The sequence below is a fragment of the Pleurodeles waltl genome, chromosome 8, assembly GCF_031143425.1.
Source record: "Pleurodeles waltl isolate 20211129_DDA chromosome 8, aPleWal1.hap1.20221129, whole genome shotgun sequence".
Classification (NCBI taxonomy): Eukaryota; Metazoa; Chordata; class Amphibia; order Caudata; family Salamandridae; genus Pleurodeles; species Pleurodeles waltl.
In genome coordinates this window covers 1,279,916,309-1,280,204,666 of record NC_090447.1, presented here as the reverse complement: position 1 = coordinate 1,280,204,666, position 288,358 = coordinate 1,279,916,309, and the positions used below count along the sequence as shown (strand labels likewise).

The 288,358-nt window shown below is 44.2% G+C and overlaps 1 protein-coding gene across 3 annotated transcripts; it reads left to right on the top strand.

The window, feature by feature from the left end:
• The first annotated feature begins 47,474 nt into the window (after positions 1–47,474).
• Positions 47,475–272,633, top strand: WASF3 (WASP family member 3). 3 transcript variants are annotated; one of them, XM_069202223.1, is made up of 10 exons: positions 47,475–47,816; positions 131,288–131,389; positions 180,304–180,446; positions 203,697–203,831; positions 205,607–205,760; positions 216,176–216,293; positions 220,940–221,115; positions 236,280–236,543; positions 260,538–260,905; positions 271,972–272,633. In XM_069202223.1, the coding sequence occupies exons 3-10, from the start codon at positions 180,314–180,316 to the stop codon at positions 272,127–272,129; spliced, it is 1,506 nt and encodes a 501-aa protein (XP_069058324.1). In that variant the 5' UTR covers positions 47,475–47,816; positions 131,288–131,389; positions 180,304–180,313; the 3' UTR covers positions 272,130–272,633. The 3 variants fall into 3 exon arrangements, with proteins under 3 accessions (XP_069058324.1, XP_069058326.1, XP_069058325.1); XM_069202225.1 differs by having other exon boundaries at positions 47,690–47,816; positions 236,280–236,537; positions 271,972–272,275; XM_069202224.1 differs by lacking the exon at positions 131,288–131,389 and having other exon boundaries at positions 47,743–47,816; positions 271,972–272,275.
• The last annotated feature ends 15,725 nt before the right edge of the window (positions 272,634–288,358 follow it).

Genomic DNA, 288,358 nt, shown 5'->3' with positions numbered 1-288,358 from the left:
TACCTTCAGTAACGATATATATGGTAGAGACATATTCTAGTTGCAGACTCCTTACCGACCCGGTCATCCTCCACACACTGCGAACTGATTTCTAGGGACAGGCACTTCCCTCTAAGGGCCCTAGTTTTGGCCCACCATTCTCAGTGTTCTTCATGGCTCTGAGCTACTGGCGTGGAAAGTCGTGAAAAGAAACTGACGTCAGTGCGCCGGGGTGGTGCCTATATACGACTGCGACATCATCATGGCAACCACAATACAAACGACACCGGCAGAGTCGACCGACGCCACCTCGCGGCTTGCAGGGGTACTGCTCGAAGAAAAATTCTCCAGATCCAGTCTGACACCTGGGGAAATTCAAAGGTAAGGAATCTGCAACTAGAATATGTATCTACCAGATATATTGTTACTGAAGTAACTTGTACTTTACTTACAAAGATCTTCATTATGGTGGTCATTATGACCTTGGCAGTCAGGTTATCGCCACGTCAAATAATGACCATGGAGGTGAACCCTCCCAGAGACAGCTAATGTACCACACCAACCTCCAACGTGGTACAACCACTGAACATAGCGGTAGCCACCTACAGTCAGGAAGAAGACAAGGATCTGCCCACCATATAATGACATAGTACAACGCCAGGATTTCTGGGGCCGTAGCAACGACACCAAAAGCCTGGCGGAAACACATCATATAAAAGGAGACACTCACCTCCAGGGATACAGAGGAGTCCGTGGCCACCATGGAACCTGAACTGCAAGTCTTCCCGATGCTGTACCACGTCATGGCCGTCCTGGAGCACCAATGCTGACGAAGACGATGATGGTGAGTACAGCCACCTAGCACACAAAGGAGGGAGAGAGGGAGGAGAGAGTGACACACAAATGCACAACACACACCAAACACACACACCACACACCCAGAACCAGCTGCAGAGTATATTGACAGTAACAGTAACCAGGTGCAAAGAAAGCCAGGACACATACCTCTGTTTCAACCACTGTAATCATGTTGGATGAATATTCAAAATCCAAAAACATACACAGCTGCACATATATATATATATATATATATATATATATATATATATATATATATACAGGGAGTGCAGAATTATTAGGCAAGTTGTATTTTTGAGGATTCATTTTATTATTGAACAACAACCATGTTCTCAATGAACCCAAAAAACTCATTAATATCAAAGCTGAATATTTTTGGAAGTAGTTTTTAGTTTGTTTTTAGTTTTAGCTATGTTAGGGGGATATCTGTGTGTGCAGGTGACTATTACTGTGCATAATTATTAGGCAACTTAACAAAAAACAAATATATACCCATTTCAATTATTTATTATTACCAGTGAAACCAATATAACATCTCAACATTCACAAATATACATTTCTGACATTCAAAAACAAAACAAAAACAAATCAGTGACCAATATAGCCACCTTTCTTTGCAAGGACACTCAAAAGCCTGCCATCCATGGATTCTGTCAGTGTTTTGATCTGTTTACCATCAACATTGCGTGCAGCAGCAACCACAGCCTCCCAGACACTGTTCAGAGAGGTGTACTGTTTTCCCTCCTTGTAAATCTCACATTTGATGATGGACCACAGGTTCTCAATGGGGTTCAGATCAGGTGAACAAGGAGGCCATGTCATTAGATTTCCTTCTTTTATACCCTTTCTTGCCAGCCACGCTGTGGAGTACTTGGACGCGTGTGATGGAGCATTGTCCTGCATGAAAATCATGTTTTTCTTGAAGGATGCAGACTTCTTCCTGTACCACTGCTTGAAGAAGGTGTCTTCCAGGAACTGGCAGTAGGACTGGGAGTTGAGCTTGACTCCATCCTCAACCCGAAAAGGCTCCACAAGCTCATCTTTGATGATACCAGCCCAAACCAGTACTCCACCTCCACCTTGCTGGCGTCTGAGTCGGACTGGAGCTCTCTGCCCTTTACCAATCCAGCCACGGGCCCATCCATCTGGCCCATCAAGACTCACTCTCATTTCATCAGTCCATAAAACCTTAGAAAATCAGTCTTGAGATATTTCTTGGCCCAGTCTTGACGTTTCAGCTTGTGTGTCTTGTTAAGTGGTGGTCGTCTTTCAGCCTTTCTTACCTTGGCCATGTCTCTGAGTATTGCACACCTTGTGCTTTTGGGCACTCCAGTGATGTTGCAGCTCTGAAATATGGCCAAACTGGTGGCAAGTGGCATCGTGGCAGCTGCACACTTGACTTTTCTCAGTTCATGGGCAGTTATTTTGCGCCTTGGTTTTTCCACACGCTTCTTGCGACCCTGTTGACTATTTTGAATGAAACGCTTCATTGTTCTATGATCACGCTTCAGAAGATTTGCAATTTTAAGAGTGCTGCATCCCTTTGCAAGATATCTCACTATTTTTGACTTTTCTGAGCCTGTCAAGTCCTTCTTTTGACCCATTTTGCCAAAGGAAAGGAAGTTGCCTAATAATTATGCACACCTGATATAGGGTGTTGATGTCATTAGACCACACCCCTTCTCATTACAGAGATGCACATCACCTAATATGCTTAATTGGTAGTAGGCTTTCGAGCCTATACAGCTTGGAGTAAGACAACATGCATAAAGAGGATGATGTGGTCAAAATACTCATTTGCCTAATAATTCTGCACTCCCTGTATATATATGCAGGCCCAAAGGCCAGTTCAAAGTCTGTAATGCCCACCGGGCAAAGTCCAACCCCCAACTTGACTCCTGACAACATTGGGACTCCACTGCTCAGGGGCATCATGTTGTAAATGGGCAGGCACCTCAGGGGCCAGGGGAGGGTGGTGGGGGGCATCTCATTGGGACGGGGCTCCTTGCCCACTGGTTCTGGAGAGGGCTCCTTTCCCATTGATTAATGAGGGGGCTCCTTGCCCACTGGTGCTGGAGGGGGCTCCTTGCCCTCTGGTGACGGAGGGGGCTCCATGCTCTCTGCTTCTGTAGGGGGTTCCTTGCCCACTGTTTCTGGAGGGGGCTCCTTGCCCACTGGTGATGGAGGGGGCTCCTTGGCCTCTGGTGATGGAGGGGGCTCCGTGGCTTTAGTTTTTTGAGGGACCTCCTTGGGCTTAGTTTTGTGATGGGCCTCCATGACATTAGTTTTGTGAGGGGCCTCCATGGCTTTAGTTTTGTGAGGGGCCTCCTTGGCCTTGGTTTTGGGAGGGGCCTACTTGGCTTTGGTTTTGGGAAGGGCCTCCTTAGCCTTAGTTTTGGGAGGGGCCTCCTTGGGTTTAGTTTACTGAGGGGCGTCCTTGGCCTTAGTTTTGTGAGAGGCCTCCTTGGCCTTGGTTTTGTGAGGGGCCTCCTTGGCCTTGGTTTTGGGAGGGGCCTCCTTGGCCTTTGTTTTGTAAGGGGCCTCCTTAGCTTTGGTTTTGTGAGGGGCCTCCTTGGCCTTAGTTTTGGGAGGGGCCTCATTGGTCTTACTTTTGGGAGGGGTCTCCTTGTCCTTGGTTTTGGGAGGGGTCTTCTCGGCCTTTGTCTTGGGAGGGGTCTCCTTGGCCCTAGGTTTTGGAGGTGGGTCCATGGTCTTGGTTGTCTGTTTGGGGGGGTGGCACTTTAGCCCTCTGTTTTTGGGCGGAGGTGTCCTCGGGGGGGGCGGCGTTGCACTCATGTGCCCCTTAGTGTCAGCTGGAGTCTGTGGGGGTGGAAACGTGTCAGACAGCGGGCTTGAGGTACTAGGCTGGGGGAGTGGGACTTTCCTCTTACGGGCAGGACGGGGGGTGGGAGAGGAAAGAAGTCAAGGCAGGTAAGGAAAAGCTTCTTAGGGCCAATGGGGCGGGATGTGGGAGGAGGGATGGGAGTGGAGGTAGAGGGAGTGGTTGTAGGAGGAGGAGGTGTGCAAGACTTGGGTGCAGGTGCATGGACAGTGTGCATGTGTGAAGTGGATGGATGTCGGGGATCTGAAGGCAAGCGTTTGGGCGTCTTTGGAGGGGCAGACAGGGTGGGGGAGGACAAACAGGATGTGTGGATGGATTTTGTGGTGGTGTCTGCAAGTGAGGTGGGTGTGCTGCATGATGTGGTGATGGTGGTGACTGCGCATGTGGTGTGTGGGGTGCATGTCTGCGGGTCTGCTGTTGTGGTGACTGTGGGAAAGGCTGTGCAGGTGGCAGGTTCAGGGACTAGTGATGCAGTGCATGCAAGTGTGAGTGCCAATGTGACTGTGAGGGAGGAGGAGGAAGAGGGGAGACAATGGAGGCAGTGGATGATGTTGTGTGTGCGTCTGTGTGTTGGCTGTGTGAGTGCTTGTAGACTGAAGTGTGCGGCCTGTGTTTGTCTGTGCGAGTCTTGTGTGATGTTTTGTGTGCATACTTGTCTGAATGAGTGCGTGGGATGGGTTGGGGGTGAGGACACTGGGACTGGGAAGTGGTAGTTAGAGGGGGGGAGAAACTGGGACACTGGCAGCGGTCAGTGAAGAGGCCAGAACCTGAAAAGATCTCTGTAGGGCCGCCAAGCCACCGTGAATGCCCTCAATGAAGGCATTCACTATGGTTGACTGCCCTACAGTGATGGATCTCAGGAGGTCAATAGCCTGACAGTCAGCAGGCTGACTGGGGCAGGGCCTGAGGTGCCTGGGGTGAAGGAGATGCCCACCATCCTGGGTGAGCGGGCACAGGCAACTCAGTGGGGGGGATACTGGGAGGCCGGTGCTGGTACGGGGGTGACGGTAGAACCTGTAGCTGGGGTGGTCCCAGAGGGGTCTGCCACCACCAGGGAGCTCCCATTGGAGGAGGAATCAGAGTCAGTGGTATCACCTCCTGTCCCTGCCGTGGTGCTCCCTCCGTCCTCCGTCCCACTGGTCCCCTCGGCGTCAGTGGACTCTGCCTCCTGGGTCCCGTGGGCTGCAGCTTCCTCACTCACCGGTGTCCATGCTCCCTCGCCAGATGATGCTAATGCACACATGGACAGGATGACAAAAGGAGAGAGAGGGGGGAGAAAGAAAGGGAGTTCAGGGTCAATCCCAGCACCAACAGAACAGATGGCATACACATCACTGTCACACACTGAGAATGGAACGGCGGCGGAGTGAGGTCACTTCCACCTGTCCCTGTATACAGGACAGGTGGTTGCCATTTTCTAATGCTAGTACACATGTACAGATTAATAAGTGCGTCATTGTAGTCAAATGTACTCACCTAGACAATTCCAGTGTCCAACATACAAGCATGCTCTGTGTACACTACTGTAGTGTGTTCATGGTACCTGTTGTCACTCCCTTCTTACCTTTGGGTCCCTTAGGTACCAACCACTGCAGAGGAATAGGAGGAGGAGGCAAGCACCCGTGTACAGACCCCTTGTGGACTTTGCTACACTAAAGGACAGGCACATCATACTCACCTATCATCTGGACAGGGCCACAATCACAGAGCTGTGTGCACAATTGGAGCTTAATCTGCTACCTGCTATCCATTGCACCACAGTAATACCTCCTCTTGTGCAGGTACTATCAGTGCTCCGTTTCCTGGCAACTTGCTCTTTCCAGGTGACAGTGAGCTTGGCTGCTGGAATGTCACAGCCAATGTTCTCTATTGTGCTTGCAAGGGTTTTGGCAGCCTTGCCCAAACACTTGTGGAGCTGCATCGCATTCCCCCAGGTAGATGATTTACCCACTGTGAAGGCTGGATTCTATGCAATGAGACATATACCACATGTTATTGGGGCCATTGACGGGACCCATATTGCCTTAGCCCTCCTCCACCCCTCCCCCCGGCCAATGAACAAAAGTAAAGGAATAGGAAGAGTTTCCACTCACTCAATGTCCAGATGGTGTGTCTTGCTGACCAGTACATCTCCCATGTCACTGCCAAGAATCCTGGGTCGGTGCATGATGCCTTTGTCCTGAAGGGAAAAGCAGTGTGCCACAGCTGATGGCACAATTACAGAAGCACAGAGTGTGGCTAATAGGTGAGCCTGAGTCCCCACCCAATGTATGTCAGTGTATGCCTTCAGGAGTCATAGCCCATGCCATTGTGCAGGGCTAATGTGTGTCCCTCACTTCTTGCAGGTAATTCAGGCTACCCAAACCTGTCCTGGCTCCTGAGATCTGTTAGGAATCCAAGAACAGGGGCCGAGAATAGGTACAATGATGCTCATGGGTGTACCAGGAGGATTGTTGAAAGGACCTTTAGGCTCCTGAAGGCTAGGTTCAGGTGCCTCCATCTGACAGGTGGATCCCTATGCTACTCCCCTGAGAAGGTCTGCAGGATTTTGTGTGCTGCATGTTGCACAATTTGGCCCTAAGACGGCATGTGCCCCATCTGCACGAGGAGGGGGTGGTAACAATGCAGCTGTGGCAGCAGTGGACACTGAGGACAGTGAGGAGGAGGAATAGGAGGAGGATGTGGACAACAGGACACATATGATCCAGCAGTACTTCCAATGACACTCAGGTAAGACTGTTGAACTAAACATTTCTCCATTTCAATATTGTGCTGTGCGGCTGTAGCATAATGCTAGTCATTATCTTTGCATCCCACCTGACTGTCACCTATGCCTTCCCTTATTGCAGATGTTGGTGTAGTTACAACAGTGTACTGCTGTGATGTGTACAGACTGCTGAGACACATTTGTAGGATGGATCAATATATTGCTGGACATTTACACAGGATCATGCAGTTCATTACAGTTCAATACATTGTACATTACCTTCAAATAAAGCACTATTACTCAAGTTGTGTCCAAGTGTGTTTATTAAAAATTGGTATATGCTGCAAAGTGCAATAAAGTGGGGTGGTGGTTGGGAATAGTCCAGTGTAGTGGGCAAGTCTGTTTGTAGCACAGGTCCAGGGTCCAAAGGGCCATAGGAAGGGGAGTAATGGCACTTCAAAGTGGACCAGGTGACACAGTGGAACACAAGGGGGACATTCAGGAGGGGCTCATTTCCTGGCAGTGGTCTTAGTAACTGTCTCTGGTGTCTGTCTGGGTCACAGGGACCGTTTGCGGGGTGGTTCACCTTCTGCAGGGGGAGGGGTGCTGGTGGCCTGTGGGTCTTGTGGCAGGGCCTCCTGTCCACTAGCTGCAGCAGATGTGGAAGGCTGGTCAGTACACTGGCTAGTGGAAGGGGCCCATTGGTGTGCTGTGTAGTACCTCATGATGTTGGCCATATCACCCAGCACTCCTGCAATGGAGACCATGGTGGTGTTCAGGGCCTGTAATTCTTGCTTGATCTCCTGGTGGTGTTCCCCCTGCAGCTGCTGGTTCTCCTGCATGATGTTTGGCACCTGACCCATCTTGTCCTGGGATCGTTGGTAAGCCCCCAGGACATTAGTGAGTGCCCCCTGGGCAGTCGGTTCCCTGGGCCTGACCTTCCCTGGCCCCCTGTGCCTGTGTCCCCGTAACGGTGTGCCCATTCGCGCTGACTCCAGGACCCTTATTATCTTGCCTCTGAGGTGTGGACTGGGGCCCCTGTACAGAGGGGCACACTACTGATTGATGTGTTCTGGGGACAGAGGTCTGGGGACATTGGGTGGCTGCTGTGGTATTGGATTCTGAGGAGGGATGCTCTGTAGTGGGCTGGGATAGCCGACTGACCAGTGGTCCCTGATGGGCCAGGGAGTTCATCCAGATCCAGACCTCCAGAGTTGCTGTCATCACTGGGAGAATCTTCTGGTGGGGGACTGGGTAGCCATGGCACCTCCTCACCGCTGAGATTGGGTGGGGCACCTGTGGGGATGTAAGTGGTGTATTATTCTACATGTCTGTGACATATTATGCACCACTAGCTTCCCCTATATTATTGCTGTTGCCCTGACACCTTTGGTTGTCTATGGGATTGTTAGTTCTCCATGCTGTGCATGCATTTGTGGTAGGTGTACATGCAGGGCTGGAAGGGATGTGCATGCAGTGGGTATGGCATGCAAGGCTTGGCATTTAGGTTTGTTAATTGTTGTGGTGCACTGTGTGGGATGGAATGGGGTGATGGGAGTCAGGGTAAGCGGTCAAGATGGCATGCAGGCATGGGAGGTTGATAGGTAGTAAATGTTGACTCACCAGTGTCCAGTACTCTGGCTACTCCAGTGAGTCCCTCCGGATTGCCAAGACTAGCTCCTCCCATGCTGTCAGCTGTGGGGGAGGAGATGAGGGTTCACCACCAGTCCTCCTGATGGCGAGCTGGTGCCTTGCTGCAATGGAACGCACCTTCCACTGTAGGTCGTTCCACCTCTTCTTTATGTCGTCCCTTGTGCGTGGATGTAGTCCCAAAACGTTGTTCACCCTGTCCACGATCCTCCGCTATGGCTTGACCTTCCTGGCAATGGATATCTGCTGTACCTGTGCTCCAAACAGCTGTGGCTCTTCCCTGACTATTTCCTCAACCATGACCTGCAAATCCTCATTGGTGAAAAGGGGGTGCCTTTGTGGGGACATGGGTGTTGTGCGGTGTGTGTAGGTTGTGCAGAGGGTGATGAGTCATGTGGTGGGGTGTGTGGTGTGTGGTGCGTGTTGGATGAATTGCTAGTTGTGATGTGTGTGCAGTTCTCTTTTGGATTGTCGTCGTAAAGTGTAGCTGTCTTGTCGTGTTAGCAAAGGATTGTGGGTGATGTGAGTATCTGTTTTGTAGTGTTGTTGGTGGGTGTGTGGGGTGTGTGTAGTTGTGTCAGGTGTGGGTTTTTTGTTCTGGCCAATGTTGTCTTGTTTTGTATTTGGGTGGCCATATCCGCTGTGGCGGTGTTCACCGCCAATGATTTACCATCGCTGTTTGTCCGCTGTGGTGATTCGTGGGTCATTATTTGGAGGACGTAGTATTGGTGGTGTAATGGTATGGGTGGTAGTTCTGACAGTTAATCACATTCAGTGGGTCTGGGGGATTTGTGGTTGTGGATGTTTTCTGTCAGTTTTGTGTGTATGTGTCATAATCTTGCGGACGGATGTTCGCCTCTGTGGTGGTATGTTGGCAGCAGTCCCCGCAGCGGTTTTCGGAATTTACCACCAAAGTCATAATAAGGGTCTATGTCTCTTAATTTCTTTTCTACTTCATCCATTGAAGTCTAATGAGGTTGGGGAAAGGGGTAAGACTGCGTTCTCATAGATAGCACTCCTCCTACTCCTACAAACAGCTTTGCAGCACCTGTTCTGAATCTACTGCTCCTCAATGACTCTGCCTGGGTGTAATGTGAGTTGTATGCTTCTGTGAGTACAGGGGAGGAGTATGCCTGTATTAGGATATGGTGGGAGTTGTTCCTGTCTGAGTGCACATGTGTAGTGTGCATGCTTGGGGGCAGGATGAGCAGTATATGTGTTTGAGTATAGGGAGAGGGATGCAACTTTTTTGGTGGAGGGTAAGGGGTGTGTCTTTGTGAATTTACAGTGATTGTAGAGTTAGTGATGTGTATAGTGCATATTTGAGGAAGTGGGAGTCAGAAGAAGTGTGTGGTGGAGAGACTGCCTGTATAAGTGCAGATTGAGCTGTGTGACTTTAGTCAGCATTTTGCCTGTCTGAGAATGAGAAGAGTTCAGTCTGGGCAGGATGAGCAAAGTGTATTTTGAGTGCATGTTGAATGGTGTGTATTGTGAGTATAGGGTGCACCTTTGTGAATATTGGTTGTATTAGTGCAGTGTGAATAATATGAATGCAGAGTGAGTGGTTGGTCAGGGTGAAGGGGTTGCTTGTAGGGTGTATAATGGGTGGCGTGCCTGTGTGAGTGCGTGGTGAATCATGTGTCTGTGTGAGTGTATAAAGAGTGGTGTGTCTATATGTTTGTACAATGAATAATCTGCCTGAATGCAGTTTCAGTGTGTTTGTGAGGGCATCTGAATGCAGGTTCAGCAAAGTGTCTGAATGTATGAAAACCAATGTGTCTGTGTGAGTGTAGGGTAAGCGGTGTGTCTTTGTAAATGTATGGTGAGTGGTGTGCTGTGGGAGTGCAGGATGAGTATTGTACCTAAGTGCAATTTCTCAGTGGGTATTGTGAGTGCATGGTGAGTGGTGTGCCTGTGTAAATGGAGAATGAGTGTTGTGCCTGTGTAGGTGGAGGGTGCAGCACAATACAGCCAGACCTAATGGCACTACAAATACATTTAGACAATTTAGCAGGGAAGTGTGTTTTCAATTAAGCCTTTAATTTTTTTAAGTTTGTGGAGGTGTCCCTTCTATTCTCACTAGAAAGTAGTATCACTTTTGCTAGTATCACTCAGTTGCACACTCAGACAATAAACATGCACACACAAACAGGCCACTGCTGCATGCAAAGATTATTAGAGGGAACACTGCACTCCACCAAGTATGCACTTTCGCCAATGTGAATATAGATTAGTGAACCTGAGCCCCGAAGCATGCCCTTTTCCCAATATTTCTCAGACTGGAGTTAATCAAGTAACTGTGCACTCCTGTCCCCCAATCCCTGAATGTACAACTTCCCCAATATTTATTGGACTGGAATAATTATAGTAAATACCCCCATTAAATATACACTCTCCCCAGAGTTTGTTAGACCGGAGTTAGAATAAGTGGCGACTGGCTTATGTTTACGGAAAGGGGGAGCACAATAATAATAATAATATAAAATAAAAAAAGTCACTTACCTGCAGGCGTCTTCCTCATGACGTGCTCCTGCTCCTGGAAGCTCCAACGCGCGAGACCAGGAAACACCATTAACCAATTCTGATGCTGCTTTCATGCTGGTAAACAGCATGAAAACAGAGTCAGGAGTGGTAGGAGCGGGTTCTTGTAGTGCTCACAAGAGCACTGGAGGCCTGTGCTTTCTCTAACCCAGCTGTCTTAGGACAGCTGGGTTAGAGATGTTTAAAGTGCGCATGTCAGGCTGGTCGTCGCAAGACGGCTGGCCAAAGGGACCTGTGATCTTTAAACAAGTGCACAGCTCCCTGCTGCCACTCGGCAGCAATTTCCCCACCCCATCTTGACACTCAGTTCAGGATGGAGCGATTAAAAATAAAATGGTAATGAACAAAGTTCATTACCATTTTATTTTTCCGTTATGGGGCCATTTCTTTGGGCGAGGCGATGCTCTTCCGCTCACATGGAGGGGCAACCCCTGGTTAGAATGGTAAATCTGAGTCCACACCACCAAATGTATCCATTCTGCCCCATGTATGTTAGATTGAAGTTAGAACAGTAAATCTGACACCCTCTTCAATATATGCGCTTGCCACAAAATATAAATCTGACCTCCTCTATGTATGCTCTTTCTACAAAGCTTTTTGGACTGCACCTAGAATAGCAAATCTGTGCCAAGGATCCCCCATGTATACACTTCCCAATGTGTGTTTGAGTGGAGTTAGAACATTACATCTGTTCCCTGATGTATGTATTTTCTAAAGCAATTAGATTTAGTAAATTTGCCCTCACCCATGTGTGCACTTCCCCAATGTTTGTCGAATTGGATTGAGAACAGTAATTCTGATCCCACAATGTATGTGCTTTGCTCAATGTTTGTTGGACCGCAGTTAGAATGGTGAATTAGACCCCAATCCCATATATACACTTTCTCTAATGTTTCTTTGACTGTAGGTACAATAGGAAATGTGATCTCCCCTACCCACCCAAAAAAACACTTCCTCAATTTTTGTTGCACTAGATTTAAAATAGTCAATATGACCCCACAGTGACTTCCCATGTATGCACTTTCCTCAATATTTGTCAGACTATAGTTACAGTAGTAAATCTGACACCCCACTCTTTTTTTGACTAGAGTCAGAATAGTAATTCTAATCTCCCTTCCCCAGTGCTCACACTGTCCCCAATGTTTGTAGGGTTTAGGATTGAAAATAAAGAGTGTATTTTAATCGTTTTATATTTGTATTTTTTTAAACTTCTTTTATTTTTTTGTCCGCAAATTTGTTTAGTGAACCAGGAGACAGTGCGAAAACAAATGTACAATTGCATAGTGTTCCGTGCAGATTTCAGTATCAGCTGTAATAATCAATGTGAGGCATATGACGCCCTCTGGCACCAGTGGATAAGAGGGTAATAGGGTGCGCAGCATGCGCTGCAGATGGTGCAGTATAAAATGATCCATGTGTGTGGCAGAGACAAATCAGGCATCCTCGGTCTGCGAAAAAAATGGCTGCCCGGAAAAAGGTCACCCCTAGCATGAAGATTTAAAGAGGAAATTGTGGGTTTACCCAGCTTCTCCTGCATAAGCGGGAGCCAAGGGTTATCTCCCAGTGAGATTGCCGGGGAGTACAGGAGGCTGCATGCTAGGAGGTGAGCCAACCTGTGCCAGGCTTAGCTGGTTGTAGAGATTGTCTGTATCACTGCTTAATTTGTAAACAAAAATGTGCCGGTGCTCAAAGCCCTCCTCTTAACCCCTTCCCCGCCAGGGACGTAATGGTTACGTCCATGGCAGCGCCCGTGTGGCGCCATGGACGTAACCATTACGTCCTGGGACTGGCAGTCGGGGGAAGCGCTAGCGCTTCCCCCGAGGGCCGCCCCCCAACACCCCCAGGCCAGGGCTGAAAGGGGAATCCCTTCCCCTTTCACGCCCCCCCCCCACCCCCCCCTATGACGTCAGCGCGCGATCGCGCGCTGATTTCAGGGAAAGGGGGAAAGACGCGCTGGAAGCCATTTGCTTCCAGCGCGTCTAAGGGAGAAGGTGAGTTTTTCACCTTCGTGCGGGGTGGGGGTGCTCTGAGAGAGGCATCGAGGGAAAGGAAAGGGTTTTCCTTTCCCTCGATGTCTCTTTGAGCATTCCTGCTGCCCGATCGCGATGCGATCGGGCAGCAGGAATGCCCACTAGACACCAGGGATTTCTCTTCTGAATGCATACTAGTGTAGGGGAGCGACCCCTTGGGCAAGGGTCGCTCCCCTTTGGGGGCACATGTATTTTACGTCGTTTCTGCCCCCCCTGGGGGCAGATTGGCCCTATTTTTAGGCCGATCTGCCCCCAAGGGGGGCAGAAAGCCACTAGACACCAGGGATTTTATTGTTGATTTGTATTTTTTGTGTTGGGGGGCGGCCCCTTGGGCAAGGGTCGCCCCCAGGGGCCCTCATGTATTTTTGGGCAGTTCTGCCCCCCTTGGGGGCAGAGAGGCCTATTTTTTTTAGGCCTTTCTGCCCCCAAGGGGGGCAGAATCCCAATAGCGCCAGAAAGATATGTTTGTATGTGTGCTTTGTGTTGGGGGGTGGCCCCTTGGGCAAGGGTCGCTCCCCCCGGGGGCGCAATGTATTTATCGTCGTTTCTGCCCCCCTTGGGGGCAGATTGGCCCTATTTTTACGCCGATGCAGAAAGCCACTAGACACCAGGGATTTTATTGTTGGTTTTTATTTTTTGTGTTGGGGGGCGGCCCCTTGGGCAAGGGTCGCCCCCAGGGGCCCACATGTATTTTTGGGCAGTTCTGGGGGCAGATATGCCTATTTTTTAGGCCTTTCTGTCCCCAAGGGGGGCAGAATCCCCATAGCGCCAGGGATACTATATGTGTGTGTGTGTGCTTTGTGTGGGGGTATGGCCCCTTGGGCAAGGGTCGCCCCCCCCCCAAAGGGTGCAATGTAATCTGGGCGATTTCTGCCCCCTCCCCTTGGGGGTAGATTGGCCTATTTTTTTTTAGGCCCATCTTCCCCCAAGCAGAGAAGACTAGACACAAGGGAAAATGAAAAAATGGTTAGTGGCGGAGTGTTTGTCAACTGGCGAAGTATTTGCTTTTATGATAATAACAGTTTTTCTCCTTTTTGTTCTAGTTCAAAGCTTTTGCTGACTTTGCTGTGGCTTGTTGCAGTTTTGGCAGTAGTTGTCCTGCGGTTTGCGTAGTTGCATGTTTTAGGTAAGTAAATAAATTTACTCCAAGTGAGTATTGTTGCAATGCATGAATGACATGTTTGTAGGTGGTGTACTGAATGCAGGATTGTGTGTGAAATTGTCCTTAGAGTTATGCACAATGATTATTGTGTTGTCTTATGTCTAATTTGCTTTTTTTTTCTCTTTTTAGTGGGATATCGTTGGTGATTGCTGTGGCTGTGCAGAGTAGTTGCTGGTGAGTCAAGCTTTTTCAGGCAAGTGAGCAGTATAGTTTTTGAGTTTATAATTCTTAGTGATAAACCTATACTTTGTTACTTATCTTACACAGTGCTGGTTGTTGGTGGTGTATTTGTCCAGTTAATTTTTGTAGGAAGGATCATGGCCAGCCGTAGGATGACCGCTCAGCAGGTTGTTAGTGTGCTTTTTGAGTCATCTTCTGACCATGAATATGAGACTGACTCTGCATCTGAGGCAGAGGAGGAAGTGCAGGATTCTGGAAGTGAATTTTCTGTCAGAGATGAATCATCTGATGATGAAGCCACTCTCAGTGCTGATGAAGGGCCTGTTTTAGAGGAGGACAGTGATGTGCCAATGGTGCAGGAGCCAGCGGCTGAAAGGCTTCCCATTGGAAGACCTGACGCATGGGTTGCACCAAACATGGAGCAGCCACAGTTGCCTGCGTTTACTGGTTTTCCAGGGTGTCGAGTTAATACGGAAAACTTTTTGCCCGTCAACTTTTTTGAGTTGTTTATGGACGATATATTTTTGGAAGAGATTGTTGAGCAGACTAATTTGTATGCAGAGCAGTTTTTGAGGGACAACGCTGCCAGACTTAGGCCACACTCTAGAGCTAGCCGGTGGATTCCCACAAATCTGGAAGAGTTGAAAAAGTTCTTGGGTTTAACTTTTTTGATGGGGCTGATAAGGAAGCCGTCGCTGTCTTCATATTGGTCTACTAGTCCCTTGATGGCAACTGCTATATTTCCTGCCATCATGAGTCGTAACCGGTATGAGCTTCTTCTTCGGATGTTGCATTTTGTAGATAATGCTTTAGCCTTGCCACGAGATCATCCTGATTCTGACCGTCTTTTTAAGATTAGACCTGTCCTTGATCATTTGGTAGATCGGTTTTCAGAGATCTATGTTCCAGGGAAAGAAATATCTGTAGATGAGTCTTTGGTCCTGTTCAAGGGTCGTTTGGTTTTTAGGCAGTACATTCCTAGCAAGAGGGCACGGTATGGAATTAAATTGTATATGCTGTCAGAAAGTAGTACAGGATATGTTTATAATTTCCGGGTCTACACTGGTAGGGATTCCAATATTGACCCCCCTGGTTGTCCTCCCACTTTTGGAGTTAGTGAGAAAATTGTGTGGGAACTTGGTAGACGACTGTTTAACAAAGGTCACCATTTATATGTAGATAACTTCTACACTGGAGTTCGGTTGTTCAAGGAGTTGTTCAGAGTGGACACTGTTGCTTGTGGCACAATCCGCTCTAATCGGAAAGGCTATCCAAAAGAGCTTTTCTGTAAAAAACTTGAGAAGGGACAGTGCAGTGCCTTGCGGAATGATGAGCTGCTAGCTCTGAAATTTGTAGACAAGAGGGATGTATACATGCTAAGCACCATCCATGATGAGAGTACTTCACCTGTGGCTGTTTGGGGTCAGGTTGCCGAAGTGCGCAAACCTGTGTGCATCTTAGACTATAATAAGCACATGGGTGGTGTTGATAGAGTAGATCAGAGGTTAGAACCTTACACTGCTGCTCGTAAGTCTTATGTGTGGTATAAGAAATTAGCGCTTCACTTGTTCCACTTGGCAACTTTTAATGCTTTTGTTGTGTTTAAGGATAGTTCTCCAGAGTCAAGGATGACATTTGTGAAATTTCAGGAGTCTATCATAGCTAGCCTTGTTGTGCTGGAACAGGCAAGAGTTCCTAGAGAAGCAGTGGTGGAGGATGTGGCTAGATTGAAAGATCGTCACTTTGCTGAGCACATTCCTCCCACGGCCAAAAAAAACTTTCCTGCTAAGAGATGTAGAGTCTGTGCTCGAAGAGGTATCAGGAAGGAGACTAGGATGTACTGCCCTGATTGTCCTTCAAAGCCTGGGCTGTGTGTGGGTGGCTGTTTCAGGAGCTACCACACACAGAAGAATTATTGGGAAATTCCGTGAGCGTAAACTGGTGTTTTATATTTTTATATGTTCGGTTTCACCGTTGGCATTAGTCATGTATTCAGTTAGAGCTTTTGTGTTTGTAGTTTTGTACTAATTTATGATTAGTGGTTTCTTTGTTGTTTAAAAACAAAAAAAAGGGGATGGCATGTGTAGAGTGGCGCTTGGCTGGTGGCGTGGGTGTGGTGGCGCTTGGCTGGCGGCGTGGGTGGGGTGGCGCTTGGCTGGCGGTGTGTGTGGGGTGGCGCTTGGCTGGCGGCGTGGGTGGGGTGGCGCTTGGCTGGTGGTGTGTGTGGGGTGGCGCTTGGCTGGCGGTGTGTGTGGGGTGGCGCTTGGCTGGCGGTGTGTGTGGGGTGGCGCTGGGCTGGCGGTGTGTGTGTGGTGGCGCTTGGCTGGTGGTGTGGGTGGGGTGGCGCTTGGCTGGTGGTGTGGCGCTTGGCTGGCAGTGCCGGCCAAACGCCAGTCCACACACTCATCAGCTGGTGTGATTGCTGTATCAGGCATGTGGGCGTATGAAAGTGATGGGCCCTTGACTGGCGCTGTCTGTGGATGCGAGTCTTGTAATGTGCTGGGCCCGTGGCTGGCGGCGTGAATGGTCTAGTGCATGTCATGTATGAAAGGTGTGTGAATGGACTGTAAAGCGGTTGGTGCCTTGTCGTGGCTTTACAGCTCACGAGCTGTGAGTCATTGGTTCAGTTTTTTGGCCTTTCAGTTATTACCAGTGCATTTCACTTTTGTGAAATCTCTTGTTAATAAAATTTGATCTACTGAACCATCACTCACCCTCGTGCCAAATCCAACCAGTATGTGTGGTACAAATGACAAAACCTGCTCCGCTGTAATCAGGCGTCGCAGCACACTTGAGACACGCTAGGTGCCTCGGGTGGGACCCCGATGATGAAGCATGCCACCAACTTGGTTGGTGGGTGAGGGGTCTTCTTCACATAACCTAAGTGTGTTTCTTTTCACAATTTTAGTGTTTGGCACATCACGGACGTATGTGCACACATCAAAGTGATATATTCCAAAAATACCTGTGTTTGGGGGGGAGGGCCCACCTATGTTTTTGGTCCTGGGTGCGGCCGTCATGTAGGGAAACCTACAAAACCCAGAAACTTTTTAAAACTAGGCACCCCAAGGAGTCTAGGGAGGTGTGGCTTGTGTGGCTCCCCCAACATTTTCTTACCCAGACTCCTCTGTAAACCTCAAAATTTGCATAAAAAAGCATATTTTCCTGATTTTTCTTAGTAGGATCACCGCTCCAGCACAAAATTCCTACTCCCCAGTTTTCCCCTCAGTCTCCTAAGTAAAATGACACCTCACTTATGTGGGTCCCCAAAGCAGAGTCCGTCTAAAGATGTATAAAAGAATATGCCCTTATAAACTTGCTGTGCTATCCCTTCTATCCCTTCAGGTTTTGGGCCTTATTCTGTTGCAGGCACCTGGCCCACCCACACAAGTGAGGTATCATTTTTATTGGGAGACTTGGGGGAACGCTGGGTGGAAGGAAATTTGTAGCTCCTCTCAGATTCCAGAACTTTCTGCCACAGAAATGTGAGGAACATGTGTTTTTTTAGCCAAATTTTGAGGTTTGCAAAGGATTCTGCGTAACAGAACCTGGTCCGAGCCCCGCAAGTCACCCCTCCTTGGATTCCCCTAGGTCTCTAGTTTTCAGAAATGCACAGGTTTGGTAGGTTTCCCTAGGCGCCGGGTGAGCTACAGGCCAAAATCCACAGGTAGGCACTGTTTTCTCCCAAAATTTTGGATGTGTCCACGTTGCGCTTTGGGGTGTTTCCTGTCGCAGGCGCTAGACCTACCCACGCAAGTGAGGTATCATTTTTATCGGGAGACTTGGGGGAACGCTGGGTGGAAGGAAATTTGTAGCTCCTCTCAGATTCCAGAACTTTCTGCCACAGAAATGTGAGGAACATGTGTTTTTTTAGCCAAATTTTGAGGTTTGCAAAGGATTCTGGGTAACAGAACCTGGTCCGAGCCCCGCAAGTCACCCCTCCTTGGATTCCCCTAGGTCTCTAGTTTTCAGAAATGCACAGGTTTGGTAGGTTTCCGTAGGTGCCGGCTGAGCTAGAGGCCAAAATCTACAGGTAGGCACTTCGCAAAAAACACCTCTGTTTTTTTCCAAAATTTAGGATGTGTCCACGTTGCGCTTTGGGGTGTTTCCTGTCGCCGGCGCTAGGCCTACCCACGCAAGTGAGGTATCATTTTTATCGGGAGACTTGGGGGAACGCTGGGTGGAAGGAAATTTGTAGCTCCTCTCAGATTCCAGAACTTTCTGCCACAGAAATGTGAGGAACATGTGTTTTTTTAGCCAAATTTTGAGGTTTGCAAAGGATTCTGGGTAACAGAACCTGGTCCGAGCCCCGCAAGTCACCCCTCCTTGGATTCCCCTAGGTCTCTAGTTTTCAGAAATGCACAGGTTTGGTAGGTTTCCCTAGGTGACGGCTGAGCTAGAGGCCAAAATCTACAGGTAGGCACTTCGCAAAAAACACCTCTGTTTTTTCCCAAAATTTAGGATGTGTCCACGTTGCGCTTTGGGGTGTTTCCTGTCGCCGGCGCTAGGCCTACCCACGCAAGTGAGGTATCATTTTTATCGGGAGACGTGGGGGAACGCTGGGTGGAAGGAAATTTGTAGCTCCTCTCAGATTCCAGAACTTTCTGCCACAGAAATGTGAGGAACATGTGTTTTTTTAGCCAAATTTTGAGGTTTGCAAAGGGTTCTGGGTAACAGAACCTGGTCCGAGCCCCGCAAGTCACCCCTCCTTGGATTCCCCTAGGTCTCTAGTTTTCAGAAATGCACAGGTTTGGTAGGTTTCCCTAGGTGCCGGCTGAGCTAGAGGCCAAAATCTACAGGTAGGCACTTCGCAAAAAACACCTCTGTTTTTTCCCAAAATTTAGGATGTGTCCACGTTGCGCTTTGGGGTGTTTCCTGTCGCCGGCGCTAGGCCTACCCACGCAAGTGAGGTATCATTTTTATCGGGAGACTTGGGGGAACGCTGGGTGGAAGGAAATTTGTAGCTCCTCTCAGATTCCAGAACTTTCTGCCACAGAAATGTGAGGAACATGTGTTTTTTTAGCCAAATTTTGAGGTTTGCAAAGGATTCTGGGTAACAGAACCTGGTCCGAGCCCCGCAAGTCACCCCTCCTTGGATTCCCCTAGGTCTCTAGTTTTCAGAAATGCACAGGTTTGGTAGGTTTCCCTAGGTGCCGGCTGAGCTAGAGGCCAAAATCTACAGGTAGGCACTTCGCAAAAAACACCTCTGTTTTTTTCCAAAATTTAGGATGTGTCCACGTTGTGCTTTGGGGTGTTTCCTGTCGCCGGCGCTAGGCCTACCCACGCAAGTGAGGTATCATTTTTATCGGGAGACGTGGGGGAACGCTGGGTGGAAGGAAATTTATAGCTCCTCTCAGATTCCAGAACTTTCTGCCACAGAAATGTGAGGAACATGTGTTTTTTTAGCCAAATTTTGAGGTTTGCAAAGGATTCTGGGTAACAGAACCTGGTCCGAGCCCCGCAAGTCACCCCTCCTTGGATTCCCCTAGGTCTCTAGTTTTCAGAAATGCACAGGTTTGGTAGGTTTCCCTAGGTGCCGGCTGAGCTAGAGGCCAAAATCTACAGGTAGGCACTTCGCAAAAAACACCTCTGTTTTTTTCCAAAATTTAGGATGTGTCCACGTTGCGCTTGGGGGTGTTTCCTGTCGCCGGCGCTAGGCCTACCCACGCAAGTGAGGTATCATTTTTATCGGGAGACTTGGGGGAACGCTGGGTGGAAGGAAATTTGTAGCTCCTCTCAGATTCCAGAACTTTCTGCCACAGAAATGTGAGGAACATGTGTTTTTTTAGCCAAATTTTGAGGTTTGCAAAGGATTCTGGGTAACAGAACCTGGTCCGAGCCCCGCAAGTCACCCCTCCTTGGATTCCCCTAGGTCTCTAGTTTTCAGAAATGCACAGGTTTGGTAGGTTTCCCTAGGTGCCGGCTGAGCTAGAGGCCAAAATCTACAGGTAGGCACTTCGCAAAAAACACCTCTGTTTTTTTCCAAAATTTAGGATGTGTCCACGTTGCGCTTGGGGGTGTTTCCTGTCGCCGGCGCTAGGCCTACCCACGCAAGTGAGGTATCATTTTTATTGGGAGACTTGGGGGAACGCTGGGTGGAAGGAAATTTGTGGCTCCTATCAGATTCCAGAACTTTCTGCCACAGAAATGTGAGGAACATGTGTTTTTTTAGCCAAATTTTGAGGTTTGCAAAGGATTCTGCGTAACAGAACCTGGTCCGAGCCCCGCAAGTCACCCCTCCTTGGATTCCCCTAGGTCTCTAGTTTTCAGAAATGCACAGGTTTGGTAGGTTTCCCTAGGCGCCGGGTGAGCTACAGGCCAAAATCCACAGGTAGGCACTGTTTTCTCCCAAAATTTTGGATGTGTCCACGTTGCGCTTTGGGGTGTTTCCTGTCGCAGGCGCTAGACCTACCCACGCAAGTGAGGTATCATTTTTATCGGGAGACTTGGGGGAACGCTGGGTGGAAGGAAATTTGTAGCTCCTCTCAGATTCCAGAACTTTCTGCCACAGAAATGTGAGGAACATGTGTTTTTTTAGCCAAATTTTGAGGTTTGCAAAGGATTCTGGGTAACAGAACCTGGTCCGAGCCCCGCAAGTCACCCCTCCTTGGATTCCCCTAGGTCTCTAGTTTTCAGAAATGCACAGGTTTGGTAGGTTTCCCTAGGTGCCGGCTGAGCTAGAGGCCAAAATCTACAGGTAGGCACTTCGCAAAAAACACCTCTGTTTTTTTCCAAAATTTAGGATGTGTCCACGTTGCGCTTTGGGGTGTTTCCTGTCGCCGGCGCTAGGCCTACCCACGCAAGTGAGGTATCATTTTTATCGGGAGACTTGGGGGAACGCTGGGTGGAAGGAAATTTGTAGCTCCTCTCAGATTCCAGAACTTTCTGCCACAGAAATGTGAGGAACATGTGTTTTTTTAGCCAAATTTTGAGGTTTGCAAAGGATTCTGGGTAACAGAACCTGGTCCGAGCCCCGCAAGTCACCCCTCCTTGGATTCCCCTAGGTCTCTAGTTTTCAGAAATGCACAGGTTTGGTAGGTTTCCCTAGGTGACGGCTGAGCTAGAGGCCAAAATCTACAGGTAGGCACTTCGCAAAAAACACCTCTGTTTTTTCCCAAAATTTAGGATGTGTCCACGTTGCGCTTTGGGGTGTTTCCTGTCGCCGGCGCTAGGCCTACCCACGCAAGTGAGGTATCATTTTTATCGGGAGACGTGGGGGAACGCTGGGTGGAAGGAAATTTGTAGCTCCTCTCAGATTCCAGAACTTTCTGCCACAGAAATGTGAGGAACATGTGTTTTTTTAGCCAAATTTTGAGGTTTGCAAAGGGTTCTGGGTAACAGAACCTGGTCCCAGCCCCGCAAGTCACCCCTCCTTGGATTCCCCTAGGTCTCTAGTTTTCAGAAATGCACAGGTTTGGTAGGTTTCCCTAGGTGCCGGCTGAGCTAGAGGCCAAAATCTACAGGTAGGCACTTCGCAAAAAACACCTCTGTTTTTTCCCAAAATTTAGGATGTGTCCACGTTGCGCTTTGGGGTGTTTCCTGTCGCCGGCGCTAGGCCTACCCACGCAAGTGAGGTATCATTTTTATCGGGAGACTTGGGGGAACGCTGGGTGGAAGGAAATTTGTAGCTCCTCTCAGATTCCAGAACTTTCTGCCACAGAAATGTGAGGAACATGTGTTTTTTTAGCCAAATTTTGAGGTTTGCAAAGGATTCTGGGTAACAGAACCTGGTCCGAGCCCCGCAAGTCACCCCTCCTTGGATTCCCCTAGGTCTCTAGTTTTCAGAAATGCACAGGTTTGGTAGGTTTCCCTAGGTGCCGGCTGAGCTAGAGGCCAAAATCTACAGGTAGGCACTTCGCAAAAAACACCTCTGTTTTTTTCCAAAATTTAGGATGTGTCCACGTTGCGCTTTGGGGTGTTTCCTGTCGCCGGCGCTAGGCCTACCCACGCAAGTGAGGTATCATTTTTATCGGGAGACTTGGGGGAACGCTGGGTGGAAGGAAATTTGTAGCTCCTCTCAGATTCCAGAACTTTCTGCCACAGAAATGTGAGGAACATGTGTTTTTTTAGCCAAATTTTGAGGTTTGCAAAGGATTCTGGGTAACAGAACCTGGTCCGAGCCCCGCAAGTCACCCCTCCTTGGATTCCCCTAGGCCTCTAGTTTTCAGAAATGCACAGGTTTGGTAGGTTTCCCTAGGTGACGGCTGAGCTAGAGGCCAAAATCTACAGGTAGGCACTTCGCAAAAAACACCTCTGTTTTTTCCCAAAATTTAGGATGTGTCCACGTTGCGCTTTGGGGTGTTTCCTGTCGCCGGCGCTAGGCCTACCCACGCAAGTGAGGTATCATTTTTATCGGGAGACGTGGGGGAACGCTGGGTGGAAGGAAATTTGTAGCTCCTCTCAGATTCCAGAACTTTCTGCCACAGAAATGTGAGGAACATGTGTTTTTTTAGCCAAATTTTGAGGTTTGCAAAGGATTCTGGGTAACAGAACCTGGTCCGAGCCCCGCAAGTCACCCCTCCTTGGATTCCCCTAGGTCTCTAGTTTTCAGAAATGCACAGGTTTGGTAGGTTTCCCTAGGTGCCGGCTGAGCTAGAGGCCAAAATCTACAGGTAGGCACTTCGCAAAAAACACCTCTGTTTTTTTCCAAAATTTAGGATGTGTCCACGTTGTGCTTTGGGGTGTTTCCTGTCGCCGGCGCTAGGCCTACCCACGCAAGTGAGGTATCATTTTTATCGGGAGACGTGGGGGAACGCTGGGTGGAAGGAAATTTATAGCTCCTCTCAGATTCCAGAACTTTCTGCCACAGAAATGTGAGGAACATGTGTTTTTTTAGCCAAATTTTGAGGTTTGCAAAGGATTCTGGGTAACAGAACCTGGTCCGAGCCCCGCAAGTCACCCCTCCTTGGATTCCCCTAGGTCTCTAGTTTTCAGAAATGCACAGGTTTGGTAGGTTTCCCTAGGTGCGGGCTGAGCTAGAGGCCAAAATCTACAGGTAGGCACTTCGCAAAAAACACCTCTGTTTTTTTCCAAAATTTAGGATGTGTCCACGTTGCGCTTGGGGGTGTTTCCTGTCGCCGGCGCTAGGCCTACCCACGCAAGTGAGGTATCATTTTTATCGGGAGACTTGGGGGAACGCTGGGTGGAAGGAAATTTGTAGCTCCTCTCAGATTCCAGAACTTTCTGCCACAGAAATGTGAGGAACATGTGTTTTTTTAGCCAAATTTTGAGGTTTGCAAAGGATTCTGGGTAACAGAACCTGGTCCGAGCCCCGCAAGTCACCCCTCCTTGGATTCCCCTAGGTCTCTAGTTTTCAGAAATGCACAGGTTTGGTAGGTTTCCCTAGGTGCCGGCTGAGCTAGAGGCCAAAATCTACAGGTAGGCACTTCGCCAAAAACACCTCTGTTTTTTTCCAAAATTTAGGATGTGTCCACGTTGCGCTGTGGGGTGTTTCCTGTCGCCGGCGCTAGGCCTACCCACGCAAGTGAGGAATCATTTTTATCGGGAGACTTGGGGGAACGCTGGGTGAAGGAAATTTGTAGCTCCTCTCAGATTCCAGAACTTTCTGCCACAGAAATGTGAGGAACATGTGTTTTTTTAGCCAAATTTTGAGGTTTGCAAAGGATTCTGGGTAACAGAACCTGGTCCGAGCCCTGCAAGTCACCCCTCCTTGGATTCCCCTAGGTCTCTAGTTTTCAGAAATGCACAGGTTTGGTAGGTTTCCCTAGGTGACGGCTGAGCTAGAGGCCAAAATCTACAGGTAGGCACTTCGCAAAAAACACCTCTGTTTTTTCCCAAAATTTAGGATGTGTCCACGTTGCGCTTTGGGGTGTTTCCTGTCGCCGGCGCTAGGCCTACCCACGCAAGTGAGGTATCATTTTTATCGGGAGACGTGGGGGAACGCTGGGTGGAAGGAAATTTGTAGCTCCTCTCAGATTCCAGAACTTTCTGCCACAGAAATGTGAGGAACATGTGTTTTTTTAGCCAAATTTTGAGGTTTGCAAAGGGTTCTGGGTAACAGAACCTGGTCCGAGCCCCGCAAGTCACCCCTCCTTGGATTCCCCTAGGTCTCTAGTTTTCAGAAATGCACAGGTTTGGTAGGTTTCCCTAGGTGCCGGCTGAGCTAGAGGCCAAAATCTACAGGTAGGCACTTCGCAAAAAACACCTCTGTTTTTTCCCAAAATTTTGGATGTGTCCACGTTGCGCTTTGGGGTGTTTCCTGTCGCCGGCGCTAGGCCTACCCACGCAAGTGAGGTATCATTTTTATCGGGAGACTTGGGGGAACGCTGGGTGGAAGGAAATTTGTAGCTCCTCTCAGATTCCAGAACTTTCTGCCACAGAAATGTGAGGAACATGTGTTTTTTTAGCGAAATTTTGAGGTTTGCAAAGGATTCTGGGTAACAGAACCTGGTCCGAGCCCCACAAGTCACCCCTCCTTGGATTCCCCTAGGTCTCTAGTTTTCAGAAATGCACAGGTTTGGTAGGTTTCCCTAGGTGCCGGCTGAGCTAGAGGCCAAAATCTACAGGTAGGCACTTCGCAAAAAACACCTCTGTTTTTTTCCAAAATTTAGGATGTGTCCACGTTGCGCTTGGGGGTGTTTCCTGTCGCCGGCGCTAGGCCTACCCACGCAAGTGAGGTATCATTTTTATCGGGAGACTTGGGGGAACGCTGGGTGGAAGGAAATTTGTAGCTCCTCTCAGATTCCAGAACTTTCTGCCACAGAAATGTGAGGAACATGTGTTTTTTTAGCCATATTTTGAGGTTTGCAAAGGATTCTGGGTAACAGAACCTGGTCCGAGCCCCGCAAGTCACCCCTCCTTGGATTCCCCTAGGTCTCTAGTTTTCAGAAATGCACAGGTTTGGTAGGTTTCCCTAGGTGCCGGCTGAGCTAGAGGCCAAAATCTACAGGTAGGCACTTCGCAAAAAACACCTCTGTTTTTTCCCAAAATTTAGGATGTGTCCACGTTGCGCTTTGGGGTGTTTCCTGTCGCCGGCGCTAGGCCTACCCACGCAAGTGAGGTATCATTTTTATCAGGAGACTTGGGGGAACGCTGGGTGGAAGGAAATTTGTAGCTCCTCTCAGATTCCAGAACTTTCTGCCACAGAAATGTGAGGAACATGTGTTTTTTTAGCCAAATTTTGAGGTTTGCAAAGGATTCTGGGTAACAGAACCTGGTCCGAGCCCCGCAAGTCACCCCTCCTTGGATTCCCCTAGGTCTCTAGTTTTCAGAAATGCACAGGTTTGGTAGGTTTCCCTAGGTGTCGGCTGAGCTAGAGGTCAAAATCTACAGGTAGGCACTTCGCAAAAAACACCTCTGTTTTTTTCCAAAATTTAGGATGTGTCCACGTTGCGCTGTGGGGTGTTTCCTGTCGCCGGCGCTAGGCCTACCCACGCAAGTGAGGAATCATTTTTATCAGGAGACTTGGGGGAACGCTGGGTGAAGGAAATTTGTAGCTCCTCTCAGATTCCAGAACTTTCTGCCACAGAAATGTGAGGAACATGTGTTTTTTTAGCCAAATTTTGAGGTTTGCAAAGGATTCTGGGTAACAGAACCTGGTCCGAGCCCCGCAAGTCACCCCTCCTTGGATTCCCCTAGGACTCTAGTTTTCAGAAATGCACAGGTTTGGTAGGTTTCCCTAGGTGACGGCTGAGCTAGAGGCCAAAATCTACAGGTAGGCACTTCGCAAAAAACACCTCTGTTTTTTCCCAAAATTTAGGATGTGTCCACGTTGCGCTTTGGGGTGTTTCCTGTCGCCGGCGCTAGGCCTACCCACGCAAGTGAGGTATCATTTTTATCGGGAGACGTGGGGGAACGCTGGGTGGAAGGAAATTTGTAGCTCCTCTCAGATTCCAGAACTTTCTGCCACAGAAATGTGAGGAACATGTGTTTTTTTAGCCAAATTTTGAGGTTTGCAAAGGGTTCTGGGTAACAGAACCTGGTCCGAGCCCCGCAAGTCACCCCTCCTTGGATTCCCCTAGGTCTCTAGTTTTCAGAAATGCACAGGTTTGGTAGGTTTCCCTAGGTGCCGGCTGAGCTAGAGGCCAATATCTACAGGTAGGCACTTCGCAAAAAACACCTCTGTTTTTTCCCAAAATTTAGGATGTGTCCATGTTGCGCTTTGGGGTGTTTCCTGTCGCCGGCGCTAGGCCTACCCACGCAAGTGAGGTATCATTTTTATCGGGAGACTTGGGGGAACGCTGGGTGGAAGGAAATTTGTAGCTCCTCTCAGATTCCAGAACTTTCTGCCACAGAAATGTGAGGAACATGTGTTTTTTTAGCGAAATTTTGAGGTTTGCAAAGGATTCTGGGTAACAGAACCTGGTCCGAGCCCCGCAAGTCACCCCTCCTTGGATTCCCCTAGGTCTCTAGTTTTCAGAAATGCACAGGTTTGGTAGGTTTCCCTAGGTGCCGGCTGAGCTAGAGGCCAAAATCTACAGGTAGGCACTTCGCAAAAAACATCTCTGTTTTTTTCCAAAATTTAGGATGTGTCCACGTTGCGCTTTGGGGTGTTTCCTGTCGCCGGCGCTAGGCCTACCCACGCAAGTGAGGTATCATTTTTATCGGGAGACGTGGGGGAACGCTAGGTGGAAGGAAATTTGTAGCTCCTCTCAGATTCCAGAACTTTCTGCCACAGAAATGTGAGGAACATGTGTTTTTTTAGCCAAATTTTGAGGTTTGCAAAGGATTCTGGGTAACAGAACCTGGTCCGAGCCCCGCAAGTCACCCCTCCTTGGATTCCCCTAGGTCTCTAGTTTTCAGAAATGCACAGGTTTGGTAGGTTTCCCTAGGTGCCGGCTGAGCTAGAGGCCAAAATCTACAGGTAGGCACTTCGCAAAAAACACCTCTGTTTTTTTCCAAAATTTAGGATGTGTCCACGTTGCGCTTTGGGGTGTTTCCTGTCGCCGGCGCTAGGCCTACCCACGCAAGTGAGGTATCATTTTTATCGGGAGACTTGGGGGAACGCTGGGTGGAAGGAAATTTGTAGCTCCTCTCAGATTCCAGAACTTTCTGCCACAGAAATGTGAGGAACATGTGTTTTTTTAGCCAAATTTTGAGGTTTGCAAAGGATTCTGGGTAACAGAACCTGGTCCGAGCCCCGCAAGTCACCCCTCCTTGGATTCCCCTAGGTCTCTAGTTTTCAGAAATGCACAGGTTTGGTAGGTTTCCCTAGGTGCCGGCTGAGCTAGAGGCCAAAATCTACAGGTAGGCACTTCGCAAAAAACACCTCTGTTTTTTTCCAAAATTTAGGATGTGTCCACGTTGCGCTTTGGGGTGTTTCCTGTCGCCGGCGCTAGGCCTACCCACGCAAGTGAGGTATCATTTTTATCGGGAGACTTGGGGGAACGCTGGGTGGAAGGAAATTTGTAGCTCCTCTCAGATTCCAGAACTTTCTGCCACAGAAATGTGAGGAACATGTGTTTTTTTAGCCAAATTTTGAGGTTTGCAAAGGATTCTGGGTAACAGAACCTGGTCCGAGCCCCGCAAGTCACCCCTCCTTGGATTCCCCTAGGTCTCTAGTTTTCAGAAATGCACAGGTTTGGTAGGTTTCCCTAGGTGCCCGCTGAGCTAGAGGCCAAAATCTACAGGTAGGCACTTCGCAAAAAACACCTCTGTTTTTTCCCAAAATTTAGGATGTGTCCACGTTGCGCTTTGGGGTGTTTCCTGTCGCCGGCTCTAGGCCTACCCACGCAAGTGAGGTATCATTTTTATCAGGAGACTTGGGGGAACGCTGGGTGGAAGGAAATTTGTAGCTCCTCTCAGATTCCAGAACTTTCTGCCACAGAAATGTGAGGAACATGTGTTTTTTTTAGCCAAATTTTGAGGTTTGCAAAGGATTCTGGGTAACAGAACCTGGTCCGAGCCCCGCAAGTCACCCCTCCTTGGATTCCCCTAGGTCTCTAGTTTTCAGAAATGCACAGGTTTGGTAGGTTTCCCTAGGTGCCGGCTGAGCTAGAGGCCAAAATCTACAGGTAGGCACTTCGCAAAAAACACCTCTGTTTTTTTCCAAAATTTAGGATGTGTCCACGTTGCGCTGTGGGGTGTTTGCTGTCGCCGGCGCTAGGCCTACCCACGCAAGTGAGGTATCATTTTTATCGGGAGACTTGGGGGAACGCTGGGTGAAGGAAATTTGTAGCTCCTCTCAGATTCCAGAACTTTCTGCCACAGAAATGTGAGGAACATGTGTTTTTTTAGCCAAATTTTGAGGTTTGCAAAGGATTCTGGGTAACAGAACCTGGTCCGAGCCCCGCAAGTCACCCCTCCTTGGATTCCCCTAGGTCTCTAGTTTTCAGAAATGCACAGGTTTGGTAGGTTTCCCTAGGTGCCGGCTGAGCTAGAGGCCAAAATCTACAGGTAGGCACTTCGCAAAAAACACCTCTGTTTTTTTCCAAAATTTAGGATGTGTCCACGTTGCGCTTTGGGGTGTTTCCTGTCGCCGGCGCTAGGCCTACCCACGCAAGTGAGGTATCATTTTTATCGGGAGACTTGGGGGAACGCTGGGTGGAAGGAAATTTGTAGCTCCTCTCAGATTCCAGAACTTTCTGCCACAGAAATGTGAGGAACATGTGTTTTTTTAGCCAAATTTTGAGGTTTGCAAAGGATTCTGGGTAACAGAACCTGGTCCGAGCCCCGCAAGTCACCCCTCCTTGGATTCCCCTAGGTCTCTAGTTTTCAGAAATGCACAGGTTTGGTAGGTTTCCCTAGGTGCCGGCTGAGCTAGAGGCCAAAATCTACAGGTAGGCACTTCGCAAAAAACACCTCTGTTTTTTCCCAAAATTTAGGATGTGTCCACGTTGCGCTTTGGGGTGTTTCCTGTCGCCGGCGCTAGGCCTACCCACGCAAGTGAGGTATCATTTTTATCAGGAGACTTGGGGGAACGCTGGGTGGAAGGAAATTTGTAGCTCCTCTCAGATTCCAGAACTTTCTGCCACAGAAATGTGAGGAACATGTGTTTTTTTTAGCCAAATTTTGAGGTTTGCAAAGGATTCTGGGTAACAGAACCTGGTCCGAGCCCCGCAAGTCACCCCTCCTTGGATTCCCCTAGGTCTCTAGTTTTCAGAAATGCACAGGTTTGGTAGGTTTCCCTAGGTGCCGGCTGAGCTAGAGGCCAAAATCTACAGGTAGGCACTTCGCAAAAAACACCTCTGTTTTTTTCCAAAATTTAGGATGTGTCCACGTTGCGCTGTGGGGTGTTTGCTGTCGCCGGCGCTAGGCCTACCCACGCAAGTGAGGTATCATTTTTATCGGGAGACTTGGGGGAACGCTGGGTGAAGGAAATTTGTAGCTCCTCTCAGATTCCAGAACTTTCTGCCACAGAAATGTGAGGAACATGTGTTTTTTTAGCCAAATTTTGAGGTTTGCAAAGGATTCTGGGTAACAGAACCTGGTCCGAGCCCCGCAAGTCACCCCTCCTTGGATTCCCCTAGGTCTCTAGTTTTCAGAAATGCACAGGTTTGGTAGGTTTCCCTAGGTGCCGGCTGAGCTAGAGGCCAAAATCTACAGGTAGGCACTTCGCAAAAAACACCTCTGTTTTTTTCCAAAATTTAGGATGTGTCCACGTTGCGCTTTGGGGTGTTTCCTGTCGCCGGCGCTAGGCCTACCCACGCAAGTGAGGTATCATTTTTATCGGGAGACTTGGGGGAACGCTGGGTGGAAGGAAATTTGTAGCTCCTCTCAGATTCCAGAACTTTCTGCCACAGAAATGTGAGGAACATGTGTTTTTTTAGCCAAATTTTGAGGTTTGCAAAGGATTCTGGGTAACAGAACCTGGTCCGAGCCCCGCAAGTCACCCCTCCTTGGATTCCCCTAGGTCTCTAGTTTTCAGAAATGCACAGGTTTGGTAGGTTTCCCTAGGTGCCGGCTGAGCTAGAGGCCAAAATCTACAGGTAGGCACTTCGCAAAAAACACCTCCGTTTTTTTCCAAAATTTAGGATGTGTCCACGTTGCGCTTTGGGGTGTTTCCTGTCGCCGGCGCTAGGCCTACCCACACAAGTGAGGTATCATTTTTATCGGTAGACTTGGGGGAACATAGATTAGCAAAACAAGTGCTATTGCCCCTTGTCTTTCTCTACATTTTTTCTTTCCAAATATAGGAGAGTGTGTAAAAAAGACATCTATTTGAGAAATTCCCTATAATTCACATGCTTGTATGGTCACCCCGGAATTCAGAGATGTGCAAATAACCACTGCTCCTCAGCACCTTATCTTGTGCCCTTTTTGGAAATGCAAAGGTTTTCTTGATAGCAATTTTTTACTCTTTATATTTCAGCAAATGAATTGCTGTATACCCGGTATAGAATGAAAACGCACTGCAGGGTGCAGCTCATTTATTGGCTCTGGGTTCCTCGGGTTCTTGATGAACCTACAAGCCCTATATATCCCCGCAACCAGAGGAGTCCACCAGACGTAACGGTATATTGCTTTCCATAATCTGACATTGCAGGGAAAAGTTACAGAGTAAAACGTAGAGAAAAATTGATGTTTTTTTCACCTCAATTTCAAAAAATTTCTCTTTCAGCTGTTATTTTCTGTAGGAAACCCTTGTAGGATCTACACAAATGACCCCTTGCTGAATTCAGAATTTTCTCTACTTTTCAGAAATGGTTAGGTTTCTGGGATCCAGCATTGGTTTCATGCCCATTCCTGTCACTGACTGGAAGGAGGCTGAAAGCACAAAAAATTGCAAAAATGGGGTATGCCCCAGTAAAATGCCAAAATTGTGTTGAAAAATTGGGTTTTCTGATTCAAGTCTGCCTGTTCCTGAAAGCTAGGAAGCTGCTGAGTTTAGCACTACAAACCCTTTGTTGATGCCATTTTCAGGGGGAAATCCACAAGCCTTCTTCTGCAGCCACTTTTACCATTTTTTTTAAAAAAAACGAAATTTTCACTGTATTTTGGCCAATTTCTTGGCCTCCTTCAAGGGAACCCACAAAGTCTGGGTACCTCTAGAATCCCTAGGATGTTGGAAAAAAAGGACGCAAATTTGGCTTGGTTAGCTTATGTGGACAAAAAGTTCTGAGGGCCTAAGCGCGAACTGCCCCAAATAGGCAAAAAAAGGCCTGGCACAGGAGGGGGAAAAGGCCTGGCAGCGAAGGGGTTAAACACACAGGTGCTGCAATTAAATGTACGAACATGGAATACTGACACAGCGTAATCCTGAAGCCATCTCGGGCCTCTTCAATCCATATAAAGCCAATACCTGCCCCTTCAGCTCACTCTAGCAGCTTTATGCTTTCTTTCATCGTGACGCTTTTTCGTTTTTCTTTTCCTCCGTCTTTCCCATATGTGTCTTTTGCTCGTAGTTAATGCTTGAGGCAGAAGACGAAGCGCCGGCCCTCAAAAATAAGTGCCGGTGCTCAGCACCCGAAACAACAAGCACAAATTAAGCACTGGTCTTCATGTGTGTTGGGTCCATATGTAGTCAAGCTGGAAGAAGTGCACACAGGGGGGTTGGAGCAGCTAAGTCCCTCTGCAGTATGAGGTACGGCAGCCAGTGATATGCATAGTGGCATTGCGCAACCAGATAGTGGAGCTGAAAACGGGGAACACCCAAATCCCCCATGCTCATACAGGAACCCATACCAGGCGCAACAACGAGCTCCTAAGTGTTGCAAACAATGATTAGTCAAAGGGATTGGTATATTTACAAACAAGTATAAAAACCGCGGTTGTACCACCATCTTGAGGACGGCAATACGTCCAGCCATGAACAGAGGGAGACGTATCCACAGGTCGATTTGCATATTCATTTTATTGATGGCTGGGCTGTAGTTTATTCTGATTATCTGATCCCTTTGCAGTGGATGTATATACCCAGATATTTACCATGGTCACTACACCAGGAGAGGGTGAACTCGCAGTTCACAAAAGTAACCGCCTCTGTGAGAGGAAATGGTTCTGATTTAGTACAGTTGATATGCAACCCGGAAAAAACACCAAATCAGCTGATCTCCCACAGAACCCAGGCCAGATTATCAGCAGGGTGTCTAAGAAACAGCAGAATATCATCCGCATAGAGGGAGATTAATGTTTCTCCTGCAAGTGACGTACCAGTGGGTCCATTGCAATAATGAAAAGCAGGAATGATAGGGGGCAGCCCTGTCTAGTTCCGCTAGTGACGGGGAAAGCAGGTGTTAAGATTCCATTAACCCTAATCCACGCCGTTCATGAAGAGTAAAGAAGCATATTAAGGTAGGTGTATCCCCGTGGCAGACCGAATTTGTGAAGGGTCACTTCCAGGAAAGGCCAGTCTAAAGAATCAAAGGCCTTCTCTGCGTTTAGGAGAGCCACTGCAGCTGGAACAGTAGGGGCACCCTATGCAGGGTCATGAAAACCGTGCATAGGTTAAGCGATGTGGGGCCATATGTACGAACACTTTTTCCCATAGACACAGAATGGGTAAAAACCTTTGCTACATCTGGCCCCTAGACCGGTGTGGACAAACCCGGATTGGGTAGAAGGAATAATTTGGCCCATTAGAAGTGGCAATCAGTTGGTCATGAGTTTAGCCAGGATTTTATTGTCAAAGTTCAATAGTGACAATGGTCCATATAATCCACACATAGGGGGTCATTCCGACCCTGGCGGTCCATGACCGCCAGGGCCGGGGACCGTGGAAGCACCGCCAACAGGCTGGCAGTGCTTCCTGGCCAATTCTGACCGCGGCGGTAAAGCTGCGGTCAGAAAAGGGGAACCAGCGGTTTCCCGCCGGTTTTCCCCTGGCCAAAGGAATCCTCCATGGCGGCGCTGCAAGCAGCGCCGCCATGGGGATTCCGACCCCCTTCCCGCCAGCCTGTTCCTGGCGGTTTACACCGCCAGGAACAGGCTGGCGGGAACGGGTGTCGTGGGGCCCCTGGGGGCCCCTGCACTGCCCATGCCACTAGCATGGGCAGTGCAGGGGCTCCCTAACAGGGCCCCATAAAGATTTTCAGTGTCTGCTTGGCAGACACTGAAAATCGCGACGGGTGCCACTGCACCCGTCGCACCGCAGCAAATCCGCCCGCTCCATTCGGAGCCGGCTTCATCTTTGCTGGGGCTTTCCCGCTGGGCCGGCGGGAAAGTCGGAATGTCCCCCGCGGTCATCTGACCGCGGGCCGTGTTTGGGTGGTTTCCGCCCGGCGGGCGGTGCCCGCCGCCCGCCGGGGTCGGAATGACCCCCATAGTCTGGGATCTTCGTCTGGCTTTAACAAGAAAGTAATCACGCCTCACGATGCGTGGGTGGATGCACGCCGCATTACAGAGCCTCCCTGTACATGTCTAATAAGCGGGAGCTAGAACAATCTTGTAGAATATACCAGTAAAGCCATCAAATCTGGGCACCTTGGAGCTGTCTTGGGAGTCGATTGCCAGTATGATCTCGTCTGTGCTATTGTGTTCACTGAGATACTGCTGTTGTGCAGTACTGAAGTACAACACGGCCACCTCCTCAAGGTACTGTGTCCTATCGGGGGAGCAGCCATCTGCTCGGGTAGAGTGGAGTTGCATATAATGGTGGAGAAGCTCCACCTTCACCTCCTCAGTAGTGGAGGCAATGGACCTGCCTGTTTTTCACAATTCAGGTATGTATGAGGTTGATCTAAGTGGCCTAAGTAGGCATGCTAAGGTTCGGCCAGCCTGTCTTCCTCTCCCTAGCGGCGCGCTCTGGCATACTTGCCCAAGAAACGCACCTCTCGTTCAGCTAAGTCAGAAAACTCTTCCATTAAGGAGGCACGTTTGTGTAGGTGTGGCCCGGTGCGATGTGACACGTCTTCTTGGTCTATGTCTGTCAAAGCCGCCTCAACTCAAAGAATATGTTTAAGGACACCCACATGTCTGGCAATGCAAATGTCTCTTCTGTATGCCTTGAAGGCATCCCACAGGATAGCGTGACTTAATTGATAGCAAAATATTCTATGAACACAGAGCATAGTTCAGAACGAAACATCTTGTCCTGATGCGCCATAGAGGGGAACCGCCAAGGGTGCTCCAAGTACCCCACACATGGAATATGTAATGCAAGCTTAACCGGAGAGTGGTCAGACAGTGTGCATGACATATGGGAGATGGAACCAAGCCAGGGTAATGTAGATTACAACATGAGCCAGAAGTCAATGTGTGACCAAGTATTGTGTGGTGCAGAATAAAATCGATATGCCAGGGCAAAAAAGCTCCATTATGATGGTGGAGGCAAAGTCTGGTCCAATTCGTTCCCCTGTGGCCCCCAATTCTGCCATCAAGGGTGTCTCCAGTGCAAGTGTCTCCTTGTGTATTCAAATGGCAGTTTCTGCTGTTTAAGATCACCATGACCCATCATTGGCATTAGGGGGGAGAGCCTACCGGAGGACGGCGTGTAGGGAGTTCGGTGATAATGGCAGCGGCTGCTTTAGAAGGCCCTTTGTACATAGGTGAGAGAGGCCCAGCACAGCGTAACACACCAGTCACTGACGAGTGCAGCACCAGCACAGCCATGTGGCCCTGAGCAACCCACAGGATAGGTATCTAGACAGCATGCTATGCAGGTGCTCAGCGTGCATGCACAGCGCAGGCATTGGACAGGAGGTCTCCGCTCCATAAATCGTGCAATGAGCAGGTATGCCGTCAAGGAGAGTAATATCACAGCAGTCACACATAGACCAGGCCCGCGCCCGTGGGATAGGCAGGCACCCAAGGGTCCCCAAGCATCTGTGTCTCAATGTAAGCCCTGAGTATTGGGCAGGACATCAGTGCACACTGGCTGGGATGCAAGCAATCTCGCCATATCTCCGCTCCATTCAGCACTATAATAGCGTGCACGGGCCCAGTCTACCCATGCAGCCACACCAGGTTAGTAGGCCTCAGTAGGCCCAAGCAATCGTGCCACCATTAAGTGCCGCCCACACATAAACGGGCCACCGCAGGAGTCTCCTACCTCCCTGGAGAAATGTAGAAGATAACGGTATGTTGTAGCGGAGGGTGGGTGCGCAGGGTTGGCACAAAGGTCAGGCCGCACTGCGCGGCACAGCCGTCTTGTGCCTCAGGCTCACCAACAGCCCCTAATGCTGCTGTGCCTCCAAGGTGCTGAGACGGCATGGGCGAGGCTGCTGTCTCAGGGACTTTCATCTGGCCTCCTTCCCACCAATTGAACCCCAGTCTCTGCCCCTGTGGGCGTTCTTTATTTAGCGCCACTTATCTTCACTGACCCCACACGGGTCAGAAACATTCTGAATGGGAGTTTTTTTTTTTTTAATATTATGAGCATTCTAGATATGAATGTTTATTTTCGTATTTTAGTTTATTTTGTTGCAGTTATTTTTCTATTGTGATTTCTAAAAATATTTTCTGCTTTTTCTTTTTGGTATTTTAACATTATTATGGTTCCTTATGTGTTTCTAATAATATGTAATGGTTTAATAAATTAAGAATATAATTTTCTTATGTGAAATTATTAATAATCAGACGTTTATACTGGTGCTTTTATGAAATAATTATGCAATATTTTGATTTAAGAATTCATATATTTTTTATAATAATTCATTCTAATTTATAAATTAAGATTAAATGTATTCTTTTTGTTATGGTAATAAAAAATAGTTTACGAATATATTGCCTACTGGCGGTCACTAGTAGGAAGTTATAATTAGAATTATTTTTTCCATAGACAGAGTGTTTTTTGTTTTACCAATAACTTTGGCGCCTCTTGACGAATCTTCACAAATTTATCAAAACTTATACTTTGGTCGATTCAGCTGCTGTGTTAAAAGTTTTGGGGTGCTCCATCAAGCGGGGCCCGAGAAAAAGTCGGGTCCCAAAACACATTTTCCTCATTTTACAAATATGGGATTTTTCAAATTTTTGAACATGACTTCAGCCCGAGCCGCTGAACGGAATTACACCAAATTTGTCAGAAAGCTAGGTCTTGGTCCAGAAAGCACACTTGTTGTGATATGGTGTAAATCCCTTCAGTAGTTTTAGAGAAATTAGAGTTTAAAAAATATGTAAATATAGGGTTGTTGATCCTCCGTGGATCCAACTGTCCCCTTGCTGATATCTAGTTGGCTGCCAACACTTCAAGCAGGAAGTGGAAGGAGGAAGTTGGCAGCCATCTTAGGACTTGGCTTCAGCCGAATCGCAGAAAAAAAACAAAAAAAGGAAGAGAAAAAGGAAAAGGGGCCACACTGACCCTTTAGCTTGGTGCGGGGGTCCCAGAGGGACTCTGTCAGGGCTAAAAAGCATTTTTTTTTTAAGTCAGAAAAAGCCATAGATTTTTCTGACATTTAAAAAAAAGGGCGGTTTCCTGCTCTTTTCTCTTAATTAGCCCCTGTGTGCTTCTAAGGAGGCCCTCAATGCCCCAAGGCAAAAGAATACTTTTATATGGGGGAGGCCATATGGCCTACCTCAGAGCCCCGGGTAACGCTACCTAATTGGGGCTAAATAAGAAGCGTGTGTGGGGGGGCACACGCTCCCTGCACCCCCGGGGACCACCAACTCCCAAGGGCCTACATTGTATATTATGAGGAGGGGTGTCGACAACCTGCAGTCCCGGGTAACGCCACCTCCCTTGGGCTGCAATAAAAGAATGAAGGGGGTCCGTTGCGGACCCCGAGCCCCTAGGACCGCCACCTCCGCAGGGCAAATTGAACATTGGAGAGGGCAGCGCAGTTCCCCGTGTGGAGCCACAGAATGTCCTGGGCACCACCACCCACTAGGGCCGGCTCCTGCTATGTCCCAGGATGACAACCCCAGGACATAGCTGTTTGCTCTGGCATGGGGGGAGCTTTAAAAGCTCCTGCAAAGTCAGAGCAAACACTTGACTTTCTGCAAGTGAGAGCTGTGAAACAGTTCTCACTTGAAGAAAGTGAAGTTTTCATCTGTTTCCCTGCACACAAATATGCGCACAGGGAAATAGGTGAAAACATTGTTCCCACAAGCAGGGAGCTGCTATTTAAAGCAGCTCCCTGCTTGTGGTAGCAATGCTGGCTCCCGCAGGACGGGGGAAGCCGGCTGGGACAGGCGCCCTTCAGGCTCCCCCCTGCGGTCCTGCAATCTTCTCTCTCTCTTCTATCCCATGAAGAGATGGAAGAGAGAGAAATTGTTATTGCAATGGTCTCTCCGTACAATGACTTCAAAGAGTCAGACTAGCAAGATCTTTGGTAAGAATGTTATAGTTCCATTTGGATGCAGAACAGAGTCACTTCTGGCCTAATGGCCAAGGTCTTGTGCTGTCACTCAATAGGCTGAAGCTTCAAATCCAAATATTGCTTGGCAGTGGGTCTGTTTATTTTCTACTAGTTTCACTGTTAAACCTTCCTAGCGATGGAACATTAAAGTCTTTTTCCCCTCAAAATCTGTGAGTTGAATGGCATAGCTAAGTCTGGACACTGTACAGTAAGGAGTCACCTCTGGTCTGGTGGTTAAGGTCTCAGACATCCACACTGAAGATTAAGGGTTCTAGTCTTCGTGAGTCTGTGGTCATTTCCTATTTTAGTTTCAACTATAAATATTTAAGCTACATGCTGAAAGGTGATTTCACTCTTTTAAATTGACAAAAACATTTTTCTTTTCAATTTGTCTGGAAATATCTCATTCTAAGTATATCATTCATCAAAGCCTAAATCGCTCTCTCTCAACCTCTCACTTTTGTGCTCTCTCTCTCTCTTTCTCTCTCTCTTGGGTAGTTAGGGGGGTGGCTGCAGGGACCGGCTGCAGGTGCAGGGCTGGGTGGTTATACGGGGTTGGCCACAGAGATAAAGGCCATGCGCAGCAGTGATTGGATTGGAGTGATATATTAATGAAAATTATTTTGCGTTATAAAAATCATAGTACTCCGCTGAATAAACCAAAGGTTACAGGGGCATTACAGTTTGGAAACAGAATTTGAAAAACCATAGACATTCACTTAAAAACCAAAGGTTACAGGGATGTTATATTTAGGCTCATAGTCTAAATGTACAAAACAATAGAAATCCACCTGTTATAGTTATCTCAAGTAACTATAACTCGTGCTCTAAGGTAACTATAACTCGCGCCCTCACCATGCACTGCTAATTACCCCACAAATTATGGCACTCATGACATCTTTGATAACACCCTTGATAATATCAATGTAATATTTGTAGTAAACAATTTGATGGAAAAACTGTGCATGGTGGGGGCGCGAGATAGCTGCCTTAGAGCACGAGTTACAGTTACTTGAGATAACTCTAACTTATTAATATTCCAGAAAACTATTTTCATCGATGCATAAATCTATCCCGTCGCCATTTTAGAAATCAGTTTCGAGCCTCTGGGTTGCGCAGCTAAGTTATCCCTCTCAGGAGGAACAGACACATCAACAGTCAGCTCCTAAGACAATTTTCGAATTCAATAAAGATCTACATTTGTTTTTTGAGATCACAGGGCTAATTCAGAAAGCTCCTGTTTGACTTGCTGTCGAGTACTCCTGGATTAGTCATGAACTCCAGGAGTAATCCAGTATTAGTCTGACTCCAGGGATTTGTATCATCTTCTAATTTACAGTTAACATAAAAGGGGCCCGGTGTTTCTTCATATAATACATCTTTCAGCCAGTAGAGTGCAGTAGTGTAGAGTGCAGAGCAGAGTTGAGTGCATAGAGTGCAGTGGCGTAGAGTGCAGAGTAGAGTTGAGTGGTATAGAGTGCAGAGTAGAGTTGAGTGTTCAATCAACATTATAAATCAAAATTGTTTTTTTTAAGTGATATATGCATACTATCCTCCCATGTTTCCTGTGTTATAGGCACATCAGAATTTGACAACACCAAATGCAGTATAACATCTCTTGTCTTACCACTTCCAGAGTCCAAAAGAGCTGACAGATGACTGGCATCCACATCCACAGTATGCAGGAAATACTGGATGTTATGTCTCTTATTTGTCAGTGCCTTGGGTTTCACCTGCTAGGTGCATAGCAGGGGTGTAATATTAGCCCCCTGTGGTGCAGGGGTGGGAGGGCCTCAGCACAGTACACTGCACGGGTGGTGGGCCCCTGGTCTGAGAGCTCCTGACTGGGTTCGAGGAAAGGGGACCATCCATGTACTTTGCAGGGGGGGGCCCACTCAAGTTTTGTTATGCCACTGGTGCACGTTACACGATTAGTGCATCAGTGGGGACACTGGTGTGCTCCTCTTCTGTGTGGAAGAGCTGACCACAATCTGTGGAGATTTGGCTACACTGGGCAGTCTTGTTTCATGTGGCATTTGCCGCCACAAGGCAAGCAAGAGACATTGAGCTTGTTCCGGGGCTCTTTGTCCTCATTGAACTACAAGCTGTGAAGTGAGGACCCATTCCCCTTTATTCATGCAGAAGTCCTAGGAAATACCATAACCATTCTATGAAAGCTTATGATGCTTATGCTGGGAGTTCTTCTCCACAAATGGTTTGGTCTAGTGTGAACCATGGATTTGTGGCCCACTTGCTTGTCAACAATGGAGCTGCAACAACAGGGAGCTGGTTGCAACTTCAGCAGTAGCTTTCCCAAGAAATCTAATAGTTCCTGATAACTATTAACTCTTTTATTCTAGTTCAGGCTGCGGCAGCTTTAGACTTTGGTTCTGGAGGGTGAAGATGCAGAATGTTTGAAATTGTTGAAATGTTCATCACCGTTCAATTTATGTAAATTGGGCATTTTCTCCCACTGTCATTAGTTATGCTTTTAGGCTTTCTACAATATCCTCATTATCGACCTGCCTCAGACAATAAATCCTAACATTTCCCCATTACCCGACTAATTTTACTCATCTGAGGGCCAAGCATTCAAGTTTAGCAACACACACCATGAACATTTTTCTTTCTCTGGAAGTTCTGAAAAACTTTCCTCATTGTGTTACAAACACATTTTCATAATGGAAAGAAAGTTAGCTCTGCCCACATACAAAAACACCTACAAGGGAGACGAAAGATTCAAACCAATGTACAGTAAACACTGAACAGCATCTCTCTTTGTAGGCAGTAAAAGCTTTCGATATAAAACAAAACTATAAACCCAGATTATTTATCAAGGGTTGAAACACAATCCATTGCTGTGTTTTCTCTAGCAAACATCTATTTAATTCTGGAAGTGGTCAGCCTGGCACCTTACCCCTCAAATGCCCACATACTCATCTGTAGAATCCCTCAAGGTTCATTGCTCAGCCCCACCCTCATCCATGCATACATGATCCTTCTGGCAAATGTAATCTGTGCACATGACATCAACATCCTCTCCTATGCACATGACAGGTAACTCATACTCTGCTTCTCAGACAAGACCCCCAACACAAGAAACAAATTCACTGCATGCATAATTGAAGTTGCTAACTGGATGAAAGTCAACTGCCTCAAACTCAACACGGACAAGACAGAAGTAGTGCTCTTCGGCAAGAACACCTCACCATTCAATTGGTGGCTGGCTGAACTCGGACCCACACCGACACCCAAACCCACACCAGGAACCTCGGACTAGTCATGAACAGATAACCAAGAAAAAGGTCTGCAGCCATCCCTGCAGGCCTGCCAGTCTGTCTTACAATCTACCACTGGCCTTATTAATAGGGCATATGAGTGATTGTACCAATGATTGCCTGTTTCTTCCTTTGATAGAGTTGATTCCTGGCTGTATCTACCACTCACTGTATTTTTCTTGCTCCTGTAGAAATTTCACACAAGCATTAGAGTGTAGCAGTCCAGAATGCAGAGACAGCAGCTTCTTGCATACCCACATAACACGCTCTGTGAGGAGATTTGTAGGAAGTTTGTGTTTAATGCTGACAAAGGCTAATACAGAGATGTGAAAAAACTAATACAAAAATAAATACTGACTCTACTCTTCATTTTCCTAATAAAAAAATAAAAACACATTTGCTTGTTTATTCTAAGTACTTGCCTGTTTGACTAGATTGAAAGCATTTTCCTTAGGAATATTGGCTGCCCTAACTGGCTAGCTGTTATCTGGCAGTATGTCATGTATTTTTTTGTATATTTATTTTATTGACATTATGTATTGCACATAGCACAACATCAGAGAATGCATGTATTAATAATACAGTCACAGTTATTGTTCGTGGAAAGGTAAAACTGTGTAACGTTGGTTGCGAACCATGTAGAAAATATGTATGAACATACCGCTTTAAGCATTCATCCTACCCCCGTGCTTGGCTCATTATACTTGGCAGTAACAGTAGGATGTATATATCTCTTAGCGTTGGCACTAAGGCTTCAGAGCTTGTTGTATAGCGGGTCGTTGAAACTATATCCTTATTCCAGTGAGGTAATTCGCCCTCTATTCCGGGTGCCTGCCAGGTCATGGCTGTATTGGGCTCCCTATCCAGATCTCCAGGACGTCTGCAAGGGTAGTATGCATATCATCTGCTAGGTCCTGGACCATGGCTGCCCATGCCAGTAGGTGGTCTGCTAGTTTATCGTCACGTCTGACCCTTTTCATATTGTTCTCCTCTGCACCGGCCCATTCTGTCATGTCCCGTAGCCAATCATTCGTCAGTGGGGGTGTTGGGCTGAGTCATCTAATGGCTATCCGTCTGTTGGCCAAGGTCCAGCCCAGCAGTATGAATTTTCTGCTTAGCTTTCTGTTTTTTTTAAATCTGGTATGAGTCCCAGAAAGCAGCGTTTAATTTCCCATGCGGCAGTACATCATGTATGACGTTTACACCCACTGTTAGCTTCTTAATCACAAAGCTTTTCAGGCTGAGATTTTAAGGTAAATGGTGCATAATGCAGCATGCTATGTTCCATAATGCCACTGGCTAGAAAGTTAGAAATAGTAAAGATTGACACACGTCATGAAGCCATTTGTAAGGTATGGAATATCATTTTCTAAGCATCTGCCTTGGTTGGAGCATGAAACAGGTTCTTGTCTGACAACTAACTAAATCAATAGCTGCCAAATAGAGTGATGTCATGTATAACATCCTCAGCAAGCCCTAAATTTTTTATTAAAGGGACTTTGCATTCGGAGACTGGTAGTAGCACTTTCCCCATTATATATATGGGTTCAAATATTCCAATGTGTTGGATTCAAAACAAGAACAAAATTAAGGTGTCATATATGGCATAACGCTACTTGGCAATTATATAATACTTTGTAAAAAATAATAATTTTAATTGACATTTCACCACAAAAAAACTCAACATTATTTTTGTGGAAGGATCTCACTTTATGTATATATATATATTTATTTTTTTTCCACTTGAGCTGTGACCAGTGGTTTCACGCGTCACATAAGGTAAATTTAAGCAAACTTCCAAGAGCCAATTTAGATAACTCTAATCTCAATTTGCCTTATTCCCACAGAAAAAGAATTTGGTATGCATGGTTTTCGTTTTTTAACAATTGAATCTGTCTTGGCGGGCTGGAACCGGTTCTGAAATGTGCTTTGTGCAATACCTCTGCTAGGAGCAGTATATTTTTGGACACGAGAATAATACCTAAAGTGTTATTTTCTTGCATTCTAGTTCTTTTTTTTTTATTGATTTTCAAAATTTTTGTATTTCATTCGTCAGGCTAACATTTAAGAAAAGTGCCTCAAAGAGAAAGCTGCAGATAATGTCACCCCAACATTCATTACAAAAATAAAAACAAACATGTTACTCCTTGCAAAATGTTTCAGTTGTTTTATGCAAGAATACTCGATGGTTACTTTAAACATGAGGACGCCTAATTTCACACTGATTATAGTATGTTTGTTAATGAATAGCCTTGTTTGGAGATCATATGCAATACATTTTTTAATGTGTATAGGTAATAAAAAGACAATTATTCTTGTGAACATGTTGGTGTCTGGGCCTGCTTACTGTGGTACCTTTTAACCTACGGCAGTGTCGGTATATACAGGAAAGCTAACAAATCCTGCTACAGGAGAAGACCACAGGCAAATGGGACAATTACCAGTTGATTTGGCCAGTATCATGTACTGCATGTTTTCAGGTCAACAGTATAAATAAACATTTCATAAAAATGGGATAAGGATTATTTTTAAAAAAAAATAATTTGACAGGCATATTTCTGTAGAAAGAAAGGATTTTAAAAACTAGATATACTAGAACCTGGGGAAATAAGTGAGAGTAACAAAACTCATATCAAGGAAATAGGATGGGCAGTGCACAGATGATCACAGCAGGGAAAGGAAGAGTGTAGTCATAGGTCAGCCAGAAAGCAGAGAGAAATGAAAGGCTTATGGGTAGTTTAAAAACACTCCGACATTCAAAAAAGGCAATGGGAAGAGGAATGCAATATACTGCATCAACAGAGGGCAATTCAATTACACTTATGAGTGGGAAGAATGTAGGGATTGTGAAAGAAAATGTGGTAAACATGTTCCTCTTGTTGAAAAATGGGTTCCGCCTATTTAATATACCCAGATCTTTTGCTTTTTTTTTTTTAAATCACCTGGTTTTGGGCTTTTTACTATGGGTGAGTCTTACGACCTGTGTCTCACCCAAGGTAGTCACATGGCAAATGGACCACCCCCAAAACCCACCACCCACGCACGCAACCTTGGCATCATATTGGACTCATCCCTCTCCATTACCCAGCAAATCAACGCCATATCATCCTCCTGCTTCAACACCCTTTGCATGCTACGCAAGACTTTCAAATGGATACCTTTATAAACAAGAAGAACAGTCACCCACGCCCTCATTAGCAGTAGACTGGACTACGGCAACGCCCTCTACGCAGAGACCACAGCCAAGCTTCAAAGAAAACTCCAGCGAATCCAGAACTCAGCCGCACGTCTCATCCTCAACCTCCCTTGCCATGAACACATATCCACCCACCTCAGATCCCTACACTGGTTGCCCATCAACAAAAGGATCATTTTCAAAGTCCTCGTCCATGCTCACAAAGCCCTCCACGACACTGGACCAGCCTACCTCAACGAACAAGTAAACTTCCACATACCAACTCGCCAGCTCCGCTCCGCTGACCTCACCTTCGCTACAGTCCCCCACGTCCAATGCACCACCTACGGTGGCAGATCCTTCTCCCACCTCGCCGCCAGGACCTGGAACTCCCTCCCCACCAACCTACACAAGACCCAGGACCTCCTAACCTTCAGAAAGCACCTAAAAACATGACTTTTCGAGCAGTAACTGCCCCCCCCCAGCGCCTTGAGACCCTACAGGGTGAGTAGGGCGCTTAAGAAATTATTTGATGGATTGATTGAATGGTCCGAGTTTGTTTACCGCCAATGTCTGCCTTTTAAGATAAGGCTGCTGTGATGTAACTATGGTAAGGGGCAGTTGGCTTGTTATACGTGAACATGTGCACGTGTGAGACTACATTTGTGTGTAGCACCATAACTGTGCCCAGACAGCCTGGCACAGAGGGGACTCTGCAAGGTTAGATATTGACTTGGAGTAGGTCTTATAATATCAGTGGGCACTCATAGGGAACATCAATATGATTTACTGTTTACTTGATTCTTTTTTCTCATAGACCTACAAAATACAGGAGGTATGAAACGTGGGTGGAAAATGTGTGTCCAGTTCTTATTTGTAGGTCCCAAGCCCATACATGTACACTTTATGGGTCATCCAAAATTGGCATATTTCTCTAGCTCAGCTCAGGATCAGAACTCAGGCCTTTTAGCACCCTGCTGGGCTAAGTTAATTACATTGCTCTCCACCAGAAGGAACATATGCCTTCCCACACAAAGAAAGCAATTAACAGTGCTTCACACCAGCTTCTGAGGAGGGGGGGGGCTGCATTCATTAATGAGCCGTCACACTATAACAGGGTTGGGACAGACCAGGCACCCTGAACAAAAGAGGGGGCCCAGACCTCAGGAGCTAACACACAAGGGGGCTCCTCTTTGACATTTTGGTGGGAAAAGCCTTGGCAGTGATGCCAGTGAGGAGCAGAGCTGAGGCCCCCTGAGGAAATGTGACCAGTGGCTCCTAGATGATGCCATCTTGAACTCTCCCAGCATGCTGTAGCGGAGGGATGGGACAGGTGTGGAGAGGTGATGTGGCACCCTAGGATTGGTCAGACATTCCTGGCTTCTAGAACCTTTCAGCCCCTTTTAAAAACTCTTGCACAATTGAGAGAAAGGGCTTTTTTGTTTTCTGGTGCTTTTACACAGGAACTGTGACAGTGGCATCAACCATGGACACCTGGAAGAAGAACCCCTCTGATGCCCAAAAGGACCTAGGAGACTGCCACAGGTGACCCCAGGACCAGTGGGTCTCACCAAGGGCCAGTGAGGCTGGCTCCTTTAGACCGGCTGAAGACCAACTGGAGGAAAGATCTGCAACTTACCCCACCTTGGAGACCTGGAGACTTGCTGGCACTAGGAGTACAATTAGCCCAGAATGGTCCAAATCTGCCCAATAGGCTCCAAATCATGGCACACATCCTGAGTGACAGATTGTGTGGGGCTTTACTCCATTAAAAAAAATTACCCCTAAGAGGGCCAGGGCCCGGCATTCCCCATAAGGTTGATTTATGATTTTTTTCCAGGGAGGAGGCATACGTGGGGCTCCCTCATCTCTCCCCATTTTCAGTTAACCCTGTGGACTCCCATATCCCCAGGGGTCGACGTGGATGGAAGCCAAGGGAGCCCCCCTCAACAAATAGAAAAGGAGCCTAAGATCCTATCTCCGGGCCCTTACTGGCAGTTGCCTCACTCCCATTCCCCAATTCTAGGGGTAGTGGGCAGTCACCGTATAACAAACTCCCTGGCAGCTCCGCATACTGCTGGCTCCCTGGCCAGCATCAATGAGAGCTAGCCGGCTGGGGAAGCTACGATTGGGCTCCCTGAGCTACCCCCACCAAAGAGGCAAGCCGGGCCGTGCTGGTGGGATAGGGCACCCCAGAAAAAAGAAAATTAACGAAAAATAAAAAGCACTGACTGGACAATCATTTATTGAGTGTTATTATTGCATGCCAGTAAATGGCGAGTACTAGCCCACACAACCTCCCCTGAGAGGGTCTTCTACTGCTCCACCTCGCTACTCTGAGACAGTCAAGTGGAACAATGGGGCATTTACTTCCCAGTGGATGGAAAATTGTGCACCTATTACTTGCACAGGCCTCACATCGGGCACAACTAATAACCCAATTTCCTATACTCATTGTAGGGCTCTTGCAAAAGGCAAAATTATGAATAGAAAAGTTTATAAAAATACTAATGTAGATTTTTTTTTAAAGCCACACCTGTCCAGTAACCCTGTATCCAATGGCAAACACTTTTATTGAGAAAGTGCACGTTGTGCACAAGCATAATGCGGTCCCTCACAGTCAGGGGTGTTGATGGCTGAAGTGGGCTTTCATATCTTTATGCTGTGGTGGGCGGACGAAAAGAGTGAATGACAACAAAGCAGCCCATTGGGTGAAGTGGGTTGACAATAGCCCCTATACACATATATATATATATATATATATATATTTTAATAACAATCTTGTGAGACAACAAAATCTGTCTCTAAGGCCATAAGTAAAAAAGCCGGGAATAGATTATTTTCCAACAAACTGCCAGAGTATTATTCTCACAGGTCTAGGTTTCAAAACATTTTTTTTTACTTTTAAAGTCAGAAAGTATATAATAATATATACATCCTTCAAAATAAGGTGGTTTCTATTAAGTAGCTCCATCATTCAAATACAAAGTGAATTAATCGATGCAAAATAATGCACCTGTATGGAATATCACTGAAAGTGCATGTCACGTGATAAACTTAGAACTGGGATTTCAAGAAATACTTGTTATAGAGAAACAGGTTAATACAGAAACAGACTGCTCGAATTTGTTACATTTTGGGTGCACATAGATCATCAAGTATATTTTTTACCTTCCAATCTGGCACTTGTAGTTCTGCATTTCTAGTGGGAAAAGCACCAGATTACAATGAACAAAAACAAATATGTAGGGGCAGTTACTGCCAAGTTGAGATAAGTGTATGACATATGATAAAACAATATTAGAAAGTTATTTTGCTTTAAATATAATGATTCCCTCGTCCTACAAATCAAAAGTGTCTAAGTCACAAAAGCCATCCCGAGTGCTCAGTCGGCGGAACGTTCCGTTGGCAAATGTGTCTTAGCACTTCAGGCTTGCCTTCCTCCCTCTGAGGTGAGTAAATTGAGGACTATACATTTGGTAACAGTAGCATGTTATTTTCAACACATAAACTGCAGGGTTCTTTCTACAGCATCCAATAATTAATATATCATGGCATGGGTGTTGGGATGGAAGAGATTGGATTGGTTTAGAAGCACTGTGCTTTTATGTAAAGTGGCAACTCGACCTGGTAGCTGTAATCTTGGTTTATTTCCATCTAGTAAAATAGACGAAAAGATCTGATACAAACCAACTGCTAAAATTTTAAAAAGTACAGAAGTTGATGTTCAGGTATCATACAACAAACAGTTCGGAAAAAAACCTTTGAAAACAAAGAAACCTTAAAACTCATGCATACCGCAAGCTAGACAATTAAGTAAATTGGTACTGGGAAAAGAAATCACTGGCCCCCTCTGAAGAAGGCTCAGGCACTCTTGCCAAGGGTCCTCGCTTATTGGCACAGACGCATGCGCGTTAAGGAGTCCACGCAAGCGCAGGAGAGAAAGAACAATCTCTAGGTGATGAGGAGCGCTCTCCGTCGGTACCCGGGCTCCGCTCGATGTATTGATGCTTCGGGCTGTGCAATGCGTGTACGCTAAGGACACTCATCTCCATGGTCTTTAGCCAGGGCTGTCGGAGAAGGAGGGGCGGTGCTAGGAGTCAAGGGCTCCGATTGGCCAAGCGATCTGTCACTCTGGCCGTGACTGGGGCACGGGGGCGGGGTGTCTGACTGTGGGAGCCGTGTAGTGATGGCGGAATCTGGGGTGAGAAGTACAGCGGCCCCGGCTCACATCCCGCGGATGCAGTTCATGTGACAGATGCGGCATTGACGCGTTCAGGTGAGTGATGACCAGTCCCAATCGAGCCCAGATCTTAGAGGGGCTGCTGGTAGTCGAAGTAGTCCGCATAGGCAGTAGTCACCAGTAACGGTACTCGTAATTTCTCACCCGCACTACCCCGGGCAGGGTACATTTTGTGCGCAGCTTGAGCAGGTGTTGCACATTGGAAATTGTTCGTCCTGCTGCAGCCTCCTGGAAGCTGCTGCCTGAGGTGCCAGGGAAGGAGGGTTCGGAGGCGGCGACCTCCTCGGAATTAGCAGGCTCCGGGGCTGCAGAAACCCCGCCTCGCCCGTACAAAGCGACACCTCGGAGAGAAACGGGCGAGAGAGCCTCCCCGGTGGTCGCCAGCAGCACACCCCGCGTGGACACAGCTTTTGTCCGCAGGAGGCGGAGAGAGGCTTTGTGTCTGGTGCTCCCGGGGGCGGTCGATGCGCAGCCCCCCTTCCCGCACCGAGGGTCCCCTGATCACAGCAAGTGCGGCGGGCGCAGGCAGGGGGCGGGTCTGGCGCTGAGTGCTCGGGACAGCGGCAGGTGCTCTGGGGATGAGGCTGGCCCGGGATTGCCACTAGCAACCTTTGAAGAGTCTGCGCGCATCCTTGCGCCAGGGTCTGCGCCGGAAAAGCCTCTGAGCACCACGTGTATTTATTTGTAGATTCAGTTTTTAGTTGCGAGTCATTAACTCCCTAATTGCACCTCTTACCTTCTTGGAAATTCTCTCTTTTGGGGGAGTGAATCAATGTATTTATGTGCAGCTTTCAGTTATTGTCTTTGTATTTTATCGGTATCATAATATATATATTTTTTATTAAAACGTTTTCCCTAGATTAAAAGCATATTCGTTTTTAAATCCAGTCCACAAAATAACGTGAGAGTTAATCTAAGCTAATTTACTTAATGTTGGTTAACAAATGTACATGAGCCATTTTGCAGGACAGGCACTTTTTTTTGAAGCACAGAGCGGTCTAGTGACGGCGAGTTCTTTAGTGTACAACGTGCCTCACATACATTCTATTCTTGATGCGTAATGTTGCCCTTTCCACGTGATCGTCCCTGTTGCCTGATATTCTTGTAGTGTTATTCCTAAAAGTAACATTCCAAGCACTGCAAATTGTTCCTAGCACGTAATATTGTATCCTTGTTTAAAATAAACGTTCTGTTGAAAATTTAAATGAATGTTTCTTAAAGTGAAAAACAAACAGTAGTCCTAAAAAACATGTTTATTTGGGTGCAGTTAGCATGGAAACAGTGTTTTTGTTTCCAGCCAGGCAAGGTTTGTTGACCATACTGGAAGATGCGGTTTGGTTGTTTGTAGTATAACGAAGAGTACATTTTTTTAGTATGTATTTGAAATAGAGTGTTTACGGTAAAACATTCTTTGCGTTCTTTAAAACACATTGTGGTTAAATAAAACGGAGAGCTGCTAGAAAAGGAGAGCTAGAGGTGGGCTATCAAGTAATTTATGGGAAGTTTAGGGGCGTGGCCTGGCGAGCGTGTCAATCAAAGGTTTCCACATGTGAATTATATGTTAAAGGACTTTTCACATTAAAAATTTGGCTATTTCTTGAACACGTGTTTCACCTAACTTCATTAGATAACATAACTGTGTTGACATCTGCTGTAAGCAAAAGGTTTTTAAAACATGAACTCTCCTTCCGCTCTATTGCGATGACCACACTGCCGTGAGCAAACTAAAAGTTGTTAGTTTGTGGTGTGGGCAGCATATGTGTCCCATACTTTAACTTTATGTGGAGTAACGTGGTCAGTTAAGCAATACGGTGCTCAGTTTAACTGAGGCACATAGAAGTAAAGTGATTTGTGTATAATAACACAATGTGCTCAAGTGATTTAGCTGGATTATGGACCATAGTTTTCTTATTGCAGGTTGTGCGTTTCCGCCACTGGAAAACTGTCTCCCTCTCCCACTAAAGGACTTTGCTTTGTGTTCAAATATTTAATGCACTAGTAAATATAGATTTCACATGCTAATTTATTCTGACACGATCTGTATATAAAATGTCAAAATGTGTTTTTTGGAGAAATACAAAGTTAAAAAGGTGAAGTATAAGGGTAGGCAGTAAACACTTTTAATGTATTTGTTTGAAAAAGCAAAGAAGGTCAGTACATCAATGACAGCAATTACATTGATTAGCCATAAAAGAGAACTCTGGCTTCCCGCAGATCAGTGAGGCTCAAGAATCTCATCTCTGCTTGGCTGCAGATGCACAGCAGAACATTTTTTTTTTAGATTTCATGAACTTAGCTGACAAATGTCAAGTGGGATTCTGTCACTGAAACCTATAATAGGGAGGGTAAAGGTAAGTGTCTGGGATGCTTGACTGGGTTGTATTTTGGCTTGACAGTCCTCTTGGGGAGCCAGCCTTTCTTGGCTTCCTGACTCCTAGGTAGAGCTAACAGCTGACACTGATTGCCTTTAGAACGTTCAGCTTGCATGAATCGATTGCTGATTCAACAAGAGGCTGTGATGATGCTCGGAGGTTGTCAGGGTTGGACTTGGACAGAAAATAGGCCCAGGCACCGAAATAAAAGTGACCCCCATTAGTGAATTAGTTATCTAAAAAAGTGGCCCATGTTTTCAAATTGGGGCAGTTTGAAATTGTGAGGACAAGCTGTGATTTTTAAGATGTAGAAGAATGCATGGATTGGATCTTGCTGCCGGCAATGTTTCTTTTAATATCAAGGACATCAACAGAAAAATACGACCCAACAAATCCTAAAACAGGCTCAAAAGCAGCTGAAAAATCTGCCCACACACTGACCTGTTAGAGCAGCCCGTCTGGCGCTGCCTGATTGCCATGTAGGCCAGTCTGACACTGGAGGTAGGTGAAGCTTCTTCAGCGAGGCAGAGCTGTAGGTGCACCTTGATTGCATTTAGAATGTTATGGTTTTGCTTAGCTGTCACAAATATACTACTGATTACACAGGGAACTATGGATAACCTCAGAAGTTTGACACTTTCCCTACTAACAACAGTAGGCAATGGCAAATCCCTATAGAGGCTTTGGTCATTATGTCCTTACTGTGAAATATGAAGCCTATTTCACATGACTAAAACACAGGTATTTATAGCATTGAATTTTGTGCAATATCACCACTAAATCATGTTATATATCGACTTTATTAAGCTTAAGCTACTTACCACTCATTAATATCTATTTTTTTATTACAGAGAATACAATTAAGACACAAACCAACTTATTTAACATTTCTAGCATATAATGCATTGAAAATTACCATAATCATCTTGTCATTTTAGTCTGTGGTATATCATTTTTAATAATACTGAGCTTAAGGCTCCTGCTCCGATATTGTATGCATAAGGTTTATATTCTCTTAAAAGCTGCCTTTTTAGGTCGGGCATAGCAGGACGCTAGCGCTGCTTTTCCGACGTGTTATCTGTTTGGGCTTTTAGCCATGCCCACTTCACGCCCATCACTGTTGCTCATTAATGGGCTTGCCCTTCAAAAATCCTTTGTTAACATTGGTAAATGCTGTCCATTTGTTCCTCCTTGGGGCGGTTTGATTACCGCCTTTGACATCGACCCTGTTACATGGCTAATTGCACTTTTGCCGATATACGTTTGACTGTGAGTAAACTTCTTTTTCCTTTTGTGTGTCTCCTTCACACTCGTGGCATGGCGCTGTGAATCGGCTCGCTTATGTAAAACTGTATTACTTTTCATTTTCAATTTATGTGGCAAGAAAACTCCAGTTACGAGTTTACAATGCTAATAGCTCTAACTCGAGCAAATGCAAAGACCCACTGCATTGCAACTGCTTGTTTGCAATTATCACAGCCCACAGGTGCAGCATCTATAACACTGTTGTACGAACCTAACTCTGTCCTACAAAGTATGGAAGTCCTTACAGCTGCAGCCTATTCAACTTTCAACCCAAAAACAATTCTGCACTTGCAACGACTTCTCTTCAAAATGTGTAATTTTTTTTAAACCTCCTTTAGTGTACAACTGCTTTGGATGATTACAAATGTAGGTAGTAGCGTGCATGCCATTGACATGGCACAATATCTTTTCATACATTTAGCATTTTCTTTCTTCTGTATCTGACTTATTTTTACTTTATTGTATTCCCATATCAAAATTCTAAATAAAGCAAAGTAAAGAAACAGCTCTGTTTAATTTTAGGAGCGCTGTATTGTGTGCACCTAATTAATGTAGACAGTCTACAATATTAATATGCAGCTAAAACACTGGTTAATTCTCCGCTTTGTGTTTAAAGCTCCGTGGCACATTGATTTCCTTCAGAGACTGCAAGTGGAAACTGATATTTTTAATAAGGAAATTCCACTTTACCTATTAAGTACTGTCCGTGTATTAGCACATAGTGCGAAATGCTGTAAGAATGCAGTTTACAATACATATATTTCAGTGCAGTGTTGTTTTTTGCAAGATGAAGAGAAGCGTTTTACGGAGTAGATTGAGTGTTTTTATTTATTAAAACATCTTTCTGAAGTTCTCATTTGAATTACAATGGGTTGGTATGAATGTAAGGAATGGTATATAGTTCAGTATTAAGCTAGAAATATAGCCTATAAATGATAGCCTATCCCAAGATGGGGGTGGTATTTTTGGTTTGTGTTGGTGTACATGAGATGTTTTGTCGGATGCTCCCCTTTTGAAGTTTGTAAATGGTTTATCTTGGTAGTAAAGCTTATTTGGAGCAATGCTTACAAAGAGGCATATGTGTGCTGGATATAGGTTTGATGTTCTCTCTAATGTACACTGTTGTGTGTGTGTGTGTGTATGTTTTGGGGGTGAGTGATTTGATTTCTTCATTGGATTTATAAACGAAACCCAACCTGTCCTTTGGGCTAAGTAGTGCTAGGGGTCTTCTAGCTAAAGGAGCATAATTACCTTAAAGACTAGCAACTTAGATGGTGACATAAGCAGTACATATGTAATCTTTTAAAGGATGCTGCCTACCGCTACACATGTACCCAACATTTGTGAGATAACAGTTGTATGAAATCACAAGAGGTGGCAAGGAGGATTTGGAGCCACAGGAGTATGTCTTCGTATCAATACATAACAACTTCCCTGCTCTGCACGCATGGATGACAGGGGCACAGAGAGTTCCAGGTAATGTTTGTCTGACTGCAGAGTTAGGACATATATCCAACAGAGAGTGGGTTTTACAGCCACTGAACTGTTGCACAGACGATTTGGCTACTGGCTGTATCTATATATATATATATATATATATATATATATATATATATATATAGCCTGGCTGATGAAGGGTGATACCCTGAAACCGGTCCCAGGAGGCTTGAATCCTGTCCAGGGAGGACCTGGCTTGGCAGTTCGGGATTCGGGTCAAGACTGATTTGCATATAGCTTGGTCTGAACTGGGGTGACGTGGCAAGCAAAATAACGATGGATTAAACCCAGATCTGTGACTGGGGGGTGAGTGTTTGAAAAGTTTTAACACTTCCTCCATCATTTTATTTTGTGATATTGTCTCCCTCGCTCTATATATATATATATAGTTAAATTAACACCCGCATTCTTTATTTTTATCCTCTACGGTTAGAGATATGAATAATACTCAGGTTCCCCACAATAGGTAGTTTTATTTCCCTTCTCTCCCCGCATTTTCTGGCACCCACACTCAATTTCGAGATTCCCTCTCCGTATGGTCCTAAAAACCTCAGGAGCTCACGTCTACAAGGGTAGTAGCCCACACAGACACCCACTCATGGGTTGATGTAAGGATGGTCCCTATGGTGAAGCATGTCATCTCAGGGTGGGTGAAGGCTTCCATTCTTCATAAGCTAAGACATTAGGTTTCCCTACTCATCGTACTTTGTGATTACTTTCACCTAGCTGGGAGTATTCTGTGGGGCTTTGTATGAGATAACAATTATAAGAGCAATCACAGTTAGTGACACTTAGCCTATGCCGCATTTTAAAGAGCAAATTTGCCTACTCCCACTGAGCTTACGGAGGGTAATTTCACGGAGAGGCCTAAACACCCATCCCCTTAAGTGATCCAGCAGATTCCCAAGGGCAGACAATCTCCTGTTGGACTGTCTCTTGTCGGGGCATGGCTAAAATATTACCAAGCCTTGACACCCTGTATAGGCCAGGATGAGATGCAAAACAGCTGCCTGGCCGCTGCCCTGTCACAAGAATTCTAAACCAGGTCTGTCTCTGGTTACACAGCTGATCTCACTGCTTCATAAAAGTCCAGATCAATCTCTTGGATTCCAGAGACCCTTGCAGTGGCGAGAGGAAATAAGATGGAACCATCCCTAACCTTCTTTAGTCATTTTGCTCTTATTTTATGTAGGCAGTGACATGTCCAGACAAGCAAACAAACTTTAGCGCAGGGTAAGCAATGATGTGGCAGAAGAGGCTTGCCCTCCATCAAGATGGCATGGCATCAATAGAAAGACTAACATTTTTCAGAGTACGCTCAGGTTTTCTCTGACTCATTGCGAAGGAACATTCCACAGACAGCTTTTATATGTTTAGAGACTAGTACTGGCAACTATCTGCACACCTGCTTGCGCCTTCTATTGTCCATTCAAACTCACTCCAATCTTACTTCTCATACCGCTTCTCTTAAATCCTTTCTTACCCCTAAGAAAAAAGGCTAGTGATTCAAACAGCAATAGCCAATGACGACACCCTCTCTTTCAAATTACAGATTAATCATACAGTCAAGGTCTGTTTTTGGATATTAAAAACGCTCAAGAAAATCTTACACCTTCTAGAGGATGACTTAAGGCGGCCGGTGGTGCTGGGGTTAGTCACCTCAAGACTTGACTACTGTAATGCGCTGCTGCTAAATGCGAACAAAACATCCCTTGACAAACTTCAGTCTATTCAGAATACGGCAGCATGCCTCATTTTGAATCTCCCCCAGTCCGCATCAGCTAGTGGCTGTTTGACATCTCTCCATTGGTTACCGATTAAAAAGTGACCGATGTGACTATTAGAAGTCTGCTCCGCAATTTTATCAACCGACTAGATATCTGAGACCTTCTTTCAAATATATGATCACTGTTCCTCGTTGTAACAAGCCTTGGTGAGGAGACCGTGCCTTTACGGTGGAAGCGGCGAGGCTCTGGAAGGCCCTGCCTTTTATGCTCCGACAAATGGTGACTCATTTTACTTTTAGGAAAAGCCTTAAAACCTGGCTCTTTGCTCAATAGGTATTCCTGTTGGTAGCTTGTGCTGTTCCACTAGCTCTCGGTTTGATTAGCGATTCAATGATTTTCTATAAATAAACTAATACAATACAATACAAATGTGCTGAAAGGCAACCTGATATAAAAGCAAGTATATATTTTTCAAGATTGCAGAATATATCCTATACATTGCAACTGTGGTCGTTTTTAAGTAAGTTACTTTTCATCTTTCTTCTGTGACTATGATGGCTTTGTAGATCGTTAGAGATGAGAAAAGATCCAGATCCAGGGATGAGGGTGATGAGCAGTGAGATTGTGGGATAATTATTTTGGAGGAACCACCATAAAAAGAGAAATATGATTGATAGGGCATAATAATAGCCTGTTTAATTCCCTTAACCGCTTAGGTGCGGGCGTCGGCCACTGGCCGACGCCCACACACCCTCCCTGGTGCGGGTCACGACCAGTGGCCGACACCAGGAAGGGCATTAATAAATCCTCGGGTGCGTCGCACCCGAGGATTTATTTTTTATTTTTTTTCCCCCCCCGGGAGACACGGAAGCTACCGTGTCTCCCCCCGCCCCCCACCGCCCCTTTGTGACGTCAGCGCGCCGCGAGGCGCGCTGACGTTGCAAAGGTGTTTTCCCCATGAAAGCAGGAAGCAGCCTTGCGGCCGCTTCCTGCTTTCATGGGGAAAACGGCCTTTTTCACATTCGGGAAGGCCTCGTAAGAAAGGGGAGAGTCTCCCCTTTCTTACAAGGCCTTCCTGAAAGTGTTTCCTGGCCCCCGATCGCAGCACAGCTGCGATCGGGGGCCAGGAAACACTTTCAGGAAGGCCTCGTAAGAAAGGGGAGACACTCCCCTTTCTTACGAGGCCTTCCTGAAAGTGTTTCCTGGCCCCCGGTCGCAGCTGTGCTGCGATCGGGGGCTAGGAAACACTTTCAGGTTTCCTGGCTCCCCCGATCGCAGCACAGCTGCGATCGGGGGGGTCAGGAAACATTTTGAAAAGGCCTCGTAAGAAAGGGGAGACTCTCCCCTTTCTTACGAGGCCTTCTGAAACTGTTTCTGGCCCCCGATCGCAGCTGTGCTGCGATCGGGGGCCAGAAACAGTTTCAGAAGGCCTCGTAAGAAAGGGGAGAGTCTCCCCTTTCTTATGAGGCCTTCTGAAACGGTTTCCTGGCCCCCGATCGCAGCACAGCTGCGATCGGGGGCCAGGAAACCCCACTAGACACCAGGGATTTCACTTTTGGGGGGCAGCCCCCCCCCCGGAAAACGGGCCGCCCCCCCCCGGATAATTTTCCGAAAAAAATAAAAAGGTAGGTGCCCCCTGGGGAGGGGGGGGGGGGGGCGCGATCGCGCCCCCCCCCCCCCCCAGGGGATTTAAAAAAAAAAAATAAAAAAAAAAATAAAAAAAAAAAACAATGAAATGACAGGGGGTCGCCCGTGGCAATTTTTTTTTTTAGATGTTGTAGGGTTTCCCTGGGGGCCATTTTGGCCCCCAAGGAAACCATACAACAACTAAAAAAAAATATATGTATATATCTATATATATATATATCTATGTAGATAGATATATCTAGGTACATGGACATATCTATAGATATATCTATGTAGATATATATTTATATATATATATATATTGGTAGATCTGTATCAAAGAGATTTATAAAGCGCGCTACTGACCTGTGAGGGTCTCAAGGCGCTGGGGGGGGGACGGGGGGGAGGGAAAGGGGCTAGGAGGTTCACTGTTCAAAAAGCCAGGTTTTGAGGCCCTTCCTGAAAAGAAGTAGGTTTTGGGTCTTGCGAATGTGGGTTGTGAGTGCGTTCCATGTTTTGGGTGCAATGTAGGAGAAGGATCTGCCCCCGGTGGTGGTGTGTTTGATGCGGGGGTCAGAGGCGAGAGAGAGGTCAGCTGAACGGACGTTTCGTGTGGGGGTGTGGAAGGTGACTCTCGTTGAGGTAGGCAGGGCCTGTGTTGTGGAGTGATTTGTGTGTGAGGATGAGGATCTTGAAGGTGATCCTTTTGTCAATGGGGAGCCAGTGGAGGGATTTGAGGTGTGGAGAGATGTGTTCGTGTCGGTGGAGGTCGAGGATGAGTCGTGCTGCTGAGTTCTGGATGCGTGTAGTTTGCACTTGAGTTTTAGAGTGGTGCCGGCGTAGAGGGCGTTTCTGTAATCAAGCCTGCTGCTGATGAGTGCGTGAGTGACAGTTTTTCTGGTCTCTGTGGGGATCCATTTTAATGTTTTTCAGTATACGGAGTTTGTTGAAGCATGAGGAGGTAAGAGCGTTGATTTGTTGGGTCATAGAGAGGGAGGAGTCTAGGATGATGCTGAGGTTGCGTGCGTAGTTGGCGGGGGTGGGTGCAGGGCCTTGCGTGGTGGGCCACCATGGGGGGTCCCAGGTTTTTTTGGTGAGGGCCAAAGAGGATTATTTCGGTTTTGCTTGAGTTGAGTTTCAGGTGGTTGGCTGTCATATATACATCACTTTTGTCAATATGTGTGTGGTTTCCCTGGGGGGAAAAGGGTCCGACTTGTCTAGTGGCAGTTTTAGTGCCATAAAGAAGCGCAGAAGGTTTATATGCCTACTGCAAAGAGCACATCTGTATTTTATGTAAATAGCTGAGTACATTAGTAAAGTCTATGGAGAGATGAAGGGCACTTTTGCTGGGTGGTAATGAGGGAATCCGAGGAGGAGGGAGTGGGAGCACCAATAATGATTGTTGGACTGGGCGCAGGAGGTGCTAAAGACTGTGACGAATGGTATGTGACAAGGTGTTTTTTGAGTGTCTTGAAAGTACGTGCTGATTGAGGGAAGAAGCGCAGGTAAGGTGGCCTCTACTGTTGCACGTATCTCACACACACCATCGATTTTGTGACTGTCTACGTAGGCTAGTGTTTTAGAGCAACAGTTTAGCCAATAGCAGAGATGGCATCTTGATGGATGACTGCTGCCTGCACTCGGGTTATAGAGGACCGCTCTGACATAGGATCAGAGACTGAGACATCAGATACTGAGACAGCATCTGAGGGATAGGACAATGGCGCAGACTCTGGGAGTGATTTTTCAGTCAGAGGAGTCCCATTCGAAAACTCCTCTTCCAGTACATTATGAGGGAGGTGATGAGGACAGTCCTGCTGTCCCTTCGCAAGCTGTTCGTGCAACTGGGTAATAGTGGGTTAGGCCAACCCAGAGAGCAGGTGAATGCGGCGGCAAGCAGAGAGAGAGTGCTCTCTTGGGAGCTCACCAATTTAGTTCAGCCCCAAATTCCACCACCCAAATCATATTGTGGAGACATCAAAATTGTCTATGGCAAAACAAACTGGTTTTGTAAGGCAGGCACCTGTGTTTTTGGTCCTGGATTCGGCGGCCATATAGAGAAACACACTAAACCCAAACATTTCTGGAAACTAGACATTCGGGGGAGTCCACAGAGGTGTGACTTGTGTGGATTCCCCAAAGTTTTCTTACCCAGAATACCCTGCAAAGCTGAAATGTTGAGAAAAAACTCTATTTTTCTCGCATTTCTGTCACACAAACTACAGGAATATGCTGGGATCCACAACATTCCTACCACCCAGTGACTCCTCACCTGTCCTGATAAAAACACTACCCCACTTGAGTGCCTACACCTAGTGCCTGTGTCAGGAATGGATCACCCCAGGGTCAACAGCTGCCTCACGTAAGGACCAACATTGACCGTTGTGTGATCTATTCCTGTCGCAGGCACCAGGCCTAACCACACAAGTGAGGTATCATATTTATCGGGAGACTTGGGGGAACGCTGGGTGGAAGGAAATTTGTGGCTCCCCTCAGATTCCAGAACTTTCTGTCACCGAAATGTGTGGAAAATGTGGTATTTTAGCCACATTTTGAGGTTTGCAAAGGATTCTGGGTAACAGAACCTGGTCCGAGCCCCACAAGTCACCTCATCTTGGATTCCCCTGGGTTTCTAGTTTACAAAAATGTGCTGGTTTGCTAGGTTTCCCCAGGTGCCGGCTGAGCTAGAGGCCAAAATCCACAGGTAGGCACTGTTTTCTATGAAAAAATGTGATGTGTCCACGTTCTGTTTTGGGGCATTTCCTGTCGCGGGCGCTAGGCCTACCCACACAAGTGAGGTATCATTTTTATCGGGAGACTTAGGGGAACGCCGGGTGGAAGGAAATTTGTGGCTCCTCTCAGATTCCAGAACTTTCTGTCACCGAAATGTGAGGAAAACTTGTTTTTTTAGCCACTTTTTGAGGTTTGCAAAGGATTGTGGGTAACAGAACCTGGTCCGAGCCCCGCGAGTCACCCCTCCTTGTATTGCCCTAGGTCTCTAGTTTTCAGAAATGCACAGGTTTGGTAGGTTTCCCTAGGTGCCGGCTGAGCTAGAGGCCAAAATCTACAGGTAGGCACTTCTCAAAAAACACCTCTGTTTTCTTCCAAAAATTTTGATGTGTCCACGTTGCGCTTTGGGGCGTTTCCTGTCGCGGGCGCTAGGCCTACCCACACAAGTGAGGTATCATTTTTATCGGGAGACTTGGGGGAACGCCGGGTGGAAGGAAATTTGTGGCTCCTCTCAGATTCCAGAACTTTCTGTCACCGAAATGTGAGGAAAACTTGTTTTTTTAGCCACTTTTTGAGGTTTGCAAAGGATTCTGGGTAACAGAACCTGGTCCGAGCCCCGCGAGTCACCCCTCCTTGGATTGCCCTAGGTCTCTAGTTTTCAGAAATGCACAGGTTTGGTAGGTTTCCCTAGGTGCCGGCTGAGCTAGAGGCCAAAATCTACAGGTAGGCACTTCTCAAAAAACACCTCTGTTTTCTTCCAAAAATTTTGATGTGTCCACGTTGCGCTTTGGGGCGTTTCCTGTCGCGGGCGCTAGGCCTACCCACACAAGTTAGGTATCATTTTTATCGGGAGACTTGGGGGAACGCCGGGTGGAAGGAAATTTGTGGCTCCTCTCAGATTCCAGAACTTTCTGTCACCGAAATGTGAGGAAAACTTGTTTTTTTAGCCACTTTTTGAGGTTTGCAAAGGATTCTGGGTAACAGAACCTGGTCCGAGCCCCGCGAGTCACCCCTCCTTGGATTGCCCTAGGTCTCTAGTTTTCAGAAATGCACAGGTTTGGTAGGTTTCCCTAGGTGCCGGCTGAGCTAGAGGCCAAAATCTACAGGTAGGCACTTCTCAAAAAACACCTCTGTTTTCTTCCAAAAATTTTGATGTGTCCACGTTGCGCTTTGGGGCGTTTCCTGTCGCGGGCGCTAGGCCTACCCACACAAGTGAGGTATCATTTTTATCGGGAGACTTGGGGGAACGCCGGGTGGAAGGAAATTTGTGGCTCCTCTCAGATTCCAGAACTTTCTGTCACCGAAATGTGAGGAAAACTTGTTTTTTTTAGCCACTTTTTGAGGTTTGCAAAGGATTCTGGGTAACAGAACCTGGTCCGAGCCCCGCAAGTCACCCCTCTTTGGATTCCCCTAGGTCTCTAGTTTTCAGAAATGCACAGGTTTGGTAGGTTTCCCTATGTGCCGGCTGAGCTAGAGGCCAAAATCTACCGGTAGGCACTTTGGAAAAAACAGCTGTGTTTTCTATAAAAAAAATAGGATGTGTCCATGTTGTGTTTTGGGGCATTTCCTGTCGCGGGCACTAGGCCTACCCACACAAGTGAGGTATCATTTTTATCGGGAGACTTGGGGGAACACAGAATAGCAAAACAAGTGTTATTGCCCCTTATCTTTCTCTACATTTTTTCCTTCCAAATATAAGAGAGTGTGTAAAAAAGACGTCTATTTGAGAAATGCCCTGCAATTCACATGCTAGTATGGGCACCTCGGAATTCAGCGATGTGCAAATAACCACTGCTCCTCAAAACCTTATCTTGATCCCATTTTGGAAATGCAAAGGTTTTCTTGATACCTCTTTTTCACTCTTCATATTTCAGCAAATGAATTGCTGTATACCCAGTATAGAATGAAAACCAACTGCAGGGTGCAGCTTATTTATTGGCTCTGGGTACCTAGGGTTCTTGATGAACCTACAAGCCCTTTATATCCCCGCAACCAGAAGAGTCCAGCAGACAAAACGGTATATTGCTTTCAGAAATCTGACATCGCAGGAAAAAGTTACAGAGTAAAACATAAAGAAAAATGGCTGTTGTTTTCAGCTCAATTTCAATATTTTTTTATTTCAGCTGTTATTTTCTGTAGGAAAACCTTGTAGGATCTACACAAATGACCCCTTGCTGAATTCAGAATTTTGTCTAGTTTTCAGAAATGTTTAGCATTCCGGGATCCAGCATTGGTTTCACACCCATTCCTGTCACTAACTGGAAGGAGGCTGAAAGCACCAAATATAGTAGAAATGGGGTATGTCCCAGTAAAATGCCAAATTTGTGTTGAAAAATTCGGTTTTCTGATTCAAGTCTGCCCGTTCCTGAAAGGTGGGAAGATAGTGATTTCAGCACCAGAAACCCTTGGTTGATGGCATTTTCAGGGAAAAAACCACAAGCCTTCTTCGGCAGCCCTTTTTTCCCATTTTTTTGGAAAAAACAAAATGTTCACTGTATTTTGGCTATTTTCTTGGTCTCCTCCAGGGTAAACCACAAACTCTGGGTACCATTAGAATCCCTAGGATGTTGGAAAAAAAGGACGCAAATTTGGCGTGGTTAGCTTATGTGGACAAAAAGTTATGAAGCCCTAAGCGCGAACTACCCCAAATAGCCAAAAAAGGGCTCAGCACTGGGGGGGGAAAAGGCCCAGCAGCTAAGGGGTTAAAACAGAGTATTACACAACCTCCAACTCAATACAATATGCTGATATGACAAAACACAGTTTCAGTGAAAAATCCTGGAAAAAGCCCTTGATAGCTATGGCCTTGAGGTATGCATATTAAGCATTAAATCAGAAAAACAACAAGTAAGCCAAAACAATAACATTCAAAAACGAGTTTATTGAAAAGGTATATATTGAATAAACAAAATGACACAGCAGTGATTAAAATCCAGTTAAGCAGCCCACCAATATTATGACTGTTTAAAGTGTCAAATCATAAAACGCTAAGAAAATGCAAAGCAACAATGCAAGATAATGATTGGTGTTGACCAGGATACATGGGTGTTTGGGGGAGGGGGGTTAAGTTCAGCAGAATGGACTGGTTACCTTGAAACTTAGGCATTTTCTGGCAGTCAGACCCCTGTGGAGTACAGCAGGGTAATGTAGCTGATTAGGGTCCCGGGAAAGTCACTATTGGCTCCAGGCGTTTCAAGCATGACAACGCTGGATTCTGCAACCATCTAGATTACCTGGCTGCTAGGTATCTCTGCTACCCTTTCCAGGTCCCACACTGTACATTCGGATCCAGTCACTTTTTTGCTTCTCAGAATCTTCCTGCATGACATGGTAGGATGTTGTAGCTGTCATGGATTCAGTTTAGTTGAACACTGTTTTCGGTGAGCCTTGGCACTTCATCCCAGTTTTTAAAAAGGGACCATCATTACAGATTTTGGATATTTGCGAGGATGGGTACAATCAGTAAAGTAACTTTAGTTTGTGGAGTGTGATTCTTCGATGAAATATATAACTTGAATGTGCATGCTGAAATGGTATGTAACAAATTTCCTGTTGAAAAGGAAGATAAAAGTGCATAAGACATCATTAATGTTGCTTAGTAGGTAGATGTAATGTTATGGAGAAATTTAAAGACAAGGCGGATGACAATGTACTATGATGCTGTAGACCTAGGGACATATCTGTAGCATTTGTTTTTTGGCTATCTGTTACTGTATAGGTCAATCCGTGTTATTGTATTTAAATTCTGCACACATACATTATTTTATTGCTACGACTATTAGGTACAAATGCACAGCACTATATTGTTGGTTGTTGCAAACTTATGTGAGAGGGATATAAATGTGTTTTACGGTTCTTTATGCATTGACAAATTTATACTCTGATGTGTAGTAAATATGATAAAGTAATAATTGGTTTTCACAGAATATGGTTTCATAGTTTTATAATAATTTTTTACATTTTAACCTCATTTTGTTCGGATGCAGGAATCAGAATTAAATATTATCACTCTTGCATGCTTGCTGTTTCATTATATTCATTTATTTGATTCGTGCAACCAAATCCACCTTTCTCTTAATTGGGTACAATAAATGTACATTAAAAAACATAGACTGCAATGACAAGAAAGCGGGCTCATCTGACAAGACAAAATACAATGTAATATAAAAATACAAAAAACCAAGATGAGTTAAGGGGTTCTGCAGTGCTTACGTCACAAGGCAGGGAAGTCCAGAGTAAATAAGTACTATTTTAAAGCCTTTCCTAAAACGATAGGTGCATTAAATTAATACTTATGTTATACTATATCAAAGACTGCCCGTAATTACAAATAACATTTAAAAGATTACACCATCTAAGAAATTAGATGAATTTAGCCCAGAATTAAAATATCTTGGCTGCAAGTTACTTTGGGCATGCTGCAGACATCTTATTGTTATAGTTATTATGCCAGGTAAAGGGACTTCCTGAAGATGTGTCTTGTAGGTAATACTTCAAAGGCATAACCAGTACAACTGTAAAGGAATGAAAGCCATGTGTTCATTGGTACTGGAGCTGGTGTAGCGAAGGTACGTGAGCGAATTAATGACCTCTTTTAAAGAAAGCAGAACAGATGAGGATAAGCAGTCAAGCTGTATATGGCTTTTGTCTAGGCAGGTCAAGATCTGTGCCCAAATTACAGCTTTGTGATTTGATACCAGCAAATTAGTTTAGTTGTCCAAGTAAGAATAGTAGAACAGTATTATTTATTGGTTGTTTCGTAAAATGCTCATTTACTTGGAAGCAACTGCTTCAACGTGTGCAGGGGAGGGTGGCAGCCAGGGGGCCAACAGAGATGGATAAATATCAATGATAGATAAGAGGTTGACAAAGGTGGAAAACCTGGCAGTTAATGAAACCTACAGGTTTTGAGTTTTTTTTTTTTTTTACAATTTTAAATGGTTTGAGTATGAGGAGGCGACCCGTGGCCACCAGGAATCTAGTGGAATCGTCAATCAATCCCAGCAACATAATTTTGGACTCTGGTATTGTCTGCCTTTCCCTTACTTGAGGACAGTATGTTACAAAAGTATTGGCACAAGATATGTATCACGGGGCATTCCGCAATGTTATAAAAGAAAGTTTCCCATCACCGCCTGACACCTTGGACATCGTGGCTCAAGGTCACCTTCCATTTTACTTGGTCATGATGGCTGTAGTACACCCAGTGTAGGTATTTGAGTTGAATCAGTCTCAGTCTCATGTTGGGAGCTAGGTCTCTGGAGGCCACCCTTGCTTCTACCCTGTGCTCCTCTTCTAGGACACCCACATTACCCAATGCCGTCATGGGGGCCGGGGGTGTTGTTTATTATGAAAATGCTATTCTTAATGGCTAATATTGGTCTGGTTCTGTTTTTTGTGCGACAGGAAATAATGTACTATAAACTGTGATGCTACAGCATTAGAACAACACCACCAGGCTGATGAAGCTGCCTAATAATCACATTTGCTTTGGAGCTTTATACTCTAATTCTGATGTTTCAAAATGATGTAAATACCAGGCTCAACAAGTATCAATTTATTAGTACTCCAAGAGTGAGGCTGCTCTGTAGGCAGTCAAACTTGGATCACCATGTGTTCTAGCAGTGAGCGTTAACCAGGCCCACTGAAATTATGCGATTGTGCAGCTGCGGCGATTTCCCCATAATTATAGATGTGCCGCATTTGCCACATAGTCCATCATCTGCCGCATAAACTGCAGACTTTAATAAGAAAGAAATTTTGTTTGGAGCTCAAACGGTTCAAAAGTTACAAAAAATGTGACAACACGTGTTCCTGCGGAGCGGAAAGCCATTTGCAAAGCTGGACTGGTCACCTTTGTGTTATTTATTGCTCTATTTCAGTATTAAATTGGTACTAATAAGGTGCAACCAATTGCAGAAGAAAAAAGCAACAACCAGGGCACTCAAATGTAAACAAAGTAAGTCTATCCAGTTCAAGTTGACGGAGAAGAATTTAATTCATCAAGGATAAGACAACCAAATTCCGATACAACACCCCTGCCACTCACCAACTCAAACGTTTCATCAATTGCAACACCAGTTTTGTGGTATATTGCATTATCTGTACATGTGGACTTATCTACGTGGGTAGTACAATCCGACCACTAAAAGAAAGAATTCAGGAACACCTCAGAGCTATTCGCACGTCCAATGTTAACTATCCATTTGCCATGCATTATAATGAGGCACATGGACATAGGGAACGCTTGGACATTTCTGTACACGGGATTGACTCCTTGGGCAAAACACCACGAGGAGGCAACCGTACTCTGGCCCTTAGACGCCTGGAAAGTAGGTGGATCATTAAATTACGAGCGGTAGAACGGGGTCTTAATATACAGAAAGACCTGCATGTATTTCTATAATAGATTCACATTTACTATCATTTAAAGCTAGATACTAACATTCTTCTTTCCGTCAGCTTGTCCCTGTTTTGACATGGCTTCCTTAATCTTACAACATTTGCCTGTCTTTTACCTTTTGCACTTGTTTTGCGAAGTGTCTAGTAATATGTGGTGCTTTGCCTTTGTATAGTCATTTACCTGTCCTGCGCTTTATACATCCTGTATTTGCATCCTGCATTATGTATATCTGCTGGTTATTTATATGTTATATATCATGAAAATTGTGTACCATTATGATTATGTCCAATTTATATGTATTGTTATCCATTGTATAAAATATTATCTTCCAGCAATGTTTGTTCAAACCCTTCATCTTGTGCTATTTTCCACCATGCCTTTTCTCTTGACCTCCCCCCTTTTCTGTTTAAGTTATCTTTCTTCTATCCTTTAGACTATCTCTTGTACTCACCTAAGTACCATTAGCGTGGGCTCTATGTTTCACGTACCAACCTGCAACTAAACACTTCTCCTTCTGACTTCGCTTAATCATTCTGCAATACGCAGCTTTAGTATACACCCAATATGGCGCCCGTGGCCCTTCCCTCTTCATTCTTCGCGTCCATGGCTATGCGTCTTATCACATTCCAATCATTTCTTAGTCCTTTCTTCATTTCGGAGGACACGTATAACTAACGCTGTCACTCCAGTCGAAACGGGGTCTCGTTACGGCTTCATAGCGTTACCATGCGCGCATACGGATGTCAGTAATTCCCGTTCTACATTTCAGGACGTTCTGCTATTCAGGTGTTTTTTTCTATAACACTCTCTTTAGTCCATGGAGGACACACTTTACTTACGCGGTCTCTCCTAGTTTAGATTCTTTTCTCCTTATTTAGTGTATTTTGCGCCACATTGCGCCCGGGCTTACCTCGGCTGCTGGGTTTTTTCCTTTTTCTTTTTTACAAGAGATTACTAATTGAACGCCACATCTGTTTACTTATTAAGTTTCTATATAATTTCGACTGTCACTACCATTTACCTCCGGTTTCACTTTTAAACGGGGACCGTTCTTGTTGTTTGATGGCCTAGTTGTTTTCACCCATCGCATTCATTAATAACACATATGTTTTTCTAATATACTTGTGGTTACACTCTTTTGATCCACTTGGCAGGGCTTTTCCTATAAAACGCCTTTTACATGTGTGGCTTGGTTACATTAAACTGTTACATTCCGAGACTTTCTTCCTCTTTTTATATACTTTTCCTTTTCCTAGGAGTTTTTGAACTGCAGTCCTTTTAATTCTGAGCTACTCACCGTGTTCTGACAACATTACTACACCCCCACACGGCGATCTTTTGTCATTTGGGTAGGTCATCTACATTTTTGTTCCTGACTCGTGCCAATTCTTCTTTATTTGTTTGCTAGGTATTTGTTTTTTACGTATTTTTCTAAGGTATCATATGTTCTCCCATGTCTTATTGTTTTTTCAAATTTTTTTAATTTCCTTCTAGACCTTATACAATTATATTCTTGCTATTCGATCAGAATCATTCTTTCTGGACAACTGTCCTTATCCTCTACCATAGCATTTAAGGTATTTTTGTCATTTTGTATTATCTGAGCTTAGGGCATTCCCACTTCTTCACTTTAACTTATCACCTAACTCGTGCTAAACGTTTTTTCCCTATTGCTACTTTAGTAGTTTTTATCCACCGAGGTGTTATCTTAGCCTTATTTTTCCCCTACCACTATCTTTTCTTTTCTATCCCTTCTACCCTATACACCACAAAAATTCTAGCACGAGGTGGCTACTACTTTCTTGATTAACTCCTCATTAATGTTTTGTTCCCAATGGTATATAAATGTATCAGCTATACACTATGGACTGTTTTTTCCCTTTCGTTTGTCCAACTCAAGTTATCACTTTACCTTCAGCACCCACCAACAGTCTAAGATGTTATGTGTAAATATTTTCCATTTCCAATTTATTTTCAGCCTTGAAAAAGTCCAGTAGGACGAAACACGTGTTGGCTGTTTTCTGTTGTTTATCTTATATGGACTTATTTACCTTATGAACATTTTTCGATCCTCCGCTTACATGAGAATTCAATTCTTCTCCGTCAACTTGAACTGGATGGACTTACTTTGTTTACATTTGAGTGCCCTGGTTGTTGCTTTTTTCTTCTGTATTTTGTATCTACAGCACACTACATAGTTGGTTCTGTATGTTCCATCTCTGCTCGTGTGTACCCCTGAAACCCGTGGTGGTTGGGTTTCACACCAGGATTGCACCATTTCTTACTTGCTTACCGTTACGTTAAATTGTCGATTGTTCAGTTTCAGATGTGCAACTTTAGCATTAACCACCTCCCTTTTGTTAAGTAAGGTGCAACCAATGTCCAGAGAGTGCAATGATGAAATAGTATAATAAATAAACTATTACAAAATGTGCCACACTATGCAGCATAATCTGGCTTTTCTTGCATCAAAATTTACTTAACCCTGCCTCATAATATGACCCTCTCCTGTCGCATAATTCTAGTGGCCCTGCCTTTAACTGACTGATCCACTGTGTGGTTTTATGTTCATAGGAGCGTTGCACTTAAGTGCTGCAACCATCCGGTGTTAGTAAAATTCCAGTTCAATGCTTCTTATTAAATCCATCTTGGAACAATGAAAGGCTGAGTTGAATATGCTCGGATCAAACTGATGACTTGAAACGTATCCACTGACGGCTGCAGCCACCACCTCAACGCACTAAGCTATCGAACTGGTTGTATCAAGCACTCGGGAACAGGTGTATCATTGGCATGAACAACCACATAGTTTTTCTCATTTTAAGCTGTGATACCTTCTGAGCAGGTGCAAACCAAAGGCCCCCGCAGCCGGGCTCCAGGGGGCCCTACTACACAGTATTCGGGCCTGAGAGCTCCTGCATGAGGGAAGGGTTCCTCCAAGTACTGTGTGTGGGGGGAGGGGCATCGGCTCAAGTTTCGTTGCGCTGTTGCTTCACAATGTGCTGTAGGAGCTGCTACTCGCACGCAACAAATAAACAACCCGTGCCCGCTGCAGTAATATTAGAACTAACTCTTAAAAAAAACACAGGTTTCCCACCTGACGTCGGTGCAAGTTTTGGGATTCACAAATGTTTCCAAATGTAAGGCTGGAAATACGTGACTGTTACAGGGGTACTTCTGGAATACATTTTGGGAGTTCTTTTTCCTCATGCAAAAATGTACACGGATGTTTTTGCACAAGGGAAATGGCAGCACAGGAGAAAAGTCACTCAAAGACATGCTTTCTTATTTCTCCATGGGGATTAAATGTGTTTTCCCCGGTGGGTTTGTGCCCTCAAAACTAGTGCTACTTGGAATGAGCCCCAGGGTTTCCTCCTGAGGTAGCGAGGTATTACAGTCAAACTGCTGCAGTTCTTGTGATGAAGTCACCCGGCGTTTCCTAAACTGATTTTGATTTCCTATTTTCCTCCTTTCATTCAAATTTTTTGGCAGCCATCTTATTTGCTTCCCACCCTTCACTCTTTCACACTCATCCTTTCTTTTCCACTAGCCAATTCCACTCTTTTATCCTCATTCTCATTTAACTCTCTTGAATTCTTCTCCTTTCATCCTTCGACACTCTGTTCCCACTTCTCATTGTACCTCCTCGCATCCTTCTAAATCTACCCCCTCATCACTTTCACTTCTCTCCCTTTCTCTATCCTATCCTCCCATCTCATCCATTCATCCTCGTCTGCCCCTTAAAGACTTGCTCCAATTTTCATTCTTTTTCTGCTCCTTCACCATCTCCTGGTGTACGCCCCTGCTGTCCCTACACGCCCTTTGTCTCCTTTCCCTCTGTCCCTCCTTACACTCCCCTTCGTTCCTGCTCTTTCTTGTTATTCCTCTCCCATCTCACCCCGTCCCTCCATGTTTTTCAGTCTCCTCCTTTTCCTTTAATCCACATTTTCTGTAACCCCTAATTTTCTGGCTCCATCCCTGCCTTCTCCCCTCTTCACATCTACCACTGACTTTCACACTCGCTTCTTTTCAGTCTTAGGTCCCCTCAGGTCTGAGGCCGCACGTGATCCTTACACAATGATGTCTGCAGCTGAAAAGTACAATTTTGCAGCGAAGCTCAGATATAAATTGCTACTGTATTGTAGTTCTGCAACAAAATCATAAACCGACGACACATTAGCTATTTCAGGAAAAGGTCCGCCATAGAAACAGTTAGTGCAGCAACCCCCATTTTGCAAGCAGCACGTTTTCCAGTTCATAGGCCCAACCTCTTCATTTTTCAGATTGACAATCAGGGTGAAAATGTAAGCCCATCCTCTTTACAACTCACTGTCCATTTAACCCCTGCTAGCAGTGCGGCAGACCACCACGCTGGACTCACACTGCACTGCAGCACCACCATCTGAGGACATTTCTGCTGTGTGAATATCTGCACACATCGAGCTCGCCCACCACACCCGGGGAGCCGGTGTTGGGGGAGCAGAAACTTAGGAGATGGCAAATCAAACAAGCATTTGCAATGGAATGGTTCTTGCATTTGCTCCAGTTAGAGCTGTTGGTGTTGTAAATTCCTAACTGGACATAAATTGAAAATGAAAAGTAAAACAGTTGACAGAAGCAAGCCCATTTAAAGCACCATGGCTGCCATGAGCATGAGTGCGAAGGAGACACAAAAGGAAAAATGTTTGCTCACAGTCAAACATATCGGCAATCGTGCAATTATCTATGTAACAGGGTCAGTCTGCAAAGCAGATAACAAAACCACCCCAAAAAGGGGGCAAATGTAAACCATTACAAGTGATGACAAGGGATTTTTGAAAGGCAAGCCCACAAATGAGTGAAAGTGATGGGCATGAGGTGGGCGTAGTTAAAACACCCATAATACTCACAACAGGTCAAATGCTTGCACGCTCGACCTAAAAAGACTTATGAGCTGATGACGTTTAGTGCACCCATTCCTTACTGACGAGCAGCGTTCCACGGTTTCCCTAGTAACATGAACCCCTATCCCCCACACCCTTAGGGACACAGTAGCCATAGCTTGTACCATTTGAATAGTCATCTTCATGTGTGATGGTCTATCAAATCTAATGTGCTTTCTCTCTGTCATTACTCACCGACTTGGGCTTCAGGACTTGGTGGAAATTACTGTGTTTTGCTTATTCACTTTAGGTCCTGGGCACTCTCCATTACGTGTGAAGGCACTTCCTTCCTCTGTACACACATGATCCCATTTTGTACACCCCCAGCAAGAGAGATGGGCAAAGCCTGCAGAGCATGTCCTTTACACTGCCTTGAACCCTATAACCCCTGAAAAAGCCTTTCCACTGCACCTGTGCCTGATAGCAAAGGCATGAGGATTTTAAGCCATCTTAATCAAGTTGAGCCTCTGACTGCATCATGTGCACACAGACTCCTTTTGTTTCTACTGATCTTTTTTGCAAGTATTATGTCTTTCAAGCACTCTGCAGCCTCATTCCCGTCAGCCTAGCTTCAGCTGCGCACAGTGAAGGCTCCTGTTCAGTTACATAAAGGTGTATGGTGAGGCCTTCCGTCATTTCCTGTGCTGTCATCACTCGCACCCATTCTGCCTTGCATTTTCATTGAGCTGAGGCACTTACTTCATCCACGATCTAGCGTGTTCTTACTGGACATGTCTTTCGAAAAGGTATTGGTGATGTCACGAGCAGCACATGATGGGGGAGCGCGTCTTGCTTCGCACACATAACACCTACTGACACATTTGAGTGTTTTTTTTCGTTTTTTGTTTTGCACCTGTGACACTTTAAAATGGGGTGTTAAGGCCCTTCCGGGTTTTTTATAAACTATTCTGAATTATTATGAGCCACAGTGACCATCAATCGCATTTAACATATTTTCTAAGTGCTTTTGTCATGGTCTGCTTCAGTCCTTGGACCAAGTCATTCCCTGCAGGGCGTGGCCTTGCAAGATCAGCGTGCAAGGATTGGCCCACGGTACTCACAGAGCCCATGACGTCTTTCTCCACTGTCTGTCCCCCGCAGCCCGTGTAGCTGCCCAGCCATTCACACTGCCCTTGGCTGTGCAGGTGGTACGTGAGGTGACATTGCTTTCCTGGAGCAGCCTCCATCCTGCTGCTGATGTTTTTTCATGAGCCCCGATAGCTCCCTTTAACTGTGCCTGAATTCCATGGAGCAACACAAAAAACTATACACCAAATTGAAGTTATCCCCACTTAATCCTCTTAATAAGTCCCAGGGAAAAGCGTCCACTGCTGATCTCTTGAGAAATGTTGCAATCTCTCACATTTGTACCACAATGACGCAGAGACTTGGCTGCACCTTTGACAGCCTTTACTACATTGATTCTGATTTCAAAACCATTTGTTTAGTCAGATAGGTTTCTGTGCAACGCAATTGATTGATCAAATATGTCTTTTCTTCCTTTTCAAAGGGGTTTCGCACCAACACGAGAAGGGACGGGATTGCTGCTGCATTCCTGTGTTTTCTATTGTTGGAGTTTCCTTGATGGAGAAGGAAGAGCTACTTACTTTTAATTCTAGATTTCCACCATGTGTCACCTCTTTGAAATAATTAACAACTCGATTTGATTTCCTTTATTCGGCAAGAAGATGCCACAAAAGATACATCAATACAAATAAATTCGCATACAAATCCTAATAATACATTACTACAAATTTTAAAAAGCATTTTAAACAGAAAGTTCATAATGAGTTTTACACTAAAAACGACATATTCAAAACACCACCTCAAAAAGAAGGGAAAACCCATTCAGGAATATGTTTAACTAATACTAAGTGCACCTCTGATAAAATGTAGGAGTACACAACACATTGCCACCGAATCTAACTGTTGTAGGTACTGAAATCACAGCTTATAAAATCTAAAATTTATAGGCCATAAAACTGGTACTAAAAACCAGAACTGTGTTGTTTTATAAATGGAACAAAAAAAGCATAAAATGAATGGTAGATTGACCTGAGTGATTGTCGCAACAACTCATTCCGCATCCCCCTAGCTCCCTAATCCAGGACAATAACTTGAAACTTGTACCATAGATCTACACTCTACCATGCCATCAAAACAATCTACGCCCACTAGCACTACTTTGTTCTGGTGTGACTGAGCTTATAGATATCAAGACTCATTAGCTAAATGCATGTATATATTCTTTGCACCAGCCAGAGAGAAACATTATAATCTACTCTAACATTACTCAGTTATTAAGAAATATATATATATCATTTTGGTCCACCATTGTGTGCAGTCATAACAATTATTATAATAAATGGGGAAACTCAGTTTTTGGTACAGATAACATGAAGGCTGTCTCAATGGCACTTGCATTCATTTAATTTTTCAAGTTTAGGATTCCACCTATTTTTATATATTTCTAACATCAGAATTCTCAGGTTGAATTAGATTGCACAGTTCTTGGAAAGGAAAAGTACATTTCATTGTAAGTGTGCTTTTCTTCCACAATAGTTAGTCAAGATAGGCAGTCCTGGCTCCCAACACTACTGGCAGATGACCATTTGCTTAAGTTTTGAGAAAAGCTGGTGCAGATTTGGGTATCATTCTGAGAGATTTAACCCACTCGATATCCCTTTATGCGGATTACATGATCATCTTTTTATGAAGGATATTAGGGGGAAGGCTTGACTGCATCTTTGAGACACTACATTGTGTTCACTTCCCTCATGGTCAAGCTAATGTAGCATGGAGACCTGATACATTTAGATACCACGAACCAAGAGAGAGTGGGCGACTGCTGGCTACTTTTGAATGTGTCCTGTAGCATCTAATACCATTTGCTTAGCACAAAATGCATCTTTGGGGGTGTGGGTGCTTTTTGCACTGGAAAAAGGTGCTAAATGTGGCATTACGTGCCCTATGTAATAATGCATACAAGTAATTTTGTAGTAATTGAGTGAATACACGAGAGGAATGCGTCAGTTATCCCCTCCCCCCCAATGTATATCCTGTACATGAATGTTAAATGTTAGCATACTTTAGTACCATAAGCACCATAAATTTGTTTAATTTGCGTATACACTATAATTTGTTATATATACTATATTGACTTGAACCATAGCCGAATATTTATTCAAAATTTGGGTGTTAGGTTTATTCTTTCGTCCTTCTTTTCAAGTCCTTAAATACCGCTGTGTGGCAGTGACCTTTTATTGTTATAAGAATTAAACAGACAATTCTGGTATTGAATTACATTAAATTGCATGTGCAAACAATGTGTCTGTAGTCTAGGACTTGTAACTACAGAATGTGGATAATGCAATCTATCAAAATAATTTATAAGATGCTAATTGAACCTTTTATAGGGAAGACGTGAAGTGCAGCACTTTGAAATGATTACCAATGCTGAAGAACTAGTCTCTTAATATTGTCATATTATAAAATATCAATAAACATGTTAAAATATGTATGCGTTCCTTCCCTCTGCACATTTACGAAAAATCGACCTAGACTCCCCTCATCTTAATTCCCCTCCTTAATCTCCCTTATTGTAATCCTGTGAATCGCTGACACCTCATTTCATAGATCACAACCTCTCCTCTTCAAAACCCTATGCCTGTAACCTAACATTACCCAATGTCCACCAACCCATCTATCTCACCAACCATTCACCCTAAACCACCGGTGCCTCATTAATGATCACACCAAAGTAGTGTTAATATAATCTATCACAAAGTAACTGGAGTAAATGTATGTAATCTTTTGTTGAGTGCATCACCAATAACAACAATTAACCGTAATCACTGGATTAACCACAAACCTTGAGTACCGTACAGCTCTTCAGCTCCTTGTCAGGGGTAGTATGAGCTATATAAATGCGATTACTATTACATTTGTGATACAGCTTTGGAAGCATTCTCTTCTTTCTTCAGCTATCTTGTCAGAGTATAACAATTTGATCATTGCAGCATATGAACTTATCAGCAAAGTTGAGTTATAAATACTGCAATTGTAACCCTAGCAAACATTTTACAAAAGGCTGAAATGAAAAGCTAGACGGTACAGGGCTACTGCACAAAGGCATTCAACTTCGTGCTACATATCGCCTTCTGGAAAAGATAGTGAATTAATAAATGAGTTTAGAGAGTGCTGGAGAATACCAGCTCTATCAAATCTTTTGAATAGTATTTTCATTCAGCAGCAAAACGGCTGCATTAATCCTTTCACCACTGCACACTGAAAAGACAACATGTTCTGGCTTTTCATAGAGGTTTCCAGCAGGAAGTTGAAGTGTCCATTCAAACAAGCATTGGCAAATTCAGTACTCTGGCTTTAGTTTTGAGCCCTGGCTAAACAATTAAAACATGTAGTCTGGTCCAGTGGAAAAAAAATAAAAAATAGATGTGATTTCTTTCTGCATACAATGCATCTGTGATAAAGAATTTAATATGTGGTGATTTGGTGAACGTTTGTGATGTAAAATATTTCCTCCACATAGGACAGAATGAAACCCCAACGAGCCAATAGCATGAGGTGAAATAGTGGGGTTTAGCTCCAGTAACATGAGCATTACTCTATGTATGTTTTTAAAGAAATGGTAACAATAGGTGTTGTTAAGATCTACACTGCATAACCAGTCCTAACAAATGATGGAGATCATTTCTGAATCCATAAAGAAACCTTTAAAGTCAAAAGAATGAGTGCTGTTGTGATTCTCATAGGGCACACATTTCCTGTGCTACTTTTTGTTATTTTTTTATAATTCATTTTTTATTGTTTTACAAACATTACTTCTTGTTTTTATTTTTGGTCACACAATAATGGCTTATTCGGTTCCAACAAAACAACTTGAGGTTGGTGACACAAGTTATAAATGCTAATGACTTTCTTTAGTGATTAGGAATGGTTTAGAGGGGTCAGAGAGAGCGAGAGAGAGAGAAGCCGAAAGGTTTTCCAATGATGCTGCAAGTAAGAACTGTGTGATTAAGCGGTTAATGGGGGAGGACACGGTAAACATTGGTCGTGACCCAGATGACCTAGTATTATGACCACCTGGTCTGCGAGAGTGGAATCCTCAGGGCCACCCAAAACGACTGGGCAGGAAGACTGGACCACCAAATATGTAGCATTGTCCCTCATCGTTGGCAATTTCTCCAGCAACAAAACCCAGCCGTCAATCCGGATGGGGTGAAACACAATCTGCTAAGGATGTAGAATGCATATCTTTGTATTAGTACAAATAGAGGCTGCAGCTGTTCTACACCAGATAGTCTCCTATGCTTCTTCGTCTATTTCTGTTGCCACATCCGCTTCCCATTTGCAATACTCAAACATTCTTTCGCTAGCTGTAACATCCTTACAAGGGTAGGAAGTGTGGCTAGTGTATGGCAAACTCCGGTAAGGCATGAGTGTATGGAAATTTTAAATTGAGAAATTTGACCCAGGACTTGGTGGAAATGTCTCTGTTATTTTGCATATATTCTTGGGAATAAAACCCAGTGTCATATAATAGAAGTGCTGTGATCCAGTATTATAGAGTATTAGGATTTTTCTCCTCTCTAGGTCCCTTTCTTGTCATCTTGTCATTTGCAAGGGATGTTCACTGAAACGTAATTGAGTTTAATTTGCAAAATCTTAATAGTCTCATTGTGGAGAAAGTGAGATATTTCAGAGGCTTCCACCCTCGGTTATAAAAGAATAAATCACTGCTAACAATGTAGCACAGTCCTCAGCCGGTAGGTGTAAAATGTTCATCTACAAAATGAAGTAAGCTCTTCACCAGCATCTCCCTAACTGTTGCGCTAACTTTTTTTGTACTCCTGACAGGTTTTAAAATAGATTATTAAGGCCCTTCTGGGCATGGCACAGGTTTGCAGGTACACTCCACTTCACTTTACATCTAAGCAGCCGGTAACCTTTGAAAGTGGTGAGACGAGCAGAGTGCCCCAATGCTTCCCAAAAAAACAAAATTAAACAACCTCTCCTGCCAAAAGCCGAAAATAAAACAATACTAGCATCATGCAACATAAACACAATCTAAGTCAATGCACTGAGATGCATTACACTAACATTTGTAATAAATTAAATTAAATTAAATGGTACTTACTCATAGACTGTGCATCATCCCAAATGTTCTTCTGTGGCATGAAGAGCCCCCCTTACTAATCCAGGTGCTGCTCTCATGCTATTAACCAGCATGAGAAAAGTGCCAGGATTGGATGGGGTGGGTTAACTGGACACTCATTCAGGCCCTAGAGGCCTGTGCTTTCTTTCCACCCAGATGTCTAAGACGGCTCAGGTTGGAGAGCTTCAAAGTGCGCATGTCAGACTGACCATCATAAACCAGCCAGCCAGCCAAATTTACTTGTGCACTTTAAAGTGTCTGGACAGCCACTGCCCCAGTCCTCCATTCTGCCACTCCGCAGCAAAAGACACACCCCGCATTTCTCCCAGCTCAGGGGCAGGCAGGCAGCTGCGGCGACCATCGGCAGAAAATAAAATGGCAATTGAATCATTTTCTTGCCATTTTATTTTTCATAATTAAGTGTGGCTCGCACAGTGACTTAAACTTCTTGTGGTAGGCAGCACATCTTTTTAGATCGTTTTTCCTCGTCATTCCCAGCCTGTTCTCTTTAGCACTAGGCAAGCTGTTTATTTTTATTTTTTGTGTGGGGCTGTGCACTGAAGAGAGTTTGGGAAATGCTGTCACTAAAGAAGATATTTCTGTGTGGATGATGGAATGCTTGTACTAACTTGCAAATTGCCCTCTTCCATGCCACCACAGGGAAAATACTGTAAGGGGTAAGCCTGCCACAGCAGCACTTATGAGCAACTTTCCACTTAATTAAATATGAAAAGAGCCACAATGGTCTTTTGCTTTGCGAATGTATTAATAACGACTTTAAAGTGGTTTTGCATATGTCCTACAGTGTATTCAAAATTGCTGTGCCTTTAAATTATCCCCTCATCCCCGAATCTTATTCTATTGGTATTTTCATTGTTAATGTTGTTCCCCTTTGAAGGTCCTGTGAAGTGGAAGAGAAGACATCTCTCATTAAATTGAAACTTCAGCCCTACTCTGAATCTGGTCCATCACACAAAGGCAGAACATAGGGTTCTTCAATGTCCAGGATAATGTGGTTGTGGTAGCTGGCTGAATATAAGGCCTCTGCCAAATGTGGATCATTTGTAAAGACCACACATCCCAATACAAACACAAAGGGAAGTAAAAACTACAGTCTTTCATGAATTAAAAAACATGAATTGTTTTTTTCTGCAGTACTCGTGGTAAGGGCTGCCCAGGTTAAAGAACATTGAAGGACATCTAGAGAAATAGAGGGAGATTCTAAGTAGCATTGTATGGCCATTTAGACCCTCATTGGAAATCGGGTGTGTAAACACCCTCCCATACATCTTGTGCTGAGAGCTTGCAGTGATCTTGCTCCTAGTTTACTGATCAGGGCAAATGAAGGGGGTTAATGCTTGTAGTCATTTTCGAGCCTGATTTTGAACTTTATGACCCTATTTTATGTGAGTTGAAATCCCACAAGCACTCAGATGATGAAGTCTGTGATCCTCTATAGCAGTGGCTCTTAACCTGTGGTCCACAGTAATTAAGTAACATTAGCGGATTAATTAAGCACATATACATACATGTAAACCTGAAAAAATGTAAATGCTCTTTAAATGTGTAGTAATTTATAACTGGAGGCTAAAGATTAAGTTGCTGTCCTTATCTTTACTTTTTGGGAGCAGCACACAGCAAGCAGAATCTATTATGGACAGGTGGTGGCCTCAGTTGAATCACTGGTATGCACCACCAAACAGATAGTATGAATCATGAGTAAAATCGCAAAGTGATGTTTTAAATATGAGCATGTTGCTTTGTCTTCTAGAAATACAACCCAATTTTCAAAAGCTATCATCTTTCCATCAATATTTCACTTTTTGTATGGGAATTAAATATTTCAAAATGTTTGTATTTATTTGATGTATAATTGTTCCAGTAGATTGTATAATACTTTGAAGTTCAGACATGGTCTCTGGACAAGGGGGTCCACATAAGTCAAAAGATTAAGGCGGTCATTCTGACCGCGGCGGGCGGCAGTAGCCGCCCGCCATGCGGTCACCGCCATTTGGCCGCTCCGCGGTCAAAAGACCGCGGATGCCATTCTGGCTTTCCCACTTGGCCGGCGGGCGCCCGCCAAAGGAGCACCCGCCGGCCCAGCGGGAAAGGCCCTGCAACATAGAAGCCGGCTCCGAATGGAGCCGGCGGTGTTGCAGGGGTGCGACGGGTGCAGTTGCACCGTCGCGATTTTCACTGTCTGCTATGCAGACAGTGAAAATCATTCTGGGGCCCTGTTAGGGGGCCCCTGCACTGCCCATGCCAGTAGCATGGGCAGTGCAGGGGCCCCCAGGGGCCCCATGACACCCGTTCCCGCCATCCTGTTCCTGGCGGTAAAAAAACGCCAGAAACAGGGTGGCGGGAAGGGGGTCGGAATCTCCATGGCGGCGCTGCTTGCAGCGCCGCCATGGAGATTCAGCCCAGACAGGGGAAATCCGGCGGGAAACCGCCACCGCGGCGTCAGAATGGGCAGGGAAGCACCGCCAGCCTGTTGGCGGTGCTTCCGTGGTCCTCCACCCTAGTGGTCAATGACCGCCAGGGTTGGAATGACCCCCTAAGTGCTGCTGCTCTAAAAGGTTCTTGTTTACCGCTTGAATCTTCTTGGTAAATAATCTATGGAAAGTGTAGAACAGAATATCAATTGTTATTTTACATGTATTTATTTTGTAAGTCATTACATTGTGGTGTTTACATCAGGAGTACTTTGACATACACGCGTGCGCACCCCCAAACCCCTCGCTCACACATACGTAAGTTATTCACATAAAACACTTACTTCTTAAGTCACTTACCTGTGAAGTAAAAGACTGAAAACCAATCGGCAATCTAAATTCTTCAAACTAAATGACTCCTAATGTAGAGCGTGGGAAGTAAAGCTAACATACAGTATAAATATTCATGCCACATGGACTATGTATAAATGCAGGCAACAGGGTTCACTTCTTTTCCAACGTTGGGAATTGGCTCACCAGAACAAGGCTCTTTGGAATTCCTGTACAGACGATTCTGCACGAAAATGTCCCTCACTTCTTCAGAGTGCAGCATTTCAGGGAGCTGGTGACTCACCCTTTTTTATGGTCCTCGATGTATTCTTGTTCTTCATGTGGGAAAGGTTGTAATCTGCCCTGCAAAGCTCCTTTGCCATTGAGGCTGAAAATATGACCTCCTGAAAGAAATGGCTGTGGGCTTGTGAAAATTTAGGATTTCGTGTCTCTTTTCAAAGTTATGTTTATTGAACATGGTACAAAGTAAGCTACTACTATCTCAGGTTGTCTGTGACCATTCCAAGGAATACCGCAGGTCCTGGAAAGGATGCAGTTGTTTAAGGACAAGAGTTGTCTCTTCTTCATGGTTTTCCACCATGGCTCAATGTTTCCAGCTGACGCTCGACTCACAAGATCTTTTGTGCTGAGACATTCAGAATCTCATCACTTCTCTGTTTGGGAACATTAGAATGACCATTGATAGTTTTAATGATTTGACAGCAGATGGGACATGACGAGCCCTGCCTTTCCCAAAAGGAAATTTCGTTCTACTCCAGTTAATTTTTCTAACCTCAGTGCAGTTGTAGCCACGACATCTGACACTTCAGGCTACAAATAGGGTACCTTTCATGAGTCTACTCATATTGTTGATGTTTTGGGTCGCAAGGAAAAAATGCTTCTTATAAAAATTCTGGAACTCAAAAAAACATCTTCTTGTCACTCAAGGGTTTTCTCCATTTTTAGTGTTCTTGATGAAGGTGTTGCTTAATGTTAACAACTCTGTCCAGCATTTCTTTCTCCAACTCAGATGTGATCTGCTGTGTAAAAGGGCTAAACTCAGAACTATATTTATAACCCTATCCTTGTGCCGCTGTCAATCCACCCTTCTGTCTAGTTATCTGTACCACCTTCCATGTCCGACTATGTATTGTCGTCCTATTTATAGTCTGACTGTCTATCTTTATGTACGTAGTTCTCTATGTATATGTTTGGCTGTATGTGTGGGATGTTCTTTAATGGTTGTATGTCTTAAGCTTAGTTTCCATGGATGACTGTAAGTCTGTTGTTTTTTGCAATATATACATGCCAGTCATGTTGCTGTGCGCTGTTATGTGTGTTTGTAAAGCACAATATCATTGTGAGGGTATTCTGCCGCTGAGTAGGTGTGTGCCTATCCCTGCCTTGGGAAGGTTGGTTAATTGAAAAGCCACGTTTTCAGTTTCTTGAGGAATCCAAGAAAATAATAGGAGTCTCTAATGTGTAGTGGTAGGCTGTTCCACACTTTAGGAGTGATCTCAGAAAACTCCTGCCCTCCTGATCTGGTTCTGTGTATGCGTCGTATGTGTGCAAGTAGGAGTCCTGTGCAGCAGAGGTGTCTGGGTCAGTGGTGGAAGGTGATGCCACTGTTTCAGTAGGTGATACCTGAGTTGTTTGGTGCCTTGAATGTGTGCGTGAAGGGTTTACACTGAGCATGTTTGCGTATTGTGAGCCAGTGGAACACCCTATGGTTTGGTGGGAGGTGAGTGCTGAGTGGTAGGTTGACGATGAGTATGGCAGGTGAGGTCTGGATGGTTTGTAGTCTGCTGGAGATTTTATTTTTATTTTTTAGATCCTGGGATAGAGGGTCCTGTAGTATTACTTGCTGTGAGAGACTTTTTCCTGGTGTTACTTGGGAGCCATTTAAAGCTCTTCCTCAGCATCTTCAGGTTGTGGAAGCAGGATACAGTTATGGCGTTGACTTGTGCGGTCATGTCCAATTTGCTGACTATAATTCAGAGGTTCCAGCCATGTGTGGTTCAGAGTTTGAGTCCGGTCATTCACCAGTTGCAGTCCCATGGTGAGGTGTTCTTGCTGAAGATCACTAATATTGTTTTGTTCAGCTTGAGACAGTTGGATTTCATCCAATTAGCTACTTTGGTTTTACAGGCAGTGACTTTGCTACTTGTATTGGGGGTATTGTCCAAGAATGAGAGTATGCGTTGTGTGTCGTCATTGTAGAAGAGGATGTTGAGGTTGTGTGTGCAGTTGATAAAGGCCTGAGGGATCTTTTTTGCGTTGAAGAGGGACAGGTTCAGTGATGAATCTTGAGGCACTCTGCAGAAGAGTTTGCGGGCTTCTGGGTGTAAGGTGCCAGGTTATATTCCATACGTTAAGAAGGAGCAGATCCAGTGGAGAGCTGGTCCTTGGATGCCAGTCTTACGCAGGCGTCTGATGAGGATGGAGTGTGAGACCATGTCAAATGCTGCAGAGAGGTCCAGGAGAATGAGGGCTGCTCCCATATTAAGTATCATGTTGTGGCGATGATTGCTCTTTCTGTACTGTGGTTGAGCATGAATTCAAACAGCGTAGCATTGGGGAGCTAGTGGTTGCAGAGGTGGCGGGTCAGGCGTCTCTTGTTTAGTTTGTCTAAGTTATTGGCCAGGTATGGTAGGAAGGATATGGGCCTTTATTTGAAGTGTGTGGCTAGGTGACCCGATGGTTTCTTGAGCAAGGGCGTGATGGTGGTGTGTTTCCAGGTGTCAAGAAATGTGGCTGAGTCAATAGATGCATAGTAGTGCTTTACCAATCGTTAGGAGCCCTTTGGTGCAGGTGTGGTGTGGGCAAGGCTCAGATGGGGTCCCGGATGGATGGTCTTCGTGGTAGCAGCAGTTTTGACAGTAGTGATGGGGAGTGTCCCAAGTTCAAGGTTCTCTCTTCATCCATGATTTGAAGTTGCAAAAGTGGCATGGTCTGGCTGAGGGTTGAAGTTACTGTGTATGGAGGTGATTTTGTTGAAGAAGAGGAGCGATGTAAGAGAATGCCCATCCTCCTGTGTGTACTTTTTATACATATTTTTGTGACCAATGTGTTGCATGTAAGTTGTTTGTCCGCTGCAGTATACAAAAGTCAAACATGTTGGCTTTAGCAGGGCTTGTTATTTTTCTTTATTCTCCTAAAAGTTGCGCTCACTGTCTTGGACTTAATTTTAGTGCCTAGCTTCCAGTTGTTTCATTTATTTAATCCTTTGTTTACACCTGATGTCTTCATACCAAATTCTATAAGAACAATGTGTGTCCTCTTCTAACCTTTTCTTCTGCAACTGCCTGTGTTTGCTCCCTGTGCTGGCTTCCCTGCTCACGAGATGTCGCTTTCAATTCTATTTTGTGTACTTGATATTTTCAGCATTATCTTTTCTGAGTTGCATTTAAATGTTGACACTGCCCCTTCAGCCTCCATGCCTAACTCGACCAACCTTTCTTTTGGCTCTTTTTGTTCATTGGCTCCATATCTTTCTCTTGAACCCTCATCCAAGATATTCTATTTTGATTGTTTTGTTGTTACTATCATGTTTCCTCACAGTTCGAGTCTGTAGCCTAAGTGTCCCAGACCATGTTATGGTCTTAATCCCCCGCATTTGTTTCTTCTTTTCTAATTTATGTAATGTACCTAGCTTCCCGAAAACAAATCATCTACCTTAAGAAGTGTTTCCCAAGGTCGAGTATTAGGATTGTTACAGTTTCTACTTAAATGTTTATACTAAGGTCTGTTTATTTAGTTTTTATTTATGACATTTCACTCCCCTTTTATTAGTATGCCCCATGTGTTTAACCTGGTACAGCGACCTGGATGAAATAAGTTCATGTATTCTGTATGTAGTAGTAGATACATTGCAGTGTTGCCTCTTTCTCCACTGCTGATGCCTGGTATAGGATACCAACTCAGAACTGTTTCTGTCTGGGCCTACCTGGTTCCTTCGTCCTCAGGCTGTACTCTGCATTTGAAGCAGATTCAAAGACTGAGATGGATTCCTGTAGCCTTGTGTCTTGTGTGCAGGTGACCACTCTGACCTCCCACCCTACCCTCTTTAACTTAAGTTTCAAATAGTCTGATTGGTGTTGTGGTTAGAACTGACCTTACGTTCCCTTTGAGACTTTGTAGGCTCAGCTGAAGACAGATGAGGAGGGCCATGTACGCAGGAAATCTCATTCCTTCCTGTCTGTCGGCTCTTTAACCAGAGAACAGTAAACTGCATACATCACATGGATCCAGATCTGCAGTTATATGGAAGTAAACACTAACTCCTATCCTGCAGTCTTTCAGTCACCTCTGTAACAAAAATATTAGAATCTATTGTGTCACAGAGATAATTCTAAGAAAGGAAATACAGTGGAAGAGCATTTCTAAGGTTGCACTGCAGCTAACATTCTGCCCTCATCCACTCTTAACAATAAGAAGCTCTCAGCTACATCCATGAAAAGGATGTCCCTGCAGCAAAGTACGTATTGCACCCTTCTCGCCATGTGTTTTCTGTGACACCATGACTCCCTGCCTGCTGTCTGCCAGTCACATGCGCCGTTCGCTGTATGAGCATATGGCATGTAAACATAGCCCAGTGTGTTTTTGACTGTTGTGGGTGCAAAAGCAAATGTAACAGATGGAGAGCTAATTATCAGCGGCCAACAAACCTGCCCCATCACATGGCAATTTAAGGAGATACTGGCCTTATCTGTGGGCCACCATATGAGCAGTGGGAATGCCAGCATCCAAAAGAGTGATTGTCCAGGCACTATGTTGGATATCAGGATGGTGGTGACACAGTATAGCCATTGGGCTTATAAAGAAAAAAAGTGTGTCTGCAAACTTTGAAATGTTAACAGAAATGTGTTTAAGCATTTGTTTTCGTCCATAACCTGGAAGCTTCAGAACCCCAACCATGTGCACCTTCCAGATAAGTATGGTACATCTCCTGACCCCTCTTGGCAGAGTGTCCTGCCCACACCGCAGAACTAGCACCATCTCTTGTACTAGGCACTGTTGACATTCAATGCTTAGTGCAGAATTCCTGCTTCATTCAATCTGGTGAATCTGATATTAGCACAAGGGTACCTAAAGCAGTGGATTAATGCATCTCCATTGCAGTGAATGGAGAGTTCACCATTCGTGCCTCACAGTGAAAGGCAACACTTCTTTGGTTGGTTGACAGGAGAAACTCCATACATCAGGAATGCTGGTTAGAATCAAACGACAGCTAGTAAGACTCATGGATATAGGCCGATAAGTATGAGATCAACATTTTACTTTGTTCTCTCTTCATATAGATTGGGTAAGCACTATGAGATAGATAACAATACCACTGCCAGACCCAGAAGCATCGGTCCAAATGATCTAAGAAATAATTGGCAAATATTAGTTGCAAATTGCGCACCAACATTTTGTGAACTGATTCTGATTTTGCAAACCAACATATGTACTAATACATCAGTTCACCATATTCCCATTTAAATAGGTCATGATCCGATCTACCTTATGAATATTAAAGCAGTAGGTCACAAATTGCTACTCACTCCTATTGAAGGCTGTTACTGGGTTGGTGGCCCACTAAAGTCAGCAGACCATCTGTTGGAAATGGCCTTTCAGTAATGTACACTTTTTTATGCATTCCTGTTCTTAAAGGAAACTGGGCTGCGATTAAAAAGAAAAATGTACTTAAAAAAAAAGTTATGACAGTGGTTCCTTGGGCCACTGCGTACGCCCCAACAAACATTATTTTAACATTCGCAAAGAAGAAGGCATCCCAGTGGGTTTCCTTTCCTTCTGTGATACTGAATTGAAGTTTGGAAGTGAAGCCCTAAACATGCGCCTTCCAAATTAATGTTGCCGTTTGCTAAGTCTATACTCAATCACAAAATGGGTTTACTGAATTACCAAAAAGGCATTTTGCAGTTGAAAACCCTCTAATCTGATTTTCCCATTAAGTGCTCTATAAAATCCCTTCAGTGGCAGTCCTGTGTGATCTAAGCACAGTGTGGCGCTATTTGTGCAGTAACGGCCACACTGCTTAGTCTGTGCTTAGTTGGTATATAGAAGTGTATGTATCATTACATGTCAAGTTGCCACCATATTCAATTGCAGACCCAGAAAAGACCCTTTCTGTAGCTTACAGTCAAACATGCACCAGCTGGTTGTGTGACATTCTCATTGTTTATTTACAGTATATCCTGTCCTAGTAGGGTGAAAAATAAGAAACTGAAGCACGAGCCATATTCGCTCTCACACAGAAAGCACACGATCAGTTTCACTAACTCTCACTCTTGTACCCTAGTGGCTGACATGGGCAAGCGTTATTTATTCTCTCGCCACCTTGTATCTCCCTATCTCTGTCTCCCAACTCCTCATGAGTGGCAATGCCCTTACTCTTCGCAGATTATTATTTTATTTTTATTTTTTTAACCTCCCTGGGTATTGACCTTGGAAGGGTGCATCACAACACTTGAGTTGGACGAAAATGCGTGGATAATGCTTTTTGATGCCCTTCACAGGTCCAGCTCGGTCAGCCTGACCCATGGGTGATCTTCTGATAACGCAAAGGTAAGAGGCATTGGCACTGTGTGTGGAAACGACTCGGCCTTGAGGTGTACGCCTCCTCTTGCGGTACATCACCGACAGTGGTGGTAGCACTTTGTGCTGATCGTCGTGCCCTCCTCACCAAAGAACGTCTGTACACCTCCTGTGCCTTTGCCCTTGGTGAAGCATCCTATGACATTGAGAACCTCCGAGGACTGCTTGTTAGTTACTTAGCAACGCATGGTGCCTGATCATCGAACTTGCAGTGCATCAATTCTGTGGTGCTTCCTTTCAGACAGGAACCCCTAAAATAACGGGATTGTGCCAACTGTCGGGCACCACAGGGCAGAGGTCACGTCTCCCCTCGTCTCAGCGACCAGCCCTACCAGACTGTAAACTTCCTTAAATGCTGCAGACTAATGCACTCCCAGTGTAGGGGGTCAGCCAATCATAGTATCTTCCCCCAGGCAGGAACAAACCATTACCGCATTGTTTCTTAGCTCTGAGACCTCTCCTGGAGTCAATAAATGGTGTGGCGCATCGCAGGCCTCCAAACAGTGTTTTCCTCTAACATCACCAGCTGTAGTCCGTAATCAGTAATACACTCATCCGTACATGCACCCTGACCACACAGTGCTGTGCGATGTCCATTGTGTATTATATAAACAGCAAACGGCATTAACAGAGCGAAAATGGCGGAAGAAAACAGTACTGAATACGTTTTTTAACAACATCTGACTGGCCACTTTGTCGCTGAAGTACCCAGTCACAGATGATTATTTAGAGAAAGGCTTTAGGACATGGTTTTTGAACCATGCTCTTGAACAGTCAAAGGTCACGAGGAGTAACAGATTTTGGAAGCGATAAAAGCTGTGTCATATATTATTCAGTGTACCCACCCCGAGGCTTCAGGCCGACGCTTGTGTGACAAACTGCTTCTGTGGGGATTTTCTCCTCAGGAAGCCTTGTTTTGGTATCTAAAGGAAAGTGCGTGTGTGTGTGTTCACAAAAGTTCCCAAATGCGTTATTTAGGGGCCTCTTGGGTCCTTATTTTTCCATCGCATGTTACTTGTCAGGCCGCGTGTTCCATCACTTCTTGTGCCTCCGGATATTTTTTGTACACTGCCAATTAAATGTTCAATTTGTAGCTGCAGTAAAGCTAAATTAGGCAGAAAACTATTTCAGTAGTTGTCTTATTATCATCCTGTTCGGGAATGGTGTTCTAGACAAGCAATTTCCTAATAACGCATTTTGAATTCACCTGACTAACGTTTTTGCAGTTTGGTTCCATAAATACACATACTGGCACACTCCCCTTGAGTCGGTAGAGCCAGGATCAAAGTGACAAGATTGTTTTTCATTTAAGATTAATTTCACAGTTCTAATTTATAGAACGAAAAAAGGAGATGCCTATGAAACATTTGATCCCGAGAACCCCTTTATATGGGCGAGCGCAAAGCGCTCCGTCCCATTCTGTAATCTCTCTTTGGGCTTCAAACCACGCCCATGTGACGTCAGTCACTTACATTGGTTCGTGGGCTTGCCTTTTAAAATCCGCTTGCTTTCATTTGTGAAAGGCATGCATACGTCATGCCTTTTCCGGTGTTTAGGCCACCTCCACAGCACCAGTAAACTACTAAAAATATACGAGGCTCAATGTATTTAGCATGGTGTCCGGACTACTTTATCTGTTTATTTTCCACGGAGCGTGATCGCGCGGCATTGTACATAGTATTATCGCGCTGCATTTTGTTTTCTCTCCAACGCTAATAGCTCTAACTCGAGCTAATGTGATACCCGTTCCATTGAAAATGCTTCTTTGACTTGTAAAGAACTAACTGCAAGAACATCTGTTGTGAAATTCCTTGTACCATTCCGCATAGCATAATATATCACATTTTAGAGAATACAATCCCTTAACACTCATGTTTCAGGTGAGCCTGTATCCCAAGACAGATATTGTCGTATAGTACATCTAAGAAAAAAGACAAACCTCTTTATGACATCCATAAGCTGTGCCCGCAACCACCTCAGGTGCTGCCTTAAAAAACACCCCATCCACTATTAGACCTGATTTTTCTTTCCGTCCAGCTCAGATACCCTCAAGACCTTCTTAATTGCCGTATTTTCTGCAAATGTATTATGGAACAACTAAAGCGAGAACCACGCATGCCTGAACGATGTGGTCGGAACAACGACCACATTGTTACCACGAATGCCTTTATCATGCATGCCTTTACAACGATTTTTCGTTGTAAAAGCATGCCTAGTAAAGGCATGTGTGGGAACGGCATGCGTAGTTCTAGCATGCCACCCCCACCCGCCCTAAGGCCCAAAAGTACCCTACCCCCTAATACTAAAACTACCCCAAACCCCCACCCACCCTGAGCCCTAAAGCCTTCCCCGACCCACCCTAAAAACAACCGATCCTGCCCCTAAAAATAAAACTACCCGACACCCCACCCCTGCTCCTAAAAACAAACTACCCCGGACCCCTCCACCCACCCTGAGCCCTAAAAACAACTACACCCCCACCCCTGCCCTTAAAAACTAAACTACCCCAAACTCCCACTCCTAAAAACCAAACTACCCCTGATCCAACCCTGCCCTAACCCCACTTTCCTGACCAAACTACCCCGATTCCCCCACCCCATCCCTAAAAACCAAACTAACCCAATCCCCTGCCCCTAAAAACCAAACTTCCCTGATCCCCTCCACACCCTCCCCAAGCCCTTAATACACCCCATCCCTAAAACACTACCCCCAACCCTGCCCAACCCCACTTTCCTGACCAAACTACCCCGATCCCCCACCCCGTCCCTAAAAGCCAAACTACCCGAATGCCCCCCACCCCTGCCCCTGAACACCAAACTACCCTAACCCCCGACCTCCGCCCCAAGCCCTTAATCCACCAACAACCCCTAAAAACTACCCCAACCCTGCTCCAACCCCACTTACCGTGCCCTCTCCCTATCCACTCTGCCTTTTTCTCTGCCTTAACCACGCATATGCGTAGTTCTGCACATGCATGGTTAAAGCAGAGAAAAAGGCAGTTGTTGTTCAGTCGTTGTTCCGGCAAGCATGATTATGCTTGCGTAGTAGACATCATTGTTCCGGCTCACCTGCCCAAATCCTTTGGGAAACACTCTCTCAAACCCTTCTGTCATTATTTGGAGGTAGAGAGTTCAGATCTGGCTGCCTTCGTTGGCACAAATGCAGAAAGTCATGTGTTTTACCATACCTCAATAGTAGTGTTTATTAACTATAATTCCACAAAACAAAATAGTCTTAAAAACAGCGATATGCAATACATTAAACAGCTTTAAAAAGTCTTGAAAAGTATGCATCCTATAACAATGAATAAGGTAATGGGGCATATGTAGCAATTCAATGCCTTCTGATATTATAGTAATATTTTGTTTAAGGTACGTAGGTCTTAAAACAATTTCTTAATACAATCCAATGCTAAAAAAATAAATGCACAAGTTAAATCATGTAAAGTCCTCACGCAAAGTCAACAACTCTTTTATTGATTTAATATAAATAAAACTGTATATAAAAATTGCATACATCATGTTCCAAGTTTGCTTTATGTGAGAAAGTAGATTATTAGTTGTTGTGGTTGTGAGACCTTGCAAAATCATAATGTAACTGTTCTTAGGTTTCTATAAATCAAACCATGGGTCTGTTCTGGGTCGCTGTTGCTCAGAGCAGTCAGGCTTAACTCAAAGGAAATCAAGTGCAAAGCATTTATCATTACAAAAGTGTCAATCAGTAGGATAGCGACAACATAAAAATCCCACTCCAGTTTTAAAAATATTATATATAGTTACCTTTAGACAGCAAAAAGAAAAAAATCTGATGAAGAAACCAGAGTTATGATTTTTACAAGATTTTCGTTTATCACTGCTTGTCACTACAAAACGTTTTAAAATGTTCGTAAATCACTGTTTTTCGGTCTTAGCTGTAACCTATGAGCCTCGAATGAGAGTGTCTGGAGCAAAGTCAAGGTTTCAGGCCGACTGTGATGGAAGTCTGGGTACAATGTGGGCCCGGGTTGGTTCTAGTCACGATCTTACCTTCTTTTGTGCAAACCTTTCTCAGTCTTTTTCTTGTCAACAGTGATGCCAGTGGTGTCTTCTTCAGCATGAGGCCTGCATTGAGCTTGATGTCCCTGGGCAGGTGAAGCCTTGGTTCTCAACGGTGATGAGGCTACCCCCAAACCAACTAGTACTCGTAGTCTATGAGCCTCAGACTCTGTACCAAAAATCTGCTATACTTTGCCTTTGGCTAGCAAGTTGCAGTTATATGGGGAGTAAAAGTACGCTCTAACAGAAGCCAAGGGCCCAGGACCTGGGACGTACCTCTTGGTGGACTAGCACTCGATCTCATGGTGTCACCAGCAGAGTCCAGGACAAGTCCAGTGGCTAGTGGTCAATTGAGCACTTTGCAGGTCTCTTGAGATTTTATGTCCCTGAAGCTTACATATGAGGTGAGCCCCCCTCCCCTTCCCTTTAGTAAATGTGGGTCTAGGACCAAGGGGAACAAAACAACCACTTACGGGGAAATAAAGTCCCACTTGACCTGTATTCCTTCCATTATGCTTTAAGAATTGCTGTCAGTTCTGATCCCACCCCTAAACACAAATGTATTAAACCAATCAACAAGAAAAAAATCATTTTACTCAATTGTTTTATCCAAAGTATAAATAACAGTAATGCTGCAAAATGTGTCTCATATAATATTTCATAATCTCATCAAACCAACGTATAACATAAAATGCATCAAAAAACAAAATACAAAGAACAATTTGCAAAATCCCCCAAATGTTCACTCACTCTTACTGCCACTCAATTACATCCTTCTCATGCTAACCATTCATATCTCATTCCAGCCTTTCCCAACATAGAAAAACATCAGACAATGGAAAAACAGTGTCGATTTTCATCCGCTGTACTGTTCCCAGAAAGATGTCAAACAGCTGCAGTAATTATTCAGCAGTGGCTACCAGAACTTTGGGGCAAGAAAGAGGTGGCTTTCTAAAGTCACCTTTGCCTTAAAAGTGACTTTAAAATTGACTTCAGCATTAAGTTAGGTTTTATGTAACAATTAATGTAATACCTTGGAGTACTGTCATTGGTTGTCCCAAATGAAAGTTAGCACTTAGTGCTTGTGCTAGTGTAACTCCATGTTAGTTAGTCAGACTTCCAACCTTTCTACAGTGAAAATGACAATTTAGAGTTTTCACTGTCGGGACATGACCCACAAAAAAGAAACTTGTGGTTGTAAATTGTGTTTTATGTAGCACTCACTATCCCCAGTGAGGCGTTGAAGCACTTTACAGCCAGTAGCATGCTACTCTGGAACAGAAGGCTTGCAGTTAATAGTAGACCATTAAGAAGTGTTTTTTAGGGTCGAGCGTGCAAGAGCTGTGTCCCTGTTGTAATCTTTTTGTTGGCTTTTAACCATATCCATGTCACGCCCATCACTTTTGTTGGTTCGTGGACTTTCCTTCTAAAATTAGCTTGATTTCATTAGTGAACGGCATGCATGTGTCATGCCTTTCCCGGTGTTTAGCCTTTCTCGAGAGCACCGGCCAACTTCTGAAAACATACTAGGCTCCATGTTTTCTGTATGGTTTCTGGACTAACTTTTCTCTTTATTTCATAGGCAGCGCGATCTCGCTGGCCAGTAATCGAGCACTTTTCTTGACTACCACTTTAATTCTATTGTTTATCTTAGCACTCCTTCGCAAATTCAAGGTTTTACACAGCGTAATTGCGCACGTTTAAAAAAAATTGTTTTATTAGTATGCAAAGGTGAAAACGGTCCAGTCTTTCTGTTTCATCTTCATGCTCATGGCATGGCGCTTTAAAACGGCTCATGTATGTGAAATTGTATTACTTTTCATTTTCAGTTTATGTGGCCAGAAAAGTCTGGTTAGGAGTTTACAACGCTAATAGCTCTAACCCGAGCAAACGCAAGACCCATTGCATTGCATTTGTTTGTTTGTGCGTTAGTTGTGTTAAATGTGTGCTCCTGGTTTCTTGTGTATAGTAGAGTTTAGAGATAGAACGATGGGAATGAATTTGGAAAGAAAGCAGTATTTTTTTTTTTTAAATAAGTAATGAGTGCTTGTTAGTTAATAACAACCCAAGGTTAAAACAACTGCAAGAATCATCCCCAGATAGAATGAACTGTAAGCACGGAGGGGTGTAGGAGAGCAACCATTGTGCGATTACCAGGTTATTTCACAAGGACAGTTGTAAGATCCATGCATCCAATGCGGCATCCAAGCAGCAGAAGAAATGAAAAGATTGGAAGCACCACGTGTCACCAAAACTAAAAGCCTTGCAAGCCAATAGAAACACTCAGGAAGTAAGATGCCTGCCCCACTGTCACAAAATCATTTGGCATTCATTTAGGAATACATCATTAAACTACAATATTTTTGTTTAAAATCTGAGAATGACTTTCCCCAAAACTTTACTGACACTCTCCACACAGCAAGGAGCCTGATTAAGTGTGGGGGCCTATGCGGATGGCAGAGTTATGCCAGAAAATAACAAATTACATTAGCACTTACATTAATATAGCACTTCATATCGCGGACAAGGCTATTTTGGTAGACTAGTGGCATCCAATTGTTTACATTTGAACCATGAGTGGGAGGTGAGAGTTCACTGGTAAGAAAAAGGACTTCTATTTTTCAGCTCCAGTCGGAGAAAAGTGAGCACGTTTTAATGCGTGCATCAACGGACTATAACACCAAACTAGTGTATAGATTGTATGAGATTAGCCAATGGGAACAAGGGCTGCGGGTTGGGAGTGGACATTTTCTTGGGGGTGAAACAACCGTAGCCATATGCAAAGCTTCAAAATGCACGACAAGCCTAGCAAATGAGGGTCTGGGAGAAGACACTGTCAGCATAATCACAGAGATGAGACCCAGGCTGCAAAACAGGGGTGTAACCCTGCCCACTTCCAAATACTGTGCCCTAGACTTCAATCCGTAGGAGTGTCTCGCATCTAACTTGTGAAAGCACCATTACATGGTATGCTCCGAACATAGTTTCTTCTAACGCAAAGCTGCCCTTAAACTGACAGCGATTCTGAGCACCAGACAGAAGATCACATAGTGCCACAGAGTGTCACACAAATTTGGCTCCTCCCTTCACACGGTCACACGTTGAGGAGCCGAAGTCACACGGTGGCAGGGAAATCAAGCTGTAAACCACTTCACATTGTGGCGTTCCAGCTTGTCTTTGGAGGCTGTAAGCACCCAATGTCCACAACCTCGGAGATCCTTTTATTGGGAGGGAGGTGGTGGCAGGGATTAAGGGCATAGTGCCTCTTGGGTAGCTTTCGGCAGGAGGCCCCACCCTTTCCTCACACTGTGAAATTTATTTGCAAGTTGGCAGATTTGGGACAGCTAAAACACTTAAAGAAGCAGCAGCAAAAATCACTCTAGTTATGATTCAAAAAGTACTTTTGCAAGAGCACAGTAAACCACCATTTGCACTGGTATGTTTAAAGAAATCATAATTATATTGGGCGGTGCAACAAAGTACAACTTGCAAAATAAATTGGTAAAGTTTTAAAATATGAAATAGGTTTATTGTTCTGCAGTCAGTCAGTATAATACTGTTAGTCAACATCAACCTGTCACCATTTTTAATAGTTATTAGGACATGGTAAAGCTGATTTATGATTGAAATATGCCACTTGAACAAGTACGTAGTCACTTTTTATCATGCTGAGCTGGAGTCACGCCAGTCCAACCATAGGCAGTGCCTATTTGGGACATAGAATAATGTTGCTTAGGGAAGGGAGAATTATGCACAGAAAAATGTTAAACACTCTGATACTTTGATGGTGACTTATTCCTTGAGAGCACCGCCTCCCTGACTCTCCTTTTTTCGGCCATCATTGGATGGCTGGTTGTCAGGCAGGTTTCACCGACTGAATCTAATCGCCCTTCTTTTTAATATTTAGCACTGTGTGCCCTAGGGGTGACTTATAAATATAAAAAATTGAGGTTTTGGCTCGGCAAAAGGGTTTATTTTGCCTTGTCGAGTTGGCAGTTTAAACATTGCAACCCTGGTAGGCTGCAATGGCAGACTGAAACCATGTTTAATTTTGTATCTAGTCACTGTACTATTGGCACAATAGGCAATGCAGTCCACTAATGACATTTAACTTATTAACCCAAGGTCCACTTTTTTCCACATATTAGTGACGTGTATGTAAGTTAAATATGCCAGTCAGGAATCAGCTGACTGCACATGCCATTTGAGAGGTCAGATCACAAGGACTTGGGCCTGGTCAGCAGGACCCAGAGCACTTCAGAATCGAAAAGCCAGCAGCATCCGTCCAAAAAAGTGGCTGGTGACCATACAAAAAGACACACTTTTACACTCTAAGATATAAACACATTTTTCCTAATGTAGGAGAACAACAAAGTGTGGTGAATCTGCTGATCTGTTGACAATTGAAGGAGGCTTCAGCCATGTCTTCAAATTACACTTAGTGGGCCTAACCAATACATTGGGTATCGTGATTTGTAAAAGTTGACCGGCATGTTGTATAATTTGTGTGGGTCCTAACAATCCAGCCACATTTTGTACAACAGTTTGGAAAATTGCAGTCCATGGGAGTCCTGAAAGTGTGCTATTGAGGGCATACCAATATTGTATTACTTATGCATATGCTTTAATTTCTAGCCCTGTTATTTCCAGATCTAACTGGATATTTTTAGTGAAAACGTTGTCAAATAATAGAGCGTTCCCAAAAACTTTTTGGAGTACATAAAGTAGTGCTCCTGTAGTACTCTTTTACGTAGCCTTGCATGCATTTTAGAATTAGCCCTGTAACTTCTAAAAAGGGAATAAAATAAGAATATTCTGATTCAAGTTACACAAATACAAAGGAGATTGTCTTTACTAATAGGCATTTCGCTATTTCAGGAGATGCACAAAACCATGTAAAATAACTTAAGTATAATCCTGTAGTGTATAATTTCCCAGTCATAAATGCTTTTGTAATCCTGCCCCTTATGTTTTGTTTTTCACACATTTAGCTGTAGGTTATGGGCCTGATTTAGATCTTGGTGGACGAGTTACTCCGTCACAACGGTGATGGATTTTCCATCCGCCAAAATATAAATCCGATAGGATATAATGGGATTTATATTTTGGCGGATGAGAAATCTGTCACCACTGTGAAGTAGTAACTTGTGTGCCAAGATCTAAATCAGGCCCTGTGTTTGTCTTTGTATTCAGCCAATGTTGTTAAATGTCTTTCTAAGATGATTGGGGTTAGGCCGAGGAACACTATATCATAAGCATATATTTTGATCGCTATATCAGTTTTGATGGATTAGCTGGAAGGTCAGGGGTATATACTGACTATAACAAAACCAATAAGGGGGCTAATACACATTCGTGTTTCAGGTCATTTTACATAGTGCTCTATATATATTTTTTTAGTTCATTCTGAGAACTGTACAGTACAAGCACACACTTATCAGTTTGTAATGCACTAAGAATATTAAGTAACCCATCTAGGAAGCACAACTTTGCGGATTTGTCCCATAGTATGGCAAGGTTAACAGTGGCAAAAGCATTTGAAGAACCAGTGAATGCCATATAATCTTTCTGTTTTTGTGGACAACGTACCTTTCCAAGATTATCCTCAATTTCAGGATATTATTGACCGTGTTACAGCACTGCTGAAAGCCATCTTTCTGAAATGGCATCTAATTCGCTCATAGAGTGGAAGTACTGCAAAACGATTTTTACAGAAATCTTTCCAGAGGCGTCAGAGAGGCCATTGGTGAGAATTAGGTGACACTGCATGTGAGTCATTCTTATAAATGGGTATTATTATCCTGTCTTTCAGGTAGCTGGAATGTTGGCATTATTCAGACAGCAGTTAAAAGAATTGTGAACATTTTTGCCCAATATTCAGCTTTTTTCTTTTATATCATGACTGGTATTCCATTTGGACCTTGTGCTCTAGTCTGCTTCGCATGTTGTTTAAAATTAGCTGTTATGGCCTCGGTAACACTAGTTAAGGAAAAAGTCTCTGTGCGAGGGTTAGTCTTTATTTTATTATAAGCGCAATATAATTGTTCAAGGTGAGACTTCCAATCATCTTCCCCAGCTGGGATAGACTTGTTTGCTGTCTTTATCCATAATGTTGATGCAACCCACATCCAAAATTGTTAAAAGTCACCATTCTTGAGATTTTCAGGAATTGAGTGCCAGTTTCTTTATTGTTTAACTTTTAATTATTTTATTTTCAACAGTACAATCCCAAACTGCAGTTACAATATATGTAACCAATCCACCTAGCACCTGCTTCCCAAGAAGCTTACGGTATAGCCTATAGTTGTGAATACCATGATATTGAGGGAATATGTTTTGGAAATTGTTCCCCACTATTTCCCTCAAATTGTGTGAATTTCTGGCAATATTCTAATCCCATGTATACCACCATTTCAGGCCTCACACAGTAGTCCATTCCTCTGATCCATTCCACAATGGGAGGAGCTTCACTTGAGCACCAGTGTTGGGCAATGTCTTGTTTTGCAGTAATCATTCGAATGGCACCTAGCATGAGATATCCCCAGAATCCCTCTGAGCTCTTCATTGTGCCCAGTAGTGAGAGTGCCAACACATTTATTCATTTTTACATTTCCCTAGAGTTTTGTTTGCGTCTTTGGGCCAAGGAAAAGACTTGCGTGGAGAATATGTAGAAACAGGAGGCACATTCTAAATAATTAAATCAAACAATTTGTACATCAAACATAATACTAATCATAGCAGCTAAAATCATATTCTGATAAAATCATCATATGCCACCACCAGTCAGGGTGTTAAATACAGGTCGACCACTAGATTGGCCCTCCTCCTCTTCAATTCCTGACAAAGAACGTATATTAGTCCCTGCTAAATATGCCTTGTCTTGTGTTGCACCCTACTGTGAATTGTGCCTCCACTCCACTTCTGTTTTGCCAGTTTCCAATTGGCCATTGTTGGATTATGACAAGGAAGCGGGTTTAGGCAGAGTCTAATTGAAAGTAGGAACATATCTGAAAGTATAAACAGCTTGCTGTCCTCTCTTTTCCATTTTAAAACTTGAGAGTGGCCTCTGAGGTACCACACGTGAGCCCCAGTGGGGCCTATTCAGAAAGTGCTTTAATGCAATCATACAGAAATGTCTGTCAAACCTCTCCTCCAGGGATCTCCTTCTGGGGGAATAGCTTGGTCCTATCATTAAAGTGAGGGTCCAGTTAATTTCAAATAAATAGCTTTGTTGCTGTCCCCCTCTAAGCTATTTGGAAGTACTGCTACTCTTTATTTATACGACTGTGGGCAACTGCAACTTTACTCAATTACGTTATGCCTGGTTTTAGACCCAGAATAGGAGCTCAATTGGTGGTCATTGCTGCAGTTGATGACCTTAGCACAATAGCTGATGGTGGTCATGGTGGGGAACAGATTTTACTAAATTTATAATCTGTCATCAAAATTATTCAAAATTAGACAAATGATTCAGTAGGCATATCTTGACCTCCTTACTTAGTCTAGCTCCATTATGTCAAAAATACTGCCAGAGCCCTGCTGCATTTAAATGCTTTTCACCATATATCAGATGCTTTACAATGGTTACATTGGCTTCCACTGAGTTAATGCATCCCTTCTAAAGCTGCATCCAGGATACCCTTTTAGTTCACCAAAAGCCAAATTTGCCTAGTAAAACATTTTCCAAGAACGTGCCTGAAGGGCCCTAATGTCAGGTGGCTTTTTCTTATTGAAGTTCCAAAATGTAATGTGACCAAATGGAATGAGAGAACCTTTAGGTTTGAAGGGCCACCAAATTTGACTAATATACCTTTGCACAGCTGCATTGAACTTCCCATTTAAAATTACATAAATGTTTGGAAAACTGTGTATGTTCACTTGAATAAGCATTAGTCCATGTTACCTATGTTTTTGCACCCTAAGCTCTCTCCAATTCAAAGAAACCCCTTCAGGTTGTGCATTGCTCTTTACAAAATCTCTTAAATTGTAACAATTGAAGAAGATTTACCAGTGGTTTAAGACATGGCTATATACTTTGAGAAAGCAGAATCAATCCTCTCCTAAACTTTCAGGTTGACCCCATAGTAGCAAACCTCTTTGGTCAGGCATGGTAGGTCTTGACTATGTGCTCCTATGAAGGAGGACTTAACTGATGATTGTTCCTTCCTGCAGCAGGGAGCCTGAGACACCACACAGCCTGTGAAAAGAGAAACAGGAAGTAAGAAGAAAGTCAAGGAAGAAAAAGGACAAAGAAGAAGACGAAAAGAGAGCACAGTAAAAAAAGCAGAGACTCCTTGCCCTCTTCTCTGAGGATGCTGCAGACCATGAGAGGAGTGAGAACCCTGAAGAGCAAGGAACAGAGTGGAAGTCAGAGTAGGAGAAGAGACCCCGGGGACAGGATCAGAGGTGGGAGGACGTTCCAAGCCCGAACCAAAGTCAATGACCTGAATCGCACAGGATCCTGGTGTAGTGACTACAGGGAGGCTTGCCCCTGAAGCCGAGTACCTCCCAGGCCTCCTCAAACCAGCACTGGGCTCCTGCTATGCTCTTGATAGAGTGTAACTCACTCAGCTGGGTGAGCGTGTTTGGGATTGAGGTTGCCAGATCAGTGGCAGAAGAGGAGGTGGTTCACGATAGGAAAAGGGAGAATGAAAATTAGTAATTTTGGGGCTACAGAGAACAATAAATAAAAAAACCAAGTGTAAAAGGATTCAGTTAACAAGGCGTTCACCAAGGGCTAACTGGCACAAATGGCTAACAGGCACAAAGGGTAAAGAAGCAAAAAGAGGAGGAGAAAAAGGGAAAACTCCTAAGTGTGTAAACTTCTAACAAGAATGTAGAACTAAATAAATAGATGCACAAGAGCACAGGTAGCCGAATATCCTGAGACATGGATTGAGAACGACAGAAAAAGAAAACAACATAGCTGCAAGAAAACTTAGAAATAAACCTACCTGAGGCAGAAGCACTGATAGTCTGGTCACAAGACCATAAACCTAGAAGGAAGAAGACAAAAGGGGAAGTTGAAGATCAGTTCAAGGTAATAACAAAGAAATGCCAGTGGAATAACATACAGACATTAATAACCGAGTTTACCTCTCAAACCTATGGACTGAAAACTGTTTTTTTTCTATAATAAAAGTACCAACAACCTGACCTGATCTAGCAGTTTCTGGTGTCCAACTGCACCATTGGTATAAATGTTGATGTTGCTTTCAAACAATTGCAGATCAGTCTTCTCCTGCTTCTGTATAATGGAACGTACTAGATTTATGTTACTCCATCTTTAATAATAACATTCTTCCAGTCCTAATTTCGGAAATGCAGCACGTCAAGTATTCCCCAAGCCCACTTACCCAAATTGAGGCACAAGCCCCCAGGCTGTTTTATGCGGTAAATGCCACTACTCTGCAGCTAGAGAATCATATAGTTCAGCATGCACAATCTCAATGTGATGGGAGTCCAAAGTGACTGCATTTTGAAGAGGACATAAAATCAGCATGCTCTTTTCATTATGGAATTATGGAAAGCATGCTCTTTTCATTATGGAACTAGGTGATCTGATCTATATTACAATTAAGAGCAGAAGACACTCTGCCCTTCCAGGAAAAGCACAATATGAGATCTGCAATCTCCTTCATGATGTTGTGCAAGGGTTACATCAAAGAAGGCCTCAGTACAAAATTTGAACATTATTTATTTTGGTAGCGCGATGCCTCCAGTTTCATGCCTCATCCAGACTTTTCTTGCCAGAAATACTTTCAAACAGGAAGCTTTGTTTGGGTATGGGAGGAGAGGTTATCAAGGAAGTAACATAGAAGGAGAGGTCACTGTGCCCATACCTCAGTTAGTGAGTTGTGTCTAGGGATTTACTCCATTGTACTCTGATTCAGAAATAAGAAGTAAAGTCAAACATTGATTCGAAAATGATAAAGTAATAAGTTGTGACAATGTATTTTCAAATGGCAAATTTCTAGTGGACATTTCTTCTTGTGGATGCATCTGAGTTCATGTTATCCCAGATCTGCAAGATACCCAACTCCATGGTGCAATTAAAGCAGCACAGCGTTGGCTTCGGAGTTTCTCATAGCTGGGTTATCATCATCCATTTGGGCGGGGCGTTAACATTGGACTGGGAGTCCATCCCCAGGGTCTTCACAAAGATCATGGTCCTTTAGAAGATGTGCTTCACTTCAAGGCCATTTAGTGGCTTCTTTGTTAGGAAGGTGATATCCTTCCAGAGGGATGTTTAGAGGCCATGGTATACTGATCAACAAGAGGAAATACCTGCTCTCCCCTATTATGATCTAACCTGCCTAGGACCTTCCTTTTGGAGCTAGTCTCCTTCATTGTCTTGTTTTTGAATCCTGTTCTGTGATCTCTATAAAACATCACTTTGCTGTTGGGGTGGGTGTATGTTTGTGTTTTTAATCTGTCACACCCTTTGCTTGATACCTAGCTGACTTAAACACCATCCTTCCAACAGTTTCTCTTCTTGTTTTTTCCATCACTTGATTTTTGAGCAGGGCTATAGTTCTTCCTTAAAGTAAGATTGACCCTTTACCTTGAGTGGATGATTACAATACACTTCCTTCCTTTTCCCAGACTCCATCTTCTGAAAAAATGTTTGTTTTGCCAGGACATATAGCAAGTGGGGTACATTTTTATTTTTACAAAGACAGCCTCTTTCAGACCCTTTTTTTTTATAAAACTCCAAATCTGCTACATGTGGTCTTCAACCACTAACTAACCTTTACTCTTTGTACGTGGCTCAGTATGTTGATTTCACTGGCACCTGACTTTTTGGAAGAAAGGATTTCTGGCCAGACACTAGGGAGGTCCACCAGAAGAATGCCACCTTTTTGTGCTGAAGCAAATGGCACGTTACATTTTGGAAATCTCTAGAGCTGCTACTTAGCCTGCTCTCCCGCTTTTGCTTCTCTAGTGTGGACCAAAAGTTAGGACTGGGAAGACCGAGGGGCTTGTGATTTTAGATTCAAGATTTGCTCTTCTGAACTGAAGTTTGTAAATTCATCTTTGTTGATTTGTACAATTCATCTATCAATCCAATGTGCTTTTGTGTCTTTGGCTGAAGTGTTGGGGTATCTTCACATAGTACGGACATAGATGAAGAACTGGAGGTGATGTTTGTACTACCAATGGATAATCCTTATTGCTCAGATTTTCTTCTCACCCCAGTAGTTCTGCCTTATTACAGACTTGAGTTGCCTTAGGTGAGTTTAGTTACAGTTAGTATAGGCAAAAGAACATGCATAAAGTACATGCATAACTCCTTTATTAGGAACTGTGATAATGATGTGTGCATTTGAGTAACTGAATCACCAGCAGACAATCGATGCATCAACTATCAGTATAAAACCACATTCCCTTATCAGTGTTGTAGACTCACCAGATTTCTTGCAAACCTCCTTGTGCCTCATACTTGAAAAAAAAACGAAATATCAGATTGCTGTACCAGTAACCCGATCCCTCTCTGTCAGAAGAGTTTTTTGTTTGAAAGTGGTGCATGCATCCCTGATGCTTCATGTTAAAAAGAAATAAATTGCTTTAGGCACAGCGAGGCAGCGTGTAGACTTCATAACAGAGCGTAGCTCTCCTTTTTATTTCAGCATTTCACAGTGGCACTAACATCTTTTGTGTGGACTGATGAGTGCGTAATTACCTCACACCTCCCTGTTCTTCCTCGCCTATGACTCTGAAGGCATAGCTTGGAGGGCAGTCAATAACCATCAAACCAATCTGTTCCGACAGACGGTAGCGCGTGGGTGTGATGTAAGAAACATTTTGACGGCTACTATTTGAGTCCTGCTTAAAGAATGCAAATGTTCTGTTCGCATTCAACAGTAAGAAGGAATGGATAGTTTCCACTGAAAGTGAGAATAGTGCATGTACAAAGATGAGTGTACTTATGTGAGGCCAAGAGATGGAGATAGTTGGAATCAAGAGAACTGTAATGGCTTATTGAAAGCTCTTAACAATGGCTAACTTTGACCTCCAGTTGGTGTGCAAATTTACTAATAAAAAATGTGGTGATGGACTACTACTGTCTGGATCAGGGATCTTCAAACTGGGGGGTGGGCCCGCTCAGTGGGGCCTCAAATGATCGTGGGGGGAGGAGGTGCCAGGCTCTGGCCAAAAGCAGCATTATGCTAATGAGAGGGCTTTGTTTTAAGGTGAAAAAACTGAGCAGCAGTAAACCGCTCTGTAATAGGCCATCACTAACCTGTTTTGTCATTTACATCCAAGCTGGGGGTATGTGCCAAAAGGGAAGGGACTTCAACTATGCTTCAAACCTCCCTCCCCCAACCTCTAATAATCACACTGTGGATAGTTTTACATGTTAGTAAGGCCTGCCTGACCAGAATTTCAAGTTTGGCATTATGTATTTGATTGCATTTTTAAAACGGTAACAGAACTTAACTGCAGTGTTTAAAAATAAGTGTAGGCCTATATAAACATTGCCAATTTAATAGAACAATAGTGAGAAATTCAGAGGGGGGATGATGACTTTTATTTTCCCCCACTGTGGGGGAGGGGAGATGCGTGACAATTAGAGTTTGAAGACCACTGATCTAGATACTCGATCAGTTTTACCATTTCATTTCAGACAAAGGTACCAACATCTTTGACTAATGCATGGTCTTTGTGGGTGCATAAAAGGACCACTGTACAGGATATTCTAGTTAAATATGTGCTACAGGAGAAAGCTTGCTAATGGCCATTGGTGAGCAAGAGCAATGTTTTTCAGAGAACACAACCTCCTACACTAACACTGTGGTACTTGCCAGCCCTGAAAGTTAGGGGGGAAATTATGGTCATTGATGACATTTATTTGTATCCCTTTTCTGTTTTTGACAATTTACTTCACTGCCTAAGTAGGGCCTCCTTGATACATTTTTATATTACATAAGTTTGGAAAAGGTATCTGAAAAGGTAATTAGACTGATTATATAAATTATTTTAAAGAAAAAAACACGTTATCACTGGTTTAGTCATTCAAATACCATGCAAAACGTTTTCTTTCTGAAAGTATTTTTCCACCTTGATATGCTTCCGGTTTCCCCTTAAGGATAGGAATAACACATTGGGGATGGATAGAGAACACCCAGAAATAAACATTTTAAGCCAATAGACTGGTGTTGGCTGACAGTTTTTTGGCTTTGCCTGTGATTGTTTAGTTTTGTCATGGTTTTTGTAAAACTTTATTGTTGGGAGACTTGCTGGGCTCCCCCCGATGTAAAGCAAACATTGGGTAAATGCAAGACCTCAAAAAGAACAGATTACCTTAGAAGTCCCTGCCACTGAATGGCTATACTTTGTGTGCAAGTGTTCCTTGTGAAACAGCAGAATGCCTTATAAGCTTATAGGGAAGCTAGCCAGTACCTAAAGTAAGCTGACCCTTTGCCCCATGCTGTTTGCTGCAGAGGGAGAAAGTAAAAAGTGAATTACACACCGGCTAATGTATAAAGAGGGCTGGCGGAAATTTGTTGATACTCCCAGACCTAAAAATGATGTGGGTGTAAACTTGGCCGTTTCTTTGTAGGCAAAATATTTTTCCCATAGAAGATACAGAAAAGTTAAAAGTGCAAATGTAGGAATGGGGAACTGAACACGTTAACAGTTTTGCATACAAAGATAAATAACACAAGTGAGTTCTTCTGGGAGTCGGTGACAGTCATAGATTAGTAGTAATAGAATTATTTGTGAATTTCAAAAAAATGTTTTGCCCCGAATGTAGAGGTAACTGTATGGACACTCATTTCTTTCTTTCTTTCTTTCTTTCTTTCGTTCTTTCTTTCTTTCTTTCTTTCTTATTTCTTTCTCGCTTTTGTTAATAGGGACCATCCTATTTAGGTCTGGCATAGATACAGTTTAAGGTTCGTGCCAGCCTCATGTAATCAAAAGAAGTCATAAATAAAAAAACAAAAAGACATAAAAAACATAAAAGGGCATTGGGTCTTCCTTCGGTCTGTAGAACTGTAGGCTTAACTTCTGCCTCCAACAGAATACACCAAGGGAAAGAGAGGCAGCACGCTTCAGTTATTGACTCTTCTACAACATAAGTGATAGAATTTTAGCTGATCACATGTGCACATCTATCCAAAAATGAGTACACTTAATTGCCAAGGCTGGTCTGTAAATGCTTTAACTTGTCGATGCTTATGATTCTAAATGTATTATTTGAAAACAATAAATAATCTTTAGTAACTTTTCTTTGTGTAATTAAGACTTTTCCTATGATGTGCATTAAAAAGAAAAAAGGTTTTTATACACCTGCCTGCTCGAAAGCATTTGTACTGCTCTATGAGTATTATATGCATTGTTTTTTTTAACACAAGTATAAAGTCACTATATTTAGGTGGCAACATGTTATCTTTTTGCCTTTTTATTTTGGTGGCATATGCTTGCAATAAAAAAATAAGAAAACATTTACAACATTTTGCCAAGGTCAGATCACAATGTTTGTTTCCTTTTTGCATTTCATATTGCTGTTCGTTATTTTCTTTATTATTTAATACAAGTGCAATCCTACGTGCCTGAGTATTTCTATTCCTGTGCAGAATTTGTGTCATCCTTTCCTTTGACTGTCACTTGCATTAGTTATCAATGTGTCTGCGGATGTTTTGATGCAATATGTCTTAACATATTGTTTTGCGTACATGTATTCTGATATTCCTCGTCCAAATCATATAGGGCCTGATTACGACCTTGTCGGATGGGGTAAACCGTCACAAACGTGACGGATAGCCTGCCCGCCGTTTTAGAAGCTCCATAGGATATAATGGACCTTGTAATACGGCGGACGGGATATCTGTCACGTTTGTGATGGCGTATCACATCCCCCAAGATTGTAATCAGGCCCAGAGTATGGTGATTCATGTCTCCTCAAGCAAACGCAAAAACGAGAAACTATTTTACATTTATGTCCTTAATACTTATGTTTTTCTGAGCAGTGGCATGCCGTCTCTCTGTCAGCATCATTATAATCTGAAATAGCAACAAAAGGGCTTCCCACCCAAGGGGACAGAGCACCTATAAAGACTGATAATTCAAAATCTTCCCTTTGGAAACTCACTTTTGAATATTGACACAGTTAACAACATACACTCAACCCTCTCATACACATAATCACCCAATGTTTCATCAAACATAGCAAGACTTAGGGGGTCATTACGACCTCGGCGGTCTTTTCAAAAGACCGCCGAGGCCGCGGGAGACAGAATACCGCCATTGCTGGCGGTATTTCTGTCTCCCTATTATGACATTTCTGCTGGGCCAGCGGACGGTAACAGTGTTACCGTCCATTGGCCCAGCGGAAATGTCACATCAACATTGCTGCCGGCTCGTAATAGAGCCGGCGGCAATGCTGATGTGCAGCGTGTGCAGTAGCACCCATCGTGCATTTGAAATGCGCGACGGGGCTATGCCTGGGGGCCCCTGCACTGCCCATGCCAAGTGCAGGGGCCCCCAGGGGCACCCCGAGTCCCCTTACCGCTGGCCTTTCCATGGCGGTGTGTACCGCCATGGACAGGCGGGCGGTCGGGGACTCATAATCCCAGGGCAGCGGTGCTTGCACCGCTGCCCTGTGGATTATGACCGCTAGGCGGATCCTGGCGGGAAAGTGGTGGGGCCGGCGGTATGGCCGTGGCAATTCCGCCACAGTCATAATTGCTGGCGGAACACCGCCAGCCTGTTGGCGGTGTTACCGCCAACATACCGCCGGCCGCCAGGGTCGTAATGACCCCCTTAATGCCATAGGGTGTCAGACTGCGAAGAGCTTTAATATCACATAGGCCACAGCACAAATATAGACTTTTAAGACTCAAATAATTTCAAAACGTTGACCAAACAGTTATCATTTGGTAAATTATCATCTATTGCATTCCAAAGTTCATCAGATTAAGTACGAGTTTGTATGTCGACGCGTTTCAGGGGAATATCAACCACTTTCTTCAGGACAAAACTCCCAATGATGTCTCCCACATGTACACACATAATTAAAGCCTGCACAAAAAATATCCCACATTACTACAATGTTTACAAAAATGTTTTTTGCACATATAGATATTATACAATTATAAAAGATTAAAGGTCTGCACGTACACGACACAAAAGTGTCATCCCTAAATCAAGCTATTGCCCCTTTCTCTTATTCATCCATTCACATACACCTTTAAATAACTGCTATCCATCTTGCATTCATCCATGCATCTTCTGCTCTTTACCTCAACTAGATCTTCTTCTCTGTGATGTGATAAACTCTACATCAACCAGACCTCAGACAAACTTCTACAAATTACTCTCACCCACCTTAAATATTTTTTTCAGACCTTCTATTTTGGGTCCATCAAATAGTAATGAAATCTAATCTAAAGAGGACAGGATATAATGAATTAAAATCTTCAAAGCATAATCATGGAACTACTCTAAAGTAAGGGGAAGAAACTCGCGGCCTAATTGGAGTGAGAATTATTTGAGTCTGGAATAACTCTATTTGTGCTGTGGCCTATGGGATATTAAAGCTCTTCGCATTCCGACACCCTTGTGGTATTAAGTCTTGCTATGTTTGTTGAAACATTGGGTGGGGATGTGTTTGAGCAGAATGAGTGTTGTTATATGTGACTAATCAAAAGTGCTTTTCCAAGGGGAAGTTTTTGACTTGCCAGTATCATTATCATCTTCAGAATGCAGAATTTAACCTGGTGTTCAGTGCTGCTTTATTATAAATGGCAGTATTTAGTTCGCCGTGCTGGGATTTATTGCTAACTTGATTATCTGCAAAATGGGCAGATTGTCTTCAACTTCAAACACCTGATTCAAATCTGTTAAAGTACTATCCACGCTTCTATTCCAGTAAGACCTTCTCACCCCCACCCCATCAGTGCCACCTTTTTCCCAATTTTATGCAAATTATTCACTCTTGATACTGTGAGTCAAGCTGCAATTCTAAAGTGTATTGATGTGTGTTTAATTTGCAATCTGACCGTGTGACTTGCATATTTTCTGTTGTGTATTATTAGCGAGGTGTGTGAATAATTGTATATATAGTGTGCTTGTGTCCTTGATGCGCTGTTTTCTTGCCAAGGGAATACTATGCAATTTCTGTGCTCTTTGTGTGATAGTCAAGAAAACCTCGTAGGAAATTGTTGTGCTAAAAGATAGCTTGAGTTAATTATGTCTGAGATTTGCCCTCATATGCCAGTGGTTTGAAAAATAGAAAGTGGCCTTTTTTTCTTAACTTGTAATATGAAAAACTCAATTTTTGCAATGATTCAGTTAACGTTCTTCATTTTATTATGAAATGACAACCTCCGTAAATCTTGTGGTATTATATGCTGAAAAAAATAATTTTAATACCCTGTATTATATCTCACAACGAAGTAATTTTTATGTTGGGCATTTAAGTTTGATATCATGCTTTTGCTTGTACATCATAGCTTTGCATGGCACAAAGTTGTAAACATTAAATCAGTCATATTTTCGAGGTTCCAGCCACTTTTACATAAGGAGCATATTCTTAAGTAGTGGTCTAGTGCATCATAAAGGAGATTACCAGAGGCACCGGATGGACGTGTACGTATGTTTTGCAGTGCCCAAACTCAGGAGTGTTTCTCTCTTGTAGGGGGTGCAGAGGATTAACCAAAGATCCATTTGTCAAGTGAGGCAGGACCCTCCATCACGTTAAGCTGCCTGAGATAGCAAACAACAATGGACAAAGACAATCATCAACAGTGCAGCACAACAGGCCTGAAAGCAACTAGGCAAACGCTATGAATAGTGGAGCAGCATAGTACATTTTGAAAATCTGGAAACAAATGACATGCTATTGGGCAGGAATGAACCAAGCAGGTTTTTTGATCTCGATGAACCCAAATGACACTCCAATCCTGATTTTCCTCAGCAGCTTTCCTAATTGTATTTAATCCCACAGGCAAATTAATTACATTGTTTCTCCAACAGTTTTTAATTTTTTTTTATCACCCTGTATTTATTGAAAGGTTTTAAAGGCACAGTTTTAATTGTTACATCACCAGACAGACAGGTCCTAAAGCAATATGAATAGCCATTAGTCCATATAGTTTCATAAAAATTAGAAACAGACACATATCTACAAATTACATCCTTAACGCAATGTCAGCCATAGATAGTATATCATTTCATTTAGTAGCACCTTAACGCACATTCAGTTTCTTGTACTTTTCTCACTAACAGGAGTGCCTCAAGTAAATCAAAGAACAAGCACACAAAAACATATATAACTTTCAAAACATGAAGGATAGTCATCGAGTGGAGGAGCAGCGGGCTGAGCTGAGGAGCGGCCCATCGTGGGGAATAGTAAGAGAATGTCATAGATACGCTATAGAGCAGGGGGGCAAGGTGCATTTTTATGTTTGGAAAAGATGCAGCATTCTTATGCGGGTAGGGCATGAAAAGAGCTGCAAACCTTGTGAAAGAAAGTGGACAAGTGGACCCCAAATAAAATCAAAGCCTTTCCTGGCCTCCTCCATAATATCTCTCATGTGCTCCATTGTAAGAGCTTACCAGAGGCTGGTATGCCATTGGGATATAGAAGGACCGCTTCCAGGCTGCCGCTAACACCATTTTGGCTGCCCCCAAACATGACCACATAATAGTTTGGTCACCAGTTGTTTAAGGGATGGAGAGTGGCGGCCCAGAAGTACCAGTTCTGGGGTACATGGCACTGGGTATCCCAAGATTCCCTTGATTTGGGCTAGGATTTCTGTCCAATACAGACGGATTGTCGGGCAGTCTCACCATATGTGCTGGAAATCCCCTAAGAGGCTGCATTCCCTCCGACAACAATCTGAAGTATTCAGGAAGATTTTTTGAAGTTTTTCAGGGTATAGGTACCAATCATAAAGCACTATGTAGTGTGCCTCCTGTAGGCCTACTGATCAGTTACATTTTGTTATATCTGTCCACAATATTTGCCATTGCCCATCTGTGATTGCTTTCCCTAGAAAGCGTTCCCAAAATGTAACATAGTGGGGTGTGGCGGTGCGTGGGGTGGATTGCAATAGTGACTAGAGCAAGGAAATGGCTCCTTGAAAGGTCCTTGCTCTCTTCACGAATTGCTCTATTGGGAGTAGCTCCCTAGTGGCAGCCTCTCTTATTTTTGGGATTAAGAGCCCTATGTTTCAGTTGGTTATAGTGGTAAATCTCAGTGTGAGGCAAATGAACAGTTCTCAAAAGTCAAGAAATCTTCACCATGAAACACATCAGCGATAGTCAGGCATCTGCCCTCCTGCCATTTATCGAAGGGGCCTTGGTGTAGTGCTGGTTGAAATGCCTCATTGTAGTGGATAGGTATATAGGGAAATAGGAATGTCATTAAACCATTCATGCTGATTACTTTGTCCCATACTTTGTGTGGTAGCCGTTGCAGTACTTAAATATGTGTTTTTTGGGTGATTGCATTTGGGTTTCCACAAAACATCCCAGATTGTCCTCCCCACCACTGCTGTATCCATGTGTAGCCTTTGTTTATCAGAGGTTTTAAGAGACCATTCTGTTATGACTATTAGTTGAGATGCTCCATAATAATTTGCAAAGTCCAGCAGAGCCAAACCGCCAGACCCTCGGGTGTGTCAGTAGCTGGTGTGACAGGCGAGCTGTACGGTCTTGCCAGATGAAGTTTGTCACCATCAAACATATAGCTGGTAAAAAGCCCCTCTTTAATTCAATAGGGAGTTCTTGGAAGAAGTGTAAGATGTGCAGTAGTACAATAATTTTGACTGCATGTATGCATCTTATTCATGTCAAATATAATGGGGCCCAGCGCTTAAAATCTGCTTTTAGTTGTCGTAATAAGGGGGATAGTTTGCTTTATATAAATCTACAATTTTGGAGGTAATCCTTACACAGAGATGTGATTTCCCTTTTTCCTGCTTTGGAAAGGAGATGAAGTCGCTATGTCCTCCATTTCTATTCGAGGGACCGTTAGATTGAGTAAAAAGCTTTACTAAGGTTAACCCTGAACCGTGCCACTGATTCAAAGAGTTGAAGAAGTTCAGTTTGTAGGGTTTGGAGAGATGTTGTAGAATTAGTGAGGGATAAGAGAATATCATCAGCGAATAAACAAATCTTGTGCTCAACTAAGTTAAAGGGGAGACTGCAAATAGAGAAGAGCCATGTATCCTTGCTGTAAAAGGCTCAATACTAAAGGTGGATAATAGAGGGGATAAGGGGCATCCCTGTCTGGTACTGCGGGAGAGTATAAAAAGGTCTGACACCATCCCATTTAGTAGTACTCGGGATCCAGGGGAAATGTAATTAGCTCAAATCATATTAATAAAATGTTAATTGAATCCAAACGTATGTAATATCTGGAAAAGAAAACTCTAGCCCACTCGGTCAAAGGCCTTTTCTACGTCCGGGGCCAAAAGAATAGTCAATATTAGCCTTCTCAATTAAGTGTATCACCCGTCTCAAATTATCAAGGGGCTGCCTGCCTTTAATAAATCCAGACTGATCCGGATGTATTGATTCCGGCATGAGGTCTTCAAGTCGATTGGCCAATATTTTCGTATATAGTTTAACATCTACATTCAGTAAGGCAATAGGCCTGAAGGAAGCACAGAGTTGTGTGTTTTTCCCAGCTTTCGGGAGAATTGAGATTAGAGCTTCCCCCATAGTCGGAGTCACTGCCTGGGAATCTGCAATATAATTATTTAAGTCCGTCAGGTGAGGCACAAGCTCCACATTAAATGTATTGTAGAAGTGTGCATTGAATCCTTCTGGACCCAGGGATTTTCTAAGTTTGAGTGTTTATTGCGTTTTGTAACTCCTCCCTAGTTATTGGGCCATTTAAGGTGTTGTGTTAAGCTGAAGGGACCTGAGGTAAAGATATGGTCTCTAGATAGGCCACTTGGGCATCAACATTCATGCAGTCAGCAGTAAACAATTTTATAAAAATTGTTTAAATGTCTCTCCGTTTTTCTCTTCGGTGTGGTGAACTGCCCCCGAATTCTCTCTAATTTGGCTAATGTACGCTTTCTCCTGTTTAACCTTTAATTGTCTCGCCAATTGTGTACCTATTTTATTACCCTGTTCTTATGTGGTTTTCTTTAGGCGGAGAAGTGGTAATTCTGCTCTCTTGCAGTATAGGGCTCTGAGTTTACCTCTCAATGTTGTTACCTTTCTCTGGAGAGTAAGAGAGGGCTTGGATTTATGTTCTTTCTCTGCTTGGGTCAGTTCAGCTTCCAAAGCTAGGCGTTGTTTGGTACTTTCCTGGAGCAACGTAGACATCAACGATATACATTTATCCCGAATCACTGCTTTGAATGCATCCCAATTTGTAGAATGGGACGTATCCTGATAGTGAAAATATTCCCGAATCGCTTTGGGATCTCATCTCGAAAGAGATGTTCTTGTGTCCGTATAGCTGGGAAATACCACTGGCGTGCCCCTGGGGTCGAAGGGCACCAGTCCAGCACTACTTCCGCCAGAGCATGATTCGAGATATCTATGGGATGAATAGCAGCCTGCATTATAGAGCGTTGTAGCTGTTGGCTAATGAAGATATGATCTATTCTTGAGTAGGTTCTGTGCGTGTGAAAGAAGAAGGTGTAATCCCGCATTGTGGGTTGAAATTCCCTCCAGGCATCCAACAGGGCTAACCGACGGAGACTCAACGTCGTTTTTTGTGTGAATGTGCAAACATATGTCCGATGTTGGTGAGTACTATCTGCGGTGATATCCCAGACCATATTAAGGGGTCCCCTCATAATGATGACCCCTTCTGCAAATCCCCCCAGTAAGGAGAGGAGAAATAGAAGAAATTCTGATGCACCTGTATTTGGTGCCTAGGGTGTTACAATAGTGCATACTCGGCCTTCCAACATCCCTTTGACCATCATTATCCGGCCATCCTAATCAGATTTGCTGCCCGTAGCCTGAAATTTTAAGGAATCTTGGAAAAGAAGCGCTACCCCATTATGTTTAGTAGTGGCTGACGATTTATAGATTAAGGGATACATCTTATGTCACAGCCTGTGGTCTTCGTTACGCTTCAGGTGAGTTTCTTGGAGGGCTACAATATCTATACGCCTATCGAGAATATATTTCCATAGCTGGTGTTGCTTTACGGGGGAGTTTAAGCCCTTTACGTTCTAAGTTAGAGTATTAAGGACCATACAGGAATATAAGATGAAAAGTTGCAAAACGTGTCCCAGTCCCCACATCTACTGACCACCCAGCTCCCATCCCAGAGTCTCCCCTCTCACCCTTCCCAACACCCCATCTCGCCATCCCCTTTCCCCCCGCCCATCACCCCCGCCCATCCATTAAATGGTATAAAACATAACAAAAAGAACAACCAGAAGTTAGGGGTATATACCTCTCACAGACTATCAAGTCCATTGATATGATAAACTAGGTGGGAGTATTGGCACATAGCCAATTTTTAGCATATAGTGATATCCAAGCATATAATGTGAATGAGGCTTCACAGGTGGTGTCGCAGCCACATGCCCTGGAGTAAATCCCTCCCATGGTGGCCATTTTGAATAGCTCATACGGGCTTACAGTGTTACAATTGTGTTTGGTGTGACCAAACAGCACGAAGTCCTAGGAACAGTTCATCTTTTATTATCTTGTTGTCTCCTCTCCTGAACACGCCAGTCTCCCGCTGATGTTTTGGCTGCTTGGGTAGATGATGATCCTTCAGTCCTGTCTTTTACCTCCTGGAGTGATGTTTGGGAAAGTCCCAGCAGTGAAGCTGCCGCTTCAAAGGATGTACTATGATGTTGCTTGTTATGACGTTCGAAGGATGCCGAAAGGATAGGCCCAATGGTATTTGACTCGGTCTTTATGAAGTGCCATCATTACAGGTTTAAATTGCATATGTTGCACTAAAGTAGCTGGCGCAATATAATTGTAAAGGGAACAGATAGCTCCTTGAAAGTGTATTGTTTTCTTTGTTCACGCTGCTCGGAGGATTCGTTCCTTGAGGTTAAAGGAATGCAATTTTAGAAGTATATCCCATGGACTCTTACTGTTCCCGGGGGGCTGAGGTCCCACCCAGTGCACTCTCTCCAACCGCACCTCCTGTTGTCTCTCACCCAGTACTTCCGAGAACAGACCAACAATGAATGCCTCTAGATCTGGCCCCTCCACTCCTTCCTCCATGCCCTTCAGTCAGATGTTCTCTCTCCGAGATCTATTGTCCAAATCTTCGCATTTGAGTAGGACCATCTGTAGTTACGAATAGAGGTGGCCCATGGCCTGTTCTAGTGGCTATAGTCGATGCTCAATGTCCTGCCATTTTGTTTCCAAATCCATTGCGTGGTGGCCAACTGAGTCAGTGTCTGTTTGGGTGGAGGTCAAACAAGTGTTAATCTCCAATTTAAATGAGTCAAAGAACGCTACAATGAGTCAAAGGAGGCTGCAATATCAGATTTGAGTTCATCCCTCAATTCAGACTCAAAATCACGTAGCGAGGATAGGAGGTCCTATTTGGTAAGAGCTGTACTTGCACCTGTAGGGGAGTCGCCATCAGTCGCCCTTGCCATCAATATGTGAAAGTAATTAGACAATCGATTACCGTGATTCTTCTTTTGTAACATATAGGATGCTATATCTCCGGTATAGGAGAGCTCATGCAAAAAGATATATATATCACTGTGACTCTCTATCCTCCTTGGGTTGTCATTTTCTCCAGCAGGAGCTATGGGTGCCTCCCTTCCATCTCGGGTGATGATTCCCTCCCCCTGTATGGAGACCCCTCCCGGGTATTTTCGATCAGCCCCGGTGCCTCCCAGGTCTAATTGGCGGTAAGGTGAGTCCATGGTTCTCCGTTTCTAAAATGCTCTGTGTCGGTTCATGGCGACCGCTATGTCTAAGTCCGGCATATCAGGCAGATCATAGTTGACTATTTGGAGCTCCGCTCCCGCTCATCTGCGGCCAACATCGTCCCTGCTGTCTGCCATCCGTGCCTGCCCATTTTCGGCCCTCCAACAAGCTACTGCTCTGCACTGCACCTCCTAGGCCTCCTCTGGTAGCCCGCAGCCACCACCTCACCTCATACACCCCGAGCAAGTCACTGGCAGGACGGAACCTCTCCTCGCAGGTTAGTGCCTCCACCGAAATCATCTGCGGCGTACCCCAGGGTTCGTCCCCGGTGCCTCCCAGGTCTAATTGGCGGTAAGGTGAGTCCATGGTTCTCCGTTTCTAAAATGCTCTGTGTCGGTTCATGGCGACCGCTATGTCTAAGTCCGGCATATCAGGCAGATCATAGTTGACTATTTGGAGCTCTGCTCCCGCTCATCTGCGGCCAACATCGTCCCTGCTGTCTGCCATCCGTGCCTGCCCATTTTCGGCCCTCCAACAAGCTACTGCTCTGCACTGCACCTCCTAGGCCTCCTCTGGTAGCCCGCAGCCACCACCTCACCTCATACACCCCGAGCAAGTCACTGGCAGGACGGAACCTCTCCTCGCAGGTGAGTGCCTCCACCTAAATCATCTGCGGCGTACCCCAGGGTTCGTCCCTCTGCCCGACTCTCTTCCACGTCTACATGGCCCTGCTTGTTAACATCGCCCGGTCCCACAACCTCAACATCATCTCATACACCTACGACACCCAGCTGATCCTCTCCCTCACCAAGGACCCCGCCAAGACCAACCTCCAAGAAGGAACGAAGGCCATCGCTGGATGGATGAAGAGCAGCTGCCTCAAACTAACTTCTGACAAGACGGAAGTCCTCATCTTCGGCTCCACCCCCTCCGCATGGGATGACTCCTCGTGGCCTGCCACTCTGAGCCACTCCGACTCCCACCGACCACGCACGCAACCTAGGATTCATCTTGGACTCCACATTATCCATGACCCAGCAAGTCAACGTCATCTCCTTCTCCTGCTTCTACACCCTCTGCATGCTCCGAAAGATCTACAAATGATACCCACCGAAACCAGAAGAACAGTCACCCAAGCACTCGTAAGCAGCAAACTGGACTACAGCAATTTCCTCTACGCAGGAACCACGGCCAAACTCCAGAAGAGGCTGCAACGCATCCAGAATGCCTCTGCACGCCTCATCCTGGACACCCCTGCCACTGCCACATCACAGACCACTTGAGAAAATTGCACTGGCTCCCAGTCAACAAGAGAATCACCTTCAAACTCCTCACCCACGCTCACAAAGCACTGCACAACACCGGACCAGAATACCTGAACAGACTGCTCTCCTTCTACACCCCGACCCAGCATCTCTGCTCCACCGACCTCGCTCTCACAACCGTCCCACGCATCTGCAGAACTACAACTAGTGGTAGATCATTCTCGCACCTCACCGCCAAAACGAGGAACAGTCTTCCCACCCACCTGCGCCAGACCAAAGACCTCCTTACCTTCAGGAAACTTCTCAAGACCTGGCTGTTCGAGCAGTAGCAGCACCTCCCCCTTCTTCCTCCCTTCCCCCAATCCTCAGTGCCTTGAGACCCTCACAGGTGAGTAGTGTGCTTTACAAATTCCTGATTGATTGAGCACTACGATTCCACTTTGCCCTTGTTTCCTGCTGCCACCTGCACGCTTTTTCTATCTTTTGGCGCACTTGGGTGTAGCCGCAGCCAGCTCAGCGCATGTGGTACTTCCTGGCCCCCTTCGCTGCCATGTCGAGGTAAGCCGCTAAAGCAGTGCGACTACGTTCAGGGTGATTTTACCAATGTGGGGGCTTGTTCACTGGCTGTAGTGTTTCACTCATTTCCCCTCGTCTTTCTTGCGGTGTGAAAACTGGCTGATGGCCTCTGATTTGCCATTGTCTGTATGTTAAGCGGCGGAGCCACTGTGGATCACTTCCACACGGCCATGATGGTTGGCCGTGCCCCCTCCCCTACTGTTTTTAATGACTTCTTGTTGATATTCCAAAACCAACAAGGCACTGCAAGAATTTCCCCTTTCCCACCCAGGCATGCGCAGTAGAACAACCACGCAGTAATCTCACAGCATATTGAGCTATAGCATCTGTGCAAATATATAGACATTGAGGTACAAATCACTCATTCCAGCTGTAAACCTCCTCAGGTCGTCCCAGGTGCATGTATGTCCCTAGTTCTTTACCATGGCTTGTCAGGACTCTGATCTAATTGTATTCCCCTCGATCTAGCCCAGTCCTTCTAGATTCTTTAATGTTTCTGGTGGCATCCCCGTGCAACATAAACAGGGTGTCCCAGTCTCATGCAATAGTCTATTCCTTTGGCCCATTGTTTCACTGAGGGGACCGTACCATCCTTTCACACCCTTGCAATGTCTTGCTTTGCTACCAACAAACCCAGCCACAGGAGCGCTCTTTGATATACATAACCTTCCTCCCTCTCTCCCCCCCCCCCCCCAGTCATCCGTAATATGTAGGAGGCGAAGCTTAGGTCCTTTGGGAATGGCCACCCAAACATTCCCCCAGCCTACCCAACACCTCCCCTTAATAGTGAGAGAGAGGATGGCACTTCCAAAATGTATGAGACCAGTCTCCCTGTGGATCCCCACATCTCAGGCAATCCCCCATTGATATCAGTCCCATACAGTGCAATTTCTTTTGAGATAAACACAGGGGAGCAATTTCAACTGTATCATCTGAAACTGGGAAGCTATCACTGCTCCTCTAGGTGCCTCCTGTGCCTCCGGCCAGTCCTCATCGTCCCTCTGGCCCAATTCATCCTCCCTTGCCCTGTGCACCACCTCCAAGAGAACAGGCAAATTACGCAGGAGCATTTTATGGATCTCCGATAGTTTGTGGGCTTTAATATTGGTGAGGAGGAGATTTGCCTCCATAGGAGAAAAGTCAGGGTGGCATCCTCCTGTTTGATTGAGGGCAGGAGTGCTTGGCAAAGTTGTAGGTATCAAAACAACTGTATGCGGTGTATATCGAATTCAACCTGCAGGTCCTGGACAGATTTCATTCTCTCATCATGCAACATGTCCTCTAGTGTAGGTATCCCTATGAGGCCCCATATAGCAAAGTCCAAGAGGGCTCACACTTGTGGGAGACTAGTTCCCCTCCACAATGGGGTCTCCAACATCAATCTGGTTGCCCACCCCGTGGCCTTCATAGCAGCTGCCCATGCCCCGAACACTACACACGTGGCCTGTGGAAGAGACTTCACCACAGTCCCACCATAGAGTAGATGTGGTAGATTCTGCCGGCCCATCAACCATCCCTCCACTGCATATGCTGGGTCACTAAACCCATCAAACCACCAGTCGATTATGAGGAGCAGGTACTCCGTAATACCGCAGTACATCCAGGGTGGCTATCCCACCCTCAGAGAGTGGCCGACAACATTTCCCCAGGGCAATTCGAGGCAGTCGCTTACCCCACAACAATGTCCTTAGGTGTGCATTCACCTTCCTAAAGAAGGCCTTATCCACCGGAAAGGTATGTTTTTGTTATTGGTAAGGAAGGATTCGCAGAGAGATCACCTTAAAAATGACCATCCCAGTACAGAGTGGAGAAGTTTGGACCAAAACTTGACCTCCCCCGCAAGGACCTCCAGTTGAGGCAACAAGTTCCTTTCATAAGACCTCTGTGCCTCCCCAGTGACGTAGACCCCCAGGTATTTGAATCCCACAAGCTTTATAGGTATCCCAGTTGCCAATGGCATGTCTATCGGACAATGAGCTATGAGGTATATGGAAGATTTGTTAATATTCATGTGGAGGTCTGAGTACCTCCCAAAGACTTGGAAGAATCTAAAGAGCTGTAGGTCCTGTTGAGTCCGGATTACCCATAAAAAGGAGGACATCATCCACATAGAGTGAAATCCTCTCAGCCATTCCCACCGTCCATTGGAGTCCCTTAAACAAGGCATCAAGTCACACCCAGGTCGCTAAGGGTTCGACCCTAAGGGCAAAAAGCAGGGGGTGACAAGGGGCAGCCCTGCCTTGTGCCCCGGCGCACTGGAAACCAGACCGAGGTCAACACCCAACTCACACTCTGGTTGTACGATTGGTGTAGAGTAGTTGTACTTTGCTGATGAATTTGGGCTTTGGACATGAGAGCAAACAAATACTCCCAGTCCACTGAGTTGAAGGCTTTTTGGAAATCAACTGAAAGAAGATTACAATCACATTATGTACCCTTTGCAGGTTATGGCGAGTGGCTCGGCGAGGCATAAATCTGGACTGGTCCGGGTGGACCAGGCGACCGATAACACCTGCCAGTCTTGTGGCCAGCATCTTAGCCCATATTTTCACTTCTGCATTCAGCAGAGATATTGGTTGAAAATCTCCACAATGTATGCCCTCTGTGCTGGGTTTGGGAATCACTACATTTTCAGTGGTCCCAAAGTTGACTGGCAACTCCCCCCACTCATGTGCCTCCCCAAAGACCTCCAGCAGCAAGGGGCCCATTGGGGCCACACCAGCCTCCAAAACACCACATTAGGACCAGGTACCCTGTTCGCCTGGAGTTGTGCCAGTGCAGCAGGTAGCTCCTCACCCATGAACGCCGCCGCCAGGGAGTCGGATTCTTCGGGCATTGGTAAATCATGCACAGATGCATGCAAATCTTCAGGAGGGCTCACCGGTTCCACTTTATACAATTTCTTGTAATATTCTGCAAACATTCACGCTATAGGCTATGTTCCCAGAATCTTAGTGCTGTCCCCAGCCTCCAGATAGGCCACCAGGACTCCAGTCATTCTCTGTGCACATAGCCAGTGTAGAGTCTTGCTAGCCCTGTTCGCCCCATTGATAGATTCTTTTAGGCATGGCTATCCAGTCCTTTCTCACCTTCTGCCGAAGTTCCTTGAGAAGTAACGCCTGTGTATGGAGGGAGTCCCGCAACAGGGAGTTCTGCAGTGCAAATGCACAGCATCACTCTAAATTGAGAATGCATTCCTCCAGGTCCACAATCTTCCATCTGGCCCTGTCTTTCTGGTCTCTGGAGTAGTTAATAATGTCCCCTCTCATGGTGGCCTTTTGGGCTTCGCAAAAAATACTGCAGGATTGTACCAAACCTTTATTTTCCGTGAGGAGACTCTCACCCCTTTATTAGCACATTTCCCTAAAATCCTTCCTCTGGAGATGCTAACTCAACCTTGCCCTCCTTGGGCCCAAGGCCAGGCCCATCACCAGAGGCGAGTGGTCAGAGAGGCCCTGGGCCAACAGCCCGACCCCTGCAAGCCTGTGTCCGTCACTCCTATGCAAGAGGAGGTAGTCAATTCTAGAGAAGGACCTATGAACCTCAGAGTAGAAAGTGTATCCCCTCTCTTCAGGTTGGTACGCCCTCCATACATCTACCAGATTCATATTTTGTATAAATGTGGAAAGGGGCGTTCGGCCACAACCAGGAGCACCAGGGTACACAGAGCAATCGAGACTGGCATCACACACCCTGTTGAGGTGCCCCCCCCAGAATCCATGGGGCCTCTGACAACTCCCACATCAGACCTCCCAGCTTTGCCAGGAAGCCGGCTGTCCGAGGTGGGGGTGCATATGCACATATCAAGGAAACTGGAAGACCATAGAGCACTCCTGTGATCGCCACATATCTGCCCAGTCCATCCTGCCAGACCCTGGAAACCACAAGTGGTGTGCATTTCTTAATTAAGATAGCTATACCCCGGGAGCCCCTATGAAACCCTGAGTGGTGCACCTGGGCGAAACCCCTGCGGGCCCAAAATGGCCACTTATTCCCCAGTATGTGTGTCTCTTGGAGTTTGACAATATCAGCCTTGGAGTGTGAGGCTTCCTTCACTACGGCTCCCTGTAACCGTTTACATTCCACAAGAGAATTTTGATTGTGCCAAGGTCTATGTCGACTCGGGTAGGATGCCTGTGATCTACTGAGTTAGCCATATCCCAGCTGTTTCTGCGAGAAATACGTAGGTGACCAGAATGCCTGCTCAGCAGCCGTGGCTCCTCCCACTGTCTGAGCAAACCCTCATAACTGTATTTGAGAACTCACCCCTACCCTCAACACCCTCCCATACTTCTAGAACTGGAAGTACCTGTCGTGGTGCAACTAGGGATCATAGCCTACTGGGCTATTGTGTGATAAAACATGTGTATCACCCCTACCATCCTAACCTCCCTCCCCAACAAAACCCATGAAAGTAGACACCTGGCTACAACCAAATAAACTCCCATGCATATCAAGACCCTGATCAGACCCTACCAACCCTTGAGAGGAATCGGTTTACAAATTGTTTGGCAGTCCCAGGGCAGAAGAAGCAGGCTTGGTTAGTGTGGTAGGCTCTGCCCCCACAGCAGCCGAGAACTTGGTCACTTCCGGCCACACTGGGTGTAGGGAGTGGCCCCTCCACCCTCTCTGAGGTGTTTTCCGCAATGTCATCTGCGCACCTGTTGCCCATCCCATCTCCTCCCCTCCACCCCCCACCCTCCTGATCAGATGAGACAGGCCTGCGACATGTCCGGTGCTCCTCAATCCAGTCCCACACCACCTCTTGTGTATTGAAAAAGAATGTCTTACCCTGAAAAATAGCTTTAAGTTGGGCTTGGGAATAGGAGCATGTAGGTTATCCCCATTGCTTTCCGTTTCTGTTTCACCTCCTGGAAGGATCGTCTTTGTTGCTGCACCTTTTAAAGTGTGATTGGGGAAGAATAGTATCGAAGAAGATTGATGTGTTACGTGGCCGGCTGTACTCGCCGCTCTGAGTATAGCATCCTGGTCAGCGTAGTTAAACACCCTAGCAATGAAGGGGCACAGCGGAGACCCCATCAGCGGCTTAGCCATCAATGCTCTGTGTGCCCTTTCAATGATAAAACAAGCAGAGGCTTCATCCGCTGGGACCCGGCTCTTTAGCAATTCATATACAAACTTGGTGGGTGCAGTTCCCTCAGCTCCCTCGGGAATGCCCACTATGCAAAGATTATTGTGCCTCAATCTTCCTTCTGCATCTGCTTCCTCCAACTGCCCCACTCGGTGCTGCAGATTAACCAGGCGTTCTTTGTGCGTCTTCGCAACATCCACCGTTTTCGACACCCTGCCTTCAATTTCGATGATTCCTAGGGTGGTTTTGCAGAAGTCCTGTCAAATTAGTGCTAAGTCCACTTTAGGTTCCCCCACCTTGCCTTCCATAGTTGCTTTGAGGTCTTTGATTGCCAGCAATATCGGTGAGTACTAGCCAGCATCTTCCACTGGCGTGCTCCCCCCAGCCACACTGGCCTCCCCAACAGGGACATTGTGCTTTGCAAATTTGTCAATTTTCTGCTGCAAAGCCGCGGTCGATGGCTTTACCGTTGCCATGTTGCAAGCAGAGGTTTTTCTTTCAGATTTGTATAGGACGCTCTGCAACTCCCCAGCCTCAGGTCAAAGGGCGAACATGTAGGAAACAGGGACACCTCAGGTCAGCTGAGATGGGCGAAATGGGGTCCACTGTCCGACAGAGTAACAGGTCCACCCACTCTCGGCATGAAAACGGGGCCCGGCCACTGCCCCCGACTTCAGGAAGGCTCAACAGCTCCGGGATCTCCCAGGTCACCAACGATCTCCCAGCTAGCGGGGAGAAGAGGGTCAATGGGCCAAACCACACAGCTTGGATGCACTTAATGTTGTCAGTAAAATCTGAGTATTTCCATCTATTTTGTGATGCTGTGCTTTTCTTTTGTTCTGGTATTTGTGGGGGGCACATCAGGTATGCAAATGAACTGAGAACTGAAAGATCATCCCAGAAAAAATTAATTATACATGCAGCAGCAATCTCTGGGGCAGATCATTCCTTAATTTCCTTAATTTCCCTTTCGGTCACTCATGGGGGGAAGGGGTCCTCTGCATTTAAAGAACTCGGTCTTTATCTCATGTCATATTGCATAGTGCATAATTAAAACCACCAAGCAGGGCACCTGCACCGCACATCTGGCATCAAAATGATTAGGAAATTCAGTGGTGAAATGAGTACTTCTCAGCCGCCCAAACTGCCAAGGGTCGTGTGTAAGTCCAGCTAAGGCACCCGGGTCACTGGTGTGCCTCTCTGCTTCCCCTGTCACCCACATGGGGAGAGAAGCTACTCATGGAAGCTAAGGGTCCCGGCCCCCTTTCAGTCGTCCCCAGTCTCCAACATACCTCAGGGCAGCGTCTGTCAAGGGGGACTCTGGCACTGGTGGCGCTGCCAAAGCTGGAACCTCCCGCTCCCTCGTTGGACCTTGTCACCCCACCACGCATCTCAGTGGCCACCGCCAGCACCGCTGCCCTCTGCAGTAGGCTGTGGCTCCAAGTGCACCACAGTTGCGTCTCCCTCAGGTTCCGCTTCATTCACTCCTGCTTCCGTGCCTGTCATGTAGTCTCTCTGAGCTCCATTGTTTGTGGGGCCAACAATCGCCCATCGAGCCTCCCCCATGCCTTTGCCCAGTAGGGGCCACTGCTCACCACATCATTCTCATCCAGGCCCCACCACCAGCACGGTCTCCACCCCCCTTGAAGTCAGCGAGGGAAGCAAATGTCATCCACCGGTCCTCTACCTGGACCGATGAGCCCAGGGAGTGGCGGTTTCCAACAGGTTGCCTGCTCGGAAAGTGGACCTCTTTCACTGAGCAACCTGTTTGCTGGCAAAGCCATGCCTCCCTAATGTTTTTCTTAACATTAAGTTTTACTTCTGTTTGTCCAGCTGAAAAAAAAGACTTGCATCCTATATTGCAGAATTTTATTTCAAACCTGTTCACTCTTTGTATAATCCTTCAGTCAAATAATATATTTTATCATGTGTATGAAGTAAAAATAAGTAAATATCTGGAAAGGATGCCGTGACATTTACTTGTGAAGGTTAATAATGTAGATTCGCGTGGCCTTGTTAGGAGACCGTTTCATAAAAACATCTAACATCTTTTATGAATTTACTACTGAAAAGCACTTGTCCTTCTGAAACATCGGTGTCTTTTGCGGTCAGTTCTATCGTTTTCCAGTCAGTTGCCTCTGCAGTCCACCTGTTGTTTCCAAACACTTATCAGACAGTAAAAGCCTCTTAGTAATAGTATTGATTTGCTCCCTGATGGTCTCAAACGGTTTGGAGACCCACCTCAGCCTGATTTACTTTGCATGCATGTGATCAAGTTAATTCAAGGTCATAGCAGTTAACAAACACAGGTTCTCCATTAGAGTCTGTATGGAAACTACTGTTGACTGTATTGGCTCCATGTGATTATTTCTCATATTTTGAAAATGTCTAATATTTCTCTCAAAATTATTTTTGATCTTGGTTATTTATATTTACCAGTATCCTAAAGAGCCTTGTGTGCATATTCATGCAGAAAAACACATTGCTTGAAATCTCTGGTGATTATAAGGAGAGGGATGACGATTATTTTCTGCAAAGATTCATAGATGTTTACTTTGTAACACAGATTAATGTATTGATGCCAGAGTCAATTACAAGTGAGAAAGTGACAATTAGGCCACTTCTCAAGATTCCAATTTAGTGTTAATGCAGCAGTTCTTTTTTTGTTAAAAAATGCGTTTTCAACCTGTCAGAGCTGATTGTTAAATGACACCATAGGCACACATATTCACATGAAAAGCAGTGAAGATTGTCCTTTAAGCACACAGTCAGGGTTATGCATAGGGTGGCATCATTGCCTGCACTGGGGGGAGTTTTAAATGAATGTAATTAAGTTGTGAGAACAATGAAGTACCAAAATGGGACTCTGCTCCAAATACAACGCAATCCAAGCAAACACTTGTCTAGCTTATTACTTGAGCACTTCTTCATTGGTTGGCTGCTGTGTGTGAATGCATGTGTGTGTATTGTGGGATTTGCGAGTTTGTGAATACAAAAAAAAAAGTCAGTGGATGTTTGAGTAGCAGACTGCCTGAGTGATGAGTGAGTTGATGAGTGAGTGCCTGGTTGAAAACATGAATTCATCGACCCACTTACCATTTCACAGTGCCACACAAAGTCCATGTGGTGGCCATATTATATCACCAAAAGTTCCCTCTGTACCCAGAAGAGTTCGCTGGCCGGACCAGTTGAATCATAAGCCGTGTAGTTTTTTAGGTCGAGCCGAGGCAGCGTGCATGCGCTCTCTCTCTACATGCTCTAATTTACTTCTGTGGGCTTTCACCATGCTCATCACACTCCCATCACTTTAATTCGCTCCTTGGCCTGCCTTTCAAAATTCCTTTGTTTTTTTTGGTAATTGCCCTTGTTAAATGGATTATTGCATGATCGGCCATATATGTTAGTGTTAGCACGCTTACTTTTTTCTTTTGACTCGGCTAGTTTTGTTAGTTTTCTGCTTGTGTTCTGCTCCGTATCGCCGATCACCACTCCGTGTCCCGCTTCTCATTCGCCCATGATCTGTGTTGCCTTTAGCCCCTCCCTCCTTTCCTCATGGTGTCTGTCTTGTAAATTCCCTGCTCACACCCCCTCCCGTTGTCCATGTTAACCACCTCCGACGTCCCTCCTTCTCTCCCTTTTGTGGGCGTGTCGTGTTTTTCCTTTGTTTACTAAATGTTGTTTTTATTTAACAAACGTTGGGGGCGCACGAACATCAATGCTGATCTCCTATCTCCACGCTGTGTTAGTGAGATGCGCTCCTTCTGATGCAGACCCACATGCAGGTCATAGAACAGAAGGCGCATGTTCACCAAAGAGCTGCAAAGCTGTAAGGTGTCCATGGACGAATCTTTACTTACTGAGAGTCCTCCTGTGGTAAGCCTTGCTGTATCCCCGCCTACGTGTTTTATAGCTGTAAAATGTCATGGTTCTAGACTATTAGCGGGAGATCCATCTTTTACTCAGGCATTTACCTTCCCTACAGGGCTGCACCCCTCCTGATGCTCCTACAAGCTACTTTCAGCTGTCTCCTCCAGTAAGAAGCTCATGTGCGTAAGCTGCGTCCTGGGAATGGGAAGCAAGCTGAGCTCTTGGAGGCTGAGGCTAAATCTGGCCGCACTTCCAACTTCATATAGTTTCAGATAGTGAAAGCTTCAATGTGCACCCTACAGGGAGAGCGTGCAGGTCCAACCACCTGCTACCCAAAGGATTGAAGAGTCCGCAAGAGGTTTGATATCCAAGTCAAGTTCATCTGAGAACACTTATGGAAGTCCGATATGGGATTACACAAGGTGCCCATGCACCGAGATCCCAAGGATATAGCGGTGAATGCGACTACAAGTACAAAATATGTTGAGCCTACAGTCACGACGGGAACTCTGCCACTGCTTCTTAAGTTTCACCCTCACTCTGACAGCTAAGACAGCACAGTTGCGGCAGGGGGTGTACATTTTATCATCAGTGGGACCCCACAGCAAGGCCCGCTCAGTGTCCCATACCCGGAGTTAGATTTCATACCTACAGGAGACCTGGTTAGCAGTGGACTTTCGAAAGAGGACGGGACGGCAGATCACACTTTGGTGAGATGAGCAGTCCTCGTGCTCCATTGGAGGTGTTCAGCCGTTACTGCGTAGTTCTTTCTTTCCTTGTGGCAGCAGCGCCTCACTGTAGGAATACCTATGATAGCTGTCTCTAAGTGATTGCACGTTCCCTCAACCTTCTTCCAAGTACTTTTTATTTTTTATTTTTTTATTGGCTTTTGTCAGAAGAAATAACAAGCAAGTGTCAGCATGATAGGGTACATAGGCAGTCAACCACAAGGCATACATATGTAAAAGTATGTCAGTCAAGAGGCAAATAATCTGATACAAATAGGTACATGTGACAGCGCAATTAACGCCAATAAGTGGGTTGTCCTCTACATCATTGGGGACAACAATCTTCCAAGTACTTATTGCTACCAAATACAATAGCCATGGAAAAACTATAAATATATTTCTCTATCAAGATATTCCTGAAGATTATACACCTCCTAAAAATTGCGTCCAGGGTTCAGACTGGTTAGGAAAGCGTTTTCCCAGCAATAACTCTCCAGCGCTGCTAGTTGGTGGTATGTAGCTCAAGGCACTGCAACTTTGGAATTGATATCACAGTCATACATATGGCACCAAGCAGCATGCTTGCATCTGTTACTTTTTTCCACACATCATCAACGCAGTCCAGATCTCTTTCTTGGTGTCTTCTGGCAAATTCCTTCGCTATTGGACAGTGACTTCTTCAAATAGTTTATTAAAGGTCCTTAGGCTTCAAACATTACAGAGATTGCACCAAGATAATGTCCCTTTCGGGTACTAACCACAACAAATGTTACTTGTGTGAAGAGTCGAGACATGATTCGACTCCGTGACCTACAGCTATTGTGTATCAGACCTCAAAAAGCACCATAGGAAGGCATAGTCTTCATCGAGGAAAAGGCCTCATTTGCAGAACAATTTGGACTCTGGGTGTCTTTGGTGCCATTCAGTTTCTCAGTGGCAGGCACATTCCCCACTCCCCACCTACCTTCCCAATGCTAAAAAAAACTTTAAAAAAAAAAAAAAACTAGAAAGGGAGGCTAGAATTCACAGGACTCTCAGCTGACCTGCTTATGTTCACTATCAATACATCTCCTAATATACAGTGTGCCCTCTAGCTCTAGTAGTTCAGCTCTCTGCGTCTGCATGCAACATCACATAATGTGTTGACGGGGTAGGACTATCATGGACGCCTCCCCAGAGGTGAAATGTCATTCCTGACATCGCAAACAACTCATTCCCAATTTAATTCTGTAATAGACTAATTTGTCTGCCTGGTCCCCGCGCTCACATCACCTCGCCGCTTTCCGAAGAGCTGGTTAGTGTCCCTATCTCTTTGCATTTCTCAGGTCCTGTTTCCGAGCTCGCAGCCTGTGGATCTGCCAGAGATCCATCTATTACTCATAGGCATTTAGCTTCCAGTGGTTTGACTCTCACACCTGACAGGTGACGGCTCAGCTGATGTATCGCACAACAAATGCTCCTCTTTCATTAGCATCGTCTGGCCCCAGCCCCTCTTGGTCTTTCTCATAGAGACCGCATACCAGTCTGAAGCGGTAAATGACTCCTCCACACCCTCAAATTCTGAGCTAGAAATGGGGGACAGAATCACTTTGGAAGCCCACATGTTACATAGATAGGAGGGTAGTGAGGGAGTAATAATAAAAGCAGGGCCACTAGAGTTAGGCAGCAAGGTTGGCCAAATTATGTGGCAGGATTCAGTACATGGTGTCAAATTATGCAGCATAATGTGGCACATTATGTGGCTGTATTACTTCATTATTTTGACATTTTTACACTTATTCAGACTCTCTGGGAATTGGTTGTGCCTTATTACTACCAGTTTAACACCCAACTATAGCAAAAAGCAACAGAAAGGTGACTAGTCAACCTTTGCAAATGGCGTTCCACTCACAGGTCCACTGCCCATTCTCATCCATCCCTCACACTCCCTCCTGTACCTCGTTGTGCTGTGCACTTGTCCACCTCTCGCCTCCCGCACCCCCTGCCCCTCCCACTCGTCCTTCTCTCTCTCGCTCACACCTCTGTCTTTCATATGCACTCTCTCTGCCTCTCTCTCTTATTGGTTCACTTCAGATCTTCCAGCAGTTTCTTTCCCATGCCTTTTTAAGATTTCCATCCCTCAAACCCACGCTCTCGTCCTCTTCTTGAGGTGTCTTCTGCATCCAGAGGCACGTCCTCCTTATGTGTCTGTGGCCTGCTCGCCCCTTCTCTCTTTCTCACACACTCTTTTTGCTCCTGTATCTAGAGTTCATTCAGCACTTCGTACACAAACTACCTTCCCCTCTCTATCTTCCTTTCTATCTATTCTGTGCAGCTCCCACCCCATCTATTCACTATGCCACATAATTCCACTGCACAAATACACTACACACCACACAGTTCGACCCCACACAATTCCACAACTAGCAATTCCAGTCCAACCCAATCATTCCACTACACTCCATACCAAAACCCATATGTAAAAGACATTACCATTTGCAACACCAATCGCTCTAACTCTCGCAGATGCGAGACCTAGGGCCATATGTAGAAAGAAAACATTTTGCAAGTTGCAAATTGCGAGTACTAGCGACTCGCAAAATGTTATGCAGAAAGGTGTGTCAGACACCTTCTGCGACTCGCTATGGGGTCACAAAGACCCACCTCATGAATACTAATGAGGTGGGTCGCAGTTTGCGACCCAGTAGCGAGTCTAGGCACTCACAGGGATGGTGGCCTGCTGGAGACAGCAGACCACCATGTCCGTGACTGCTTTTTGAATAAAGCAGTTTTTTTTTTCTTTTTGCAGCCCGTTTTCCTTAAAGGAAAACGAGCTGCAAAAATAAAAAATTCCGAAACCATTTGGTTTCGGTTTTTTCAGAGCAGGCAGTGGTCCATAGGACCACTGCCTGCTCTGAAAAAATATTTTTATTGGCATTCACAAAGGGGAAGGGGTCCCATAGGGACCCCTTCCCTTTTGCGAATGCGTTACCATCCACTTCAAGTGGATGGTACTGCGAGTTGGTTTGCGACCGCATTTGGGGTCCCAAAGCAACTCTGCATGGTGATGCGGTCGCAAATAGGAAGGGAACACCCCTTCTTATTTGCGAGTCGCAGCCTCAAATTGCGAGTCGGTACCGACTCGCAATTTTCGGTTGTACATCGCGTAAGGCCTTTTGCGCCTCGCAAACTGCGTTTTTCGCAGTTTGCAAGGCGCAAAAGGCTTGCTACATCTGGCCCCTAGTGCATTGCAAATGCTTGTTTTTCCTGTGCCTTGTTTACAGCCACCAGACATTCTGAATGAGTAATAAGCTCCTTATCAGGAGCTATAGAGATGTCACAGGGTGCTCTGAATGTGAAATGAGTGACCCGGCGGCAGAGGCTTAGAAGTATCTGGGCTCGCTAAATGAGACTTGAGTGGTTGAGTAGAGGCAGACAAGCCACCAGTTTCTCCAAATAGGAGAAGCTGCAATCTAGGACTCTGACGATGTTGCCAATTACCATTCTTTAATTAAAAGTAATAATAATAATAAACTTACTGTATATTGTGGCTGAAAGTCCATTCAAGCAGAGGCTAAAGGATGTGAACCAAAAGCAACAAATGGCTGAGGGTGGTGGTTGTTAACCAAAGCTGTGCTCTTTGTATTGTTTACATCAGATTTTGCAAACTGAAACCTGCCTCTAGCCAGACCTAAAAGGGTATTTGATTCTTTAGTTTTTATGGGCTAGCACCAAGTGCTCGTCCATTCTGTAATCTCTCTTTGGGCTTGAAACCACGCCCATGTCACGTCAGTCACTTACATTGGTTCGTGGGCTTGCCTTTTAAAATCCGCCTGCTTTCATTTGTGAAAGGCATGCATGCCTCATGCCTTTTCCGGTGTTTAGCCCACATACACAGCACCGGTAAAGTACCAAAAACATACGAGGCTTCATGTATTCAGCCTAGAGTCCGGACTACTTTATCTGTTTATTTTCCACGCAGCGCGATCGCGCTGCATTTTACAAAGCGCGATCGCACTGTGTTTTTTTTTTTTTGCTTTACAACGCTAATAGCTCTAACTCGAACAAATGCGAGACCCGTTGCATTGAAAATGCTTGTTTTGTTCTGTCATCGAAGTTGTGTTAGTGGCACTATAATATTAGTCTCTTGTTCCTATAGAGAAATGTCATGATTCAGCAAAAGACAGCTGATTGTTCCAAAAGGAGATGTTACAAATTAAAACAAAGGTTTTAAAATGTATTTTGGAGTTGTAGATGGCCCTTTGTTAGGAGATTGCAGTCCTTCAGCTTGTCCTCGGAACGAGCAACCTCAGATGTATCTACATCTGTGCCCTGAGATAGCCAGTTTGATATCTGTAAATGAATGTAGGCAGCGGATGACATTTTGAGGGTATGTTGCGGGTCTTTCGGAGGTAGCTGCACTTTAATGTGCTCAATGCACAATATACATTGCCTCGCACAATGATTACATACTGTAAGCCTCATCCTTGAGGTAATTGACGAAAAAGACTGTCCGACTTGCCTTATTTATAAAATAGGCATATCATAGCGACCTATGCATTGTGATGTGCACGTGATTGTTTGTAAAGAACAGGACACATGGTACCCTTATTCTGGTAGGGGAAATAATAAATATTGAGAGTGGCTAAAGGAATTGCAAAAGGAAATGCTATTTAGTAACCTCAACTTGTGAAACAGCCGCCGAGTATTGCACTCATTTTAGTGTCCAGTTTCAGATTTTGAGCCAGATGTTGAGATTTCTAATCTCCAGAGGGTTTTTGGCACAGGCCCCAGAATGGAGGCCAGAAGCATGCATCCCAGAGTCCACACACAAAGATGAAAAGCAGGAATTAATAATACCCAACATCAGGCCTCGGGCATGAAGGGGAACATTATACAGGGAGCGATCCCTGAAGGAGCTTTCTGAGCTTGGTGAAAAGTTATTTCCTTGTGAATTTGAACAAAAGGGGCTTTCAAGGTTACAAAACAAGGACGAGAAAAAACGGCATAGTACTGAAGAGGGCCTGGAAGGAGGCGGAGAGAAAGAGGGAAGAGGTAAGGCGCTTAGAGACTTGATAAAAGTAAATAACTCCTATCACTTGAAGATGCTTTTGGTACAGTTCATAGCTGCTCTGCTCCAAAGTTAATGAGCACTGTTTTAAGAATAGAGTTTGTCGCTGGACTTCCTACACACCATAGCATAGCAACATTGGAGCGAACATGCCTTTTAGCACTTGCTCACTTTCTCTGTCGCCCTTTGGCCTCGCTTTTTGAAGAGAATTTTAACAAAGTATTGAAGATGTAAAGAGACTGTTGGAGACTACAAGAGTATCTGTTTAGCTGTAGATTTCGGTTCCTTGAGTTTTAAAAGGGCCTAAAACATACAATGCCCAGAGTATGGTAGAAATCAGAAGTGCAGAGAACCTACAAGTTCAATAGGCACCATGTAAGACGTTGGCCTAAGATACGTGTGTATGTCAAACAATTGCATTATCTAAATCTAAGTTTGTTATGTGATGTCTTTCTCAAGTGATAAGTCCTAAGGAATGCCATATATGGTAGAAGTGATGGGCTGTCCACCCGAGTGATAGTTTTACTTTCTGACATGTTCCTTAAAATACTGTGCATAATTTGCTGTACGTTTAGCTCAATCCCCCAATGTTAAAAAAAAAAAAAAATACATAAGCGGTTAGAAGTATCTCAAGAAGGTCGCTGGATAGCTGTGCGCTATTTTACTTGAATGTTTCTTAAAAGCATCGAATTTGCACTGCTATTTCAAAAAGCGAGTTTTGCAATAAAACTCCTGTTCCTTTCCAAATAAGGTTGTTCTAGTTCGGAGAAACCATTCCATGTTCAGTTAAAATGTTATGTCTGTAGCTTGCTGAGCAACGGGTGAGCTATTTTAACAAAATGCCAATTTATGAGCTGTTATAAATATATCTATGGCATGCAGGCACGCGCATTGCATAATGTGATCATCTGAGTCCAAATCTTTCCTTTTTAACATTCTAGGTTCCTCTTCTGCTGGCGTCCACATGGCCTCTCCGCAGAGATTGTAATTCGTCTCATCCGGAGGATATTTGCAGAAACTCATAAGTACCTAGTGATTGACTGGTAAGCAAATAATTATTTTAAATGGATTTACATCATAATATACATCGCAGGTGTATATTTGAGGTTTTCAGTTTGCTTCGTGAAGCTCTTTGCTTCCACACTGAAGAGCCCTGATTCTTGAAGCACAATTGGTACCAAAAATAAAAGAAAAATTGGTGCACTTTTCGTTTTATGGCTACTGAAGTAAGAAGTCGTGCAGACCAGGGTTGCCTCGTTGTTTTGTCCTAGTAAAGTGGGCTTGCGAAGTGACTGGCGTTTTCAGTCACCTGCTTTAACTTTCTCTACAGACGCCTTTAATGCGCACGCTTTTAGACCTGTGAACGGCAGTTCCGCCATGTTTATTCGCAGTCTCCTTAAGTTGTCGGTAGTCCCTTGCGCAGTCAGTCTACTTCCTGAAGGCGCCTTGCTTTGAATGGCAACATTCTGGAGGCCAGAATTTTTCAGGGCTGGCTAGTGACATAGCAAGCGTGGCAAGCGCCCTAATGCGAGCACATAAATTGGGCCCCTACTCCTGATTTGGTTACAAAAAATAACCTACAATTTCGGATTTGAGTAGGCCTCTCACAGCTATGGGTACTGGTGTTACTGCACCTGCTGCACTGCTGGTACGTAGGTCCATTATGCTTGCTTCCCCCTTTTTGAAGACCCTCCCTCTTTCTCTCTGTATTATAACAAACGTGCTGTATTTGATAACACGTGTAGAAACGTTCCATTGTTTCCTCTCCAGTAGTTTAAAAAGCTGCTTAAAATTCAGATTCCTCTCAGGGATGCTGTGAAATACTAATGGGTGTTCGCGCGCTATACAAAAGGCATCTAACTTCAAATAAAACATACACTTTTGTTTCGGGTCATTGCACCAGACAGCATTTAAGAACAAAGATGTGAAAAGTAATGTTTGTTTACGTTTCTAGGTATAGCATAGTGAAAGGTCTGTGTAAATAGATGGACCATACCACCTTTTTACTCACTCTTCTCAGGTCTGCAAAGGTCTTTCCTTTGAGACCTCTTTTTAGCCCTGAGCCAAGGTGTTGCAAAACACTGTAGTACTTCTATAGCCATGAAGTTTGTTAATGTCAAAGTTCGTTTTTTCAATTGCTCTGCTGACTTTTACCCCATTTTCTACTTATTCTGTTTTGTAAAACGTATTACTGATTATCAATCAATCAATCAATCAATCATTAGATTTATAAAGCGCGCTATGTACCCGTTAGGGTTTCGAGGCGCTAGGGGGAGGGAGGGGGTAGCTGCTATCGTTCGAAGAGCCATGTCTTGAGGAGTCTCCTGAAGGTGAGGACGTCCTGGGTCTGGCGTAGTGAGGTCGGGAGTGAGTTCCAGGTCTTGGCGGCGAGGTAGGAGAAGGATCTGCCGCCAGAGGTCTTGCGCTAGATTCGGGGGACGATGGCGAGGGCAAGGTTGGCAGAGCGTAGTTGGCGTGAGGGAACGTAGAAGTTGAGTCTGGTGTTCAGGTAGGTGGGTCCGGTGTCGTGTAGTGCCTTGTGTGCGTGGGTGAGGAGTTTAAAGGTGATCCTCTTTTCCACGGGGAGCCAGTGGAGGTCCTTCAGGTGGTGGGAGATGTGACATCGGCAGGGTATGTCGAGGATCAGGCGGGCGGATGCGTTCTGGATGCGTTGGAGTCATTGGATGTCTTTAGTTGGGATGCCTGTGTAGAGTGCGTTGCCGTAGTCGAGTCTGCTACTGACGAGGGCTTGGGTCACCGTTTTTCTGGTTCCTGTTGGAATCCACTTGAAGATTCTGCGGAGCATGCGGAGGGTGTTGAAACAGGAGGAGGAGACTTCGTTGACCTGTTTGGACATGGTGAGAGCGGAGTCGAGGATGAAGCCGAGATTTCGTGCGTGGCTGGCTGGGGTGGGTGGGGGGCCCAGGGCGGTGGGCCACCAAGAGTCGTTCCAGGCCAAGGGGGAGCCGCCGAGGATGAGGACTTCCGTCTTGTCGGAGTTTAGTTTCAGGCGGCTGTTGCTCATCCACTCGGCGATGGATTTCAGTCCCTCGTGGAGGTTAGCTTTGGCGGTGTGAGGATCTTTGGTCAGGGAGAGGACGAGCTGGGTGTCGTCGGCGTAGGAGAGGATGCTGAGGTCGTGCTGATGGGCCAGTTGTGCGGGGGGGGCCATGTAGACGTTGAACCGCGTTGGGCTTAGCGAGGAGCCTTGGGGGACGCCGCAGATGAGGTTGGTGGCTGCGGAGCGGAAGAGTGAGAGTCGGACTCTCTGGGTTCTGCCGGAGAGAAAGGAGGAGATCCAGTTGAGGGCTTTGTCTTGGATACCGGCTTCGTGGAGGCGATTTAGTAGGGTGTGGTGGCAGACCGTGTCGAAGGCAGCGGAGAGGTCTAGGAGGATGAGGGCTGAAGTTTCGCCGTTGTCCATTTGTTGTCTGATGTCATCTGTGGCGGCGAGGAGTGCAGTCTCTGTGCTGTGGTTGCGTCTGAAACCGGATTGGGAGGGGTCTAGGATGGAGTTGTCTTCGAGGTAGTGGGAGAGCTGTGCGTTGACGATCTTCTCGATGACTTTCGCTGGGAAAGGGAGGAGGGAGATCAGTCGGAAGTTTTTGAGATCGTTGAGGTCAGCCTTGGGTTTCTTGAGGAGGGGTTGGATTTCTGCGTGCTTCCAGCTGTCCGGGAAGGTAGCGGTGTTGAAGGAAAGGTTGATGATCTTGCGGAGTTTGGGGGCGATGGTGACGTCGGCTTTGTTGAAGACGTGATGTGGGCAGGGGTCAGAGGGAGATCCTGAGTGGATGGAGTTCATGGTCTTTAGTGTTTCGGCGTCGTCTACGTGGGTCCAGGTGGTGAGGCGGTCGGCGTTGGAGGAGTTGTTGGGGGTGGGGTCAGGCGGAGGTGCGGTGTTGAAGCTGTCGTGGATGGCTGCGATTTTCTGGTAGAAGAAGGTGGAGAGATCGTCGCAGAGTTTCTGGGATGGTGGGACGTAGTTGGCGTTGGGGTTGGAGAGCTCCTTCACGATGCAGAAGAGTTCCTTGCAGTCGTGTACGTTGTTGTTAAGGCGTTCTGTGAAGTGGGAGCGTTTGGCGAGTCGGATCAGTTGGTGGTGTTCGCGGTTGGCTTCCTTGAGGGTAGCAAGGTTGTCGGGTGTGCGCTCGAGGATCCATTTTTTCTTGAGTTTCTGGCAGGTGCGTTTGGAGGTGGTCAGTTCGTCTGTGAACCAGGCTGGTTTTTTCTTTTCTTGGTTGACGGTGGGTCTCTTGAGTGGTGCTAGGATGTTGGCGCAGTTGAGGGTCCATTGTTGGAGGTTGATGGTGGCGGAGTCTGGGTCGGTGGGGTCGGGTGGTGGGTTTTTGTCGAGGGTGCTGGTTAGTCGGTGACTTTTTCCCAGCGGCGGTGAGGCGGTAGTGGGGTGCGGTGGTGTTCGGTGTTTTTCTTGAAGGTGAAATGGACGCAGTGGTGGTCGGTCCAGTGGAGTTCGGAGGTGTGGCTGAATGAGATGTGGTTGCTTGCAGTGAAGAGTGGGTCAAGGGTGTGGCTGGCGATGTGGGTGGGTGTGTTGACCAGTTGACGGAGTCCGAGGTTGGAGAGGTTGGTGGTCAGTGATGCGGTGTTGGCGTCATTGTTGTTCTCCAGGTGGAAGTTGAGGTCTCCCAGGAGGATGTAGTCTGAAGAGGCGAGGGCGTGGGTGCTTGCGAGGTCGGAGATGGTGTCGCTGAAGGGGGCTCTTGGTCCTGGAGGACGGTATATGAGGGTTCCTCTGAGGGTAGTGTTAGGGTCCGTGTGGATCTGGAAGTGGAGGTGTTCGGCTGTCTTGAGGGTGTCGTCCGTGTGGGTGTGGATCTTGAGGGTGGATTTGTGGGCGATGGCTATTCCTCCGCCGATTCCGTTGGTGCGATTTCTTCTGGTGATCTTGTAGCCATCAGGGATGGCAATGGCGATGTCTGGGGCCGAGGAGTCGTTCCACCAGGTTTCGGTTAGGAAGGCTACATCTGGGGCGGTGGTGTCGAGCAGGTCCCAGTGCTCGATGGCGTGCTTTCGTGCGGAGCGTGTGTTAAGGAGGATGCAGTGCAGGTGGTTTGTGTTGGTTGTTGTAGACTTCGTTGTTCTGTTGCAGGTGAAGTTGCAGGTGCGGCAGGAAAAAGGTCCTTTGGTGTGCTTCGGGGTGGCCTGGAAGCATTCTGTGGAGGGGCCAGGGTTGAGTGCGAGGAGTTCGCTGGCCGATTAGCGAAAGGTGGGGATGCGGGGGGCGTGAGGACCAGGGGGGATGGCGCTGTGCGCGGTCCAGGCGCGGACGGGCGCAGATGGGCTTGCCTCTGGCGCGCCTCTGGCGTGCCCACTGCGCGCGGACGTGCAGCGCCAGCCATTCGGAAAGGGAGGGGGGAGGGAGGAGCAGCTGGGAGGCGGGAGGCGGGAGGGAGCGGCGAATGGGGGCGCGAGGGGGGCGGGGCCGCGGGGAGGCAGCAGCAGTGAGAGAAGGCAGGGGGGGAGCGCACAAGGGGCAAAATACCAGGAAACAAGGCACAATAAAGAATACGGCACAGTTTACAACAGTCACAAAACTAGGCAAAAATGGCCCAAATACAAATGGAATACAGCAATCAGAGGGGCACAAATGGGGGCTAGAGCACCAGGAGGCAGGTGCTAAAAAGTGGAAAAAACACTTACAGGTGCGGCGAAAAAGCGGCAGAAGCCAATGGACTCGAACACGCTAGCAGCAGCGTGGGCGGGGGCCAGGGGCACGAGACAGCAGGGTGGTGCTGCGGACGTGGGGGGCGAGCTCTGGACCAAAACAGGTCAGAGGTCGCTCACTCGCGACGCGCAGCGCCAGCCATTAAGAAGGGAGGGGGGAGGGAGGAGCAGCTGGGAGGCGGGAGGGAGCGGCGAATGGGGGCGCGAGGGGGGCAGGGCCGCGGTGAGGCAGCGGCAGTGAGAGAAGGCGGGGGGGAGCGCACAAGGGGCAAAATACCAGGAAACAAGGCACAATAAAGAATACGGCACAGTTTACAACAGTCACAAAACTAGGCAAAAATGGCACAAATACAAATGGAATACAGCAATCAGAGGGGCACAAATGGGGGCTAGAGCGCCAGGAGGCAGGCGCTAAAAAGTGGAAAAAACACTTACAGGTGCGGCGAAAAAGCGGCAGAAGCCACGGGACTCGAACACGCTAGCAGCAGCGTGGGCGGGGGCCAGGGGCACGAGACAGCAGGGTGGTGCTGCGGACGTGGGGGGCGAGCTCTGGACCAAAACAGGTCAGAGGTCGCTCACTCGTGACGCGCAGCGCCAGCCATTAAGAAGGGAGGGGGGAGGGAGGAGCAGCTGGGAGGCGGAAGGCGGGAGGGAGCGGCGAATGGGGGCGCGAGGGGGGCGGGGCCGCGGGGAGGCAGCGGCAGTGAGAGAAGGCAGGGGGGGAACGCACAAGGGGCAAAATACCAGGAAACAAGGCACAATAAAGAATACGGCACAGTTTACACCAGTCACAAAACTAGGCAAAAATGGCACAAATACAAATGGAATACAGCAATCAGAGGGGCACAAATGGGGGCTAGAGCGCCAGGAGGCAGGCGCTAAAAAGTGGAAAAAACACTTACAGGTGCGGCGAAAAAGCGGCAGAAGCCACGGGACTCGAACACGCTAGCAGCAGCGTGGGCGGGGGCCAGGGGCACGAGACAGCAGGGTGGTGCTGCGGACGTGGGGGGCGAGCTCTGGACCAAAACAGGTCAGGTTGAGATTATCACAGTCACAAACGTAATCACGTACCTGTACAGTTGAGTAGTGGGTCTTTATACACCTTAGGCATTTTCCTTGGTGTAGAATCATTAAATGAGTTGAGTCAAACCGCCCCCCCCGCACACACACTTCAAAATTTCCCCCCATCACGCACACACACTTCATCATTTCCCCCCTTCATTAACCCACGACCATAGTACATTATATCATTTCGCCACCCCGTCTCTCATTCCCTCAGCCCACGGAAATGGTATCTTGTTTAGCTGTCCACCTCCTCTTCCATGTATGTGGACCACTTCTTCTGTATCTTGCAGTGCTTCTGAGGTATCCCATGGCCTCATATAATAGGAGTTCAAGGGTTGGACATGTGCAAGAACAACTCAGTGCTTGGAAAAATAGTTGAGTGAGTCAATGACTAGATGAATAGATAAGTAGGTTTCTGGGTCGTTAAGTCCATGAATTGATAATTGTATGGATTAGTTACAGAGAAAGTGCACGGATGGATAGGCAATTGGTACTTGTTAGAAATATTTCCTTAGCCTTGGGTATGGCTTGTAAGCAATAAACAGCTGCAATGAGCCTCATCCCCGGAAATATTGTAACATTCTGCCATGCTCAGCTTTACTTACATGTAATTGGCAGTGCGTGCAAATGAAAGCAAGAATTGCCACCAGAATACCAGTGCCTTCGTTATGACAGAGTATGTACCAGTATGCCATGGATGCCATAATAGAAATTATGATGTCTGGAGCAGCATTCTGTCAGAAGTGTGTAGCATCATACCATGGGTGTCTTAAGTATGCCAAGAATTACAATTATTATACAAGTGCCAATTTTGTACTAGTAGTGGACACTATCATGTAATTGGTCCTCATATAATGTCAAAAATCATCATGCTTGTGCCAAGAATGGGCATCATTATTCCAAGACCAGTATTTTGCAAAACGTGGATACTGTTATGTTACTCGGTATCAAAAAAAAATTACCACCGTATTTTCTAAGGTTGTCATCATGCCAAGAGCGGTCACCATCGTGCCACGAATGCTCACATTACCAATAATCATCATTAAATCAGAGGCCATGTGTGGCCTGGTGTAGTGAAATATACCTAAGTGTTATGGGGAACGGATTGGCTGTGTGTTCCAAGTGTGTTGTAAGAGATGTTAACTGTGGTTTTATTTTGGAGCAATGTAATAATGTGAATTAGACTGTGACTCATAACTTTCTTTTCAAGTGAAGGCCAAATGCTTGAGCAAATCACCATGTCAAAATACGGATTCACTGCCAATAAATGTGAAGAATACAATTTAGAATTAGCTTAGAACGTTGTTCTACACTCCTTAATTTATTTGGAAGAAGACCAGTTTTAAGCATACTGTTCATGCTATGTAGATTTGTACAGAGCACTATCACCCGTGGTGGGTACTCTTACGCTGAGTAGTTGTGAGCTTAGCCAAACTTATGACCTGGTGAGGCTACTTCAAAAGGCAGGTCTTCAGCTTCTTGTGGAGTTCAAGATGTGAGGAGGAGGCTCTTATGTGCAGTGGCAGGTATTTACACTCTTTTGGAGCGATGTAGGAAAGACTAGATGGACAGATCTGGATTTACGTATGCCTTAGCTGTTACGAGTACAGATAAGCAGAGGTGTCTGAAAGTTTTGTGAAAGCAGATGTGATTGTTGAGGTATGCTGTTCTGGGGTTAATGTAGTGCAGGGTCCGAAAAATAATAAAAATGTTACTAGACCTGCAGGTCGAGTAACTTAAATAATCTACGCGACCTAACTGTAATGTACTTGATCCATAAACAGGTCTCCAATTGTGTGATCCTAGTTAAATAGTTTACAGAGTCACCTTTTTCTTAATTCTCACATATAATTGCACCTTCAAATATGTGAGCTCAGCATTTTTGCAGAACAAAAACACCTTTTTTGTTTGATTAAGTAGACTAAAGTTTGCTGCATTCATCACAAGAATCTAGCTCACATACCCATGAGGTCTAGCCCACGTAACCTAGGACTTCTTTTAGTTTACTAACAACATTGCCATCAGGGCAGGAGTGTTTCTCAGTTTGTTTAAACACTCAATTTTAATAAATATATTACTAAACCATGATGTCGTAACATATTGTCATCTACACACAGTAACTTTCCAACAAACGTCCAAAAACCTCTCCACTAACTTGCAGCTTTACTGATAAAACTATATAGTGTATTAACAATCTGAGAAAATTGGGTTTCAGAAAACATATCCTTTGCACATTTGTTTTGTTTTCATCCTATTAAAATATTTTTTCATCACACAGAAATATAAAAAAGGGCTTTCACAACTACGGAAATATATTTTGAAATGTTTGCACAGTTGACTTAGTCATTTAAATGTTGTGTGTTAGGAAAAACCTGACACCCTATGTCCTTTTATTTTACATTCTAAGCAGCTGATCACACAGTTCACCTTACAAAGACCTGGAACTCTACAGTCAGGCGGAAAATTAATTGCAAGAAAAACTGACTTTTGATCTCTGTCTGTGAACACAGAGCAAATGTGACATAAGAACAAGATTTAAAGGCATCTTTTATTGCATCTCCACTTTTCAACTGAACAGAGCACCTGTTCAGTGTCAACTCTCCAGGAGTAAGTATTAAAAATAGCTCGACCTGATCAAATAAGACTGGTCAATGCCAGTGGAGTGGTCAAGTGGATTTTTTGAGCCCTGTAAGTACATTGGGTGAGGAGTATGATTTGCACTTGTTTATGTGTATGAGGATTTAGTGGAGCTTCTTCATGTGTGGTGTGATGAGTGCAGTGTGGGAGGTTGAGAGTAATTCTGACAGCAGACTTATGAATAGTATGCAGCCTCCTGGTGAGTTTTATGTGGAGCTTTTTTTGTTGATCCCGGCATAGAGAGTGTTCCTGCTATCCAGCTTACATGTGACCAGGGCATGCATGATGGTTTTCTGGGTGCTGAGTGGGGGGCATTTGAAAATCACGATTTTCTGTCTTGTCGGTGTGCAGTTTTAGACAGTTGGTTTTCATCTAGTGAGCACTTTCAGACATGTAGGCATTGAACTCAATCCAGGTCCGGGTGTCTTGTTCATGAGGGGTAGAAGTAGTGTCATCAGCGTAGGAGGGAGTATTGATGTTGGGTGAGCAGATGGGTAGCTAAAGGGATCATGTATGTGTTGAAGAGGGTCATCCTCCAGGCAAGGCTCTGCAAATGAGGTCGCAGGCATCTGAGGTGTAAAGGGCCAGACTGACTAACTGTGTCTTTTCTTGGATTCTGATGTTGTGTAGGCTTTGAATGAGCGTGAGTTGGGAGACTCTGTCAAATGCGGTGGAGAGGTCTGGAAAGATAAGGTCCGCTGGGTCTCCTCTGTCCAGAGTCATGAAGATGTCATCCATGGGGGCGATGAGGGCAGTTTCTGTGCTGTGGTTGAAATCAGACTGAGTGGTGTAGAGGAGTTGGTGATCATTATGTTATTCGGTGAGGCATCTGTTGATGAATTTTCTCAAAGACCTTAGCCAGGAATAGTAGCAGGGAGATCGGTCAGTAGTAAACAATCGTTGAACAGTCTATAGAGGGTTTCTTTAGCGATGGGAGGATGGTTGCATGTTTCCAAGCACCTGGGAAGGTTGCAGAAAAGGTGGAGGAATTCAGAATGGGTGTGAGTATGCTGATGATGGGTTGCAATTCTCTGGAGCTAGTGCAGTGGGGACAGGGGCCTGATGGGGGCCCCAAGTGGATGAACTTCATAGTTTCTTTTAGGCTGGTGATAGGCCATGTGGTTAGCATTGGTTCTTTGATTAAGATCGGAAGGTGTTTGGAGAGGTCTGTCATGCCCGGATACAGGTTTAAGTTGCTGTAAAGGGCAAAGCCTTTGTTATTGAAGAGTCCAGAGGGATTGCTGCAGAGGTCCTGTGAGGGGGTGAGCGAGTTGGAGGCAGCCATGGTGAGGTGCAATCCCTCACAGTGACAAAGATTTATTTGCTACTGTGGGTGCTGGCATCGATGAGGTCCGCGATACAAGTGCATTTGGTAGTCTGGATAATTTGGTGGTAGTGTCTCAGGGCAGATTTGAACATGCTCCTGAGTGTATTGTCCTAGTTCATGCTCCATTTTTGCTCTGCTGCAGTTGTTTGCAGTGGACTTTTATCAATCTGACTTCCTATGTGTACCAACTGGCCTAGGGTCTAGACCTTGATGTATTGTGTTTGAAAAGGGCAGGGAATCTGCGAGAAAGGTGATAAAATTGTTGACATTTTTGATAGCTTTGGGGAGGATGTTGCTGTGTTTGGGGTGGTGGGTATTGTGGGCAGCGTTCCAGTCCATGTCAGTGATGCTGTTCCAGTTTCAACTAGCTAATCTGGCAGTGATCTATGTGCATTGGACTGAGTTGGGGATGTTGAACATGACTTAGGCTTTCCAGGAGACTGGTTTGAGCTTTTTGACTTTGTTGTCGAAGGTGGTGAAAATAGGGTTCAGGTGGAGTCCAGCGACATGGGTATTCCCTTTTACTCTTTAGGCGATGCCCAGGCTTCCGTCATTCTCGATGACTTCTTTTGAGTTGGGGATAGTGTGGTCTGACAGATGGAAGTTCAGGTCTTTGAGTAAAATGTAATTGCTAGCTTCAAGGGCAAGTGGCTGGATGTAAATACTAGTTTTGAAGGCTAGTGGTGCAATGAAGTTTATAATGGTGTCAGTAAAGTTGGTGCATGGTCCCAGTTCCAGTTCTCAGTAGATGAGAGTGCTTTGTAGGGTGAAGTTGTCTGTGACGTGGAGCTTGCACGACAGGTGTCCCATGTTGGAGAATGACATCTCAGTTGAGGTGGTGCAGCTGATAGTGTTTTTATGGATGATGGCAATTCTGCATCCGGGCTTTTGAAGTCTGTGTTGTCTGCAATCTTATAGCTGGGACCGAGGGTGGCTGTGGTGATGTCAGGTGCTGATGCAGGGTTCACGCAGGTTTCTGTGACTAAAAGAAGGTCAGGTGTGTTATAGTGCAGTAGGTTCCAGATCTTTTTGGCCTGTTTGTTGAGCAGGAATTGAGGAGTATGGATACGAGTGCCAAGTGTTCTGTGGGTGGTTGCAGGGCTGTGTGAGTGTGACAAAGTGGGTTGTTGGGTGAGGCAGCAGCGCACAGAGTGGTAGTCTGGTTGAGGGCATGGAGGGTTGCAACGGGGTAGCGGCAGGAGGGAGCTGGCCAAAGTTCCTTGCGCTGGGCACAGTCCAGGGAGGACAGGCACAGATGGGCTTGCCTTTGGTGCGCCAGCGGGCATCATTAAGTAGGTGCTGAGAAGGGAATGAGTTGATGTCGTTTTCATCAACAGGAGTAAAACAGGAACCACATTTACAGTATCTCACTAAAGCAAGTCAATCCCACATCAATTGAAGCTCAAAACCAAATATGGTCTCTGGCACAAAAATTATTGCTAATGTCTTGAATTACAAATGGTTGAAACCCAGGCTAGACCAACATGGGCTTATTAGCCCAAGTACCTGCTGAGCTGGTTAAGGGACCAAATAGGTAAGAGAAGTGGGCTGTGCATCTAGAAGCAGGAATAAAGCTAATGGCAGGTAGCTCCTTGAGCTCTGAGATAAACCTTCCTCAGATCTTTTATGAATGCTGTTATATTATAGCAGGGCGTCCCATGCCAGGTTTGGAAAGCCGCATTGCCTCACAGCTGTCATGTTCATAACTTCATGAACTTCTCCCTGGCTTCCCTTAAGCAGTACATGCAGTTTCACAATTGTGTCTGCATTCGCTGCCAAACCAGTGATAAAGCTAAAAATATAGTGGAGCTGTGTGTTTTAAGTTTTGTGACAAACGCCTCTATCTTTGAAGTAAATTGTATATGTATAAGTAGCACATTTTCCTGGCCAGACTTTTTGGTTTACAGATTTTTCTAGCTCCGGTGGGATGTCAGTCCTATTTTCAGAGAGCAGAAGAGTTATCTGTGCTGTATCACGTATGAGTGTTTCTGTTTCTTCTGATAGTTAGTCCCTCCAAACCATGTGTGTACGTCATGAATTTGAGATATAATATAAGAGTCTGATTGCTTTCTCATCTTATGTCCATGAAGACATCATCATCCCAGAAGCATGCTCCACTATTTATTATGCATTAAGTAGTCTGGTAGTCTTGTCCTTTTAAAACTGTTAAATGTATTCTATGCTGAAAATCAGTGACTGTCTTTCGTGTAATACTGTAGAATGAGTGCACCTTTTTGTGATAAAATGTGTTGATTTTAAATGCACAAAACACAACATAACAATAGCAAGTCTGATACCAGGCAGAATCGTATTTATCAATTTGTCTTCATCCATCCACATCGCCACCCATAGTTGTGTATGTATGTCTCAAGGACCCCATGGTCGTGACTGCAGTCATCATCAGTGGAGGCCAAGAGGTCAAGGACCCAGTAAATCCCCTGATGAAGCCTTAGCAGGTAGTGAATGAGCACATCTCACTGTCCAAAAGCCAGGGCCTAGATGTGCAAGGCTCTAAGTAGATCCCACAATGGTCTGCCCAGGTTTTCAAAATTTTGCTATGTTTATGAGGGCAACCTTTAGCGTGATACACCTGGTATTCCATGCCCATGCTAAAGTCCATGCCCTTCACCCATTCCTCCCAAGATGGGATCTTTCCATTCCCTTGCAATGTCTCACTTAGCCACTAGCAATCCCAGCCACAGTAGTACCTTCTGATACCTATTGCCCTCTGCCTCCTCTGTAAGGTGTGATAGGATCAATTTCTGTTCCCCGGAGAGCACTCCCGCCCAGAAGTGTGATAGAACGGGACATCCCCTGACGATATGTATTAGGTCTCAATCTGTGTTGCCACAATGTATGTTTTGCCCAGAGTTACCCAGTCCGTGTGGGACAGGCATGCCCGGGGCTGCCTTTGCCTCCCTCCAGTCCTTTCCCTCAATGTGGACTAGATCCTGAGAACATGCCTCCCTCACAGCCACCGTTGTGTCTGGTTGCTGGTGGAGCAGTGTCCGATAGAGGGCTGAGAGTTGCAATTTTTAATGTTGGATTTCTGCCTTCAGCTGCGAGTAGGCTGGAACCTCGCCATCTGCAGGTAGGAAAGGGGTGAGGGCATTTTGTAACTGAAGATAGTGAAAGAACTGTGAGTGATGCATTTGGTACTCTGCATGCAGGTCCAAATAAGTCTTGTGGGTCCCACGCAAAATTGTCTCCCAGCTTAGTGATACCAATGGCATCCGATTTGTTGAACCCATGGAGCTCCGATACTTGGGGAAGTCTTATCCCCTTCTATAGCCAGGTCTCAAATGTCAGCTGGTTAGCCCATTCCATGGCCTTTGTTTCCTCCTTCCACATGGCCAGTATCACTTGTATGGAGGCGGGCACAGTGTGTGGGACATCGCCCATGTAAAGCATGTGTGGTAGGCCATCCTGGTGCAAGACCCATCCCTCTACAGCATAGGCTGGGGTCTTCAAACTCCTCAAACCACCATAAGATATGACTCTCTGTAATAGAGCAATAGATTTGGCATGGCGATACCCCCCTCAAAGGTGATCTGCTGCATTTCGCAAGGGCAGTTCGGGGCATCCCTCCGTTCCATAGGAGCTCTTGTAATTGGCTATTAGCCCTTGCGAAGAAGCTTTTCTTGACTGGAAACGGGAAACTCTGGAGTTGATATAGAAGTCTTGGTAGTGAGACCATCTTAAAAAAAAATAGCAGAACAACCAAGTAGTGGTAGTGGGAGGGAATTCCAAAACTTGATGCCCCCAGCCAGTCGCTTGAGCTGGGTGTGGAGATTGAGCTTATGTGACAGGGTCTTGTCCTCTGTGATGTAAATCCCAAGATACTTAAACCTGTATGACAGCAGCTGTGTCATTGCATAAATGTTGTATAATGAGTGCTGGGATATATAGATTATTTAGCAGAATTAACCCTTAGGCCTAAGTAGGCTCCAAAATATTCAGGATTTGGGAAGCTCATAGCCCTGAGTTGGGAGGGGGTCATGTAAGAAGAATAGGACATCATCTGCGTTCAACGAGAGCCTGTTGCTCACAGTTGAGGTGCATTGAAAGCAGCGCAGCAGTTCATCCACCCTCACCCATGCTGCCAGGGGCTCTGTCGCAAGGGCGAAGAGCAAGGGAGAGAGCGGGCATTCTTGGCGGGTGCTCCTCCCAGTGGCGTCCAGGGGAGACCAATCTACCAATCCGCACCCTGCTAAGAGGTGGGTATATAGCAGCCTAATGCAGCAAAAGAATTTAGGGCCAAACTGTAGGTGTTACCAGTTCGAAGAGATATCCCCAGCCCACTGAGTCAGACACCTCCTGGAAGTCTACCAGAAGCAAGGCCTGGTGTCCCGGTAGGCCAGAGCTCATTTAAATCGCATTGTTGACTCTTCTGTTTTGCCTAATAGCTCTTTGGGCATGAACCCTGACTGATTGGGGCCCAAAGAGTCCCAACCCATCCCACCCTGCCCTCCCCAACAAATGGAAACATAAAAAAACAATAAACATAAAATCAGTCTGGAGTATTGTTAGACATGGCCCTTCTTAGGGGATCTCCCTGAAAATGTTTGCCTTTTCCTCCCAATTTTTTGCTCACTCTGCGTTGGTGTTGTCATTTATATATTGAACGTGGCATGGCTTACCTATATGTGCACATTTGCAGATTGGTGTTTCATGTATATACTGAGCCTAGTATGGCTGGCTTATTTGTACACACTTGCACATTGGTATTTTCATATCTATACTGAGCCTGGCATGGCTTTCCTATATGTGCACCCTTGCACATTGGTGTTTTATGTATATACCGAACCTGGTATGGCTTGCCTAGATGTGCACATTTGTGTTTTCATGCATATACTCAGCCTAGCATGGCCTGGCAGTATGTGCACACCTGCACATTAGTTTGGTGTTTTCATATGTACTAAGGCTGGCACAACATGACAGTGTGTATATATACATATATATATATATATATACATATATATATATATATACATATATATATATATATATATATTTCTATATCCCTGCAGGGATGTGCCCACGGAGGAAAGAATGCCACTGTGTGATTTTACTACCATTGAGGGCTGCTTTACCCATCGGTTAATATGGGGGAAAGTTTATAATTAATCCTAGCTGCAATAGTGGATTGCAGTGGAGCAGCCTCATAATGTTTACTATCAGTAGATTCCCAATGACAAACCCTTTCCAGTGATAAAGGTGGTTTTGTCAGTAATACCTTGAAAATGCCACTTCTGGAAAGTGGGCATTTCCATGATCTAAAATCATTTTGTGTGTCTTTTAATTCAAGCTTCATTCCACTGGGGGAAATACATCTGTACATTCCCCAGTGACAGCTATAAAACATGGGCAACTGGAAGGACAGATCAATGTTATTTCAGGGCCTGGGTGTATAGATTGGAGGGAGAGATTTTGACACTTGGCCTTTCAAAGTCAGATTATGTCACCACTCAAGATAAATGTCTACATTTCATGGGCCCCTAGCAGACTGAACTTAAATTTAGGGAGACATTTGTGGTTAAAAGGGGAACCCTTTAAACCAGTGCTTAATTTGAGCCGGTGGTTGCCAGTACGACACTCTGAAGTGTGCTCTGCAAGGGCTTGTTGGCTTGACCCCTATTCTGTGTGGAGGTCTCGGGTACATCAAAGACCTTCTGTGAGATAACTACACCATCTACCATGTAATCTGCAGAGCGGGCCCTCCTTCGCATCTATTTCGCCTGCTGGATTCCACCTGTTAGCAGCGGTGTGAGCACAGAGCTAAGTATTTTGCCTGGAGGCCGGATTGCCCTGGTGCAAAGCCTGCAAAGTAAGCCTGCATTCAAGGAGTGTGGCCCTTCATTGTGGGGCCTTGTCACGCATAAACGTTTAGTTGGTAGTGAGCTGATTCCTGGTTGCGGGACCCCGCGTGACCCGTAATTGTCAAGTGTGCCGCGTTTCTCTTGTGCAACATCCAATTGCGTGCTCATTGAGTGCAGTGTCCATGTCACTAGTTGCAACCCTCAGAGATGGGTGCATACCCAGAGCAGTGCCGCATTCTACCTTGTGTGGTACTGCTGAACTGGTGTCTATGTGTGTGTCACAGGACTTGTCTGGTGCGGCTCAAGTCATCATGCAACAGAAGTTGTGCCGCATTCCAGGGAGCTACGGAACAGGAACTGATTGTGCGTTCAGAAGTGCATGGTGCGACTCACGTCATTGTGCACCAGGCGTGATTTCTCCTTCCAGGAAGGCACGGCATTTGTAACTTTTTGTGTACAAGTGGGATTGTCTGGTGCAACTCAAGGATGTCACAGAATTTGCTAACCTCTTGGTTTGCAACCGGGATGCCTGGGGCGGTCTAAGTCATTGTGCCCCAGACGTGGTGCCTCCTGTCTGCTGGATTGATAACTGTCTGTGAAGTGAGTGCCTGGCTTGGCTGGGCATCACGGTGAACAGTTTGTCCTAAAATGACCCTCCCCTTGTGCTCTGCAGACGAGGGCCCGCACCGGAATGCTGGTGTGGGGATCCCTGAGTGAACTTTCAGGGTGGGGACCAAATCTCCATTTGCTGACTGTTGCCTAATCAGCCATTCTTTCTTTCTTTCTCTGTACCTCTGCCCTGGGATCCTGACTAAGTATAACTACCGGCCGCGTGCTGCCTAGTATCTGGGAAAGGTTGCTTGATTTCTGACTGAGTGGGAGGAATTGGTTGGAGGGTGGGGGAAGGTTTGGGTCCAAGAGGGGTCTGCAAACTCATTTACACCTCACCTGTCCGCTGTCAGAGCACCACATTAGGGTGCTGGAAGTGCATGTGCACTTTCAAGACTGATATCCATGGCACCGCAGAGCGGTGCGGAGTGAGTGGGAGTGGGTGTCTGGGCTTGATTACACCACACAGCAGGGTAGCTCTGCGCGTTGTTTACAATCGTGGTGGACATTGACGCTTACTAGTGTGGCGTCGGCTGTGGAACTATTTCAAAAGTGCTATAGTGCTTTGTATGTATACATTGTTGCAACCATTGGTGATTGGGATGCATCTACAACTGTTTTACATTGAATTGGGGTGAATGCATGATGTTCATGTGGTGTTAATTCATGTGTGTGTTGACTACAAACTTTTTTTTTACATACACCTTGTGTGAAGTCTCATTTGTGTGACGCCCAGTGTACTTTTATGTGGATGTGCTGTGCCATTGCTTTACACACTGCCTCTGTGATAAGCCTGACTGCTCTGTGCTAAGATACCCAAGGGTGAGCACAGGTTATACAGTGAGTGTAATCACCCAACCCTGATGGAAGGGGTGGCTCTGCCTGGCAAGGATGTATTACCAGTCCGCTCCTAGCACCCCCACTAAGTCTCATACAGACATTGTGTGTACCCCCACTGTTTGGCGTGGGAGGGTTCCCCCTCAATCTGATGGCCTTGAGAGACCGACAGGCCACCAGGTGCAGTGGCACCCTGCGTGGGGTACATGTACATTTTTGAGGCTGACTGACTCGCTGGTGAGCCACCAGGTCCAAGCGAACATCCTCTGCGCTCCCAGCATGGATTCCTTCGCCATGGGGTGGTGGTCCATTCGCTGGGAGGTTGTCCGCCCCCACCATCTCTGATGCCTCTCCCGCAAGGAATGCTCTAAGTTTCCTAAGAGTAGGTTTTTCTTCTGACCAATTCCATGCCACCTCTGGGGTGTCAAAAAACATAGTTTCATCTCAAAAGATAACATTTAGCCGGGCAGGGAAAAGGAGCAGGTATCAAATGTTTGAAGCTCACAGCTTTTGTTTAACTTCCTAAAAGGATGTCCACTGTTGCTGGACCTTCAGGATGTAGTCTGGGAAGATCATTACTGGGGAGGACTGATATGTCAAAGCACCAAGAGTGTGACACTCGTAGAACCGCATTGCAGTCTGCGTAGTTAAGGACCTGACAATGAAGGGTCGAGGGAGATAGCCCTCCTGGGGCTTGGCGGGAGAACCCTTTGCACCCTCTGTATCAAGAAGCAGGAGGAGACCTCTGAGGTCAGCACCCAGCTCTTCAGCCAATCTGAGATGAAGGTGGTTGGTGTGGCCCCCTCGGCTCCCTCTGGAATGCCTACACTGCATAGGTTATTGCATTGGGATCTACCCTCAGCGTCTTCCATCTTTGCCTCCGGTTGGCTGATCCTCAGCATGGATTCTTGTGATTTGATAGTGTCCTTAGTCTCAGAAACCCTAACTTCCGCCTCTGAGACTCTGTCAACTGTGTTCTGTAAGTCTTGTTGAATGAGAGACAGGTCAATTTTCAGCTCCCCCATTTTCAACCTCAATCATCATCTTGAGATCCTGCATGGCCTGGAGAATAGAAGCTGTATGAAGGCTCTCTGGATGAGCATTCCTCGGCCTGTCCCCAGCACCATGACCTGCTAAGTATATTTGCTGAGCTTCTGTTAGGTCGCTGGAGTCGGAGGTTTGTTGTGTGCCATGGCTGTACGTGGGAAGAAAATCTCCTCTGGGGAGAGGGGTCAAGATCCAGATGGGCGGCCTCGGCTCTCACCCAGGGGCAGACACTCTCACCACACAGTGCATCTGGTAGTTTCCACTAATTACTGCACCCCAAGTCTCAAAGGGGCAATATCTGATTCTGTTTAAGTTTTTCTCTATGCCTATCCCCACCAGGGCAGCAGAGAAGGGAGGGTCCCTCACGGTTCAATGTCACCGCTGATCACTGGGCACCCCCTCACCTCATTGGCAGCTGTTCACTAGGGCAAGGTCGATATCAACAGGCAGGAAGGGCATGGCATGGAGCGTCTACACAGGGATTCTTGTAAAGAGGCCCACTCTGCAAAAGTGCGGAGGGGCACATGTGCTCAATGAGCAAGTACCTGTCAGGAACACTGTGATGGGGGAAGAGACCCAGCAGCAAGAAGGATGTTGGCAAGGGAGCAAGGGGCAACAGCCTCGTAAGTCTGTTGCCACCACTCAGGTTGTATGACACAGTTTGGTGATAATACCCAGTCTTGTAGTTGGAGGGGTTGGGGGCCCCTCTCATAAATACATTAACACCGTGGACCCAGTGCTTCCACACTTGGGCACAGATTATGTTTTGAAATCAGCGAGGGGGCCCTCTACACAGGTTGGCCTGTAGCTCCTGCCTCCAACCTTTCTAGTCCCAGGTCCTTGTGTTTTCCGGGTAGGCCTTGCACCTCCGGAACTCACTCTTGATGATGATAATGGCGCCCGCGATCCATGGTGGGTCTTTGTTATGCTGGCCGCTGCCTTAAGTCCCTTGGCTCCCTCGACCACAGTGTGTTACGGCCCCCAGCTCCAAGCTGAGTCAGGCAGGGCCCCCTTCGTTCAGCCAGTCGGACCTTGCATGATGAGATCGCTGCAGAGAGGCCCAGCACAAAGTGCGCGGAGCTATGTCCCAGGGCTCGATCTCAACTAGAGAGCACTGAGGAAAAGCGCCAATATAAGGAGGTGGGAAATTGGGTGGGAGATGTCCTCTGGAACACACGTTCCTCGGCGTGCGGCCCACCCACGTCTCTCTCCTCACAGGGTGCGATTCTAGGTTTTGCCGCCAAAGCTGTGTTGCTAACAGTAGAGTCTGAGTTGGCGATGCTTGGCTGATCTTTGTGTGTCATAGTAGTGGCAGGGGTTGGAGGGGTGGTTCGCTCGTCCTGGGGCTCATTCCAACATGGAGAGCCCTGGGGAAGGCCCAAATTAAGCGGATGAATGCTTGGTGTTGCAGAGCTCCTCTACAGCCTGGCCACCATGATCGGGGTCCAGGCCACGTCCCATGAGTGCATCTTACATATTTCTGTTAGCCTAGTGCCTACTTAATTTGCTTTAATGAGGACTAGTACAGTTTCACCCTCTCTTTATACAGTGCACTGTACATGCATATCCTCATCAGTTAAAATTGTTTGTGGCTGTAACACATTGAAATCCAGGCATGTAATCAGGTGGGGTTATGATTGATCAGTGATATTACATTGGAAGGACTTAACAGGTCTAAGTAGTAATCTTAATGTAGTTGAACACCATCATTATCTTCTTGTGTCACTTTCTATTCACAGTCTTCTCATAAAGAGGCTTCTCCTCCAGAATATGACCAGCAACCACAATGCTGACCCCGTTGTCCAAAGAAACTAAGCCAAGTACAAAGGATCTCCTGAGAGAAGATGCTGGACCTTTCATACCTCACATAAGACCCTCCTTTTATCGTAGTTCTCAAAGCTCACCTGAGTGAATTGTAATAGAGAGAGGGATGAAGCGGGCGGGAAATGTAGGACATTGATGAGGAAGTTCAGAGTAATAAAGATTAACGTAAGTAGTTGCGAAATTACCTCCTCATACAGCTTTGTTTTCACAGTCACAACATAATAAGTAGATACCATGAACAAATGTGGAGTGATGAGAGGGTTATAGTTTGAGGTCTGTCATTTAACACCGTCTATTGGACCATAACCAACCAAAGGGTTGATGGACCCTGCATGAAAAGAATCAGATTCCAGTAATAATACTCAGTAAAGCTAAATCGGTCTTTGAAATGGTTTAGAGGTTTTTTCATTTAAAGGGCACAAGATCCTCACCCACCAAGGTGGCATGTCACATCTGAGTGTGCTCCTCATCCTGACACTACTGTTTCATGTCAGGGTGGGCTTCTGACTATGAGCTCTTTTTATGAGATCTTTTTCCCAGGTTGAAGTATTTATAATTTATTGTTACCCCTATCAACCATGTTGTTTGGTGAATGTTATGTTATCAACATTTATAGAGTGCACAAAACCCAAGGGTATCTAGGCACTAGCAGAAGCCACACATGGTGGAAAAACACCTATTCATTCAAAGCCATCCTGGGTAAAAAGCTAGGTATTCATCAGTTTTTAAAAAATAGAAAATATTTCCTCATCTGCCATGTCGGGCGGCAGGGAATTCCATAATTTGGCAGCTGCCACCGAAAAAGACCCTTCCTCCTCATCTGGCTCTACGAAATCTAGGGACATATGGGGCGCTTCTGTGCAGGTTAAAATTACCTAGTGGTATTCAGTGTTATTTTATGGTTATCTATCTATGGTAAAGTTAAAAACAACGTGGAATATGAAGTTTGACAATCGTCCTTTCTATTAATGTCAAAACAAGGACATAACCAGAAGATACTAGTTTGCCTTTCAAAATCTGAGTCACATAACACAAGCACAGCAGATAACTTTTAGCAACAAACAGAAGAGATTCCCCTAAGGCATGCCGCCACCCCAAGCCACAACTGATTATTTTGAATAAGAATGCCATAGGAGGCCAATTTTGCCCCATTGAAAATTTCCAGTAGAGAGACCCCGCCCCCACCAGAATTAGAAACATTCCTTGAGGGTTAGGTCTAGAGACTGGGAGGAAGAGGTACAGAGGCTACGACATGCCACTTCACAGTTGCACTTTAACACAAATGCAGATATCTGATGGCGAAGGTTTCTTACTCTTTTGCTTTGGCCCTAGGTAACAAAAATGTATGTGAAAGATGTACAAAACCTGGTCCTCTCCAAATAAATTATGATTGCTCTTCATGAGACGATGGATAACAGGATTGGTTCTTTCCAGCTTGCATATTGGGGGAGCAGTTGGGACCCCCCATACCCAGCTTTTGCTCCCTGTTGAGTTGAGACTCATCAGAGGAGGCAGAAAACCTCTGTTGTTTTGAGGATATCACAATTCCTGCCTGGTCTGACAGGGTGACCAGTTAATACGGGGTCACTCCCAATTGGTTTATTAGTCAGTTTGTCCCCCGGTTGTTTCTGACAGACACTAGCTTCTGTCTGAAGCGAGACATTGGATTGAATTATGTTACTAGGTGCATTGGCATTTATATGGTTTCAGTGTACCTGCTTGAGGAAGGGTGTTTGCTCCTCAGTGGTTGCCACTGCATAGCTTTTGCGGGGTTATTAACTGACACCCTGGAAGGATCTACAGAATATACTATCCATTGTATCTTGCACAAGGAAATACTTTGACTAAAAGTAGTAAGTCATCCTTCTTAGGTTAAAATGCTTGCCCCATATCCTAGTGATGCTTGGTTTCCTAGCTGCTAGTAGGGGACACAAAGATTCTGAGCATCGCTTCCTATGGCTGTGGACTATATACAGATAGAAGGGTGCTTCATGAATCTCATTTCCAGTCGGGTCCTGATTGGTTTGCAGCTTATAGGCACATTTCACAGTTTTCTGCCTTTTCCCACAGCCCTGGTACTATTTAGGGTCTAGCTGGCTCTTGGCCGTCCAGTGTTTGGTTTCTCCTGCCTGTAATCCCTTTGCATCCATGAAACACATTTAATTTAAAGATGCTTTAGTTAATACATGAATACTAGGTATAAATCACCATTTGTTATTTTGTGATAATTATTGCTAAGGTAATTTTATGATTGCTTCCCTTGCACTTGGATCACTGTTGTTGAATCTGCCTTCTGTTCCAATTTTTAGCCAATGTAGGCCTTGTCATCGAGCTGCAGCTTGGATTGTGTGGCTTAGCAAGTAAGTGAACCCCCTTCAGGGCATACTCATGTTCAGATCAAACACACAAAACCTGATGAGGGAAATGCTTGCAAATAGTCAAACCCATTGGGAGCCCCTCTGGATAGAATTTGCCAATAATTTTTTACCCATCATACAGAAACTTCAAAAGAGGCCCGCATTATACAAGTCAGTACAACCCCTGTCCTCATGGGAACAGCTCAAGTCCATTGGCAACTTCAGATCAGTTTCAGCCTTTTAAGGCCTCATCAGTGAAGTATAACTTCGACTCGGGGCACAGCAAGCAATGGCCCACGTCTGTGCATACCCTTGTCAACTTAAGGGATTACATCAAATGCACAAAAAGTAATAGGTGCAATGCTTGCTCATGGCCTGGAATAATGCATTCACTCTCCCCTGATCCGATATGGGCATGACATTTTAGAAGTCCTTGGGTTCAAAGCAGATTGGATATGCATGGAAGACATTTTGTCTTTCCTCCTTTTAATATTCTGGTATTTTATGTACCTTGACCAACTGATACATTGGCACCACTAAGGGAAACTTGGATTGATGTTTCGAGAAAAGTGGGCTGTACGAAAGGAAGTGAAAGACCACTTCACATATCCATGTGTTACGATTCCCTGCCGTACTGAAAATGAGTGTTTCCAAAGCTATGGCTGAGGTTTGTGGCACGTCCACATAGTATGCCAGTTTGCATGGTTCTGGTTTATTTTTGAAGTCTGTTTTTCTTATTATGGCTAATTGGCCCACTGCCAGCAGTGGTGGAGGCCGAGAAAAAGGGGGATCTAGACCATTGTCTTTTACGGTGCTTCAGGAGGTGTAGGAGGACGTGGAAAATAGCAGGCATGACAAGCTGAGAAAGCTTCGAAGTACATAACCTCGAAGGCACATGCCTGGTTCACATAATAGCATTTGCATCTCTGTAGGCCAGTGAGTGCTGGTGTAGCTGTGCCCACTGCCCTTAACCCCTTCCCGTATTGCTTCCCTCCACGTTCTAATGGAGATGCTGCTGCCATTCCCATCCTGCACAACAAGCTAAAATGAAAGGGAATCGGATGGGTAGGTCCAATATGGTGGCATATTGGTCTGTATTGCTATTCTAAATTAATGGTGGCTTTCTAGAATCCCTCTTTTTTTCTCTTTGTAATGTGTGCCAAGCCGTGCATGTCTGTGCAGGAAACAACTTCTGTAGTTGGCATTTGGTGGGAGACTGCCCATGTGCGATGAGGCACTATTAAGCCTCCAGTAAAACATTATATGGAATCCACGAAGAAGGAAAAGGCACCCGGATCCCTGGAGGCAGTGTTATGCTACCCATGAAACATTCGTCCACCCCTGAGCCCAGTGTTAAAATATGTAATTCCTTCATTATTTGGTGAGGTGATTTGCAGGTCATCATGCAGTTTGCTAATGCAAGGGATATGCGAGGACCTAAATTGTGTAATACTAATTCACATATTATCAACGAAGTTGCAGAACAATTTGTTGCATTTCAGAAATATGCTTACCTTTGTAGTGGAATGTCATTATTTGGTCCGGCTTCTGACAACCAGTTCAATTTTGGTCGTTTCTGGCATTGCTCCTTGAGTTGACAGTTTATCAGAGATTAAGGTTTATAATTCTTTGTAGTCATGGTTTGGGGTAGATGATAGCGGAGTTGACAAAGCAAATGTGCCAAGTTTCCTTAGTGGTACCATGCTTATGGAATGGTTGTAAGTAGGCTTTGGGTCGTTTAGCTTTTTAATGTGTCAGATTGATAGAATGAATGATATTGCACATATGTGTTCTTCAATGTATTTAACTATATTTGCTCTTATTTTCTTAAACGTTGAAAAAACTAATTTTTAAACAGAACCTTTTTTTTTTCTTTTTCAAAAAACATCTTTATTGGTATTTCAATATGATGTGCAAGCAGTTGGTTGAGTGTACTGTATAGTGGTATCATCACACATTTTTTCAGCATTTATAGAGGTGGACGTTGTAAAATGACGTTGAAGAAAATACCAGTTAGCGATGACAAAAAAATTAACTCGACTAATCCAAATACAGTTGTCGCAACCGGCGTGGAAGTGCAAAGTCCATTGTCCCGTGTGAGGCAGAGCAGTTGTTTGTTGGTTGCCAGGACAGTCGGGCCACCTTGTCAGTGTAGGACATTTTGGTCTTCGAGAGGGTCAGATGTGTTAACGCTGAGTTTTAAATGAAATCATTAATAATTATTTATGTATTCTGAGTGTTGAATTTCCATAGAAAATGTAATAACTTAGAAAAAAATAATACATGCATTTGAAGGGACGACTACCTGAGTGGCCACCAATGCTCAAGAAGCGTACTTATTAATGGTTTATTAATATGAAATGTTGAGCTTATATTTGAATAATGTAGTAATATGTCATATTAAGGGTTATGTATTATGTATTAGCTTTATTAATCGTAGGCCTTAACTTAGCGAGGTTCTGGCCTAGCTGTACGGCTTCATGTCAAGCTGCATTTTTAGGTGTTTTGCTCGTAGCTAAAAGTCTTTCTCATGACAGCTGCTTTCTAGAAGATGCTGTACTAGCTAATGCAACAATGTATAATGTAGTGTGTATGAGACTGACTTTCTCCGGAGAATACAATGGAGACTCTGTGACTGGAGTATAAGCTGCAACAATATTGTTAGCTGATGAGCCGAACAATGGGAGCGGGTCAACAGGAGCCAATCATCACATGTAAAACCTGTACTCGTAGAAATATAGATTGGAAGTTTTTGTTTTATTGGACAAAGTGTGAACATGCGATCCCCTGACCACTTAGTATGTGGGAAGTAGTTTTAGGAAATCTAACTTAGCCAGACTGCACTGAGAAGAGACACCCCATTTTGCCCATTTTCCTTCTTGAGAAGAGACGTGCTTAACTTTACTACTTAAAAGACTTTGCCTTTTCTGAACTGTGATGCTGAATCCTGATGCCTTGTTGACCAGACTGATGTCGTGAGGACGAAGACTGTAACAGCTTACTGATCCAAACTGAGGATAGGTATATTGACTATGATATTGTTTGCTATGTCTATTTGCTTTTAGGTACCGACCGCTAATTTTGATAGAGCCATAGTTAGATGTTTTTCCAAATTTGGGTTGACGAAATTGTTTTGCGAGAAGCCCAATATGCTCATTCTAATCTGATGTTAGTTAGGGAGCTCACTGATGAAGTTCGCTATATGAAATAACAGCTGATGTCTTTTCTTTGCTGAAACTAAATGTATGGAATACTGTTTGCGCAGTTGTTCTTGCTATTAATTTGCACTGTAACTTTAGAATGTGTAGTAGCTCAAGCTTTGATTAGATTGCGATTCTTTCGCCGCTTCAGACAGCCAGTGTTGTTTCTGTATGTTTATCAATTGATTTCGAAATTATTTTACATGACATTAGCTTTGTTTAATATAGGGAAATAAATATTCTAGATTTTACATAAAGGTGTGGTTATTCATGACTGCAAGGTCATGGTGTGTGACCATTACTGACTCGTATTGATTATTGATTGTTACTGATTATTGATCTGCACGTGTGGGATATATGGTGGGAAAACCTCGAAGCGAGTCAAAGGGATCATCGACCTATTCGCGTCTCTCTTGTAAGTTTACTTATTAAGGTCTGATGTGCTAACAGGTGCAAACATATAAGCACAGATCTCACGGGATTTGTGTGCATTCAGAAGCAAGTCATATAGTTTACCAGGGAGTTTCGAGCACAGACTAGACTGTGTCACAGAATCAAGTAAAGTATTTGTGAATTAGAATTGCAGCAGTGTCACAACGGATTACCGAGGTAGTGATTTGTTTTTAGGCTAACTAGAAATTGCTTTTTAGTGTGAGAAAACCTTATGCTTCACCTGGCTGTGGAGCACCTGGAGAGGGAATGGGATGTGTGCGCTTGTGTGTGTAAACTTGTTTAGAGTTGGCATTGCTACTTCTGCACTTGTTTTATGTTTCGTTTTATGTTTGTAGGGGAAGCATCCATTGTTGCGCAAGCAGCAAGAGAAGCTGACATGCTGCTGCAAGTATTTGACCTGTTCCTTCTGTGTGAATTACATTTGTACTGGTTCTGCCTTGTGTTTTTGTGGTACCTACACTGCTGCAGCCCATGTTGTTACCGTGCCTTAAAGTGAAGCCTACATTGCTTTAGAGCATCTATTCTCAGTGTCTGGGAGAGAGTGATTGATTGAGTGTATGGTTACCACAGGACTCCATGCCATGAGAACACGGTTCTCCAGCTTTGAAGTTTGGACACATCACTCTTTTCAGGTGTGACAGGCCCTGGGGCTCAAATAAAGAAGTTGCAGAAGTCATTGATGTGGTAAACCCAAAGGATGGAATTGGAACTAAGGTAGCCTTGTAACATGAAGTCCTGCAGTAACTCTAAGCTTGCACTGTTGCTTCCTGCGTTGAACCAGTTATGTTGCCGCTGTGATGTCCATGTTCTTCTTGAAGAGGATGTGTGCTGCTTCCACCAAACCTGATCTGTTATGTTGTCATCATAAAGTGTTTAACTGCTGCTGTTGCATTGATCTCAACTGAGGGGTATGTGGGGTTGGAAGCAGCAGGCGTTGGAGTTGAGGGGTAAAGGCCAGGCTTGCACATTGATGCTTGTGCTGTGCCTTTCCTTTCTTGTGACAAGACCTCCCAGTGTCAATACTGTACTCGCTGTTGTTGGTTGGCAAAAGGTCGCATTGCAGCTGCACATTCTGTATCCGTCCTTTGCTTGAAAAGTGTGTTCTGCTACAGTGCAGGTTGAACCTATAACTTGTCTCTACAGGGAGTTTATGCTGTTTTAACCTGTGTTGTAGCTGTGCAGTGCTTCTGTGGATGATGGGCCTCTTTCGTGTATAAGGAAACCTTGTACTAAGTAGAACCAGTTGAGTATGTTGGCCAGAAGCGTAAGTGATTCTTTTCACTATCCAAAACAGTTGGCTTTGTCGGAGCTTGTTTGCACTTGTTACCAGTCTACAACTCATCTTTCAGTATAGCTTCTAGCACACCTTTGAATTATTCAAAGGCTGGTTTTAAATATGTAAATTGTATCAATGTTTCTGCTATTCTCTGGTGTATTTTTTGGGTGGACAGAAATGAAATATTTTTTACCTTGACAGGACATAAACCGTTGAGTGATTTAAGAAGTCGGGAGCTTTAAAAATTGTGAAGGTGTTCTGCAGGATGTGCCACCTTCTTGGCTTTGGATCTCACGATGACAAATGTTTTTACTTGGCACCATGTTGTGGGACTGGCAGGCTTGTATCCTGCTTCTCAGCAACGACCACGACAAAGTCCCTCATTAGTTTCCACTTTGGTCTTGCAAATTGGCGATTGTCACTGATTGCATGCACATTGTACTTAGTGTAGTAATACAGTTCTACAACTTTAGCAGTGAACAAGGATGAAACTTTCAGTACATTAAATATGGAAAGGATAGTGTAAGGGACCCAACCATTTGCCACCCCACTCCTTTCTCAGAAAGGAGGAGAAAGACATCTTAGAGGCTGATGCTAAATGCTTGGGATTGCTTCCATTTTGGGTCTGCTGCATCCTCCTTCCTAAATCTGCAGAACACTCTAGAGCACCGGTCTTCCCCCTCACTCCTTGGGCCAAGGGGCTTTGAATGGTTTATCAGTTGGACTGCGAAAAGTCACAGACCACACCTCCTCTCCTATTATACTAAACACAAGGGGCAGGCGGAAAATGGTGTCGTTACGTAGGTGTCACGCAGCCTCCAGGAGACAATGGCGTTTGTAGCCTGCCGTGGATGGGATAGTTCTGAAGCAGATATCGCTACTTTGAAAAGCTGGAAAACACTCCATATCTTCCCTGAACCCACACTGTTTCACTCATTTTTTTCTGATGCTCCTTCGGACGGACGTTCGATTGGGTGGACAATTCTTTAATGCAAAAAAGGCTCGTGTTTAGTACACTTAATATAAGTGCAGCTAGATTTAAACATTAGATAAGCAGTTTACTTTGATAAAGTATGTAGGCAGCGCAGAGTTGCTGTAAAAACGGTTGCACGTTTTTTCAGGCCTAAGCATCGGAAATCTTGATTTGCGTGATATGTCAAATTGCCTTGTTTTTATGTGGGGTGAAATGAGCGTTAAATTTGTTTGTTGTTGTAGCTTATCAATAGTTTACAAGGATTCTATTTCAAGAGGGCGTAATTAGCGTCATGTAACTTTTTTCTAAAGGTAACCGAGCAGATGTTCAAACAATATGGAATCCCCTTGCCTGCCCCTGTAGCTGTCCCATTCATACTGGGCCATCTGGAAGGTACTGGCTGCATGCAGTCCTAGCAGCATCACTGTAAGAGCGGGATTAACTTGTCAGCATCCTCTTTTGTTAATACTTTAATCTAGCATCCATTTGTCTGCGGGGGCCCACTGAAGTGACTGACTGCTCTGCCCATGCATGGAGTTTTAATTAGCAGTATGTACATAAGGTGATTACTAGGCTTTAGCTGTGAGCAATATAAAAAGTTTCCCAAAGGGAAAGGGTGTTTTCTCGTTCAGTTCTGCTTGTTCACTCACTGCTGATGACTGTCTTTTAAACCCTTTCTAATTGTATTGCCAAGAGAGGAAACCTTCTGAGATGTTAAGTGCCTTTCTGAGATGCACTTCGCAGTGGTGGCATTGCGGTGATGTTGTTTTTCGCCCAGTGTAATGTAATCACACTGTTTAGTGTAGGAAAGTACCCTCTTTTTGCCATGGTTACCCTCGATTCTGCCTGATATCAGTGTGCTTGACTGTGTTCACTGGGATCCTGCTAACCAGGACCCCAGTGATAATGCTCTCTCTCCTCTAAGTTTTGTTGTTGCATACTGATAACACAGTATTTCACCCAAAATTGGCATACTGGTGCCCCGTTATAAGTCCCTAGTATATGGTACTTAGGTACCCAGGGCATTGGGGTTCCAGGAGATCCCAATAGGCTGCAGCATATCTTTTGCCACCCATTGGGAGCCCATGCAAGGGCTTCTGCAGGACTGCCATTGCAGCCTGCATGAAAAACTGCTGTTTACACTGCACCAGGTCACTTATAAGTCACCCCTATAGCAGGCCCTCCAGCCCTGAGGGCAGGGTGCAGAGTACCTGTGTGTAAGGGCGCCCCTGCACTAGCAGAGGTGCCCCCACGACCTCAAGGACCAATTTCCTAGACTTTGTGAGTGCGGGGTGCAATTTTACGCATGTACTGGACGTAGGTCACTGCCTATGACCAGCTACATAATGGTAACTCCAGCAGAGACATGTTTGGTATCAAACGTGTTGGAATCATACCCCAAGACTTTTGTAAGCATTGGTTGTATGATTCCATGCACTCTGGGGGGCCCTTAGAGGACCCCCAGTATTGCCATTCCAGCCTTCTGAGGTTATCCAGGCAGCCCCAGCTGCTGCCACCTCTCAGACAGGTTTCTGCCCTCCTGTTGCTCGAAAAGCTCAAGCCCAGGAAGGCAGAACAAAGGATTTCCATTGGGAGAGGGGTGTTACACCCTCTCCGTTTGGCAATAAGTGTTACAGACTTGGGAGGGGTAGCCTCCCCAAGCCACTGGAAATGCTTTCAAGGGCACATTTGGTGCCCTCCTTGCATAATCCAGTCTACAGCGGTTCAAAACCCGCAGTCCCTGCTCTGGCGCGAAACTGGACAAAGGAAAGGGTAGTGACCACTACTCTGTCCATCACCACCTCAGGGGTGATGCTCAGAGCTCCTCCCGAGGGTCCCTGAGTTTGCCATCTTGGACTCCAGGTTGGCAGGGAACTCTGGGAGCATCTGAGTGGCCAGTGCCAGCAGGTGGCATCAAAGCCCTCCCCTGATAGGTGCTTACCTATTTAGCTGACCAATCCCCTTTCATGGCTATTTAGGGTCTCTCTTTTGGGTGGTTCTTCAGATTTCAATTGCAAGACTCCAGCAGGAATCCTCTGCATCCTCCACTTCACCTTCTCACTGAAGAAACTGCATCGGGACCCCCCAGGAACTCTGCAAACAGCAACAAAGAAGCAAAGATTACTTTTGCAACATTGTATCTTCAGTTCCTGCCAGCAACTGCAACTGTTTCCCAGTCCTGCATCCTCAGAGGACAGCCTGTCTTCAGCCTGCACCAGAAGAGCGAAGGAATCTCCCTTGGAGTGAAGAAGTCACTCCCCTGCTTCAGCAGGCACCTCACTGCATCGACGACCGGCTGCGTGGATCCCTTCTCCTGACAAGCTGGGTGGATCCTGCATCACGGGTGGTGGCTGAAGTGGTTCAGATGGTCCTGACATCCTACTGTCCAACTTTGGTGGAGGTAGGAGCTTGCCTCCCCACTTAAGACAGTACCCCGTGCACCGCATGTTTTGCATTTGTCAAAGTTTGTTGGCATCCTTTCATGAAGTTCTTTGTGCACCATACAGCTCCGCCCTCCAGCACTCTATCCTGCTACGCACATCTTCCTGAGTGGTTCTCCGGCGGCGTGGGATCCTCTGTTGTAGATGGCCTCCTTTTGCACCTCCTTTGTCCCCATGCTGCGGAACTCTTGTGTGCGCTGCCTGGTCTTCTGTGGGCTTTCTGAGTTGCTGCGAGTCCCCTTTGACTCCCCCTCCCGGGAAGAGTCCACCTGGTCCTGGGCAGCGCAATTTTCCGCTAACCGTGAGCTTTGCGTGTGCCAAGGCTTGTTGGCAGACTCCAGTGACGCAAAACACACTGCAGTCTTTCATCTGCCGTGGGACATCATCTGCACCAACGAGGAACCCGAATACGTCTTCTTGGGTGCAGTTCTGACTGTTCTTCTTCACAGGTGGCTCTTCTTTTGCACCTTCATCTAGGTTAGCAGGGGCTCCTGTTCTCCCTGGACTCTTCTGTGGACTTGGTCCCTTTCTTCCACAGGTCTTCAGGTCCAGGAATCCACTGTTGGTGTCTTCCAGTCTCTGGTTCTTGCATTATATTCTTTCTAGTGTTTCTGTGTGTTCTAGGAAAGTTACTGTGTTTTACTCCTGCTTTCCTGGGCTCTGGGGTGGGTTCTATTACATACCTTTGGTGTTTTTCTAATACTCCCAGCACCCCTCTACACACTACACTTGCCTAGGTGGGAAACCGACATTCCACTTTCTTAGAATATGGTGTTCCCCCTAGCCCCATTTCTAACTATTGTGACTTTCACTAATTGCACTATTTATATGCCTATTTCTGCAAAATAATGTGTGTATTACTTACCTCCTAAGGGAGCATAGTCTCTATAGTATTTTTGGCATTTGTGTCAGTAAAATAATGTATCTTTATTTTTATAACATTAAGCATTTTCTTTCATGTGTGTGAGTACTGTGCGACTACAGTGGTATTGTATGAGCTTTGCGTGTCTCCTAGATAAGCCTTGGCTGCACAGCTACAGCTACCTCTAAAGAGCCTGGTTTCCAGACACTGCCTACATTTCTCTTATAAGGGATAACTGGACCTAGTATAAGGTTTAAGTACCATAGGTACCCACTACAAACCAGGCCAGCCTTCTACACTTAGGAACCCTGGCTGTACCAAACTGGCCTGAAAAAACTTTCATCTGAAATGAAGGATCATGATTCAGTATCTCCTAGTATAAGGTTTAAGTACCATATGTACCCACTACAAACCAGGCCAATCTCCTATATTTAGGAGCCCTGACTGTACCAAACTGGCCTGAAAAAACTTTCATCTGAAATGAAGGATCAGGATTCAGTATCTCTGAAAAATGTTTAGGTTCCTTAACCTGAGTCGATTAACCTCTCAAACAAGCCCTCCTTGACTCCGCCCCTCAAATTATTTCTTCTGCAGTGTTGTCAGGTGAGGATCCTGTACTTTACTGCAGCAAGGTAGTGGAATCATTCTTTTCTTAGATCTAGCTGATAGTGCAGCTCTCTGAACCGGTTATTATTGTTCATATCAAATATATCTCAGTTGGACTGTGGCTCCTATGCATAGGAGTTTTAATACCTCACCTCTTGTTATTGGCTTGTTGATGTATTATTCCCCATGTGCTGTAGTGCAGTGTTCCCAACCTTTTGACTTCTGTGGACCCTCACTTTGTTACTGGAACCCGGGTACCCCCACTGAATCATTATTGGAATCCAGGGATCCTCCACTGAGTCATAACTGGAAGCAGGGACCCCGGTCTAAACGTTGTTGATGATTTGAAACACAAAACAATACAAAAAAAATACAGAAACAAGCATTCATCAAATACATACATAAAAGATTACACATTTGACTTAATTTGCGTATATATATATATATATATATATATATATATATATATATAATATATTTTAATGGGAAGGTTGGAGCTTTTCAAAATTAAATTCAAGACACACATCGTCCATAGTATATTCTGTTTGATGCACCTGCACTTCTCCCCCTAATCAATCTGATGATACTAATTTAATTTGTAGCCTCCAATTTCAAATTCCTTTACAATCGTAGTACTTTTCAATATTTTCAATTGGACATACATGTCCACTTTATTTATATACACTTCTTTAATCTGTTAGTATTATTAAATTTTCTAAGCTCTCTCGGACCCTCTGAGGAGGCTTCGTGGACCCCCAGGGTTCCTTGGACTACTTGTTGGGAACCAATGATGTAGTGCATGTATTGGAAATCATGAGACACTATATTACACCCAGGAAGTACACTGAATCATTTCACATTCACTTTATCTTATAAATGCACTACACAGAAAACGATAGATAGATAGATAGATAGATAGATAGATAGATAGATAGATAGATAGATAGATAGATATATATTAAGGGCCTCATGCCCCCGCGGTGGTGGTCAGGACCGCTGCGCCTGTGGTGGTCCGGCCACCACATAAAGACCCTGGCAGTCAGACTGTCAGAGTTAGGCCAGCACTGCCAGGATCTGTGATTCCGATGGCCTGGCAGTGGCAGAGATTGTGATCCGGCAGGGCAGCGCTGCACGCAGTGTTGCCCTGCGGATTACGTTCTTGTTCTCCACTAGACTTTTGAAAAGGCTGGCAGAGAACAGGTGCAAGGGGCCCCAGGGGAGCCCATGCACTTGGCATGGGCAGTGCAGGGAACCCCCTGCCAAGCACAGTCACAGTGTTCTCTGTCTGCTATACAGACAGTGAACATTGCTAGGCTGGTGGTGCACCCTGTGGGCTACAGCATTGCTGCCAGCTCGATCACGAGCCGGAGAAAATGCTGTAGCCTGTATCCCTCTTGGCCAGTGGGCGGAAACCGAGGTTTCCACCCGCCGGCCTAGCGGGGAACTCCTAATAGGCCCGGCGGGGTGGTCGCCACTATGGCAGCGGCAATCCTGTTGGGAGTTTGGCAGCCGTCCGTCAAACTGATAATGAGGACAAAAATGTTTTGTTCAGGACTCAAAATTTAAAACAGGCCTATTGACTTTTACTGCTGTGCAGAATGTATGCTGCCGCCCCACTTAAGACTCTTCAAAGATTCTGAAACAGTTCTTTAAGAACACTTCATGCTGAATGTATTCTGTTATTAAGCCCTGTAAATAACAGATACAATTATTACCCGATTTAAGGTACTCACCGTACCATCCTGAAAGGATGGAATTCTTTGTTGACCTAACTAGGATAGATAGTGTCCTGCAGATCACTGCATGTGTCAGCAGAGTGTGTCTAACTCACTGGCTGATCTTGCTGACAGCCCCCTGTGGCTTTTTCGTTAAGTACTACCTTTTTTAAGAAGCCTCATGTTTGGTCACCAAAGAATAATACAGATGTTCTTATCCTTTTGTGAGATTTAGACAGATGATGGGGCTGCAGAAGTTGAAATTGAACATATCTGTTGATGCTTTTTCTGAGCTCACCTTTTGTGTTCTCTTTGCTGATTGACCCTTTTTGACACTTCGAATTGGCTTTCTAGTCTTGCTGATCATATGCTGATTTATCTGCACGTATTATCCAAAACAGTGCAATATGTCTCTGTGAGGCACATGACAGTGTCCTATATTTGGATGGTTTGCACCCGCCTTATATTGAATTTTGGGGACCGTACAGAGGATAAATGAAGGCCAGCATTCTGAATGGTATATTGTGTGCAGTTTTTTTGTGTTGCGCCAGATCAGCTGTTTTTGAATATGTTGCTTTTCTTTAACTGTGTATAGTTCTGCCCTCACCACTAATGTCATGTTTGGCTGCACCACTTAATGCAGAAGTCTAACTCCTGAGTGGACTATGCAAGTGGTATATTGCAGGAGTTTCTGAAATAACAAACGGCCTGGGTGAAAACATTTAGAGGAATCCTCCTTTTAAAGAATTCTCTAACTTGGTAGTGGAATTCATATCAGTGCTTGCTGCCTGAAGAACCTAAACGTGTAATATTTATATGATGACGATCTATTCTAAAAGCAATTAAAAACATTTTTTTTTTTTTTTTGGTACAGCAAAAAGCAGAACCCTGCTGGTTAATAAACCATAACCAGCTGAAATGTCACACTTGACATGCAGCACTGCAGTGACTTGTCAGAATCATCTTGGAGGCTATTCCAAGTCAGCATTACCAGAAGTGGAGGTGTAATGTTACTCTTGCTGATTCCTGGTAAGGGGAAATGGAGGGAGGAATAAGTAGTTTTTAATTTTACAATCTCGGCCATTTCCTCCCTCTTCAAGTTCGAGATGCTGGCCCTGCTACAGGTTCCAACAGTTGCCCAGAAATGGCATCTGGATGTGTGTGCCAGGTGGTGTCCTACAGGGAATCCATCTCTCACCCCACTTGTTGAAACTGAGATACTGGTACTGAAGGCAGATCATTACAAGCTTCCCTTTGACTAGCCCTTATTCCTGAGGATGCTTCACAATTCAAGGAACCTGGAGCATTTATTCAACACCAAACTATCATTTACACCACAAATGAACACCTTCTCTAACTGTGTCAATCTACAGTCGTCCTTCCTCAGGAAAATCATCCTGCTTCTTCAGACTTGCAAAAAAGAAGGCTCACTGAAGATACTTGTTCACAGACTCTGGAAAGATTTAAAGCTCAGCCTGAGAGTAGAACTTCAGAAACCCCTGAAGACCATGTGTCAAACTGGTGATCGGTGAAGGTTTACAATGCAGAGGGTAGTGGTCGAGCACTCCAGGTACACGGCCGCACGCTGCTTCTGGTTGGACATGAATTACTCCCCAAAAATTTTTAGGCTGCCCTGGGGCAAGACATTTAGCTCTTTCAGATGAACTTATTATGCTGTAGAAACCTCCTATAGTAAGTACATTTAAATTACTTTAGAAAGGTAGATATTGAAATGCCTGCGATGCATGTTGTCACTTCTTTTCCCTGGGCCTGCTTTTTTTGTAGTTCCAATTCAGGACCTCCTTTTATTCTGCCCATGGTTCTGACCACTAGTAGCACAGTAAATAAGAGGGGTTGGCGTGTTTTTTACTTCTCTGGAATAGTGCCATGTATTATTCAAAAGGATGGCCTGCAGCTTATACACAGGTCTTAGAAGTGTGTGATTTATTCAAAGAGTAAATTCTTATTGTTTTTTGTTGGAAACGTGCACATTAAAACAAACCAAAATTTCAGGTGTTACGAAGTTTGCAATAGCTTAAACTTAAAATAAAACACCTTCTCGTATTCTGCGCTCTACACTGCTGTCGGCTTTGCCGTGTGTAGCCTTCTCGCACATGCTCCCTTGCTCGCTCCTGTGGCTATTTAGCCACGAAGTCTATCTGGGCAGATCAGCAGAATCCCTTGGCAGTCCGCCACACTTGTTTTACTGAGCTGCACATTTTGATTTGTGTGCCTGTTTGAGTAACTGATTAAAATTGATTTTATTTTGTGATTATTGGAAAGTGCTGACACATACCCATCTGTAAAATGCTATCCGTGATTTACTGTGAATTGACAGTCAGTGGTCAGCGTGTTAAGCGCAGGCGCGCAGGAAAGGTGGAGGGAGTTGTACTGATTTGCTCAATCACTTTATTTTTGCTTATGGGTCATTAGGCTTACACCCTAGATTCAGAAACACATTTCCCAGCAGCAGCTCTCTACTGTATGCATCATTGCTGATTGATTACCCCCTCCCGCATTCCTATTGCTTTGAAAAATTACACAGCTGAGACCCCTGTGCCTCTCAGACACATCTTCTTACCAAATAAAAAAAAACCTCCCCCTTACTTCCTCTTTTTGTCTGTCCCACAGACACCTTCATGGGCGGGTGCGGTGCTTCAGCATGGTTATGGGCAGGCTGTGCTGCTTCAGTGGTAGAAGGAGCACTTTCAAGGTAAATGAGAGGAGGCTCCTTGGGTTATTGAAGAGGAGCAGTCATGCTGGTCTGGGGAGCTGTGCTGCGATTCATGCTGCAGGCTCTACTCACCGGAATCCTCATGTGTGCGCTGCTCTTCTGTGTTGGAGAAAGTCGCACCTCTCCATGAAGCTAGGGATTCCCATTGGTAGGGGAATGTAGGGCTCTCCTTTAGATGGATAGGAATGTAAGGTAGGATGGGGCAATTTTATCAGTTCCCAGCAGCACTGTTTTTGTATAATTGCTTCCTTCCTAACAGGTTTCTCACATGATTATGAATTTGCTTAGGGTTTGTGTGCATCTTAGGGATTCAAGCAGGAATTTCTCATCTATTTTAACGGTTATGAGAGGCTTTTCTGTGCACTTATGGGTCGAAATGGAGGGTTAAATGTCTGAGAAGTAGAAGAGTTCCCGCTCTCATTCCTCTGAGGGGTAGAATGGAGGTGAACCTTTGACGTAAAGAACAAGGTGCCCGAGGTCCTGTTCGATCACTGGCTCACATAGACTGATGGCTGAGCAAGTTCAGGCCATGATCGATGAGGCAGTGGCAAAGGCATTGACCACTAACGAAATGATGGGGCAAATACTCCCCAAAGCATAAGGATACATTTGTGGATACAAACTCGTCTACTTTTTTGGCTATTACTTCAGGGGGCAGGTCTATTTCTAGAGAGGAACTCTCTGCTATTCTCCTTCATATCCAAGACATTTTGGGCTTCAATCTCCTTCAAGAGGAGGCGGATCCTGAGGAGTTGTTGCCCCAATATGCCATACTGGTGAATTCAGCTCTTGTGTTTCATCCAAAAATCAAGGATCTAATTTTCTGAAATTGGAAGGAGTGAGATCAAGCTCAGATTCTTGGATTTGCTCTAGAGGAGGGGAATATGGTTCTTCCTCAGTCCATCAACCTTTGTTTCTTTTTGGCCCACCTACTTTGGAGGTCATCCCAGAATTTGAAGATTGCTCTCCATCTGATCCTGTGGTTTGTAAAGTGAACAGTGGGTTTAAGGAATGTTCTGGGGCTGCTAACCTGTCATTGAGAACAGCTTCCTACACTGCATTGGCACCACAGTCTTTGAAGTATTTTGAGACCTTGGCAGAGGTGATGCAAGAGTGTGGACGTGTTGGACATCTTCTTTAAAAAGAGCAACAGTCCAAATTTTTGGCGGAAGTTTCTTCTGGCATTATTACAGCTTCATCTGTGGCCTCAAGAACAACTATCATGGCAAAAAGATACATATGTGGCTCAGAGAGTGGAAGGCTGACTTCTCTTAGAAGGTGTTTTTATAGTTCCTGATTGAAGGAAAAAAGCTCTTTGGAGAACATCTGGAAAAATGATCAAAAATCCTTCAGGGTAAAAAGCATACTTGGTTGTATAAGGCTTTTTCTGTGAAGGGATCTAAATCTTGAAATAGAGATTCTCGTAAATACAGCAGGCAGGGCTCCAAATGTTATTCTTCAAGGAGACGAAAATTCCAGAGCTTGGGCAAATCCCAGGATATACCAGGCAATCAGCACTCCTGGCTGTGCTTCCCATCCTTCTGCAGTGAAAGTGTGAGAAAGAATCCTGGCCTTTTTCGAACCTTGGCTCAGTTCCATCACAGATTGGTGGGTTCTGAATATAATTCAGAGGGTCTACTGTATAGAATTAGACTGAGAGCCTCCCAACGAAGGGTGCATCCCTTAACCCATCACCAGGGATTCACTAAAAACGGAGGCCTTGTGTGCAGGGATTGCAGCAATGATATCCAAGAAAGCAACCATTACGTTTTTTCAGGAGGAGAAAGGTCGAGGAGTATACTCAATCCTTTTTCTTGTCCAGAAAGTTTTAGGAGATTTTCGGCCGCTGCTGAATTTAGCAAAGCTTAATCGATGGTAACAAGCATTTATTTTGGATGGTCATGTTAGAACAGATCATCACTCAGACAAAGACCTAAGGAGGACAATTGATTTACAGGATGCATATTTGCATGTGCCTGTACATCAGTATCGGATCCCCCTGTTGGCCTACAATTGGCTGCTCATTTGTTTACGAAGGTGTTGGTACCTTTGATTGCTTTACTTCACCAGCTGTCAACAGATGGTCAATACATGGACGATCGCTTGGTGTTTTCCCCTTTGTTGTAGTAGACAACCATTCATGTGAACAAGTCGATGTAGGTATTGACTAGTCACAGGTTCCTGATAAATATAAAAAAATTCCAGTTGCTCCCATGGTTAGCTGTAGTTTCATCTCTTGCGTCATTGTGATCAAAAGTGACACGTTCTGGGAGACTAGATCCCAATGATGCAGGATGAACCACATCAACCTATCACATAGCCAAGAAGATCATCACTGCCAAATTCCTCTGGACCTTAATCTATGCTGAAACCCTTGAATTACCTGTTGTCACAAGATAAGCAGTAGAAGACTGAATAGTGAATTTGCTAGGCCCTGATCTGTCCACTGCTGTGAAATCGACATGAGAGACCAGTCTAAAAAGTGTGCATCTGTTTTGGAAAGAAATGAACTAGAAGCAGTAGTCAGTTGAAAAGGAACATTGCTGAGGTCACTGGGGGAGGTGAGGTTGATAAGTAACTCTAAAGGAACACATGTAGAATGTATGTATATCCAAGTCTATATTCTTCAACTAGTTATTCAGCTCTCTAAACTCACTGGAGTGCCTAATTTGAGACAGAAGCTTGTCGCTACTCAGCAAAGCAAATACCCTGCACAGTATAGATGTTCACATCCTGCCTAGCCTAAAAGGTCACTCAATGAATGTACGTCGGGGAGAGTCTGCTTGTTAGATAATGTTGTTCCACGCATATTGACTATTTGCCACTCATGTTGACATGCACATACTTGTAGTTTCTTGGAGACTTAAGTGTCTGATGGTAGTCATGAAAAATCGAAGTCATGGTAGTCAAGAAAGAGTAACAGTGGATCTTTAGCACACTTACAGGAGCTGTCTTTCTTGCAATTATCTGGTTCATCTACCCATTGCAAAGGGCACCCTCTTGACTGACTATTGTCATATTAGGTAAGGGCAAGATGGTTGAACAACAATCTAATGGATGGTATTCACTCTACCATTTGCAGATACATAGATATTGATGTTACGCCATTGTATGTAAGCATGCTGTCACCTTGTGTGATACAAGAATACATGCACCAATAAAACTATATGAAAAAATGGCAGGATGGTCGATTGATCTGACCACAAGATAGATGGCCACTCAAACCAAGGCTAGTGCTAAAACCTACATAAGTGTAAAGTAAACGTTTAAGAACTTAACCATACACAAACTGCAGCTCCTGAGCATTAGATAGAAGTAAAGTTAGTTACCACCTCCAGTAATGAGTTCTCTGCTGAATTAAGATCAGTGAAAGCTAAGGTGAGAAGTGTTCTTGTACTCGGAAGAAACACATTTCTGTAGACAAACCTCTCACGGAAATAGCTTATGAAACAATATGAACAAACAGTACTTATTAATAATAATGACGCAACTTATAGCACGCACAGCCACTCCTAAGAGTGAGGCTGGAAGGGTTTTCTTTCTTCAGAAATTAATAATGCGGGTTATTGCACATGAGTACTTTTAAAAGCAGTTACATGTCACACTTACTTCCTGGCTTGAGGAATTTCCCTCTACTGATAATGCCATATCACAGGAATGCCACATCTGTCATGAGATCGATGCATTGCCTTCCATCATACCAGCATTAGCTTCAAGGCACTCCAGATAAAACATCAGGACATTGGTTGAGTCGTTCCACAGCACCCAATAAAAATCATCCAATGATAACCCTTTGCCCCAGTGGCAAACAATGTATTCATTGTCTGAAGATCAATCAGTACCTTGAGGCCCCACAGTGAGAAGTTGCACTATACAAATGATTGATTGATTGATTGATTTATTGAATCATATACAAGTTAGTGGTTGCACATTTCTTGCTGAAGCCAGCACTCTATAGAGTGAGTTGTCCAATATCTGTGCCTCAGTTAGGAACTGCTCCCTTTCAGGATAGTGTTGAAGACATGTATTTCTCACTGTAGCTGCACCAAGGGCTTGGGTTTTATAGGGCCTAGTTCTTTACAAACATTGCAGTATTGATGATGATGATACACGGATGCAGTCTTTTGATAAATATTAAAAACCTGATTCTCAAAATATTGCCACGTTTACTTTCAAATTACATGTCCAAATGGCTCGATTTACGAATGCAAATTGACATTTGAAACTCATACAATGGAATGTTACTGTTGTAGAAGGTCTTACCGATGCATAATATTAGTCCTGTCTTGTGTAATATTATTCATGAGTACATCATCTGCTAAAAGTGAGGAGTGGGCTTTCCATGGAAGTGGTACCATGTAATGTTTTGGCACCTCTAAACTAGAATGTTTGTGAGCAATCATAATCCACCCCATAACTCATTTCTAACCTGGAAATACAGATTTATTTTCCTCATCAAAGGCAGGAGTAAATCTGTTTCCACAGTCGGAATGGAAATGCTACACCCCTTAATTTGTTGGGGTTGTACGGTGAATCAATTTCCCCATAGTGAAAGATATTTGCTCTATTGAGAAAAGTAAATAAAAGTGCATTTGCATTAATGCAAATACTTTTTTGTATGCCAAATTCTGCACTATGCACAATTAAGGATTTAGAAATGCCTCTACATCTGTGTATTATAGAAATAACTTTTACTGGAGTACTGCTGGAAACCCTCAACTACCTCAGTAGTACATTTGGAAAAAATGTTGAATGGTAAAGTGTATAAGTACGTAATAATTGTTCATAACTGCAGTTTAACTTAGTTTTTATCTTAATGGCGTGAGCAGGTCAATCTGATAGGTATCAAATTTTGGGCCCATAAGAGGATAACAATAATCTGTAAGGGATTGGTCAGGGGTGGACTGGTTCATGTTGCCATTTCGGTAGGATCTTGGGCTTCGTTCTAGCATTTCGGTGGGGCAGTGATCACTGACAGATCCAGATTTAAACTGGGTTAACTAATCCTGAAAGGAAACTTCAGTTTCATGAGTGTCCTTAGAAGTAAAGCAAGTTTACTTTCCAAAATTACATTGCATATAGTTGGAAAATGGCTTCAACTACTGTCTCAGCTATAGGTGGTGACCTTTTAACTATTCTGGGCATCCTCCTTTTTTTTTCTTTTTAATAGTGGCATAACCATGACCCCTTAGCCCAATAGTGTATTATTGGACTACGATGTTTTTTATGTGTATGTCAAGTACGTAAAAACGTACTATTTGGACTACTCCATTTACATTATAGTCATTAGTAATTTTTGCACTTAGTTTTAAAATCATTTAAAACAGAGAATCCATGTTTTTTAAGGATTGATTTATATACTTGCTAGCAAGAGAACATACAGGGGAAGTCATTCGTCAGAAGATTTGTGAACTGTTTGATTTAAATTCTATTGTAAAGTATTTATTGGTGTCCAGAAACAAATAACACATTGTGTATACCTGTGAAAATAAAGAGCACGATATGGACAGTATTTCAGAATGTGGAGTCAAGAGTCCTGAGCTGCAGTCTGAACTTCCATTACTTTACAGAAGTGTATTAAACCTGACAAATCACTTCACTTGCCTGTGCCTCATTTTTGTTAATCTAAAACAAATTGGGAGTCGAAGTAATGCACTTGTGCACTGCAGACCATCTCCTTGGATCCATCCTTGCTAATGTGGGTTGCTAACCTCATCCTTCTTCTGCTTTCTCTGCTCGTTCCTATGATCTGCTTCTTCCTTATTCTCCTATACTCATGCTTTTCTCCTAGATTCCTTTGCTCCACTCTCGCTGTTTTGGCCCACAGCCGCGGTTGACCTTTGAGCTTCATGTCTTATGCACCCTTTTTCATCCCTCTGAACATCTCTGGAGTAAGCATCACTCATTTGCCCTCCTTTCTTGTTCCTTCTCCGCATTATGGCTAAAACTAGCCAGAGAAATGTATTTTCATAGCTCATCACTGATCAGCCACGTGATTCTCATCCACTGTTTTTCACTCTGGATTGTTTACCTTCTCCCCCTCCCCCTTTTCCTCCCCCCTTCCTGCTGTTGGTCCTACACATTCATCCTCTCACACTGCAGAGGACCTATTTCCAAACTCTTAACAAGCATTTGCAATGCAACAGGTCTCAAGTTTGCTCGAGTTAGAGCTATTAGTTTTGGAAATTGGACTTTTCTGGCCACATAAATTGAAAATGAAAAGTAAAACAGTTGACATAAGCGAGCCGATTCCAAGCGCCGGGGACGCCATGAGCATGAGCGCAAAGGAGAGACACAAAAGGGAAAAGAAGTTTGCTCGCGGTCAGGCGTATCAGCAAGAGTGCATTTATCCACTTAACCGTGTCGATGGCCAAGGCGGTAAGAAAACTGCGCCAAGGAGGGACAAACGTAAAGCATTTACCAATGATAACTAAGGATTTTTGGGAAAGCAAGCCCATGAACGAGTGATAGTGATGGCCGTGCAGTGGGTGCGGTTAAAAGCCTACACATAGATTACAACAGGGCAAAAATTGGTGCCTTTGCCTCTGTCTCTCACCACTCCCTCTTGATGTTGATGTGGGCATTTGTCTCTCCTGCACTATTGCTTCTTTTCTTCCTCCTTTGGTTCCTTCATTGTGGCCCCTGAATCTGAGCTCGCCTGACTTCTTTATAAGCCTAAAGTCCAGACCTACAGTTTCCCCTCGACCCTCTGCCTTCCGTACTGGCCACATCTGTGTACTCCACACTCATCTCTACCTGTTACGTTCAATCTCTAATTGTCCTCTGGGACTTGTACCTCTGTTTTTAGGGCTGCAACTGTACTGTATCTAAAAAAATAAAGAATCACTCAAGCCCAACAATCCCAGTAATTGTACACCTGTTTCTTTACACCCTTTTCACTGTAAACTCCTTGATCATCTTGTTTTCTCTCTCGGCTTTCAATTATTCTTCATGTTTCCAACCTTCTGTCTCTGGTTCATTCAGGCTTTTTTCTGTTCACTGCAAGGAAACAGCTGTCACTAGGGTCCACCTCCATTCACATCACAGAAAGTGTCACTCTCTTCTTCTGTCTTCTCTGCCGCCCTTGGATGTGTCAGGCTCTTTCCATGCTGGCTTAGTCCTCATCTCTGGCTGGTCCTTTTCGGATTTCTGGAACGAATCTCTCTCTCTACTCCCCATCTTCTAAATTATGGGGTACTGGACAGCTCTATCTTTGGACCACTCTCCTTCGCTCTGTACACTATTCCTCTGCCCTCTTTTATTTCACCTCATAACATGACATTTCTATACAGATGTTTACCAAATGTTTTTTTCCTACTCATCCTTTTCTCTCATTCTCCAGGAACGTGCCTGTGACAGCCTTTCTGACATCCTGATCCAGTTGACTTTTTTAGTTTCTTAAACTTTGTCCCAATAAAACGTAGGTTCTCTCTTTCTCATTTTTATCTCCGTTATATTCTTTTGTATATTTCTCTGTCTCCTATTCTCTACTCTACTTGGACTCGTATTCTTGATTCCCTCATCTTACTCTGCCCATACTTTCATGAAGTCCATTTAATTAAACTTTTATGACTTTATTGTCCTTGAAACTTCTCCTTATTCTCTGTTTCGTCCTTGCCTTAACGACTTCACCTCTGTAAGTGTATTTAACCAAATAACTCACCCTCCCCTGCAGCCTGCTCAGAATCCTTGCGTTCTTTTTCTGTCCACTCTGACACCACGGGCTCCGACTTCTTATTTTCATGAGACACACAGGCTGTCTTTCCCTTTGCTCTGAAAATGTCGCTTTCTCTTTTTCCTCTCTCGATGCTATCACACGCTCGCACCTACATAGTTGGCCTGTCGTTTCACTTTATATTTCTGGTCGTAATTGGTTCCAGACTTTGAGGAACCAGGGTCGAGTCCAGGCGTCGCCTCAACACTGCGATTCTAGGCAAACCAATTAATCTCCCCGTGCCTAAGAAATAAAATGAGACCTTGTGTAACTTAATCTGCTGCTCATGCCCTTGGATTTTACTATTCAGTTTGTTTAGATTGCTTTGGATAAAAGCACTATAATAAATTCGATAAATGAATGAAACACAACCTCAGATTCCTTCTGGTGGGAAACACCGTTTGGTGATTTTTTCTCCCCCGTAGTCAATTAGTCAGACACTTGCAAAGAATAAAGTTATCCACCTTGCAGTGTGGCCAGTCATCTTAATCACTCCCGTGCACTGTGCCATTGATTTAATCAGATTAACCGGAGCACTAAAAATATGCGGAGCAGTACTGAGTGTTTATGTGAACAAGATCCAGCGCCTCTCGGAGTAATTGCTTCTCTTGCGGTCAACGTGGTCTGTTTATACGAGAAGGGTAACACATACTTGTAGGCACCTTGTTTAAGTATACAGGCTGGCAGCGTGATCTGTCTAGCTCAGCAGCTCCGGTAAACGCTCTTCCAAGATAATAACGTCCGAAGTGCTTTCTTAATTTACCTTTTGCGTTTTTTTTTTTTATATAGCTTTAATTTAGCCCAAAGGCTTCAGCGCGCTTTATATGAGAATTCTATTACATTACACAAGCCCCCATATTTTTTAGGCACGAAATTATTGAGTGATTTGCCCAGAATCACACAAAGTTGAGCCGATGTAGGGACTCGAACCTTGTTCGTCAACTCTAAACTCTGCAGAGCTGGCCCTTAAACTACACGTCCTCTCTTTGATTTGCTGGTGAGTGTGTCTAATCTGAATGAGGAGAAACGCTGCGCTTTAAATGCTTTATCTCTATAACAATACGTCTCTTTTCGACAGTTTTGAGTACCGGCACTAAAGCATGCTGAGGTCAGGAAGATTACTGGTTGTCAACTTAATATAGTAGACTGTTACTTCGTCATGATGTAGTATTTTTAAAGTGCTGTGTCTTCTCCAGCTTTTTCATAAATTAGAGCAGGGAGAACTGTTGCCTTGTTTTTTTCTTCTTTTTTTTTTTTACTTATTTGTATAATTTCAGATGGTGCCTTGGAGGGAATTGTGCTGAGAGCCCCCAAGGTTCTGAGCTTGTCAACGAGGCAGGGTGGTGTGCTGGTCGAGTTGTTTTTGTGGAAGGATGCAGCTGGTGTTGAAGAGGTTTTAGACCAGCAAGGGGAGCCAATAGTGTGCCATCAGGGCGGGGGTGATGCAGTCATATTTGTTCAGGGTTTTGATGAAGCGTCTGCAGCATGTAGGATACCTCCAAGGGAAGACACTGTGGAGTCGGGAGGCCCTGGAGCAGGACACTGCCACCACCCAGATGCAACAATAGGAGATCCTGAGCTACTTTGAAGTCAGTTTCTGGAAGGAACTGATTTACATTCTTGGTGATATTTTCCTTGAAGGGAGGTCAGTATCCTCCTTGAACCAGTGACTTGGATTTTGGTGTTCTGGGCCCTTTACCTTTCTTAGTCTACATTGCTTCCCTCTGGACCAAATCATCTCATTCTGCTTTTCTCATCCCCTCTAAGATGATGACTCAACTCGTTTTCTTCTTCATTCACTGACTCCCCAACTCCAGATTCTAATCTACACCTTTTCTGTTTATGACCCTCCTCCAGATGGCCTCATGATTTCTTAGGCTTCCCTTACCTAAATTGAATTCCTCTTCCTCAGCTTCTTCCAGTCCTACTCTCCTACCTTTACCAATCTCTTACCATCCTAATGTCATTAATCCTTTATCCCCCCAGCCAGAATCCTCGAGTGGTGTTTAATTTTTGGATCCATTCAGAATCATTCAGCCCTATGCCTGTCTATAAAAGCCAGATTCCAGTTACTCTTTATTTTAAAACACGTTTACTTCCCATTCCACCCCACTAAGACTTTCATCAATACATTCCATGAGCAATTTTTAATATTACAATGAGTTGCTGGTATACTCCATAAAAAACGCTCCCCTTGACTGTCTGATCAACTTTGCTGCAAAGTCACAGATGGCAGATAAACGGGTAGGCTGTCTACCATCAACAAAGACTAGCTCAGAATCCTCACTTTGGTTTCTAAAGCAGTCGATTGCCCATTCGTACATTCACTTGAATATTGTGGGCTTCACATCCGTTATTCTTGCACTTGATGACTGCGCTCCAGTAATCTCTACATTCCTAAATCCACCTGTTGTGTAGCCATTTTAGTTATAGTTCCATGCACGTTATTTTAACACACTAGGCCGCTGTGCACTTTAACCTAGATATGTTTTATTCAGCTTCGCATTATTATTATTACAATAACCATTTTTATGGTCTTGTTTTATTTTCATCTATCTAACTGTTTTGCCTAGGCCAGCACTCTGTTCTCAAACAAGACATTCTTGATCACTCTGTGCTTCATTCAAGGCTACAGTTCGGTACATTGCCGGTGAACGTGGTAGAAGTTTAGTCTCCAGCATTTGTAGAAAATACACATCCTTATGTAAGGACATTTTCCCAGAACATTAGCTGTGTTATTGTATAAACACTTCCTTGTCCCTTACTCGTTAGAGGGTGATTCCCGCCAGGGAACTACAACTGTATGCTGATTGCTGAATGCTTCGCTACAGATGCTAACGCAGACCACAGACCTTTGCTCAGGTATGGGGGTTGATGTCTTCCCAGGGGAACCTGAAAGACAGAACTAGAGCTTAACATGCTGTGCTCAAATTATAACTTAGATAAGAAATAGTCCATCAATCATAGAGACAATATGATAACGTTGTTTTTATGCTTCACTCTTCTCGTCACAATTTTAATACAGTCATGTTGTGTCGTCCTGGTTATTGCAGCTCACGCTTTGCTATCTAAGATGCAGTCGTTTTATTAAACTCATTATTGAAACATATACTGCCTCTGTTTGTCGTTTATATATGAGACTGAATTGTAAATGAGAGAACCGGATGAGATCTGAGTGACCACGACTTCCCTGAGAAGCCTAGTATGTCATGCGCTCGGCTGCCCAATCATCACTATCCTTTGGTAGAGATGAGGCACTGCTAGTTAGCCGGAGCAAAACCCAGATTAGAGCGACAGGCGTCATCCGCAGTGTGTTAGACTCAGTCTCCCACACCACAGACGATTCTGATGCTCAAAATCCAGTAGTCTCATTAGAATAATGAGAGCCTACGCGACACACCTGTGCTTCAGGTCATCCTGCTCATTCCACCTACTTGGTCACCCGTTCGTATTGCCTGGAAGCCATTGTCTCTGTCACTTCCTTTTTATCAGTTTTTGAGTCTACTCAAATACAATCTCCTTGACCTAGGACAACACGATCACTGACATACTTGCCCTGTATAATGTCATGAAGTTACTCTGTACACCCTTACCAAAAACACACAAACTAAAAAACCGTCAGAAATAAAGACTTACTTGTAAATTGCTCTTGAATGTCTCATCTTATCACTCATTAGTCAACCACGTTTTATCATTTTAGGAATGGTCTACGCAAAAACTCAAGTGTACATGTGCACTACTTACCATAGATTGTTACCAAGTGAATCTTTTCTGTTCTAAACACGCCTACCTCTCAGCAAAAACATCAATAAATTTAAACCCACGGGAAACAAATGTGTAAAAAACCACATAGGAAGGGTTAAGGAAAATTTGCAGAAAATGTAAGCAACTCATGGAAAGAAAATATGAAACACACCTTTAAGAATAGAATGTATGAAGAGAAACTCTAAGAAAAATATACAAAAGGAGCAGATAAGAAGCCAACCAAAATAATATCAAGGCTCTTAAAAGAGAAAGTGACAGAGGCAAAGTGTCGGAAACCCCCACGCAAACGATAAGAGAGACAGACATACCAAAAGAGTGAAAGACGCTTGCAAACAGGATAATAGACTCGAAGAAATTAAAAGACCAAAGTGAGATGCAGAGAAAGAGTACATTTAAAGACTCAAAGGAAGAGAAAAGACAAAAGAGACCCAAATGAAGGACTTCAGAGGGCAGCGGACAACATGATAACCTATTTTGTGAGCTCTACGAACAAAACTATGCGCTGCTATTGATGCCCAACCCCAAAGAATCTCTTCTTTGGGTTCGGGGGACAGGTGGTGCTCTCTACTAGGGACTTACAGATAAAGTGAATATCCCAATTGTCGATGGACCAATGTTATCATGTTTTAGGGGAGAATCACATGTACTTTAGCACTGGTCAGCAGTGGTAAAGTGCTCAGAATCCTATGGCCAACAAAAACGAATTAAGCAAAAAAGTCGAGGGAAAAGGCAAAACGTTTGTGATGACCCTTCAGAGAGGGCCACTTTCCAAGTAAAGCAACGACTCAGCACTTCTTTAACCAAACCAATCAAAGGAAATCAACCAAAACACAAATGCACACATGTAGTTAGGTTAACCTCAACTGTCCACACCAGCTAGATCTGATAATTGCATAGATTTATTTCCAGCGCTGCAGAAATAGTTCTTTTGTTTACCTTTTGAAGTTTCTTCTTATTTTAAATTTCAAAGCACTAGAGAAAATCTAAGACTGTATGTCCTTTGTGTTACAGGTTTTGAGCCATGCCTTTAGTAAAGAGGAACATAGAACCAAGGCACCTCTGCCGAGGGGCAGTGCCTGATGGAATCACAAGTGAATTAGAATGCGTCACCAACAGTACACTTGCAGCAATTATTCGTCAGCTGAGCAGTTTAAGTAAGTATGAAATGGTATCCTTGCACTACTAACCAGATGTATCAAAAACAATGTGCTTTACTCACAGAGGGGCCTGTTTTACTTTTGCCAAAATTATTATATATTTTTTTTTTAATTAAGTATGTATTTTGGACTGTCCAAAAGTACAGTTATTTTGGGAACATTATTCAGTACACTTGGCCAGTGGAGGGAGTAATGGCTCTGGGGGAATGTATTAGAAAAGAAAGCATTTCTAGCTCCACTTATGCCCTTTTTGTTCTCATGTCCATTTTAGTCTTGTTAAGGTTAACAAAATGTGCCTTATTAGAGCCTCTGATGCCATGCTGCAGTCTCTTGTCAACACTTGCAGTCTCTGATGCCATGTTCTCACATTGCACTAAGTTCCCACCTACTTGTTAATAAGGATCACGATGCCTTCCTCTTGGGCCTCAACCTTGGTACTTTCCTCTTGGTACAGGATGCTGAGGAAAGCATTGGGGATCTTTATTGCAGTGTTGGGAAGCACTGAGTGAAGGATCAGTGCCTGTCAAGAAGCCAGGGTAGAGTAGCATCTCTCCACTAGGCTTTCTTTCTTCCTGACTGCTGCATTAGTAGCACATCTCGGTGACTGGGTGTAGGTAATGGTTACCAAACTCTACCACCCACAGCAGTGACAGCAAGGCTGTATGGTTGTGAAGAGGGACAGTGCCTTTGCTAATCACCCAGAACAGCCAGGTCTATATAATAGCACTGTGAGAAGTTGCCAGTGTTCGCTGTATTATCCGAATTCCTTTTTCGTTCTTTCTGATTACGTTGTGCATAATACAAAAGTACCCAGGCAAGTATAATGCAGATGTGGGCACCATCATGCCAAACATGGCCATGATATGTTGAGAATTCTATTATGCATGTTGAAATCTACCCCATAACCCAGTAATTCAAATTGTGTGTTTATATGTTCCCCATCACTCAGTAGGCATTAATATATGATGGCGAATAGCTCTGTCATTGTAGCACAGAATGCCCATATCCTTGTACTGTAGAGTGTGACTGTGATTCCATGTGCCCTCCAAATAAAGAACTCTGCAACATCATTTTTTCCTCCCCAAATACCATTTACTGAGTAAAACATTGTTTCTCTTGCGTACTTCCACTTTCTCTAGAATACAGTGCTCACCAGGGAGTACTTCTGTGAAAATTTGACAAAACCCATGAGTGGCTTCTCTTCAGAGAATAAGGACTTCATAGAACTTGAACTGAGATCTTAACGTATGCCTTTGACTGCATTCCTCTAGCCCATTGCACTTTACACCACTGCACTCCACCCCACTGAATTCTGCACCACTGCAGTCTAGGCCATTGCACTCTAGGCCACTGCACTCTACGCTACTCCACTCTATGCAACTGCACTCTACAAAACTGCATTCTTCTCTGCACCACTCTACATCACTGCACTCTTCACCACTCTGTCTACTCTGCACTACTCTAATATATGCCACAACACTGTGGGGGTCATTCTGACCCTGGCCGTCATGGACCGCCAGGGCCAACGACCGCGGAAGCACCGCCAACAGGCTGGCGGTGCTTCCATGGGCATTCTGACCGCGGCGGTACAGCCGCGGTCAGAAACGGGAAACCGGCGGTGTCCCGCCGGTTTCCCGCTGCCCCTGGGAATCCTCCACGGCGGCGCTGCAAGCAGCGCCGCCATGGGGATTCCGACCCCCTTCCCGCCAGCCTGGTTCTGGCGGTTTCCACCGCCAGAACCTGGCTGGCGGGAACGGGTGACGTGGGGCCCCTGGGGGCCCCACATATATTTTCAGTGTCGGCGTGGCAGACACTGAAAATTGCGACGGGTGCAACTGCACCCGTCGCACCCCTTCCACTCCGCCGGCTCCATTCGGAGCCGGCATCCTCGTGGAAGGGGGTTTCCCGCTGGGCGGGCGGGCGGCCTTCTGGCGGTCGCCCGCCAGCCCAGCGGGAAACTCAGAATGACCGCCGCGGTCTTTCGACCGCGGTACGGTCTTCTGGCGGTTCCCGCCAGGCCGGCGGCATCCGCCGCTGGCGGGGCTCAAAATGACCCCCTTTATGCCACCTATTCTAAGCCACTGCATTTCGACGCCACTATACTGTACTCTGCAACTCCCAACTCTATGCCAATCAATTCTGCACCAATCCATTCTGTGCCACTGCTTTCTGTGCTACTCTACTTTGTACCACTCTGCTCTACATTGCTCCACTCTGCTCCATTCTACTCAGCACCACTCCACTCAGTGCCACTCTACTGTATATTCCTCTGCAGTCTACGCCACTCCTCTCTACTCCACTCCGCTCCACTCTTTGCCACTGCGCTCTATGCCACTGCTCTTTATGCCATTGTGCTCTATGCCACAGCACTGTACTCTGTACCACTCTATTCTATGTGACTGCTTTCTATGGCACTCTACTTTTCATTGCTCTGTGCCACTCTATTCTACTCTGGAGAACTGAACTCTAGCCCACAGCACTCTATGCTACTCCACTCTATGCTACTGCACTCTACTCAATTGCACTCTACTGTGCACCACTCTACTGTCTCTGCTCTACATCACTCTACACCACTGCACTCTACTGTACCCTTCACCACTCTATGCTGCTACACTCTGCGACATCTACTGTGCCACCGCATTCTACAACACTCTACTCTGCACTTCACCACCTGACTGCGCCACTCTGTTCTGCACCAATCAACTTTACCCCACACCACTCTATGCCACTGCACTCTACGCTTTCTACTGTGCGCTACCCTATTCATCACCTCTACTTGGCACCACTCTACTCCGCACCGCTCCACTCTATGCCACTCTACGCCACTCTACTCTGCGCCATTGTAATCTACTCTACGCCACTCCACTCTGTCTCTCTACTCTTCACCACCCTATTATACGCCACTGCACTCTACTTGATTCTGTCCCACTGCACTCTACCCTGTAACACTGCACTTTGTGTCACTCTACTCTGCACAACTCTACTGTATGGCACTGCACTCTGTGCCAGTCCACTCTATTCCACTCCTCTCACCTCTGCACCACTCTACGCTACTGCACTCTATGCCACTGCACTTCACTCTGCACCATTCTACTGTAAGCGACTGCACTCTATGCTAGCCTATTCGGCACCACACCACTTGATTGTAGCCCACTCTGTGCTACTCCACTGCACTCTATGCCACTCTACACCCCTCCACTCAGTGCCACTTTCCACCCCTCTTCCCACTCCAGATAATGCCACTCTACGCCACTTCACTGTATGTCACTCTATTCTACCGCACTCCAAGCCACTCTACCCCACATTTAGCCACTCTATTCTCTTCTCAACTCCACTGTACCCCACCCTGCTCCACACCACTCCACACCATGCCACTCCAGTTTAACCTACTCTGCTTCACTCTCTTTAAGCCACTCCAGTCTACCCCACACCACTCCACGCTAGTCTACTCTACTTTATGCAGTCTACTCAACGTCACTTAACTCTACACCTCTTCACTCTGCTCCACTTCATTCTACTCCACTGCACTCTATGCACTTCAAGCCACTCTGCTCCACTCGACTCTATGCCATTCTAATCCACTCCATGCCATTCTAATCCACTCCATTCTTCTACACTTCACACCACTCTACTCCACTCTGCTATACAACATGGCTAAAAGACATGGAAATCTATTGGTGTTGCCAATGCTGGTTTACTTTGTATCTCACTCGAGGGATGCACTTGGCCCCTGCTGAATCCAAAGCTAAGCCTATTTCTTGCATCTGGCATTGGTTCCTCCAGCTAGGCAGTAGGAATGATCTGATAAAAACTTCTAGCTGCAGATTCCTTACCTTTGGATTATCCTGAGGTGTCAGACTGGATCTGGAAGATTTTTCATGAGCAATACTCCTGCGCTCTGGCAGGTGGCGTCGTTTAGTCGTCCACGCCAGAAGTGATGCCCGGGCACCTATATAGGTACCACCCAAGTGCGCTGACATCAGTTCCTTTCTTTCCGCTCCAGCCATCCCTGATCCGGGAAGAGCTACCCCTTCACTTCAATGAACATTTTTAAGTAAAAAGTATTTATTTTTTGACTGAGCTTTTTTCAACGGTTTGTCAAGACTTTTTTGAGGTTTTCCTGTTGGTGTGGCAGGAATGTCATCTAGGAAGGAGACTTCCATCCCAGTGATGCCTGTCACTGTCAGATGTCAATGACTGACCCGGATCTTGCTTGCCTGTGGTGCCTTGAGCACGACCATGACTCGAAGTTGTGCTCTGACTGCCTTGCAGTGAGCCCGAAATCTTTGAGGGAGCACTCCCTCAAGCTCATGGGGGCAGAGCAAGTGACTCTGCACTGGTCAAGGTCCCGGTTGAGAGGAAGGTCCCAGGATTGGCCGCGTAGTCAGAGGTCTTCGTCCCATTCAAGATCTTCGAGCCACTCTGGTAAGTTGAAACACAAGAAGAAAAAGAAGTCGAAACATGCTTCGACTTCTCCACATCTGTCGGCCAATGAGACACAGGAGCATTCACATTAAAAGCCTTGCTCAGCGGTTGAGCTTGCATCTGGGCTGACTCCATGTGTGACACAATTGGGTGGCTAAACCCTGATTGGCCCCTGGAGTCAGCAGGGGCCCCTGCTGGTTCCATGCCAGAAGCTCTGGCACCAGTGGGGCCCCAAAGATCCACTTCTGGATCTGGATAGACGCTGGTCGTGCCACCTCAATCTTCCCCGGTGCCGCTCCAGCCTCTGGTGCCATTCCCATTCTAATCCCCGACTGCAGTATGGAGCCGGAGGGGGGGTGTTCAACGTCTTACCTGGTGCCATCGGGAGCTTTGTCTCTCAGATTGGATTCTGAGTCCTGTTCCTATGGGCTTTCCCTCGGGAAGGAATGGAAGGGGTCACTGGACCCTGAAATCCAGCTTAATGAACAGGACATGGACTTGTGTGAGGAACTGGATGAAGCCAGTGGCCTGAAGCTTCCCCAGATGTTGCCGCACTTCCCCCCCCCCCTACCATGAATATGGAGGAGGGAGCATTTTTTGCGATGGTAGTGCGGAGGGCTGCTGAGGTTCTTGACCTTCATTTATCCTCTCTGGCAATCTAGACCAATGTCTTGATGGAGGTGCTTCAACCAGGAGTCTTCCCATCTGAACCGCTCCTCCCATTTAACAAAGCCCTCACTGATGTCCTTTTGGGTACCTGGTACAAACCCAACATAGGGGCTCCTGTGAAAAGGACAATCGCCGGTAACCACTTCCCCACTCCAGAGGACCCGAGTTTCCTCACACAACACCCCACCCCTGAGAGTTTGGTGGTCCAGGCTTCCACCTCTCTTGTCAACCCTGGCGCATTCCCTACCACTCCTCCAGATAGGGAATCCAAGAAGCTGGAAACACTTGGGAAGGTGTTTTTCTTCCGCCAGACTAGCATTGCAGACTGTGAACACCGCATGCCTTTTGGGCCGCTACTCTATCTCTGTGAGATATGTTTGCACAAGTGCTGTTTACTGTCCCAGAAGAGGCCAGGCAGTGCTCTCCCAAGCAGTGGCAGAAGGGAGAGATGAAACAAAGATCACAATTTGATGTGGACTACACATGACTGACTTAATAGGCAGAGCTGTTTTTGTAACAGTGGCCCATAGGTGCTACATCTGGCTATGCACTACTGGCTTTTCGGGGGGTGTCACATTTTCTTTGATGGACATGCCCTTTGATGGCTTCCATCTCTTCAGAGACAAAGCGGACTCGGCACTCGCAAAGTTTAAGGACAGTAGGGCTAAGGCCCAGTCCTTGGGGTTATCTTCTACCCACACCATCCCAGTCCACTTTTCGCCCCTTTCATGGCTACGAAAGGTGCTTTCGAACCACGCCAGTCCCTGCCCAGCCACTGTACCACGCATGCTCCAAAGCCCCTGTGCAGTTGAGGGTGCAGTATCCTCAAGCCACGTGGATCAGGCAGTCAGAGGTCGGGTAAGTCCACCACCCTGCCTGCAGCTGCATCCTGCAAACCCTTCTAATCTGCCCAACACAGCCACCCAGATGGTGGCAGGATCCATCATCACCTGCCCCACTGGCAGTTCATAACCTCGGACAGGTGGGTTTTGCAGTTGGTCTGAAAGGGCTACTACCTCCCCTTCCTGGCTACTCCTCCCCATGCCATCATCTGAAGACAGGCAGGCAGAGGATCATCTTTTTATTCTCTGCAAAGAAGTTGCAGAACTCTTGGCCAAGGGAGCCAATGAGGGGGTCCAGACTCCAGAAGTAGGCCGTGGTTGATATTCCCACTACTTTCTGGTGCCAAAGAAGGACAGAGGCCTTCATCCTATCCTAGACCTGTGGCCCCTCAACTACTTCCTCAAGGAGGAGAAATGTAAAATGCTCACATTGGCTGAAGTTCTGTCTGCTTTGGAACCAGGAGACTAGATGTTAACATTGGACTTGCAGGACGCATATTTTCATATCCCCATCCTGCCTGCCCACAGACATTAACTGTGGTTCATGGTTGGCCACGAGCATTTCCATTTTGCTGTGCTCCCTTGTGGCCAGACCAGCGCCCCATGGGTGTCCACCAAAGTGGTGGTTGCAGCTCATCTACAGAGATCAGGGGTGTCAGTGTTCCCCCTATCTCAACAACTGGCTGTTGAAGGCGGGCTTGCACCAGGCTGTGGTCTCCCACCTCCAGACTACAGCGAACCTCCTGTATTTGCTGGGGTTCACTATAAATGTGCCAAACTCACACCAGACTCCTTCTCAGATGCTCCCTTTCATCAGAGCTGTTCTGGACACAGTGCAGTTTCTGGCTTATCCTCCCGAGCAGCGAGCCCAGGATATTCAGGCTATGGTACCCATGTTTCAGCCTCTATCCTGGATTTTGGTGAGACAGACTCTGAACTGCTGGGACGTATGGCCTTCTGCTGGTAACACATGCACGTTAGCATATGCGGGCTCCGCATTGGGACGTGAAGTTCCAATGGGCACAGCATCAGGGGAGTCTTTCCGACATGGTCCAGATCTGGAATGGAACTCCAAAACATTTGCATTGGTGGTGACGAACCACAATTGAGTCAGCGTCAGACCCTCATCCCTTCCCAACTAGATCTCACAGTAGTGACCTATGTGTCACTCCTGGGATGAGGCAGCCATCTGGAAGAAGTGAAGATCAGAGGACTGGTGTCCGGCGGACTCCAGACTCCACATCAGTCTGCTGGAGCTATGGGCGATCCGACAAACATTGAAGGCCTTCCTACCTTCCATCAAGGGAAGGCTGTTGCAGGTGTTTACGGGCAACATCACCACCATGTGGTACTGCAAAAAACAGGGCGTGGTGGGGTTGTGGACCCTATGTCAAGAGGCCCTGCATCTCTGGACATGGCTGGTACATTAGGGCATTTCCCTGGTGGTTTAACACCTGGCAGGTTCTCTGAATGCTAGGGCAGACTAACTCAGCAACAGATGCTTAGCGGATCACAAATGGCACAACGTCTCCATCCAGAAATGGCACAAGGTCTCTTTCAGTGGTGGGTAGAGCGTTGTTTAATCTGTTTGCCTCTGCCGAGAACGCGCAATGTCAGCAGTTTTGTGCACTGGAGTTTCCGAGGCGGCTCTCTCTCTGCAACACTTTTTGTCTAGAGTGGAGCTGAGGCCTCCTTTATGCCTTTCTGCCAAGAGCTCTCAAGAAGATCAAGAACGACCGGGCACAAATCATCCTTGTGCCTCCCGATTGGGCACAGAGAGTCTGGTATCCTAAGCTACTGAGCATGGCTATCGATCCTCCGACGAGGGTACCCTTCAGGAGGATCTTCTGTCGCAGCAGCAGGGAAGGGTTCTCCACCTAAACGTGTTCAGTTTCTGCCTTCTTGCGTGCAGATTAAGCGGCAGCAGTTGACAACCCAAAGTCTGTGATGTTGTCTTGGCAGCCAAACGTTCCTCCACCAAGACGTTATACACCTGCCATTGGAAGAAATTTGTTTGGTGTTCTGACAGAAATTGTGATCCCCTTTCTGCTCTTCTTTCTCAGATTTTTCAATTCATTCTTTCTCTTGCCCAGCAGGGCTCTGCTCTGGGCACCCTTGAGGGTTATGCCTCTAGCCCTCCATTCCTCAAATTAGTTGATCAACTCTGGCTTTTCAAATCCCCAACTGTACATAAATTCTTGAAATGTTTGGTTCATCTATTTCCCCCTTCTCCTTTTATCATACCTCAGTGGGACTTGAAACTAGTACTTATATTCTTAATGTGCTCTCCCTTTGAGCCTCCTTACAATTGTCCCCTGTGGTTATTCAGCATCAAAACAGCTTTCCTTGTGGCTATAACATCTGCCTGATGAGTCAGTGAGTTGCAGGCCTTATCATCCAAGCCGCCATATTTATCCATCCATCCATCCATCCATCCTGACAAAATGGTGCTTCGCATACGGGCTTCCTTTCTTTCAAAGGTGGTCACGCCCTTTCATGTAGGGCAATCCATTACCTTGGTTACTTTCTACGGCCCCCCTCACCTTTCCAAGAATGAGGAGTGTCTCCATCATCTGGACTCCAAACAAATGTTTTCGTTCTATTGTGACCGCATACAAGAGTTCTGGGTAGACAATCAACTCTTTGTAGGGTATGTCTGAGCTTAAAAGGGTCATGCTGTACAGAAAAGGACCATCTCCAGATACTCTGCAATAACATCTGCTATGCATTGGCTAAGAAGCAACCCCCTGAGGGCTTGAGCGCTCATTCCACCAAAGCCAAAGCTGGGACCACTGCTTTAGCATGTGGAGTTGCAGTCCTAGATATCTGCCAGGCAGCACCGTATGCCTCCCTGCACACATTTACCAATCACTACTGCCTCGACTGTCAGGTCCGTCATGACTGCTATTCTGCCCTTTCAGTCTTACAGGGCTTCCTCATCTGAAATTGGTCCGCAGACCCACCTCCGGGGACGCTATTGCTTGGGTTTCTATTGTAAGGTAAGGAATGTACAGCTAGAATCTCTGTCAGATGAACAAGTTACTTACCTCTGGTACTGCCTTAAGAGGTATGGGAGCTACTGGTAGCTCCGATCGCTGGTTGGCGACACCTGGTCTAAAGCAATTACACAGAATATTATAAAAACAGCATGCAGATATGTTATAAGTAAGGATAATAAAATGATCATGATTTCAAATGTCATTTAAAACCTAACACCCTAATGCCTATTTCTGTGCGCTACACTAGAAGGGCATAGAAGGCAGAGCAACTTGCAGTCTAGAGTTTCCTAGGAAGAAGAAGATGCTCAGCGTAGCTTGTTGACAGCAAAGACTGTCTTTATCAGTTCAGGCATGAAGGTAGTGTTCCCCTACAAGGGCAAACACCAGCTTCGGTAGCAGTTAGTTGGTCTTTCTCCAGGTGTCAGCTTTATCAGCTTCAGGCAAGATGTAACATTTCGAAGTGCATAGTGTGCTGGCAGTAGGTGAGACTATCTCTGGCAGAATCTTGGGTAATAATCTGGACAAAGGACCTCTCATGACAAATGGTCACGTGATTGTCCTTGTATGCTTAATCTATCAGCACATGGAATTTCTGACATATGTTTAGGAATGTTTGACATAGATTCTGCGCATCACAGTGTGTGTCCCAGACGTTTTCTGATGAATATATAAGGTGAAAGGATATCAGTTCAGAATACACTATTTAGGTTATATGTCTGTGTGTGTTCTTATTTAAGCGTGACATGGTGAAAAGTAGACATTTAACCCATATGAATGTCGCATCAAGGTTTGTATTGGACATCATTCGGATGGCTTGACATGTTCACAGTTCTTAGAAAGATAAGGTCAGACAATATCGGCGTTTAATGGAAGACATGACAATAATTCTGCATAAATCGGGAAAGATGACAACTTCCATTGTTTATGCGTGGGAAGATTGCGACCTCAATGAGCCAAGATTGAGTCTGTCCTTCATAAGATATAATTGAAGCTTAGGAGTTTTCCATCAGTTGGCTCAGTTTAGGGCTGGCATCACCATAATGGTAGACAGAACATAGACTGCTACACTGGCTCAAAAATATCAATGATCCTCAATACTATACTAGCTGCTGATGAACACCATGCTAACTATCAATGGCTGAACATTACACAAATTACTGAGAACTCTCCAGAGTGTATCAATTATTGTTGAATCTCCAGTTTCTATCACCTTCTGGTTTCTCTATCAACTATTGATGACTGCCTTGCTCTCGCCGCTTCTTTTTTCTATTGCTATAGAGGCACTGGCCGTACGGATTCAGCAGACAATGGGGCAGTGAAGAATTAGGGTTGAAGATGTTACCCACCTGATTTTGCTCTATGATGATGATACCCTTTTTTATTTTATCTCACGGCCTGAGATGCTGGCTGTCACTCCTGCTGGGGCATCTTGGTAATTTTGGAAAGCTGTCTGGGCTCTGAATCAAGTACAAGAAATCTTTGGTGTTTCACTTGGGGATGTGTCTCTCCTGAGACCTGAGGCCGAACCAAAACTGCCCCTTCAGTGGGAAACTAATGGTTTTTTGTTACCTGGGGGAGGTGGTGGCTCACACGGAGCAGAAGCGCTCACTGTATAATAATAGTAGGTTCATGGAGATAATCCAGTCTTCCATTCAGTTCATCTCATTTGATGACCCACAGAGCAGTTTTGGTGTGAGAGTGGGGCAGTTCCTCCAGCACCCCAGTCTTTCCGCAAATAATCAATAAAATGTCTTTAAAAACTATTGATGACTTCCAGTACTGAATTTATTATTGATGGTTAAAGAAGCTATTTGGAGGATTCCATGTAGTATTATCAACCAGTGACATTCAGTACTATTTAATGCTGTATCAAGCACTGATGACTCTCCATACTATATTGAGAAGCATTGAGTCTTAATATTGCATAACCTGTGGCTGAGTTTTTGAACTGCTGATGCCATTATATATTGAATCAGCTATAAATGACTGTCAGCTATTGCTAACTCTCTATAATGTAACTATCGATAGATTCCAATATACATTCAACAATTGATCTTTATATTAGATATTGAAGACTGCCGGTACTGTCAAAGGTATTGCTGGAAAAGACCATGTTTACTTTCAGTGCTGTATCTTCGCTAGGTTACTGAAACATCAATAGGGTTAAATCTGTCTTATACAGATTACACATGCCATTTTATTGAGTTTTGACCATATGACATGCAAGGTATATATGGCTGTCTGCAGAGCTCAGATTAATCTACCAAGCCATATTATTGGCATTAGAAAGCACTTCAGGTCGTGGTCGGGCAGCAGCACCATAAAATGTATTTTTATATATTTATTTACTTTTTTTAAGCCTCTTGATGTTTATTAACAGGAGGACAGCTGCATCTCTAAAGCATGTAATTAACAATTTCTGTCAGGGGGATTAATGGTATAAACCACAATGAAAATCAAAATCCGTAAGTAGGGCCAGTAAAGTATTCCTTAAGACCTTTCTTAAACAGCACCACAAACAAAGGTAAATGATTGTGCAATGGAAGCTTATGGCAGAGTCTATATATTTAAACATCGAAGTTTCGGATTCTGGGTTTGTAGGGTTCATAGCATATTGCTTGACATATATCAAGAGGCAGAGTGAGGGGATCCAGGTGTATTCTGTAAGTGGTCAGTAGAGAGCAGATATAGTGGGAGCTAAGGAAGTTTGAAACAAAGCCCAGACTGCGGAAAGAAAATAGTGGCAGCAGATAAACCCAAGATGTACTTATAAATGAGGGTTTTCTTGGTGCTATATAACCGATTCTAATTTTTACCCATTGTAACGGTATGGAACTCAGTGTAATGATATCCATTTCATTGATCTCCGTGGGCTCAGTGCACTCTTTGGGATTCAAATCTTTGACTACTGGATAAAATATAGTTCCCTGAAATGACTGCCTCAGTCCTCTAAGCCACCAAAACTAATTGTGTGAGTGAAATATTGAAGATTATGTAACAGACACACACATTTGTGAGGAAAAAGCTCCATTAGGGCAGTGGTATAGTTCTTAAGTCTCACTTAACACAAAGAACACTGATGAAGATGAGAAAGAACACAGATTTTGTAGAAAAGAATGAAAGTAAAGAACAGAGTTTCTTGATGTGAAGATCTGGCAGGTCTTTAAGTACCACAGTAATGTAAAAGGCTAACTATTTTTATATTTTATTTAAAAGAATATTGTATATGTGTTTTAAAGAATCTGAAATCTCAGATCACCTGTTTCAATTAATGAATTTGCAAATGTAAAGTGCACACCTACCCAGTCCTTTGGTGTCCTGGTGCTAAAATACCTTTAACAACTGAAGAACAGGAGAAGGGAAGAAAAAAAAAGTTACAATGTAAATAGGTGAACTTCAGGATGTTTTCTAAAAGTAGTGTAAGAATTAGTTGCCCAGACAGAGAGGGGGATTATTCAAGTAGGAGTGAGGAACTGAAAGAAGCATCCGCCCTTTCTAGCACAGAAAATACAGGGAATCGCCAGAAGAGGAGCTGATGCAGAACCTAAGAGTCTGGCTGGAATGCATTTGCTGAACAGATTCTGCAAATAGACCAGGCCAGCTTCATGCTTTATACATTTAGTGGTTTTCCACAGGAAGCCATTGTACAGAAAAAAGGAGGCAGAATCTTCTGATTCCAGAGAATGAGATGAGCTGTTGTACCTCTGGTGATGTTTAAGGAGAGATTTGGTGGCGAGGAGGGACTAGCAAGAAGATAATTACATTATTCGAGTCTGGATATTATTGCACCTTGTATGATGGTTTTGTGTCACTCAAACTGAAAGGGAAGATAAGGAAAACTCTGTTCTATGTTCTCTGTTGAAAAACTGAGATGAGCTTGCAGCTGTAGTTTAAATGAAAGATTAATGTCACAATTTACTCCAAGGTCCTAGACGGTGAAGCAGGAGAATAGGAATCAAGAGCAGTAGAATGGCCAAGAAAGGAGATAAAGATATTAATCTTAGAAAAACTGAATGTGAGCTGATTAACATTCATCCAATTGAGAAGATCACCATGCAGTTTTTAAACAACTGTGACTGTAGAAAATATGCATTTCTGTCTGTTCGCAGTATAAGTTGTGTACCATCGACGCAGACAACAAAAGGATAAGCTGAAATCCTGAGTCAGTGAGGCCAAGAGCAAAACATATAGATTAAAAAAAAGTAGGACTAAGTGAGGATCCCAGAGTGGTTCCGCACATCAGTGGTTTGAAGTCTGAAAGAAAATGTGGAAAGTGAACTGCCTGGAAACTGTTAATAAGGGAAGATTTGATCCACTCAAATGCTTTGCCTCTCAGTTTAATGTTGATCAAATGGTTAATCCGTGTGGCCTGGGTGATGGAGTCAAAGGTTGTGGATTGGTCAAGTAATAGACGACTAACCAAATGTCAAGCATCCGCTTGCATCAGGATATCATTAAGAACAAATACAATATTCATTTTGGTGCTGAAATAGCATTTCAGCTGACTCCAAACCAAATAGCAAGACTATTCAGAATTAGGAGAGGCCTCAACCATTTCTGAGAGCTCAGGAAGGAGAGTGAAACAAAAACTATTCAGAAGAGCCTGAGTGTCTGCCATGGGTGCTTTTTAAAGGGGGTGAGCAGGTCTTGATTCTATCAATGAACTATAAACCTTGAGAAAAAGATGTATTGAACAGAGTAGTCATTGGGGGATAAATGTGAGAGGCTAGGAGTGTGATGAATCTAGCAGGACAGTGATCAAGATGAGAACCAGAGAACACACAAAGAATTTGAAAGAACTGCAAAGGCGTCTAAAGGGCAAACGTTGATTAGTGCGCAAGAAGATTGATTCAGGTATTCAGTTAATGGTAAGATCAGGGATTGGATCAAATTAACTATGTGTCAGATTTTGGCATAAAAAAATCAAAGATTTTTGTACAATTCCTGAGAAAGAAGGCATGAGGATTTAGCAACATTAGGAGCAGATAGGCTGTTAACAATTTTAAACAATTCATTATCTTTATTGGATGTGCTCAAGATGTAGCTACTACTATTGCATTGGGTCTGTGAAGAGCAGATATTGTGTGTAAGTCATTTTATCACATGCAGCATAATGCACACGCCATTTCAGCTCTAGTCATTTACACAATGTCCACTAGAAGGGGAAAAACAAGGAGTCTAAAGTAGAGTGTGCTTAAAGCTGAAGGGTTCAAGTCAGATGAAAGTGTCATGAGCAGTGGAAACCCAGTCACAGACAGTATTGGTACTCGCTCAGTGTCATAAGAGAAAATGGGAAATACTTTAATAGGAGAATCTACTACCTCATCAACTGAGAAATGTGAGCAACACTTAATAAGATGGGGTGTTGTATTATGACAAAAAGGAGAAATTGGTACCCAAGCTTTCAGAATGAAAAAGATGCCAGAGTGTTCTGACTATACATAACAACACTTTCTGTAAATTTATAAGGTCCAGAGTATGGCCTTTAAAATGAATGTGCTTATTGATATGTTGTTCCAGGTACAAATTCACACAAGTATAAATAAGGAACTTGGCCTTAGTATGTGCAACATTGCCAATATAAAGATTAAAATTGCCTGACTTGAAATAGAGGCACACATATGAAGAGGCAAAAAAAAATCCCAGACTCGCTCAGAGAAAAGATTAAAAGAGTCTGGAGAGCTTAGGCTAGCAAGATTTTAAAAGACATTTCAGATATTAATGTATTGCTATGAAAAGAAGTTCTGCAAATCTCAGTATGCTTAATGGAAATTTTAGGTTCATTATCAATTAGCAGGGCACCACTCTGTTACATGGGTTGGTCTTGCCTAATAGTAGAGTAAGAGGAAGGGGCAGCACATAGAGATCACTTTGGAGCGCTCTTTAAGGCATGTTTCTGTAATTAAGGCAATTTCATTGTTCTCTTAAAGGATTAAATCATTGAGTCGGTTATCTAGTATTATGCATCTAAAAGAGGAGTTGGAGTTATGACAAATTTCTTATTAGGAGGAGCAGAATCTGAGCGATAAAATCGTGAACCAGGCAAATGGTTGGGGGAGGACATGAATCAAACAAGCCTAGATTAAATAAGACGGTGGTTACTATGGGTGGATTGCAGAAGAAGGGCACAGTCTTGATTGAGAGAAGGATATTTCAATTATAGATAATTCTTTGTAAAGTATTTACTGTAAAGTTGCCAGAGTCCTGTGCATTGCTGGCGAGCGGATGGGTGGAGATGGGCTTGAATTTGGGGCGCCACCAACGCATCCGCTGTGCATGCCCAGTGCATGTCTGCACTTACATGGTGAGTGTCTGAGAAAAATCATAAAAACTGAAGAAAAGCTATGCAGGGGAAAAGAAAAATGCTAACTGGCACCCTATCATGCCTGTTTGCAAGGGAGGACTATTCCTCTTTTGTGACTGCATTGAAATGGATCGTATTTAAATGAATAAAGTTTAAAGCCAAAACATAAAATGAATAAAGGCATGCACATGTGTTGCAGTCAGTAACTAAAATCAGAGTCACAAAGAGTAGGAGGGTAAAGGAGCCAACTCCTATCATACAAGGACATTGAAATATGGTGCCAAATCAACAATTAAAGGGATTCATTCAACATGTTCTGCTATGAGAGGAGGCTGCGGCTCCATGCTAGTGCATAATACTCCTCAGGTTTTTTTGTGAAGGAACAAGAGGGCACAACCTCCCTCACACTAGCAGTGTTAGCTGAACTGTGAGTTGCCTTCTCAACTCTTTCACAGGCAGGGAGCAGGGTCTGGACTGAGTTGGACGGGTGAGCAGAGCAGTAGATGAAAGTAGGCTGCACAGTGCAATATGAACTGAGCAAATAATATCAATATTGATAGTCAAAAGGCATGTCCCAGTACTTTAAACTTGTACCAAGGAAAGTCATGACAATCTGGGATTCCACAGGGAACAGTCCATGCATTTTACAGCAACAATTCTGTGTTGTGGCAGGAGAGAATCTGCATTTCCTGCTAGTTCTGAAAAGGTAATCTTTGAGCACGACTAGGGTCCGTATGAAAATATATTTCATAAGGACCCTGGAGCTGTACATACTTGTACCATTGTGTGCACAGGAGATCCCTGCACACAGCATAGCTGCATATCTAACAGAATACTAGGAAACATGCCACTTAGCAGTATTTCTGGATAAATGCAGAATTAAAACAACCAAAAGAACACCAGAGGTCTTTAGTGTTGGTGTTTGTGATAGAGACTTCTAACCACAGATTCCTCATCTTAGAATATTCCACAGGTGTCAGACTGGATCTGGAAAATTCTTGATCAGTACCTCTGTTTACCAGTGACGTCACAACACCCTCATAAGCACCACCCAGATGCTCCAACCGAGATTCCTTTCTTTCCGTGCCAACAGCGCAGATCCATGAGCGCTACTGCTGTCATTTTTTTTACCAACTTTTTCTAAACTTTTGTCAACTTGTTTTGAGCTATTGCTCCCAGGAATATGTCCCCTGCAAACCCTACAGAGTTTAAACCTTGTGGGGAATGTCACAGATAGATGTCTGTTTCTGATCCCTACTTGGTCGGTTTCTGCTGCCTGAGTTGGTGCACCACAAGGCACGAGCGGGCAATGAAAGTCCTGGCAATGTGGCAATTTCACGGTCTTGTTCCAGAGATAGATTTCTGGTCTGTTCCCAGAGCATTCCACAGCCTCTTCCACAAAGTCTGATAATCCAAGAAGCACAAGAAGAAATCATCAAAGTGTTCTTTGCCTTCCCTATCCAAATTCTGTGGTTTCAGACTCCACTACCGCATGCCACCTGCATAGCTTGCACCTGGGCCCTGTGCATGCTACTTTAAGTTCCCCAGAGACAGAGTAGCACCAACCCAGCTAAAATAATCTTATGATGCTATGCACACCATCTTTGTGCCTCAGACTTCCTTTGGTGTGGCTTCTGGACCCACAGAGAAACGAAGTGCCCCGGCAGGTTCACACCTACAATCAGCCAGGCCCTCTGGATTGCCCCCCTTGGATCTGGCTTGACTAGGATACTGTTGCCTATACCCATCCTGGCTCCATTGACCCTGATGCTACTGGTGCCCCTGGATAATAAACTTATCCCCATCTCTGACTTCGAGTTGCTGCCACTCAGTGTCAATCCCAGCTCTTACCACACTACCAACCTCTGGATTTGCTGTCTTTGGACAGCCCCTTTATCCCTGAATGGGGCAATGAGGAAGGAAGGTATGGTCCTTTTGAGGATGACCCAGACCAGGAAGAAAACTGGTATGTGGAGCTCGGTAACACAGTGGCCTGGACACCCCCAGACTCTGGAATGCTTTCCCCTCCACTTCTGTTTCAGAGGAAAGCACATTCTTTGCTACAGTGATACACAGGGCAGCGGAGGTCCTTGACATACAGAAGCCTGTGGTCGAGGTCAAGAACAACTTCTTTGCAGAGGTGCTTCACCTAGAAAAGAGCTCTACAGTGCCTGTGCTCCCCTTTGATGAGGCTCTCACTGAAGTTCTACTGGGGGCCTGGGCTAAACCTTGCATGGACGCCCCTGTGCACTGAATGATTGCCAGTCGCCATTGTCCCACCCCAGGAGATCTGTCCTTCCTCTCCCAGCATCCCTCCCCTGCGATCCTGGTGGTACATGCCTCTTCTGCCAGCTTGCCTTTGTGGTCAGTGAACACTGCATGCCTCTTGGACCCATACTTCCATTATGGGACTCTGTTGCGCAGCTGATCCCCGTGCTCCCTAAGGAGGGCCGCACCATCCTGAACAAAGCCTTGGTGAACGGCTGGGATGCAGCAAAGTTTGCAATCAGGTGTGGGCAGGACACCACAGACTCTCTTGGCAGGACCATGGTGGTGCTCCATAGCCTTCAGCCTACACATATGATGTGTGATCAATGACTGTGCACAAGATTTGTGTTTTGTAAATTATTCTAGCAATAAAAGACATTTAAAAAAGTTTATGGACTGAAGGAGATGTTCTTTGAAAGAGAGTAAAATCTAAAATGGTTTGTTCCCTGTGGCTGTTTTATATGGAATGGATCTATGTTCAGTTAAGGCCCACAAGGGATTACCTGCTGTTTATGGTAGGCACAAGCATTTCCAGTTCGCCATGCTCCCCTTTGGCCTCATCTGTGCCCCCTTGGTGTTCACAAAAGTGATGGCAGTGGTTGCAGCTCATATTCAGAGGGCGGTGGTTCCAGTTTTCCTCTATCTTGATGATGTCTGATTTACATCCAGAGGTAGTGCCAGGTATCTTCCAAGAAATGGGAGAATCTTGGATCCATCTATTCGCTATTGTAGCGAGTGCGTAAAGTCATCACTTATGTGCATTGGATTTTACAAAGCGGTACTAACTCGGAAATGTGGTTTGTTTAGATTGGAACCCAGGACTCTTGCACCCCTTCCTATGGATACCTCTCATGCCCTGAATTCTCAAGAAGGTCAGGACCTACTGGGCTCAATTCATCCCTATATGGCTCCAGACTGGACAAGGAGAGTTTGGTATCCCAAACCCCTGAGCATGAGCCTCTATTCTCCGATTAGGCAGTCCCTTCGGGAGGACCTTTTGTAGCAGCAATAGGGCAGGGTTCTACACTCAAACCTACACACACTACTACTTCATGTGCAGAGATTGCGCGGCAACAGTAAAATGCCTTAGAGCTTCCTCCTGAGATCTGTGACATCCTTTTGGCAGCCAGGTGTCCCACGACAAAGACTAGATATGCCTGCTGTTGGGTCAAATTTGTGGCTTTGTGCTCTTCTCATCAAGATGACCCGCTCCCAGCCCCTTTTTTGGAGTTCTTGGTGTTTGTGTTGTTTTTAGCCCAGCAAGGCCTTGATCATTGTTATAGGTTACATTTCGGCCATATTGATTTTGTGCTCCTAACCCTCAAGACTGTTTTCTTGCTAGCCATTACATCGGCCAGGAGGGCAGGCGAGCTTCAAGCTCTCTGTTAACTCTCCATACACCAGCTTGTACCCAGACAAACTAGTTCTTTGGACATGTGCCTATTTTTATGCTGCAGGTGGTCACGGTCTTTCAAATTGACCAGACCATCAGGCTGCCAACACTTTTCGCTCTGCCTCATCTTTCTAAAAATAATTATAAATTCCACCTACTGGATCCAAAGAGAGCTCTTTCTGCATCATTTGCACTAAAGAACATCAGTTGGACGATCAGCTCTACATTGGGTTCACTGGAGTGAAAAAGAGCAAAACGGTGCAGAAATCGTCCACCCAGAATGTATTTGTATCAAGATCTGCTATGCGTTAGCTAAATTGCAGCCTCCCGAAGGCTTGAGGGCCCATTTCACCAGGGCCAAGGCTGCTCCTACTGTGTTAGCATGTAAGGTTCCTGTGCTGGACATCTGCCAAGCAGCCACATGGGTGCTCCTCCATACGTTCATAAGGCATAATGCTTAGTGAGGTCCATCGAGAAGGGCATTCCGCCTGTTTGGACCGCCAGGACATTTCGGTTTGAGCCAGTTCGCAGAGCCATCTCTGTGATGTATTACTTGGTTGTCTATTCAAAAGTGAGGAATGTGCAATTATTTACCTTTTGTAGTGATTTTTTTTTTGGGGGGGAAGCTGTCTAACTGCAGATTCATCACTGTCTCTCCCATCCTTCCCACTCTATGAACTGAGCTCTTCACCTTAGTGGTCCCATTAGCCACTGCACACTGGTCAAACACTTTTTTTTTATGTGGCTCTGCTATTTTTGGTGTGGGAATTACCACAAAAGAAATTAATGTCATTGTGCTGGGGTGGCGCATATATGGGCGCCACGCCACCCCTTCTGACGTGGGGGCGATGGCACTCATGGATACTGCATAAGATTTTCAGAATCCAGGGGAATATTCTAAGGTAAATATTCGGAGGTGAGGAATCGTCTTTTAGAGACGGCACATTCTGGTTGGCTGAAGTGAGGCCCTACCCAGACACAACCTGCCGCTCCTGTCTGGGGTAGATGATTACACTCACTGTACATCCTGCGCTCACCCTTGGGTAGCTTGGCACAGAGCAGTCAGACTTATCACAGGTGCAATGTGTAAAGTATTGGCACAGCACTACCACACAGTAAGTACACTGAGCGTCACAAAAGAGACTTCATACGATGTGTATGTAAATAAAGTTTGCATTCAACACACACATTAGTTAATACACCATGACCATTATTTAAATCTGGGCATAAATCACATTTAGAAATATCACTAGCAGTACTATGCCCAACTGTGTGAAAACAACATTAGCAGTATGTACACACGAGAAAAAATAATACTTTCTCTCCCTGCACCGTCATGCTGTGCCAACATGCTCTTAGCATGTGACCCACTCTAGCAATTTTCCCCAATTAAATGTCACACGATTCTAGGGTGCACCCCAGTTCACAACGATAGCAGCAATGTGTACATAAAGAGAACAGCAACACTTTTAGATAGTTCCGCGGCCTAGGCCTCACAGGTAAAACCCAATGTCAACCGTGATAGTCCTCAGACCAAGAATCAATGTGTACGCCACACCACTGTGCAGTGTAGTTAATTCCAGGCAGTCACTCCCACTCACTCGTCCACACCGCTTTGCGATGCCAGGGATATCAGAAAGGCTAGTAGAACACACACTCGCTCCAAGCACCCTAATGCGATGCACTGATATCCAGCAGGTTAGTGGCCACTGCACTCGCAGACCCCTCCTTGGGTCCAAACCTTCCTCCACCCTCCAACCAGTTCCTATTACCCCACCCCCTCATGAGCTTGAGGTGATAGCACGCTTTCCCCGGATACTAGGCCATTCGCGGTCAGAGTTACTTATTCAGGATCCCGGGTCAAAGGTGGAGGGGGACGCAAAGAAATAACTGCTGATCAGGCAATAGTTGACAAATGGAGATCTGGCCATCACTTGGGCAGTTCACTCAAGGGTCTCCGCACCATGCCGTCTGGCGCGGTCCCTCGTCAGTCAAGCACAGATGAGGGTCACTCTGGGACACACGCTGTCCATAGTGGCTCCCAGCCAGGCTCTTCAAAATACAGATAGTTACTGATTCCACAACTCCCTTGAGTCACTCCGGACCATCCCAGTTGCACACGAAGAGTTACCAAATTTGCACCTCTCTGAAATGAGGCACAACATTTGGGGGGGCGCGAAGATTTGAGTTCCACCAGATGACTCCGGACAAGCGCGAAATGTTACCAGTGCTGTACCTCCTTGGAATGAGGCACGTTGTCTGATGTGCGATGACTTGAGTCACACCAGACAAATCCGATCACACACAGAAAGCTACCAATGCCGTACCTCCCTGTAAGGAGGAACAGAGTACGGTACGCAATGACTTAAGTCACAGCAGACAAATCCGATCTCACACACACACACAAGTTCAGCGGTGATGCATGAGGTAGAGTACATCACTGCTGTGAGTACGCCCCCAATTTCGAGGGTCGCATCCAGTGAATTGGACAATGCGCAGGTGCAATACTTAATTCCACGCCTGCACCGCTGCTACAAGGTGACATCCAGCTGATGATGTAGGCACTTAAGAGGGCACCGCTCTCCAGAAGATACGAGTAGAAGGTGTAGATCTCTCACGGGAGGACTTTGATAACCCTGAGACCTCCACCAGAAAACAGGGGGCAAGCCAACAAGCCCTTGGAGAGCACACTTCAGAGTGCCACACAGCAGCAACCAGTTTGCCCAAGCCAGCCACACTGCAGAAAGGGTACGTGGTCCCTTCCTAGGGCAATATGTAGTCCTTGTTAACATTAGATTCTTCTGGTACTGTGCCCACGTTCCTGCAAGTGCATCTCTACTTCGCTGCAGTGGGGCACCAGTAGTTATACTGTGGTGCCTTTGAAGCTGGGGGAGCTTCAGGGGGTTCTCCTTTGAACCACAGATGTCTCCCCTAAATTCCAGTCTTGTCTGCCATGGGTTTGTGGAATGCAAATCTTAATCTTTAGTGGGGCCATGATCTCGCTTTGAAAGGCCAAGTGTCAGAACCTCTCCATCCAATCTATCCAGCCAGGCCCACAAATGGCAGAGATCTTCGTTCTAGTTGTGTGCCCAAGTTTTATAGCTGTCGCTGGGGAATGCACTGATGTGCTCCTCCATCCCCTAGTGTGGACTCTAGTCAAATTAATAGGCACTCAAAGCATTTTAGGGTAGAACAATTTCCACTTTCTAGAAGTGGCATTTCTCCATGATTATCTACAAAACCACCTTTCCCATAGAAAAGGGTTTATCAAAACGAATCCAATGATAGTGAACAACGTGAGGCTGCTCTGCTGCAATCCACTGTTGCGTCTAGGAGTAATTGTAACACTTCTCCCATGCAACCCTATGAACAGAGCAGCTACCCTATGTAGTGAAAAGACACGAGTGCCCTTCACTTTCTGTGCATACGTGCCCTTGCGCACATACAAGCCAGCATTGGCAGGCTGGACACATGTTTAAAAGCACCAAAGGTGCAAGTGCACGCACAGGCCTGCTACGTCAGGCATGGTACATTGTTAAAGTACCATAGATGCTAGTGCGTACACCGAGGCCAGCGATACTTCCCAACATATGTGGGACGGCACGTGTGCACTTTCACATTGTACTTACAGTGGGAAAGTGCCCAGGGCCCTAAGGCAAGTAGGGGGGAATCAGCAACACTTACCATAGTGTGTAAACACACTTAGGGGAAGCACGACTTCCGCGTGCCAGGTCTAACAGAGTTTATAGGAGAAAAACTGTTAGGGAAGGTAAATAACTCATTCTTCAGAGTTAAGGCACCTACCACCGCACGTATATTAGATTTAAATAGAGATTACCTAAGGATATTTCCATATAAGGGACATACTCCGCTGCAGACACAGAATGTTCACGTGCAGGCATTGAGAAAGTGATGCCTCATTTTGCAAGGAAGTGTGAGGCTAGAGCGCTCTTTTTGGATTTAAACTGGAATGGCACATGGCTTAAAAACGACATTTTATTGAGTGGAAAGTATTGAGTTAAAATAATAAAACATGTCTGTGGCATTTTGGGTTCTTTTGTTTAAAGAAGGTGGATCAAGTTTCTTTCGTGTGTGCCTATTTCTGTGCATGTTTTATACAAATGGAATTCTTGGTTTGAAAGGAGCTCAGCGAGATAATAGTTTTAAAAGGTATTGTAAGATCCGAATATTTCGCTTAAAATCTGTGCTTCCGATGTGTGTTTTTTCAAGGTGATCTGCCCTATCTGGTCATTTTAACTGTTGTCTTAACTGGAATGTTTATTTAAAAGTAAAACGCACTAGTGTTTTCAGCTGCTCATCTGCCATGACCTTTGTTCCTCTCTGCAGGCAAACATGCCGAAGACATATTTGGGGAGCTGTTTAATGAGGCGAACCATTTCTACATCCGAGCGAACTCTCTTCAGGACAGGATTGATCGCCTTGCTGTCAAAGTTACCCAGCTGGATTCAACTGTGGAAGAGGGTGCGTAGTGTCGTTGTGCGAGTGCGTAGTGTGGTTGCGCGAGCGCGCCGAGCCCTCGGTGAAACCACAGTAATTAATTGCTCAGCCGCCGCTCATTGTTTGAATGTGTTCAGCTGGCGTTGCATCTGCGTCGGCTGCCTTGCAGTAAGCGCATGGAAACAGCTCGTGGTGATGAGGTGAATATAGGATGTCCTTTTCATCGGTCCTGACAGGGTGAGAGGGCTTCAAACTGGGATGGAGAACACCCATGCGTTCGGTTCTGCAACACTCTTTGTTGTAAAATTGTCAACAAAAATGCCCTTTTCTTGTTGTATTTACATTGTTGGTTTATAAACGCCCCTTCACCCAATTCTGTTTCTTTCCGTGGTGGTGTTTTCTATTATTATTCTCCTCCTGTCTTTCTCGCAGTTTTTCTGCCATATACAGATCCTGTTTCTTTCTGCAGCTGGCGTGGTAACCTGAATCACGACTTTTGATCCATGCTGGCCAATACCACAGGGCTCGACTTTTTGGTGTCCCGTTCAGTTCTAAAAGCAGATGTCTGGAAAAAAAACCTTGTCTGTTTAGTTCCCAAACATTGTTTGCTTTTATTTTTCGACCAGCCACTGAAAATCTTAGCAGGCACATTGTTAGTGCTAGAGGGAGGGCGGGTCATCTTATTAGACCCTGAAATGAAAAGGAGTCCGGCCTGCCTGGTGAGGGATAGACCTCAGGCCATGTTTTCTACATGGGACATCAGTCTAATACAAATCTAGTGTTATTTTAAATCGCAGACATGAGCAGTGCCTTTTCCCCCTACCTGAGGACAAAAAAAACACGTATAGTTTAAGATGCCCTTTAGAGTTCTTTGCAGTGCTATCTTTTCTTGCATTGAGAAATGCTTCATCTTTGGATTTTCAATGGTTACGAGGTTGCTGTTCCCTCCATAATTTAATGCTAATCATTTGAGGAGTTTTGTGTTTAGGTGGCAGGTTACGATTTCTTGTTGTGTCCATTCTCTTTAATGGTGCTTTCCCTCAGCTATTTAGTGCTGTTATTGAGCAGATTCTCCGTGAATGAATGATCGAATGATCCCTGTGCACCCCCCATAGTATTATCTGGGAACAGGGTTCTTCCCATCTGGTACAATCGAGTTGGAGAATAGTAAACCCTGTGAAAATATTTGAATCGAATCAGTCTCACCCTCGCTGAGAGGGCTGCTTCACGAGCAGCCATTTTTGTGTCACACCAGACATTGTCGTTGATCTCTCTGAGGGATCAGGAGTACTTAGACTGAAGTTTGGTGTAAACCAGATATGCTCTTATTCTCAACTTCAGTCAGGGTTAGCTTCACCTCCAAGTGGCTGAAATGAGGTATGGCAATCAACCTGCATTTGTCAAGGGAATGCCTTAATTGCAGGAATCAGAAAAAAATTCTGTAAGTCGTGTTTAGCTGTCAAGTCTGTGTAGGATTTCATGTGGCAAGTGGTCCAAACATCCCCCTTTGGATATACCACTGACATTCCAAGGCTTGAGGCCTGCCAGCCCAGATGCTTAAAAGATCCACTTACAGGCTCAATTATTGGGGGTGCGCAGGGATCCTTCATTCACTTTCTTTGGGAGTGCCCCGTCATCCAAAAGTACTGAAAGTAGATTAGCAACCCCCTGCGAGAGATTATTGACATCCCTGTAGATCAGTCCCTAGAAACAGTTCTCCGCGGGATTCAGGAGATTTGGGAAAGAAACAGTGGTGATAAAATGTTGGAAATTAAAGGTGTTTTTTTCTGTTTTTACAGTTTCGCTGCAAGATATCAATATGAGGAAAGCATTCAAAAGTTCCACTATTCAGGATCAGCAAGTGGTGTCCAAGAACAGCATCCCTAACCCAGTTACGGATATCTACAATACATGTGACAAGCCACCGCCTTTGAACATTCTTTCATCATACAGGTATGAATTATTGGGCAACTGTTTTTTATTTGTTAATGCATGAAACTGAAATGACTTAACAATGACTTAACAGTGTAATTCTCAAAGGCTGAGATTACCAATTCTAAAAGAGGCATACTAAGGGACTTCTCTGGAATTAACAGTCTATAATGAAAGTTTTAATTCATTATGAATTCACGGCGTACGTGGATGTAGGAACTATGTTTTGACTTTCCCTTTGCACAGTCGTCCATACAGCAACTTTGACAGCTGTAAAACGTCTCCAGCACAGGATACTGTGCACAATTTAGGTAATTAAGTTTGAACTAATTCTTACAAAAGATGCAACACTGGCTAAGGATAAATTACTGTTGTAGAAAATATTATTTAGAATGGGCTTTTCTAAAAATTTGTACTACTTATCCTTTTCCTGTGCCTTTTAAGGAGGGTATTCAGGCCATTAAGAGAAGACTTTCTAGGTCTGGCGCTGCTGTTTTCAACTTTATGATAAACAAAGATTTAATAAGCTCTACGGACAGCTTATATTGATCATTCATTTGTCAATATAATTTATTTGTTTTTCATAATACTTGATACCGAGGTTCCGGGGCAATATCGGGTGTGTCCTATTTCTTCTTAAATTATCGGAGCACTTTGTAGGCCAGCCTGGCCAGCCTTTCGTCAAGATTATAGTACTGCTGTCCTGTGGGTGCTCCGAAAACGTGTTTTAGGAGGTCCTTCCACTGCCAAAGATTACTCACCACAGCAGTCCGCACAGGGACGCTGTGAACTAAATTCTGAGGAAATTCACTGCCGCCTCCAGTAGGAGGGGTTCTCCAGGTCTCTTCCCCTGCGCCAGTGAGCATAGCTGGCATAGTGTCCGACATCAGGATTAGCCGGCAGAGAGTAAACTCTTTGCACAGACTAGGCAGCACGCTGTGACTCTGCCACGGTGGCTGCTGGGCTGAGGCTGTCTGCAGCTCAGAAGACAGAAGTAAGACAGAAGATGTAAGCAGATTGCCTATGACCTGCACAGACTGGGCTCAAGAATCCAGGAGGAGTCAGGGCTGCCTTTCCGGAGTTTAGCTACCTCTGTGCAGCTTGTGCTGGGATTAACTCTTCCAGCAGCTTTGCTCCATGGGGAATTTCGTGACTTTGGTCTAATCTCTACGAAGCCCTTAAGGAAAGAATAATGTGAACTGCTGAAGAATAGAGGTGACTGAGGTGCTGCCTGGTGAACGGTAGGGCTCCCCAACGAGACATCTCATGGTCGCCTGGCCTGGAGGGCATACTTCTGTGTGGATCAGTTTGTAGGGAAGGGTTCGATGCAGAATAAGTTGAGAAGAGTGACAGTTGATGTTAAACAAGGACACTAAGGGCCAGATGTAGGAAATCCATGAATTGCGACTCGCAAATTGCGAGTCAGTGAGACTCGCAGGTGCTCAGACACCATCTGCGACTCGCTATGGGGTCGCAAAGACCCACCTCATCAATATTCGTGAGGTGGGTCACATTTTGCGACCCCATATCAAGTCCCTGCACTCACAGGGATGGTGGCCTGCTGTAGTCAGCAGACCACCATGTCTGTGACTGCTTTTTAAATAAAGCAGTTTTTTTTTTTTTTTTCATTTTGCAGCCCGTTTTCCTTAAAGGAAAACGAGTTGCAAAATGAAAAAAAATCCGAAACCATTTGGTTTCGTTTTTTTCAGAGTAGGCAGTGGTCCATAGGACCACTGCCTGCTCTGAAAAAATATTTATGTCGACATTCACAAAGGGGAAGGGGTCCCATGGGGACCCCTTCCCTTTTGCGAATGTGTTACCACCAGTGTGACACTGGTGGTAACTGCGAGTTGGTTTGCGACCGCATTCGCGGTCACAAAGCAACTCTGAATTGCGATGCGAGCCGCAAATAGGAAGGGAACACCCCTTCCTATTTGCGAGTCGCATTCCCAAATTGCGAGTCTGTACCGACTCGCAATTTGGGAATGAGCATCGCGTGAGGCCGTTTGCATGGCGCAAACTGCGTTTTTCACAGTTTGCGCCATGCAAACGGCGTGCTACATCTGGCCCTTAGTATGTTAATATTGTTTTGACACCTCCAAGTGCTTTCTAACTTGAGAGTGCTACAAAGCCGCAATGAGGCGATGGATTGGCGCTGTGGTTTGCTATTTTTTTAAACAGCAAATGTAAAAAAATAAAATACAAAAAAAAAAGTAACATTCTGCACTTCATGATGTATGTAATACCATTCAAGATGAGACCTATTGAAATTGCCAATGCTTATAGGTCAGGTGCAATTGCTCTGTCTGCTAGAGTTCATTTAATGATTAACAGTTTAAATGTAGAAAGCTCCTTTTGGTCAGCCCTGCTCAGCCATTACTTGCTGGAAGTGTCATTCACATTTTGGATTGGAACACGGGACAGAATATGTGTAGTGGGACTGTGGGTCCACCCCCTTCAGCCATTGCTTTTTTGTTAAGGACCTTAAGATTTTGGATCAGCCCATAGGAAAGCAGTTCAATGTTTGGCAAGTCAGGCAGCATGAGTGACAGTATTTTGCCTTTTTCCTGGGAGCCCTCATCGAAAAGGAACGAGCATTTGAAGCAAAGTAGTCTGTCTCTTTTATGCCACACCAAACACCCGCCCTTTATGGATCAGGATGCTGTTGTGTCTTACGTAAGTCGTGAGGCCAGAGATGCAAGCATGGCCCTGCGTATGGAATGTACCACATGCTACGTACAGCAATTGTTATGGTACTTGGCATTGGTGCTTAACTACAGTGTTCTATGGTGCTGGGTCGCACTTGCATCACTGGCAGAGTGCTCTTGCTATATGTGATCAATCAAGACATCATACAGTCAATAGCAAGACAAAGGCAGGAGGCAGCATGGAAGCAATCCTCACTACAGAGTCAAAAGAATGACAATGTAGTATGATAGCCCACTATAAAACCATGCTGGGTCACCAGAACTGGGGTGTGGCCATACAGCAGCAGCATACTTAGGGGCAGCAACAATGGCTCTGTGCTTGTGCTTGAAGCACTGAGACTGAGCTACAGTGTCATCAGACTCTGACCCCATTAACGCACTCTTGTAAAATAAACTCATCTTGTATTATTCTCCTTCAGAGTTCTTTTACCTGATGTCTGTGCCACCTTCCTCTCAGGTTTCCATATTTCCGTCCTCATACGGAATGCCAAAGTTTGGATGAAATTGAAAAGTGTCCCTGAATCTCTAATGAAGAGCTGCTTCAGTCATCGCCTGAACCTGAAATACATTTTCATAAGCAGGATCTCTCTTTGAAGTGAGGTTGTATTCAGTTAAAGAACATGGGAGCTCCAGCAAGATGTCTGACAATAAGAACTCTAAGCACAGATAGTTATACTCTCGACAAGCAATGGAAATTTAATCAACAGTTCAGTCTTCAGGCAGAACAGATGTGCATTCATTATACGTGTAACAACTCCTTCCTGGTACATTGGTAATATTGTGAAAAAATGCACTGTTCCCACAGCAGATGCAACCTTGCAAATGCTAGAACGAGAACATCATATCTCTCCCTAGTCGTCCGATGCCATCTGGAGCTCAGCTTTGACAACAAACCTTAATAGTTGTGGAAAACACAACCATGTATTTGTTGTTGAAATGCGTATTTTACCTTTAAAATTAAAAGGTGTCTGGCAAAACAGGAATGGTTTGTTTAATTAGACATTACGACCGAGAGAGCAGTTTTAGAACCGGAGTCTGGGGACTGTCTATCAAAATACATCAGTGAGGTGTGGGTTTTTATACATTTCTCCAAGTACCATAAAGCAATAAAAAGCATTCCTATCTTGGTGAAGAATGCGAACAGTTGTCATGGAGTCATAAATACAGTTCCAGATAATTAATGGAGGTGGGCCTCGACTTTGCGTGGACACATTGTGGGCCAGCGAGTACATGTCCAGAAGTCCAGCCTGAGGGGGGGCATTGTCGCTGCGAATACTCTGTGTTGTTCTAATTCGATGTGTGTTCCTAACTACATGTACCATCTAACTTTATGGTGTTTTGGGAATGTGTGCACCCATTTGACCATGTGTGTTTTATTGGGGCCAATCTCCTGGGGCCATTGTGGTGTGTCTGCACCTATCTGTGTGATCTGATCTAAGTTTTCTTGTTTGCGGTGTTTGCCTGCCGGCTAAGTCATACCCCACCTGTGACCTGTCAGTCATTAACCTCAGGCCTAGGTCTCAGAGCCTGCCTGACCATGTGCCTACGTGCTGGGGTTGATGGAGAGTTCACATCGGGGGAATCTAATAATGGTGATGCAATTTTGTTTGAGTATATGAATGTATCGCTGTGTGCATCAACATCAATTAGTCCAATATTAACATATTAGTGCTGTAGCAATGTGTTCATGTGACACAGGAAAGATGCAGTTGATTTAGTGTTTGCATTTGTGGTCTAGGTGCCCACACTTGCACAAAAAAAGTCTGTAAAGATGCCAGTACTTCAGAGTGCAAGTGTTTTACTCACAGCTATTTTGAAGTGCAAGCATTGACCGTGTCACACAATTTTCTGTTATGTGTGATTTTTGTAAAGCACCAAGAGGTAGTCTCAAAATCTTAGAATAGGGACATGAAACGTCAGTCTTGCTAATAGTGAGAATCCATCAGCTGGCCAAATTGTAGTGTCTGCTTGTGTAATCCCTGACAGAAGCTGCTGAGATGCAATGGTAAGTGCATGTGTGACACAGCAGTAGCCTTAAATGCTTGGCTGTTAAATGTCCAGTTTCGTGCATGTGATGGACAGGATACTTTGGTTTGGTAGTTGACTTGGTTCTAAGAAATGTGGGTAATGATAGTCATAACAAATTAGGGGTGTTGTAGACAAATAACTGTTTAGCTCTGTATGTAGCACCACAATGCTTTCTAAGGCTTGAAGCTCAGCTGTTACTGAGTCTCTGGCCCTTCTGCAAGTCGTTTGAGTGCCTCAGATGACATAGCAGACAATTCAAGTTGCTTGTTAGATGCAAAGCTGATTGGTGCAATTTCTCTCCTGCTTGCTCTGTTTCTCATTCTTCTTTTGTGTGTGTGTGTGTGTGTGTCTCTCTTTTTCACACATACACAATATTACTCTTGCTTTGCCTGCCCCCGTGTTCTCCTGTTCTTCTTTCCCTCTCACCTCTCAGCCTCGCTCTTGATTTCTGTGCTGTTTGGTTGGTTTCTGATCCATAACTGCCACATGAATCCCTTTTTCCTGCAGCCTTCTATGATGGAATGATGGCACAAGGGGCAAATATACTGCAGGATACTCCACATTGAAGGTTTTCTGTTGAAGCCTGAGAAATTGTGAGGCTATAGAGACGTTGAGTTTCATGCTGCATTACATGTTCTCTTATCTTATCTTATGTGTTATGCCATGCTTTGATATGGTTTGGGAGATATTACCATGCTTTGTAGAGTACTCGTTCACAAACTCTGTATAGTGTTAACTCTCCAATACCAATCCTTTACCAAACTATGTTAATAGCAATCATGTCTTAAACTGTTCAATGAAGGTCAGTTTGGCCTTTTGATCTTGCAAAGTTTTCCACAAGAAGGTACAGATCCTTGCAGCAAACACTGCAAAAGCACAACCCCTAGTCTGTTTTCTTTGTAATTTCTACGTGTTTATTAAGCACTCATAGTAGGACCAACAACTATGCTAGTAGATTGTGCTTACACCAATTCACAAGCAGAGCAGAACCAGTAATGTGGGGTGGCTTGATTACTGACCTTACTCATTTGATTGAGAGAGAGCCAGTGTAGCTGGGCATCTTAAAGCAAAAACTGCAGTCAGTGGTTTACTCCTGCAACCACCAGAGCAGCTCCATTTTACAGCCACTGCATTTGGGAATATTGAACTGTGTAGTGATGGTAATTGTTGTTGCCTCCTTCAACTTTATAAATATAGGCCAGATAAAGTAAATAGAATGTAGTATGGACGATGTGTAGCTTTGAATTCAGAAAAGCTCCAACCTCCCTATTAAAATTATATTTTTATATATTTTTTATTTACATTTGTTTGCAAACGAAATAAAATGTGTTGTCACTTGTGAATGTGTTTTATGAATGCTTGTTTCTGTATGTTTTGAGTATTGTTTTGCGTTTCAAATCATTGACAATGCTTATGCCGGTGTCCCCGGCTTCCATTAATGACTCAGTTGGGGGGGGGGGAGGGATGGAGGCGGGGGAGGAGTCCCTGGATTCCAGTAATGATTTAGTGGGGGTTCCCGGGTTCAAGTAATGATAAAGTGGGGGTCCACAGAAGTCAATCGGTTGGAGCCACTGGCTTAGAGGGTTTTGAGGCCTTGGAAAGGCTCCGAAGATGAGCTTCACTTAGATGAAGTGTCGTGTTGAGCCAGAGTACTGCAGGTGATGATGATGATTTTGTTATCACTTGGACATCTTGCACACCTTAATTTCCCCCATTGCTTAAGTTCAGGCATTTCTCTTGGAATATAGGTGAATGAATCTGCTAGCCTGCAGGAACAACATGCCATAATACAAGAAACAACTGTACTTGAACGTGGACCTTTTTGGATAACACCATGAACCTGTAGATTGTAATGGAAACACAAAACCCAGCGAGTATGATTTGGTGGCTTCCTTAAAAGGATCTGAGATCATGTTGATGTTGATAAAGTCATTTCATAAAAATACTAATAATGTTGCTTTCATGTAGCCACTGAAACAAAGATGTTGTAATTTAGAATCGTAGTTGTTTCGGAGGGAAAGGCTGCCTCCCTGGAAATGACTGAAAGGAAACAAAATAGGCCATTGTATCTATGTTTCATCCAAGGTACAGTATGGGGATTTTCAGTAACATGCTGCTCAATCAGTCATCCCAGGATAAAATAAAGTTACTGTGCAACACAAAGCATGTGTAAACCTGCAGACAGCTACTGGGTATTGTGGGTAAATAGAAACCTAGAATTAGATATGGAAATCCTTCCCAGTAGACCATGTTCACCAGAACTGTTAGGAACACAAGTCTTCTGCTGATGTATAATGAAATCATTATTTTCAGACTGATTGAGGGAGAAATGTCTTTTAAGGGAAACTGGATTCTCAGATTCATTCGTTAAGAGGAGAGAGCTAGAACAGCTGAAGAAGATACTAAAGGGCCCGAGAAGCAGGCCTCAGTGTGGTGTTTGTCAGCATTGAGGAATCAGAGGTGGGTGAAATACCTATGCCTACACAGACAGAGGAAGGGGGGAGATTGTAAAGAAATTTTAAAGGGTTAAAATGCATATGATTTTACTTCTGTACTTATTGATCTTACAAATGGAGTGTGGTGCATGAATCGACAAGCATTTGCAGAACAACTTATGGTCTAAACAAGTGATATTTCAATATAGTTAACATTTAACTAGAAGTCAAAATAATATTTCACTGTTATGTGTGGAAAATCAGCAGAATAGTCTTTAATGGCTTCAATGTAAGTTAATCGAGGTGCTCTTTGTAAAGGGCTGTAATGGTAGTCAATAATGTTCTGTAGAAAGGCAGACAAAATTATTGAATTTAGGAAGATGCAATTGCATATATTGATACATTCAGTAGTTTATGAATAAAGAGGCTGGTGGAGCCTCAATGGAACTAGGCTGTGCTGATTGGATATTGATCTCATTGGGAAAAGTCACATTAACATTTAGAAGACTATTTGGAGGAAAATTCCCTAGTGTGTTCTGGCTGCTGGTAACGTATGAAGTGCTTTCATACACTGAGTGAATCTGATTATTTTACTGTAACATCACATCAGTTCATTAGCTTAGCCTGAAGAGTATGTGTGGCAGTGAAAATGATTTGAGTAGGAGCTGGTGTTTTCTGAGGCTGATTAATGTAATTTCTCAGATCTCAAAGTGGTATTTCATGGTAAGGTTTTGCAGTGATGAAAGCACTGACATTTTTGTCACATTCCCTTAATTAAAAAGGAAAAGGGTGCTTTGTGTTTTTTAAATACAAAGTGTGGGATATGGAATATCCTCAGAATGTATAGCCAGAAGCTAGTAATTATTATCATCATCCTGTAATAAGGAAGTGGGATTTGGTTGTTGTGGGATGTCTGTAAGAATGGCTGCCCCAGGCAGGTTTCTCCATACACCCAATATTTATTTTCAAATAGGACTGAATAAAAATGTGATATTTCTATCTTTAAATAAATCTTACTTTTGGAAACATCATGATGCAAACAGTCCCTTAGAATGTATTACCTGAGAAATCTGGATGGGAAAACACATGGTCACTTTCAAGGATAGTCACAAAAGCTTGACGCTTGCTTCATTTGGAGATTTCCTTATCAAAACAGTTTATCTGCTGGACCATCAAAACAATAAAGCATATTAGTTAAGCAGTCAAATTTTGGAAAACTACAGGTTGGTGAATAACTGCTAAATACTTGTGGATGACCTTTGTGAGTGAGGGGGAACCAAAGCGCAATGATTCCCCCCAGATGAAGAGTGAAATGCTGAGAGTTTGGGTCTAGGATCCAAAGAAGAACTCAAGTGGGAGTACCTCTTTGTTATGTGAGAAACCAATCTGTCAACATTTCCACCAATCCCAGTCACAAAGAGTCTGTGAAAATAAATCAACACAAAACAAATATAATCCTCATAGCACCCTGCTGGCCATGACGGTTGTGTATCCACACTTCTTCTCCAATACCACCGTACCAGAAGCTTCAGCACAGGCCTGAACTCTTATTCCCTGTGTGAGGTTAGGGCCTTTACCACAGCTTACCCTGATTGTGTTTGAATTCCGACTTCCGAATACTCAAATTTGATACCTGAATTTTCCTACTGATTGCATGGTTATCCTGAAAGAGGCACGGTACTTTCACATGGAACAGATGTCATGTCTGGAGAAGCAGATTTATCCAAGTATGTGTCAAGAAGAGACTGTTATACATTAGATTCTACTTTTTAACATCAGTTCTTCTTGAAAAGTACATTTGGCTGCTATTACTTATTTTCACAAATGTGCAACATAAGCAATTTCGTTTTTTAAAATCCTTACAAATAAACATGCCCTGAATGTCGTTAGGAAGGTCTTTCAGCTTGATAGAAAAAAGCCCCCCCATAGGGACAGGAACATTATCACAGCATAGCATACTAGCCCCTCGTAACATCCAGAAGAGTCAGGAAGATTCAACCTCTATTTTCTGCTGAGCAGTGGTTCGATTTTGACATTTTTCTCTTATGCTCGTGGAATTTACTCTTCCTGGGATGAGTTTATCATTCGATTTTAGTGTTGAGAAACATCAAGGAAGTTCTATGAACTATTACTTAGTTGGAATTATAATTCTACATCACTGTTCTCTCATATGAATTTATAAATGATGCATTCTGTTTCCTGTAAAACCAGCCAAATAGCCGAAAATTGGGTTGGTCAGACCCTCTAATCTGGACATGTAAGTCAGGATTACCTGACACTGCCGTGTGTTTTGGGATAGTTCAAATCATGGATTCCTTAAAGGAGCAGTGTAAACATTGTTTGATGCAAAGGGATATGCCTAGGTGCACCATTTCCTCCTGTGTTTTTTCTGTTTTTTTAGGAAGCAATAAAAATAGATTTTCCAGCCAAATATTTATTCTAGTGGCAACATCTAGTGCAAATTATCTTTGTTTTTAAAAGCAGCAGAAATTGTTACTTCTTGTCAGGTATGAGTTTGTTAAAATTGTTTTCATAAGGGAATTTTACCTATTGAGATGTGATTAGATATATTCTAACATTTCTGAAGATGCCTCTGATGGATTAATGGTATTACGTTAGTGATTTTTTTCCAATCCCGCTTTTTCAAATTTGCATCTGGATACTGGAAATATACATGAAAGGCACATGACCATTGAAAGAAAGAGGAGGGTAGACGTGAAGGAAAATTCTGTACACAAAATAAGAAATCTTAAAGTCCTGACCCATATTATTTGAACGACCTCTAAAACCTTTATTTTTTGTTACACAATTTTTAATGGGAAACTGAATGGACAAATTCATAGACTGACCAAATGACTTCCAAATTTAGGGAAGCTGGGGGGTATTAACTCCCCCACACATGCCCTAGGGTTATGGTCTTGGCACACCATCAAACTGGTTGAATATCTAATAAGCGTTTCTTATGAAATACCTGTAAAAGCTATGATTACCACTTTTACATTTAACCAGTCATTTAAATTTAGCTTTAGAAATTCATCACTGCTCAAGTTCTCTGTATCAGTGCCTGCAACAAATACATAATTTATTTGGAAAATTTCCGACCTGGAATATATATTGCTTTGTTGTCATGTTTCTTGTTAACAACCACCTTTTTCCATTGCAAGTCCTAATGATCCTGTGTTGGATTTACTGTTGTTTATGTTGGATTATGATGCATTTTTTTTCTATAGTTTCACTATTTGTTTCTTTTCTCACTTGTCCTCAGAGATGATAAAAAAGATGGTTTGAAGTTCTACACGGATCCTTCGTACTTCTTTGACCTTTGGAAAGAAAAAATGCTTCAAGATACAGAAGATAAAAGAAAAGAAAAGAGAAGGCAAAAGGTGGGATGAATCCTTCAAGTATGGTGCATGCAGTCTGGTAAAATCCAGCTTGAATTCTTTGTGTGTTGAGAACAACAATAGTATAAAATAACAACAATCTCATAATATTGATCAAAGAACCCCATGATGGCCTTTAACTTTTAAAAGTGTAGCATTTAAATAATTTTAATAACACAATTCAGCACTCAAATATTGTATTGTCGAACTCCTTTGTTACTCATACCTGAAAGCATGAGTGCACGAAACAGCCTCCTCCACAGAAAACCTGATCTAGCCCCTATACTTCACATTTTATTGTACTTGCATTCTGAATAATTGCTGAATAATGTGTGTGGGTATATGAAAATCCTGTGTACTTGAAAAGGGCTGGGGAGGCAAGCTCAATGAATAAAATATTTGGTTTGCAATAGAAAAAAACATCATTAGGACTCTAGGTGACCAGCAGAGGGAGTGTCTCTTACCTCCAGCAGCAAGGTGCACCACATGACCAAACACAGGTGCATAGACCAGATGGCTATGTGCAATCCCTAAAGCTCTCGTGTGATGATTCTTACCATTCCCTGCCATAGCCTTTCAGTAGTCATAGTGGTCTTCAGAAGTAATCTGCACACTTGTTACTGGCTATAAACCCCTATTCTACTCTTCATCATCGTCATGCTTACAGGACCTACAGTATAAAACCAATGTGGTCCCTTGGTGTCTGCAGGAAGCTACATCCCTCCTGAAATTTAAACTGTTGTATTTTTACCTCTGCCTTTTTGTTTTGTCTTAATTCACCTCATCTCTGCTTTCATCCAAAGGTGATAAAATAGGTACTGGAACTGGAAGGGAGGAGATGCAAGAGCTGGCTACATATTGCCTGCTTTTGTTAATAGTCATTGATCTTATTTCTTTGTATGCCGGGTCTTCTTTGGATCTTGACCTATAGTTTTGTACCTGTAGCCTCGATTTAAGAATTATTTCCTAAAGACATTGGTCACTTGGTTCTCTGTGTGCTGCATTCAATAATTTCTGTTTGTAACTTTGTTTTTATATTTACTTCAGAGCACTAGAAGAAATAACAAAAGGGGGAGTGGGATCCTAATTGATAAAGGGCTTGTCCTGCTAATATATTCTTCAGTCTAGTGATAAATTCAGTAGAATTTCTTCCAGTAAAGTTCTGTTTTCAGACCTTCCTGAAAAGTCTGTAGTTTGGGTCTTCTTTGAGCCTTAGATTAGGTAAATCCCACAGACTCGGTCCATGGATTCCCTCGATCATCTTTTGTGTTAATTACATCAGAAGCTTTGTTGAGAGGTAAGGTTTGCCATTGCTTATTACTGTTGGGCACTTAGTGCGTGACAGGTCTTTGCTGGTATTCTGGGCCAGTGCCCCACTATTCCTTGCACATATTCATGGTATTATTTTCACAACTGTTTTCTATGTGATTGTAATGCTGTAGGTTCAGGTACGTTCTTAACACTGTTTCTGAAGCCCTTGAAACCGGTCAATGAATTACTTTTTCACAAATGAAATGTAAAAATGTTTCAGAAGTTGGGCTTTAGTCCTCTCTACACGATGATCAGTTCGGAGGAGTGAAAGTATTCTCTTGAGTAGCTAGTGATGCAGATTTATGTCCTTCATCACTACATTGCCATATGGAACAAAGGAGAGTTAGAAGTTGACTATGACTTCCAGAATACTAACTTTAAGTTTGGTGGATAGAGGCACTCCTAAGTTGGCGGGCCACTCAAATGACATTGAAGTTGACTTTTTTCTTCCATAGTCAAGATTGCTGCTTTGGCTCACTTTAGCCATAGAAAATGTTCATCCAGAAAGTACATGATCTACACAGCTGGATATATATTGGCCCGAATTACTATGTTGTTTTCTATGTTAGAGTTTATTTGATTGACATTGGCATACATTTTGGAGCTCATCTCATTTGTCCTATGAGCTGGGCCTATACTTGCATATAGATGTTGATGAGTAGGTATGATTAGGATCACTCATTGCCCTTTGGCTACTCCACATGACACTTTCTCAGGTGAACATTCCATAAACTCAGTTCAGACTTGTTGCCATCTAAGTTAAAAAAACAGGACCAAATTCAATTCAAGCCAATGACTCTAGCCCATTCCTTTAGTGTGCTCAACTATATGCCACGGTTTATGATGTCACAGGTTGCTGGGATGTTGGAGTACAAAGACTATGTTCTTGTTTTCGTCCACAGCTCACCAATGACATTGGCCCGGGAGGTTGCGCGTACTCTACTGTCCTAAACCCAGATTAGTGATCATGAAGGATAAGATCAAATTTTATGTATTCTTGAAGCTGATATGTTCTTTCCACAATCTTGGTGTGTTAGTATAGTTTGTTGAAGCCTATTGTAGCTGAGACGTTCTGGTCAGCTGATGTGATTGTGGCATGTTTCAAAGGGTCTGATAGGATTCTGAGCAGAAGGATGAGTGGATCACAATTAAGAGCTGTTTCTAGGGATAAGAAAAATTGCTTCATAGATTATGCTGTGCATGGTTTAGTGGGAATTTTGGAATCTTTTATAATTTGGGCCACCCTTGAAAATTCCTCTCTTGTCCCTGGGTAGAAGGAAGTGAAGAAACATAAGCTCAGAAGTGGAGTCATTTGATGTTACAGTGACTGTTTGTTGTAAGGGCATACATGTAATACCCACGAGATGGCAGGATAGTTGTATACGTTTTTCTTTATTCAAGATGTAGTAGAACACACCAAGATGCAACTCACAGGATCAGAATCTCCTCTCCAACTGTCGCCAGTCAGACTAGATTCCAACACTGGAATCCTAACACCTCCTTAATACCATCAGTGCATGGCGGGGGACCACGCACTTCTCTACACATTACAACATAGTTCAGTTTTGCTGAAAATTGAGTCCTGGTTTTTGATAATTTTTTAATTCAAAGAACAGCAGGCGTTCTTACTCGTTAGTCTTTGCCAGGTAGATGTTGAAAAATGTCTCAAGACAGCTAACCCTGCAGTGCACATATAGGTATGGGAGGAGGGAGATGGAGCAGGTGTGTTCCAGACATCAATCAAGGGTGATGGGCAGGTTCACAAAATCCCAAGGATGAGACACTGCTCTATGTAGTGAAAACTCACTATTCCCACTGTGTCTGTTGAAATGAGTGTAAAGGTTGTACAGAATTTCTGATGGCATAGAAGGAAATGAATTACCACAGCAAATGCTTTGTTAACCTTCTTCATCGAAATGCGTGATCAGAGATGTGCAAACTTTCAGGAGTTAAATTCCATTATTACCCAAGAAGTCATCTTTGAGGTAAGCACATGAAATGGGTGCTAGATGTTGGTCACCAAACAATATGGGAAATGGGAGAAATCTTCCCCCATTTCTATTGCCACAAACTAATCATAGACTCTCTGCTATGGACCCACTCAGTGACATGATGGTATAAACGTTTTGATTTCACATTTGGATGCTCAGGCAGATCTTTCCTTACTGACCTATGCTGTGACCACAGAAGTGGTTACCAAATCAGTGGCCTCAAACCATAACTGCGCTGAAGGACATGTTTTTTATGGGCATCCAAAATAAATAGATTGAAAGGCTGCACTAGGTTCAGAATAGAGCAGCACAACCCTCCGCCCTTCAGATGTGAGTGAAAAAATGTCACACTTTCCCTTAGAAGCCTACAATGCTCCTGGTGCCCAAGTGGCTAATGTTCATCACACTGTGTTTTGTCTACCAGTCAGACCATAATATTTGTTGATACTTTCTTTCCAGTACGTTATCCTTTAGAACAGTAATAGTCTAAACTCTAGAAGATCACGTATCCCTGGAATCATGCACTTTCCCTGCCAAAAAATGCAACCCCCACCCTCCTCACTGGAAATAAGGAAGGACAGCAGAGGTTAAAACCAGAAGTCTAAAAACAAAATCATAACAGGGGTGTGACAGACATTGTGAAGTCTGATTTGGCCATCCAGCTTTGACAATCATTTCTGACTTGGTGCTGAGGTAGATATTGGCAGGTGTCACAACGGTGACAGATATCCCATCCGCCGAAATCTAAATCTCATTATATTCTATAGGATTTAGATTTCGGCGGACGAGATAACTGTCACCCTTGTGACAGAGTAACCCGTCCGCCGAGTTCTAAATCAGGCCCTTAGGGTTTACTCCTGCATGGAGGACTGCTTCCACTTAGAATACAGTAGCTCATTGTATTTAGAAAGCAGAAGGAAAGCAGGAATCATTGCAGAGGATTAGTGCCTGCTATCACCCCAGTAGCCAACTGATAATGCTTCGGTATTAATGGAATTGTGTGTCAGGTAATTTGTGAAACAAAGGGCAGCAGCCTGCATTACTTGGTATTTATTCTTCGCTGCTTACATTCAGTTTTCACAGAAATAGTTTCATTTTTTGTCAGCCAGTATCCAAGTCAAGAAGAGCTTTGTCTTGGCATGTGCAGTTGCTTTGTTGCTTTGTTACTGGCCTCTTCATCTGTCTGGTCCATTTTTCTCTATTGCAGACAATGAATGTAATATTGTTATAGAGATATTTGCAATGTAGTAAGTATAATCTGCATTGCAGTAACACATTTACTGACCATATGCCTTCTCTGACAACTTGCTTGTTTCATGTTTTTTCCATGCTGCATTTGTTTCTCAGGAACAAAAGCGTGTAGATGGCACAACTCGTGAAGTGAAAAAGGTTCGAAAAGCCAGGAACAGGCGCCAAGAGTGGAACATGATGGCGTATGACAAAGAGCTTAGACCAGACAACAGATTATCTCAGAATGTGGGCCACGGTGCATCTTCAGAGGGCTCACTGTCCCCAGATACCAGGTCTGTTAATATCACTTTTTAGAATAGTCAAGACCTTGTGACATAAACATATAATATTGTAGTGTAGCTTTGCATCTGACTGTCTAGCTTCTTTTCTTTACCTTTTTCCATTACATATTTCTGTTGCTTTCTCCTAATAGGTATAAGTATTTATTTTATTGTTTCTGGTATAAGCCTAACTGCTTGAGCCAAGCTACTAAAGGGGGTGAGCAGGGATTATCCCACCTGTGTGACTCCCTTACCCTGACAAGAGTGAGGTTCCCTACTTGGACAGGATGCAAACCACTGCCAGCTAGAGACCCCATTTCTAACATTGGTGATCAGTGATGTGGATAGGACTTGTCTTTGTACTTGACATACAGTGATTGGTGTAGACTACTTCCATATAGCAGACCATTACACCCCAACATACTGGCTTGATTTTTTCTCTTTTTACAACTCATAAGTTTTGATCACAATCGTGTCTCAGTCTGGTGAGCCATCAGCGGCAGCTGCAGATTTGGTGTTTGAGCTGGAGAGGATAGAAACTCATACTGTGCCTCAGCTCAAAAGGTTCTGCAGGACGTTCAAATGTCCTTTTAAAGGCCTCACTAGGAAGGAGGCGCTGCAAAAGGCGTTGAGGACCTGGTTGGCAACCAGGAAGGCTGGTGAGCACGCAGAGGATGGGAATGATGTTGTGGAGGAGGAGGAAAGTCTGCACCTGGGATGGCTGGAGGAACCAGCATTACTTGTGGGGCGGGAGGCCAGGCTGAATGGTGGAAGTGCTCCCTCCAGAGCTGACAGCTGTGTTTCCTCTCCAGGTCTGTCTCCAGAGGAGCTGGAGAATAGGTGGAGAGCTAGGAAGCTCCAGTTGGAACTAGCCAGGCTCAAAGCAGAGGCAGAAAAAGAAAAACTTGCCATGGAGGAAAAGGAAATGATGCTAACTCATGAGCTGAAATTGAGAGAACTGGACCTGAAAGCCAAGAGCGCTGAGTTCAGCTCAGATGGTGTCAGTGAAAGTACCATGTCCAGTACTGAAGAAAAGGTACACATACCCAGAGACTTGGTTTCTAAGGAGGGGGGTGACATACACCAGTTGTCTCAGGCATACGAGGTAGCTCCAGAGGTACGCTGGGTCGCTGAGGTGGATTGGGTAACTGTTACGGGGAGTCATATTCCTGGTGGTGGAAGGGACACTCTACTGGCTCTAGAAGGGTGTGATAGGGAGAGGTGTACCCCCATGGAGAAAGCCCTGGTATGGGAGTATGTAGTCACCCCAGATGAATTCAGATACTGTCTGACCAGATGAGGGATGATGTGGGGTATTTTATCAAGGCAATGGATGGTTGGGTGAAGGGTAGTATGGTTAACACATGTGAGGGACTGTACAATTTGATTGCTGGAGAGCATATGTTCAGTCACAGTTATCCGGGGCTGCGTTAACACTTGGTGGAGTGTGAGTTCTCTGACAACAGGGAACTTGCACTGGAAGCAGACCTCTGGATGAGTATCAGAGGGGCTGAAAAGGTATTGGGGAGTACTCCCAAGGGGAGTGGCTCAGGATTTCCCCATCATAGTGAGGGGGAGGGTTGCAGTACTCCAGACAGGTCCAGTGTAGTAGTGGGGGGAAGGGGAGGGGAATGGACCCACGTCCTTTCCAGAAGTAGAAGTGGGAGTGGGCAGAGGCCCAGGGTGCCCTATCTTCCATCCCAGTGCTTGGCATCTCTCAGAGGGGGCACAGGCAAGGGGATCTGGTCTGGACCAGGAGACCATCCACTAATGAGAGTCCCATAGTGTCAGGAGAACTTGGGGAGGCAGCCGTCACAAGCGTCCCACCAGTTCTGGTATCTGGCAACAACACTCCGGAGAGGAGGGTGCAGAAGCCCAGATGGAAGGGTGAGAGGGGCAGACAGTCCCCATTGGAAGGGTCAGGGAGAGCCAGTTCTGAGATCAGGGCACCCCATAATGACCCTGGAGGTGCCACTTTTGGTTTGGGAGCGCTTGGTGCCCTGTCAGATAGCAGGGGTCGGGAGGCCAGCACCAGGCAGACTCTTACACAACACATGAGGAATGTGTTTTCCTTGGGGCTTTGTATTCCCCTGGAAGTCCTGACTTGCCAGGCACATGCTCAACCTAAGGGTACAGGCCCTGTGCTGGGGGACCAGTTGCAGGATAGCACTCCTGAACTGGTGGGAAAATTTTGCAGGAGGGCCCCAACAGTCCTGGATTCTAGGGGTACCACTTCCAAAAGGAGGGTACAGACCCCCGAGAAGGGGAGGGTGAGGGCGGACTCCCCCCTGCCCAGCCTAAGGCTACAGGTCTTGGGCTGCAGTACCAGTCTCAGGATAATGCTCCTGAAGTGGTGGGAGGGAGAGTGGACAAACCTGGGGCTACCACCCCCCACTCTGAAAACTACAGGGGTTAGAGAGCCCTGGAAGGGCTGAGGCCTTTCTTTCATCACTGACTGCTGTCAATGGCCACTGTGGGTTGCTGTCCTTGTAGACAAAGTTGCCATTGGACTGGGGACAGGAGTCACACCTGAGGGTGGAATGGGCCACACTACTATGTTGGCCATGGTGGTACTGTCTGCCTACTAGGATACATCTGTGAGGACAGTCAGGTTAGGTGCTACACAGATTGGGTCCACAGGTGAGGAGAAGGATTCCCCATAGGTTAGCTTAGTGGGTCCTGAGATTATGGTCAGAGTAAAGAAAGGCGTAGAACTGGAACACGCCCCTGCTGTTGCAGGCCAGGGTCCATGTTCTATCGCCCTAAGCAGGGAAGTTCATCAAGGTATTGCGTGGTCTACATTGGCTATAGGCTGGAAGGGGGTAGTTGAACCTCACCACTTTTGCAGGGTTATCCCCAAACATTTTGCCTTCCTCCTATTTTCTTCTGGCCTGTTTGTTGGCTTTAGGACTCTGGCCACTTTACCACTGCTAACCGGTGCCTAATGGTACTATTGGGCCTGCCACACTGATTGTGCCACCCACATGAGTAGCCATGTAAACATGTCTCATACCTGCAATGTTATTATCTGTGTGGGGAGTTTTAAGCTGCCATATCGACCTGGCAGTTGCACCAACTTGCCAGGCCCAAACCTTTCCGTTTGCTTCATGTAAGTCACCCCTAAAGTAGGCATCCGGCAGCCCCATGGGCAGGGTGCAGTGTATTTAAAAGGTGGGACATGTACTGGTGTGGTATGCATGTTCTGATGCATGACCTATCACTCCCATAGGGTAACATGGGGATTGTCTTGAAATACCTTATAAGTGTAATTTCTCAATGGGAGCAGATTGAGATTTTGCGTTTGGTGTGTCTGAACTCACAATTTACAAATACATATTTTGGTGAAGTTGGTTTCTGAATTGTGAGTTTGAAAATGCCAGTTTTAGAAAGTGGGCATTTTCCTGCTTAACCATTCTGTGCCTCTGCCTGTCTGCTCAATACACATCTAGGTCAGGATCACTTGAGGCCCCCCTAGGGGAGCCCGCCCCTCCAGTTTGAAGACCCCTGTTCTAGACAGTTACACGAAGGAAGCAGAGGTGTGCACTGCATATCGTAATAGGCTGTCACCAGGCTGATGGTTCTTCCTGAGCTAGAGTGGTGGGAGGTGCTGACACCTGAACTTGAATAGGGCTGTGCCTGTCCTCTCACAAGGCAGACTCCAACCACCTGGATTGTGTCTGGGGCCAGGGCAGGGAAAGGCAGGGTCTTGTGCACTACAAAGACTTCTTTTTGAAGTTTGCCTACTTCAGAGGCAGAAGGGTATAAGTACTAGACCTGTGACACCACATAGCTAGAATCCTTCTGGACTGAGGACATTCTACCAGGAAGACGAGCTGAATGCTGTAGGAGAGACTGCCAATCGGGATGTTGCTTCGCTTTGCCAGTCTTCTGCCTGCAGCTTCTGTCCTGGGAGTGAAAGAAGTGGACTTTGCCTTCTACATCCTGCTTCTAAAAGTTCTCCTAGGGCTTGAACTTAGCTTGCTTCCTATTAAGAATTCTCAAGGCCATCAAAGACTTCACCTACCAGTGCCTGGGCTCTCCCGCTGAGAGTCCTGACTTGCCAAGTGGTGCCAAATCCAGGTCCTGGGCCCTTGGAAATGAGCTCTGGTGCAACCAAGAAGAAACTAATTACATTGACTCCATAACGACTTTGGGACTGGTGCCACTCTCTGACTCTGCACCACCCCTTGCACCGGAGCAGTGGTTCCCGCAGATTGCAGCGACTATGTCATGCAACACCGGCCTGACACCGCTGCAGCACCTCCGAAGTCCTGGCACAGCATGAGTCCTGGTTGCTTTGTCACCAACGTCCATGTCACCCGACTCCAACTCAACCACAGCACCTGTGGCTCCATTGTGTGATCGCTACACCACAAAGTTGATGTCTTGCACCTTTACTTACTGGATTCATCAACCCTGCCTTGTCGTAAGGAACAGACGCCTCACCACCAACACTGCATCACCACACCTGCAACAGCAAGGAACCGATGCCTCCCCTCCCCTCCCCTGCCTAGCAATAAGTAACTAACGTCCCCCCACCCCTCGACACCACACCGGCTCCAGCAGTGCCTCACTCCCTGACTCTGTACAACGTCTTTATGTCCTCATCGATTTTCAAGGTACTGTACTCAGGGTCTGTGTGACTCTGTGAGCGGCCCGTTCTCCTTCACGAGTGGCGTCAGATTGTTGGGAATGACTCCGTCAAGATGCCGTGATAGCCCCAGTTGGAGCCATTGTGTTTCTGGGTGATATACTACGATTTAATCTTTGAACATTCATATCTTTACTTGTGTATGTTGGAGTTTTGTCTATTTGGCCTTGTTTTACTCACATAAATATTGCCTATTTTTCTAAACTGGTGTGCAGTACTTTTGTGATGTTTTCAATGTGTTACTGTGTGTGTACACAAATACTTTACGCATTGCATCTGGGATAAGCTTAAATGCTTATGCCAAGCTACCAAGGGAGTGAGCAGAGGTTATATTAGCTGTGTGACTCCCTTACCCTGACTAGAGTGTAGGTCCCTACTTGGACAGGGTGCAAACCACTGCCAACTAGAGTCTCCATTTTTAATACTGACGTTGCTTAATATCAATTGTAATTGTGTGTCATTTCTCTTTTTCGTCTGTGGTAATTATGGTTTTACTTTGTATGGTTCCATTTAGTTGGCTTATACAAGAAGCACACAAATACTGGGTTACAAAAAAACTTAAACATTAAAAATTACATACTGTATCCGGATTGGGATCATAAGTCGTTGGCCGCTTTACATACGGTCTGGTAAATGGGCCGATATTTCCCCACCCTGGCGTTACATCTACCTGGGGTAACAGCGGCTCAAAGAGTGGGGAAAAAGTCCAGCCCTTTATGTGTTGGAACTGAAATGGAATTATCAACATATGCTAATTCCAGATTCGATTCCTTAGTGATTCCTTAGTTTGTCCCAGACTTTCGGCCAGGTATTTCATCTGAAAGCAGCCAAAATCACTGGGTAAAAGTAGAGACCCATGGTATCACTTTGGATCTCCTAATTCCAATAAGATGCCATTGGAATTAAGTGTCTACATGCAATAAGGGCCTGTGTTGTCTTGGGACAATACTAAGGATGAGAGAAATGAGTTGATATGCAAATTGTGGCAATTCGAGATAGGCTACAAGAAACAGTGGAAATTTGACCTTTCTTCCATTTGATGGTATTTGTTTTTTGCACCTCTTTAAAATAATGATGAAATGGTTCTGTGCTCATTCTAAGGATTGTATGAACAGCTTGCTAGAAAGATACTTGCTTGACCTAAATTAAATATTCCTGCTGTAGACTAGATGTTCCACAAATTTACTTGAACAAAAAAGCTTGCAGAACATTGCACCTTTCAAGATTACAGTTACAGTATCAGGGTGATAGGCATGTGAAGAGGATAATGCTGTCCACAGTAGAAAGCCCTCTTCTCAGTGCCCCTTCTTAAGAGCCCATCAGTGGGCCGTCACTTCCATCTTAGGGCACCTCTCAGCCCGGTAAGTCCTCAAGGCAAAGCCAGGGATCCCATAACTTAGCAAAATTCCTGGGCCTGCCCGATCCACGATCCAGCTCTTCTGCTGCAATGCACCAATCCATGTTCGATTCACAGAGTGGCAGGGTCTGAACTGATGCATTCTACCCTCTCTCTCGTGTCTAACAATGTCTCATCTTGCTACCACCTGTGCCAGTTTGCAGGAATGGAGTGTGTACTTGTCCAGGGTTTGTTCCCCCCACCATGTACTCTGAGCCACCACTTGTAGGGTGACCACCAGATTATCTCTGGTTACTGTGGCCAGCTTCTGCGTGATAGCCCACTAGTATTCCTATGCCCAGGGACAATGATAAGGTGTGGAGCATTAACTCTCTCTAATTCCAGCCCTGAAGGCAGAGGTTACTATCAATCATCCCTATGCAAAGCAGTATAGTCCTAGTAAAGTAGGTCATGTGCAGGATCTTCAGTTGGATCAGACAGAATCCCGTCCTTATGGCCACCATTCTTGGGTGTCTACATGCTGTGTCCCAGGCATATTCTTTCAGGATCCCTAAATCCCATTCCCACTTGTCCTTCAAACTGGTCAGCGGGGAGAGGCAGTGGGTGAGCCGGGTGCTGCAAATCTGAGATATAACATATTAAGTCAGGCGGGCCATCAAGACTTGAGATTCCACTGGTGTATCCTCTGCTACCTCTTGCAACAAATCCACTTAACCACGCAAGATATGTTGGATCAGTAGTTATAGCAGATACTGTCTTCCTGGTCATAGGGCCTCTGCAGTTCAGCAAAGAGTATCATCCCATAACCCATCATTAAGACCTCCATCTTGGAGATGCAGAGGAGATCCCATTTCCAGTGGCCCTCAACCCTCTGAACGTTCATCAGTAATTCAGTCTCCCACAGGGTCATCTCCAGCATCACTCTTTCCTTTCAGCTCAACCTTTTGAGTTACTGTTTGCCAGGGTTTGACCACCTCAGCTGTCGGGGGCGGAAGCCATGTCAACTGTCCCCTACCGTATAGTAGGCATGTGTAATTTATGCCAGTATGGATTAGATGCTTTTACCATAGTCAAAGCTGTATGTTATATGTCCACTTTATGAATAAAGGGCGGAAGTGACCTGTTAAAAAAAAAAAAGAAGATAGATGAAAATGAAAGGAGAAAGTATCGGAGGGAGGGGAATCACTGAAGAAACCTTGATCTTGTCTACCAGTTAGGACCGTCTCCTTTCAAAATATGCCTGAAAGTCCAGTGTAAATGAGACTTCATGAATCTAGACAGTGATACAGTCAATTTCCCCTTATCCCATAAACATTTTTGAGGGCACCCCCTCAGTGAACAAATTACCTTACCCAAGCTTGTCTACTATCCAATCTTATTCATGTAGTGGTGTGGCTTCATTAAGACTTTAGCTTATTTCAGTGACATCCCCTACAAAATATACAGTTATTTCAAAAGCCAAACTGGAACCATTTTCTTAAGCAACAAATGACATTTCCACTAGAAAAAAAGAGGATGGAGTCTGTTTGGACTTCACAATTTTCACATAATATAGCTAGACCTAGCCCACTATGTATGGGTGTACAGGACTGGTTCAAGAGCAAGGGAGTGCTAGGTCCCCTTCTCCCCCATTGGTTGAAGAATGAAGGGAGTCATTCATGAACTCCATAAGCATGAAATTGTTTCCCATATTTGCAAAATGTCTCCTTACCTTTGGTGGCAGGCTTCCATGCAGCACTCCAGTTCCCTTCCGGGAATAGACAATAAAATATACTATGCAGGAATGTGAACTGGTTGAAGTAAAGTAAAGCACTTAATCCTACATCTGTTGAAGGTTTGATTATATTATTCTGTCTCTTTAGTTCTATCAAGCCAAAACATGTCTCTGACAATTGTTTATTCTTGGTGGATTATTTGAAGGACAGATTCTGATAGGGAGTTAAAGAATAGGTGTAGGCTAAAGACCACCTTTGATTTTATTTTTCCTTTTAGGTGTTGTTTACAAGTGATGACTACCCAAAAGTGTCTGGTATCAAACCCCTGAAGTTGATTCATTGGAGACTGGAAATCATTAGCAAATAATTCCTTGGTCTCTCACAGGCATAAAGGCCAGCTTTCAAAGACTATTTCTCAATAACTCTTTCAGTAAGCAAGTAGAAATGGTGACAAGTTAAACAACTTGGGGGAAGAGCCAAATCTTCAACCCCTTCCTAAATGCGCTGAGATTGGGTTGAGATCTTAAAGACCATGGCACATAGTCCCATAGTCTGGAAACAGAGAAAGAAAAACTCATGGTGCCCCACCTAGCTTTTCTAATTTTGGGGACAGCAATGAGATTGGCCAAACCGGTCCTAAGAGTATGTATCACTTGAAGGTCTTTTGAAAATATTCAGGACCGGTCCGATGGAGGGCTTTGTAAACCACACAGAGGGCCTTACATTTGATCCTTTCCTGAATCTGGAGCCAATGAAGGCTTAGTAGCGACTGTGAAATTGACCCACATTTTTGAATCTTCAAAAGCAGTCTAGTGGGTGCATTTTGGACACTCTGTAGTATATTCAGTAGCCGCTTTTGAGTGCTTAAAATTAGGGCATCGCAGCAATAAATTTTTGAGGTGATCAATTCTATAATCGCAGACTTCTGAAGATCTGGATCACAGTCTTCTGAAGATCTGGAGGAATGAAAGGAAATATCTTTCTTAGGGTTCTGAGGCGGTAATAAACTGACGTGGTTTGACTGACTTGTTCTGAGAACGATAGATTTCTGTTGAAAATGACTCTCAGATTTTTTACCTTATTTACTGGGGTTGGGAGTGGGTCTAAACTTGATGGCCACCATGTAGCATCCCAGAAAGAAGTAATATTGCCAAAGAGCAATAACCCAGTTTTGTCTAAGTTTAATTTAAGGCAATTTCTCTCCATCCAGCATACAACCTGTGCCATACAGTTCCTGAAGTTTTTGGCCGTTTCCTCCTCATTGACAGATATTGATACCACAATTTGTGTGTCATCCGCATAATAGATGACAACAAAGCCAAAACTTCGAATAAGCTTGGCTAAAGGAGTGACATAGACATTAACCAGGGTCGGGCTGAGGGAGAAGCTCTGTGGGACAAGGGAGGGTGAAAAGGGCAGAGATATAATCCCCAAGGGCCACTGCTTGCTCTCTACCTTGCAGGAATGAGGAAAGAAGCGCAAGAGCAGAGTTTCTAAAGTCAATGGTCTCCAAACGGTTTATGAGAAGAGAGTGATTGACCGTATCAAAGGCGGCCTATAGGTCCAAAAGGATAAGTGCTGCCTTCCCTCCCTGATCAACCACCCTTCTTATTTCTTCCAGGGCTACCAAAAGGGCCGACTCTGTGCTATGGCTAGCCCTAAAGTTGTGTTGAGAGGAATCCAGAATGTGGTTAGAGTCAATAAAAGACAGTAATTCCTCATTCATTGTCTTTTTGAGGATCTTAGCTGGAAAAGGGAGACGTGAAATGGGACGGTAACTTCTAACGTCCTGAGGATCCATGGTTGTTTTTTTAATCAGAGGGAGAATCAATGCTTTCTTCCAAACTGCTGGGAACTTTCCTTCTAAAGAAATCTTATTCAATAAATCTGTGAGAGGTACTGATACAGTGTCATAGACCCATTGAAGAATGAGGGGGACAGGGGTCGGAAGGGGCCCCCGATTCAGTGTATGCTTCCTGTATTATAAGAGGTCTCACGCCTAGGGGTACACAGAGGAGATCCTGACTTGGCTATGATGAAGGCTTGATAAATTTGATCCACCTTAGACTGAAAGAAACTAGCCAAGTCATTACAGAAGGATTGATCGGGTATGAAAGCAGTGGTATTACTCAAGTTAACAAGGTAATTCACCGTTTTAAAAAGTTCTCTGGAGTTTCTGTGCTCTGCGCTAAATTTTTTTTAGAAATTATTAGCTTTTCATAGTAGGTATGAAGAGATTTATAAATAGCTCTTCCTGATTGGTAGTAATTCTTCCTCCATTTCCGTTCCTGTGATCTGTACTTTAGTTTTAATTTTCTAACATCCTGAGATACCAGGGCACGGGGGTTTCTCCCTTCATCCAGTCTTGTTTTTTTCAGGGGCTAGTACTGTAATTGCAACTTCTTTCCATTTTGCAAAATCAGAAGTAGCTGCATCAATGCTGTCTGAAGAGGGGGGTATAGTATTAGTTAAATTTACCTATAGTTTTGCTGGAGCGATATTTTTCCAGGATCTGCACTTTCACTGTGAACTGTTGTTACAGCACAAATGAGAGAATACTGCTTTAGGTGTTGCATATGTGTTTCCACTCATTAAAATCTTTTATATGGTCCTCATTACATCCTAATGGGTCTTACAACTTGTTTCTGGTCCTTTACGCCGTACACTGTGAGAAGGTCTTCCTGGTAGATGTTTCAACTTTTTGGTGTTTAAATTGGTTGACCGTTGAATTTGTTTTCCATATCCTTAAACACTTTTCCTGTTTTATTGTATACTTGGCTGTGTGTCTGTGTGTTTCCTTGCTTCTTTTTAGCGATTAAATGCTCCTGCAAACATTCTTCTTGAGTTCGTATGGTTATTTTGAATGACATGTCTTCTAACGTTATTTTCACAGACTCACAGGTATTCTTTTTATTATTTTAATGCAGGTTTTTCCATTTTTCCTAGTTCCTCTGTTTATAGACAACATAAGCATTGTACCTTTCCAAATGCACTTGTTGAAACATCAACTTATTACAAACCACATTGTGTGGTTCAAGCATCTGGCTGGTCTGTTTTATCAACTCTTATATCGTTTTTGTTGTACTCAAGAAAACCGTTGGGCTTTGGGGTCTGCTGAAGACCTTCAAACCATAACAGTGCATTCACAATTAACTGTCATGAAACATTCCCTACTCCGGGGAGCTGCATACCTTTAGGAACAAGCTCCTTAGGGAAGCCTTTTTGGCGTCCTTTTAGTTGTCACATATCATGTACATGTACAAGTATTTGAACAGCTGCATATTCAATAACATTTAACACACAAAAAGTGATGGGAGGAAAGCTTGGAGAGAGTCTAACCATTGGCAGTTGCTCGGGTAGCATTCCAACCCATTATGTTTTTTGCCCTCCATGCCACCTCAGAATAAACCTAGCCAAATGCAAATTAGCCTTGGTCTTGCTCCACTCGGAACATTCCAGCCCGAACTGCCAAGCCGGGTCCTTTCTGAACCAGAGCACGAGCAACTCCAGACTGGCTTTGGCTTAGTTGGCCCCTTCATTCAGGTGCAGTTTGGTTTCAATCTCACAATGAGCACAGAACCCACTTTAGGACATGCCACAGGCCACAGGCCACACAGGGTGCTACATCAGACACAAAAGGTGATGGGAGGAATGCTTACAAATAATCCAACCTTTCACAGTTGCACAGGGTACATGATGAAGTCCTCGGACGTACGGTGGAACAAGGCTGTAGAGTGACATCCTGCTCTAACAAATACTGTTCATTGCAAATTGGTTGCTGCATAGTACCATCAGGTAGTTGTGCAGCATCCATCTTGTGACAGCCAATCTTTTGTCATACACACATTAGTATTGTGCAAAGGTAAAATATTTTGGAATGCAGTGTTTTAAAAATTGTCAAAGTGTAGAGTGAAATTTGAAAACGGTTCTTGGAAGCAAAAACAATCAGTCGGATCAAGGAACATAAAAAATGCAAGAGATATAATAAAATAAATATATCAGAAAACGTTAAAGTCAAAACCATTTTAAAAGGTACAGTTATGTGCACTTTGTGTATTACTGGCAAAAACGTTCCTTCTTACAAAAATGAAAAGAGCAAACTAAAGCAACAATAACTGTTGGGGGAAAAAATCACAATTGAAAATCCAATTATCTGGAATTCGTGCAGCTTGCAGATCTTTACTCCAGCAATTAGGCTTCATATGTCTTACAAAAAATATAGTGGTACATGCACATCTAATAATCAGTATGTCTATATATAAATCGCTGAGCCAGACGTATTAGCTTAGCCAATCTCTTTGTGCATACGTGCCTGCAGTGAAAATGCTGACAGCCTTTTATGGAAGACAGCTGAATTAAAAATACAAACGAGGACTTTATTTGTCGGAAGAACAACCATCTATGCCATCGAACAACGGCGACAGGTTATTTCTTTGAATATTAAATAATGTCATCACTGACAACTGATATGTTACAATTTAATACAGTTAAAAAATGAAAACTAAAAATTTTCTTCACCTCAAAACCTTACTCCTGCCTTTTCAAGTGCAATTCAAATAGTACTCGTCTCTTTTTAAAAATGCTTGTCCACAGCTGTATGTACCTTTGTTTTAATAGTGCAGTCATAGAACCAACCTATGTAGAAGGTGACAGACTCTCCACTTGCTGGAGACGTTCAGAGGCAGCAACTGCTTCAGAGGCTTTGGGGCAACACAAACCATTGTGTAAAAAAGTATTTAATTCCAATAAAATGTAAATATGTATATAAATGTAGAAAGATGTTAGCCAGATCTTATTTTTGAAAGCATAAAACATTTGTTGTCTTTTTGATGTATCGTTCATGTGCACAATTTTGTTTTGGGGAGAAAAAGCCTAACAAATGTAATGCATTTATATCCGCCATGCTTCAAGTAAGTAGTTTTGTCATGCAGAATGTGTATGAGTTGCTTTTAATGGGACAAGTCATGTTTCTAAGAGCGTAATGTCCTTTTCCTTGGGAGGCTCTGTAGACAAAGCAGGGTGGCTTGAACATTGCTCTTCTACCAATAGGCAGCCAGTGGAATGGTCCAAGGACTGGACATATGTTCTTTTGGCCGAAGACAGATAAGGAGTCTTGTGGCAGCCTTTTGGATTAGTTGTGTTCTACATATGATTAAACTGGGTAAGCCAAGGTATAGACTGTTGCATTGGTCTAGTTTAGAGCTTACAAGTGTGAAGGTAGTGTATGTACAGCTTTTGTTGGTGTCAAAGGTATGCACAGATACAGCAATGTTTTCATTGTGTTGAAAGTGCACTTTGTTATTGAGGTCTGGTATCAAGGATAGGTCTGAATCCATAGGATTCGTACATCTCTTGATGTTGTTGAAGGAGCTATTTTCTACAGGTCATGATCTCTCTCTTTGTGGTACTGAAAGGTGGTTACTCATCCATGTATTTATGACGTGAAGGCAATTGTCAAGTTTTGAGTTGTAGATGTCTTCTGAGCCACCCATTTTTAGGATGATTTGTGTGTCCTAGTTGCATAGTTGTTACAGGTGAGTGAGTTTGAATGATTTAATCAGGTCTGGTAAGGTGGTTAGATGGATGTTGAATAACAGGAAATATAATGAGGGGTACCATAGTGTTGCGTGTGAGGAGCTTATGTGAAAAGCAGTAGATATATTACGCTTTGTCTGTCTCTAAGGAAAGACGCACACCATGTTAGAGCACTTTCACACATTCTTAGATGATGCAGTTTTTGCAGTAGCGTGTGGTGGTGGGCAGTGTCACATGCCACTCATGGGTCCAGAAGCAATAGGGCAGCCACTCCATCCTCAGTATTAGGCCATTCCACATGAGTATGATGTCTTACTTTGTGCCTCTGCATTTTGTGAAGCTGGATTCTTGGTATGTCAAGTCATTTTCTTTCTATAAATGGTGAAAGTTGAATATACTCTGTTCTACACAATATTTGTTCCTAGTAATGGGCTATTTGTTATTATTCTGTTGTTTTCCTCATCAGGTGGGTTGCATTTTTTCTTTTTGAGTATTTTCATACTTTAAAGATGGCCGCTGTGTTTAGTCACATTGTGTCGCAGAATTTGTTGGCCAACTTGAAAGTACAAAAACCTTGGTTACTATACTTTCTGTCATTGCTACAGGCTTTGCTAGTGCAGACTCATTTTAACAGCATCTGATATTGTCAACGTTAATAACAGCAGCCACCATGGAGTGGGAGAGGGATGCATAGAAGGGAAAGACAGCTAAGGAAAGGGGGCACCAAGAGCAAAGGTGCAACATCAGACAATCACGAAGCCTGCCACACGGTGCCTGGTGCCACGGAGGAGTCATGGGCATCCTTAGCCAGGACTGGGAGGGATAATTTGTAGGGAAGAGTCAGGGTGGGGAGTCCCAGGAAGCAAGAAAAAAGCATGAGTGGTCTCGGACTGTACACAACACACAGAAAGTGTCAGGAAATGCATGTCCATAGAAGACTAAATCAGAAATAAATAAAACATAAAAATAGGTCCATGACACCAGTAGTTGAAAGATACATTGCAAATCAAACTTGAGGGTGAAGGCAAAATTCTTCAGGTGCGGGACAGATACAGTAATAGGGAGAAAAGCCATTCAATAAAGAGCAGAGGACTTAAGTAGACAAGAAAGCCATCAAAGAAGTAGTAAGGGCTCGCTCTATGCAGCATTGTGTTCAGTGCTGTCTATAGCATGACAAAAGTACTTTGGTAATAATGAGTTTGAGGACCGGGGACACTGTTATGGTCAAAGGTAACATTCGATGTTCAACTATGTCATCTTGTCCTTGGAATTAGGAAGTGGCCTTAAGCGAATCACTGGTGGGAACTGTGAGGCAGGTGGTAAGCAGTGAATCATAATGGGATCTTGCTGTGCACACAGTCACAGAATAGTCATTCATCACCTTGTTTGGCCTGGGTACTGCACTCTGATTTGCTATATGTTCTTTATGCATTTCAAAGGGAACATTTCAAACTAATGTCGATGTGGTGAATAGAAGTCTGTGCTAGTTGATTGCACTGATGCGCACCTTATCTCTTTTGTACATAGACTGCTTCTACGTTTCGTGTTTACTATTAGGTTAGTTGTGCAATGCGTACTGTACTATGTGCCATGGATGTAAGAAGACATTGAATTCTTTACAGTGTATTGCAGTATTAGCTCTTGTGCCGAATTTTGAGTTTCTCTTTGAGGCCATGTACTATTTTTTGTGTGTTTTCTTACTGTGCTCAATTAATCACAACCTTAAATACCACGATTCCAGGGTCCACTTTCGTTGGCAAAAGTTACCGAAGTACCACTGACATAAACTACAGTGCGTTCCATCTTGAATTTGCAACTTATTATGTCTTAATTGTTTTATTTGATGTTGTAAATCATATAAACTTGGGGGTACTCGCTTGAATTGTCCCGTTGATCCAGTCCCTTTACTGATTTTTAGGTCTCATGCATCGGATGCGACGGATTACTCCTACCCTCCTACTCCCAATCACTCACTTCATCAGCAACAAGGCGTTTCTGCCTACGGAGCTGGGGATGGGCAACAATATATGGGAGCAAATCTGGCACAAGAGCACGACCACAGACCATCTTCAGGCACCTTGAGGCATGGAACTCTAAACAGACCTCTGCAGCCACCTCCTCCGCCTCCTCAAGTTTCAGAAGGACAGCAGAACTCTGCACATCTAGCAGCAGCTGAGTATGGGTAAAACTGATTTACAAATAATTTCGACTTAAGATGGATAACAGAGATAAAGTTACTTAAGATGTGTAACGAAGTTAAGTGCTTGATTATTTTTTATGAGACGTGTAGGTCATGTTTTAAATCCCATATGACCCCGTTCGGACTTTGAGGGTTGTTAGGAGTGTTATTCTGTTGAGTACAAGCTTGTATTACAGCTTGTATTTAAAGCGCTATGAAATTCCAAAACGTTGGCACCATGTGCTATATTTAATTAAACAAAATATAACGACTGCTTGGAGTAAAACACTTCTCAAGTATGTCATATATTCTGATGCAAATCCTTCCCTTGGGTCATATAGAGAACCGTGTATCAGACCCTGCTCTGGGGGACCTTATGGAATGCAGGGGCTACTGGGCCACAGTTTTGCTGAGGTTGTCTTCCCGCCGTAGTCCCTGGGCCAAGAAACAAAACCTATTCCCCTCTTGTGCTTATTTCCTTACTAAACCATTATTCAACAGGCAAATCACTCCTTCTGTAAGTGCAGTTCTAACGTCTAACTCAAATATAAATTCACTTTCTGTCTCGTTATAGTTAAAAAATGATGCAGTTTATTTAAACGTAATAAAAAGTCAAAATCCACGGTAACAGATACAGTTCAGGCACGCAGGACTGTGCATCATAGAGGGGACACCCCTTTCACAACCTTGTGAAATAAGGTTCTGATTGTAATGTATGCTTATTATACTGTCACTGATTCCAAATGTAATCTTGCCCAAACGAGGCTGTGCACCCGTTGTGGCTGTGATGCTATTAAGTTCTTTAATCTACTGGGCCAGAATTGGTCCCTTTGAGCTGTATTCGTGATTATTTGTCAGCACCTTCATATCATTGAAGTATAGAGCACACGTTTCCCAAGCGCCCAATCTTGATAACACAACATTAATTGATAACAATTGATGTTATCTTTTCATTTTTTGTGTCCTCACACTTGCCTAGTGATCTTTATTTATCTTGCAAATATGATTCTCAGACTCTTGGTAGTTAGACACATGGCACCCAGCCTTAGCGGGAATGTTCTTGGCCAGATGAACTCATTCATACAGTATATATTGGGTTGTAGTTTACATTGCTCGATGTGTTATTTTGTGGCCACTTGTATAGCAGTCTGCCAGCATATTTTTGGGAGAATCTATTGATTTTAGGGACACACATTTCTCATAGCCTTTACAAGACAGTGTAAAGGGCATGCCTTAATAGTTACAAACTGCTGCCTGCTGCTATTTTCCAAACATGATTATTGATTTCACTATGTAAGGTACAGACATATGGTCGTCATACCAAGCACCAAAAAAATCTTTTGATACTGATGTTTTGGGAAAACAAACCTATAGACTGTACTTGATGTTATTACATTGCGATAGACACTGACTGTGAATTTATCGTTAGGTCTCTAATTCTGTTGAAGAGACATTTTTATTGGTTTGCCCATAACTTTGCTGCCATTGGATCGATGTACACCACACTTGGCAAACAAATATTGCAAGTGACTAAGATTTGGCATTTCAACTTTTATGCAGCTTCATGTTGGGAGAACTGAAAGGGAAGCAACAAAGTGGCATTTTTCCCTTCTTGTCTCCTTTGGCAATTGTTGCTCTACAGTACAGCAAAAACTGCTGAGCAGAATTACTCTAAACTTGAACTTTACCGATTTGGTCTAAATCAGTTAAGTAGTTATAGACATAGAAGTGGCTTTTTTTTTTTTTAAGGTGTTGCTTATCTTGCTTATCTTGACTGCTTATTAGCAGATTATTTGCAGACAGTAATATGTCAAAAAATAAACAAATTTGTTTGCTCAAAAGTTTTGTCCCTCTGCAAATTCTCTGAGAATCAGGAAGTATTTCCTCTCATCGGGAAGGATTTAGGGGGTTCCCAGACAGGCAGATCCTCCTTAATTTGTTTAATGCTGGAATTTGGGGCAGTGTTTTGGACCACAGATACAGAATATTGTTTTGCAGATGTAGATATTTTTCTAAATATTTTCTGCCTGCACATTCCTACATCCTGTGAAAATGCATGCCATAGTCCTCGCCCTGAGGCCAGAGTCTGATGTCAGTGGCCTATGTGCCCCGAAGCAAGGGACATGTTGCAGGGCTTGTGCCATCCACAACTCACCCCAGTGTACCATGTGTTATCTCCAGGGTTATGGGGGGAGGTGGGGTGTTGAGGAGTTGTGAGGGGGTCTCGTGGAGTCTGTACATGTCGTGACCCTCAGCATCCCCTTCCCCTCACCCCACCCTTTGTGCACCACCACCACCATCGGTGACAGCCAGCTAAATCACACACTGCCCAGTCTGCCAGAGAAGAGCGCTGCTGTTCCTCTTTACATTTTACTCATGTACATTGTGTATTGTGAAAAGGGTTGCTCCTATCTAGTTGTGTGTTTTCAGACTGTGGGTGTGCCACAATTAAGAGCTGTGGAGTTCAGACAGACTGCAGTGTGCAAGCTTCTTATCAATGCCTATCAGTGGGTCATAAGGGGGATCAGAGTACATGCTCATATAATCCTTGGCCTCTCTGCAGAGTGGACAGACCAATGGCAAGGTTGCCAATTGTAGTTATGGTTATATATGCGAAAGGATGTGAAGGAGTTACACAGCTGGAGGAATGACTCGCTGAAGCAGAGACAGAGGAGGTGGAGGACACTCACTTGGTTGCTGCGCTTCTGCGAATTAGGCTGGTGCAGATGACAGGTGACAGTATCGAAGGTTTGAGGAGTGGATATATGGAGGAACGAAGGGTGTGATGTGGGAGATGAGCTTACTGTTATATGGCTAATTGCCCAATGACGGCCCAGCGGCCCATCATCTCTACTTGCCATGCCATGCCTCACAGTGCCTATTGCTGCCTTCGCTTGTTGGTGCAGAAGTTGGGAGGGATGTAGGTTGGTCTTCCGCCTCCAACTCTAGAGGTCTTTCCTGCACAGGAGGTCTGGAGAATTGGAGGACTGCTGGCATTAAGGCTGTGAGCCAGGACTGTATGGTTGGAGCCCACACCCCCAGAGGCACATTGTGGTTGTGAGATATTTTCAAGAGGTCTTATAGGGTGGTGCACTAGATGTGACAGTGTAAGCTCACCGATGCATGGAAGTGGTCGATTTAGAAACTGATGCAACTTGAGACCAAGGGACTTATGTCTTTTTTATCGTTCCATTCTCCTCTGGCATTGCTAACCCCTTCCCCAGCATATGCAGAAATGTCAGTGTTCCTGATACAGTTCAGAAGTGATACAGAAGCAGTAAATGCTCTAGACACATGCAGCTCCCCCAGGGCACGGATGCGGCCGACATTAGGTCGGCGCGGCTTGTGTCATGGGTAGTGTTGTCCAACTTTTTTCTGCTGTCTGTCACTTAATGGTTTTTCCTACCACATAATTCGGAGTGTTAGTGGTCTGTATTTTCAGCCACTCTGCTCTTTGCTCTGCTTGCCTATTATGGATCGCCTGCAGTTACTGTTGAGCTAATTTCATCTGTTCTTCACTTGCTACCTATTCATTGGTGTTCGCTTGCTGCTGTTTCTCCTGGATTTGTCCACATTCTCTTGTTGGCAGATTTTTTTTAATCACTGGTAGTCCCTTCGAAAAGTTAGTGCTCCCTAAAGTGGGGGCCTAGAGAAGACAAACCAAGGTCAGCCAGGAAACACAATGCTGGTGCACTGTAGCTGTGGAACGTATCAGCTTTCAATGGTCATCAATCCCTTGTCATTATGACTATCAGGAAATTGTGCTCTGGCAAAGTAAATGCTCACAGGATATGTAAGAAAACTAAATCCAATCTGTTGTGTGAGAGCCTTAAAGGTTTTGGCACCCATCTTGCCTTACTTTGCTAAGGTAAATACGTTTGTTGTTTCCCCACGAGCAGCATCTTGTTTTCATGGACCAAAGTCAGCAAAAGGACAATGCAGAACTTTTTTTGCCAAGGAATGAAATGATAAAATCTGCCACATCTCTGCATATAGTGAACAACATAGTAGTTGAAGCATCTCAGCCATTGGAGGTTCAAGCTAATATTATGTAGGCCTTAAATAGAAGTTACGGAAAAAGGGCTAACTGCATGGGGATTTCAGTTATATAATGATTTCACCCTCCCAAACATAAATTTGTACATCTTGAAGTAAGCGAGGCAGAGGTGGGCAGAACACCCTGCAGCAAATATGCCCCCGAAGTTCCATTAACAAAAGCTGTGTCTAAAGCTAATAGTCATGCTTACGGTCTTCGGTAGTACTCCTTGACCATCTTCCGCTTCATTGCTGAAAAATTCTCCAGAACTAGACTTTGGTAGGGTGGTCAAGCCTCATGTAATCTACCTGGAGATTATGTTCTGATTTCTGAATCTCTTCCGTGTCCGTGGAGAGGATCCTTAGCTCAATTTTAGCACTGCAGTAGGAACCTATGGCAAATTCCGACCATGTCATTGAGACCCTGTCCTCAATTCTTCAATGCAACTTGCAGTATAAAAGAATATCAGGATTGTAGTAGAGTAGTAAATATAGTCTCTACTTACTGTAAAAGTACCTCCACTAGTGATCCAAGTTCTATTCAGACTGCTAGTAGGCCTTCTCCTTCTATTGGTAAATTTATGTGTGCCCATGCGATATGCAAACTACTGTATTATGTTCACAGGAGGAGGTGGCATTAAAAAGGATATAGAATAAAAGTGAAAAAGAAGACAGACAGTTGAGTCTTTCTGATTCCCGTACATCCTTACTTCCAGAAGAAAAAGGTGTGTGAACCCAAACAAGATGAGCCCAATAGAGAAATCAGCAGTACTATGTCTGACCTATCCAGCAAGGTTACTCCAGCGACCACAGAAAAGAAGTAAGAAAATTTGACAAATCAATAAAAGGGGCCCCTGTAAAATTCACTTTGCTGCTTTTCCTACTGACACGGACACAGGAACAGCCCAAGTTGGCAGATCATGTGGGTCACCTGCCTGCATTAACAGCTCACCGTCACAACCAGAGTCAACTGCCATAATGGGCCCCCTCCAGACATTTATTCAGCCTCCAGACTCTACCCCTTCTAATTATGGAGAAGTCGGGGAGGAACTGGGAGTAAGGAGGGAAGCCATTACAGGAGGATTTAATTCTTATGCATCTTTGTTTAACCCTCATGTACCAAAGTGTGTACCCAGCTCCAAAAAATCCTTTTTATTTGAAAACCAACCCTTGAAATACTGTCTCAAGAACTGTAATGGTTCCCTGATGAGCTTCTCTACTTTAACTTTTATGCCTTTGTTTGATGGAAGTGAGTAGCAGTGAATAGATCTTTCCTGTTAAACTTGTTTGCTGAGATGAACCTGCTGGCATCAGTGAAAAATAGTGACATTCAGTTGATTTATATTTTCTATTCCCAACGCGATTACACACAAGGGTAAAATTCCAATCGGAGGTTATAGCTAATTTTGTTATGGTAAATTGTGTTTACTTTTTGAGCACGGGCATTGATCTTGTACTGCAGCTCACGTATATGAACTGGATTTCTGGGAAAATAGAATTGTGTATTTTGTAATGGCTGGATGATAAATTTGATACTAATCATGGTGAGACTATTAGGAATGTCTTAACCTCAGCCCTAAAGGAAGAGGTTCCCTTTTCAAGGGCACAGAATACTCAAATAGCTTTAGCCCCTATTGGGAGAATGGTGTTTGTTTCCCCCACAGAACATTTGCCTGTGGCAACAACAGTAGAGGAGCCTCAGAATTGGCAATGGCTGGCAAAATCATTAAATTCTCGCCAACCACTTTCTTGCAGGTTTGGTTCTCAACTCGAATACAAGCTTCTATGTAATCTTGTGGAATGTGGTTAGCGACTCAGTGACAGAACAAACATTTGTTTGCTTGCTTTGCTTAAGGCTGATATAATCTGCATCCAGGAAACCTGGAATCCCTCTGACAATATTCTTAATAAATATTTTGCTATTAATTAGGGAATTTTTATTCTCCTGAATAATAAGCATATATGCTACTAAAATAGTTTCTCACACACATTCCGCTTAGTAGAGAGTATTTGATTTTCAGGGTTTCTGCATGATTCCTCTGTGGTCCATCGTTTTCTACTAATGAATGCCTATTTTGCTCCCGGCTCACAGAATACCTCATTTGTAAAAGTATGTTCTCCTATATGACACAAATCATTGTATCAGATGAAGAAGAAGCCCTGATACTTATAGTTGTGGACCGGACTGCCGAGGTCTCCAACCTCGCAATTGAAGAGTCGGAGGATTTTGATCAAATTGAATCTTTAAATATTCCGAGTCCATCCTTCCCATCACCAAACAGATTAGGTACAAGCAGGGCTATGTTGTTGGGATTTTTGGGGGAAAAAAACAATTCTGTAATTTGTAATTGTAGAATGGAAAATGATAAACTAGCAAGTTACACATTCAAATGTAACACCTGTTTCTCTATCATTAATTATGTAATAGCTTTCTTCTCTATGTTTGGTCTTCTTTTAAATCTCAAGGTAATTGATAACTTGTTGACCCACCACAAAATCCTCTACTTTAGAGTAGGTATTATTGTTGAGGAATATGTACATGGAATAAACAAAGGGCCTATCTCTCATTGAAAATATACATATTGGGCGCACACATTAAGACGAAAGAAGACTGGCCGAAATAAATATTTTCCTAAGAAGGGCTTTAGAACATTTAAAATGATTGCTGTTTAACCCTTTAGTGATAAACCCAATGGATGGGAATTTTTTGTAAGGTAAAAATCTGATTGCACTTGGGCCAAGCCAGGTAGGCACAATAATGTGGAATATCAATTTGTTAAAGTCCCTAAGTTAGTTAGGGAAATATCTAAAATTTTAAATCTGCTGATCAGGCGTCAGTTTCTTTATCACTCTGATGTAAGAGGTAAAATAATTAAGAACTTGAAGAAGAAAAGATTTAGATTAACCGTTAAGCAAAAACCAGCTGACTCGTAATGGATAGCCCTTAGAGAAGCTGCAGTTACTAAGAACACTAGGAAGTTCTAATCTTTGAAAGAAGAAGCATGTGCAACTATAAAGGGTGCTGTGCTTTGTTCTGTTAGCGATACCTGAGCACATTATTTAAAGGAACTCTATGCAGATAATGTTGTGAGTTTGTGCCCAGCTTCCTTGGTAGGAACCCTCAAAGCTAATGCATGTTGTGAGTATGGCTCTCCCTCACCTGCCCAGATTAAATCTTGCATTTTGAAGTCGAAGTGTTCAAGTGCTATGGGGCCAGATGGGATTTCAGTTTTGGTTCTTAAAAAAGAATAGTTACTTTGGTCCCAGTTTCTCGCTCCAATTTTTCAATATTGCTGTGAGAAGGGAGTAGTTCTCCCCCTGACAGAAAAGTAGTACTATTGCACCCCTTTTCAAGAAGGGAGATGGAGGCTCTCCGAGTAGCACTTTTGGATGAGGTGGTGAAACTCTTTGCTTAGAGCTTACTCAAACATCTACAACAATGGGTAGCTGATACAGAAACTCTTCATAGACAACAGGCTGGCTTTGGGGCTAATTGTTCTATCCTCAATAACATTTCAGTTATTCAGACAATCGCAGAAAGTATGTGAAAACAGGGCAGTTTTGTTTTTGTGTCTTTTATAGACTTTTCAACTGCTTTCGTTCAGGTCGATAGACCAACTTTATCGAGAAAGCGCAATGCTCTAGGTATTCCTTAATAGTTGTTCCATTTATTAATAGCCCTTCATTCATCTACATGGTGCCAGGTATAGGGAGGAATCCAGGGTCTTTCTACAAAAATCTCGATCAACAATGGTTTTAAACAAGGTTGCCTTCTCACCCCATTAGTTTTCTCAATATATGTTTATGACCTACCAGAGGCTATTTCCCTTTATACAGGTGGCCCTCCTAACATGGGGGGAGGGTGGGATGTGTGTTGTTCGCTGTATGCAAATGATATAGCTGCATTAGGCCTGACACCTAAGGGCCTACAAGAAAGGCTTGAGTTACTAAATTCTATGCAGGTGTCCATTTTAAACATAAACACTTCTAAAAGTAACATTTTAGTATTTAAAGGCAATTATCACTAAATAGAGTAAATTATACTTTGCACCTGGGGGCTGAAACATTAGAAGAGGTAAAGTCCTATTTATACCTAGGAAAAAATGTTGTTTTAATTTATCTGAGCGAAATCAAATAAGTCATGCGCGCGCCAAAGTCATGAGCCATGCTAATGGGGTAAGCTTGTTTTATGACGTTCATGGCCGTGGATACCTTTTCTTCCTTCTTAGCAATATCGTTTAAAAATTGCTCCCTGTTTGCTTTATACCTTAGAGGTCGTGACCATTGTGAGGTGGTCTTCTCTGGAAAATTATTTTTAGAATAAATAATTTGAGTACCTTAGCCCCCATAGTGCCCCAGCACTTAGAAATGTGTCTGGTGAGTACATTTATACTGGGTCTAGTGGCTGTTCTACAGTGGGGTTTCTGGCTGATCCACTCGAGTGACAACTCCCTAAAGAGATTATTGTGGAAAGAGGTCTTCATTGACTAGAGGCATGACAGCACATTCACGCTGCCTTATCATGCTTTAAAATTAACCAAGGGGACTGGCATCTATGTCAATGTGAGCATTTAGGGTATTTCTTAAAAATTCTAGCCCTAAGCTGAGATAAGAATTAGACGCCACCTCTTTATTAGATTCCAGAAGTATGTTGGTACGTGCCTTTTCCTGTATTAAGATAATGCAGCCATTTCTGAGTTGGAATATTGCTCATTCTATGTGATGATTGATTCTTCAAATCAGATTGCAAATGCTACTAAGAAGTATAACCAGAGCCAGGGAGAGAATTAAGGAAAATAATTGAGTCTGTAATTTTTGCTCACATTTTGACCATGTGGTCTTTGTGTGCCCTGCATTGCCTAAGCACCGGATGAGATTTTTAAAGCTTTTGTTTATACGTAATGGTACTTATACTGTTGATAATGCATGTGCATTTTTATACAGTCCTATTAAAAATGACCTATTTTAAGATATTCATATTTTTAGTAGTTTTTTAAAACATTTTATTAGTGCTGGGTTAGCTCACCCTTAAGTGTTGACTGTCATTTTCATGAGCAGATGTAATTTGTTAAAAGACAGATGTATTACGTGGGGGTATAAGGAGTAATGGAAACTATAACCATTTTCTCCTGCTATTATGTCACTGTGAGAAGAAAGCAAAATATGTAAGAAAGGTTGTAATCCCAGGTGAAATTCATTATGACATTAAGTTAACAAAATATGAACTAAGGGTGACATGTTTTTTTTATCAAACGTTGTCGTCTCTAAAACTGGGACAAAGACTATAAAATATTCTTGGCTGTCTGAGGTACACATCCGTCAAAATATTGACAGGCCAAAAATTTCAGAAAATGCAGTGCGTACAGCGAGTGGGTGCATTGTGTGTTTGAGGGATTAGTGAAGTCAAGAAGATGCAAGGAAATGTGTGTGAAAGTGAAAAGAGGGTGCTGGGAAGAAAAAGGTGAAGTGTGAGATATGCAGAATGAATGTTTTAGAAAGATAGGAGAAGAAAAAGAGCATAAATGTCTAACAAAGTCTCCTGAAAAGAGTGGGTTGAAGAGGACAATGCAAGTGATTGAGACACTCCGAAGATCTTGCCTCTTTCACAGACCATAGTAATGTCACATTCTGCTTAAACACTTTAAATCACTTTATATTAATATATGCCCACTGGAGGTGAACCTGCCAGTTTTACCTGTGGGCTTTTTTGTGCTCTCTCCTCAATCATGCCTAGAGACACCACTGATAATCTCACACAGGATGTTGCCATAGCTGAGATCACAAAACACATCAGTAGTGATATCATGACACATCATCAGATTTTCCACCTGCACTCCAAAGCAAGATAAATACTGGTCTTTGTGAGCTAACAGTTTATACACCCTCTTTATCAAATACTTTTATCTTTATCAGTTACAAAACATATGGTGGTGTCTTCCAGGAACACTTTGCTAATGTGGATGACCAGAACAAGAGTATGTTTAAGCGCTCAGCTAGGAGGCTGTGGCTGGAAGGAAGAGCCACGTAATGTCTACTGACTGATATCGCGAGCAGCAGTGATATTCTTCAGCGTGTAATAGGCCCTTTGCACAAGAAGTTCATGAACTTTCACAACCTCAACCTTAACAGAAAGGCGCCAATTTCTAAATCTCAAAACGTATCTGCTGTGACTCTCCATCTTCAGGTTACAAAACTGAATCAGAGTTTTCTGCTCCTGTGCCTCATCTTACATTCGAGTTTCCTTTGGTTGCTTCTAAGCTTCAACCATTTTCTGTCGGTATTGGTGTGGGTTTAAACAGGCCTGCAGCCTGCATCTTGGCCTTTACATCCAAGGCTGGTCCTCTTGGATGAAGAGGACTTTCTAGAGGGAGATGGTGGAGAATATTGTGAGTTTCATGATGATATCTTGAAAGGTGAAGGCACACTCGGACAGTCCTCTCAGAGACAGTCCGTAGGAAAATACTGGAAGTTTCATTTCCTCACAAAGAATTGCTCAGTTGCGGTTGATCTCTCCATTGGAGCAAAGGAAAGCCAAATCTTACATCATTACTTTTATTTTTCATAGCTACAACAGTCTATCAAGGTCATTCCTGTACTAAAGCTCCTATGGGAACAGGATTTACTCAGTTTGAAGTCTCTATATTCTGCTCCTGCCTTCAGTGGGATGTAAAAGAATTGTAAAATGGCAGAAAGTGCCCCAAATACCCTCTATTGAGTCAAAGCTAGATATTCTGCTTAGTGCAGCATAAATATACCATACAAATTTCCATGCACACTTCCAAGCAAACACTTGAACAATAATGGTTATAGCAACTGCAACAACTACTGTGAAAATCTCCATTGTTCAGGCAGTGGTCTGTGGATGTCAACACTAATTATGGAATAACGTTACACAGGTCCTCGATTTTCTAGAGGTAGTTTAAAAAAGGGGGAAGCAACACCATCCTGAAAGGAGAGATAGCTGCGGTGGTTATAGTTAGAATTTTCACTAATATTTCTTACACTTGTTTCTATCAGTTTGCTAATGGTATAGTATAGTCCTTGGGTGACAGGTGTGGCACTGGGACTCCAACATTAGGGTGGCTGTTCGGGCACAAAGGTTTGTGCATGGCATATGATGAACACTTATACAGTGGACAAAGTTCTTCCAGCTACCCATACCGATAAAGAGACTGCCAGTGAGTCATCTTCTCATGGACTCAGGGTCACAACCCTTGACACCAATCTATATTGATCTGCCTACCTTCAGTACAAATACTAGACATGGTTGAGTTTCCTGTGTCACAAGCAAAGGTCACTGTCATGTTTATTTAAGCCTTAACACACCATTAATAGGCAGGGAGGTGCACATCAGCCTTACGCCCATGCATCAAAACAAGTCTTACTCACACAGATGTCTTCAGGCACATCTCCAATCTCTCTTCCATTGCTATAGATTTCTGGTTGCTTCCAGGCCCTGGAATCTTCCACAATACCCAAGAAAGGATTACTTACACTCATTAAATGTATCTGCCCACTTAAATTCATCAAACATCTTTCAGAGCTGACTACAGAACGTGAACAGATAGCATATCATCATTATTTAAGAAAGATAGTTCTCTACATCTGAAGCAATTGGTAAAAGCTGTGTTTGTGTGTTTTCAGGTGTTTACGCAACTTAGTACTATCCTACCACAAATCTTGACTGTTCGTGATAAGCAGCTGCAAAAGGAAGAGCTTTAAATTATTTTATAGATTTTAGTATCAACGCTTGCAGTTGGGTGGCAGGAGCATTTCCATTACAAGGGTCTCTCCTTCCGGAAGAACTCTGCATCCATAGTATCAACATGTAAACCTCCTTAGTAGTGTTCCAACTACTTACCAGTAATCTTCATTACTCCGAGTCCTGGGTTTCTTTATCACAGTCCTTCCATACATGAAATGGCAAGCCTCCCAGGAGACAATCACTATGGCCCTCATTATGACTCCGGCGGGCGGCGGAGGCCGCCCACCAGAATTCCGCCCTCCGTAATACCGCTCCGCGGTCAGAAGACCGCGGAGGGTATTATGAGTTTTGCCCTGGGCTGGCGGGCGGTCTCCAAAAGACCGCCCACCAGCCCAGGGAAAAACTCCCTTCCCACGAGGATGCCGGCTCGTAATAGAGCCGGTGGAGTGGGAATGTGCGACGGGTGCTGTTGCACCCGTCGCGTATTTCACTGTCTGCAAGGCAGACAGTGAAATACATTTTGGGGCCCTCTTACGGGGGCCCCGCAACTCCCCCTCCCGCCATCCGGTTCCCGGCGGGAGAACCGCCAGGAACTGGATGGCGGGAGGGGGAGTCGGAATCCCCAAGCCGGCGCAGCAAGCTGCGCCGGCTTGGAGGATTCCTTGGGGGCAGCGGGAAACCGGCGGGAGACCGCCGGTTTCCCTTCTCTGACCGCGGCTAAGCCGCCGCGGTCAGAATGCCCCACGGGGCACCGCCGGCCTGTCGGCGGTGCCTCCGCGTCCAGCGGCCCTGGCGGTTACAAACCGCCAGGGTCGTAATGAGGGCCTATGTCTTATATAGTTGGAAAGAAAGACTTTTAACTATCACCAGTAATCCTTCACGAGACCCTCCAGTTTCATAAGTCATCCACCATCATTCTAGAAACACCAAATACTAAAGGCAGACATAAGCAACATCCTATTATATTGTCCAGAATGGAAGAGGGCAGGACTAGAACAAGAAAGACCAGGACTCTAAATGCTGAAGATTACTGGTAAGTAATTGGAACATTACCTCCTTCTCCATCTTCCTGGTACTACTCCATACATATACGTGGATGTCCAAAGCTGTTAAAATAGACACAAATAAAAATCATAGTACTTAATGTAATGCAGCACTTTATTAAAGAAACAATGTAGGTGTTTTAACAGCAGCAGCAGCTGTAAATTCAGCAATAAAACAGGCAGTGCTTGCACATAAAACATCCATGAGGTAGTAGGAACCAAAAGTGTTAAATGCATTAATAGTGCCCCTACAGATCTTGTGAAGGTGAACCCCTGTAGCTTCTGCCGAAGAGATGACCATGTCACTCATTGAGCAACCTTGAACACCTACTGAGGAAGCTTTCTCCAGGGATGAATATGCTTGAATTATAGACATCAAAACCCAACCAATCAATATAGCAGAAGTGGGTTTCTAAATCTTACCACCTGTTCCAGCTATAAAAAAAAGGAATTCCGAAGCACAAGATTCCTTGATGCTGTCTAAATAATTTAGCAGTGCTCTGTGAACATCTAAAGGCTGATCTGAATCACTCAGTCCTTCAGGATGAAATAACAGGAGCACAATTTCCAGAGACACATGAAATTGGGAAGGAGCCCTAGGAGTGAAACCTAGACCAGGTCATATAACAGCTTGATCAGAAAAAAACTTTAAGTAAATCAAATCAAATCAAATCATTAACATTTATAAAGCGCGCTACTCACCCGTGCGGGTCTCAAGGCGTTAGGGGAAAAAGGGGGGGTTATCGCTGTTCGAACAGCCAGGTCTTTAGGAGTCTCCGGAAAGCGGAGTGGTCCTGGGTGGTTCTGAGGCTGGTGGGGAGGGAGTTCCAGGTCTTGGCTGCCAGGAAGGAGAAAGATATCCCACCCGCCGTGGAGCGGCAGATGCGAGGGACAGCAGCGAGTGCGAGGCCAGAGGAGCGGAGGAGGCGGGTGGGGACGTAGAAGCTGAGGCGTCTGTTGAGGTATTCCGGTCCCTTGTCGTAGAGGGCTTTGTGTGCGTGGGTGAGAAGTCGGAAGGTGATCCTTTTGCTGACAGGGAGCCAATGCAGGTGTCTCAGGTGTGCGGAGATGTGGCTGCTGCGGGGTATGTCGAGGATGAGGCGGGCCGAGGCGTTTTGAATGCATTGCAGGCGATTTTGGAGTTTGGCTGTGGTCCCGGCGTAGAGGGTGTTGCCGTAGTCCAGGCGGCTCGTGACGAGGGCGTGGGTCACGGTTTTTCTGGTGTTGGCGGGGATCCAGCGGAAGATCTTGCGGAGCATGCGGAGGGTGAGGAAGCAGGCGGAGGACACAGCGTTGACTTGCTTGGTCATGGTGAGAAGAGGGTCCAAGATGAAGCCGAGGTTGCGGGCGTGGTCTGTGGGGGTCGGTGCGGTGCCGAGGGCCGTGGGCCACCAGGAGTCGTCCCAGGTGGACGGGGTGTTGCCGAGTGTTAGACCTGACAGCCTTAGGGTAGTCACCCCTAACTTTTTGCCTGCCTCCCTCCCTCCGCTTTTTGGACACTGTTTTTGCTGGTTTATAGACTCTGCGCACTTTACCTCTGCTAACCAGGGCTAAAGTGCATATGCTCTCTCCCCTAAAACATGGTAACCTGGAATCATACCTGATTGGACTATTAGTTTACCTAGAAGTCCCTAGTAAGGTGCACTCTATGTGCATAGGGCTGGTAAATTAAATGCTACTAGTGGGCCAGCAGCACTGGTTGTGCCACCCACTTAAGTAGCCCCTTCTCCTTGTCTCAGGCTTGCCATTGCAAGGCCTGTGTGTGCAGTTTCACTGCCACATCGACTTGGCATTTAAAAGTTCTTGCCAAGCCTAGAACTCCCCTTTTTCTACATATAGGACACCCTTAATGTGTGCCCTAGGTAACCCCTAGGGCAGGGTGCTGTGTAGGTAAAAGGCAGGACGTGTACCTGTGTAGTTATATGTCCTGGTAGTGTAAAACTCCTAAATTCGTTTTCACACTACTGTGAGGCCTGCTCCCTTCATAGGCTAACATTGGGGCTGCCCTCATACACTGTTGAAGTGGCAGCTGCTGATCTGAAAGGAGCAGGAAGGTCATATTTAGTATGGCCAGAATGGTAATACAAAGTCCTACTGACTGGTGAAGTCGGATTTAATATTACTACTCTAGAAATGCCACTTTTAGAAAGTGAGCATTTCTTTGCACTTAAATCCTTCTGTGCCTTACAATCCACGTCTGGCTGGGCTTGGTTGACAGCTCCTTGTGCATTCACTCAGACACACCCCAAACACAGGGTACTCAGCCTCACTTGCATACATCTGCATTTTGAATGGGTCTTCCTGGGCTGGGAGGGTGGAGGGCCTGCTCTCACACAAAGGACTGCCACACCCCCTACTGGGACCCTGGCAGACAGGATTGAACTGAAAGGGGACCTGGTGCACTTCTTAGCCACTCTTTGAAGTCTCCCCCACTTCAAAGGCACATTTGGGTATAAAACAGGGCCTCTGCCCTACCTCATCAGACACTTGCTGGAGAAGAAACCTGAACCAGAACCTACATCCTGCCAAGAAGAACTGCCTGGCTGCTCAAAGGACTCACCTGCCTGCTTTCTACAAAGGACTGCTGCCTTGCTGTTGCCCTGCTGCCTTGCTGAACTCTTGTCTGGCTGTGAAAGTGCTCTCCAAGGGCTTGGATAGAGCTTGCCTCCTGTTCCTTGAAGTCTCAGGACCAAAAAGACTTCCCTCTTTTATTTGGACGCTCCGTGCGGCGAAAATTTCGACGCACAGCTTGTTTCGCGGCGAGAAAAACGCCGCACTCCGACGCTGATCGACGCGACGCTCTTGGGACGATCGAAGATCCGACGCACGGCCTCGCAAGGACAACGCCGCCCGACCTCTAGAGGAGAAATCGACGCAACGCCTGCCGTGAGATCGTAATTTCGACGCGCAGCCCCGCAGACCGACGCGCAGCCGGAGAACAAGCAGGAAAATCCACGCACAGACCCGGGACATCTGGTAATCCCTGCGATCCACAGAAAGAGACTGTCCGCGCGCCGGAAAACGACGCCGACTTCCCCGCGTGGAAAATAACGACGCAAGTCCGTGTGTGCTGGGGAGAAATCGACGCACACACCCTTTTTTCCACGCACCTCTTCGCTTGTGGCCCTCTGAGGAGATTTTTCCACTCCCAACCAGGTACTTGTGCTTGAAAGAGACTTTGTTTATATTCTAAAGACTTAAGACACTTTATATCACCTCCCTGTGATATTTCTACAATTTTCCATTGCAACTTTATTTCTTTTTGACCTACAATTATCCTGATAAATATTATATATTTTTCTAAACACTGTGTGGTGTATTTTTGTGGTGCTATATGGTGGTATTGTATGATTTATTGCACAAATACTTTACACATTGCCTTCTGAGTTAAGCCTGACTGCTCGTGCCAAGCTACCAGAGGGTGGGCACAGGATAATCTTGGATAGTGTGTGACTTACCCTGACTAGAGTGAGGGCTTTTGCTTGGACAGAGGGTAACCTGACTGCCAACCAAAAACCCCATTTCTAACACCGAGGATGAGGACTTCCGTTTTTTCAGAGTTCAGCTTTAGGCGGCTGAGCCTCATCCAATCTGCGACGTCCTTCATACCCTCTTGTAGGTTGGTCTTGGCGCTGGCGGGGTCCTTGGTGAGGGAGAGTATAAGTTGGGTGTCGTCGACGTAGGAGGTGATGATGATGTTGTGCTTGCGTACGATGTTGGCGAGGGGGCTCATGTAGACATTGAAGAGTGTCGGGCTGAGTGATGAGCCTTGGGGTACGCCGCAGATGATCTCGGTGGGTTCTGAGCGAAACGGAGGGAGGTAAACTCTTTGGGAACGGTTTGAGAGGAAGGAGGCGATCCAGTCCAGGGCCTGGCCTTGGATCCCGGTGGAGCGGAGGCGGGTGATTAGGGTGCGGTGACAGACGGTGTCAAAGGCAGCCGAGAGGTCGAACAGAATGAGGGCGACTGTTTCACCGTTGTCCATCAGGGTTCTGATGTCGTCAGTGACTGAGATGAGGGCGGTTTCAGTGCTGTGGTTGGTTCGGAATCCGGTTTGTGAGGGGTCGAGCAGGTTGTTGTCTTCCAGGAAGGTGGTCAGCTGTTTGTTGACGGTCTTCTCTATTACTTTGGCTGGGAAAGGCAGAAGAGAGATGGGGCGGAAGTTTTTTAGGTCGCTTGGGTCAGCCGTAGGTTTCTTTAGTAGGGCGTTGACTTCGGCGTGTTTCCAGCATTCGGGGAAGGTAGCAGAAGAAAAAGAAGAGTTGATGACGGTCTGGAGGTGCGGGGCGATGATGTCGTCGGCTTTGTTAAAGATGAAGTGCGGGCAGGGGTCCGAAGGGGCGCCGGAGTGGATAGAGTTCATGATGGATTTGGTTTCTTCCGTGTTGATGTGGGACCAGTTGTTGAGGGTGATGGCCGTGGATGCTGGTTCGGTGGTGTATGGTTGGGTCTGGTGTCCGAAGCTGTCGTGGAGGTCGCTAATCTTGCGATGGAAGAAAGTGGCGAGGGATTCGCACAGATCCTGTGAGGGCGTGACGGCGTTGGCGCTGGAGTTGGAGAACTCCTTGACGATGCTGAAGAGTTCTCTGCTGTTGTGTCTGTTTTTGTCCAGTCTGTCGGTGAAAAAGTTCCTTTTGGCAGGGCGGATCAGGTGGTGGTGTTCGCAGGTAGCGTTCTTGAGGGCGGTCATGTTGTCAGCGGTGCGGTCCTTGCGCCAGGCTTTCTCAAGGGCGCGACAAGTTTTCTTTGATTCTTTGAGGGTGTCAGAGAACCAGAGAGGTTTTTTGGTGTTGGTCTGTCGATGCGTGCGTTTCAGGGGAGCAAGGATGTCTGCGCAGTTGGAGATCCAGTTTGTGAGGTTGAGGGCTGCGTCGTTGGGGTCGGTGGTGAGGGTGGGTTGGTTGGCGGCGAGTGCGGAGAAGAGTTGCTCTTCGGGGATCTTGTTCCACTGTCGACGAGGGATGGGTTGGGTGCGGAGGTGGCGGGTCTCGCGTCGGAATGTGAAGTGGACGCAGCTGTGGTCGGTCCAGTGTAGGGCGGAGGCGTGGCTGAAGAAGACGTGTTTGCTGGCGGAGAAGATGGGGTCAAGCGTGTGTCCGGCGATGTGGGTGGCGGGGTTCACCAGTTGTTTGAGGCCGAGGTTGGCGAGGTTGTCGAGCAGGGTGGTGGTGTTGGGGTCGTTGTTTTGTTCCAGATGGAAGTTGAGGTCACCTAGGAGGATGTAGTCCGGCGAGGCGAGGCCGTGCGGGGAGATGAAGTCGGCGATGGCGTCTAGACGGTAGACTAGGGATCCTCTGAGGGTGATCCTCGGATCGGTGCGAATCTGAAAATGCAGGTGTTCAGCGGCGAGAGGGGTGTCTTCGGTGGAGGTGGTGACGCTGATGGAGTCTTTGAAGACGATGGCGATACCTCCTCCTACCTGGTTGGTGCGGTCTTTTCTGGAGATCTTGTAGCCTTCGGGGATGGCAGTGGCGATGTCAGGGGCCGAGGAGGCGTTCATCCAGGTCTCTGTGATGAAGGCGACGTCCGGTGCTATGGAGTCCAGGAGGTCCCAGAGTTCAATGGCGTGTTTGTGGACGGAGCGAGCGTTGACTAGGATGCACTTGAGGTGGTTGATGGCTCGTGGGCTTGTGGTCGTGGTTGTTGCGTGGTGGAAGGTGCGTTTGCAGGAGTTGCAGGCGAAGGGTCCATGGGTGCGTTTGGGGTGAGCTTGGAAGCAGGTGTTGGAGCGTCCTGGGTTGAGGGCGTGGAGGGTGGTGGGGTCGTAGCGGGTCAGCGGGACTTGGGAGAGCTGGGGACCAGGGGTCGTGGCGCTGGGCGCGGGCCAGGCGCAGGCCAGGCGCGGACGGGCGCAAACGGGCTTGCCTCTGGCGTGCCCGCTGCGCGCGCCCGCTGCGCAGTTGCGCAGCGGCCGCCATATGAGGTAGGATGGGGGGGAGGGGTCAGGTGGGGCGAATGGGAGCTGGGGGGCGGGGGCGTGCAGGGGGTCGCGGCAGGAAAGCGCGAGGGAGGGGGGGGACAGGTAGAGTGAGAAGAGCTGGGGGAGGGGGGTTTAAGGGTGGAGGGGGGTGAGTGTTAGGAGGTTTAGGAGATAAGGGAGAAAGATAGGAGTAGGGTTGAGAAGATAGAGGAGGGGGGGTTGTAGAGGTGGGTGAGGGTGAGAGGTAGAGTGAGAGGATAGGAAGATAGGTAATAGAGGGGTGGGGGGGGAGAGATAGAGAAATAGATAGAGAAAATAGATAGGGAAATCGATAGATAGGGAAATAGATAGAGAGATAGGAAGATAGGAGGAGGTGGAGAGTGAGGGAGTTAGATAGTGGGATAGAGAGATAGGTAGATAGGAGGAGTGAGGGAGGTAGATAGTGAATGGGTTAGATAGGAGAGATAGAGAGGGGGATGCGAGTGGGGGAGGGGGATGAGGCAGGAGCAGGAGGGCAGGCGCGGGGAGAAGAGAACGGAGGAGGCAGAAGAGCCGAAGACAAGAAGAACAGAAGACGAGAAGAACAGAAGACAAGAAGAACAGAAGAACAGAAGACCGGAAGGAGAGAAGAAAGGATGATCAGAAGACCGGAAGGAGAGAAGAAAGGAAGATCAGAAGACCGGAAGGAGAGAAGAAAGGAAGACCGGAAGAACACAGAAGAACACAGAAGAACACAGAAGAAGATACAGAAAAACGAAGAACAGAGGGCAGAAGACCACAGAAGAAGATGAGGAAGAAGAGAAGAAGAGTGAAGACGGGGGAAAGAAGAGTACAGAAGAAGATTACAGACGAGGAGCGAGGAGGAAGAACAGAAGAACAGAGAAGAAGAAAAGAAGAAAAGAAGCAGGAGCAGGAGAGAGGGTGAGTAGCGCGGGGCAGAGCGAGGGGCTGGGAGGGGGGGGGTACTTACTGTGAGGTGGGTCTCAGGAACTCAGGAACCTGGAGGAGCTGCAGCGGCAGGGGGAGCGACCTACCCTAGTAAGGAGGTGGAATGACAAAAGCCCCAACTCTCCTCATTTCTGGGTCGAAGTAATAGCTACAAGAAAGAACTTTTTGCAGAAAGTCAAGAACAAGAAGCAGTTTGTAAAGGCTCAAATAGAGCACATTGTACAATTGTGGGCAGTTCCCATGTAGTGAGAGAGAAGGATCGGGCATTTGTTGTAGAAACTCGTTGGCAGTTGTGCAGCTGAAGGAAGCACAGTGACTCTCTGAAGGTACTAACTGTTGCCCATTGAACACCTAATTTGGAAGGGGCCAGACCCTTCGAAACACCCTGTAGTTAATCTAGAATGAGAAAGGGATTACAACATCTTGGACTCAAGTTACTTTTCATGTGACACAGGATTCAAACCTAACTCAATGTTTATTTAACAGGTAATGGTACATGGCTTCTCGGACTTCTGAGTGTCCAATGCTCTTGCTCTAGAACAACCCTGAGACGGCAACCTTAGCCACTCACTCTAAAGGCTGCAAGTTGAAGGTGACATTGTCCTGAGAGAACAAGGCACGATACAGAAGGGAAGGAGTTGTTTCTAAAAGGTGAAATTGAGGAGCCACAGCTAGTTGTAGCAGGCTCATGAACTGGGGCTTCTGAGGCCAAAAAAGGGTATTGTCAAGGTTAGAGATGCTCTCTCCCTCCAAATCTTTCTCAGCACTCTGGGAAGGAAGGGAGAGGAGGCCAAACTGGAGATGGGGCATCCACTGCCAGGCTTTCTGATGCCAAACCTTTGAACAGAACTAGGAAAGAGGGGTGGTGTCTTCTATGGGAAGAACGTCCAGCGAGGGATGATCGAATTGAGCTGTTAGCAACTGAAACACTTCGACCAACAAATGAAAGCAAATACTGCTGCTTTTTTCTCTAACCCTGGGAGAGAAGATGCTTAACGGGCTATGCCTGTTTTTTCCCCCAAACCAAATGGTCTTAGCCACTCAAACATGTATCAGATCCCCAGTAGTACACTTATTGTTGATATAACTGCTTGTCAGTCTGGACTAAGACTGGCTCTGAAGGAGAGGAGCACATCTCAAAAGAGCCAGATGAATGGCAGAGAACTATCTACAATTAAAGGAGAGCAGACTTTCCCTTTGGAACCATCCACGCTACAACACTTGATTATCCAAAGGGGCTTCATATCTTTCAATTCCTTCAAAAGCATCCATTTCCTAATGACAGTTGATCAGGAGTTAGATTTTCATATTGGGCATAAAATCACCTCTAACATTAATTTCAGATCTCTGAAAACCCTGGAGTTCTGATAGATGAGCACCTTGCATATATCTCCCCTTCTGGATTAAGAGCTGTTCTTTTTGGAGTAGGGCCATCAGAAATACCAGAAGCAGCAGCTACTTCCTCAAAAATCATTTATTGAAGCTCAGAGAGAGATAGAGACACCACCTCTTCCCCCTGAAGAGTGGCAAGGTCTACTGTGACAGAATGTTACTTGATACACTTTCTTCCTTCCATTGCAAACGCAGGATGAACCAGAAATAAGCAGGACTTATAACCAGTTTAAATAGTGCTTCTGGGTTTAAAAAAAGCACTTCTGACATTTGCGAGATGTAAACACTAGATCTGCATAAAGTTTGTGATAGTGAATAATAAACAATTATAACCTGCTAAATGTGAGGCCCGCAACAAACATGATTGTTTTTAATGTTATGCTCCTTGTCTGCCCGTTAAAAAAATACAACTCCTTTTACCCTCCCTGCACTCCGAATTAAGATTCAGAAGGTAAACTGAATATTCCAATGTTTATCTACTCGGATATTGGAAAACACATGAGTGGGGCAAAGCAGCCGTGTGAGAAGCCTGCGGAGGCCAAGTTTACACAGTGACCTCCACATACCACAGTATATCTTACCAGTAAATACACAAGCCCGGAAGCAGTGCCGGGGAAGGTGCAGAAGTCATGTTAGGGCACCACTGTAGCGCGAATCAAACCAGCAAATGATATGGTAATTTCACAGTTAATATTTTGCTTCTTGAAAAACGCATATTGGTTGAAGCAAACCTGTTTATTTTTGTCATGCTTAAAGTAAGTTAAAGTGTTATAAAATACTGATTTATTTTTAGTGATAGCCTCTTGAACCCAGTTGCTGGTTTAGATCTTTCTTTTTTATCAGTTATGCCATTGAGAATGGCTTTTAGTTTTTTCTCATTGTATCATCGAGGTTATATTTTGATTTTTTGTAGATTGTAGCTAGCTGGTATATGCTTATCTAAAAACATAGTTATTTCTAGAGCTTTATTGTTGTGTTGGTCTTTTAATTCATAAATTCCTTGCAAAGGTCTGTAGAGTTAAATACATTTGAAAGTACCACCTTTCCCTTGGCCATTGCCATAAAAAGTCTTAATGCTTCAAGACACAGTGATTCAAGATCTGTGCATTTATTACCTACTGTTTTTACACTCGTGGCAAGATGTCACTAAAAATTGTTTGCCAAGAAAAGTGATTGCCAAAGAAGAGGACATCAGAAAAAGGGTAAAAGACAGACTATCCTGTTTGGGACCCATGTTTTGCAATAATACCACTACACCTCACTGACCATACAATAGGAGGGTGAACAGGTGTTGGCAGACAACCTCTGTGTTCAGAGACGGGCTTTGTAGTTTGTTGATACATCTTTTATTTCTTCAAACTCAAATAAAGGATATCCCCTTTTGTTGTTTGTTATCACTCCGGAGAAATACACATTGGAATCTTATCAAATATGATATCAGGCAGTGGCAAAATAATAGATTTTACAGTATTATTTTTCTGATTATTGGTAAGGGTAGAGCATCCCTATATTGTTTATACAGCATCTCATAGTTTTACCTACGCATGTTTTAGACTTTTTCTGGAATTAAATATCTTCAAGCATACCCCCATTAAATATATTCTGTTTTACTTTCATTGATTTTTGAATCAGAAATGATTCCAAATGCAGTCAGCTCCTTCGACTTTCCTCAATCAGTAGCTTAGTTACTGAAGAATAAACAATTTTAGTGTCCACTTGCAATATAATCTGATAATACTTTCCCTGAAATTCCTTAGCTGGAATTGAAGCTCAATTGTGGCTATATTTTCCAAGTGGTTTGATGTAAATATTGAGCAACTGGAGGGACAATGAATACTCTTGCCTTGCCCCTAAAGTTTGCAGGAACAAAAAAGGCACTTCAAAACTACAAATGCTGCACTAGGATTATGTCACAGTGATTAGAGGACACTGATATCAGGCCATTTTAGTCATGAATAACCGGAAGAATGGTCCCCAGTTAGAGGATTGTAATTTTCTGCTCCTGGTTGTTTCCAAAGACCATTTTGTGTGGGGTTTCTGGAACAGATATTGTTTTCTTAAGCAGATATGTGCTTTATTTATTTTTGGTGACACAATTAATTCAAACATTCACCAGTGGTCACCAGTTTTCACCACAGGTCAATTCTTAGATGCCTTTGCAACAAATTCATATGTTCTTTTTAGCACTCAATAGCTGATAAAAATCCTTTTTCCACATTATTTCTAATAGTCTACAACAGGCATTAGTCAGTTAGGGATTTGAGCTCTTGCCTTTAGCATTCTCTTCTTTTTTCCATTAAACAAGCAACCAGCGTTTTCTCGTTTACCCTGAAGCTCTTTTAAATGAAGGCAGCACTTTACCCATCTTTGCCCTTCACCAGCGTCCCAGGGCCCAGAGTTTTCAGATTAGTATGCCCTCTGCAGCATATTTTGTTTCTTTTACCACTTACAAGTAAAGGAAACTGAGATGGTAATGTTGGGAAGGGCATTCCATATCGGCATGCACAAGTGCAGGACACATTTCAAAGTCAAATGTGAAACCTCTTTTGAAGGAGCTGTTCTTGGCCATGCCTGCTCTTTAATAGTGTCTTGACAGGTTGTTGATGAGTAGGAATATGGACACCGGGCCTGAGTAATAATGGAGGTCATTGTTCATATTGTTCTAGTGTAAAATGCTTAAGGATCCTCACTAACTACGTGACTCTGTAGAAGGTAAATCTATTGAAGCTGCCTATCACTGAACAATTTACACTGCGCTCTCAAGTACATTTCGGAATGTTGGTAGAGTTAGAAATGATTATAGTAAAGTTGGCACCATATTCATGTTATGACTGCTTGGCTACTGGAATGTTTCTCTTCTTGTATTTTAGTTAGTATTTAAAAGATAATGCTATAATCACTTTTATTTGCTTCCCTTTAACTGCAGAATGACAGGTCTATTATTTCTTCCACAGGCGGCATTCTACTTCAAAGATGGAGTATTACAGGGAACCAGGATCCCCTCCACCACCACCTCTACCTGTGATTCCTTCCGCTCAGACTGCATTTGTTAGCCCTCTCCAACTCCCTGGACTAGCTTCTCATTCTGGACCTGTGACTGGGTTTACATATACTGCTGCTCTTCCCCCTGCTGGGCTTGTTATTACAGCACCCTCTGCTCCACCAGGACCACCACCTCCACCTCCAGGACCTGTAGTTCCAGGTTCTTCTGTTAGATCCTCCCCAATGCATTGTCCATTGGTAGCTGAATTGAAAAGGCATGAATCCATAAATCAGCCTGTCTGTGATGCTCGAAGCGATCTTCTTTCTGCTATTCGTATGGGTAAGTAAACTGTAACAATGCAGAATTTACTAATGATTGTAAATCAAAACCTTCTCTTTAAAACTTTTAGAGGCTGAAAATATAGCCACCAGTTGTTTGACCTTGCATGTCGTGATGTGCAAACAAATCACAGAGCATTTTATATGTCACAAAATTGAATGACTCTCCTTGTTTTTTGTACAAATTGTAATACAATATAAAACATTTGGCGCCCATGATAGAGAAATGCCAGTTCCCTAACAAGCTTCTCTTCTTATCTCATTGAGGAGCAATGTGATTGAAAGATGCCAGCAAACATGGCCCTCTGTTGACCTCCTTCCATCCACTCCTACAGCCCACCAGAAAGATGCACTGTCATACAACATTATGAATGAGATGGGGCAGCTGGAGAGCATAAAAGGAGACAGGAATGCTCCTCTCCATCCACATTCCGCAGCCATAGCTGTCCATACTTTCATCAGTAGTGCTCACCCCCAAGGGTGACAGTGAGCTGGATGAATCATGATTTTATTGTCTCTTTAGTACGGTCACTGCATTTTGCTTTTATTTTAGTGAGAAGCCCTGCAACTCTTTATGGCCCTAGACAATTAATCCACAAGATGTATATTTTATTATGACCATGGGAAAAGTACATTGAAGCACTTAAGGTTTGTGGCAGGTGGATAATATTACTTGTGTATGAATCTTATTTTGGGTCTCAGTATAAATCCATGATAAGGTTCTTAGACGCAGAGGAGACTTCTGATGCCTTTAAGGGATTTCCATTTACTTCTGCTTCATTAATTGATTTAGTCAAAGACATATTAAAGCTTTCATTCAGGATGAAACACTCTCAAGATTCTAGTTGGGTCTGGACTCTTTCACTGCAAAACAAGTAAAGTCCACTTGGCACCACATCTCAAGCCTGCAGTTTATTAAAGACAAAAGAAGTTAATTGGGAGGCATCTCGTCCCACCTTCTCTAGGAAATCTGGCCATTCAGTCAACATACCTTTTCTCTTGTGTGAGCATCCCTCAGCATGATGGCTTTAGAGCTAACTAGTAGTCACAGCCCTATGCTTCCACGTATGTTGATTGCAAGGTTAATAGATTGATCCAGGGTGAAGATGGTCTACATATGCAACATTCTGCACTTGTCTACATTTTACTGCAAAGGGGTCTCCTTCAAGCTACAGTGTTGCAGTCTCTAGTGATGTGGAAGTTACCACTGCCATAGAGCTTGCTCCTGCTAGTCTTGTAAATTGCGGGTCGTCGACAGTGCAAGAGTGTGTATGCTGAACTCTAAATAGATGTCTACTCATTCCATGAGAAATTTGTTTGAAGAGTGCCAAAATGGAGATTAATTTGCTTCTTGGCAAGCTCTACTGTCCAGACTATGTCCAGTATAAAGTAACCAGATCAACCCAAACTGAACCAAGTGGGAGACCTGGGCAAACATGTAATACAAACAACAGTGGCTCACGTACATATTAGTTGCACACAAAAAAAGAAAAACATTCATGGGTTAACGAATAATCCCACGAAGGTGTAGCCAAAGGTGCTTTGCAAGGGAACATGGAAGTGCCACTTAGTGTGGTTTGAAACATTTCATTGAAATTTTTTTTATATTACTTTGAGACAGAAAATGTGCTCATATAATTACACAGTCAGAGTTATGGAAGTGCCAAACACGTGGACAAAATAAACACTGGACCAATAGATTATTCAAATATAAAGCATTGGATACACTATAATATTTCGTATTCAATATATGAATATTAATTTCAATGCTTTTATGTCAACAACATTTCAAACCTGCTAGAAAAAGTATTGGATCATTGGCACTAGGACGTGAAGAGACTAAGCGTAAATTTCTAAAAAACAGAAGATTACAGGTATTTAGAAAAGTGACAGTGAAGGAAATCATTGCAGTGTTCACAGAAAAATGGATGAATATTGCTAAATAGAATAAGGGTGTGTGCCAGCCAGACATTCAGGCCTGTGAGAAATATATATCTCTCTTTAGAAGCATTGAATGAGATCATACAAGTGATAAACCACAGGTACGGGGTACTTATAGTATGGCAAGAAAGGATACCTAGGTAATGGAGATAAAAATAACCAATTGTTAGGGGCAGTAATGCTCATTATTCATTATAGTAAAGTCAGAATAAAAAGAGCAAGCCAAGGTTGTGCATTACTCAAAAAATTGCCCACAAAGGTCCAAAGTTTTTCGTTTAGGCAGATGAATAGGTTGTGCCCAAATTGGTTGAAGACATATATTAACTTAGTGGGAAATCTAGTGAACTAAGGGAATTTGCATATTATCCCCAGATCAGTAAAATTAACAAAAGAAAACATTACAATTCTTGGGTTAATCGGTAATAACTTGAGGAGCTGCATGACCCTGCTACCGCTCTGGAGTACACAGCCAAACAACATGCGCTTCTGAGAGGTCCGTCTGAAAAAGTCCACTGTGTGGTCCACCTAACGTGTGCTAGAGTCAGTACCTCAGAGTTGTAAGAAGGTTAGCAACCTAGTCATATGAACATTAACAACATATCTGAAGATTTAGGATGGGTGCTATCAGAACTAAGGTTATTAATTTGAGAGGGCGGCACCCCTGCCAACTCAATAAACCCACTGTAGTATGTTCAAATCACAGTCCTGGGAGAATCTCTGCTCAGCCCTTGATTTCTGTGGCACAAGCAGGAGAAAGTCCCCAGAAAAGTGCATGCTAAGATCAAGGCCTAGTAGAGAATAAAATCTTCATTTTTATCACCTACTTCATTATTTACTTCATATTTATTTATCACCTACTCAGCGCCTGTATACCCTCACAGGTGACAAACAATGCTCTACAAATCCACCTTACATTACAAGCAGTACTAACATTGTTAATGCAAATAGCATAAAATAATAGAATGCCCAAACCAATTTAGAAAAAAACAATAGGTATGTTTTCAGCATCTTGGCCACTCCCCTACCTAACAATGTCAAAACAGGATTTCCTTCTTATGTTGGTATGGCCTAACTTTCTAGAAGGGTCCTCTCATCAATAGGACAATTCCTCCCTGGCATCTCCAAGTCAAGCAGTGGTAAAGTGCACGGAGTACTAAAACCAACAAAAATAGGGTTAAAAAAGGCAATACATCTTAAGTGACCATGCAAAAAAGTTAGATTTGCTGCAGGCATGAAAAAAATCAGTGATTATTTCATAAAGGGGCATAGTGAATAGTTTAAGTAAGCAGTGATATTTTAGTAGGGACTAGTTATCATAAACTAAAGAGAGAAGGCAGCACTTCTATAGCAAAATGTCATACAACGCACTTGCTGACAGCCGCCAGGTGAAACTATTAAGATATATATGTCAGCAGCTGAAAAGAGGAGGAGGTAGACTTTAGGAGCTCAAGGGGTAAAAGAACTAAAGATGTGAGAATTTATTTCGTGGGTGAAAGGGGGTGGCAGGGTCTTGCAGAAAAGAAGAAATCAAGAATTCAATATGTAACGTAGTAGTGTTAAGAAAATGACATCATCATACGTTGTTTATACGAAGGAAAAACAATCTGATACTAAAGCATTTACTAATCAGAAAATCATAATTCTGCATAACGATTTTATATCCGAAAAAGTGTATGTCATCAGTGTGTTCTATGCATAACTCAGCATAACTATGTTATATGCACAAAAAGTATATATCACCAGTGTGTTCTATGCATCAAAACATGAAATAAGTTGTTGTGAATGAAGTAAAATGAGAGTAGGAAATGACCATCCTTGGCATGATCTCCCCCAGTTTTTACCTTGTCTATTTTGCTAGCATTAGCACTCTGTGCATTTTATACCTCGCTAAACACAAGTTGGTGCCTGTGTTACACTTTTAAACATGGTTAAACTGGCTTACCCTGATTGGGATATTTAACTTGCCTACAGGTCCCTAGTATATGCTGTAAAAAATGCATGTGTTGCCTGAAAGTTAGATACCACCTGTGGACTGCGGCACCTGTTGTGCCATCTACAAAGTGGATCAGAAAAGACATGGCTTCAGGCTTACTATGTAGCCTGGCTGTAGGAGTGTGAGAATCTGCTGTCAAACCCTCCTTTTGAAAATTAATAGTTCACCCGTAGGTACATCTGGTTTCCCACGATTTAGGATGCCTGATATTAAACGTGAAACATGCAAAATTAAAGTTGGCATGTTTTACTAGTGAGTAACGGCCAAAAGCTATTTTCAATGCCAGTGCTGTAGCTGGATCATAGAAAAAGTAAGCATAAATATTATAAACTTTAATCTGTAACTTTTTACAAAAATGGCTGTCTACTTTGGTCCTTCCTCGGGATCTGCATGAAGATCTTTGTGTCCACCTCCAGATACCCCCTACTCTGAATAATATTATAAGCAAAGTATAGGAGTGACTAGGTTAGGGAATGGGTGATAGGGTAGGAACAGGAAGGGAGATCTGAAAGAGAAAACAATAATTCTTGTGTGCAACACAGTTTGTGGCCACTGGAGCATCCCTTCAGGAACAACGTGCAACCAAAGATCAATGTTTTTTCACCCTGAATACTGAATGAACTGACACAGGCTACACAATTCTTATTTCAGCAAAGGAATCAGACTTCTGAATTCTCCCCAGAATCTCTCAAATGTTTTCAAAACTATGTTAATGAAGCACAAGTTCAGTCTCAAAGTAAAGAAATTGTTAAGAGAATCAGCACACCTAGAATCAAGAGTAACAAGATCTGATTTCAACTAGTTATGGTCAAGAATCAACAAGATTTGGCCAAGAAAATCCTTACCAGAACAAGCCAACCAATCTTGAAATATTGGCTTTGTTTCTTTAACAAAAGCACACTAGTATCAATGCCACAATGCCTTCAAGTTGCTTCATTCTATACAGGACTGAGCGGAGCTCCTCTCCACTCTTGAGGTTCCAAGGAAGTCTCTCCAAAGCATGTAGGTTGGCTGCAGGAGGACCGTTCTCAAGCAAGAATCAAGACTCTTGAAGAGGTAAGCACATGCACCTGGGTGGAGTCCCATCCAAGATGGGTGCCACGCTGGGGAATTGAGGACTTGAGTTCCATCAGAGCGTGCAATGGAAAAAAGAAAAGAAGGCATGTTAAGGAAAGCCAAATAGGGGGCATAAAAAGATAATTAAAAGAAGCCTAAGGAAAACAAGCACAGAAATGGGAATACAACAGCCTGCAACATGACCACCAACATTCAGACCTAGTGGGCCAATAAGTATTCCCACAAGTTATGCCTACAGACCCAAATCAGTGACACCACGGAGACAGGGAAGGAACGCAAGTCGAAAATAGCCTCCTGTGGAACGTAGAGCCACTTGGCCTCTCATGGGTTGTTGGGGCAGGCCCTGGAGCATGCACTGCCAGAATGCTAACAATGGCTAGAAAATTAATTCAGGGACTATTTTTCATATTTATTAAAAATGCAATTAATTGGGGAAGTTATATTTTTAATACATATATAGGAAACATAGCTTTTAGAAAGTTACCTTTTCCCTGCCTGGTGCTCCTGGAGGCCCTGATGTTCCTAGATGCTAATTTCCGTTAGCCTACCCGTACCTGCCTAGCCAATGCCTGACCTTAATGAGGTGTGAAAACTGCTCCCAGAGCAGTACAGTGGTTTAGGACTGGTGAGTGGGTGGGCCTGGTGTGCGGCATGTTATCCCTACCTGTTAAGGAAGGACAAATGAGGGAAGTTGCAGGAACATCATTAACTTGAAAGGGACAAATGTGAAGCCTGCTCATTCATAGTTTACTGTAAGGAACGACCTGGGGGAGTAAGGTGCACGTTGGGATAATTTGCAGTAGGGCAAACAGGAATTGTAAAAGTAGATGGCTACCCCGGTAACCTTTACCCCATTGCTGCGGGAGGGTCAGGAGTCGCCTCCACCTACTGGCTAATGCAAACCCCAAGGAACCCTCCTGAGAGCACTTACTGGAACTGATGAATATCTGTAGAGCAGTGGACCCTGCTTACTGTTACCCGAGAGAGGCCCTGAATGACTGGACCTGTTATTTCTTGTAACCAAGGCAAATAAGTGGACTCCAAGGTTCAGTTGGTGTTACCTCCTGTGTAATTATAAGGACACAACAAGATGCAAGAGGCCTTTTTTACCTGAAGTGATGAATTGAACAGTACCAAGTGAACCTGGACAGTTCGAAGCTCCTAAATGATGGCCTCGAGGTCCTGTGTGCTTTAGAGATGGCCCAGAAAAGCTGATCGAGTAACGCTGAAAAATTGGAACTTCGAAAATCTTTGATGCTCCTTGACCTCCAGAACATCGGCAGGACCTCTCTGCAAAGGTGTCTGATTTCGATGCAACTTCATCTAAATCAGAAGGTAAAGTCTTTGAATGGCACAAAACCTGCTTAATGTTTCCCACCCGCGCTCCTTTGTTACTTTGACACTTCCCGAAGTTAAGCCTGTTTGCTCTGTGCGATCATTACCAGACGGTTGAACTCAGGTTAATTTAGTGACTTTCAGGGTTCACCCTAACAGATTAGTAAACTTTCTTAAAGAGAGCAGAACTCAGCTGTATGGGAATCATAACAAATCAAAGTACTCAATAAGGAGAGAGAATTGTGCCAGTACAAGTAAAATCACTGTAGTCCATCTCCAGTTGAGTTATACTACACACAAAGGTAGTATGTAGAACTCATAAAAGCAAGGCAAAGTTATAAATCCCTCTTGGTATAAATTTGTATCAGTCCCTGTGAAATAATCAATTTAGTCCATCATTGCTAATGTTGCTTTTCAGGTGAAGATGTGTTCCAGTCTTCTAGGTTCATCCCATGATGTGTAGAAGTTACATTGTTGTATCCATTTTCAATCCTTTCTGCAAAACATCTCTGGCAAATGTATGCCTCTGTCTGGCAATTGTGCTAGGGTATGCAACTGCTTCTGATGTCATCATTCATAGTTTGGAAGTGAGAAACCATAGGGGCTGTTATGATCTGTCATCTAATTCTGCTCCTGTGTTGACTTATATATACTTCATTTTTGTGTTATTTGCCTTATTTAAATATGATTACAAGAGCACCATATTCCATAAATCAAGTTAGTGGAAATACAGGTACTGCAGTGGTTGAGTGTATGTTTACTATCACCACACTAAGCTTTTGTATTGAATGTTAATTCACTTACAGTGCAGAGGCTATATGTAAAATGTCGGACGGTTGCAAAAAGACTCCCAACAGTTGGTGATGGATCAATCAATAGTCTTGAATCAAGTTTGAAGGCAAATCTAGGAAGATGTGATGTTAGGCTACTGATGCTCAAGATGTTCTATTGTTTTTTTAAATTATTTTCCCAACTTTATTTGATGCTGGCCTGTATCAGCATTTTACCACTTTTTTCAAATGGCTGGATAACTGGCTGTTATTTTTGGGTGCTATGCGTTCTTCTATGCCATAAGAGACTAATTAATGTGATGCTTTCTTTTTGGAAATCCCCTGAATAATAAGGTGTGTACATTGGTTACTGTTGAAAATGGGGTTGGCTGTTAAGTATGTCCCCAGACTATTTTCTGAAAAAAGGGATAGTTCCTCTCTCTTAATTAAAGAAATCTGTCCTTTCAGTCAGTAGGAAAGATAGACTTTTGCTTAGGAGCTCTATCACTGCAGATGAGAGAGTGTGGTTAGACAAGTTAAAGATGGGGATCATGCTATCTGAGTGTTTTATTGCTGTGGTGGCCCACATTGGTAAAACATACTGTGCTAACCCTGCTAGAAAGTACCTGTGTTGCAATCTCCCTTGTCCCCATATGCCCAGCTCGGTTTTTCCTAACAAAGGTAACTGGGGTACGTATACCTGTTGCTAGTGTCTTGGGGGGCAGACTCTGTTTGACAACTGGCCAGGGACTCTGGAAAAAAATGACATAGCTCTTCGGTTTGGATCCCCAATCGTAAGTTGTGGTTGATTGATGGTTGTACTGATTGGTATGGGAATTACATTCCTCGAGGACGTAGGAATAAGTACACTCCTTGCTGTCATTTTTAATATATTTCTGTAATTTGTTGATTTTCTTGTGGGATTTAACCCCTTCTGTGCCGGGGACGTAATGGTTACGTCCACCGGCACAGTGCTCCTGTGCCGAGGTCGTAACCATTACGTCCTCAGACATGAGCTCAGAGGGAGCGCTAGAGCTCCCTCTGTGGGCTTCCCTCCCATCCCCCCCAAGGCAGAGATGGAAGGGGAAGCCCAAATAATCATTTGCAAATGTAAATCCATTCAGAATTGTTTCTTTATACATTTTTCAAAATTATCTAAATGGACTTGGTATTCGTTGTTTAAGAAGTAAGGTGGATTCCAGAAGTGAGAGGCCACTAATTATTTTGCACTATGTTCATGAGAGCATAATGCAGCTTCTTGTCTGACTAGTACTACTAATTTATGAATGGATCAATAAAGCTTGCGCAGTAAGGGCATCTCACTATCAACCAGTAAATATCTCACAGTTAACAAAACTACACACAAACACTATTAAGTGAAAGGAGCAACTAAAACTGAACCCGCTAGAAGCCTTCAGTAAGTATACACACACTCTTATTCCACTCATCAATACCAAGTCATTTTTACACTTTCTTTTTTTCATTTGTCTCTGCAGTGATTTTTTTTCAGCATCATTTTCTGAATAGGTTTTTTTTTTTTTTTTTTTTTTTATGTGATTTGTCTATCCAATCCTCAGTCCTGATGATGGCTTGATACTGTTTTAGCAGAGACAAAACGACAGCTCATCATTGACATAAAACATTAGGATCAATAATCATTTTAATGAATACTAACAGCTGTAGTACATCAAAGTGTTAGATTGGAATAATTGTTTTGTTTTCATTCGTGCTTGCCACTCCTATTACTTACTATGTGATCAAATGAGCTCTGAGCACGTTTTTGATTTCAAAATATTACATACCATTTTATTTGAAACCGTATTGAGTAACACCTTAAACTTTCCAGCGGAAACAACTTATTTTGCTCCGTCATGTGATTACTTATTAACCTATGAATGCGTTTTTCTGTTTAAGTAATACATAGACAAGCCACTGTTGTTTGTATTGGGTGGTTTCCAGGCCAGACAGGCAGGTGGATCTGGCGTCTTACAAAACCAATTTATTTGATGTATCCTTTTCTCTTTGCTCCTGGTTCCCTTGCTCTCCGCCCCACTTAGTTGGATGATTCTACTTTCCCAGTCTAGTGTTTGTGAACAGATCCTGTGATCAATTTTAGTTCTCCATCATTCATAATTTCTTAGACCTCATAAACAACTTGCCCACTTCTGGCAAAGCTGGAAAATAGATGTGCAAATAGTTAAGTTCCTTTCTCATTAGGTTGCTGACAACATGGACACAAGTCAGTGGTCAATGCAATAAAGTGGAAGAGTCAGATTCTTTTAGATAAAGTTTCACTTTGTTTGTGCTTCCTTGTCCTTAAGTAAAGGCTTTAGGTAAGGTGCTACGAAAAATAATTACTATACATAAAACATTTCTCTTTGTATGTATTCTGGGATGTCTCATAAGTGTTTGCCAACACTTTCTATTCAGGAGTCCAGGTGTAACATAATTGGTCACATGTGGGCGTAATAAAGTAGCTTCTGCTTCTGCACCAGTGCTGCTGTAGTCTTTATTTTTGGTGGTGTCTGTAGTATACCTCACTCTTAACCTTTACTTTCAGACTCTTGCAGCATGGAGGTGGGCGTAGTCACTATTGTCCAAATTATCTCAATATGCATCATATTAGATAATCATAACGGTCTTCACGTAAGTGCACCATGTGCAATAAATAAACCCCTGCCAGAAACTTTTAATCTTCAATATAGTGCCACGACAATGATTGAAAAGGTAGTATTCTGCCAGCTATCAGGAGCAGATGATCCTTAGTAACATCAATAGGGATGTCCCCTCCTAAGCTGAAGTGACACACTGAGTGACCCTAATGCCCCAGAGAAACTTTAGAATGTATTTCAGTTCCACATTCTATCCTCAAGTAATACTTCACTGGGCTTTTGGGTTTGAGTGATGATGTTATGAACAGTGTTAGAATTCCACAACTTTGTGTCCATCTCAAGTCATGTGTCCTACACCTTCATGTCAATAAGAACCTGTGTCAGAAATACAGAGGTGCCTGATGTTGGATCTATACCAGATATTAATATATCCGTATCAGATTCATTTTAATACAGTTAATTTAAATGGTACTTATTTCCATTGTCATGAACATTGTGCCTGAACCTACATTAAACACCTATATATTCAAGCCTTTGGTTTTTTTAGCCTTACAGCTGTTAAATAGATGACTGATGATGAACATATGATCATTATATTCTTACAATAATAATAAAAATAATTATTCAAACGCAAAAACTCAATGAATCTCCACAGTGATACCTATCCCACAAGATCAAATACTTAATCTCAAAATGGCAAAAACGAAAATGCCTTTCTTTCTTCTCCTCTACCCCTTGGCCGTAGGCATGCTGGTCATACAAAGGAAATAGTGTGCCCAGAGCATGGTTTGAAGGCATGGCGCTGCAGCCTTCCTGGTTTTGCCCAGAATATTATCTCATGATGTTAAATACCTTAATGCTAAGGTGTAATGCAGTGTTTGCTCATCTTGAGACCTTGCCATTATCCGTTCTTCACTTTGACAGGCCGCTCGTGCACTCAGCACCGACATTATGAACTGGGTAAATGTATGTCCCTATATGTTTCTTATTTACTTTTTCTCAGTGGAAACTACAAGACAAATTGCTATAGTGTATTTTGAGGGGAAGAAAATATTTTTTTAAAGAATATCATTTAACTATTTTCTCATGTGACTGCTTTGTTTTCATCTATATCAAGAGTTGACCTAGGCTACCTACGGCTACATATGTCCTATTTTTCTTTGTTTGTTGTTGTGACATGACATTTTTTAATAGTCCCTGCACTCGGCCACTAGTAAAGCAGCAATATTGAGCCAGTACAAGCCCATTCCTTGTCTCCTGCGTTTGAGGGTCGCCTGGGAACTAAATAGTAGAAAAGAAACCCTTTTCTAACCTCGTGTTTTTTATGTTTTACCCACAGGCATCCAATTGAAAAAGGTACAAGAACAGCGTGAGCAAGAAGCTAAAAGGGAACCAGTTGGAAATGATGTGGCCACCATCCTTTCCAGACGCATTGCCGTAGAGTACAGCGATTCTGACGACGAATCAGAGTTAGAAGAAAACGACTGGTCAGACTGAGGCCAGAGCATGGCTCCTTAGTGAAACGTGTCGGCCACAATCAGTTTATTTAATATTGGAGAACAGACTACAGAGCAGTTAACCATAAAGGAAAGCAGTAGCAATGGACTGTCTTCACTAATGATTTGGAATTATCAGTAGGTAGTTAGTACCTTTTCTAAGGAGGCAATCATTGTTTTAACACGATCTAACATGTTTTACAATACTTGCTCTGTATACTTAAGTGCCACTAAAGTTATAATAGCAGACCCGCACTGCACAGAAAGGTAGGGTTCTAGTGTTTGCATTGTAATAACAAAACCAAGTTTTCTTGAACTACCGATGCTCATATTGCTGCTTCTTGATGTAACAGAACGTACCAACCATTAACCAGTTTACTTTTGTTGCTGAAAGAGATGATGGGTGCACTGCATAAAGATCAATGGAAAGGCGTGTGCTATAACTCCGCATGCTCCAGAGGGATGCGTTTTCGTGCAGATGATTCAACTAGGAGAAACGGTACTTAAAAAAAAAAAAACTGTGAAAAAGAAAAGCGGAGCAGACTACCTTTGCACCATCTATGCTATTTATTTATTTGGGATGAAGTACACGGATTCAGTCCCGTTTTTACAAAAATACAAAATGTTTTATACTTTGCTTTTCCCCAATCATGGTGCAACATATGTTCTACATTGTTGACCAAAAATCAAGATTATGGCTCAGTTCTGGCCATGCTGACTAAACACCTTTCTCATAAATGTTGATATGTTGCAGATGTTTGTGAAAGTTTGTGAAATCGTTATTCGGACTGAAGTTATCTGGTTCTTGTCGGATACTGAAGTCACATATCTGTTTACATTCCAGCATAATAATATTAGGGATTTTTTTTAATTAATTATATTTTGCAATACACACTATTCTGCAGTGTCAATAATGTCCATGTGTGTTATTCGTCATCGGTTTATCTTCTGCTCTACACACTTTTTAAGGAGGGGGACGAGTTATGTCAGACCATCATGAGCACAAGTCTAACATCACTGTTCTACAGTAAATCTGCAGTCTTCGGTTATCCATGTTTGTCACTGCCACAGTTTGGCCTGTTCAGAAATATGTCTTTTTGAAAAACTTTAATAATACAATAGAAACGGTACCTAAAAAACTTAAACTTGCCAGTGCAAGGAGAATGTACAAATACCTGGAACAACACATGATGCCTTGTGCTAAATGAAATAATACTCCTGTTTCTGCTTAGAATTTGTGAAATGAACAGTCTGTTTGGAAATACAAAGCATGCAGTCCTATGGTGGAACATACATGTCAGACTTGTGTGTTAGTCTCAATGGACCAGCATAACTTAGCTCGAGCTGTCTTAACACACTCCATTACATTTCCATCAACATGTTTTTTTACTTAGTCATATATTTCCTGCTGCCTAATACCCTGCATAAATGGGGGCGAGTACAGTTCCTTTTCACCGTAGTCCTAAATAATTGACATTCCCGTCATTGTAATAGAGGATATTGCGTAATCCTGCAGGTGTGCTTCTGTGGCTCTAAATTTAATGTGAAATTAAATCACACTATTTACGTTTGTAATATTATCTTCCTGTGCAAAGTCTTTGTTAAGTTCCATACCAGCCAAACACGTTGTACCTTACACCTGCATTTCTTACTGATTTATTATATTAATGCCAACCAATTCCAGTGTTCTGGTGGCTAAAATTGAAGTGGAACCTCATGTAAACTGTAGAGCGATTCCGAAATGAAATATGCTTGTGGCCATATACACTCCACCGCAGAATCTGCAAACCAGGGTCATTGCACTAATGGATTTACCTAGTTTGACTGAGGAAGGTGGCAGTTACTCTCTAACTAATGGATCCATCCAAAGGTTTTGCATTTTTGCATTTCATTCCATAATGAAACCCATATCGATTACTGCAGTGCTATACTGCTGTTTTAAGACATTGAAAATAGATTTGTATTAATTCTTTCATGGGATGCTTGGTACTGTAGTTGAAATCAAGCCAAGCAGTCCATGTAGCTACTCGTCTACTAGTTTGCATCAATGGCATTGTATAAGCAAAAGAAACAAAATCTAAAAAACCTTTTCATTCTTCTGGATCTCTCTTTAGCTCTGGAGAGTCGTGTTGGGAGTTACAGATTACTTTTTGTCAAAACAATGCAACATATTAAGCCATTACTTCACATAGGGGCTGTTCTCTGTCAGATTGATATTTTTGGATGAAGAATGGCATGTGATTCCAATGCTGATACTACTGCAGCAGTTTCCTATTGCAGTGCTTAAAGAACTGTTTGATAAAGATTGTTTTCTCTGGTCAAAGAACTCATTCCGATCATCCTTCTGTCCAAGATTTTTCCACTGCAGTCTTTTTAGATGTCCATTCACATTTGTCTTTGGTACTCAACAAAAGTTCTTCCTAAAGTTTATTTCAAAATGTAATGATAACCACTTGTTTGATCACTAATTTTTATCATTTATCACATCCCTCAAAACAGAATTTCCACTGTTTAATTTTAAAGAGACTTCTTTGAGTCACCAGGACTCTTTATCGTCTGTCAGTATTCTGCTGAGTACAAAGCAGTTTCCAGAATGAGTGGCTCCAACTACAGGCTTTAAATCACAAATGTTACTTTCAGGTTCCTCGTTAGTTAAAGCCATCTATTTGTAGTGTTTACAAGGAACAAATATTTTGTTCCTGAAATTCTTTACTGAAAACTCTTTGCAAATAATCTAACTGGCTAATAGTCTAATATATGGAAGTGATATATGTTTGGGATCTTCTGGCAATAGCCTTTCATTGTTCTTCTATTTCTGGCAGCATGTGGTCAGATATTTTAGGATGTGCAACCTGCTTTTTCATCCTGCGGAGAGACCCCATTATTGAGCGTCTTCACGTGTCATTACTGATCCCGACACTGCATTCGTAGTATCGGAGGACAATATCTCCCTTTAGATGGAATGCACTTCTGTTTTCACATCCATCACTTTCATTTTACACAATAGTCTTTTATTAAGAGTGCTTAAGGCCTTTTTTACCATAATCTAGGGACTGGCTATTCTCGAACGGAAGAGTACTTTTAACAGTATCCATTCCTACAGATAGCTGTGGGCAGTATTGCCTCCCATTCTTTTTAATTGCCTGCCTGGAGAAAGCATCTTACTGCCTCATTCTATTGAAATAACTGTCTCATTCTATTGAAATAAAGTCACACTGTTACTGCATATTGCTATTTTTCTGTTCCTTTTTGGGGACTCTTTATTTTCTTGAACTTTTATCAGACACTTGCTTTCTAACAACCCTTTCCACGTTTGTTGCATATTTAAAATATATGCAGATGTGCATAATTAAATATGCTATTTGTTATCATTATTGAGTGTGGGGAGGGGCATCGTCCAGGAGATTCAAAGCATTGAGTAGCTCATGATGCCCATCCCTCAACAGTGGTAATAAATATATTACATTTAGTGGATCTGCATTCATTTTTGTTGTACCATGCTGTATTTTTTCATGTGTGAAAAGTTATGTAGAAAAGGTATATAAGCATACCCAGAGCACAAGGGGTAAAATCCATGCAGTAAAAGTAATCACATTAACTAAGCCTTCTGGCCATGGCCCAAGTTGTTTTCTTCTGTCAACTGATTGTAAAATGTAACCTGTGAGAAAATAACCATCGGTTTCCCACCTCGGTTAAGCAGTAGAGTGGTGGGAATCTCGAATTTGATATTTGCTTTGTAGTGGTAAATGAGTAAAAGTTCTTTTATCATTACACTTCCTCCACATGAAAGGTGTTATTGGACCAAATTTATTTTCACAGAATTGGGTTAATATATTTTTTTGTCGTGCTAGTGAACATAAAAGGCCTTGTACACACATTGAAATTAAGTGGGGAAAGAATAAATTGAAGGAGCGGGAAGATGAGAGACACTGTTTGTAAATGTCTTGTCAAAAAGAATTTAACGAATCAAGTATTACACCTTTTCAAGAAACATGGTCCATTGTATTCAGCAGGACTTAGTCAAAAGTTTTGAACGCTGCTGTTAAATCCAATAGCATAAACGCTGTGACATCACTCGTGTCCACTTCCTGTCTGAAGTCATCCAGACTGAGTAGCACACATACTCCATGCTCCTAACTGGGCAGAAGTCTTCTTGGAATCGGCTGTACTTCTACACTAGTCAGTGTCTCACATTTGTTAACTGCAGTAACAGATTTTAATTGTTTACTTCAGCCATATCTTGTTCTGGCCACCATAAATTTTCCACTTTGGAAGACCAAATTCTTGCCCAGCGAGCATTTGTGCAGGTCTCGTCTGCAGAGGCACCTGCTACATTTTGAAATTGTAGTTTGAGTTGAAGATGTGTTGAGTGTTAAGACACTAATCTAGTCTCTTCAGCAGCAATTTTGTAAGAGATCATGGCGACCCTTGCCACGATATGTAGTTAATGCCAACAGTTTACATTGTGCACACTACAAAATGAAGTGTCTCAAGCATCACAAATGAAGGAGTTCATTGCCCATTACTTATTTCATTGAGCTCAGAAGGATCAAAGGCTGTATTGGCCTTACCAGGATTCCACACTAGGCCTTGCAAGTTTCTGGAAGGGCAATGAGCCATTTTGCTGCTTGAATGAAAAAGCGTAAAGCATTGCATGTAAGAAGGAGCTGCTCTCAGTTTAGAAACACAACTTTTCTACTGTTACCTGCAAGTTGTTCATACCCACATTTTTGGAATGGGAAGGTGGGTTTACTTTCTTCAGGACAGTGTCTACTGCCTTTATAAATAAGATAATCAGCACCATGTGGTATGTCACACTATTGTGTTTAACAATATTATAATGAACAGTGCAATTTCAGATCCCTACAGTAGTGGAACGTTTTGTGAAGAGTAAGATATTTGTTTGAGAATACCAGAAACATGATGCAGCAACCAACTACTAACTTCCATAATGCAGAACCTGCTACTTCTGTGTCCATGTTCTTTACTATTTTATGCTTGTTTGTGAGTCTGGCTTCTACCTAGTTAATGAACTAATACCATTAAAAAGTTGCCATTTTCTTGTACATTCCGCCTGACCCCAGCAAAATTCCATTTTCTCATGCGATTCCTCCTGTGCTGGTAACCACAGCAGTGACCACGGCACAAAGGATTGAACCAGTAATGGGAGGTTAGTAAGAACTGTGACAAGTAAACATAATGAAATTTGCTCTAAAGTTATCTGATTTTCATCTTTTAGTCCCTCTTACTTGTCAAGATCCTTCCTTATAGAAGGCCTTATGAGTAGTCAGGAAGCTTTATGCCATCAACTATAGTAAAACGAAACAATCCTGTGTCTCACAGAATCATATTCCCACAAGTGGGCACTATCCCTTGCATGTTATTGTAAATACTCTGTTGAGAAAGACGCTAAAGCAAGTGGTCCAGCAGATTGTGTGTACTACAATTTATAGCTTGACTGTAACTCCCTGGAGGAGTGTGTGCTTGGTGGAGCTTGAGGGAAATGAGAGCCACATATGTGGTCTGGCACCTCCCCAAGAAGGCAGCTTTGTTGGGAATTGGCAGGTAGATGAAAATAATTTACATTTATGAGATGAGGGAGTTCACCTGCCCCAGTTCCATCATGATGTAGAATAAGAGACCCATTACCAATTGTACACAGTAGCCCTGTAGAGGGCAAGAGGTTGATATATTAAAAAATGGTCAAAGAGAGGCAAGGTTAGATGGATCATGACAGAGGGATTGACGTGTGGCATCCCTAGGAAATAGGAAGAAACCTACCACAGGAGAGTAAACGATATGGCAAGACAAGATTGCAACAGTTCAGTCAGTAGTCAGATCTACCAGATTAGAAGCATCATCAGTAGGCTTTATCATTTTTTTCTCAACTACAGATGATGTCAATTTGATGTTAATTTGATGACTGTTTTACCCTGCCACTATCCAGTGCCACAGTTAATTCTTTTTTTTTAATCTATGCTGCTGCACAAGTCTTTAGATGACTTGTTCTCGTCTGCCACGCACACATACAGTCGAACAAGACAGCAAGTTTTACGTTGACAATATCAAAAGATATATAAATTCTATACATATATGTATGTTAGACTGTGAAAAGGCTTTGTGAAAAAACGACGCATCTTATCGGTCATCTACACATGAAAAGAAGTTTGCAACACTTTGAGTAGTACTCAAAATTTCACTCACAATTTTAGCAATTCTTTTACTCTTGTTGATACTAGGTGCATCAATCAACGGTTACCACAACCAGCCCGCACATGTACTTTGTCCGTATGTAATTGGGACTGTGCCCCTGCTTGTGCTAAAAGGAAATGGAATCCTTGCGGCTGTTTTATGGACTTATATATGCATAATTAAAAAAAATAATAAGAGCAGAGTTTAAAAGGGGTCTTTCTTAAACAAAGGAATACATAGAGGGGGTTATTCTAACTTTGGAGGAGTGTTAATCCGTCCCAAAAGTGACGGTAAAGTGACGGATATACCACCAGCCGTATTACGAGTTCCATAGGATATAATGGACTCGTAATACGGCTGGTGGTAAATCCGTCACTTTTCCGTCACTTTTGGGACGGATTAACACCTCCTCCAAAGTTAGAATAACCCCCATAGTTATCTAAATTTGCCATGCACACAGTTGTGTGCACAGTCAAATCTGGATAGGGATATTCAGATCAATTTTAATCTACAAATAGCAGAGTATCCATTGTATCTTCTTCAGCCACGTGAACTTCTGAAGTAATCATGTCAGTATTTTAACTTGGGGGCTTTCAACAGATCTTCCTGTTTTTGTTAACAGAAGCACCCTTGATTACTGCCTGGGCCAACTCTTTTTAGTTTATGAATGACCTGAGCAAGTTCATCAGGCAAAGATATGATCAAATGGTCTAATTTCTCACAAAATATTGATCATCACAGTAATATAAAAAATATGCATTTGGCGTAGTATTCCAACATCTGAATGCCTGCACTGATAATTCAACACTTTGTTTTTATCTCACTACTGAAAAGCTATTGGTGCAAACCTGTTCATTCATGGTCTTTAGTCGGAGTCGCAGTCTTAATACAGTATCATAATTTACTATTTACAATACTTCTGCAGTTCTACAGGAGAAGCTATTCATCACTGTTCAATGATGTTTGTATTCCTTTCTTGAAGCACCCTTATTCAGATAAATTTATTTGGTGCATTGTCTCACATACATGTTTTAATCGTTGTGTTCTTAGCACCATGAAGCCAGATGGCGTTGATGTATGTGCACTGTAAAAATACCCTAAACAAATCAAATGAGTGGAGGACCTGAAAAGAGTAATATGGGAGATGTTCTTTGTCTTCCCCTTTGAACGCATTTTCTGAAGCGTTTTTGTTGGACTTGTCAAAGCATAGTACAGTAATAGAAGACAATAATTTGCTTTTCCAGATGCCAATCATAAATATCTTTGTCTGTTTTAACTGCTAGTAAATTTGTTTTAGTTAAGATTGCTTACAATCTTTTTTAAGCTACTAGATATGTACTGATATCTGAGGCCATGACCTTTTGTGGCAACGTCTGTAGAGTGAGAACACAGCCATCCCTTTATTTGAAACCTGCTCCCTTGACAGTTGATTGCAGGTTAGGGAAACATGTACAGGTGTTCTTTTGTGCCTACATTCTAGGAAACTTTTTAAACAGGGTATGATATTACTGAAAAAACACAGGCATGATAGAGAGTTTCCAATTTTGGCCCATCATCTGAATGGTTACGTGTGGTGTGGATACGTTTTTATTTTATTTTATTTTTTTATTTTTTTATGAGGGTCAACCTGATGAGGCTGATGCTTGTGTTGCTTTGTCCCCAGAGCCCTCCATCTAGTCCTTACCGGTCTGAATCAAGGTGGGAATGCCTATGCCTAAGCAATAAGCTACTCTAACTAGAATAACTAATTTGTATTTCTCTAAGAAAAAATAAGTACATGAAGAATATTCATATTTTAAAAATCTTTATCCTTTAATTATGGATATGCTGTTGAGTCGTATAGACAGAGATGTATTTATTCCAATGATGGTTTGCCTCATGATACTAGCGGTCATTAAGAATTCTCATTTTGATATTTACATTAGACCCTTTATGTTCAGTATTTATGAATATTAACAATAGTTACAGTGCATAAAGACTGTATTTGATCCTCAGTGCTAACATGTCTGATCTGGAAGAGTAGGTGTTACATGGCACTGAACATCACAGAATTATTGCAGTACTCCTGAACTCCCACTCATAAGAGGAACTGTCTGAAAATCGTACTAGACCAATTTGCAGAAAAACTTTTCAGTTTGATTCCTTGAAGGTTTCTGGTTACAGGGAGATAATTAGTGGAATCAGGCAAGTTGCCAACACCTTTTATTACTGCTTATGCATGCTATCAAAATTTCCCTCATACCCAGAAAATACAAGCAGCAGTGTCCAAGAAATCAACATTCTTGGTGCTTGTGGGACCCTGACACCCTGTGACTTAAACTTTGCACAGGTGGGAGACAATGGCAAATTCATTTGCTCCATTTTCATTCCTTGAGTTTGAGAACAGACTTTCTCACTGTCCTTGATGACTGTTCTTGCTTTTGCAGTGCTACCCTGAGTTTCATTTTAGTGTATGGCACTAGGTTCTAAGCGTTCTTACTGCATTTGACATTGAGTTCGCTGGTGTTCATCAGTATCTGCAAGTGTAGCTTGATTGGCTCGGTGGAAGTTGGTGTACTTTTTTAGTAGCCGTAGGTTCAAATTTACCTAATAGAGAAAGCACTTCCTTGATTGTTTGAATCAAGCTCAGCAATGTTTTTGTGAAGAAAAGGATTCCTTCTGGTGTGCTTTCTTCACCACAACTGTTGCAAAATTTGACACTAATTGTGATGCTTGTTTAGTGGAAAACCAAACATTCACCTTTTAAGAGAAAGGAACAAATAATATTAAAATGTATGCACTGCAGATCCACTTCTATGTTGTAAATGAGTGATGTGTTTCTAAAGAGGGCAACTATGGTCTACTATGAGTTCCAGGTTTGGATGGAACCCTTTGTCGAGTCAAGTGTGGCAGAATCTAAAACACTAATGAACCAGCATTTTGGAGTTGCACTGGTTTTGTTTAAAGTGGCCATTGTTGAGATATCCAGTGCTTTAAAGCATATTTTTGTGGAATAAGGATTGAGCTGTACATGCTGTGGAAATTCATCTGCTGTTTAATATTTCCAACATGAAATTGATCAATATGAGTGTGATTATTGCTTAGCTCCCAGACACCTTCTAGGTAATCGATCGCTCTACAAATGTTTATTATAACGATAAGACGACTTGGCAAATGCATAAATTGTATTTTAAAATTTCACTCATCTAGCATTCTGTGAGTAATTATTCGGGTGGTTTAAGCTGGATTTAATATCTGTATTTATCTCCATTTGCTACCAGGAGACATAACCTGCCTCCATATGGTATGGCTGGCCTTGTACACATAAGTACAAGTACTTTAAAGTAACACTGCGTCTCCAAAGCGCCTTATGCAGAAAGGTACAAATAAACCAATGATGTGTAAATTAATGTGGTTGCACACAAATCCTTTACAATTAATGTCAGTTCAAAATCTATGGTGTTGCCTCTAAGAAGCTCTCCCAAAATTGATTTTGCAGCCAAACGTTTTTTATTGTCGGAGAAATGTAGTATTGCACAGATATTACAAATAGCATGTAAGCACAAAAAATTATTGTCAGAGACCATGAAGATTGTTTAATTTGTTAAGAACGATAGTTGCCTCTTCAAATCTTTGACGTGCCCTTTGCAAAAAGTCAGAAGTTACTTTATTGAAATTGTAACATAATAAACGGATATTTAGAATTGTATGGCTAAATCGTAGGATGTTGATGACATTTTTTAATCTCTTTCTAAGTGGGAGATCAGACAGCAAGTGTCAAATCAGCCACTGTTTTTGTAATACCTTAGTTAATGGGTATCTTCCCATTACAACGTTTTCTGTTTTCCTTACTCAGTTCCCCAGTCGGTTTCTTTTCTGTCATTCATTTGCTTCCATGAAACTTCTTAATGTTTACTCACCTTTACTCCCCTTGTTTTCATATCTTAAATCGTTTCTGTCTCACACCCTGCAGGCTTCATGCCCTCAAGCCCCCACACGCATAATATTTTCAGCTTAGATGACAGACGTGCTCTAAAGAACAAAGATCTCACACCATGTGGCCTGTGGAGTCATGGTTTGTCCAGCCACCAGTGGTTCTTCTCTCAGGACCGCCCCATACTTTTACAATGGCGAACGAGCTGAGGACTGCTTCTCTTCCTGATTCACTGTTTTCATAACCTGGTGGTGTGATGCTTTTTTGGAGACAGCGTTGGTGCTTCTCTGAAGGACTTTCCTTGATTGAGTTGCTGTGTGTCCCCTTTGGTAGTCCAGAATAAGTCAATAATTGTGCATAAATGTTGTGGAATGCTTATCTAAATTATTTGAAAGTGTGCATCAGCAACATAAATGTTTAATTTTCTTTTCCAACTGATATACGGGTACACAAACAGGGGTATTTATTCTTACTGTGAATCATTTCTATCTTTTCAATTGAACTGATCCAGTGTAAAAACTTTAAAAGTATTTGCAATTTGCTGGTTCCTACTCCTCACAGTTGTATTTTACCGTGACACTTTCTTGTAAGAGCAGCCACATTTTTAACAATTTCATTTTTGCTTAAGCATTTGCAATGGCATGTGAGCATAGTTCGGCATGCACATTTAAATATACCATACTGGTAATCAGAAAAGCTCAAAATAATTTTTCAATCGATTTTGTAAAGAAGTATTTTAACATCTCCTTTCAGTATTTTACCAATGCAAACATAAGATTGTCTTAAAGCAATGTAAAGTAAACTTGTTCAATTATGCCATATATATCTGTTTGTATACATTACAATGGATTACGTACATCAAACACTAATAAAATGTACTTCTGACTTAATTTTGTGAGTCATGTCACTTAATGAGTTATTGATCATTAGAGTACATACTGTGACTACTATAAAGGGTGCAACAAAAGGCTGACAAATGTGCCTTCAAAATATTCTGCCTCATTGACTTCATGTGTGTTTGCAACTATGTTCTTCGTGCCATCTCAACCAGGGCAACAACTTCCATAATAGATGTGGATCCTGTGCCACGTGGTGGTGGTGGTGCCAAATTAAAAACAAAAAGCCAGAAAATTGTATTTTCCGGTCAATGGGAAATGCTTCCGCTGCACAGTATTGCTGATTATAATTTGTAGTAGGCCTTTATATGGTGCTGCTTTCATGTGACTAACATTTGCGCATCAACACTGCAGCAACAAAAATACACTGATAAGTGGAGCAGACCTCATATCACTATGCTTGATCTTTCCTTCCAACATTATCAATGTCCTTCTGCCTGTGAACTGTATCTTTAACTCAGGCACAGTGTTCACATGCAGTCAAAAGAATGTGGAATGTGGTGCAAAAAGATGGAGGATGGCTGAAATGTAATCAGATCGGTAAAGGAAAAGTAGGTTTAGAGAAGTAGCTGGGAGGGGGGTAAAGAAGAGCATGGTCAGTGGATGTACATGTGAAGATTTTGGGTGCAATTGAATTCATTAAAACTTGTAAAGCTCATTGCTACCCAGCAAGGGCTTCTCAATCAAATCGGTAAAGGAAAGGTAGGTTTAGAGACTTAGCTGGGATGGGGTAAAAAGAGGGGCATGATCAGTGGATGTACAGGCGTAGATTTTGTGTACAATTGAATTCACTGGAACTTGTAGAGCTCCTGGCTACCCAGCAAGGGCGTCCCAGCCCACTATATCCGATTACACAAACAGCCAGGTTTACAGCTGCTTCCTTAAAAAACTCTCATCTTCCACCTTCCTTAAACTGATGGGCAGTCCATTCCGTAACTTTGCCACTAGGTAGGGAAATACCCAACCCCCGATTCTCACTTTCCAAACCTTCTGTAGCTCAACCAAGTGTAGGAAGGATGATCTCCAGGATCTAGTATGCCTGTATTATATGTTGTAGCAGTGGAGGGCACTTTTTGTAATAAACTCGATGAGGAATACAAAGAGACTCAAATTGGATTTTCTGTTTAAATGGAATCCACTACAAAGAAGCCAAAAAACTTGAGTCGCATGGATAGTTTGGCATCTTTAAAAGCAGACGAGCTGTTGCATTCTGAACCACCTGTAGTCTTCTGAAGACATATGCGGACAGAGAATTTCTATAGTCCAGACTTGAGGGAACCAATGTCTGAATGATAATCCTCCGTGTTTGAGAAGGTAAGAAACCTAATATCTTCCTTGGCATTCTCAAAATTCCGCAACAGCTAGCCGCCAATTTCCTGATTTAGGTCTCAGAAGTCAGTTTATCATCCATCCAGATACCAAGTTTCTTGATCATGGCTTTCTGCTGAGGGGGGTTGGCTAGAGACTCAGGCCAGCACACAGTGGACCAGCAATTAATATTGCCGACCACCATCACTTCTGTTTCGTCTCCATAAAGTTTTGGATGGCAGGACGTCATCCAATCTGCTACTTCCTTCAAGCATGACTTAAGCTGTTCTCTTTCAAAGTAGTCATCCGGAGTTGAGGAAATTACAATCTGTGTGTCATCTGCATGTGATACTATTGAAGGACCGTAGGCCTCTCAGCCAAGGGACCTACATATTTATTAAAAAGTGTGGGACTTGGTGAGGATCCCAGGGGCACTCCACACTTCAGAAAAGAGTCCCCAAATAGAAAGGTTTGTTATACACCTGAGAGGTTCTGTCTTCCAAAAATGAGGTTAGTCAATTCAGTCCTTACCTTTGTAATCTCTGCAGTAACACTTCATGAGAGACCGAATCATTTAGGTCCAGCGAAATAACTGCTGCTGTTCCTCCATGATCTAGATTCCTTCTTAATTTCCTCCACCACTGCAAACAAAGCTGTCTCTCTACTGTGACCAGAATTAAAGCTGGTTTGTTGAAGATGAAGCATATTCTTTTGTTTGAGATATACTGGAAGGTGATGGTTAACATGTTTTTTCAGTAGGTAGGAGCAGGGAAGGGAGTTTAATGGTTGCAGGGTTAAGGGTTGAGCAGGCCGGGCCTAGGTGTTGTAGTTGTATTATAGTGAAGAGGTCATGGGAGTTGCAAAGGTTAGAAGAAGAGTAGTGGCTGAGTTAGTAAAGGGACATGTTTTAATGAGGGCCATATTTAAGAGTAGAGAAAAGTTTTTTCTTGGGGAAAGATGTGCATATGTTACAGAAGCAGCAAGTGAGGGACTAGGGGCCTGGCGGGCAATCTTCAGTGAAATGCCTATATTTGTTTAGAAGATGGGGTGATATTGAATAGTCTCCACTACAACAATCATATTGTGACTGGATGATATTGACCACGTTATCAGTGTAATGCTGCCATTTAACATATTTTCTGCCGTACTCTTAATGGTGCCCTGTCATTCCTTAGAATTATCTCTACTAATGGTCAGGTTTTGATCCTTTGTGATTGACCAACACATATAAAGCCTTGCATACTCTGATATTTTGATGTCTAAGGACATCAGAATTGCTTCAAATAATATTCCCACTCCAGCCTCCAACCAAAATGTTTACATTCTAAGTGTTTGGTGTGACTATTTGGGGGAATCTTACCCTCGTAGGGAGGCCTTTTGCTTCAGGATCATGCATTCTTGAAAGTTATGATTTCCTTGCTTAGTATTTATATAGCATTTAATACCTGCATTTAACCTGTTTTTGAGCACTTGCGGTTTTTGCTGCATTAGGGAATTGAGTCCCAAGAAGATGTGGATTTCCCCAGAATTATATATTGTCAGCAAGCAAAGATTTGAAACCACTTTAGAGAATTGATTTCCTCGTTCCATAGTCGGCGACCTGGCCCCTAGCCCAAACATCCTTCACCGGGAATTGTTTCTGTTTAATTATCAATGGGCACATCTCACCAAGGATCGTGTTATCCTAGCCTTGTCAGGATTGTGATGCTGAGGACCGTAATGTCAAAACCTCCTTTATTGTCAATATTACTTCTTCATAGTTATTCATTTGTACAGTTAAGCACCCCTTTCCTTAGAGCCTTATCTGCACGTTTCACACTAAACGCATAAAGGGGAGTGATCCCTCTTCTGTTGAATGTAGAATTGACCGGTGCTGGGTTTAATAACCACTCTCTGGTCAAGTGCACTCCTTCTAGGGTCCTAATGCTGCAGTACTATGCTTCTGGCATTCCACTGATGATTTGCTTGTATAAAGGTTCAATAGTGTGCAAAGTTTTAAAAGCCATTTTGGGCAGTTACAAACTGATGCATAAGACTGTAGGTAAGCTGTAATACTTCACAGGAAGGGGCTTGGCCACTGTTATAAGCTCCCAGGCTGAATTATTGTGCACTAGCTAGAGATTCATCAGCTTTTATAAAAGGGCCTGTGCAAACTGGGCTCTCCCACAGACCAGATGGTTGAATGTCACTGCATAGTATTCCACCGCTGTGACTTACTACTACATTGGCCAAGTATCTGTATAATGTAATTTGCCACTACATCAACATCAGTAAATTGACTGTATGTCTACATCTTAAAATTGTTCTAGGAGTGATTGGAGAATGTCAGTACTCCGCCTCTGGCCAGACCCCACCTTCTCCTTTCAAAACTTCCTCTGCATTTAGTTTTTTTCTGTTCAAGCACTCTGTAGTGGCCTGGGTAACATGTATAAAAGAGGCGGTTTGATGAGATATATGAACCTGACAATCATCTTGATTTATTGAACCTATCTCAGATGGATGCTGCAGAACTCAAAAAGCAACGGCTGGGCAAATTGTTTTGCCTTTATTGCTGGTAATGCATAATAATGAAGCATTACTTAATATGTAAATGCTCTTTCCGTAAAACGATGAAACATTTTGTGGGCCAAGCTCTATCTGGCTGCCGTCGATGGGCCCTTTATCACCTTTGTTAATTACAGACCTACACAGTGGGATCCTGAAGAAAATGTTGTAAATGGTGGACCACCCAACCCTTAGTGCAGACAGGGATTGTTACCATTTCTTGGAACATTTGTATCTACGGTGAAACACCTCAACCATTAAAAGTGTTTGTATGGAAAGTAGTCCTCTGTGATCATCGGAGCAGGAGTATTTGATACCCATAAATGTGTGAATAAGTGTTTAGAGGTCAAACGCTTTTTATCCTGCAACATGTTATCAAGTATGGCCTTAATGTCTTCTTTGATACACAGAGACATTCAATTTTTGCATCCTGCAGTCTTGTGGTTTAAAGTTGAATATTTTTTCGGGACATTTGTGGAAGCCAAGTTCATTCTCCTGGCTGAATAGGTGGACACTCGTGTTACGTAAAGAATTGTGGTCCCAATTCCTCCATGGAGGGTAAGGGCCTGATTTAAACTTATCGATGGGATACTCCATCACAAACATGACAGATAGCCCCCCCCCACCATAGTTAAACTCCCATAGCATATAACCCACTTGTAGTACTGTAGACAGGATATCTGTTATCAATATCCCTAAATCAGGCCCTCAGGTGTGCGGATTATGGTCTCAAGCCATTAAAATGAAATTCCATTGCTAAATACATCTGCCAGAGTCCATTAAGGATACGTTTTCCTCTGTCAACACCTTGCTCCTTTGTGGTGATCATTGCCAGGCTGGGTTTCTCAGGGGGTCAGTAGTTAGGATTTCTTTAGAGACAGAGATTGCACCTACCTGTGTGGTTTGCCATCTCCTAGAAAGCCTTCATGATGACATGGTGTATTGCTTGCCTTAATGCCTATGAGCTGGTCCGTTGTGTGCAATTTTACACACATATATATATATATATATATATATATATATGTTCGATGGCATGTGTAGCTGCAGATACACATGCTGTGCACATCCCGCCATCTGGTGTTGGGTTCGGAGTGTTACAAGTTGTTTTTCTTCGAAGAAGTCTTTTCGAGTCACAAGATTGAGGGACTCCTCCCATTTCGACTCCATTGCGCATGGGCGTCGACTCCATCTTAGATTGTTTTTTTTCCGCCATCGGGTTCGGACGTGTTCCTTTTCGCTCCGTGTTTCGGGTCGGAAAGTTAGTTAGAATCTCGGAAAAATCGTCTGTATTGTTTGCGTTCGGTTTCGGGTTAGTTACAACAGATCGACACCGAATTGAGAAGAGCTCCGGTGGCCCTTCGGGGTTTTTCGATTCCC

Coding starts and splice junctions, on each gene's coding strand:
- WASF3 (XM_069202223.1), top strand. CDS start 180,314: ATGCCTTTAGTAAAGAGGAACATAGAACCAAGGCACCTCTGCCGAGGG. Junction 180,447..203,696: donor TCGTCAGCTGAGCAGTTTAA/GTAAGTATGAAA, acceptor TCCTCTCTGCAG/GCAAACATGCCGAAGACATA. Junction 216,294..220,939: donor AAGAAAAGAGAAGGCAAAAG/GTGGGATGAATC, acceptor TTTGTTTCTCAG/GAACAAAAGCGTGTAGATGG.